The sequence below is a fragment of the Cydia amplana genome, chromosome 1 (genome assembly GCF_948474715.1).
Source record: "Cydia amplana chromosome 1, ilCydAmpl1.1, whole genome shotgun sequence".
NCBI lineage: Eukaryota > Metazoa > Arthropoda > Insecta > Lepidoptera > Tortricidae > Cydia > Cydia amplana.
The window spans coordinates 11517788-11806145 of NC_086069.1; the positions used below are offsets into that span (position 1 = coordinate 11517788).

The window sequence follows — 288358 nt, forward strand, 5'->3', positions numbered from 1 at the left end:
ATCGTTGCTGTAGCTGTTAGTGTTGTTTTTATGTTAGCTGCGAATATAATGCAAGTTTGTGCATACTTTCTTTGGGTGACATAGCGTATTGCTCAATTTATACGTTAGAATAGACAAGCATTCAGTCAAGTGATATTATGGTGTATGTTTTAGTGTAGAATTAAACATGTTTCCTGATTTACGTCTGTTCATTTATATTTTTTAACACTAGAGTTGAACCGAGCTAACTATGCATGGCATTTGCAATAAAAAAACCGGCCAAGTGCGAGTCGGACTCGCGCACGGAGGGTTCCGCACCATCAACAAAAAATAGAGCAAAACAAGTAAAAAAACGGTCACCCATCCAAGTACTGACCTCTCCCGACGTTGCTTAACTTCGGTCAAAAATCACGTTTGTTGTATGGGAGCCCCACTTAAATCTTTATTTTACTCTGTTTTTAGTATTTGTTGTTACAGCGGCAACAGAAATACATCATCTGTGAAAATTTCAACTGTCTAGCTATCACGGTTCGTGAGATACAGCCTGGTGACAGAAGGACGGACGGACGGACGGACCGACGGACGGACAGACTGACGGACGGACGGACGGACAGCGGAGTCTTAGTAATAGGGCCCCGTTTTTACCCTTTGGGTACGGAACCCTAAAAATGTGGCAATGTCATCATTCATGTCATTTTTTAATGAAAATATGACGTTTATAATGATAATGACACTCCCTCACTTTGTTCTGATCAATTCGGTAAAAAGGTAACTCGGGCACACTTGCACCATTCACTAACCCCGGGTTAACCGGTAAAACCTTGAGTTACCATGATTACTAGTATTATTTGACACTGGATTAATGGTTTAACCGGTTAACCCGGGTTAGTGGTATGGTGCAAGTGGCGCTTTTAATCAGGGGCCCGTTTCTTAAAAGCTTGTAACTTGTAATACAAGTGGAAGTCCCTTTCTAACAAAAGATGTCAAAAAGTGACATCCGCTTGAATTAAAAGTTAAAAGCCTTTGAGAAACGAGCCGCTGGTCTTACCACACATAATAAGCCTGTGTGACAAAATATTAAAATAAAACATATGGTTAGCCAAAGATGTCATTCGGTAAAGCAGAAGTAGGCAAAATCCAGTTTGTAATGACGACACAAATACATAGAAAATGACACACATCAAAGACAAATGTTGCACACCTCGATCTCTTTTACAACACGCACCGTGCTAGTTGTGTGCATGCCCAGTTGGGCATGTGCGAAACAGTGCGAATGTCGACTCCTTTCCAGGTGTTGCTCAAAGGTTTACTATAGCTCTATCTATTATAGCTCACCGAGCCATTACTAAAAGCAACTAATAAAACAATAGACCTTTTCCAAGTAAAGTGAGTAATAATGAAAGATAATTTTTATTTGTCTTATGACAAATTTAATTATTTTGCATGACAAGGCCTAAATAATTTAGTGAAATACAAAAAAATACTGATCATTTATAGAAAATATTATATCAAGGGGCATTTCATGTTTATGGTTCATGACATTATGGCATGGCATCTACATCAAAATGGAATATTCGTAATTAATTTTATACTTACTGACACATGATATAATCGAAAAAATGTATGGCGATGATTAATAAGGTAAACCACAGTCAGAACAGACCGGTAAAGGGGGGCAACCGCAACTCTTTTTGGCCAACGGAGAGCAGACAATACACAAGACTACTCCGATCGTGAACAGCGACCAACAAGCTGGAGAGGTTCGGAGGCGGCGGTCACACAGGATCTGCCTAATGCCGCCTGAAATCAAACAAGACGAAATAAGACACTGCTTAAAATAATTGGTTTCCCTTTACCAGGTCGACAGTTCAATAAGTTTTTGGCAAAAAAATCATTTTTGGTACAAGCTTTTATCGCTGACTGTACTTATACAAAACGTACCTACCTATACAAAACTTCAGCTTCACCGGAAACCGGAAGTGGGACAAATTTAACTTGCAAGATTTGACCCGTACAAACATACAATAGGTATAGATAAAGAGGTAGGTACATACAAGTAAAAGCTTGTAAACATGACAATCGAATGTCAGTCTTACTGATCGAAAATAGAACACATGTTTAAGTGCCGTATGTGGGAAATATTTATATCCCTTAGCCTGGTTAAGGGTTAATACTACCTACTTGCACAGTTCCACAATTAAGATTTCATAGCAATATTTCAAATAATTTACACAGTCAGCAATCAGCATCAATAGTTGCGTATGAAATAACGCGCCGAAAGTATCTGCTCCCTCGATTAAGGACTTGTCGAAATAAAGATGTATCTCGACAGTATTTCAGATATATCTGCAACAGTTTAATTGAGGAGTGTCTATTCAAAATGGCTTATTTAAGGTGTTCATGGAGAAACCCGCTATTTTGAAAAGGCACTCCTCAATTTCTTCTATATGTAGAAGAAATATCTCTTTTTGTTATGGTTATCAGATGTTATTTAGAGTTGATGGGGCTATTTGAAACAATGGTATCAAATATTCCAACTCAAAGCTTATCAATTTTTATCAAGCAGATATGTCTACGAGCAATACCACAATTTTTTTAGTTATTAAAGGAAACATTCATCGCTTCCAGCTAGACTCGAGCTTCCGAAAGGTTACAAGTTCTAGTCTTGCCGATAGCGGTGAATTATTCTATTTCTCCTTTAAGGTGCATTAGGGTCAGAGAACAGAGTTTTTGAAAAGTCGTAGCGCTTTTTTTATTAGATCATAAAACGGTTACCAAAAATTTAATTAGCAATGTTGAGGCCTTTTTCTAGGGATTTCAGGGATTCAAATACTAAGCTTTTGACTTTCGCTCGATATAAAAAAATCACGAACATGGGTATAAATGCACTTAAAAACATGATATACGCGGTCCCGAGCACGCACATCTATCTCGCTCACACTTACGCTCAGAGAGAGTGAGGGAAGAACACGAACTTACTGGGCCTTAATATAAAAAAATTCAAAGGTTACCAATTTCTAAATTCGAAATTATTCTAGCAGGGTAGAAATAGTTTGACGCACAGACAAGACATCCTCTAGACTGAGCATAGTAACGCTACCCCCTCTGCCACTTATACGGTAGTTTTACTCCATCTTCGAGTCAATCCCGTGCCGTGATTGGTCCGTGTCTTTGAACGGACCAATCACGGCACGGGATTCGCTCACCTCGTTCCCCCGCACCCCCGTATTTTTGACAGCATCGGTTTCATGAAATAATTGCAAAAACGGATGAGATAAATATTATGTATTATACTTAGGTATAGGTGAACCAGGATCTATTGAGGGTGCGCCATGTTGCGGTATTTCACTGGAACTAATTTTTTCATACTACACTGAATTGTCACCCTATACATGAGAATAACAGCGCCCTCTTGACAATTATCATATATTACTGGTCAGGCTATATAACCCAACAAACAATTAGGCGACACTTAGCACCTATTTTATAACCTTAAGACATAGAACGGCGGTACAATAGCTGCATAGTCTTAGCCTACAGGCTGAGGTGATATAAAAGTGTTTAAGAGGTTTAGCTATTTCTTTAAGAGCCACAATAACTATTTTAACCGCTATAATGCATGCTAAGTAGCTAGTGTTATAGCTCAAAGTGAATTTTATAACCTTAGAATCTATATGAGTTATAAGCAGCTGCAATTTGCACTTAAGGTTCTAAACAGGCGATAAAAAGTCTCTTATATCTCCTTGTATCGCTAACGTTACTTAACTCCCTTGTATCGCTTACAGTAGAATAGAGAAGTTATTAGTCGCTATTATAGATCATGTAGTCGCAGACGAGCGTTATCCAGTGCCATAATATATCTTATACTGTTATTAGAGACCAACTTACAAGCTAAGCCTATAGCGCCATGTTAAGATGGCAGATGAATCAATGAGCAAATCAAAAACTATAAATTAGAACGTAAATATTGAATAAAAATGCATAGGTTTACTCAATATTGACCTAATGTTAGTATTACTTTACTTAAAACCGGAGTTCACGGATAATGTAAATTTTTTCGAAAAGTAAATACGACGGACCACAATTAAAGAACTATTACATTTTGATAAATATGCCAAAGATCAGAGGCCCTTTAAAATTTTGTTAATAATACATATAGTAATTGACAGTGTAATTAATTTCGCCGTCATAAATCTGCAGATAGCGCTGGTACCATGCACTATAATAATATTAACTTTTATTTATCCGCCATTAGATTTCACTTCAAGCTGTCACAAGGTAAGCTTAAGAATAATAATACAAAAATGTAAACATCTACAACCAAGGAAGATAGTGACAAAGGAAAATAATGTGCATTACCTTCTTGAGTGTTACAAATGTTGACCATAAATGCCAATATACCATCTAAAGCTGAAAATATCATCTATATAGACCCATACTACTACTCAAATAGGTAATAGTCACTTATATGGCACCCCTTTAACTCCTAAGTACTTAAGCAATGCTATTATAGCACTACTATAGCGCTCTGCTACCTCTTATTTCAACCTGTAACCCCATTGTAGCGCCATTTTGCAACCTCAGGTGTTAAAATTTGTGCCCAATCCGGGGATATTACAGGGTTATAGCCGGCTATAACTCCTATTTTTAGAACATCAATAGAACCAAAGGAGCGATCGAACGATTATATAGATCTCTTTTACCTCTTATATTTAGCGCTTAATGTTAGTTGGGAAGTACCTACGTTATCATAATTTGTTATTACTGTTATTAGTGCTAATCACGGTGATTTAATTCACCATTTCTTAAGTGCAACGTATGATTTCGTAGATAAAAAGAACATTGAACGAGTGGCATACAACATAAAAACATTACAACAGTAGTCAGCAATGCCACCGTAACATAATCTGCAGCAGTCAGCATGGCTTTCAGGTTAATAATTCATGCCATTCTTCGCTCCAGCTGATCAGCGGATACAAATCTGCAACAAGAAACAATCAAGGTTATATGTGTTGGTAAATTATTTTTACACATATTAGAAATAGGTATAGTCAGTCGAGCTTTAAGTTAAGTCTGTGTCTACCGAATTGGTAGAGAAAAAGTGCGACAGCAACACCGAAAACATCATATATTAACCTACCTTTTTCCGAGGCTAGCTCTTAGAACAGTAAATTATATAGGTACAGTACTGGCCAATAACATAAATACCTTTGTGTTTTTTTGTATGAGCATGTATAGAGTAAACAATATAGGTTAGTTTGTAGATTCCATATTTTACTAGTTAGTTTACACAAATATACATAAGATGAATAGGTACTCAACTGCAATTCTATTCTAAACAAAAAACCTCCACGAAATAGTTATTTGTACAACAAGAAATCAAAGTTTGATATTTCTTCGAGTGCTTATTTTGAGTCCTGTGCAAGCGAAAGATTCTATAGTAGATTCACGAGCGTAGCGAGTGAATCTAATTTAGAATCTTGAGCGTAGTAAGGGACTCAAAAGCGCACGAGATGTAAATAACTTTGATCTCGTGTAGTTCACAAAACTTTTCACCTCAGCAGTGAGAACATATTAGACAACCTGAAAAATGTAATCCTCCTTCATCACTTACCTATTCACTCATGCTTTCTTAAGATATACTAACAATTAAGTTGAATTACCACAATCAAACACAAAAACAAAACGTAGTAAATTTCAGTTAAATAGGTAATATATGGAAACAACGACCATCTTTATTGATTGACACTTCAATCGACAACTTTTTTTTGTAAAAAAAAAAACATTGTAAGATACGGTCCGAATTGCGGATACTTACTATTTGTAAACTATAGTAGAGATTCTTAAAACTATAATTATTTATTTTACGTGATATTCTGTGTATTTTTTGAGTTCATTATTTTAATCGTACAATAAATAACGTAAAATATAGTGTTTTTATCAGTTTTTATGAAATCTTAAATTTTATTTTCATTAATTAATTATTAAGAATCCATACTCGTATGTATTTTGGAACGATGCGTTCTGACCTTGGAGGATACAACTATATATTGATTATATCCTACCAGGTCATCAGCGTAAAGAAGACATTTGACGGGACACTCATTTTCAGCCCACATTCATCATTTCTCAAATCCTGCAAACTACTGTCCATAAACAGATTAAACAGCCACGGTGACGCAAAAATCGGCAGACTGTTTTGTACAGAAACTTACAGACAAGGCGTCTCCGTTTGATTATATCCTACCAGGTCATCAGCGTAAAGAAGACATTTGACGGGACACTCATTTTCAGCCCACATTCATCATTTCTCAAATCCTGCAAACTACTGTCCATGAACAGATTAAACAGCCACGGTGACGCTACACATCCCTGCCTAACACCCTTTTCGATGCTAAACCATTCAGTGTACGATCCGTTTACTCTCACACAAGCACTGGAATCCTCATAGAGCGATTTCAGTGCCTGAATGAGACAGCCGCCCAATCCATACACAGACAGTACCGACCAAAGTTCATTCCTCACCACTTTGTCATAAGCCTTTTCCAAATCCACGAAAGCGCAATAGACCTTTTGACCTTTGGCCAAATACTTCTCGGCTATGCATCGCAAGGAAAAGACTTGATCCGTACATCCTATACCCTTTCGGAATCCCGCTTGTGCATCCCATACTTGCTCATCGGTTTCTTTCACTACTCTTTCAATCAATATCTTTGCATACAATTTGCCGACGACGCTGAGTAAGCTAATGCCTCTGTAGTTTTTGCAATCCAGTTGTGATCCCTTTCCTTTGTAAAGAGGTACAATGACAGCCTTGCACCAGTCCCTGGGCACTTGACCGGTTCTAAAGCACAAATTGAAAAGGCGATACAACTGACTTGCTACAATGCCTTGTTCAGCTTTCAGCATCTCGACAGAAACTTTATCATATCCTGCAGCCTTTCCTGATTTCATTCCTTTCAACGCTTTCACAATTTCATCCATGCTAATACTATCTTCATTCTCCGACACGTTTTCAATACTTTCATCCAACTCCAAACTTGGCGTGTTTGCCTCTTCTCTGTCAAACAAACTTTCAAAATACTCTTTCCATCTTTTTAAGATGCATTCTTCCCCATTCACTAATCTTCCATTCTTGTCTTTTATTGACTTTAGCTCAGAATTCTGGGTGTTACCCCTGGCCAAACGAACGGACTTCCAGAAAAACTTTATATTTGCCTGGAAATCTTGAGAGAGCCTTTCTTCCATTTTATCTTTCTGTTCGTTTTTCTTTCTGTCTACTATTTCCTTTACAAACACTTTCATTCTGCTATAACCCCTTTTCGCTTCACTGATTTCGTCAGATGAAGCTAAGTGATTTCTTTGGTTAGCTCTTGTGGCTAACCAATCCAACCACAACTTTTTAGGGTTCCGTACCCAAAGGGTAAAAACGGGACCCTATTACTAAGACTCCGCTGTCCGTCCGTCCGTCCGTCTGTCACCAGGCTGTATCTCACAAACTGTGATAGCTAGACAGTTGAAATTTTCACAGATGATGTATTTCTGTTGCCGCTATAACAACAAATACTAAAAACAGAATAAAATAAAGATTTAAGTGGGGCTCCCATACAACAAACGTGATTTTTGACCGAAGTTAAGCAACGTCGGGCGGGGTCAGTTCTTGGATGGGTGACCGTTTTTTTGCTTGTTTTGCTCTATTTTTTGTTGATGGTGAGGAACCCTCCGTGCGCGAGTCCAACTCGCACTTGGCCGGTTTTTCTTCTCACACACTGCTTCTTGCACTTCTGTATCCCACCACACATTCTTCTCCTTTTTTCCTTTGTGCCTCTTTCTTAGTCCACATACTTCACTTGCCACACTTACTACTTTATTTTTAAAACTATTCCACAATGGTTCAGTCTCACTAAACTCATCCATACCTTCGAATTCGGTTTTTAATCTACTCTTATACTCATCATTTACTCCTTCTTCTTGCAAATTCTCCACTTTTATTCTTTTTAAATCGGTAGTAATTGTATGGGGTCGTTGTCGCCATCCTTTAAACAAGCCACTTAATCGGCACATTACCAGGAAGTGGTCAGTGTATATACCCGACCCTCGATACACCCTGGAGTCGATAACATTCTTCCTAATTCTTTCATCCACTATCACAAAGTCAATCATACGAGGGGCGTTCAATAAAAAGTGAGAATGAGTATGTTATATACAACTTTTATTAAATGTTATTTTATTTTTCGACATAGTCACCTTTTAGCATAATACACTTAGTATATCTTTATTCTAAACTTAATATTCCATTTCTAAAAAAGGTTTTATCTTGAGTACTTAAAAAATCTTGTACTGCAGCGACTACCGCGTCGTCGTCTTCAAATTTCTTGCCTCTTAGGTATTTCTTCAATCTCGGAAATAGGTAGAAATCACTAGGGGCGAGGTCTGGTGAATACGGAGGATGCTTAAGGATATCGAACCCAGCATCACGTATTGCAGCCATTGCAACGGCGGACTTGTGTGCCGGTGCATTGTCCTGATGGAACAACACAATTTTCGAGAGTTTACCTCGCCGTTTTTCACGGATCTAATGAGATCCGCAATGGCGCAATGTTGCTATTTGTTTGGCATATAAAGAGCCCGTAATAGTGGCTCCATGCTCGAGATACTCAATCACTACGACCCCTTTACCATCCCAAAAAACAGAGCCCATGACCTTACCGGCAGATGGGCCCACCTTGAATTTCTTCGGAGTTGGAGATGATGGCCTTTTCCATGTCATAGACTGCAGTTTCGTTTCAGGGTCGTAATGATGGAGCCATGTTTCGTCCATTGTTATAAATCGCGCCAAAAAAAGTTCCCGGTCTTGCTGTATCAGGTCCAAAGCTTCTTGACAAATCTCGACTCTAGTTTGTTTTTGCGTGTCAGTAAGCATTCTGGGTACCCAACGCGCTGATACCTTTTTCATACCCAAGCGTTCATGTAAAATATTATGCACGCTCCCCGTTGAAATCTTTACATTTTCAGCAATAAAACGAACCGTGACACGACGATCCGCCAAAACTAAGTTTTCGACTTTTTTCACAATTTCTTCAGTTACTGCTGTAGTAGGGCGTCCGGAGCGGGGGTCATCCATGGTCGATGTTCTTCCACGTCTAAATTCGGCGCACCAACGTGTAACTGTCGAATACGGAGGAGCATTAGACCTTAAAGTGTCCCGTAAATCTAAATTGACTTGCTCCGTAGAAAAATTTTTCAAACACAAGTATTTAATAACGGCGCGCAGTTCAATTTTCTCCATTTTCGCTAACGTACTCAACAGCATCGCAAAGAAATCGCCGTATTTTTTTTTAAAACAAAAAACAGTTTTTTTTTTTCATGGCAATCAGCTAGGTAGATTAGCTTTACCGGCCAGTATTTACTTTCCTAATATTTAAAGAGTTTGCATCTCATTCTCATTATATATTGAACGCCCCTCGTACTTTTCCTTACATTCTCCGCCTCTCTAGTGTATAAATGTATCCGTTTGTGGTCAAACATCGTGTTTGTTACACAAAGGTTCCACTCTTGGCAAATTTCTAACAAGCTTCTCCCATTCTCATTTATTCTTTCGTCACCGTACATTCCAAGAACATTTTCAAATCCGACCCTTTTAACTCCTACCCAGCCATTGAAGTCACCTAACAAAATTAATCTTTCATTACCCTTACATACTTTCAAAACCTCTAGTTCATCCCAAAATATCTGCCTATCACACACTTGCGTCACACACTTACATATATACCAAATTTCAACTTGATTGGTCCAGTACTTTCGGAGAAAATAGGCTGTGACAGACGGACAGACAGACAGACGCACGAGTGATCATATAAGGGTTCCGTTTTTTTTCTTTTAAGGTTCGGAACCCTAACAACGTGAAGTATCATTTTGGCAAGGTTGCTACGATTGAAAATGCGTATATATTCACGATTTTTTAATTAAATTACTTGCACAAGCCTATTTATTCGATTTAGATGGGAAAAAACATTTCATAATTCTGTCACAAAAGACCGGACCACAAGCTACAATAACCGCGGCCGCGATAGCGGTCGCGTACGTAATACAGATCATTTGAACGTTTGTAGTAAGCGCGTCTGGGTTTCAGTAAGGCATGCCGCAGTCAGGGCAAATAGGGACGGCCGAGCACGAGCACTTGCGCTGAAGTAGACCTCTAGTGAAGAACGGCACGCACAGGATGAACGTAGTAGCTCCAATCACCGTAAGCAGTGAGAGGCAAATCATGCAGCTCCTGGGTAACAGTGTGTCACGACCAACTGCATCTGGAACAAAGCAAATTAACATAAGTAGGTATGCGCCAATGGTGTGCTAGTTCACTAGATTATTACCTACTATACATTTGATATAGCGTAAAAATGTACGTCCCATACAACAAAATATGCCTGAATATATGCTTAACATGGTTTATAACCGAAATGAATAAAGAAATGGAGCTTATCTTACAAATGTCCGGATTAACCGGAACAGTTCTTCAATCCCTCAGATATTATCACTGAACACCACGAACTCTAATAACCGGACCTTGCTGATGCACTTGTTTAGTGAATGTTTTTTCTAAATTTATGATATGTTTACATATGATAAGTTAACAAATTTTTTGAATGTGCTCTATAGGCCTACACCTCGGAGGAACAAAATGTAAACAAATAAGATATAACGAATAGAAAAATTCAGTGAGATTTTAACATTTTTACCACTTGTATCTTGACTAGAAAGACTGCATTCAGTTGTACCTTGACAGCTGTTTGGGTTCTTAAATTTTAATAGAAGTCTTGATAACTATCAACTTCAATTTAGAAGCATACACAGACATATTTCTTCTTAGGTAGGTATATGTTTCAGGGATAACTATTAGTAGATGGAGGCCTAGTTGATATAAGTCTGAGTACAAGTATGAACAAATTTATACTTACAAGGACACTTCCCAAAGATGCGCTCACTTAGTTTTGATCGCTTGTGGATAGTCTTGCGATCAAATCACATTTTACAGACATTATTATATTACACAACAAATTTTCAATACAAAAGCTGACAGGCCGTGAATAACATTGAAGTGATAGTTCTAATTTTGAATTTTTCTTTTTCTTTTTGTCACCAAGACATAACAGATAACGGAAGAGTTTTTTAGTCATGGTCATTATACCAAACATGGATACATATCAGAATACAGAAAACCGATTTACCTAAAGTTGAATCACCTATGCTTGATTCACCTATTTTTAATTTACCTAACGATCATTTAACCTAAACATTTATTGATCTAAGTTTATAATACCTAAGCTCAAATAACCTAATGGATGAAACACCTAATGAACGATATACCTAATGCCCGTTTTACCTAATGCACGTTTCCCCTAAAGCTGATATACCGAATGCACATTTCACCGAAAGCTATTATACCTAATGCACGAAGCACCTATAGCTGATATACCTAATGGACGATATACCTAAAGCTGATATACCTAATGAACGATGTATCTAAAGTTGATATACCTAATGGACGAAATACATGAAACTGTTAGACCTAACGAACGAAATACCTAAAGTTGATATACCTACTGAACGAATTACCTAAAGTCGATATACCTCATGTACGGAATACCTAAAGTCGATAGTAGTAGAAGTGGATATACCTAGCACATACTACCTATCATTTTGCCGAATGATCAAGTGGCAACTCAACCCAATAACACACACAGTCATTAACATTATGACGATGAAATTAAAGGTGGTTTTGGCACTTTTTGGTCACAGTTTACCTAACACGCTCCTCCTCGCTTTGCTCGTCGTCACACCTATCTCGACTCTGTATTATATTAAATTATTGTATTTAAAAAAATATGTAGCCAATTGAATTATTTGGTTTATGAAATGTAAGTTATTTCGTTCATTAGGTGCATCGACTTCAAGCATTCCGTTCATTAGGTGTATCGAATTTAGGTATTTCGTCCATTAGGTATGTTAACTTTAGGTAATTCGATCATTAGGTACACCGACTTTAGGTAATTCGTGCATTAGGTATATCAACCTTAGATGTTTCGAGCAATAGGTGTATCAGCTTTAGGTAATTCGTGCATTTAGGTATATCAACATTAGGTGTTTCGTGTATTAGGTATATTAGATTTAGGTATTTCGTATATTAGGTAAATCGGTTTTAGGTGATTCGAGCATTAGGTGTATCAACTTTAGGTAAATCGACCATAGGTGCTCTGAGCATAGGTAAAACGTGGTAGGTGAAACGTGCATTAGGTAATGCGTGCATTAGGTGTTATGAGCTTAGGTTAATTGATCATTAGGTATTAAAAAAAATAGGTGAAACGAGCATAGGTGATTCAACATTAGGTAAAACGATTTTCGGTATTCTGATATGTAACCCCAAACATTATACTCAGTATGAAAAAAACCGGACTCGCCCACAGAGGAACCCTCCATGTACTTTTTAGTATTTCTTGTTATAGCGGAAACAGAAATACATTATCTGTGAAAATTTCAACTGTCTAGCTATCACGGTTCATGAGATACAGCCTGGTAACAGAAGGACAGACGGACAGTGGAGTCTTTAATAGGGTCCCATTTTTACCCTTTGGATACGGAACCCTAAAAAGCCGCATTTATGTGATGGAAGCAAGTCCCTTTGCTTGTGGTGTTAACAGTGACCGAATATAAATTTTGATTCCCTTGAGAGTATAATATTGAAATATAAGTTTTTTGTGGCATAGATAGGCGGCCGTATTGATTTTGAGGAACTGTAGATCTGAGCATAGACTAGGAATCCTGTAGACGGAGTTTAGAGCAATTATTTCATGAAACCGATGCTGCCAAAAATACGGGGGTGCGGGGGGACGAGCTGAGCGAATCCCGTGCCGTGATTGGTCCGTTCAAAGACACGGACCAATCACGGCACGGGATTCTGACACTTTGACTCGAAGATGAAGTAAAACTACCGTATATAGTGGCAGAGGGGGTAGCGTTACTATAGAGGATGTCTTGTCTGTGGACCTGAGTGTTTAATTTTAATTTCAAGTGTTATTCTGTGTCAATAAATTCAGCCACGATAAATCTTACCTACTTAGGCCGACTTGCAACATTCCACTAACCCGGGGTTAACTGGTTAAATCTGGAGTTACCATGGTTACCAGTACAATTGACACTGGGTTGACCTCGGGTTAGTGGGAAGGTGCAAGTGGGCATCTAGATATCGTGTAAAAAAATACCCGTATGTAGTTTAACTTTAGAAAAAAACTATTATTTTATTATTTATTTTTATTTCATTTAAGGGAAGCCTATTTTTTGATAGGGCAGCTTGGTCTCTTCTTACATTTCGATAATTTTGGAGTTTGCTTCATAAAGCATTTGCGGTAACGGTAAACTATGGGGCCACAGGTGAGGCAACTGACGGTTAAAATGAATGTCAAAAATGAGATGCAGGACATTATCTCCTTGTCTTGCTCATACACTTGTGGAATTGTGGTGATCGTATAGTTCTGAACGCCTCACGGACATAAGGTAGGCAGCCCAAAAGCGTTGCAACTGCCAATACTGTCAATGAGACGGAGATACAGACCATCTTCCAAACCTGAAAGATAAAACAGATGGGGCTTAATCATGGAAGAATACAGGCTCGAGGTTTCTTTGAATTGGTGCGTTCGAATTTCGTAAATATTTCGATGCTGCTATGTTCAATTGATTATCCAGTGTGTAGGGTCACTTGTCGAACATTGAAACAATCGTACACAGTGAAACTTTGCGATATCTCGGAAACTAGGTGTTATCAGCTAGTGCCATCTATCAAGCAAGGGCAGGCTCAGGGACCCCTAGCACCTCCCCAATACGCGAGCGCGCCTCGGAGAAGGAGCACGTTGCTACGAGCGTTATTGTGAATTCGTGCGACAAAAGTAATATTTTTCATTTATGTTTCGCAATTTTTTACCAAGATATAGAATCTAGTTTGGTTTTGTTCTATGTGTATTAAAGTTACTTTGGAGCTAAATATTTTTAAATTTCGTTCACTCTTTGGTGCAGTTTTTTTTAATTGTTTCAAAAAACACCCCCTAGTCTCACAATGAAACATTTTTATGTAGTAAACAATGAAACATAATGTTCACTGAACACCAGTATCAGTACACAATGAAACAAACTCATTATTTTTTTAATTAATTAAAGACTATGTGCGAATTTTGTGAAACTAAAATACCATGAAAATTGATAATAATTTGTCTATCATATGACAAAATATACGATACTTAACTTTAGAAATGGCTGAGATAGGATAGTTTATATGTTGAATGTTTCATTGATGGCAAGGTTAAGGTCACATGTCTTACATTTAAACAGTCGTTTATTAACACTATGTTGCAAGAAAGTGTATAATATCAAGCATGGATATTCTTAAAACCCTCCCGCGTCCACCTAGTTGGCAATCATGCTCCGTGGACATAAAAGGCGCCTTTCTCGCAGCATGCCGTAAGTGCCGACCAGATTTTCGATTCACAATGAAACTTAGGTGCGCGTACAATGAAACAAGTCTTTCGTTTTTAGATATTTCAGCAATCTTATAACGATTCCATATTTCGGAAACCTTTTAAATAACAAATTTCAGCCTACCACTATTTTCTACGTTCCTTTCTCATTAATTGATTGAAAGGATCTATGTATTAATATAACTTATTTATTACAACGTTTCAATGTTTATTAAGGATGTTTCATGGTAGACTATATTACATCTGTTTCACTGTAAAAATTAGAGTGTTTCATTGAAAACATGCACAAGTACACAATGAAACAAAACTCATTTTTCAAAAAAAGCTTTATAATACAGAAACTGTTAAAAATAAGTAGAAACCAAGAACGCCATATGATAGCCAAATAAATTGTTTATCTTCGTACGAAATATCACACTCATAACTTTAAAAACACCAGAGATAGGAAGGCTTGAACTTTTAGTGTTTCACTGATCAACAACTAACCCTACCTACATGAAACAAGCTTATGTATACAAGGCTAGTTGTTAATTGTTAGGGTTCCGTACCCAAAGGGTAAAAAACGGGATCCTATTACTAAGACTTTAGGCCCGATTCGGATTTTGTAATAGATATCTATTAGACATCGCCAAGATACGCTAACGATATGTTTAAGATCTAACCTGTCAAATTTGACATTTCCGCGATTCTGGATATATAGGTGAACCAGGATCTATTGAGGGTGCGCCATGTTGCGGAATTTCACTGGAACTAATTTTTTCATACTACACTGAATTGTCACCCTATACATGAGAATAACAGCGCCCTCTTGACAATTATCATATATTACTGGTCAGGCTATACTTTTGAACGATTTCCACAAGATATTACTTAGAGATCTAATTCACATCTAATAGATATCTTACACGATCTATCGTAAAAGTGACATTGGTTGCCCGAATTGCGCTGCAAAAGAGAACTAGTTGAATTCTAAACTATAACGTATCTAGAATGGATCTAGTACGTGTCGTCTCTTGTGAATATCTTGTTCTTGAAGTTCGAATACGGCAGTTCGCTGTCCGTCCGTCCGTCTGTCACTAGGCTGTATCTCATGAACCGCGATAGCTAGATAGTTGAAATTTTCACAAATGATGTATCTCTGTTGCCGCTATAACAACAAATAGGTACTAAAAATAAAATGAATATTTAAGGGGGGCTCCCATACAACAAACACGATTTTTTTGCTCTATTTTTTGTTGATGGTGCGGAACCCTCCGTGCGCGAGTCCGACTCGCACTTGGCCGGTTTTTTATGAATGGCAGTCGATTAGGTTTGTATTGAGGATCAAATGTCTATATGAAGGATCAATTGCATAGATACAGAATTTTTAGGATATAGGATGCGGATTCGGAATTATTTTTTCAGTCTCGCCGGTTAAAGGGTTAAAATAATATAAAAGTCACACATGATAGAGTCTGACAATCGCTCTTTACTGACGAAACGCTCCTAACATTACCCTTAAAAAAAAACTACTTCAAAATAGATAAAATAAAGTACCTATTATCCCGTTTAATGAAGTCGGTGCCAAGCGAAATATGAAGTTACAATACCTAGTTATAATATAATTTTCTATCTATTTAACCAGCGGCGGTAGCGTGGTAGGATTTTTATCGCCTGTTACTATGCCTGTCACTTTCGCACTTACATACTTGTTTACTTGTTAGAACGTGACAGGCATGTTGACAGGTGATAAAAATGCGACCGTGCCTCAACCGCAGATATAAAACTCAACATGCGTCAACAACCCTATAGCGAGGTAGACTAGCAAGAACTTGCATGCAAGTTACGTTACATTGTCGACTACTCTATGAGGTGTACTAAAGTGTAAATCAATAGAACTTGCTAACTATGTAAACAAAAGTTACTAGTAAATTGACATTCAGTGTCAATTTTAGTATGGCGGTTTGTTTACATAGTTAGCAAGTTCTATTGAATGACACTTTAGTGTACTACACTCAGGGCCCGATTCGGATTTTGTAATAGAATTAGATATCTTTTAGACATCGCCAAGATATGATAACGATATGTTTAAAATCTAACCTGTCAAATTTGACATTTCCGCGATTCTGGAGATACTCTTGAACGATTTCCACAAGATATTACTTAGAGATCTAATTCACATTTAATAGATATCTAACACGATCTATCGTAAAAGTGACATTGGTTGCCAGAATTGCGCTGCAAAAGAGGACTAGTTGAAATTTGAAATCTAAACTATAACGTATCTAGAATGGATCTAGTACGTGTCGTCTCTTGTGAATATCTTGAAGTTCGAATACGGCAGTCAGTTTGATCAAAACGCGGTGTAATGAAAATTGCATGCAAGTTCTTGCTAGTCTAAACCTTGCCCCGCGGAACGCCCTACTATCACACGTGTGTTAGAGCCTGTGCGGAAAGAGAAGAGTCGTGGATTGTATGGGGCCCAATACATTTCACGACTCTTCTCATTCCGAACAGACTCTAGTAATTAGTATACGAGTTCCATACTACGGTAATACTGGGTCCAAGAGTTAAAATATACAAAAATATATTCGTACCGACAACTTCTGTGTTTCGCCGGCTTTCTCAAAGCAGCTTGCTGAATGTAACTTTTGCAAGCAATTTAACGTTTTATCAACTCTTCATTCATCATCAATGCATAATATTAAGCTTTTATATAAGCACAATAAATTTAATTTACAGAACATGTCCTCAGGGCAAATTACAGTTTTGACATAAGGTAACTGAAGTTCCTATACCATAGAAGCATAGAAGGTAGGATCCTATGGAAGTGGTATAAGTACGCGTGCCTCCGTGAGGGACAAAACATAGGCAATGCGACACTATGATTGGTCGAATTTATTTGTTGCCGACCATAATATAGTGTGTCAAACGACTGTCTTATTTCAAACATAGACAGAGTCATAATACCTACTATCTTTGTCTTACACTAGTACTAGCACCCAAAAGAAAAGGATGAGTATGGTTTTCCTGGTTCTTACTGACTGACAAATTAGTTTCTATCTACGGAATAGGAGCAGATTAGACTCTCGCGCGAGCCACGAGACGAGCCGCGAGCCGCGCCACGAGACGCGAGTCCACCGCTTACACTTGCGTTCGGCTTGTCATTCGGTTATAAACCTTATAGTTTAAATTATATTAGCTCGACGAGCTTGCGAGCCACGAGACGAGCCGCGAGACCACCGCTTACACTCGCGTCTCGTGGCGCGGCTCGCGGCTCGTCTCGTGGCTCGCGCGAGAGTCTAATTCGCCTAAAAGAAGAGTGGCTGATAGAGCCTAGTTCTCTTGCAGCTGCCATAAAGTTGACAAATATGTCAAATGACAGTAGATTGTGATTTGTTTCCGTCACTGAGGACAAAATATTTCTACAGAAAAATCTTTATTTTTTCGTTTAATTTGCATTTAGTGTCATTTAATTTATGTGCTTATAATGAGATTGTTTTTTATTGTACTTTTGGCGACTTCAGTATGGACATTGCCGCAAGATAAAGTACTACAACAGCGTCTACCGAGTCAGGTACTACTACGTTAGCTTAATACTCATTTTTAGGATCTAATTGCTGGATGAAGTTGTGACTCATTCACCTAGAGGTAGGGTTGCCATAATTAGTCGGAACTGATAAGGGACAGTGGTATTCTAGGGCCATATTGCGCCTCAGAAACTTTCGCGCGGGCCACCGAGGGGGGGGGGGGGTGCATCTGGTTTCTGCTGCGGTTTCATACTCTTCATAGGCAGGGTCACTACCCACTAGGCCATACTGGTCGACAAAATACGGACAAAAACGGGACCACTAAAAATACTTACGTGATACTTAAATACGGTGACAGTCCCGTATATACGGGACGTATGGCAACCCTACCTAGCGGTCATTAAGCAACGGTTTCGGAAAAATCATAAATTTTGTGTCAATTCTGAGCCGTGCTAACCTAACTTTTATAACTTGATTGTTTCAAAAAACATGAATGTCGATCTAGCTAGTACAGTCGCCATCAGTATCGGAGCTGTCGAGGTGCTCAAAAATATCTGAACACCCACTCTAACGCCTTGACAATAGAGGCGTGTTCAGATATTATATATCTGATGGCGACTGTACCAGAATCTAACCAAAGTTAACTACTGTTCTGATGGTTGTTATGCTATATATTGAGGGGAATTTCTATGATTTCTACGAAACTATTAATTTTCGCTTAACATACAATATATATGGGTCAAATCGGTACCTCTTAAATCCTCTATATTGTGGCATCATTTGATCCGTCCTGAACCTTGTATAGTGGACAGACATAAAAATAAGCACCAAAACAATACACAAGCGTACTATTCTTATTATAGAATAGAATAGAATAAAATGTATTCAGGACGCTTATACAACAATATTTTATAAAATCATGTCACAAAAACGGTTTAAAACGTCACTGAAAAGATTTCCACTCAGCTTGGTGTCAAGGTATCTTATGAGTACCTTGACGCTGGTCTTCCGTGGTATTAGCGGTCTACTTATTGTACAACATTTTATTCAGTTTCACCTTTCCCGTTGTCTGTATGTACCTAATCGATTTTTGCAAGCTAAGTGTAAATGCCATTATTTGATTAAACTGAAACTTCACATATTTATGTAAGTTTGATGACAATGCAATTTTGTGGTACCATCGAGCTGATCTTATGATCGAGACCTGATATGAACTGTGAGCATGACCTGCGATGTTTTATCATAGATACCATAGGAACTCTGTGATAAAACATCGCAGCTTCATTGTGTTTTAGTTGTTAGAATTGTCTCAATGAGTATTAATTGACTGTTGAAATAAAATAACGGTTAGGGATAAAAGCTTTATTTTAATTAAAAACCAAACCATCTTATATTTAAAACATCAGATCTTGTCAGTCGAGTAACTATAATTTTCTCTAAGGCCCGATCCATAAACGCATGTTCTTTATTTTTATTGTCTCTAGGTCCTAGAGTACCTAGATTAGAGAAAGATCACCTGGTGCAGCATTTATAGCACATTACTACTGTGCAGGATTGGGGCTGATGGCAGCAAACAAAACAACCCTGTACACAGTAAATGAAGTATATTAATAAAAAATGTAAAAATAGAGGCGCTTGATGCGCGGACGCGACATGGTGTCATGCCGGTCGTTCGTGGAGTGTGAGTGGGGAGACAGCGGCCGCGCCGCTCCGGCGCCGGTGCCCGCCGCCCGCGCCCCGCAGCCCGGAATCGTCCTCCGGTCTTGTCGTCACGCAGTGGTGGCGTGAACAGGGTCCCCGCCTTGGAAGCCCTGGCTTGCAAGAGAATCATCCATTTCGCTATCTCGGACTGGCAGGAGGCAGACTCGGTTTACTGCCCTCTTCACCATGCCTCTGGCAGTTTTAAACTCCGCCACTCTGGTGATGCCGTCCTGGCCTTTATACAGTTGGTGCACTCGTCCCAAGCGCCACCGCATCGGTGGGACGTTGTCATCTTTAATTACGACGAGATCACCCTCCTTCAGCTCGTTCTGCTTCTCCCTCCATTTGGTCCGCAGCTGTAGCTCGCTCAGATACTCATCGTGGAAGCGGGTCCAAAAGTGTTGTCTCATCTGTTCTATTCTTTGATATCTGTTCGGACAATTGGTAGTAACAGGTGTCTCTGGTAAGGCGGTGAGTGGACGCCCTATCAGGAAGTGCCCTGGAGTCAGAGGAGACAGATCAGAGGGATCTGACGTCAGAGGGGTCAACGGCCGAGAATTTAGGATACTTTCAATTTGAGTGAATAGTGTCGTTAACCCTTCGAACGTCAGACTAGAATTACCAATTACACGTTTTAATAGTGACTTTGCCGATTTTATCCCTGCTTCAAAGATACCTCCAAAGTGAGGTGAATACGCCGGACTGAAGTGAAATTTGATGCCCTTATCATGGGCGGCCTCAGTCATGGCCTTTTGGCTTGCTCGCAACATTTTACCCAACTCGTTACAGGCTCCCACGAAGTTGGTGCCATTATCACAATAAAGGTCATGAGGCCTGCCGCGGCGTGATATAAATCGACGGAAAGTCATGAGAAAGGCTTCAGTACTCAGACTGCTCACTACTTCCAAGTGAACAGCCTTGGTACTGAGACATACAAACAGACATAACCAACATTTGGATAACTTGCAGCCCCTGCCTTGACGATTTGCAATTAAGAAGGGACCTGCAAAATCCATACCCGTTACTGTAAACGCGTAAGTTAGTGTAACTCGAGGAGGAGGCAAGTTACCCATCATGGGCTGGATTGAGTTGCCTTGAATACGCACGCACACTATACATTTTCTAAAAGTGCTACGCGCAAGATTTCTTCCCCCTATAGGCCAATATTGGTCTCTGACAATATTTAATAACAATTGAGGACCACAGTGCATGTGGCTCTCATGCTCCTTTCTAAATAAAAGTTTAGTAAAAGGGTGTTTTGAACACAACAATATTGGGTGCTTTTTAGAATATTCACAAATCGATCCTTGTATACGTCCTCCAACTCTAATCAGGTCATGCTCATCCAAGAAGGGATTGAAGGCTAACATTTTGGACTTACGATGTACAGGCCGACCTTGCTTGAGGCACTGGAGGTCGTCTGCGAATGAATCCCTTTGGCTGACCTTGATGAGAGTTCGAGTAGACTTATTTAATTCGTCACTCGATAAAAAGCCGCTTTGACGTACATTTATTGCTTGTCTACAGTTAAAAATAAACCTTAAAATGTATCCTACCACGCGAATCATTCGGTGGAACTTGGAAAACCGATCAAAGTCGAATGACGGCTGCTTTGAGACTAAGCAAGTATAAACCTTTAATTCTGGCAGCTCGACGCTGCTTATTTTAGTGCTAGGCCACTCATTCTCGGGTTTCATCAAGAATGAAGGACCTTCGAACCACATATTAGCATTTTGCAACTGGCTCGGGCTGATGCCTCGCGAGGCAATATCTGCCGGATTCATATCCGTAGGTACATGATTCCACGAAGATTTGTCAGTCAGCTCGTGTATTTCATTCACTCTATTGTAAACGAACTGTTTTAGATTGCTTGGATTCACATTCTTGACCCAACCTAATACAATAGTACTATCACTCCAAAAGTATTTTTTGTGAAAACTGCATGTGAGTGACTGACATACCTTCGCGCTCAATTGAGCTCCAAGCAAAGCAGCAGCCAATTCGAGCCTCGGAATGGTCGATTTTTTTACTATCGGTGTGACCCGGGCTTTAGCACAGAGCAACTTTACTGAAACATTGCCCTTCGAGTCCACACAACGTATATAAATGCAAGTTGCGAATGCATTCTGGGATGCATCCGCAAAGCAATGAAGTTGTATCGATGCCGGTGAGTCTTGCATGACAAAGCGTGGAATCCTTATGTCTGCAATTTGATGTATATTGGATATGAAATTATTCCACTCTTTGTTCATATCGCAAGGCACCGGATCATCCCACCCGAGTCCAGAAAGCCAAAGTTTCTGCAGCAACATTTTAGGTACTATTGTGCAAGGGCTTAGCAAGCCAAGTGGATCAAATATCTTGCAAGTAGCTGACAGAATATTTCTCTTCGTGGACACGGGCTCATTATCGAAATCAACTAAAAACTTGAAATTATCTTGTGAAGGACACCAATTCAACCCAAGCACTGATGATTGGTTTTGTAAATTTGAATATTGGTCATTTGCTTGCGATAAATTCTTTTCATCACAAGTGGTTGAAGTGGGGTCGTTCGCAAATATACATGGTACATTTGTTCGAAATTTTCTCAGCGGGAGACAAGCTTCGGCTAACTTGTCAACCACTGAATCGCGTATGCGTTTTAATTCAGTCAAATCATCACTGCCAGTAATGAGGTCATCGCAATAAAAGTCATTTTTAATTACATTTGCAATTTTAGGATCTGTGCATTCCTTTGAAAGCTGAACTAAACATCTGAAGGCTAAAAAGGATGCTGATGCCGTGCCATACGTGACAGTGTTGAGTTGCAGTGTTCTCAATGGTTGAGATTCGTTATCTCTCCATAATATCAACTGTAAATGACGTTGAGATTCGTCCAATGAGATCTGACGATACATTTTGGCTATGTCGCCAGTAAGAGCAAACTTATGTTGACGAAATCTCAGCAAAATAGACAATAGGTCATTTTGCACCACTGGGCCCACGTACTGAATGTCATTCAATGATTTACCTGATGTGGTGCGAGCTGATCCATTGAAAACTGTACGTAATTTGGTAGTTTCGCTTTTTTCCCGTAACACAGGGTGGTGGGGGAGATAATTGCCATTTGGTGGCCTTTCTATTTCAGTCAAGTGGCCCAGTGTTGCATATTCTTGAATAAATTCAGTATACATTTGTTTTACAGTAGGCTGCTTTCGAAAGCGCCGTTCTAAATTGAAAAAACATCTTTTAGCTAAAGCAAATGAGCCTCCCAGGACCTCTGGGGACTCTTTCAATGGCATTGAAACTTGAAATCGACCGGAGTCTAACCGGATTGTGTTTTTTACAAACAATTCTTCACATATTTGATCATCAGTGGAACATAACTTAGTGGGTGTGGTAAATGTTTCCAACTCCCAGAACTTGGAAAGTGAATCCTTGATCTCTTGGCTAAAATTACACAATACTTTACCTTGCGGCAAAATAGGTGTGGCAGGGCACATGGGTCCCGCTACCAACCAACCTAACTTTGAGTAAACTAGCGTAGGTCCGTTTTCGCCTAATGTCTTTTGATACCCAGCCTTAACAATATTCCACATTATGTCGGCCCCGATTAAAATATCAACTTTGTCACTTTTATAGAACAGAGGATCCGCCAAGCGAATATTGTTAGGTAAGTTCAATTCTTCTAGATTCAGATCCACATTGGGTACATTGTCAGAGACCGCTTGAGTAATTAGACAAGTTACGTCAACAGTATATGAATTAAATCTAGATTTAATTGTAATTGTGCAGCAATCAGAGGCACTTGATGTTATATTATTGAGCATAGTTACTTGTCTTTTTGAATTGTTGCTTTTAATATTTAGTTTCCTTTTCAGGTCTTCAGTTATGAAACCTCTTTGGCTACCACAGTCAATCATAGCTCGTGCAAGGTGAGTATTACCATGATCATCAGTGACTTCAACGATCGCGGTGCCCAGAAGAACCTCGCTATCGTCAATGGATGTTGAAAGTGACGTTACCGAAGTGCCAGCAGTAGCTGAGTTATGATTATTTGGCCCTTCACTACTAGGACCAGGTTTGTCGCAGCTGATGTTCTTGTTTTCATGGTAAGACTCATTTTTATTATTTTGATTATTATTTTTTCTACATAATAAACTATTATGCTTCTGATTACAGGCCCTGCAGGAGCTAAGACGACAGGTCTGTGTTCGATGGCCGGGGCGAAGGCAGTTGAGGCATAACCTTCGCTTGGTGATCTCAACTTCCCTCACCTCAGGTGACATCTCTGCAAACATTTTACATTCAAACAATCTATGATTCTGATTACACATGACACATGATCTGTTGTTTGACGCTGATGAAAAGAAGGACTTAACCTGACTATGCTCTTTGTTGTAATTATTATACTTTCCATATCTTGTTTGATTAAATTTATCATTTTTATTTTGATTATTATTTGTCTGAGCGCTCTTGGCGCTGCCTCCTTGCACAGTCTCCAATACGTCGGCACGATTTCTTAGAAACTGATAAAAGTCTTCAAGACGTGGAGACTCCGCAAGGGTGGCTTTGTACTCTTCCCACTTAATGCTAGTCACGCTGTCTAATTTTTGAACAACTATGTATATTATAAGAGTATCCCACATCTCTGTGCGCTCCCCAAGCGTATTCAAGGCTCTCAAATTTTTTGAAACGTGGTCTACAATAAATCTTAGTGACTTATGAGATTCTTTGTTAAGAGAGTCAAGTGTGAAAAATGATTTGAGATGATTATTTATCAGCACGTTCTTGTTATTGTATCTATTACAAAGTAGGTCCCACGCTACTTGATAATTATCGGCCGTAAACTCAATCGATTTTATTGTGACTGCAGCACCGCCCTCTAGGGAGGATCTGAGATAATGAAACTTGCTAATATTGGGAATAGTCTCGTTTCCATTGATCAGCGAGTCGAACGTATCCCGAAATTCGAGCCATTTTGTATAATTCCCATCAAAAGTGGGCAATTTTATCGTCGGGAGACGTAGCTGGCCAGAGTGACCAGCGCAATGATGATTAGAACTACTTCCAGTTGAAAGCCTCCTGCTGGGGCTTTCGACTCGCTTCTCATGGCTGGAGACCATTTCCTCAGCGCTGGAAATGACCGAGTAAAACTGATTTTCTATTTCAAATCTTTCTTGCAAACGTTTATCTAAATTAGCTTCACTGTCTTTAGATTCTATCCTCGTCTGAACAGATTCAAATTCTTGAAAGAGTTCGTTGACCTTTGTTAGTCTTAAATTAATATCGCTTATATTCTTAGTGGTCAACTCTTCCTTACTAATTTGTTCATACGGAGTAAGAAATTCCTTAAATTTAGTAATCCGCGATTTAATAGTACCGCGTTTTCGAACTAACATTTTCAGTTTCACTTCGTCCATTTCCCCGCTATCCTTGCTATCAGTGTCCGACATTTTATTTATATTCACTGAATCAATGCACACCAATAAATAAATGAAGAGAAGGGTTAAAATGTGCAAGCAAACCAAATTCCAGCGAGGCGAAGCAAGTAGATAAGCGAGTGCGCTGTTGCGCGGACACGTGGCGCTGTAGCCGGCGCGCTGACCGCCGAGCGCTTAGCAACAAGCCCGCGGCAACGAAGTAGCTGAGCGCCGCTCCACAACCACCTGGAATGTTCGGTGCGTGGGCTAAAGCGATGTGCTATGATTGTTGCGGATGCAATAACAGGGAAAGCAAAATACGCAAATAAATTGTAAGTTTGGTGCAGAATGGGTTAATAAGAAAAAACAGAAATAGAAAATCAGTTTTACTCGGTCATTTCCAGCGCTGAGGAAATGGTCTCCAGCCATGAGAAGCGAGTCGAAAGCCCCAGCAGGAGGCTTTCAACTGGAAGTAGTTCTAATCATCATTGCGCTGGTCACTCTGGCCAGCTACGTCTCCCGACGATAAAATTGCCCACTTTTGATGGGAATTATACAAAATGGCTCGAATTTCGGGATACGTTCGACTCGCTGATCAATGGAAACGAGACTATTCCCAATATTAGCAAGTTTCATTATCATCATTGCCATCAGCCCCAATCCTGCACAAGTTGGCCTCGCCCGACGAGTGCGTGATAGTGCAGGCACTGGGATGGCTTCTTTATTCTTTCTTGTGGACTTCACTGGCCATTGCTTGCTGGCCGTGTCCTGTCACGGTCGCCAACTTGTGCAGGATTGGGGCTGATGGCAGCAAACAAAACAACCCTGTACACAGTAAATGAAGTATATTAATAAAAAATGTAAAAATAGAGGCGCTTGATGCGCGGACGCGACATGGTGTCATGCCGGTCGTTCGTGGAGTGTGAGTGGGGAGACAGCGGCCGCGCCGCTCCGGCGCCGGTGCCCGCCGCCCGCGCCCCGCAGCCCGGAATCGTCCTCCGGTCTTGTCGTCACGCAGTGGTGGCGTGAACAACTACAGAAGCCGCATAATAGGCAATATCTGCCAAGCGTGATATAAAGGGCCGAGCGACGCGAGGCCAGTTTATAATTATGTTACATGTAGTGCTTTTATTAAATGAAGTCGTGGAAACAGCCTAAAATCAACATTAGCGTAAAAGTTCGTAAATGTCGACGAATTATTTCCTCGTACGCTTAAGTCTTTTTTTCTTTTTGTTTTTGACAAAGGTATCCAGTCAAGAACGCCCGCATGAGAAGTCAGGACGTGACTGCGCCAAGTCCAAGTGCGCGTCCAGCATAGCACAGAAAGCGGCGGCCGAAGCGAAGGCTGCGCAAGCGGCTCAAAACGCTGCGGGCGCGCAGGCTGCGCACATGGTCAGTGAGACTTTTTTTTTATGTGATAGTCAGCAAACGAGCAGACGAGCCGCCTGATGGGAAGCGGTCATCGTCGCCCATGGACATAAGCAACATCACAGGAGACACTTTCCTAGAAATAATTAGTGTGAAAATTAAATCTTATTTTCTATCTTAAAATTAGTCAGCCAGGAACGTGGCACGCCTTACGACCACAAGGATGCTGTATGTAAATAGTTATAAACGCTAAGAAACTTCCATTATTCCAAGAACTATGACGCCGTTTGAGTTGTTCAAATTAAAAATATAAGTTTCATTCCAGGTGAAAACTCAACTGGCGGAAAAGGCTCTACAAGCGGCGAAAGCGGCGGAGGCCGCGCTCGCGGGCAAGCAGGCAGTTGTTGAGCAGTTGCAGCAGGAGGTGCGGGAGACGGAGGCCGTGGTGGCGCAGAACCTGCAGGCCGTGCACCAGCAACAGGGCACCGTGGCCGCCGCTTGCCAGCTCGCTCAGCAGGCTAATGCTCAGGTAACCTCGACTAAAAGGAGCCCACTGATTAACAGTCCGCCGGACGGAATCGGGTCAGTTGTTCGGAACTGTCAAAATTTTGTTCTAACTGACAGGTCGATACCGTCCGGCGGACTGTTAATCAGTGGGCCCCTTAAGAAAACCCCATTGGGGGCAATGTGGGAGCGCACACTCTAAAGTCTTGGCTCGTCTCAGTACATCTCTTTGGTCACAACTATAGTTACCGTGCTCTGGTCGGGTGCAGACAGCGAATTCGTAGAACTAGGTAGCTTCGAATTTCAAAATTATCTCTCTAGAGTCCAACTATTTCATTGAAATGATCACACCGTAGCACCGCCATCATTCAGGATATTCATAGATTTCAAACAAAATAGTTAAATAAGTCTTTAAGAATTCGTTTTACCACGAAAAATACATTTAGCCGAGTAACATTTATCTTTTAACGGACCTGATTTTAAGAAATGCACTCTATTACAGCTTTAAGTTTACTCCATAGTCCTAAAGATACTGCATCCCAAAATACAAGAAGATTATGTTATAGGGTGGTCATTTCCCCTTACAGTTTATATTGTGCTCTATAAAAGATAACAGAATATATCAAACCTAATCAAAAACTGTTGTAACTTTGCGCCTTTACTAATGTCCTGTGGTAATAAGTTTTTTAATAACAAAACTTCCGTGAGACACAGACATATTAAATATATTAAAAACGGGTCACTCACGTATTTTAAGTCGAAACGCTCGACATGTTTCACTACGCACCGAGGAGCATCATCAGGAGTTTGCGTTAACGGTGACGGACCGGCGCAGACCCAATAATAGGCAGCGGTGGTAATAAGTTAATTAACTCAATAAAATATATTATTGTTTAATAACAAATCAATCATAATTGAAATCAATAATAATCGTTTGTCTACAGCACAAATTAATGATACAAGCGGTCAATCTAGCAGCCCAAGTGGAAAAATCCGCTAACTGTGTACTAGAAAAGACAAAAATTGGTCTACAGGAGAAGTCTAGAAATCTTGCTGAAGCACGAGCGAGGTTATCTCACTTACAACACAAGCTGCAGTGCGCATGCGCGGACTGTGCCGCGACCAAACAGGCTGCGCACGCCGCCTGCGAGGCTGCGCGAGCTGCGTGCGGCAACGCCAGGAGGAAGCGACGTAGGAGTATTCAAAATGCACTAACTTTAAGAGTTCCTAAAAAAAGTAACTAGTGGTTAACAATCTGTCGACTTAATTCACAGACAAGACATCCTCTAGACTGAGCATAGTAACGCTACCCCCTCTGCCATTTATACGGTAGTTTTACTCCATCTTCGAGTCAATCCCGTGCCGTGATTGGTCCGTGTCTTTGAACGGACCAATCACGGCACGGGATTCGCTCACCTCGTCCCCCCGCACCCCCGTATTTTTGGCAGCATCGGTTTCATGAAATAATTGCTCTAAACTCAGTCTAAAGGATTCCTAGTCTATGACTTAATTATAAAAATAATACGCCAAAATAGCATGGAAAGATGGCCTGATAAACAATTTAACTTTAAAACCTAACTAATCTACTGTCCACTCAAAGTTGGCTGATATGTTTAATATTAGCATACATCGGGGTTTTCGGTGCGGGAATGATTTCGTGTATATATAACTTTGTTTATTGTAAAATAATTACCAAACTATGAATTAAACGTAGGTAGTAAGGTCCAAATGTGCTTAGAAATGTTGAATTAGTATCGTTTTTTACAGTTTTTACCTGTTATTTGGCTAGTGTAAAACATTCCCGCACCAAAAACCCCGATGTATGAATATTAGGTCCTACTGCATATTTGAGGAGTTACAATTATGCAATCTTGTTTTGATATTTTGTGAGTTTATAATAATACTTTTAGAACAATTAATTTACTATAATTTGGTTAGGTCCCAGGTCCAGTGTTAAGATTAATAAAATAAAACCATAAAACTGAACATAAAACTTTGTTTCAATTTCATAAAACTTTGTTTCAATTTCATAAAACTTTGTTTCAATTTTAAATTACTTCAGATTGAAGTACAATATAGATATTTGTATCAGCGTCGGCCACGTCTCATTGTTTAAATTTAGGTTCTAAGTTCGGTATCATTTTCAACTAAATCAAAGATGTAGGTAGACGTAGATTTCATCTAAATGAGAGTAGCGATTATTTCCCAAAAATCGAATTTTACTGGACGCAATATTTCCTTTCGCAAAATTTACCATTTTATTCTTTCTCAGTCAGGGCTCGGAAACTGTTTTATTTTTCAAACCGGTTTCGTTCATTCACCCGGGAATGAAAAGGATTTCGTTTCCGATTGCGGTTACCGGTAAAAGAAGGGTGAATTGCAGAAAATATGTAGGTACCTTTCGGATTTCGTAACTAAACTGAGAATAAACGAAACTGATAATTTTTGTAACAAAACTGATAACTTAAGGCGTACATTTTAAACCTATGCCCAGTTTCGTTACGTAACGAAAAGTAACGAAACTGAGAAGGATATATGAGAAATCATACCCTCAAAAAATATTTATCGTCAAACGTGTCATATATTGCTTTAAAACCTTGTAAATTTGTAGGAAGTAGAGTAGAAACAATCGTTTATGAATAAAGCTGTGTACGATAATGAAACTATTTACTGGGAAACTCGCCGTTAGTCACTCTGAGATTTTTAAACCACTAACACCACGCATCCATCCATGAGCCACTTCGTTGAAAAACAAAAGGGTTGTTGCTGTGTTCAACGACTCGCCAGTTGTGCCACCGTGTTGCAGAATAATGACAAGTAATTATACTAATATTTTAAACCATATTTGGGATTAATCCTCCGTAATTAACCCTGAGTAACGAAAGTTGTAAAAGTTGGGATAGTAGGTATGTATTAATACTAAAATGACATATTATTCCAAAACACGTCTCAATTACTTTTTTTGTAATCGGCTATTATGCCTTTCTAAGAAGTTTCAAAGCATTAATTTGTAATGGAATCAAACTTTCAACCCCTTTTTATCCCTTCTAGGTAATGAATTTTTGAAAACGCAGAAATTATAATACTTTTCTTGTAAGTCCCAAACTCAAAAAAATATTTGGTCTCTATACAAAATTTCAACTTTTTTTCACCACGTTGGGGGATGAATTTTAAAAACGCTGAAATTAGTTTTCTTGTTTTGTAATAATATACCTTTTCACGAAGTTTCAAATTCCTAGCTTAAAATAAAACTTGTACCCCATACAACCTTTCATCCCCGTTTTAACCCCCTTAGGGGTTGAATTTTTCGTCTTATCTCTAGTAAACTTTATAAATGCAACCTAGTGTGGAAATTTCAACTTTCTAGCTTTTGTAGTTTCGGCTCTGCGTTGATGAATCAGTCAGTCAGTCAGTCAGTCAGTCAGGACACGTGCATTTATGTACATGTATAACCTATAGATGAAATGAAAGAGCTCATTTTGAGAACTTCACTTTTTCAACACGTAGCTTTGAAGTTATTTAAGAAAATAGCCAAAAAATGACTACCGCCCCTCTTTATCTCCGAAACGACTGGGTCAAAATTTTTGAAAAATACACTTTACAATAGTTATTTACCTATAGATGACAGGAAACCCTATTAAAGCCTGACCAGGAATAAATTATCATTGTAAAGAGGGCGCTATTATTCTCTTTTATATCGCCGGGTGATAATACGTTTGTGCGATATCCATTTTGAGCGAAACCGTTATTTAATGATTTCTATAATAACAAAAAATATTCTATCATTGACACTAACCGGTTTAGAAAAATATCATTTTTCAAAAATGTTGTGCTATATCCGTATTTAACTATAGGATATTTATACACTCTGTTAACAGAAAATTATCACAAAAGTGAGACATATCCACAACTTTTGTGTCATATCATACATTGTACGTTTAACATTTACTCGTAAAAAACGAATATGGTAATAATAAAAATCCTTTTATTTTATGATTACCACTATAGTCTATTTTTTTTATTCGGTAGACTTAACTGACATTTCATAGTATGAAATGACATTTTATGTTCATACTATGAAATGTCATTTTAGTCTACCGAATAAAAAAATAGACTATATATTCACAATATTGGTATGGAACTATAAATAGAAAACATATGTGCCTAAATGATAAATAAGTTCAATATTTCTTAAATGTAAAACATTTCGAAACATATTTTTTTTGCTACTTTTCCCTCTCTTGCAAACCAATGTAAGTGGCGGCACAAACGTATTCTCATTCTCACCCGACGATATGGCAACCGTTCTGTATAGTCTGAACAATGTGGATTGGCAACTCGTTATTTTGACTTACATATAATATAAGTACTTTTATTCACCGTAATCATAATCAGAATCCAAATATTCGGTGATCCCATTTTTTGATTGTTGGTTTTACCGTATACAATTCATGTATTACACGTCACACATAGGTCAAATTTACCTTACATAAGGGTCTGCTACATTGTAAATTAACAAAATTGACCGTCTCCAAAGCACATAGCAAAGAGAACAGAGTGGTATAGAGAGTTATTGTCATTAACACAATCTCGAGTAACTATAATTTGATGTGTGGGGTGAGATAGGGTGGGCTAGTAGACAACTTTATTTTAGATACAAATGCAATGCTTACAGCTTTTGATATAGATGTCGGTTTCTTTTTAGAGCGATTGGGTTGGAAAGGCTCGCTCTTTAAATGTTGATAGTATTCATTTTAGTGCGGTTAAGGACAGTTTTATTTTAAAACAGAAAAGTAGTTTTGTTATGTTAAATTATTCAGTTAAAAAAAAGATAAAAAAAAGATAAAAGATAGTTTATTCAAGTAGGCATAATTACAATGCGCTTATGAACGTCAAATAAAGCTAGATATATATAACAATAAACAATACACTCTTTTTGTTTGGGCAGTCGTGTAAAAAATGAAGTTAATTGTTTTTATTTATTATAATGACTTTATGGTGAGAGTTTCTAGTCCGATTAATCGATCTAACAGGAAAAAAAGGCCAGGTAGACCGATCACTCGAACTAAGCGGAATTGCGAATCCATGCAGGCCGATTAGTCGATCTAACAGGAATTAAAAAGACCAGGTAGACCGATCACTTGGGCGACATGGAATTGCGATTCCATGCAGTCCGATAGACGAACCAACGGGAAAAATAAATCCACGTCGTCCGACTAGTAGGACAGAATAGTCGGACTACGTGGCCACAGGGGTAAAAAAGCGGCCAAGTGCGAGTCGGACTCGCCCATGAAGGGTTCCGTATTTAGGCGATTTAAGATGTATAAAAAAAAAACTACTCACTAGATCTCGTTCAAACCAATTTTCGGTGGAAGTTTACATGGTAATGTATAGGTGAACCAGGATCTATTGAGGGTGCGCCATGTTGCGGAATTTCACTGGAACTAATTTTTTCATACTACACTGAATTGTCACCCTATACATGAGAATAACAGCGCCCTCTTGACAATTATCATATATTACTGGTCAGGCTATACATCATATATTTTTTTTAGTTTTATCATTCTCTTATTTTAGAAGTTACAGGGGGGGGGACACACATTTTACCACTTTGGAAGTATCTCTCGCGCAAACTATTCAGTTTAGAAAAAAATGATATTAGAAACCTCAATATCATTTTTGAAGACCTATCCAAAGATACCCCACACGTATGGGTTTGATGAAAAAAAAAATTTTGAGTTTCAGTTCGAAGTATGGGGAACCCCAAAAATTTATTGTTTTTTATTTCTATTTATTCTATTTTTGTGTGAAAATCTTAATGCGGTTCACAGAATACATTTACTTACCAAGTTTCAACAGTATAGTTCTTATAGTTTCGGAGAAAAGTGGCTGTGACGGACGGACAGACAGACGGACAGACAGACAGACATGACGAATCTATAAGGGTTCCGTTTTTTGCCATTTGGCTACGGAACCCTAAAAAGGTGGGTCAAAGTCATATGGCGTTCTAAAAATAATTAAAAATATTAAAAGGAAAAATATACCTATCTATAACACCGTGTTTTTATTGAATTCCGTTAACTTCGGAGTATGGTTAAGTACGTTTATGAAAACTAAATGGCATAGTTAATTTAAAAAAAAAGTTGTAAAGTTACCTACATTTATCTCAACCAAACACCAAACAATTCTGTGACATATCAATGTCATTTCGAACATCGATCGTCCGAGATAGTACTTAAGTTTAGTAGCAAATGTATGAACTGATACTAAACACTAATCAAAATGTAAACAACAGGCCCTAAGCAAGTATATACACGCTCGTAGGGGCCTTATCAGAAAAAAATAAACTATTGATTATCTCCGAAATGGAGTTAATTAGAATATCGGTGCCTTTGATAGTTACTTGATATAAGCTTAGGATACACCCATGAAATTAACAAAAAAAATAACAAGGTGTAAGTATATCTTTTTTTTACATTTTTAACTTTTATCCTGTGTCGAAAGATGGCAATAAATTTACTGTGAGTAGTGTTTATTATCAGCAATTCCATATTTAGGAAATATATTTAGTAAATTGAATTTGGGGTGGATTTGCTGTTGATAATGCAACACTAACACGATTTTACATATTTCATTTTCTTCTCCCATTTATTCTAGCAATAATAACACTAATTCATTTATTATTCTTAGGTAAATCAAACATCAAACAGGTAATTTACCATGACAGTATACACTATACACTCTATTCTCTTTGGTATAAGCTAGACGTATGCAAAGTTTAATTACTTATTTCAAGTTATTTCTTCCAGTTGGAATTGTATTAACAGATTATTGTATTAACAGTGTAAATAACAGATCTAACGTGTTAATATAGGTATATAAATCTTATAATTTATTATAATTAATGTATTTATATTTATCGAGACCACCGAGACCCTCCAACAAAACAATAATACGAATATATTGCACGACAGTCTTAGATATAAACACAGACAGTATTATTTGTTTTTAAATAAACACTCACTTTGTTTCAGATAAATACTTACCATAAAGGTAATTTATGCATATTGACAGGGCTCGGAGAAAGATACACTTTTGTAACCCGTCTTCTAGCCTGAGGTTTTTAAAGAATCAGACAGTTTTTAAAGACACCTGTTTTTTGATGATCTTGAATATTTTAAGGCAATATCAAAACTACTGCATGGTACGCCTGTCAATTGATGAAAGGGCTGAAGGCGTCGTTCAAATTTTGCGGACTGAAGGCCATATTACTGTGTTTGTAGTTAATATATGGCGATATAGAGGTGGATGAAATAAGTGCCGGTTCAATGTAACTGTCTTGTACTCCTTCGTCCCCTTGGTAGTGCGGGGTCTCGTGGTGGTAATTTGGAACAAGACGGCCAGGCGGTTCTGCGTACTGACCTCCCACAATCACATGGTCACGGTTATCGTACTCGTTCGCTTTGGGCTTGCCTTTCAAAGGTCTATATTTGTGAATACTCTGTGAATCATGATGTTTGCTAATTTGTTTGGTAGGCTGATATTCCTTTATTGGGTGTTGTTTATATATATCTGCATAAGAATCGAATTTGAATTCTGTAAACTTTTGCGGTTCCACGTGCTCATATTCTTCTATTTCGGGCTTAGCATAAACTGGATGATGTTTGGAATAGGCATTGTAAGCATCTGTGTTGGCATCTTGGTTATAGCTGTTCAGTGATTGGAACTGCTGTTGGTCAAAGTCAGCGAAATTGTTGCTGGGGTTTTCGAAAGTTGATAATCCCGTCGGAAAATTGTTCGTTAAAGGATTTCCATAAGAATCTACAGGGGGTTCTCCATAGCTTTGTTTCGGTGGTTGCACGTATTCTTGTGCTAATTCTTTAGGAGGTTCACCAAAACCAACAGGTTCTTGTGGGTAGTATGACTGAGGCCGTGGTTTAGGCGGCCGCTGTGGCGGTCGACCGTAATAGGGTTTTGCCGATTGGTATCTTGGTTTTGCGTTTCGTTTATTATATTTGTTATACTTAGACCGTAATTGTTTCATCTTATATTTTTTAACAGTCAATCGGTTAGGGGGAGATGGCGGCGTCCCGTACATTGGTTTGAGCGAGCCACGTTTCGGTTTCTTATGCCAGTATCTTAGCTTACTTGCCCGTTGATTGGAATTACCCGTTTTGAAGGTATTTGGTGGATACCCAGTTATTAATATTGCTTCTCTTTTGGCCCGCCGACCGGTTCTTTTCTCAACTAGCTCTTGCTTTGTGCTCTCTGCTCCGATGCATGTTACTGCGACCGTTATCTGTAAAGGAGAAAAATGAGAATTAACTTGACAGTTCAAGAATTTATGCGTGTGTCTTAAAAATTCATGTGAAAGGTATTTGGGGATTAGGCGACTTTAATTTTTAATTTTTAACTCATGGGGCATATTGAGAGTTTGTGGAATATCATTAGTAAGACAAGTGTTTTGTTGAACATGAATATCAGGATGTTCCTAGAAACGCTAGCGTTGTCCCGACATTTTGTCACGACTCACTTAAGCCTGGAAGTTCGTTTGGCAACTCGGTTTAGGTAGGTATATATAACTATTTATTAGGAACATAATTAATCATTTTCGCACTGGTACGTTCCTTTTTTACGAGAAAATTGATAGATGCTAGGGACTATCTGTACCTATGCGGAAGATTTTATATTAAAGGCATTAGACTCAATCTTACCGAATCTTAGGGATTCAAGAGCGTGTTTTCGTGATGAGATGAAGTGAAGGATGATTTGGATCAGTGGATGATATTTTATTATCTTTTTAGAGTAAGTATTAGGTACTACTATATTTAGGGAGGTTATGTTTTTATTTTTATTTTGTTTTATTTTATTGTAGTTATTTCGTTTTATTTACCAACTTTTTTGCTACCAGGACAAATATTGAAAAGGAAAGACGTGTAAGCCTTTTTAGGGTTCCGTAGCCAAATGGCAAAAAACGGAACCCTTATAGATTCGTCATGTCTGTCTGTCTGTCTGTCTGTCCGTCTGTCCGTCTGTCCGTCTGTCCGTCTGTCTGTCCGTCCGTATGTCACAGCCACTTTTCTCCGAAACTATAAGAACTATACTGTTGAAACTTGGTAAGTAGATGTATTCTGTAAACCGCATTAAGATTTTCACACAAAAATAGAAAAAAAAACAATAAATTTTTGGGGTTCCCCATACTTCGAACTGAAACTCAAAAATGTTTTTTTCATCAAACCCATACGTGTGGGGTATCTATGGATAGGTCTTCAAAAATGATATTGAGGTTTCTAATATCATTTTTTTCTAAACTGAATAGTTTGCGCGAGAGACACTTCCAAAGTGGTAAAATGTGTGTCCCCCCCCCCTGTAACTTCTAAAATAAGAGAATGATAAAACTAAAAAAAATATATGATGTACATTACCATGTAAACTTCCACCGAAAATTGGTTTGAACGAGATCTAGTAAGTAGTTTTTTTTTATACGTCATAAATCGCCTAAATACGGAACCCTTCATGGGCGAGTCCGACTCGCACTTGGCCGCTTTTTCCTTTGTGCTTCAGTTCTGAATTAGTATCATATTTTGCCGTTTCTTATTTACAGTTAGGTGCAAAACTGTCCAGTGATAGGCATTTGTATCGAATTTCAAGGAGTACTATTATATATTAATCATATACGTATAGTTAAGGTAGGTATACCTTTGCTTGGTATCAATTTCTCCACATTCTACTAAGATTCTAAGTTGGGACAGTTTTGCACCTAACTGTAGCCTTTGGCTTGTTTGGTACATGGTGGTGGAAGAACTTTAACCTTTTCTTTAAATATGGATTTTTAAAGTTATTTAGCATTATTCATGTAGATAAATGTCAATTTTTTCTATGGATAACTTCGGAGATAAGGCGGGGGGAATGGTATTTCAAAAAAATAGTTTTGGAATTTAACGTAATTTGAGCTTTTTTTAACGATACCCCACTTGATCTAGTAACTAGACTTTGAAATTTCGCCCCCTTTCATATTGGGCATTTTCCATAGTTAATAAAAATGTAAAAAAATTAAACTTTTAATGCGTCTGGGTTAGCTTTATTCATGACTATTCCAAATCGATAGCTTAAGTAGTTCTAGAGATATTTAGCGATGTGACAGACGGACTGACAGACGGACAGAGTCGCACCATAAGGGTTCCTTTTGTACCTTTTTGGTACGGAACCCTAAAAAATCATGGCCATATATTTATAAATTTATTTCTTCTGTCATGTCTGCCGCATGCCGAATGATTTGTGGGCCAAGATAACCACGGAGTGGGTGCCCCACGAGTCAAACCGCGGATCCGGCAGACCTCGTCGGCGATGGCGGGATAACTTAGACTCCTTTTTGAGCGACTGGCCAGATATAGCTCAGAACCGGGATGAATAGAGGAAGAGGGGGGAGGCCTTTACCCAGCAGTGGGACACACTATTATGTCCCACTGCTGAGCAAACCACTGGTGAGCCTATGCTCACAATAAATAAATAAATAAATTTTAATAACTGATTATGCAAATTTGCTTTGTCTTTTTGGTTTCCTCGTATTTGATATGAAAAGTATTTTACAGTACATATGGGGCTACTTTTCCGCACTAGTGCGTAAAATAGCACTTTTCGTGCGTATGTCGAGACTTTAAAGTGCCATATGTACTGTAAAACGTTGTTCGATACACGTGCGAATAGGTAATTCGCGACTCGTGTCGATTTAAAACACTCCCTTCGGTCGTGTTTTAATTTATCGCCACTCGTTTCGAATTTCCTCTTTTTCGCACTTGTATCGAAAATAACTATTTTTAACTGGGTGATAGGCATCAAGCATAATTTCATCACTTTGTTAACAATCTTCTGTACTAAGTAATAGCTCCAGTTTAGCCTATTATGACGGAAGGGTAACTACGGAACCTTACACTGAGTATGGCCCGACATGATCTTGACCGGTTACAGATAAAGCTTGTCGGGTTATTCGGACCCGACCTGTATATGGAACTGTGCACATCTTCTATAAAAACGAAGCACACAGTTACGCACACTCAGACACCCGTGATTTACTTTTTTCGAGAACCTCGTCGGGAATGCGTCTTTGTCGTGTAATTAATTGAGATTTACAGAAAGTAACTGTAAATACGTGTCTGCAATATGTGGTTGTTATAACAATGTATGTTGTGGCAGACGTTTTAATTGTAGCAATTAGGATTTCCGAATCGGATGTATGCCATGATTTAAAAACTCTTGAAGTTGGGTGTCAGTATGGTTTTCACTACCTGTAATTTTTTTCCAAAAGCCCAATGTTTGGTAGTTTTTTTTTTTCTTCCTTGCAGTCAGTTAGAAAGTGAAAACTTGTGTGAAGATAACAGTTAACGAAGAAACAAATAAGCTAACAGATAGACATAACAAATCAACTACTTATAACGAATTTCCTCCTCTATTATAGTTAGTGATCTACACATTGTAGTAACCATAAGAGAGTAAAAGTTTGTGCAGTTGGTGACAAATAAAATTTTGACTACCAGTAGGTATGTTACCTACTAGTTACATAATTTCCATAATTATGTAACTTTTTGAGTCATGAAGTCATGAGGCACTGCATACAATATAACGTACATATATGTATTTCTTCAAATCTTTTAATGATTTGACAGCTCAATTCAAAATATAACTTTTGTCTCTGAATATCGATATTAACACAATTAAATAAATATTACTTTTATCAAAACAAACACCCAATATTTTAGCAAAAATCGTGACGAATACTCGTATATTTAAACATTTCAGGAATGTGTTACAATTAGCGCTTTGTTATTAAGACGAAACAGGAGCCGAGATTTAAATATTTTAGGTAAATATACCCGTCTCGCTAACGGAAGCGGCTCCTGAAACTAGTGCGATAAGGACAAGGCGAAAAATCCTGCGTAAAAATCTCAAAAATCGAGGTTTCGTACTCGACTGTTTCCTCCTCCAAAACTTAACCAATCGTAACCAAATTTGGAAATCTAATTGATTATGAAATTATCTGTGTCGGACCGTTTTGCTTTTTTGGCTACTAGCGCCTTAAAAAACAAAAGTTTCAAAAAAAGCAAAACGGTCCGACACAGATATTGACAATATTAATCTGTGAGTACGTTTGTATGGAGAAATGACCACTCCTGTTGCCTCTTAAACTTATGATGTTGATAAGTACAGCAGTAGCTGCGTGACAGCAACGGCCCAGTTTCACTTTTAGATGATTCGTCATTTTGCATTCTTTGCCATGTTTGTTTCAGTTTTTATATTTTTACGATTACGGAGATGGATCTCATGATGCATTTGGTTTTTATTCTGGCGCGAAATAACTGATCACCGATCAGCCATGAAGTGTTAATATCTTCGCAGCTCATTATTTAAGCAGATAAAATCATCATCTTTACATTTATAAAATAAAAGATTGTAGCTCAAGCCTTATTGAGGTTACTGTGGGTGGACTAGGTCGATATGTTTAAAATTGTCCTATAATATTTATTTATTAGTGTAGAAAAAAAAGACAATATTTTAAGTTAAGTCGATTTTAAATGAACATTAGGTATTTATTACGCATGAACAGAATTTTATCAATCTTAAAATACGACGGTACTTAACAATAAAACCTACCTGTTGGTAACTTAAAGTAAACATGGATACACAACGCCACACCTAATATTTATTTATTTTTTCATACAACATGACACTCCTTACATGTGCACGTAGTATTCAAGTCTCGGATGTGTATGTCTTTATCTGTATGATAATCGTGATCCCGGGGGTCACTATACAAACAGGAGAAATTCGCCATTGCGACAGCACCACACACGCCTCCGTGCGTAAAGATGGACGTAACTCGCATACCTCCGTATTTAAATTACGCCCTTTTCTGTAGCTGTTACGCGATAAAGTGAATACTGTTTAGAAGTTGATTAACTTTCTTAAACTCGTGTCTGTGTTGCTTATTAATGAAATTCCAAAAACACGGGTTTCTAGGATGTACACCGTGGGCTGGTAAAACCCAACAGATTTTAACCACGCATTCCTGAGGTCATAATGAGCAAAAATGTTACTTATAATTAGTTTTGGTAAAAAAAAATTACATTTTCTGCACACGACACGTTCTTTCTTAATAAAAAATAGTTTCTTTTTTATTAACAGAAAAAAAATGAGCGTTTCCTTTAAAACTTCAATGCATGTCACTTACGGTAGCCCGGTAGGTATGTCTAAGAGCCCGTACCATGAGTCACTGACAGTGTCAAAACTGACATATACGCTATCGAGAACGTAATTTACTTTCTATACATCTCGTTGGCACTAATATACGAGTACGAGCGAGATGTATAGAAAGTGAATTACGTTCTCGATGGCGTTTATGTCAATGCCAAACTGATGGTAGCCGTAAAGGTAAGTAAGTCACATAGTGGCAGCATCGCACCCAAAAAGGCGTTTTCACTAAGTTATTACAGACACGAATTGTCATCATCTCTAAAGCAAGACCGATTTCAGATAAATTTGTATGACATTTTAGTTACTAAAATTAAATGCGGTCAAGAATACACCCTTAATATCTGTCGGGTTTAACCAGCCCACGGTGTATAATTCCCTAATTAATAATTATAAATAATTACATTTTTAGTAATAATAGAGAAAATGAAATAATAAAGATATACTACACAATTCATAAGTTTTAAACGTCACGATATCACCTTTTTGATATAATAGGAAATGAATTGAATGCTTCCTCTCAAGGCAAAGGTAGGAAATGGGTTCGAGCACCCGCGACCGCAGCCACGACTGTTAATTATTAAACCGTTATTTGCATTTTACTGTAACTACTTGCTGCATGCCGCAGTGTCTAACTGCCGTATTCGAACTTCAAGATCCGACAAGGGACGACACGTACTAGATCCATTCTAGATACGTTATAGTTTAGATATCAGCTAGTTCTCTTTTGCAGCGCAATTCGGGCAACCAATGTCACTTTTACGTTCGATAGAGTTAGATATCTATTAGATGTGAATTGGATTTCTAATCTTGTGGAAACCTTTCAAGAGTATCTCCAGAATCGCGGAAATGTCAAATTTGACAGGTTAGATCTTAAACATATCGTTATCGTATCTTGGTGATGTCTAAAAGATATCTAATAGATGTCTATTTCAATATCCGAATCGGGTCCTAAGCATCTCTAGCTTTCAAGACACATTCTTTGACCGAGCGAAAGTGAAGGTCTCTATTTCAGCTAAAATCTTTCGTATGTCTTGATGTTCTCGACTACAGGTCGCATTTTTCAACGGATTCTCCTGAAATTTGGTGAGCAGGTTGGATAATTACTTACCTTATAGTTTTGTGTCGATTCCGTTTTTTGATTATTTTTAATAATATTAAATTTTTCAAATGCATTTGTAATTATAGTGAAACGGAAATAAACCTATGTATGTGTACCTATGTGGAAAAATGGACTAAGTTGACATGGTTGTTTTTAGCAGGGATCGGAACCGGTTTTTTGCAAAAATAGATATAACCATAAGTATTTTTCGACTTATTTTATTCTCTAAATGTAGCACTCAGTTGTGTTTTTAGGTTACGACTTCGTATTATTAGATTGCCCAATTAGAAATGAAGTAATTAGCAAAGAACGAAAAAATACCGTTTCCGTTCCCATACAAATAATACCGGTATCCGATCCCTGGTTTTTAGAGGCTAGCTAATACGTATAAACGAAAAAAAAAATACGGGGGACCACCTGTTCGGAAGTTAGTAGCTATGGCGAATAAAGTCAACCCAGGATTGTACGTCTATTCTGTGGACAACTTCTGGTGCTTTCTAAGGACCATCAGTTGTTCTTGGACGTAGGGTTAACAACCATGCACTGATCTAGTGTAATAAATTGCATACCAACACAAGTATTAAAAACGTTAGGAACAATCGTGCCAAGCGGCATCGCCTGAGACAAAAGTGCATACTCACAGCATTCACTTTTAGCCGACGAATTCAATTACAAAACATTAAAAAAATTTAAAGGCTTTATCTCGGAAACTATTCAATCTACAGAGATAATTCTAGTGTCGTATTGTAGAAAACTTAGTCTTCTTTAAAAACGCCCTAAAAAGGTACTATCAAAAACTAGTCTGATAGGGTTTCGGTTTTTTCGAAATTTGATTAAGTTGCTTTCGATGCTCGAGGTCACAAACCTGGATTATTAATTGGGTCAACATCATAAATAAGTCTGCAAAAAATCAGAACTACCGGATTTGACGCAAAAGAGCCACGTTACAAAATTCGACAAATTTACTGGACTATTAAGTATATTACATAATAATATTATGGTTACTTAATTGTGCAAGATTATGTAACAAAAAGAAGCATTATTTTTTAAAAAATACTTAATCCTCTTTCATTTTAAGGTATGTACCTACCAATTTATTTCATCCGACAGTCAAAATTGTCTTCATAGAATTGTCGTAATATAGTTGCCACTGACCCCTCTCTAAACCAGGTAAACCAGACATATTGAGGGTGAAGTGTTCGCTCTCTGAATATGCTAATAAAACTATTGGCATATAATCAAAAATGATTTATATGTATGTTACTTACTACTAGCGCCATCTATCCACAATGTGTGTGTAACCTATGAGTACCGTTACTTGTTGAATAAATGTCAGTATACTCAGTATGTTGTTAATAATCAAACATACGCTAATATTCTAAACATTTTCTCGAAAATCATTTGAACATCTCATAGTCATAGGTCATAGGTTAACCCTTTAGGTACCAGACTGTCATTTCAAAAATGACAATCGAATGTCAGTCTTATTCATCGAAAACAGAACACATGTTTGAAGTGCCGTAAGTGGGAAATATATATCCCTTAGCCTGGTAAAGGGTTAAAGTTAAATTGAATAGAAATTGAAATTGAAATTTTCTATTTCAGACATAATATCGTCCATATCATTGGTTAGTAACAAAAATCAAAACAAAACAAAGCAATTAAAAATAACGTTAGTATTACTTACGGCTAAAATACAAACTAATAACTAAACATACAACTACGCAGTCTAGATTGCCTGCTGTCACCGGGCAATCCAGCTTGCTGGCCACCACACGTAGACGTAAAATACTTAGCATGTTATTATACCTACTTAAGTAAATGTTAACTAAACTGTCTTGTCCAACTCCTACTTAATTTTTATTTTTAATTTATTTATTTTATTATTTTTAATCAATCTGCCCTGAATGGTATCCAAAGAAACTAACAGTTTTGTTTCCGAGTAAAAAAGTGTTCTTGGGATATTCCATGTTCGCGACAATGTCACAATGAATTTTCACATAATTATTAACTAGAGATTACCGATTCTTCCTCAGTCGCACACGAGTTGTAATTGCGTGGGAGATAGAAATCTCCAATGTAAATAGATTTTATTAGAATGAAATGGAGGGTCCTCATCCTCAAGCCATGAAGTGTAGCGAATTGATTTAGAACCGGTTATCGCCTTAGTTCTTGAGCCGCGCGTAGTTTGAATACGCAAATCCCTAAACTTGCGGCCTCCTAGCCTAGTCGGTAGTGACCCTGCCTATGAGGCAGTAGGTCCCGGGTTCGAATATGTATATTGTATATATCGAATATGGGTATGTATACAGTGTGGAAAGATAAGTCGGGCCCTGGAGGGAATCTAACTTAAATCCTTAAGCTGGCTCATTTTACTTAAAGGAGGCATTCCAGCATTTTCTAAAACTCGCTTGCCTCGCCCGGGACTCGAACGAACTAAAATTAAAAAAACAAAACAAACAAACAAACTCCCTATTTTATTATACTAATCGATAGTATTATTATTCAGGATAAAATTTCTCTAACAACGACACGACATGACAAAATAAGATCAGTTCACGACGGACAGCAAGACCCGACAGACTGTTCAAATTTATTATACTACATAAATTACCTCACACATGTAGGTATTTAGGTATGTCGTAACTTAACAAGTAATGAACGTTATAAAAGGTGTTACGCTGATGAAAGAGGATGGGAAGACGTATTCATCTAATTATGTGGTGAAAGTGCAAGGACAGTTATAGTGGTAGGCAAATAGAATGCCTACCGATACCACCTATTAAATTAATAAATGTTGCAGTTAATTAATAATACGTTTTAGCTATGAACGGGATAGCTTATGGTTGCTGGTGAACACACAAGGACGGACGATTCAAGAAAATATTTATTTTTCATTAATTACATTGTAATCACGCAATTTTCACTCCCCTCGTCACATCCGTCGATGGAGTCTTCGCTCCGCAAATGTCCACCTTCATCAAACATCTCGGTGCTTAAGAAGAAATAATTTCCGTTTTTCAAAGTCTAGAAGGTTACCGTCAAGAGTTAACCATCACAAGAAGGTGCTACATAGGTAGGTATAGGTACGTACTTAAACTACTAATATGAAAAGTTGAAAACGGTTAAGATGGTAACGTAGGACGTGTAGTCTACTTACTTAAATTTTTTAAATCTATTTTCAACCAAAAGTAGGGAAATTATATAATGTAATTTTTTAGATCAATTCCCAGGCGGGCAAAACCTTTTATAGCTTTTTTCTACTCCAGCACTTAAATGTGTCAATTAAATGACTGACAGTGATATCTACGAGGGGTATTCAAAATATTCTCGGTATGAGAATGAAAACAAACAAGTACGAAAAGTTTGATATTTTTATTTTTCAATATGGAGTATATTGAATATATATATGTTCATACACTTAAAAGATCGATCAATTATTTTTTTTAATCCCTCGTAAAAATATTTTTTATCTTTCGTGTAAAAATGCTCCTCCACTGCCGCCTTCAATGCTTCATCGGCAGAAAATTTATTTCCACGCAGATCCTTTTTAAGATTGGGGAGCAAAAAGAAGTCGCTGGGGGCTAAGTCCGGACTATACGGTGGGTGAGGAACAGTTTTAAACCCACGTTCAACAATAGCTGCCTTGGCAATATGAGCAGTATGGACGGGGGCGTTGTCATGCAGAAGCAGAATACCTTTGGTTAACTTTCCTCGCCTCTTTTCTTTAATTACATCCTTTAATTGACGTAGAATGTTAGCGTAGTACTGTCCTGTGATATTTACACCTTTTTCTTTATAATCGATTAGTAATACTCCTTCACAATCCCAAAATATCGTGGCCATGACCTTGCCAGCTGAAGGGATGACCTTCAACTTCTTGGGATGAGCTGAACCCTTAATGTGCCACTGCATGGACTCTTGTTTACTCTCTGGGTCATAATGATGAACCCAGGTTTCATCTCCAGTAACTATTCTTTGCAGCACCTCATCAGGATTTTCACCGCACAGGTCAATAAAATCGGAACAACAAGCTACACGCATGTCTTTTTGAAGCCGAGTCAGCATTCGCGGAACCCATCTTGCACTTACTTTTGACATATTAAGATGGTCATGTATAATATCATGTACGGTACCAATAGAGAGATTGGTTACTTGTGCTATAGATTTTACCTTCACTCGACCATCTTCCAATATAAGTTTTTCCACTTTATCAATATTTTCTTGTGAAGTAGCTACTACAGGCCGGCCAGGTCTAGGGTCATCTTCAATACTCTCCCTTCCGCGTTTAAACTAGCTTGACCACTTTTGAATGGTAGATAAAGAAGGAGCAGACTCACGGTAAACACAATCCATTTCCTCTTTTATGGTTTTTTGATTTTTACCCTGTTTTGTCAAGAATTTTATCACGCATCGATGTTCTAATTTAGTTAACATTGTCAATTCGCACAGGATGTTCATGTTTGTTCAGCAATTGCAGAAAAACAAAAGACTATCTCGGTTCGAATTATACTTTTTTTTAATGTCAATGAATAAACCTTAGCGGCCAGTAACGAAAGAAATTTTAGAAGAGGTCGTAAGATATCAATACCGAGAATATTTTGAACGCCCCTCGTAAAGCAATGTCATTTGAATGATTTGTCTATAGGCTCATAAGATGACTGCTAGCAGTCATCTTATGAGTATAATACAACTGCTTTTTTTTTTTAAAGATACAAGTTCCGATCATCTTGATTGAAAGAGGTATGTTTTTATTTACAATAATAACTCTTTTTTTTTTTAAATAATAACTCAATTTTTTTTAAATAATAACTCTTTTTTTTTAATAATAACTCTTTTTTTTTAATAATAACTTTTTTTTTAATAATCTCTTTTTTTTTTTTTTTTTTTTTTTTTTTTTTTTTTTTTTTTTTTTTTTTTGCTGCAGCTGTCATAGAAAAAGTAATGTATGCAACAGCTCATAATTGGTTCTTAAAATTCTCGGGTCTTTTTTTACAAAACTCGACTACGTCTCGTTTTGTAACTTCGACCCTTGAATTTTAAGAACCCTTATTATATCACTGTTGCATAAACTACTATTTAACCTATTTATTTATTTAATATGAGTATTTAATGGGAATACCCACTGTTGGTACAGAATCTTAACTGTCAAAGCAAACAAAGCTATGTGCACCGAGGCTAATTGCCATACAACATAATACCATACTCACGGTTGATCAAGGACTATTAACGCCAACGACCAACCAACTAGCTAACATATCGTTACGTTTTCGTTAAACGGCGCAGTTTTCTCGGCGAAAGTGAGAACGTTCTCGCCGGTTATGGAAAAGTGCAGCATAGGTTAGGGTTACGTGGTTACGACATGGTTGTTAGGTTAATTATAGACAGCTACTTGCTTATGTTTCAGAATGATTTGACATGTGAAGTGATAGTGACCAGTGTAACCAATAATTGTCTCATTCTCTTAGTACAAAATATCGCTGTGATTTATTTACTTACCAACATAGGTATGTATATAGGTACTATTAGGTACCAATAAGCCAAAAGGACACTAAAATTGTATTAATCTTCTGTAAAACTACAGTTGAGAACCAATAAAAAACTGCCACTTCACACTTGACTGTGACGATATCGCTGTAACAGTAACAGTTTAAAGTGGTGTCATTTCATACCATGCGTGTGCACTTTCGTTTTGTAGTGCTATGCGCAGATTGTTATAACTTATAACCTATGAGTGTCGCTAAGATTACGATGTAAGCATGCGTTAAATCCAATTTTAAGGAATACTTGCGAAGGTTTATTCAATAGAAATCCCACCAAAAACATTTCATTACGTAAAATGTTGCCAAGACGCGACCATGTAGCTCTAAAAAATACAATGTTTGTTTTAGTGAACAAGACGTTTTGAATTTAACCGCGTGCTTCTTGTAGTGACTGTATAGTGTATGTATACAAAAACTGTTTTTCATAGACGTTTAGTTCAGTTAATATTCTTGTAGAGTACGATTCTAGTCTTAAAGGTTCTATCCATAACCATTTACAACTGTGCCAGGAATTATAAAGTAGGTACCTCAACTTCTTTCTATTCAAGGTTAAAGACCTTTAACCTTGAATAGAAAGAAGTTGAACATCGCCCTTAGAATTATAGTAACTTAAAATATCAAAATGACGTTATAATTTACGAAAGCTGATTTGACCGCGCTTTCTTTCCATGGGTAGGTACGTATTACGAGCTAAAATTATGGGTCAAAACTAAAAAATGCCTTTCTCGCTTAGCAGAGTAGCATTAATATGCTCATAAACTTTAACTGACGTCAGTTAACTGTACCTACGCTAAAGGTCAACATATACTTATGCTACTAAAATATTGCACAAAATAAACTATGTCCTATACGTGTGATGTACATAAGTGAATAGGTATTTAAGTTGCATTGTTGAAAACTAACCAATAACATCAATTTGCTATGCTATATTGTTATATTTACACAAAATTTGATGGAATTTTATGGAAGAACATCTCTCTAGTTACTGCATGCGACAAGAATGCTTAAAGAACCTTAGTTTTGATGCACACCGACGTAAACAATAATTTTATTTCCACATGATTTAAAAACCATCTTAATGAATGCCTGTATTTAACGAATTGGATTTAAAAAACAGTGGCTTTAATATTTAAAATCTTACTTGTTAAAACGCTCTCTACCAACATGGACAGGGCGCTATGCCGGCTATTTAACTAGTTTTGGTATCATAACTCCTTTTCCAAGTGCAAAACATAAGATCTGTAACAACTTATCGGCAAGTGGTGCCTTTCCATGCGTATGTAATTTAATCCTTACACTGACCCAGCCACTGGACCGCACGAGACTGGCTTTCAATCAGCAATCCGACTTAATTACCCGTAAACAATCTGCTTTAATACCTACCAGTATCTATACTTTAGCCTTTAGTTAAAAAAACGTATTTGAAATCATATCTATAATGAAAAGAATAATAATTAATATATGTATAGGATAGTGCTATTATGTCATTAACCATGAGTGTCAGAGCCCAACATCACTGACTCGAGACTAGAGGGACTCTGACAAAAATTTTGAATTTTGACATGTCGGCTTGTATTCTGTCTTGACATCTACCACAAAAGTAACAATATGATCAGCCACGTTACTTTCTCGAGTCAAACTGTGCCTCAGATTATATGATAGATTATATGACGCGCTTATGATAGCATTTAAAAATAATTTGCTTGCGCTGGCTGTTGTGTTTTAGGCCGCGGACTGTTTTAGGCCACTCAAGGATGTTATACATTTGGTCGAGCTCAATTAGTGGGGAAGTATTTAACCTTTTCGACGCCGTGTCAAACACAAAAGCTGTTTCTCAGACGCCACGTCACCGAAGTGTCAAATCTGAAATTGAACTTTATGCATATGCACCTAGGTCTATGTTGCTCTGTGGTCTATGACCGATTAATACGTCTTTGGCGTTGGACCTGCGGTGCGTATATATCGGTCATTGGCGTCCAAAAGGTTAAGAGCTGAAATGTATGGAGCAGTATGCACTTATGTCTCGGGCGACGCCGCTAGGCATAATTGTTCCTTGGAACATACTTGTGGTAAGTTGCGCTCTATTTCCACCTACTTTTAACTGTTAGGTCGTTTGATAAAATTTTCATATAAATTAGGGGCGAGGAATTTATTTAATAATAATGGTTTTAGGAATAGATTTCTTCTTGTTTTAGGAATAGGTTTTAGGAATAGATTGCATTCGGTACACCTACTCATATGACAAATTTATTAAATTCCGGTACCTAAAGGCTGTCTGGAAGCTGGAAGAGATCGCTTTTTAGCGTTTCTTGCATCATATTGTTTTCAGTATTAAGATGTGCAATAAATAGTATTTGTATTATATTTAACGCATCTAAGAAAACAAAACTTTACGGTCCAAAATCGACTGTAGAGGTACTTAACCATCAATTGAGGTTTCGCTAAAACTGTATCGGCGATTATGTGACGATAATAATATTGTAGGTACGTACAATCCGAATGGATTCAAATTCAATTTTATTTCTTAAAACTGTAATTACTTTAGTATTTTTAGGGTTCCGTAGCCAAATGGCAAAAAACGGAACCCTTATAGATTCGTCATGTCTGTCTGTCTGTCCGTCTGTCTGTCCGTCCGTATGTCACAGCCACTTTTCTCCGAAACTATAAGAACTATACTGTTGAAACTTGGTAAGTAGATGTATTCTGTGAACCGCATTAAGATTTTCACACAAAAATAGAAAAGAAAGCAATAAATTTTTGGGGTTCCCCATACTTCGAACTGAAACCCAAAAAATTTTTTTTCATCAAACCCATACGTGTGGGGTATCTATGGATAGGTCTTCAAAAATGATATTGAGGTTTCTAATATCATTTTTTTCTAAACTGAATAGTTTGCGCGAGAGACACTTCCAAAATGGTAAAATGTGTCCCCCCCCCCTGTAACTTCTAAAATAAGAGAATGATAAAACTAAAAAAAATATATGATGTACATTACCATGTAAACTTCCACCGAAATATGGTTTGAACGAGATCTAGTAAGTAGTTTTTTTTTTATACGTCATAAATCGCCTAAATACGGAACCCTTCATGGGCGAGTCCGACTCGCACTTGGCCGCTTTTTTTTACTACATATACCGTAAAATGGGGTGAGTAGGGGCAAAACTGACATCCAAACCTCGATAACATTTTATTTTTACATATGCAAACTGAATGGTGTATATATATATAATAAGTGTTCCGGACGTTTGTATTTTAGTTTTTATTTTATTTTGGGTAGTTCCATTTCATAACTTTGAAGATAAACAGGAAATCCCCGTAGTCCCTCGTAATTGGGGTGAGATGGGATTTCATACAAAGGTGATTTTGGAAGATTGTTGGATAGATATTTTTATGATAGTATTACTATAGCTCCATTTTAAATTGGAATAAAATGTTTTTGTAGCAGTAGCCTTAAAATCCCATCTCACCCCCTTCATCCCTTCTCTCTCCATTCATAACCCAACTCTCCCCGCGAACCCTACTCACCCCATTTTACGGTAGTACATATTTAAAAAATACCGTAGATAATTGTATGGAACGGTAAAAGTGGTCCCAAACAAGTTTAGTCCGTGACGGAATTTGTTTGTCTTAAGCTGTTTGCTATGGCTCAGTGACAGTTAACTTGCTTGCTCTCCGAAACGTCCGAGGTTCCCGTTACAACGTCATATTTATACGACTTTTAATTTGGAACAAGGGCAAATACTATGCTATGCATATTTTACGTTAAATTTATATGTCGTGATCTTACAATTTATCATTTCAAAAAGTCAAACCAAACCTAACCATATCATGTAGGGATGAATTCTAAAATGGCATTTTATGAAATTACCAAATTCTATGATCTGGCCGCGACATAATATTATACTGCAACGATAATGTGGTCAAGAATTCAAGATGCCATGATGATTATTTTACCTGTGAAAACTTGTCAAAAAACTATTACTCTATCTCTATGGTTTAGGATGTAGGTATGTGCGCCAGAGCTGCACTCTGGTGGCAGAACATTGCAGTAAACTCCCTCCCTATTGTGTAGATACTTCCATGATACTTCATATAAACTTTTTTAAATATTATTTTAATGTTTTTTTTGTGCTTATTTTGAAATCCATCGTAATGGCTTAAAACATTTAAAGTCTGTGTAATTAAATCTATACCCATTTAAATAGATGTACAAAAATAGTACTTACCTAGTTTTCTTTTTATGGGTTAGTTTTGGCTTATTTTAAAGAATTTGCAAAATGTGTAAGCCACAGGTACAAATATGGTAGAACTAGAGCCGCTTCTTTTATAGATATTTTTTTCCGTTACATTTAGGGAATGCAAATCGATTATTTTAGGTTATTTTTTGTATGGAAATAATCGGTTATTAACCGAAACCGCGGTTATTTCCATACAAAAAATAACCGATTTGCATTCCCTAGTTACATTTGAATAAAATGTGGAACCTATGTAATTTTCCACATTCGTTCAAGATTACAAAAAAGCTATTTGATTTAAAAAAAAATAGGTTTTTTAGAGCAGCGCACAAAATACCTACACCTATTCTTGCAATAACATACTTAATACATAATTGAGAGGTAGGTACTATTTTGATATAATTAAATAATAAAAACTCACCGTTAAAAATATTAAACAGACGACGTCGGACAACTGCATCTTTCACGCACGTTAAACAAAACAACTGCTACTAAAACTTTTATTTATAAGTTAGACTATCATAATAAGATAGATATAAGTGAGTGGTGTGGCCCGATCGAAAGCCAGGTAGGTAATGCGAATCGCGAGAGATGACTGCGGGCCGGTGGGCTGTGACGGGACAGCTATAGAGTTGCTGACACCACTTGTTTACTAATAAACAAACCTGTAAACAACGGCGGAACAGGCTCACAGCCATATTCGAACTTTAAAATACGTCAAATATTAGATATCGAAATGATATGGATTGGATATGTCAGTGTCAAAAGTGACGTTGACACCCACCCGCTATCTTCAGTTACCCGTGAACAAGATGCATGTAACTGCGTCGAAATATCGGGAGCTCGAAAACAAAACGAAAGGTAATCACGGTTCATATCCCGGTCAATATAAGTCTAGTGACGTTTTTGTTTGAAGAACTGTCACTTTTGACACTTGTTTGACACTGACATATCCAATCCATATTGTTTCGATATCTAATATTTGACGTTTTTTAAAGTTCGAATATGGCTGTCAACCAAATGAATTTAACAATCGTTTGCCGGCAAGGTAAATCTCATTCCACGTTTGTTAGTCATTCGTAAACTAATTCTACCACTTCGTAGTCTTGAATGATTAATATTTGCTAGGCGCTGTATATTGTATCAGCTGGCGTTTGTTTTCATTTCAGATGATAGCAGCTACATTTTTGGAGTTAGGATACTTGATCAACGGGTCTGTAGGTTTTCAAACTTGCAAGCAGGAGGGGTCAGACGTTGCTGCACCAGAATGAACTACATATTGAAAGTTATGGAACAGAATAAATAATAGTACTAAGTACAGAAGACTCACTCTCTAACAAAACGCGTCTGTTACGATCAGCACAGATATGGCCGCTAGATGGCGACAGCGCCACGCGCGGCTTATGGCTTTCCCCAAAATTGGGGCCGAACGGATGTACTTTTAGCTACCTGTAGCAAAGCGACGAAATCGCAGAGTGAGACACGCCTGGTTATGGTCACTGACGCTGCATTTTGATGCAGCGACCGTCTGCTATTAGCATTGACTTATATCTCAGGACTGACCTTACTTGCACTAAAAATGGTACTAGTTTAGCGGTGTCACCCACGAATTCGAGCCAATCGTGCAGTCTGACGCAACTAGTTGCGACCAATCGCGCTGCCGCGCGCGCGTGATGCGAACTCATCAACCAATCGCGTTGTAGCGGTGTCACACCGCTGTACTGGCCCCATTCATGCCCCATTCTTATTGCCCGTAAGGCCAGTACTGAGATATTTATACGTCAATGGCTATTAGCAATATGTATTGTTGGTTTAATTGTTTCTTTGAATAGCATTTTCGAATCAATTACTTTAAACTTAGTAGGTACAAATTGTAAATAAGTATTTTATTAGAGTCTGTGCCGAAAGAAAAGTGTCGTGGAATGTATGGGGCCCAATACATTCCACAACTCTTCTCTTTCCGCATAGACTCTAATCGACATAACTATAGCCGAATGAAAGAAGGAATAAGTAAAGTTGCTTACTTATATATAAACAAGCACCTTCTGATAACAGTCTCTATGTTTGTTTTGACATTTTGTGAAAACAGAAGAGCCAAATTTTAACAAATTGACGACATAGTTTGCATTATTTAATAGGTACTTACATGTTTCTTTATTTTGAGTGTTTGCTCCGAATCACTTTTGTGGATACAGTTACATATGTCATAGAATAGCAGTACATTTTATGGCGTTTCCGGTCATATGATATGATATGATAGAGATACAAGGAGTCCACGAAATGATGAAAAAGTTATCAAAATCTACAATCAGTAGTAGATATTGGCTACAGCAAATTGTGATCCACGGAAGTATGGAGTCGCGGCTTCCTAAATGGCAAAAATGTCTACAACCGCCAGGTTGCGATCTCAGGAATTATTTCTCTATAATCTCTGGTCTCCATAATCTTGTTCTCCTATACGACTTTGTGGATCGTGAAATGCCACTTTACAAGAACTATTGGGTACGCTCTATTGGGGTAGATCTATCAGCACTGACAGGATTATTATAATTGTATAGAAACAGCTTACTACAGACAAGACATCCTCTAAACTGCGCATAGTAACGCTACCCCCTCCGCCACAAATATACGGTAGTTTTACTCCATCTTCGAGTCAAGTGTCAGAATCCCGTGCCGTGATTGGTCCGTGTCTTTGAACGGACCAATCACGGCACGGGATTCGCTCACCTCGTCCCCCGCACCCCAGTATTTTTGGCAGCATCGGTTTCATGAAATAATTGCTCTAAACTCTGTCTAGAGGATTCCTAGTCTATGCCTATACGACTTTGTGGATCGCGAAATGCCACTTTACAAGAACTATTGGGTTACGCTCTATTGGGATCGATCTATCAGCACTGATAGGATTATTATAATTGTATTCCGCGCGCCTACGGAAGGTCCAAGGCATGGCTCGCTCTTCAGCACCACGTTCCTAATTAAGGACCTCTGCTTTCTTATTTCAACTCCCAGATAGTACCCTACACTTTTGTAGCCAATAAGCCTGACACACTGATGATAGATCGATTGCAGCGCCGGGTCGTGCGTGATGAGAATCTCGCGAAAGCCGAAAAGGACAAGTTCAGTAAGAACCTAGACTTAGCTCACGATATAACCGCCATGTGGGATGTTGATTCGACGATCATTAAATTGTCTCGATAGTCGTGTTCGCGATTCATGGCGAAGAATCTCGACTAACACCTTGAGAGACTCGCTGGATGGCTAGATCAAGGGTCAGATACAGAAGGCTGTAGTATTGGACACGGCGCAGATAGTCTGGCGGTTCATCTCTCTGCAGCGTTCATCACCGGGAGCTTGGGCCCTGGGTCGCTGCTGGCGGTACCCTAGGTTACGTTTTAATATTATTATGTTTACATGTATTTTGTATTATATACTCATATTTTAAACTCCTAAACTAAGAAGAAAAATAAACAAAGATAATAATAATAAATAACAATAATGCGTTTGCTGTCTCTACGTGCGTCCCACGACACAGGCAAAGGCAACATCCGCTCGGTGTACCCCTTTCATTTCATTTAAGTATCAAAAAGACCTCTACGTCCTAGCTTCGGCTCCGCGCATGCCTCCCAAAGGTCCGGAACACCATTGTTTCGTGATGGGAAAGACATACAAGTAATAATAATAAATTATGATAGAAGTATCAAAAGAAATTCGCGTCTGATACTGATATTAAGATTGATTAATTTATAGAAAAACAAGACAAGAGAGGAGTGATTTACGATACGAAAGCAGCGTACTTATGCTCGATATAATAGTATAATTATTTCAATAGATTAGTACCTACGCCGCAGTAACTTGATATGCAATATATTGCATATTCAAACTAAAGTAACTATTTCCGAAAATATCATGATTTTGCTAGAGTACGTACGGTTATTTTACACGATATTATTCCTAAAGGGAGATCTTAATGCATATATTATCTCGCACTCGAGTCGCCTACAATTTTGTCCAGATATATTCTGTCATCAACTTTTTTTATCGGATTAGCCATGAAAACATTGCTGCAGACAAATAAGAGCCAAATTCGCATATTTAATATGTATTGAACTGTAAGAAAAAAAACCAAGTAAGTACCTATCATTATTGTTTTATCGCCTTATACACCATTTAATTTGCCTCCATTTTATAGTCCCTACTTTCATTAAACAGAGTCTATTATATTCAATTATTAATGGCACCTAAGTAGTCTTTTTATGATTACTTATCTCAATGGCTATGGGAAAAGCCATCAAATCCCTATGTGACGCTTTTAACCTTTTCCACGCCGTGTCAAACACAAAACCTGTCGCTCAGACGCCACATCATTGAAGTGTCAAAACTGAAGTTGAACTTTATGTGTATGCACGTAGGTCGATGTTGCGCTGTGGTCTGTGACCGATTAATCGGTCTTTGGCGTTGAACCTACGGTGCGGATATATCGGCCATTGGCGTCCAAAAGGAGCAATGCAGTCACATTTTACGGTAACATTTAAGGGGGTTTTATCACCCGGTTATATATGAGCAGACTTCGATCGCACCTACACGCTCTCTCATCGTCACTTGTTGTTAGTTTATATTTACTAACAACCCCTTGATGTCACAGTCATACAAATAACTGCGACTATAATGTTAAAACGAGTGTTCTGCCTTTTCGACAAATTTATTACCCGAATTTCACTTGCCAACGATTTTTACGCCGATAATTTATTTTGACAACGAACGTTTGGTAAATTAGATGACGATAACATTTTCAATACATTTCGTTAGACAATTAATTGTCTAATTGCGTAATACAATTTTTGCTGTCATTACGGTATTCGATAAAACCGAGTCTAAGGTATAGATGGTGTACTCGGGTATTTCCGAACGACGAATAGTGGCGGATAATTCCGAAAGCTGACTCTTACTACAACGGAATATGAGAGATTTTACAATGATTTTCGGGATTACCCGATTTCCGGAATTACCCGAATACACCGTACGGGACAAAATAAACGCCGTGTGAACCTAGCCTTATGGGGAGATAATACGAATATTTGTGTTGGGTTGACACGTGTTCATAGATTACGTGGTCATATTTTTAAGTAAATTTTATTTATGCGTTCGTTTTATTTTTAGTATTACCTAAGATTTAATTAATTTTTAATACCTTTAAGTATCTTTGACTGTTTATTTTTCCTACAATATTTAGTTTCTTGCCCCATAGTTCCTCTTATTACACCTAACCTTATATAATTTTGTCTGTTGTCTTTGTATTGTTGTTGTTATTCTTTTCTTTTATTTGTTGTTCATTCAACTGCAACACAACCGCTACCTTTCTTGAATGAGACGTACTATCGACGTGAACTGATGCAAAAACTCTACTGTAGTACCCGCTTACTTCTCTAGATGGCGTTGAGATCACTTTCACTGCTATATTTCTCCGTAATCGGATCGGGCTTACTCTGTTTGGCATTTGTAACGACAAAATGTGACCATCTCATCATTAATATCAAAATTCTATGAAGATATAACGTTTATAATGACACTCCCTCACTTTGTCATGTCCAAGTTCGTGCAAAGTTAGCTTAGATAAATTCTAATTTAGTGACAATAAATACTAATGACTAGGGTGATATTACTTATTTTATAAATGAACTGAAGCAGTTAAGAATGGGACTCAATCCGTGTTATTTAATTACAAACTGAGATGGGCCGATTATTCGATATTCAGCCATGTTTTCCAATGTTCGTATTCGGCTGAATTATCCAGTTTGGAAAATATTTTTTACTGTTTGTCTTGTAGCAACACTGTAATATTTAAACTCCTGCATAAAAAACAAGTACCTATACCTACTCACCTCCATCAGGTTCCTTTTTTCCATTGTCACTAAAACACATGATGAGATATGTTAAATAAAGTGGCCGATCGTTATCGTACCACGACACAGTGATCTCTTACCAGCATTGTTAGCATGATTGTTACTCGGTCTGCTCCCACCATCACCAGGGAGAAATCTGAAATTTTATTTTGTCCCTAAGAAAAAATACAAAACAAAGTCATGTGTGGCATGAAAAATTTATTTAATTTTCTTTTAATTACATTATAATGTAGGTATACTATGCTAAAATAAATACAGAAACTGTTTGGATATTTTCTTATTATGTTCATATAAATAATTATTAATAATTAATGTTACATAGATAGTTAAGCGTAGAACTAATTTTTTATTTACAATTTAATCAATAAATTAGAGCATATTTTATGTTATTATGATTTAAGGTGTTTTATGGTTACTCGTGTTTGAACACAATTACTCATATTGCTTGCTTACTTTCACGTTTACAAATTTAAAGTTTTGTTTCAGTTCAGGGCAACATGTTTCGGATAATACGTAGGTTGAAATTTAAAATGACGGTAACCTAACTGTAATGATATTTAAAATTAGTATTATCTGTAAAAAAAAAAACGTTTTTAACACGCATTTCCTAAAAATATGCAGCAGGAAAGTTTTTGGTTTGTGCATCCCGATACGTGAAATTAAGAGACATGACTGTGTTATTCCTGTTTTTCTAAATCCCAAATACTAAAATTAATTGATTGATTTATGTGATAAAAAATTGTATATACTTATAAGCGAATGTATTCATTACTGTAAACATTATTTGTTTTGAAAGCAACACTGAAATCGCAAAAAAATCTGGTGTTATGGAGCTAAAGTTCCATTTGACAATTGTACAGTCGCCTGCAATAATATGTTACACGATCTTATTTGTAAAGCCATAAGAGCGTGTCACATATTTTGCGACCTTCGAAGAGAAACATCACATTGCAGGTGACTGTATGCAGACCAGGTTATTTTTCATATTTTTAGAGTTGCTGTTAATGTAAAAGTTAATCATAAAAAAGAGTACATTCGCGTATAGGTACATACTCGTATATCTTGTATCACCTAAAAAGTGAGGTTGGTTACTCACCTATTATTTAAGGTGGCCTTTAATTCCAAACAACAATTGACAAATATTAATTTAAGCTTAGAATAAATTTAAAAGTGGAAAAATTACTGGCAAGATAATTAATTTGGTGGCGCTCTGCCACTAATTAATACTTAATTATTATTAATTAGTGGCAGAGCGCTGGAGTATCGATTACAGAGGCCGTGAGTTCAAGTCTCACCCAAGACAGTAATTTATCCACTTTTAAATTTATTCTAACAAGCTTAATAGCATCGGTCGCAGACGTTTCTGCTTGTTAAAAATTAAATAAATATACATTTTCAAATAAATCAGCCTAATATTTTAGTAGGTAAGTATTTGGGATACTTATATAACAAACAAGAATTTAACAATTAGAATTTCTGTAACCTAAGCCCGTACCATGAGTCACTGACAGTGTCAAAACTGACATTTGACATTTCGAGAACGTAATTTACTTTCTATACATCTCGTTTGCACTAATATGCGAGTACGAGCGAGATGTATAGAAAGTAAATTACGTTCTCGACGGTGTTTATGACAGTGCCAAACTGATGGCAGCCGTACTGTTCTATTTAAACATGAGGACTATTCAGATATCTTATCTATATCAAGTCAAAGCAACTTACATAAAGTTTGCATTTTAAAGTTAGTAATTATTTTCACATCTTTTTGGTTTCATGTTGCGCCACACTTTATGAGCTCACCTACCTACCTCTTCTATATACCCTCACGAATTAAATTAGACATTGGAATACTTGTTTGTTAATTCATTGACTCAAATAGTACAAAACGAATGAAACCCGATTTTATCAATATTACAATTTTCGAGGAATATCCTCGAATATTCTAATAGTACTCCTTAATCTTACTCCTACAATAAGTAAGACAAAGTTCTGTATACGTTACGAAATACACTGGTTAGGTCTAAAATGATTTCTGGAAAACGATAATTAAGTACTTATCAGATACAGATGTAGTGCATAATTTTATTGTTTTCCAACGTATATTCTCGGAAACATTCGTATTTGTCATGCTAGTTCGGTCAATGTCAGTGCTTTTTGTACCGAGACTGACTGAAATAGCAAGACACGTTCGTAAGTTTCCGTGAAAATACGATGGAAAATAATAATGCACTACATGTGTACAAAATACACGTTTAAATGAATTGGATTTAGATACAAGGAATGTTGTCAATATTATATTAAAATAAATATGTAGATAATCTAGCTAGGTATGCAGCTAAAGCTCCAAAATTCCAGAAATTCTGAATGTTTGCCTATCGTATGACTCATCAAATGTTTTTCGTAATATACCAGCTTTAAATAGACTATCTTATGCCTAGTCGTCGGTGAAGTCGCTGCCTTGCCAATCCGATCACTGTAGCACAATAAAAGTACGATTAATAAATGGAAGAGAAAAAGGCACGCAAAGTGTATGTACATAGGTGCTGATTTGAAATGACGTTGGCAAGGCAGTGCTGGGACAGCGACACTACGCGCGACACACGGCCCAACTCGAGTTTTAGTTGTGCAATCTGAATTCGATACGATAATGATTTGTCAGTGTCTAAAGTGACATTTCTTTAGCCAAAAATGTCACTTTTGACACTGACGGATCAGTATCGTATCTGAATCAAATCGCATAACTTAAACTTGAATTGGCCCGACACTCATTCCAACAGCAAACAAGCTCGTTTTTTGCTACATAGTCCAATTGTCCGTCCTAGGTTATAGCAAAATTTGTAACTGATTGTTAAAAAAAAACTGCCTTCGGTTACCAAGTAGTTGGCGCAATGAAAGAAATGACATTTCAGAATTATGAATTGACCCTTATATTTATGAAGCTAAGACCTACCGTTTAACTGATTGCCTTATGGTAATTTTTAATTTAAGTATTTTATTTATTTAGGTCTGCTATCAGTTATTATATCTAATACATTTACTTAATAACCATAAATTAATTCAAAAGAAAAACTTTAAACTTAAATTAAGAGTTCATGGCTAAATAACAAAACTAATCGAAGGATATACATATACTATAGGTTAATTTTTAATAATTTTCATATATCTATAAAGGGTCAATTTATAACTGTGAAATGGGAATTCTTAGGTTGTGCCGACTATAAGTATTCTAAATTGACATGGAAAAAGGTGGCGTCAATTCGAAATTTTAGTGTGGCGCAATAACATTTGAAAGATACGAAAATCTTCAAAACGTTTTTATCGGACTATTCATTATAATACAATGGTGCTTACCTTAAATTGATATGTATCGTTCTAGGTTTTTTTTCTTCAATTTTATAATACATAATTGTGGAGTAAAGCCCTTAACTTCTAATTTTGTATTTGACTATCCTGCCTCTAGCGTATGCCATGCCAAACATCGGCAGACATTTTGAAAGCAGCTAATCCTTTCAATTGTTTCCTACTTTACATTTTTAAAATGCTCAATTTTTATTTATCGCGAGCTAAGCTATATTTCAATACAAAGCCCAAGCATTTAATTACTATTTAAAATAAATATGTACAATTAATTACTAAAACTCTCATTGCATGATATAAAATTAAAACCTAACTACAGAATGGACTGAATTTCATAATTCTCGCATAGAAGAATATTTGAATTTTTACAAGAAATTTATCTACATTGAAGAAAATGGAAGGACCCTGTTGCTGACCTGGCCTATAATCAGTGTAAAGGTCATGTCTTTGGATACCTCTAGACAAATATAGACATTTAAAAATAATCTCCTTATATGTGTAGATTCTTCACTTGAATTGTTTTAAATCGAAGAGCCCAGGCGTCAAACTACAATTTAAAGAGAATAATTTTAGATTATTTTAGAATTATTTTAGAGAATTTTGACGACTGGTCTGGCCTAGTGGGTAGTGACCCTGCCTGTGAAGCCGCGGTCCTGGGTTCGAATCCCAGTAAGGGCATTTATTTGTGTGATGAGCACAGATATTTGTTCCTGAGTCTTGGTTGTTTTCTATGTATTTATGTATTTGTATATTATATATATCGTTGTCTGAGTACCCACAACACAAGCCTTCTTGAGCTTACTGTGGGACTTAGTCAATCTGTGTAAGAATGTCCTATAATATTTATTTATTTATTTATAATTCTGTAGAAACAGATATGCAAATGATTGTGATGTCAATCAAGGTAGGTGTCAAAGTAGTATATGGTTAAACATATGTAAAAGTAAATATTTTGTGACCGGATCTATACCATTATCTTTTACAAACCTGCACTAACTTCTGTTTATCAATAAGTTGATTAAGATAATATAATATGACATATTTATTATATCAAGGTCATATTTCGTACTATAAGTAATTGGTACTATTATAACTTTTAGTACTAAACGTATGTAACGTCCAGTAATGAACGGTCCATGGTTTAAATATTTAACTAGTTATAAGCTATAGGAAAATTGAAAAGGAACACACATGAGTAGGCAACTTTTGCTTGTTGTCGATGTCCAAATTTGTCTAGAATATCCATTACAAAACATACAGCAAGTCGAAAAAACGTAAGAAACTTGGTCTTACGATCTTTGGACTAAGCCTTAGTAAATAAACTAAGACTGGACTGAGCGAGGTATAAGATTTAAGGAAATAAACTCCTGGTAACAAGTTGTTTTGACGCGTGATAAGGAAGTTCCGTAATGATAGTAATATTATTAAAAGTATAATATCACTAAACAATCTAGTTAATCATTTCATTAACGAAGTCACGCGACAAAACTTTGAAGACACGAATTTGATGGAACTGTCGTCAAAATTACCTTTATCCTGAAGTAAATGTACTATAATGATTGCTAAACTTTGATGACGAGACAAACGATTACTGCTATTTTTTTTCAGTTTTAGTGAATTTCCAAATTGACCTTCATATTATATTTATAGAAAACGTTGTACCTATTTTATGATTTTATTATGCCAATTATCTTAATTTTATTAGTGAATTAAAATACTGTAGGTTATATGGTGTTAAATATAAGACTTATTTTCAAAATCGTAGATAGTTATATCCGACAGTCTCATCAAACCCCATAATCTACTTAAAACAAAACGATTGCACGTAAAAAAAGCCTACTAAAAATCATTGTGTCGCTTCAGCGGTGTGATAATGTGATGGGTGGTAGCGCCAAACCTGAGGAGGGGAGTACTCCACGGGTACTTCTTGAGCCGTTCCGCCAGCGCCCCACATGAGGACAGTCTGTCTGGGCACCTCCGCTGGTTGCGTTTGCTGCATTCGTTCATGTTCGGCAGACCCGCTGGAACCACCAGGACTAGGCCCGGGTACAATACTAGGTGATCTCCTTTCTTGCCCCGTTACAGGACTCATGTACCTTCCACTAGTATCCACGTATGTGTATTCTCTAGAAGGGGGCCTATGGTACGTCGGCGCCACGTCATATCCGGGTGGCGGCGCCGGTTCTAGGAAGCCATTGGGCGTGTAAGGAGTGTAATGGTACGATAGTGGTTTATATTGATGGAAGATATTGTCGGCCGTGAGGAACCTATCATCCAAAGGCGGCGGGGCATAATGTAAGGCGGGAGCTGGAGGGTATTCTCCGTATGGTGCGGTGTAGGCACCGTTTAGGTTAGTATACGCTGCTGCGACGGCATCAGCGGCTAGATAGTCTACAGCAGGCGGAGCAGGGGTGGAAGGCACCCGTCTTTTATTCCGACAGGTGGAAAGGAAGTCTCGGAGTTGTGTTTTGTAGCGTCGCGCGTTTCGGGGAGGGGTGGTCACGGTAGACTCGCAGCCTGAAAGCTGTTCCGTTTCCGAAAAGTACAGACTTGTAAGTCCCGTGTCCAAGTAGCTGACTTTGAAGTCCATGGTCCGCTTGCCGAGGAGGTCGCGGCCTTCTTCCTCCCTGTAAACAGACAAACATTTCCAGTGAGTAAAGTCTCAACTGTCAACCATTATTATTTATATTTACACATAATTGCTCAATCAATATTGACAAATATGCCAATTTGAAAACATACAACGGCAACGTCTTACTCACATCAAGGGCCTATGTGTGCTAATAACGAAGTCGGGCTTGGAGTTTTTATAAACCAGCCGCGATGAGGTCTGGAGCCACTGCCACTGCCCTTCTTTGGTCTGGAAGCGGTACGCGATCATGCCGGAAGCACCCGTTTTTAATACTGAAACAATGTTTTCCAGATTCATATGTGTAACTTAAAACATGTCAGCTGGAAAAATAATGATTTAATCTTATTTATTTATTTATTTAATCTTATTGCATAAATGAAAATACAAACGTACAAAAGGCGGACTTAATGCTACAATGCATTCTCTACCAGTCAACCTTCGGGCAAAGCAGATAACTTGTAGGCGGTGATAATTATAATTATGAATAGTAGCAAATATTTTTACTTCAAAATAAGTGTTTGTAACCATTTAAGAATTTCTTGATTCTTTCCAAAGACAGGTTATTTTTTATTATTAGTATTTGTTTAAATGAAAGCAAAGTTTGTTTTAAAACAAATTAATTAAAAATAAGACGATCGGAAAACTTTATAATAAATACTTACATTCTTGATGAGCGCTGGCCACATAGGCTAGATCATCGTAATGTACTAAGTCGTAACCCCCCATGTTTCCCAGCTCTGCGTCCGTGTACCCTAAAAGCATCTTACCCCTGGAAACATACAAAAATATGCATTCAAGGTTTTCTACATTTAAGGTATTTTTTTTATTATACCTCATTGTTCCAAACAAACGTGTCGTATTGAAACAAACGAGACCAATTAATTGTAATGCTGCGCAGTGCGCACTGGTTGAGTATTGCCTTGTATAAGTAGATGTTCTAATCTAAAACATATTATATGTAATACTTACCTTTGATCCATAGACACGAGCGAAAGATCTAGTTTGTGCTTGCTCTTGAACATGACCTCCTTCTGAGGAATTTCCAGTAAGCTTGGTGGTCCAAAGGGGGCACAAATTGCAAACAACGCTAGCGGTGGTTCTTCCGTCTTTTTATTCTGCCCGTGTAGGATCTTGACTCGGCCCCGGATGTCTAGCCTCTGCGGAAGGTAAAAAGATTATATTAATATTTTTACATACCCTCCATAACAAAGTAATCTAATGTGGAATTTGTCAAAATTCGAAAAGTCATCTTAATATTATATCTGTTAATAATAAATAGTATTAATGTTAATTGTAATTATTGTCTATCTAATAAGTACTTATAATTTCCAATATACTAGGAAATGTTCCCCTTATAGTAGCTCCATTATAATAATTCACATGTAGCAAAACTACTAAGATTAGATTAGATTTATTTATTTCACAATATATGATTACAGTACAAATTACATTAATGTCAATTTATAAGAATCTATATTGTGATCGTCAGAAATAGGTACATTTAAATAATAGAAAGATGCTTAATCCAAATAAATTCATAATATGAAAAATAAAAAATCACCTGAGAAGGATCGTCAAATAATAACAATAATTAAACGAAAACAATGTCAAAAATAGGAACGCGATTATAAATTATACAGTTATGTCAAAAAATTCACTTATTGAATATAATGGGTTGTCCAGTAAAAAGTTTCTCAATCGACGCTTGAATGTTGTATCGGATGTTTCCATCCTTATTTCTGCAGGTAATCGCTCATAATAAGTACGGGAAGTTCTTTGTTATGGTCAAACTCAAATTTCAAATCGAATTCATTATATGTAGTTACTACTGTTGTCATTTAAGCGACGAGAAATTTTAAGAAAATTCATTACATATAGTGAAATAGGATGATCAATGTATCTTTATTACAAGATCGTTGTGTATTAAATACTGCTTATTAATAAAATCAACACAAATAGGTACTACACATATTTTATATTTTTTAAGGATCTCAAAACATCATGCAAATATAGCTTTTTGTACGATTATCTTGAATAAGCATGGCAGTATGAATTGTTTTAAACTTAAAGGAAAAATTAATTTGACTTTTGATATGAAGGTTTTGATTCATATGTTGCTTGTTGCTTGTTGTACTTTATATCCTCACATGTTTGGAGATAAACACTATATGTATAAGCCTTGGCAAGAACAGCAATTCATGAATTCATCTTCTTTATCGGATAGAATAATGTACTATTTATAAATACTTACCAAGAACCCCGAAGTATTGTCTAGCAGGCACCTAAACCGTACAGTAAAGCTTCTCTCCAGAAGATGCGCTCTTTCAGGCCTCAAAACATCTTGGAGCGTCAGATTGCTGACTTCAGGAGGTAGGAAAGAGTTCCACAGCAGCTGCCGCTGCAGCTCTTCTCGGTCCTCAGAGTGGACTAGCTCGTAGACCGACTGGTGTACTATGTCTGACTGGAATAGAAAGAAGTGTTTGAGGGCTATGATTTATGCAACCGATGGATCACTAAAAACCCAAATATTACACAAAAACGATTACGATTATATTACTTTATCTAATAAAAAGCACACTAAAACAATAAATGAACAATAACTTGAGGTAGACTCCAAAAAAACTGAGTCATCATCCAACCATAAATCAATAAAATACGAAATAGCCCTAAATAATCGATTTAAACTCTATCATCAAATCATCTGTAACGAAGATGGACATATTAATTCCATACTCAATAATGCAAATGTCAATGTTAACAATAATGAATTAGGGTGTAATATTGATTGGGGTTGGACAGTTTATGTTAAAAAAACAGCGCTTTAACACATCATGTAACAAAGACCGTGTAAATATGGATAATGCAGCGTGCTGCAAGGAACTAATTGAAAATCAATGGGGTCGCTCAGGGCAGGGTACTAGGGCCCGGTGACATGTAAATGATTCATACACAAAACCCCAAAAGGTTAGTGAGAGTGGGGGAACATATTGCAGGCATAAAACGTCAGAGGATGATTTGTTGGGTAATTGCTTTTGGGGTAGCCGTTGCTATGGAGTAAAGCTGTGTTTTGTTGATATCCCTTTGTTTTTGCAACAAGGTTTGAAATATCGGTCGATGTGGTAATCTTGTACGATTTTATTATTATATGAGAACCGTATTTATGACTCGACATAAAATGTCCCATGCTTTGGAATACAGAATCTATTTTGACACTCATGTCGTGCCGAAGTTATAGGGATTGGACTGGGCTAGACAGTAAAGCCAGTCTAATAGCGAAAATACGGCAATCGCTGTTCTCTAATAATATGCATCCATGGACATCCATTTTTGCATGATTACAGTTTTATATTGTCATGGTGAACTTGAGAACACGTTTGGTCAAAGGGTCCCTTTGTTTCACATAAAGTTTTAAGTCATAATGTATTGTTTGTCATATTATCAGTAGTCCTAAAATTAAGACCGTTAATTTTTCAGGATTTTCGTAAGGTTATCCCATAGATAGGTTAGCTTACGTTAGGTTTGTTTTATGGCAATCTTGAAAAGTTACGCGTTTCTAAACCAAACCTATTATGTCTAACGAAAATGCGGACAAACAATACATTATGAGTTAAAACTTTCTGGGCAACAATAGACACCCACCAAACATTCGGCACTAATGCGCTGTAAGACAACATTATACATATAATATAACTCCATGCGCACATTTCCAACGAGAAAAAAACTAAAAAAAAAACAGAAAAGTAAAATGTGTTTGACATTGTATACCTAAATTATTTATTATTATTATGTTGCATTTATGAGAAAATCACCCAACTAACAAAGAAGCGTAAAAGGAGCCATCTGACCTCATTTATAATGGAGAGTGAAACATCAAGTTAGGAGGTGTAATGGCCGATCGATACGCCACCTGGTGCGCTCCTGACTCAGAAACGATATCGCACAGGAGTGCCACGAAAAGAAAACAATCGAGTCAAGGCAAAATAGACTACATAATGTATTTTTTCTCAAAAATGGACGGCAAAGTCAACGTTGCCGGTTAAAAAATTGGTCGCGAAGTTCGTAGTTTATGGTCAGTCAAAAAATTAAAAAGTTAAAAACATTGCAGTCTCGATTTCGGGACTGCAATGTTACATACAAATTCCATTATTTAACGAGTTCCAAACTTTTTAAAACTTTAAATGGCCATATCAAATAAAGGCATAGGTCCATTAAACAGACAAACAGATGATCAGCACTTATTATTATAATCTTGGTACCGCGACTACTTATTTAGGTGTCTCAAATAGGTTGGCGTATTTTCAGCAGAAAAATACACTTCTTTTTTTTTAAGGCGGCAAAGCATATATTTTCAATGGTTTTACTTTTTTCTGTGATAATTAGACCGTTGCTCTGGTAAATAATTTCTATTATTAAATTGTACAACGGGACTTAATCGCGTATCTAAGTTTTACGATTTACCTACGACGTTTCGAGGACGGCGTTGTCCCCGTGGTCTCGGAGAAGACTGGCTTAAGTTGACATCAGCATCTTCTAACCGCGCGAGTTTTTCGAACTACCCGCACTTGGTCTTGTTTATCCGCTTGAACGTTTTGCGCACTAGGTGAACAAGTCTGCCGTGGCTGAGCATTTACTGGAGTCAGGACCAAACCACTGGATTGAGCTGCATAACCCTAAAATCCTGTCCACGGATCGTCATTTCTACAGTAGGAAAGTACGGGAAGCCATTGAAATCAAAAAACATAGTAATTTCAATCGGGACGAGGGTTTCAAGATCTCATCCACATGGAATCCAGTCATTAGTAAATGTAAGCGTAAACGAATATCGACAGTTGATAAATCGAATATCGTTAATGTTGTGTTTCGACAGAGTGACATCCCTAGTGCGCAAAACGTTCAAGCGGATAAACAAGACCAAGTGCGGGTAGTTCGAAAAACTCGCGCGGTTAGATGATGCTGATGTCAACTTAAGCCAGTCTTTTCCGAGACCACGGGGACAACGCCGTCCTCGAAACGTCGGAGGTAAATCTTAAAACTTAGATACGCGATTAAGTCCCGTTGTACAATTTAATAATGTGTAAAAATCGTGAAAGTTTAAATCAGTGTTAATAATTTCTATTTCTTGCACCATTTTTGAGAAAAGCACTATATATGATTCGGCTGGAAGGCTACTTGCTGGCTTGAGATTCAATTAAACGGACTCCCAAGGTCGTCCGTTTAAAACTAATCCTCAGCCAGCAAGTAGCTACTTCCGAACTAATACATTATTGTCGAGACAATAATGTACTATTGTTGTTACATTTATAAGAAATATAAACCTTTAATAATGTTTTATTAAAGTTAAAGGGATGATAGACAAACGCAGATCGAGGGATTACCGGACCCCCTCTATTTAGCTCGACGTACCCCGGGCACGTGCACACACCAGGAAGTAGCAAGTACCGGCCGATTTAATGATTCCAAAATCGATTTGTTTAATCACCAGATAGGTCTACTGACAAAGAATATAGCGATAGAAGAGGCATTGTGTATAATAAACTTAAAACGAAGCGATGTCTAGCTGAACTAAACGCATAATTACACACATATTTTTTCTTAATATGAACATTGCTTTCAGCTGCTATTTCGCATGTAATAAGCTATTTATGAAAACGAGTAAAACTATGTCTAATAAGGCATGCGAATATTTAAGCAATGCACTAATAAGCAGAAGATTGTTAATATAATTTTATTACTGGCTTAGAAAAAGTGTTTACAAGTAAAACAAGACAAAAGATAGCCTTAAGCTGCTTACATATAACTTGCGCTAATTACAACAATTATAGCCTTTTTATAGTTCTGAGTTTTATGAGAGGCATTGACATTCTATAAACATTTAATCTATGCTAAATACTCAGCCAGGTAACGAAATAACTCGGTTGCCTCGAGCATAAACAAAAGCAAGCGGGGGAATAAAATTTATACCATGCTCCTTTAGTGAAAGTTTTATTATAAGGGGTCGGATTTGGAGCGAAATTGGGGTTTTTACTTCTGATAGCAATATTTCACCGCGGGCTTTATTAGCCGTAATGCGGAGGGCATTTATTAATGAGCAAGTTTTTAAAAAGCGGCCTTTTTGTCACGTTTTTTTTCGTGTTGTGTTTTAGGGTTCCTTTCGATACTTGAATATTAGGCATAATGGAACTTACGATATTTTACCATGAATTTTCAATCTGGTTTTCCACTATTAGATGTTACGGCAATTATGCACAGGAGGCAGAATAGTGGTACATTTTAGAACAACACACCTCAACTTGATGTCCCTCGGTATGTACTAATGGTCGTTGTTTAGTTTAGTTTTCTGCAATAATCATTTTACATGTATTTGCGGACGGATAACGCAAAAAGGATAAGAAATATGCAAATAAATAAAAACAGAATGCCGAAAATTAGATAATGCATATACCTAAACTATATTATTATTTTCATTCCCACAATAATGGTAACTATTTTATTCATATACATAATATACTTAGTTACTTATAATTCTATAAACAGCACAGTTCACAGTGATATGATTTAGTAAACTACCTATCGGAATAATACATCGCGCAACAAAAATAAGTAATGTCTACTGTGTACAATTGCTTTAAAGACATCAAAGGAAAAAAGGAATTTTAATGTTTTGTAAATCTAATAACGGTAGTAATTGCGTTAAATACAATTTATGTATATTATTATACGTTATACTATACGTTATATTATACGTCATAATTCAACGGAACCCTTGAAGCAATGATATTGTTTTCCTTTTTATTACTAGTCCGATAAAAAGCTTAACCGATAAAATGGGGTGGTTACTGCAAAGGTTTATCGTCGAATATAATATTTTTATTGCAAGAAAAAGTTTTGTGAATAAGAGATTAAAAATGTTACTTGTTTAAGTATTTGACATTTAGTGAAAATAATTTAGTTGGTTTCGTTTCTTTTATATTCTACATATTTCCTTATAACCAGGTATATACTGTTTAATAATGTCATGACACAGTTAATTAATAATTTTATTTTATTTTATACAACAAAAAAGTTAATACGCTGCATATTTTTACATTAAAAATGTAACTAAATTTTCAACTTAAATGTAACAAAGCCTAAAATTATATAAGTAACTCATAAAATTTAAAGCAAAATGTATTTACCTATACAAAAGTAGTTCCTTATTTAGAGATTAATCACCGCAAGTTTCGTGATTAGCAACAATTAGGGTTAATTACCACTAAATCAAATTAACCAGTGACAAATTAAACTAGCTATGAAGTGAAGGTTTTTTTCAGCCACCGACAGCAGAAAATAACTGAAACTTTTGTTAGTCGGCGGGGAACAAAGGTGTAACCATAAAGATTTAGACATACATTTTCGAAACAATTGGCACTATTTGGAACTAAAGAAATTATGAGCATATTCAATATATGTAGGTATATTTTGAAAAAGTCTCGCCATTTAGCGGCCAAGTTCTTCGTTTCGATACATTTATATACCTGGTCTTAAAAACCACATGCACGCGATGAAGAAAACTAAAGTCTATTTTTTTATTCGGTAGACTAAAATGACATTTCATAGTGTGAACATAAAATATCATTTCATACTATGAAATGTCATTTTAGTCTACCGATTAAAAAAATAGACTTTACGAAGACGTAAATAAAAAGTTATTTTTAGGGTTCCGTACCCAAAGGGTAAAAACGGGACCCTATTACTAAGACTCCGCTGTCCGACCGTCCGTCCGTCCGTCCGTCCGTCTGTCACCAGGCTGTATCTCACGAACCGTGATAGCTAGACAGTTGAAATTTTCACAGATGATGTATTTCTGTTGCCGCTATAACAACAAATACTAAAAACAGAATAAAATAAAGATTTAAGTGGGGCTCCCATATAACAAACGTGATTTTTGACCGAAGTTAAGCAACGTCGGGCGGGGTCAGTACTTGGATGGGTGACCGTTTTTTTGCTTGTTTTTTTTGCTTGTTTTGCTCTATTTTTGTTGATGGTGCGGAACCCTCCGTGCGCGAGTCCGACTCGCACTTGGCCGGTTTTTTTTAGAGTAGGTGCCTACATTAAGTATAGGTATAGTTATAAATAGACCGACACATTAATTTAAATGGATGATGGTAGGTACGTATCACGGGAGCGTGGGCGAAAGATTTTTAACGATCAGACAAGCTCGGCCTTTGGGATGATTAGAGCATCCCTTTAGATTTTATTATCTGTACCTATTTCTATACATCTCATGTCAATTGATGGTCCTTATGAGCTTATGATAGTTCCTTTAATTATCTCTTTGTTGGGCTTGATTTAAAATGAATTGAAGATATAGGTTTTCCTTTTTGTTTTTACTAGAACATTTCTAAATAAATTAAGCTACACTTTCGGAAAATTGCTACAAACATTTTACGTGACAGCTACTCCGTATGAAAATGAACTGTCATACGTCCTTTTCTCGCTCTGAATACTTTTCAGTTTCAAGTTTATGAAATGTATAGGTATGTATGTTAGTGTATAGTAAGGTATTTGTAATATAGCCCTTGTTGCATGATTTAAATTTTAAATAAATAAATAAATAGGGCCATTATTCGACGCGAGAGGTGCGAGTATAATATTCGCCAGAAGTGATACTGCACTAGTGCCGAGAATGACGCGAGCTCTTGAGAATGAGTAGTTGTGATGGGTAGTCGCCACCCACTAACCTGGTGGAAGCCGAGGTAGCTCTCTATGCTGTGGGTCGCGAAGAACACCTCGCCTTCGCATGTGAGGATCATCAGGAAACCGTTCAGCGCCTGAAAATTTATATTATACATTTGATAAAAATACATATTGCAGGTATGATAAAAAAATATTATGTTAGTAGGTGGCCCCTTACGGGCTGTTTCACAAATGAATTGAAAAATTTACAGTGATATCGTATAGGTACATATAGTGTCATGAAACTGAAATATTTTATATTTCTTTACGTGTTTGGATTAGTGGAAAATTATATCTTGTGCCTAGGTACAGTAGCCGCCAAATATATCATAGCGAATAATTTTGTTTTCTTATAAAAAGACGCATTAGGCTTTGCGTTCCTATTTGAAGTAGTCATACAGAAGTTAATTCAATTGAGACCTTCCGACGGTGGACGAGGGGCGACGAGTTTTTCCTAAAGGCACGAGTTGGCAATTTCCCGCTGACGCTTGAGTTATGAACGCTGCCGACTGAAATGCCGTGCGTCCACTGACTCACGTTAAACATATGGTTAACTTATTAAAGATAATCCATTTACGTTTGGCAGCCAGCTGACACCTAGCCTATGGCGACCGTGCTTAAAAACCACAATCGCCATCAATTTGGCCCCTTTCATCAAAATCGGCTTACTTAACACGCCATAGTTCAATACTTAAGTATAAAATCAATGAAAAATAAGGTTTTCATTATATTTTATGACAAAAATTACTTATGAAAATGAAAATTACATTTGTTCTTTTAGATTATAAAAGACTTCATATGAATGAAATTATAAAGTTACAAGAAAGATTATTTACAGGAAGCCTGTGGCGCCTGTGGAAACGCGTACTCGGCCAAAACCTAAAATATTCGCTCCCACAACTATTTATTGCCCCTTCGGCCGTGTACGTAACCGACCTTTCGTAACTGGTAACGAAGGAAGAAAAAATGATCTTTGTATGATACTGGTTTCGAATAAAGATCATTTTTTTCTCGTACGTAATCAGTCACCATCTTTCGAAGGTGGTTCGTAACCAGTTACATAGTAAGAATTAATTTTCTTAATACGATCCTTCGCCTAGACTAAGTAAGGACTAGATTACATAACGACTATGTGAGCAAAACCAACTTAATTTCATCAGGTCTTGGTTGTAAAATGTCTAATTTTGTAAACCGTCTTAATCGATACATTCCTGAGTTGAAGATTAGACTTAACTAGCTCTTTTGTATGTATAACATCATTTAATATGTCTGTGGGGCATTGCTTAGAAATTTTACGTTTTAATTAGGTACATATTATAGCACATGTAATTTTTTTCATTTCCTTACCTTTAGTTTAAAGTTATACTTGTAGACTACTATTTTGATGCTGATTGTTCCATTAATTATTCCATCGCCGATTTTCAATATAAATATGTCGCAGACCGTCTATTATGATTTATGACGGCTGCGTTTGATGGAATGTCAAGTATTGAAATAGTCTATGCTTGAGTGTGTTTGACTGCGATACAGTGACTTTTATTTGAATGACCTGAACAGCTTCTTTAATGGATTGGTTCCTGGCTGATTCTGCGGACAGCCCGAAATGAGATGGCATCCTGAGTGGAACCGTCAGTCAGATTTGAATTGGAAAAGTGTCGCAGTCAACCTCACTACATTCCTATAATTAATATTTTATGAAATCTATCGTTTTACCTATGCCGTACATTGAGCATCTCTAATTAACATGATCGTTTATCCCTCCTCGTCATCAGAAGTGGTCAGAAAAAGGTGGAGGTGTACTTCCTAAATGCTACGATTTTCCGACCTCTCCCTTTGCCCTATTCCCACAGAAGAAAATAAGCTGAAGCAAATAATTTCATGCACAAGCAATTTACATAGTGGTGGTAAGCCCACAAGTAAAGGTATTTTATGAAAAAACGTCTGGTGAGTTCAAACAGTTATGGATAAGTAAATTGAGTGTAGGTATTTATTCCCTTCCCATGGGTATTATTGCCTATGCCAATGTTTAACACAAAATAATTTTGATTCCCGTTACGTTTGCGAACTGTAGTTTATTATTAAACGATATGAAGCTTAAATTCATACTCTGCTGCTTATGTATCTCAGATTTACAACCGTGTTTATACGTCTTTAGAGCATAAGAACACATAACTTCAAAGGTTTATTATAATTCATAAATGTCGATAAAGTAATAGAAAGCAATGGGCAATTCTATTACTCAATTATAGTTTGTCAAAGGACTGTCTCATTTCAGGCATAGACAGAGAGAATCATGCTGTCTTTGTCTTACACTAGTACTAGCACCCAGAATTAAAGGATGAGTATAGTTTGTTTTGTTCTTATTTACTGACAATTTGGTTTGACCAACTATAGTACAGAATCGGGTCTATCACTATTAAAGAGGTTACCTATTTGCATACTTTCTCTACCTTTTCCTACAAATTACATAGTTGCCTAGCAACTGTTATTTACAATTTTTGTAAATATGTCAGATAAGCAGAGAAATTAGCTTTCGCTATTAATTTTAATGTTCAGGTATTTAACCCAATATACGTGCATGTGCTTACACTCTAAATGTATGCTACGCATATAAAATTTAAGTTACAGGTGTAAAGTGATCTATCTCTTAAAGTGATATTCGCCTGCTGCCCGTACTGGATCTACCTACCTTGTAACGGACGAACGCGACCCACGGACACCACAGCAACGTGTATACCTATGCTGCATACCTCCGTGCTCTGGCAGTGCAACCTATGCAACTAAAATACAAGGACAGGTTTCGTTCCAATTTCATAAATTTAGACCGATATTGACTGCTAAACTTAGCAAGGAATTGCGGCTACTATATTTGATACTCTTCCTATACATAAGGAATTGACGTAGCTATACCGATAGTGGTAGTAAACATAGCAAGAAACTACGGTCACAACACCCAACAATTTGCTACTACGGTACAATTTAGTTGTCATTCTACTTCTAATGACTTGATATAAGTTGGTAAAAAAAAAAAGATAATTACGTTCGTTTATCCACAACTAACGCACGCATTAATAGTGTTTATGTTAAATCTATTTATTGGAATCCATGCCATTTCGCTTGCTTTTGCTTGCTTACAATTCATGGCTTACAAATAACGATTCCAGGAAATCCTGCTTTACAAAACAGAAGCCTGTCTAGCCTGCTGCTGCTGCCTACTAATTTCGTGTCCGGCTGGTGTGGTGGAGCCGAGCAGAAGGATCGCTCCTGCTCTCGATATCGCAGTTGACATTGACAGACTTTGTTTATTTGGTGAGCAGTTCTCATTTTATTTTGATTAACAAGACATTTCTCCACAGTTAGAATGCTGCCAATGTGTGGCAAAAGTCTGTTTTGTGATGATCTTGTTATGTAAGCATCGAATGAAGTAAAACAAAAACGTTATTTAGAGTTTAGTCACAATTAATGACATCGATTTATATGTTGAGCAATGTACCAAAACTGCTTAATTTGTGTGGTTTCAAATGTATGGTATGGTTACGAAACTATAAACTGAAAAGGACTTAACATAAGTACGTAGGCATACGATTACCGAGGCCTCCGGTGCCCGGGGCTAGGAACGAATCTGCGTCTTCTACATTTGCGGCGGACGCCAAAGCCACTAGCCTTCCGGGTCACGGTGGTACCGGTCGAATTTCTTGAGACTTCATATTATGTTTTCCTTTATTTAGGGGCTCTTTGGCCCACATTTGATACAGCCAAAATGAACACACAACTACTCAAACCAATGTTTTAATTATGCAAATATGAGTCTCGCTTAAGGCTCGAAAGCATGAAGGTTCCTTCGACGGCGGGCGCAATGACACTTAATGAGCGTTCTTGGCGACATAGACACGACAACTTAAAACGTCATACACGGTTTGGAATACAATATGTACTATTTTTAGCATGAATACCCGATGGAGATAAACCAATTTTTAATTAGTAGCGCATAGCGAGATATAAGCTGTTCAAGCTTTGCAACGATTAAAAACAGTAAAAATCTGTAGTTTATTTACGTATATTGATGCACAAACGTTATCTGACAAATTCTAATACACCTACCTATTGTTCTCGTGACAAATTTTAATTGATCTTGCAATGTACGAGTCAAATAATGCAAATTCTATGTGACTTGCTTCCCGGTTTCCGATGGAACTGGAATGAGAATAAATTGGATGACAATTTAATGCCATATTCTTATGACGTAGAGCTGATTCAGATCAGCTCCACATCAGTGATGGAGTTGAATGGGACGACGTACCTAGCTTGGTTGTGTTTAGTATTGTTGGAATTGTCTCGATGAGTATTGGTTGCCTGTTGGAGGGCAGATACAGTCGGCGATAGAGGCTTTTGACGAAAATGAAATAAAATAAAAATAAAAACACTTCTTTTAATCGTTCAGTAATCAAGCACGCATTTTAAGATTGTGTTAATTAATTAAATTATTTATTTTGAAAGACAACGACCGCTAGAATACTTACAACAAACTGTCACTGTGGTCCCCTGAACAGCGGGATAGAGTGGCAACAAAATAACTTTGATCCACCCTTAAATTTAAAAACTATTATGTATGTAAAAACGATTAAATTGTTAACAATACGACAAGTCATGTTGGTAACATAATGGATAATGTAAATGTTACATACAGATTTGACATAATTATTTGAATGGTAATACAAATGGGCATTTTCATTTTAACATGTAGGTACTCCAGAAAGCGACTAAGTCGTGATTCAGTAACGTCAACTCGTCGTCGTCTGCCCAATGGACTAGGTACTGAAATTTGCTTTCAATTAACTTGAGGCGTACCTACCGACCGGGTCATTATTTTAATTTGATTTTAATTTTGATATGGAGACATTATGGACACATTGTGAGTGTAAGACTATACACATTCCCGAAGTTATATTGCTTTGAAGCAATTAGTTATACAAAGACTGCCTTTATTTGTTTTTTTTTTTTTTTCCCCAGGGGTAGGATGGATCAAGAAAGTAATACGTTTGTATAGAATAGAATAGAATAGAATAGAAAAATCTTTATTCAAAAACGCTTAATTTAAACTTAACTAATAAAAACACTGACATAGATTGGTTATAAAGCGTTCCTGAAATGGTCTCCACTCAGCTTCATGTCAAGGAACCTTTGAAGTCCCCGACGCTGGTCTTCCGTGGAAACCCTTTCGAGAGAGCGCAACTATAAGCTATACAATTTAAATTAAATATAATACTACAGTTATACAAATTAAATTAAATATAATTTAGTTAAATTATTAAGACTATTGATCCACAATAAAACTGTAAAAACTATTGACCCATACAGTAACAGTAAGTCATACTTGTGTTTGTGTTACTTGTAAAATTAGTTTCACAAAGAAGAAAGAAACACATAGGCACACAAAAAGAAGAATTAGCACAGACTTCTAACCACGGTTTTTCTGTACACTTAAAATGATTTTTTTGTAATTATTTTTAAACGAATTCACTGACAATGAGTTCCTAAGAGGAGGCGGTATATTGTTCCAGCATTTCGTGGCAGAGTATTTAAAGCTGCCACGAAATGCGGCGGTGCTGTGCCGTGGACAAAGCAAACGAGTAGCTCCCCTAATATGTTTGTCAAATTGTAATTAGTTTGATTTTATTAAAATTAGAAATTTAATGTCTATTGGTGTCCGGGTGAAACACGCTTCACGCTTTTCATTTTCATAAGACATTTAAGGCATACGTTGCATGTGGTATATAAGTGACATGAAACACCTATCTCCGTGCTTTGAAGTTGAAGTAGGTAGTGTTTCGATGATTTAGCATAACGATCTTGTTTTTAAAATCAAACAAAGCCCAAGTTTATTTATTTATGTTAGTTATTTATTTATGCATAATATTTTCATGACAGTAGGCCAACATAAGTTGTTTCGTATGGTTGTTTTCTTTTCGTTAATGGTTATAAAAATAAAGAACGGTGAATGGAATGGTGAGGTGAGGCGATTTACTAGTCGTCGCGAAACCGATTTTATTTCATGTATGATAAGGACCGAGGATGTAAGAAGATAAGGACCGACTGAGCAATTAAATTCCTTTTCGTGTGTCATGTTGCGCGTTACACCGTGTCTTCTGTAGGTCCTGGTCACCTGGAAGGTGGTGAAAGGAGATAGATACACATCGAAGCAATGCTCATACCTACAAGTATGCTCACGATTGGTTAGAGAAAATAGGTAAGTGCCAAAACCTTTACATCCAAGTAATCTAGACGATGATAATGCAGAGTCTGGAGCAAGTTCGCAATGATGACTTCTGATAATTAATAAATCATTCATTCATAACATCACTATGCTCTAAGTTGATGAAATGTTTAACATTCTCATGCGGATGATACTAGTAGTATACTGTGGTTTTTCATTGGTGGTTTAGCCAATGATGCAGATTGCGGGTTACGCAATGAGTTGTGGTTTTTCATTGGTGGTTTAGCCAATGATGCAGATTGCGGGTTACGCAATGAGTTGTGGTTTTTCATTGGTGGTTTAGCCAATGATGCAGATTGCGGGTTACGCAATGAGTTGTGGTTTTTCATTGGTGGTTTAGCCAATGATGCAGATTGCGGGTTACGCAATGAGTTGTGGTTTTTCATTGGTGGTTTAGCCAATGATGCAGATTGCGGGTTACGCAATGAGTTGTGGTTTTTCATTGGTGGTTTAGCCAATGATGCAGATTGCGGGTTACGCAATGAGTTGTGGTTTTTCATTGGTGGTTTAGCCAATGATGCAGATTGCGGGTTACGCAATGAGTACTGTGGTTTTTCATTGGTGGTTTAGCCAATGATGCAGATTGCGGGTTACGCAATGAGTTGTGGTTTTTCATTGGTGGTTTAGCCAATGATGCAGATTGCGGGTTACGCAATGAGTTGTGGTTTTTCATTGGTGGTTTAGCCAATGATGCAGATTGCGGGTTACGCAATGAGTACTGTGGTTTTTCATTGGTGGTTAGCCAATGATGCAGATTGCGGGTTACGCAATAAGGACAGAGCCAAAAAAAAAGATTATACCCTATAAATAAAAGGAGTTTGGCCAATGATGTGGATTGCGGGTTAAGCAATTATGGATGTACAGAATACTACTAGTCTAACAACCTGTTCCATTTTTGCTGATAATAAAGCTCTAAGCAAATAAGGTTATTGCGAACTTGCACTTGAACTTGCACTTGAACTTGCACTTGAACTTGGACTTGTACTTGCACTTGAACATTGCGGCTTTGAAATTCTTATATTCCTAAATAAAATTCGTTTGAACTTGATCGAGCGAACTTATGTAAAGTCTGTTTGCACTTATGATTGTGATCAGGATAGCCGAGTGGACTTGTTGTTCCTGTGGAGTTTTGACTTGCATAGTACTCTTCCCACGAGGACGTGTGAAAGGTCAGAATGGCCGTGTCGCAGACCGTCTATTATGATTTATGACGGCTGCGTTTGATGGAATGTCAAGTATTGAAATAGTCTATGCTTGAGTGTGTTTGACTGCGATACAGTGACTTTTATTTGAATGACCTGAACAGCTTCTTTAATGGATTGGTTCCTGGCTGATTCTGCGGACAGCCCGAAATGAGATGGCATCCTGAGTGGAACCGTCAGTCAGATTTGAATTGGAAAAGTGTCGCAGTCAACCTCACTACATTCCTATAATTAATATTTTATGAAATCTATCGTTTTACCTATGCCGTACATTGAGCATCTCTAATTAACATGATCGTTTATCCCTCCTCGTCAAATATATACCTAAAAGAAGAAACTGACTGACTGACTGACATATGAACGCACAGCCCAAACCGCTAGTTCTAGAGATTCCAAATTTGGCACGTAGGTTCCTTATAAGGTCTAGGGGTGCACTAAGAAAGGATGTTTCAAAATTCACCCCCTAAGGGGGTAAAATGGGGGTTGAAAGTTTGTTTGGGGAAAACCTCATTTTTTAGTAGTCTTAGTACGCCGGCGAAGCCGCGGGAAAAAGCTAGTTAATTACAAAGAAAGGCTTAATAGATCTATATTATCATTTAATTATAATTTGGTGCACCTAATACACTAGCAACTGTATAATGAATTAAAATAATTGCTTGGCGCATAATGTAATGATCCGTTTAAGGGCATAATTTAATATCGTATTCCCGATTTAGGATCAACTCGTCACACCAAAATTTTGTTCTAACCGGTCATACTGCCGAAAGCAATAATATTTGTTACAACCCGTCACAAGTAAATTTAGTTCTATTAAGTCACATAGTAATTTTGTAGCTATTGGTCACACTGAAAATCTGTTCCTATTCGTCATCCCGTCAATAAGTTCTAACTGGTCACAAGGAGGATACAGAATATAGTCTTCTTTTGAAACTCATTCATGGATATAACAGTTAGTCTAGTCTATAACAGTAAGGAGTTTGAAGAGGTTTCATATCAGTATGTTACCTACGCTCAATGATGATTAAAACATTTTGACTCAGTTACGTATGAGGAATAGATAGTCTTTTTTCGTAATTGAAAATAGAAAATTTCTTCTCTCGTAACTATGGTTACGTACGAAGAAAAAATAATCTTTATTCGAAACCAGTATCGTACAAAGATCATTTTTTCTTCCTTCGTTACCAGTTACGAAAGGTCGGTTACGTACACGGCCGAAGGGTTTATTGCTCGAGTTTGGATTGATTTATTAGCGAATAATTCATTATTTATTTATTCGCAAAGAATTCAGCCGTAAATTCTACATATCTATCATCATACTTAGTAATACTTTACCCATAACTTTTAAGTTGGTTAGAAGAATTTACGAGTAAAAAAGTAAATAGACATTAGTCGAAAAAAATGCCTGGAAATAAGTAGGCCGTACGCGACTTTTTTTGGTGATATGAATACTTTCTTATGGGTATATCAGCAACATTAAAAAATAACAACGGATAAAGGTGCTTAATCGAAGTATATTACCATTATTAAAATTTCTTTTATTTCATATTTTGAAATCGATTTCACAAAACAGTATGCCTACCATAATTATACTACTTAAGTCTTTCAGGTCAGTTAGTTACATAACACTGAATTGAATATATCTATTGAGAAATTAGACTTAAAGGACCTATGTGGCTATCACCAGTTTGGCACTGACATAAATGCCAGCGTGAACGTAACTTACTTTCTGTGCATCTCGCTCTTACAGTCATAAGTGTAGAAGAGTTCCCTATTAGGGAAAATTACGCGAAACTCTGCGTAGGTGGGCCACCAGTGGGGCCCACTCCCAGAATAAGTCACAATCTAAGGGTCTACCGCAAACGAGAGAGTCGAAATTTTGTTATCTAACCTCTCTATCACTCTTGCATATTCGAGCGATAAAGAGCCAGATAGCTGGATGTGCGCTAGTACTGCACTCTGGCGGCAAAACATTGCAGTAATATGTCAGTGTTGACACTGTCAATGAGTCATTTACAGTGACTCATGGGACGGGTAACTAATGATGGCGTAATAACATTGAAAATTTTATTTAATTTTTTTACTTATGTACGAAATATCATTTGATATTTTCTACTAGCTTTTCGGTGAAGGAAAACATCGTGAGGAAACCTGCATACATCTGCGAAGAAATTCAAAGGTGTATGTGAAGTCCCCAATCCGCATTGGGCTAGCGTGGGGACTATATGCCCAAGCCCTCTCGCGCATAAGAGGAGGCCTGTGCCCCTGGTAGTGGGACGTATATATCTAGGCTCAAATTATTATTATTATTTATGTTTTAAATTTGTATTATCTCTCCTTTTGGAGGTTGATTTACTTCTAAACTCGCGGGCTTTTCGCCAAACGAGCATATAAGGTACCTACTATAAGTATTACACCTATTGTTCTAGGTTAAGAAATTTACGCACTATGCGGCATGTATTCATAATGGCAGCTTTTTAAGTATGTATGTGAGAGGCTGAATGACTAATGTTTTGAGACTGGTGTGCAAAGTGCGGGGGATGACACCTGTGGATGAAATTATAATTGGTATGGTCCTCACGTTGCTCACACGCTATTGGTTTTTTATTTCAATAGACAGATCTGTGTACTTACTTAACTTTTCGGTGTGAGTTGATGCAAGATTATGAGTGTTAAATCCAATTCATCATTTATAAACGTTGTTGAATAAACATTTTATCGTTTTAAGGAGTACAATCTGTAAGTAGATATATTTGTGCACACACCTGCAGGAACATCTCTCCGTCGGGCATGACATGGTCGTAGGCGGAGTGCTCGCGCCGGTGCCCGTGCAGTTCCTCCTTGTCTTTGTGCATCACAACTGCAACAAAATAATTATGTAAGGAATAAACCAATAATAAAATATTATTACGTACACATACGTCAAGATAAAAACAAAATAAATGTGTTTTAAAATTTTATGTTCTACGTTCTACAGGACTACCTACGGCCAAAATATGTAAGTAAGTACGAGTAAGTACATAAAATAACAAGAAACGTTAATGCCTTTGAAAAACTTATATAACGATAACGATTATAGCGTAAATAATATTTTATAACGCCATTATTCCTTTGATATAGCCGCTCCTGTTTTAATTAGGAGTTACGGTCGCCCGCGCACTTTAGAACATACGTAAGTACCTAAACATACACACATGGCTAATAAATATGTACGAAAAGTACTAAGGTTCTAACACCTGTCCTTTTGCAATCCGCGATTATTATTCCAAGCTCGTATTTCTTAACCAGGTGTCACAATAATGTCAACTTTAATTCCTTCAAGTAAGGTTGAATTTTAATTATACGTGAGCAGGCGATAAACTCCTGTCTGGAGTGTTGTGTATTCAGTCGTGTTTTTAATTTGCGATTTTTAACGGTTTTCCTTTGATAAGTATCTGGTTCCGACTTTGATGGAATTTTAAACAGTTTAAACTGATATCAGTAATTACTTATAAACTTTCAACTATGCATATTTAAATTTATGCAAACTATTTAAAAAATATATTAGCGCGCATACAAAATTTGTTCAATATTTACATAGTAGGTATGTACTTAACGTAAATTAACTACTTATAATTCTTGAATATATAGTTATTGAGCCACATTTTCAGTAGAGTAATAGTATTTAATTTTTCCTGCTCTTAAGACCGATAATGTAATATAATATTATAAGTAACTAAAAGCAGAACCCTGCATTTGTACAATCACAAAAGTCTGTACTGTAAACTGTAATACCTTAAGATAAGATCTAATTTGTAACACAAGCGCACAGCATCCCGGCTAGAGATGCGATTTGTCGCGCCGAAGCCACGCCCCATCAAGTGCCTATAATAATAAACGTATACTGCTGGGGGACAGCGAAGGGATGGAATAGAAGGGTGGAATAATAAATATGACAAATCACGACTGTAAGTGGGATATGCTAAACATCCAATCTATACCTAACGTCCATATTATTATCTAAGAAGATATCAGTAATGGAACATGGTTGAAGTTGACTCAATATTTAAAACGAGATCGTATCTCATTAAACTCTGACAGGTTTCTACGATAGATCTGGTTTACAGTATTTATTTTCCTTTCTTATAAGCATTTCTTATAAGTTTTATACATACTATTAGGTACCTAAATTATATCAATTGGCACTTCAGAAAGTATGTGGAATTTATAAACACAAATTCGCTTTCGTGGGTGCTTACTGTAAAAAACAAACTAAAATATATATATGTTAATGTGCTACTAGTAAAAACGCAAATAATATGAAAAATCACAACAAAAATTCTTACTTGTTGACTGACGCCATTCAACACTAACCAGGGCCACAACTAATTTTAATTTTAACCGGTTCATTACGTATCGTTAAAACATCTCTGATTAACAGTAACTGATCTAGACAAGTCATACCTACTATTATAATGTAACCCCTTCTTAAGTGTGCCATAGTCAGGTAATAATTAACCGAACGAAATAACCACCTTCACCACTAACTGTGCTGTCAAACGTTGTGAATATAATTGTATGTATGAATGTAATGTATGATAAATTGAAATAGTTACACGTTTTGACCGGCCCTAATTAATGAACAAAGAAAGTGGCGCTTGTATAGTTCGTTTTTTTTAGCATTAGAAAGAAGGTAAGTGATCTTGACATGTCTTTTAATTGAAAAACGCTTTTTAAAAATCAGTAACTTATACTTATGAAAGCAGAAGAATATAAATGATCGTATTAGAATCATAATTGTTACATATTTGCCGTGACTTATTTTTAAAACATGTTTTTCAATTAAAAGACACATCAAGATTGTTTACCTTTTTTTAATGCTAAAAAAACGAACTATAGAGTAGATACGACTAGGTACAGCATTTGTAGGTACGTTGGTAATTTCGTTACCACCGCAATATTAAAGAGTAAGTACAATAATTTATTTCAAAACTATATTATTTGGATATGGTAATATAAAATGTACATAATACTAACTCCCTCCCAAAGATTATCATACTCAATTTGATCTCTCGCCCAATTTTGAAGCATATTATCATTGATTTTACTAACTTATTTAAATAATGTTACTAGTAGGTATGCTTTTGCTTAAGCAGGAATCACAACGGTACCCATACTAAGTAAACGGTAGATAAGTACCCAGATTCAGATCATATTAATCAGATCATAATTCATAATTCATAATATCTTTATTGCGTCCATGTTCATGTTTACATGGGATGGTATTAAAACAGTATAAAGTCGGTACATGGTACCCTGTTAGGGCATGTCAATAATCTTAATATCTTGTTGTAGACGGTTGTCGTAGACGGTACTTATTATTCGATATAGCTTGTGAACATAATTATTAAATCGCTACTAAAAATGTGTCGAAGAATTTTTTTATAATACAAAATATATCTCAATCGCTTCTATATTTTAAGAATAATAAAACAACGATGCGCATTAAGGGTGGCCTATCGAAGAACTATTTTCAACCTATTTCCAAGGTCTCATAATTCATATAAAGGCTTTGGCAACAAACAAACAGACAAACAGTTATTTATGTGCTGCCGGTCGTTATGGCCCGGGCAATTACCTCACGTGGGATACGCCATGTGGCCTCATTAGGGCTCGGAGAAGGTCGGCATTTCGCCTATCGATACAAACTATATTTTTATCGATAGGATTTCTGCGAGCTGTGTGCTCAACCAACGTGCCAATCGTTAACGCTCCGTAACGTAGCATAGTCATCTCTCTCTATCACTCTTCCATATTAGTGCGACAGAGACAGTTGCGTTTCTTTCGCCACGGAGCGTTAACGATTGGCACGTTGGCTACGCGCCCAAGTGTTGTAAGTTGGGTAAGTATTAATTTATTATATAAATAAACATTTAAATGCATTTAATTATAATTCTACCAACAATTGGTTGTATAATTGCACAAACTTTTTATAAATTAAAGAGCTAGGTTTTTGTCAGTTGAGCAGTTTCATAATGCATTACCATCTTTTCTCAATCTTTCTTATTATTATTGTTTGTACTCTTTTCCCTCCTGTTCTCAATCTTTCATTATTATTGTTTGTACCTACTTAAGAATAATAGTAAACAGAGGGAATCTTTATACCAACGTTAAAATAGGACCAAAGCGCTGAAATTGAATATGTATCTATTAGGTAACATAGGTTTTTTTTAAGAGGTTATTTCTATTTTTTATTATTTCATAGAGAGGAATGTTCTAAAATTGGCATAAAAACTACCTACAGGAAATATGATGATAAAAATAACTTAGGTTACTTTCGATAATAATAAGTAATCACGCGCTTGAACATATATGTAGTAAATATTTAATACTCCTTTTAACAATCCAAAGCAAAATCGTAAAATAATTCCCACTCTAAAAATCCGTGAGTTATTGTTTTCGCGCCATCTCGATAAGCCAATCGATCGTTGTATCGATAAGCAGCCATCGACAATCGATCGTATCGATAATGTCCAGAGATACGTCACTATTTGAACGCGCTGGTTTTATCACCCTTTATAATCGTCATTGCTCCCTTCCAGCATACATATACTTAATTTTGCAGTTAATTGAATATTGAAATATTCTTTTTCCAAGTTATAATCGTTTTGCAGCCAAAATTATAAATTACGTTTTAACTTACCATATTAGTTTCTTACATATGGCAAAGCTTATGGTCTACGTCATGACTAGGTCTACAAACAAAACTTAAATGTCATAAAATAAATACAAACAACCTAACATTGAAATAGCTACCTACCCTTAAATAGATAAAGGATTCTACACTATTTAAGATTGCAACATAATTTTATTTAGGTATTGCAAATCTTTTCTTTTATTAATTACTACGTAAGTTGGGGCTCTGGCCTATTCTCGTTTGTGATCGCCTAATTATAATTAATAGAATCATTTCAATGACAATTTGTACAATATTTCAATCGAAATCGGCACAATGGCTATCCATCAAGCATTTAGCCATGCATAGCATCACGGCATAAATAAAATTAGCAAATATTAATAATTAATAGGTAACAACGATTAATTACAGCGATTCTCGGAATCAGCTGTCGCATGACTAAGTACGGTTAGCAATTAAAATTCAAATGACAGTTTAGTGTCATGCGAAGTTTTTAGGGTCGATTTGGTGCGCAGCTTGCGGATGCTAAGGATGTTTTCCAATCCTACCAGTCAGCCTCTGAATGCAATGCAATGCAACGACATTTAAATTTACAAATTTTGTTCTCAATTTCACATCAAATGTAAATTTCGAATACCACTTCTGGTACTTTTATGTTTTTGTTCGTGCATCTTTCAAAATAAGATAGTGCAATCTATAACGTAAATATCATAATTGGCTATAGCATGCTTTCTCATTAAACACATAATGCATTATTCGTGACAAAGGTAAGGGGCGGCTACGCGCTGTCGCGCCAGGTTATGTCACTTGTCGTGTCTTGACGTGACAAAGGGTTGATTAGTGGCTTTACTTATTTTGAATGAATTATTTTTGTTTCAACGTGACAATAAGTCAATATAACGTGTTACTGAGGTTGTGTAGCGTTGGTTTAGGGTTCTAGGGTTTAAAATGCTCTCTCTACCCCTATGACAGCTCACTTTTATATAGCTAGTAGCTGTCACGTTAAATGTTTATAGACATTTTTGGAAGTTTAGCAAATTTATTTAGAAATGTAACATGGAAGTGAAAAACACGGTGGAAACCCGTTTCTTCTTATATTTTTAAATTAAACCCAACGAAACGTGACTTGAAGGAATTGTCATATGGGACCATCATTCGACGCGAGAGGTATAGCCGCGCATGGTCACCTTCCTCATCAGTGATATCGTTGTAGTTTCGCTTTAGGTGTACATTCGTGACCTACAGATACGTTACTTATATTATGTCTGATTCATGAGATTAATGGCATGTCTAAAGTTGTGTGCTACACGATGTAACTCTTAAACAGTCAACAAAGCCCTCCTAAAAATAACTAAACACCTAATAATTCGCTCTAGTTTGTATAATTAACCAACAACAGTATCTAAATCTGCCCCAACCCCCGTCACGGTGGCTGCCCGCGCGTGCCATATGCGGGACGGTTGCAACATCTGCGTACGCACCATATTCGTTTTTAATTGCGCTGACCGTGCGACCAGGGGCCATATTGTTTTAGATATGCAACTGTCATTAGGGCAATAGCTCCAGATCAAGAGAAGTTTGCCTCGGCGGTCTCTTAATAACATAACTATTTAAAACAATTACATATACGAGTATGTGAGATCTTATTTTTGTAATTAGAAGCTGCGAGAATATGTTTTTGGGGTATACCTATTATTAATCATTAGATATGTTATTGTAGTCAGCTGCAGACATATATTATGAGCACGATTTCATGCAACATGTACCTATTATCTCCGAAATGCGTAGGTATTCTATATGTCGGAGGCAGATCGTAAAATCGGCCATATCGAGATATTCCTAGGCATACCATGAAACGCCGCCATTTCATGATCTGACTAGCGACTACCAGCCATATCGTTCAAACATCAACGTTTGTCGATTTGCCTAGCGACGTTTAGGCATATCAAATAAGTAGGCTGTGATATTCCTAGGCATATCATGAACCGCCGGCATTTCATGATCTGCCTAGCGCGACCATCAGCCATATCGTGCAAACCTCAATGGGTGATATTCCTAGGCAGATCATGAAACGTCGGCATTTCATGATCTGCCTAGCGCGACCACCAGCCATATCGTGCAAACCTCAATGGGTGATATTCCTAGGCAGATCATGAAACGCCGGCATTTCATGATCTGTCTAGCGACGACCAGCCATATCGTGCAAACCTCAAGGAGTGATATTCCTAGGCAGATCATGAAACGCCGGAATTTCATGATCTGCCTAGCGACGACCAGCCATATCGTGCAAACCTCAAGGGGTGATATTCCTAGGCAGATCATGAAACGCCGGCATTTCATGATCTGCCTAGCGCGACCACCAGCCATATCGTGCAAACCTCAATGGGTGATATTCCTAGGCAGATCATGAAACGCCGGCATTTCATGATCTGCCTAGCGACCACCAGCCATATCGTGCAAACCTCAAGGGGTGATATTCCTAGGCAGATCATGAAACGCCGACATTTCATGATCTGCCTAGCGCGACCATCAGCCATATCGTGCAAACCTCAATGGGTGATATTCCTACGCAGATCATAAAACGCCGGCATTTCATGATCTGCCTAGCGACCACCAGCCATATCGAGCAAACCTCAAGGTTCAAAAGGAACGTAAACTTGTAACTTGTAAAGGTACGATCTGGCAACACTGGCTCGGACGCAGCGCCATATAGAATGCAGCGCCACCAGTGGCAAAAAATGCAATTATTTTACGATGCGATCGGTATGAATGAAGCCAGGAATTCGACGAATACGTTGCTCCCATCGATCTGCCGAATCTTTTATAAGACAGATCGTGATATGCCTGAGTTAATTTTAGTCAGATCATGAAATGGCGGCGTTTCATGATATGCCTAGGAATATCTCATCAATTATTTTACGATGCGCCCGGTATGAAGCTAGGAATATCAACGAATACATTGGTCTGACCGATCTTCCGCCTCTTTGATAAGGCAGATCGTGATACGCCTGGGTTAATCTTAGTCAGATCATGAAATGGCGGCGTTTCATGATATGCCTAGGAATATCTCGATATGCCCGATTTTACGATCTGCCGCCGACATATATACCAAAGCGATCGAACTTTCGTATTTAATTAAACTAAGTCTAACCTCCATGATGTAGGTACCTATGCAATCAGTCTATCTCCAGGCAATATCTAGAGATGATAAATAGCCCAGTTATAGAATAGTTATTTGTAGAGAGCCTTTGAGACGTAAAGTACCCTCAACACGTGGCTTAATTTCTCCTTCGTGACCAAACGCCTTTAGGATCAGGTTAAACTAAACTATAACACAATTATGACACGACGCGAGCACGACACTTTAAAATTAAAAACCGCCTGGCTTTGTTTAACACTTACCATGACTTATTATTCCTTAACACGGAGCTTAGAAATCAGGTCAGTTTATTGTTTTATGCGGGTGTATTGTATCTCTTATATCTAATGAGTCGACATAAGTATTGTGTGATGTATGTTCTTGATGTTAATGAATTTTTATTATATGATAAATATCTTCATGTTGGGAGCTTTATTAGTACCTAGTTAAAAAAATATCAACCAAAAATTATGAGATAAATATAATTATGAAGAGACGTCAGTAAATCAAATCAAATAAATCATTATCAGATCTTGAATAATGAAGTTAGTAGGTACATAATTTACATGGGATCACACACGGACAAAATACATTGTTCTTGCACGGCGCGCGCGGTAAAAGTTTTATTGTAGATAACATGACATACATAAATATAATAAACTGAAAACCCTTTCTTATAGTTCCTTAAGGACTTAAGGAGCCTTTAGCAACTAGAAGTAGTTAATTAAAACCTTTACGATCGCACATCACACGGTGGTCCTTCATTAAGTGAGCATTTCCATGCTAGTGGTAAAAATTTGCACAATTTTTAAAGTTGAACAAAAAACTTAATGAACTTAATGGTTTGGCGGCGGGCGCCTAGACTAGCTGCACCGAGCTGCACCTTTGTAATATTAATAGGATTATGAAAACGTTGACACAATACATGTATATGTATGTATTATTATTATTATTCAGAGCCCACTGTGTCCCACTGCTGGGCAAAGGCCTCCCCCCTCTTTCTCCACTCGTCTCTATTTAGTGCAATATCTGGCCAGCCTCTCAAGAAGGAGTCAAGGAGGAGGAAGGAGTATGTATGTATGTAGAACACAAATATATGGCACAGGATAGGCAGTACAAAGGCGAACTTATCCCTTTAAGGGATTTCTTCTAGTTAACCTTTGAGTAGGTAGGTGAGAATTGATGAAGAACATGTTCATTCGTTTTTCAATTTGTTGTAAAAACTCTCGAATAGCTGTCGCTGTCACTCATCAGAAAGTAAGAGCCGCAACAAAACAAAGGTATAACGTAATTAACGTAGACACGTGTACTTACCTACTTGCAAAAATATAGTTTTCAAAATTTCTGTTCATTTTTGAAATTCCTCTATACTCTGGAGACCGATCGGGCTCATTTGAATAATTCGAAACGTTTAAAAAATTGTAATTTTAAATTTAGAATAAAGGTTCCTATAACTCTTCGGGATTCCCACAGGGAGCGTTGACAGCCAATGATTTAAAACCTCTTTGCTCCTTAGATGTTAATACGGACTTTGGTTATATCGCCATCCTTTTCTGACCTATCTATTATTGTGAACTTGGAGTATATCTGTGCTTCTCGTATGAATCGTAAAATAACTTTGAATATTGAGACATCTTAGTTCACTCGTGATTTATTCAAGACTCCGAGAAATTTTATCGATTTGTTTACTTTAAAAATTAGTGGTAAGTATAGTCATCGAATCATGTCTACATACCGCGTGATATAATAATGTAACTTTGAACACGGTGTTCGATTTGATTGTCGGCGTCTCCGTTTGTATGACTTTGGCTCTTTATTATTTTATTATGGTAATATAATGGATGGAATAAAATGGATAAAGTAGTAACATGTACCTATAATGAAGTTCTTTTATTGTTATGTACAATAAGTACCGCCGAGTGGCGTTATTCGGAATTAAATAAGGTAACCTTATAAGGTCAATGTGACTATTCAGTCATAGGGCCCATTCCGTCCACGAGCGTATATTTCTTTGATTTTCAATCGTAGGAAAAAAAACGATCGACTTTGATTGCTGAAACTAGGTATGCAATCGCTGATTGGCGATGAAATTATCAATTTTGTTCGTTGTTCTAGAAAAAAGCTAGTAGCCGGAATAGTCCCTATGATGGAATTAGCCTCATTGACTTTACTTGGAATAAAAATAATTGTAACCGCCGTAAATAACGTTCCAGGTCCGTAACATGTTCTAACTTCATGTGAAGAATTGGCAAGTTGAAAGATTGATATCAAGTAAATAGTATGAACCCAATTAAATTAGTTTTTTTTTTCAATAAATAATTCCCAGCAAGCTGGAAATCGTTTTAATGCCTACCTTAATTTGTTCCCAAATGCGTGTAAAGAGGTGTGCATAAAGTTTTGCTCTTTTTCAGTTTCTTTACTTGTAGATCGACAACTGTACGTCCGACGGAAAATTTGTTTTAATCATAACGAAAATTAATAGGTATCGGAATCGTCACCGTAACGTGTCTAATCGGCGGATAGCCAAGGAACACGCAAGTACCTAAAAACTAAAAACGTAATAGATCCTACGCTCCAAAAACAAATAAAATAATAATATGGACCAGTGGCTCCCAAAGTTGACTGACTTTACTAACCCTATACCATGGTTTAAAAACAATTGCTTGCCCGTTTGGTGGGCATGGCATGTTTCAGAGCCTCACCCGAATTTCGTTCGGGACCCATCAATGGGTCTCGACCCATAGTTTGGGAAATGCTGATATGGACATGTTTAAACTATCAGCAATACCTAATAAGTATGTAGCCGATTCATGGCAATGACGGTTAAATATTTTTTTTAGTTCTATCTTATCAATAGTTCCTGTTTATAGTTAAATATAAACTTACACGCATTAAGGATGACTCACGTTAGACCGGGCGGACCAGGCCGTGTCCGGGCCGGAGCTTCCGGCGCTTACTTTCCTATGACAGATGACAGGTGATCACGTGGTGCTTTCGATATAAAACTAAGCTCCGGTGCTCCGGTGCGGCCACGGCCCGGTCTAACGTGAGTCATCCTTTATGCTAAAAATAAGAAAATGAATACTACAAATTACTGCAAATTTCTGTATGTATTTCTTGTTTTTCGTTTTCCCATGCGTTTTCCATGTACCTATTCAGATTCCGTAAATCCGATAATTTCCAGAAATGTGTACCAATTTGGTTTCGTTTCGACCTGAGTGCGTTTCTTTCGCACTAAAATTGCGAAATTGTTGGTTGTGCGACAAGGACGCGCTTTGTCTGGTATTTCAAAAGTAACGTCACAGTAGTAACGCTGTTGCAGTCTTCATCTAAAAATAACCTACACAATCATCAACTGATCTTCAGTGCGGTAATCACTAAAGTGAAGTTTTCATAGCATATTAAACACTGTATTTAAACCTGAATGAACCAAAGATGACTGTCATACTCGAGCCATAAAGCCTTATATTTAACATAAAACTCATCGTTACAGCATTTAAACTCGATTAAAAATAAATACATTAAGTTAAACAATACGATAAACATTTCGAGCGGCCATTAAAAAGTTACTCGTGGTAAAATCAAACATTTCGACCAGGTTTCAATTTAAAACTCAAATACTGGTCCAAGTCATGTACTGGATAGGTACAGAGGAGTACAGTATGTATATACAAGTATATATGAAGCTTTGAGAACATGATCGAAACAATTATATTATTTCATTTTAAGCTCTATAAATGTTTACATTAAATAATTAATTACTATTGCAAATATGCAATAAAAGACAGATAACATTTTAAACTACTTACATATCAAAATGGATATTGAGATTATTGAGACTAAGATTCACTGATGATTTATTTAAGACACTGAGTAATTTTATCGATTTTTTTACTGTATAAATTAGTGGTAAAAGTATAGTCATTGAATCATGTCTTTGTCTAGGTGCAAACCGCGTACCTTTTTATGATAAATAAGTTTTTGGAAAAAAAATCATTTTTGGTACAAGCTTTTATCGCTGACTGTACTTTTATTACGACAGACAACTAATACTCATCGAGACAATTCTAAAAACCCCTAACACAATTAGGTTGCGTTGTTTCATAACAGAGTTCCTATGGCCACCTCCTGTCTCCATCATCAGATCAGCTCGATGGTACCATAATATTGCATTGTCACCCGACTTACATGTGTATGAAAAATTTCAGCTCAATCGGAAACCGGGAAGTGGAGCAAATTTAACTTGCAAGATTCCATTACATAGTTACATACAGGTCGACCTAATAAAAGCGTGTTAATAAAAATGGCATCGCAGTAGTAAATAAGCTAATTATCAAAACATGTGTTTATTGATTGCTATATGCTCTTTGAACAGTCAAGTAATAGTCATCGAGACACTTCTAACAAACCCAAACACAATGAGGTTGAAGCGTTATTTTATCACAGAGTTCCATCCATCCATCTCCGGTCTCGGGACAAGTGAAACTAAATTAAAGCTTGTCAAAAATTAATTTGAGACTTATTTATTTTTCTATGCACATCATAATATGGTTGCCTTTAATTTTTTTTAAGTTAGCAAATATTGGTTTTTATCCTCATCTACACATGATAAGTCAAATAGACCTCACATGTTACAAATTTAATAATATTTTTTTTTCTACTTAACCCAATTCGTGGCCATCAGTCCCTTCTCTTATCCAATCTCTATGGCAAAGATCCCAAAGAATGATAATGATAAAGAATGTTAATGTCAGTATCTACATATAGTACTGTTTATTATACTTTATTTATAGACTATAGGTAAGTTTTAGCAGCATATGTTTCAGGTTGTCTAAATTTCCTTCTTACTACAGCTAAATGTCTACTAACTCGCTGTCGCCTTTCCCTTCGGCCATCTGCCCAGAGATTGCGTCGGCCATTTAATTGATACCCGCTGCGCCGGAGTGGGCAAAGAGACGGTCGTTAGCTTATCATCGCGCTGATTTCACACCCGGAGCAGGCGGCTTATATGACCTTGGGTTGCTTCGGGGTAGTATGGCCAAGTGGTGCCCTATGGTAGAAATACTTTGGCTAAATGCTTGTATGCTATGTACATAGTCAATTTATGTATAAGCTCCTTAGTTCTAGAAAAAAGTAAGATGTCGCTAGTGACGTTGTCACAGTAGCAATGATTAAATTCGGATTGAATGACGGATGGTCAGCAAGCGGAATAGGTATCGCATTGGACCGACAATCCAGAGATGTGGGTTCGAATCCCACGTTGACCAGAGTTTGATCATCGTTGATTTTTTCATTGTGATTGACATTTGTATACAATTTATAAAAAAAAAGTACTTAAATTTTCCATCGGCTTTAATGCCTGTCTTCTGAGGAGCATTTTTTCTTTTAAGATTTACTTATTTATTAAAATTTAAATATTATAACATAACGCGCCGAATTTTTAACAAGGGTACTTCAAAGACGGAATTATATGTTACAAATAAGAATTGGTACCTATGTAAACGATTATGAGGTTAAAGGCTAATGCCAATTCACATACATATTATTTAATTTCACTGTATGAGTAAAATGGTTCGGTACGCATGCTTTTAAATATTTTAAAGTTATTTATTTTCCTTTGTTGCATTAAACGGCATGTGAACCAACACTACCGCGGAGAGTACATTGGGTCACAACTCACGAAGAAAAAGGAACATCGCAACCTTTGGCTTGAACTCAAAAACATGAGTTACCCGCCCGCCCAGATTTCTTGGAATTCGGCTACTGTTGAAGAATGTTCCTACTGTACTGTGATCGTTGTATGTTGTTGTTGTTGTTGTTGTTGTATGTTATCGTGTGAAGGGATCATAACTAAATAATATTTATATAGGTACTTGAAAGAAATTAATAAAATTAGATCCTTAGGTAACTTAAGTACCCATATCACGAAATTGTTGCTTTTATAATGAAATAAGTATTAGAAAGGACATCGACAGCAAAAACAACTTTTGCAATGTTGCTATAAATCTCTTATAACTTATTGTCCGCAGAATAACAATAAATAATGTAATTTACCCTACAATGAAGCTATTTTTAACAGCAGATGCAATTTTACGTCTTGGTCATATGCGTATGATGAGACATTATGCATTTTATTGTCTTAGTGGAGCGCTTACCAACACCTTGGTGACATCAAAATTTCCTTGTTTGTCTCGACTTATTCAACCAATTTATCATGGTAGTAAATAAAGTTGTCGTACCGTCGTCATAGCAAACTAGGTACCTATAAACAACATAACTACACAAGTACACATTCAAGGAACCTACTTATACATGTTTTATTCATGTAGTTTTAAGAAATGAGCAATAGCTATATTTTTACATGCAATTAATTTCATGCAGTTATCTCTTATTTAATCAAACAATCCAAAAGTCGATTAATACGAGTCGCTGATGAATAACTATCACGCCTAAGCCTTAGGTGATGGAACTGATGAAATTCAATCGCGACGGCCATATTTTAACCACGCATTCAAATGGAACGTAAAACAAACTGTAAGAGGCTGGGGAGGTTGTATCAATTGCAGGGATCTTTGGCAGGGACACACGGGTATGGTGGTTGCTAAGCTAGGAAAAAGTAGCTGGTGAATATAAATTACACTATGCTACACTTAGACTAACCCCCCGAGTGCTGCCTTCATTTTCACAATAATGAATACAGCTATGAATAATCATACTCTAATTTTCAATAAATACGTTATTCAGTAAATACGACTTTAGCAACAGACGTAAATTTGGTGAACAATATTTTGGTCGGATATAATTTCCGAAATGGTGTTCAATATGTTTTAGCCATGTCCCAAAAAGGTCAGTGGCACAGGACATTGTTGTTAGATAACCGTTCAAACTCTGAATCCCAACCGTCAGGCGCGAAATGAGAATAAGTTTTGGCGGGGCCATCACATAAATCAGAACACTGGTTCCACACTGCTGTAGCTCAATTAAAATACACCTATCAGATGTACACCTTACGGTAGGCGTTGCTTTTTTACTTTTAAGAGATAAACCGACCTTTTTAAATGCCTTTGTCAACTTACTTTTATTTTTAGACTATCTCATTACGGCTTCGATTCTATTGAAGTTGTTTATAGGGAGGGGCATGTGTTTCCAATATTAGTTGGGAGATCGATGAGTATTGGTATTCCTGTTGCCCTAAAGCCTAAGTAAGGTGGAAACACATCTGATCCTGATTGAGGAAACCATGTAAAGATCGTGGCTTTAACAAATATTGAAATTGAGGGTTATAATGACGTTTACCTTGATGAAGAAACCGGTGATATATATCGTACGTATATTCTTTAGATATCTGGGGACCTAGCCAAGATGACAATCGTTGACAGAAAACGCAAACAGAAACTTAAATAATGTTTGTAAATAGTCATTTTCTCTTTTCCTTTGGCGTTTGTCGCTGTACGCTAGTCGTCTTGGCTAGACCTCCTGGTTTGATCAACTTCTAAGACTGGTTCTCTTGGTCGTTCATAATTTAAAGGGCAAATTTATTATTAAATTTAAGAGGGCACTTATTTTACCGAATGTACAAATATCGATACAATTTTTTCTAACAAAACGGTAAAGGCCCAATTCGAAATTCACAGCTATATAATAACAGCAATTAAATCTCGATTCGGTTTCGGTAATCATCAGCAATTAACCGATTCGTTTATCGATTCATGGCGATACAGTTACGGACGCTCGTGCGCCCAATCGATTACAATCGGAACTGAACCGATTTAACGATTCGTAATCGGTAATGATGTGAGACCGATGGTCTTTTACGAGTTTTGGGGTTAACTTCTCGTATAAAATAAGCGAGAGATGTTAATAAAGATGAGATAATTCATTGAAAAACAGCAGGTGTATGAAAGAGGTCGTTATCCACTCCACGTGATAAAATAGCCGGCACTTTTTACACCGTGCGATTGAAAGAGACAGATATTCTCATAGTCATATCCGTACTGAATTTTTAAATATTGTGTATGTATTATAACATACAATACATGAGAAATAAATCTGTTATAATATAATATGCCTAACGTATCAATTGTGTGTAAACAAAAATTAACGAACATATATAATAATTTGTAACTAAATCTACATCAAAGCTTATGTATTTATGATAATAGAGCAATAGAGTATTTAAGACCAAGTTCGGCCTGGCCAGCCACATAAGGGCTCACGCTAGACAACGTCCATGATGTTTATTTGGGGTCGCCGTCATCGAAAACGATGAGGAGGACTATATATATATATATTTATGATTTATAGGTGGAACGATATTTCACTAAGATTATAGATAATTTAATACCAAAGTCATTCAGTTCAAAGATAAACTTATGATTGTAGATCTCATCAAGCATAAAGCGTACATAAATACTCGTAAATAATGTACAGTCCAGTGCAAGATTTAAACACGGGCGCGGAGGCGATTTACGATTTGCTCGCAAGCAATCAATGAGCGTGATATTTTGACGTTTCATTAAACGGCCGACATCTTCATATCTCGCCGGAGGTTATTTATGTAGTCGACTGTACCCTCGGGCAGGCTTCGTACTGGGCTCGGTATGTCTTTATTGTTTATTCTTGTGGGCTACTTATAGGGATAGTGTCGCCGTCTTGTGTAATTGTAAGCACCTACATAGAGTATTGACGAGTTAATACATAGTATTAATTATATGGTTCAATTGTGAGTAGATGTTACTCGTAGAAATGCAAAAAAAATCATAACGGGCTATGTGAAATTTAGGTACCTTCCTATACTTACAGAAATATAAACTTAATTATAATATGTACTCAACTGCTAAACTTGAAATAGGTATTAATGGTATTAGTTATAAAGGATATTAAATGTATGTACTAGCTTTTGATGAGTATTAGTACCTATATTTGACATTTAGATGCTGGCCAAGCAGTGGCGTCAAAGTTAAAGAAGTATTATCTTTAATAGTTTCCTTCACTTATAAGGTAACAATAAAGTTATATGTAACCCTAATCCACCTACGATGGTATATAAGGGAATAAATGATGTTTCTAACCCTACGTCAACTCATCAAAGTCTTATAAGTAAAGAAAGCTATAAATACAACTCGTTCAAAAAACTAGAATAGCTTGGTAAGTAAATCCAATCAATCTTGCAAACATGGCCACAAATCAAACCGCGAACTATATCTAGGGGCGAAATGCAAATACGGCTAACGATGAAATAGCGATTACGGGCTTTTTCCTTCGATGTTGACTTATAATCGAGGTATTTATGATACGCAATCATTTTGTTTTTAAATTACTGCCGTTTGGTGGACGAAATATTGTGTCATTTTAATTTTGGTTTGGGTGCAGTTTAAAAAATAAAAACAAATAATTTCGTCTCAAATTAGTTACGTTGTGCCATGGTCGCCGCCAACACTTATTGGCAAGGTAAAAGTACTTTACCGATAAAACACGTGTAACATTATAAGTCAATTCTAATTAAATCTTCTTCCTAAAAAAAAAGAGTTTAAAATTAACTACAGATAATCCTTAAGTTATAGGAGAATAATTTCAGTTAGTTGCCTGCCACAATCCAAAGTTGACAGCGTACTGCCATTAGCATAAGTGTAGATGTGTACCGTGTAGATGCGCACTTCGACTCGCTGAGGTAAATCTAATGCCGGCTGTACACAATCGTCGAAAAACCCCGAGACAGGCCGAAAACAAGACATACTGTTTCTTTCTCGTCTCGCTCTTACTCGTCTTGCCTTGTCCTTCTCCGATTGGGTTGGTCAAAATACAAGTCTATTTTTAAGTTTTTACAGTCCATAAACACCTATTTCTGCCATTTAAAGTAGAGCAGAACAAACAGAATGGCACATAATGATGGTTTACACGTGCAATTATCACGTCCGTGCATCGCGCTGACAATTATATGAAATAATCGTAATCGGCCGCCCTTCCGGTTTTGACCCGTTGCCTGTGTATCGATGTCACGAGGGATTCAAACATAAATATGTAGTTAGGGGTTCAGTACACAAGTGCGCTGTTTTATTTCTTTGTAAGGCCTAGCGCTAAATTTTTGGGACAAATCGTAACATAAAAATATTCCAAGCGGTTAATTTGTTAATAATTTAAGTATACTGAGTGCTGATCTTCCTGCCGCTTCGGTAAGCTAACTGCTTCTAAGTACCTAAAAAAGCCTGAATATAATAATCCAGCATTTATTTTAAATTTAAATCAAACAGGTTGTACTTACCTATAGTTAAATCCTAACAACATTGTAAAACGTGTATTATTTCGAAGGTTTTATTTCCTTATTTTTAATAATACATCTTTGCACCTGTTCCATATCTATAAGTCATATTTGCACGAGCATCGAATTATTAATCGTATTTCGACTACATGTCTGCAAAGCCTTGCTTCTCGTTTCATCTTGTCATTTAAAAAACAACCTTATTCCGACTAATATAGCGTTCCTAATTAAAGCTAGCGCAAGTACAATATATGAGTTTTACAAAGTAAGCCGATTTACAGATAATACGACTTACTTGTAATTAAAATAACGGACTGTTGAAATTGGAAAAAGGTGTATGTATGTTATCGTCATTTGATACGTGCTCAAAGGGCAAAAGTAAGATGCATTAATTAGTTATTATGCCCATGTTCCCTTTGAGTGGTATAGATTAGTAAGCCGATTTTTTATGCAAACATTGAATATTTATGGTCTGCACAAAGCGAATGATTGTGATAAATAAACTGATAGAGTATATGTACCTATCACATAGTACGAGTATAATAAAATTATTTAATAAAACAAAAACGTATTATAGATACGATAAGTGTCGTTCAATTGACGTTTATACCAAGAAAATTACGTGTTTAAAATTAAGATTGTATTTATTCCTGTACATAAACTAAATAGAACGACTAAATATAGGTGGGTATGTAAAATTATAAAAGAAGTTTAAAAGGTAAGGGTGAACAACCATACACCATGAAAAACTAAAACTTAGTCAAGTTAAAAAAATATACCTCCAGCTAAGTTATTAAAATCAGTGCATGGGTTGCTGATGTGATTACTATGACACAATCATACTAATTAATAATGGTAGTAGGTACCTGGTACATCTTGGTCATAAGTATTACTACACAACACATATTTACCAAAATACATTGAGAATTGAAGGTAATACTAAGTTCAAAATTAAAACAATATACTTATAATTATGTTCATGTGAACATTATAATTTCTTCATCAGACGTTAAGGAAAATGCATCTGTTAAATCGATATCAACTAATATCAACTGTGATCGGTTAAGATAAAGTTCATTTTTGTGTTTTCCTTCCTCCATGTCATGATGCTAAAAAAGCTAGGGACATAGGTACAATTATGATTATGAAAGTGATAATTAATGAGTAATTGTGTAGGTACTTTTTCTTATTTCTCAAGTGTCCGTTGACGGAGGCGTTGTAAATATGTATAATTGGCAAGTCTTAAGGGTAAAGCTTTTGTTCCGTAAAAAGATAAACCTATTTTATTCCGTAGCTGTACGTTATTTAAATCCAGATTGTAATAGATTTAGGATTTAAAAAAAGGAATTGTTGACTGTTTACCATAGCTTTGTTAACTATTCTGCCTGCCTCAGAATGAATAGTTTTATCCTTTTAATTGAGAATTTTGCCCTTAACTATATATGTGTAAACAGAATAACAAGATTACATGCGTATTTTTTTAGAGTATAAAAAATATATTTAGAAAGAGATACTATAGCCTTAAGTCACTGCGAAAATATGACGTAACTAGTTATAAAATCATGATAGCAATGTCCTCCGTTACATTAGAATGGAATGTCGATTACAGTCAACATTGTCTGAAAACACGTCGTTAGTATGAAACGAATGCGTCGAGAGATCCTTTTTGTCACCCCCTTTACTGTATATTTATTAACGCTGTATAAGGTGCAACGAGAATTAATAATTATGTCTTCATAAAATATGACGGCTGCAACCGGTAATCCGATTTCAATAGTTAGTCGATGGATGCATGTTCTGCATATTCACCGAAACTTTATTGTCCGAATTTCACTTGATAACCATTTTTCGCCAATGATTTACTTGGACAACCAACCTTCGGCAAATTTTCATAATTTCAACGTTTTATTTGGTTGTATTATTGTTTAGAAAATTATTGTTAATTTCATTTGGCAAGTCATACCATTAGTCAAGTCGAACCTATCTTAACTTTGTCTCTTTCTTTAATGTCCACTCATTTGTCAGAGTTAAGTTAGGTGCGACAACGAGCGAAGCGAGCGTGGTAGCTGCTGCCAGATCAGACTATTTTAAGGGTACTAATTTCTCTAAATAGTTGTTTTTGTCGTAAATATACCTAAGTAGATTTGTTATAAATATACATAATTATTATGTTACAAGCACAGACTTATGTGGTTGCAAGTTTATCAAACCTATCAAGACTTAGGTACAGCATTTCCTGAAATACCAAGTCCCCAATACCTGATTGTTATATAGTAATACATATAAATCAGGTACATAATTACAGTAATTATACAATCATAGAATCACGTATGCATTTCCAGTACTATAGTATACATGTAAGCAGTTGACACATACGTTTGCTACATATACTTAAAGAAAGCTGATCCGTAAAAAAATGTTCACCTACGCGATTGAGAATTATATATTAATGCTATGAACAAATTGATTTATTTTCTCACTCAACGCCTAGTTTTAATCCCAATTATAGGTATGCATCCATCCAACCAGCACTTAAACATTTTTTATCAAGTAAGTAAATAAACATAATTTTGATTTATTATAAGAACAATTATCTTTTTTACTTCAGATTTATGAGCAATTTAATTAATAAGTGAAATTGCCTCAATATTTAATAAATGTTTGCTTCGCGATGTTTTTTTCACGCGACACTCTACGTCGGCATTCCACCTAATCAATAACCCACAAACTCAAAAAACACACTTAAAATAATTAACCACACAATCTCTCATCGGCCCGCGTTAAAACACCGGGCAATCTGAATAAATCTCCGCTTCCACATTTCTCTCGCATTATTAAACGAGAAAACGAGCAAAAAGGAACACAAGAACAAAAAGGAACACGACGAGAACTCACGAACTCGACCGATATTGGTGACAAAATGTTTTTACGCCTCAACCGCGACATTGTTCTTTTGCTCCTCGTTGTTTTGTATTCGTTTCGTTTTAGGGTTTTTTAATTAAGTTTTAATTTTTATCTCGGAGCTCCCGTTTGATCATGTAGGTTTTAAGAAGGACGGGAAGCTCTCAGTTTTAATTGTAACAATGTGATTTATTTGTGTAAGACTGTCGTGTCTGGTTTTGTTAAAGTGTACCAAATCTTTCGGGCTTATCTTGTGACGACTTAAACAGATTGATCAAAATAAACTGCGTTTCTTTTAGGCATTAAAGATAAAGATAAAGATAAAGATAAAAGATAGTTTATTCATGTAGGCATAATTACAATGCGCATAAGAACGTCAAATAAAGCTAGGTAGACCGGCTCCAACCCTACACCTCTGCCCCGAGAAGATTTAAGTCCCCCCTCAATTGGAGGAGGGTATCCCAATATGGGACCGGCAACAAACTCGGCGGACACATCTTTTCAAAAAAAAAATTACATCTTATAATTAACATGCATTACGAGAAAATAAGTAAAAAAAATACAATTTAAATTATAATAGAATTCATTAACAAGACTACGTTACCTAATACGTTCTATATTTTGACCATTAACTTTAGCTTTTTCGGATGTCTTTTAATAAAACCATAATGATTTGTACCGCAACTAACGCAAGTATTCCTACGTATGGCACTTAAGCTTGTAGTCGTCAACATATCCATAAAGGCGTGTCCGTGCAACGCCGGGGTCGTTTCACCGGCTATCGGTGACAATGTCCAGGCTACCTGTTAAATATGGACTCTTAAGCGATAGAGTACACGAACTTTTAGAACTGACGACAGGTGTATAAATACAAATGAATTACATAACCTCTTGGTGTTGAAGAAAAATTGAAAATATGTACTTATGTATATTTTTGTGTACTGAACATACTGGACAAAAATGAAACTTAAATATGTCTACATCTTTCTCTTCTCCTTCATCATCTTTTGATGCGGATTTATTTAGTGCTGTATACAAGTTTTGTATGTTTTAAGTATAGGTAAGTTAAGTTAGTGAAAACTGCAACTCGATTGCTTTATCAGAATAAAACAGATAAAATTAAATTTTATATAATTCTCTGCTCAACTAGCAACATTCAAAATATTCAAATGCTTATAATTTCGATTAATTTTATTTCGCTTTCATTCTCAATTGAAACCCTTCTAAGCTTTCGCTGTTTGTCTGTTAGCGTGGTATCTTAAAAACGGTAAAGGTCACATGTTTTTAATCTCGGTTTTCCGATGTAACATTAAAAATAAAATAAAGTTAATATTTAAAGAGACTACAATGCATGACATGAGTCGTTATAGTTAGACAATTTTTAAACAAAGTATTATGGATTTATCTATTGCAACAATTACTTAACCCAAAAATAAAACAACTCTGAAATTCCGTACTGTGTCGTATCGTGGCATCCCTAAGTCTTCAGCAGAATGTCTCACTCATCCCGGCGGGTCATAAATCGGGGCTCATTTGAATGTCGATTGTGATCGACGACGCGCGCGCCGCTTTATAACTCACGGGCAGAACGAGCCGGTATGTATGCTGCATTTTGTATGTGTTACAATAATTTTGTTTATTTAGTAGGTTTAGTAGGTATGCATTAAATTCCAAAAAAAACCGGCCAAGTGCGAGTCGGACTCGCGCACGGAGGGTTCCGCACCATCAACAAAAAATAGAGCAAAACAAGCAAAAAAACGGTCACCCATCCAAGTACTGACCCCGCCCGACGTTGCTTAACTTCGGCCAAAAATCACGTTTGTTGTATGGGAGCCCCACTTAAATCTTTATTTTATTCTGTTTTTAGTATTTGTTGTTATAGCGGCAACAGAAATACATCATCTGTGAAAATTTCAACTGTCTAGCTATCACGGTTCGTGAGATACAGCCTGGTGACGGACGGACGGACGGACGGACGGACGGACGGACGGACGGACGGACGGACGGACGGACTGACGGACTGACGGACTGACGGACTGACGGACGGACTGACGGACTGACGGACGGACGGACGGACGGACGGACAGCGGAGTCTTAGTAATAGGGTCCCTTTTTTACCCTTTGGGTACGGAACCCTAAAAAAAACTGATTTAAAGTTAGCAGATATGAACAATTTTGTGTCTGAGTCTGTTTACTCTCAAATACAATTTGTATGAAAGTGCCAAATTTGACGCTGAAGGATTTGGCCATACTTATGTCCGCAGAGATGCGAAAAATACTTTATAAAAAGTATTTAAATACAAAATACAAATACTTCCTTGATAATACTATTTCAAATGCAAAATACAAAATAGTTTTTGAATTTGTATTTAAATACAAAATACGAAATAGGTATTTTCAAAATACTTTTCAATAAAAGGTATTCTGAGTAGTGAATACCTAGTCTGAATTAAGAAGTATTACTCGGAATTTCCGAGTTGAAAAGACTCTCTTTATTCTTTGAAGTCAATCCCATATCTAAAGTGCAAATTTCTAGTTGCTCATATTAACCGGTAGGATGTAGGTATGAATGATGTTTTATATCGGCCAACTTTTAAAAGCATTACTTTGTAATGTTTCACAGCTAGTATAATGCCTCTCGTTAGTGTGATGAAAACGTCTCGATTGTGTTTCACCAGGGCAGAAAAGTTTGTTCTCCTCTCGTGCCTTGAAACCCTCCCAACACTCAAGATTACACTTTATGTGCGACGTTACTAAACAGATTCAACAGTTCCATGTTAAAAGAATGAGAGAGTTGCCAGGATTGTAACATCAGAAGAGATTGTAACTCCTACCTACATTACCTACCTACTATAAAGTATTTTGTATTTTGAAAATAGAAAATAGGTCCCAAAACTATTTCAAATAAAATACAAAATAGTTTTCTTCAAAAGGTATTTAAATACAAAATACAAAATAGGTATTTTGCATTTTGTATTTGCATTTTAAATACAAGTATTTCAAATAAATCACATCTCTGTATGTCCGACATTGGCTGAATTTAGGGGTGCGCCCAAATGTATTTGCAAAATGGAGTAATCAAGGAGATATGAAATATTTTTTATTATTTTTCACATACACCTAGTTAGGTACTCTAATAACATATCTGGAGTAGCGTAAAATTAGTCTTTGTTCAGGAATTTAAACGTTCAAAATACAATTGTACCATAACAGTTTTGAATGATTCGTGGTTAGTTTCATTAGACTTATATCGACCCCCCCGATGTAAGTCTAGTGACAATTGTACCATGACTAAGTATACCTAGTCATTTCCTTTTTATGCAAGCGATTCGATTCTGACCTCCCACGTCAAAGGGCACTTCCTCATTTTTCCCTGTCATACTTCAATTTGGTATATTTATAAAAGAAATTTAATGTTGCGGCGCAAACCCACTGCGGCGTACGTAACAGAAATATGGAGCTGTGCTTCTGGAACGCTTGAAGGTTCAAAGTCTGGATCTGCATCCATGACGATTTCAGGAGTTCCCTCAGTTCATGAAATCAATCATCTTGCCTTTAAGCAAGTCAGGTTTTTAAACCATTACCGCATACAATGCCATATATATGGCAGATATGATATTCAACTCTATTGAAAGCTATTAAAATTCAAATTTAAACAAATATTTTTATTACATGAAGTAAGGGGTTAAGGAATATTTTAAAGGTGTTTAATCTGTCAGCTCCCACGGCTCATATATGAGCCAGAACGCTTATGGTGACGTCATATCGTGGGATTCGACAGGTTTAAACGAAGAATACAAATCGCCAGACGTGAAATACACGTCGTTAAAGAGTTCCGTTGTTATGGTCTTCACCAGCAGTTCCATTTCATCAGATGGCACTTTTTGTATGCCAATGCTTAGTTTGTATATAAAAATACAAAAATTATGACTATACTTCTCAACCAACTTTAAGTTAATCGCATAGAAAACCAAACAATGAATGACAAAATGAAGTTGGATATAAACCAATATATGATTCTTTTGAAGTAGTGCTGAGACTGCTGAGAGCGGGTCCATGTAGGTACTTACTCTTTAGAAAATAGAGATAATATAAGTGAATCGTCTTACTAGAACCTGTTCCGATGTCACCGTAAGGTATCGAATACGGAATTAAATTGAATCCTAAATAAAACATGTCAGCGATAAGCGGGTGAGAACCGAGTGTCCCAATTAAAGCGGTTTTTAATGTGTTCCCAATCATTTAAATGTGTTTTAAATAATTTAAATTTGTAATCGCACGGGAGCAGGAACGATAAACATGTATGTCGCTTTATACGTCGGGGTTGGAATGTGAACGTCGGCTTGTCAAAATATTATGCGACTGATAAAATTTGCCGTCGTTAACTGTGTTTCCAATGTGTTTTGGGGTTTCTATATTGTACTACAGCCTAGTATCTGTAGCGTAGTAGTAGTAAAGCGTATCCATTAGAGCAGCCTCAGGCCGAGCAGCCTCGACTCAAAGTAAACAGCCTCAGTTTGAGGCTGCTCGCTCTGAGGCATAGGCTCGAGGCACGTTACACATCCGCAATTTCGCAGAGTGCGAGTCCGTCTCCATCAAATGCATGGCGCGGAATGAGGCTCCTTTGAGCACGGCAAAACCGACAAAATATGGCTCGTCTCGCGACGACGAATTTGCCTCATGTCTATATAATATTATAGGCGTATCCCAGGTCTCCCTCCACTTCAGGCAGCGTCTCCACTTGCACGGCCTCGGAGCGAGGCAGCCGCTCGATCCGAGGCTGCCTCTAGTGGATACGTGGAATAAAAGTTGAAAAATACTCGTAGTTAATCATTAACTACGAGTATCCTGTAAAAAAAATATCATAGGTAATTTTATCGAATAGATAGAGTAAAAAAAAGAGTTCTATAGCCTAGAAGTAAAAATTATAAAAAGCTGCAATTGAAATGTTGAATATAGGCCCCGAAAGTGAGTTCATATATTAACAGCTAATATAAACATCCCTCGGACTCAAGAAACAAAAGAAATCGTAGAAATTTGTCTACGTTACAGATACTTTAATAAAAGGTCAATGGTTTAAGATTTTGATAGCCAAGCGAGGAATCAGTTAGTCACTCAGGTCAAACTATTGCCGCTTTAAATTATTTTTATTATTATTATTATTATTAAATCTGTTTATTTCAAATAATAATAGAATTACAATTTCTAAAACCTAGTTACAATCTTTAATATTTAAGATTTTATTAACTAGGTAGAGCGGGGACTTATTCCCTAGTCTTAAGTTCCCTATGCTTCTGTGCATAATATTGCAAAAACACTGCAATGAACAATCACTGCACAAGTATATATGATAGTATCGTATCGATCATAAACCTCTCGTCCACACGTGTGTGCGCCTGCGACTAATTACCGTCGATCCCAGCGCCACAACCGTATCATTCGCTTTAAAAATAATACTGATTTCTCTACGGCCGCGCACTTTCCAGTATAATTACGCGTAGATATGGCTCAGTGCGGAAAAAATATGAAAGTCGTATAAAAAACAATTTCACGGTTGATTTACATAGGTGTATGTATGGTGTCGACGAGTCCATCTGGAGTTGGTCTGAAATTGATACGATTACGTAGATTGATATGCTTGATTATGGCGAGTGAGTTTGGTGATGTAATAAGAGCACACTAGTTTGTTCCTGCCTGCGCGCTGCAGGATTTAAATCATCCAAAGGAAATAGTTATTTGTTTTACAAGGGAGCAAAGTTGTTGTTTAAACCTCTCATGCAAATATTGATAACCTAGCAAGCGAAAGATTCCAAAATTGGAAAATGATCGAAAAATGGAATCTTGTGCTTTGCGAGGGTTTCAAGGCACGAGGGTTTAACAAATTTTGCCACCGAGTGAAACACAAAAATTTTCACCACACCAATACAAGGAAAATGCTAACTGTAAAATATCAAACTAAATCGAATCAAATCGATTCACAATTAATGTTATTAAATATTTATCATTCAACATCAACCAGCAAACACAAGAAAACAACTCAAAATTTGCATTTGATTACTTTGCCTCACATGTGGATAAAATTCCACTTTCTTATCAGTTTTTGAGCAATCAAAAGAGAGCCTTTACCAGCTGGTGTGGTGAAAATACTTTTGTGGTGAGTACAAATTACAAACATTTGATTTCCTTGAGATTTCGGAGTAGAAATACTTCCTTCTACCTTCAATGCGATCAGGGGCCGATTGCATAACAAACTACAACTAATATTACAAGCGGAACTCCTTTTCTAATTTCACTTATTAAATAAGGAGTTCCGCTTGTAATATTAGTTGTAGTTTGTTATGCAATCGGCCCCAGGGTTTTTTTTTTAATAAAAATCTTTACTTAGGTTAGGTACTTTACTTGCCAACCATCGATTCTTGCACGTGCAAGAAATGAAATGAAATGAAATGAAATATTTTTCTTATTTGTCAGTAAAAATAAGTGGTTAGTTAGTATGAAGTATAATGAATAATATCTAGGCTGAGTGTTTATAAGTGAAAACTAAGTTATGACCGATAGGATCATAAAATCTAAGCTAGTAGGGCAGTCACGCTAGGTATGGTTAGCAAAACGCATTTTTGTTTTTTCGTAGATTTTCCAGCACTAAAGAAAAAAAATCCTCACAATACAGTTAGCGGGTTGGAAACAATCGTGCTGTCTCTGTTGGTAACTGGATACTTACCATTACTGAGCACTAAAATAGCAAAATACACATTTCGAATTTGCCGTTTCTCGTTAAAATACCCAAACTAGATTGTCTCAAATACTTATGCTTTACTTCATATTGTAGTTTTAAACGTTTATTTTTTTATAGGGCTTGTTTTTGCACACAAGATTATCTTTGCAAGAATTTTTTTCATTACGTCGTCCGAAGTGTTATCGTGCTGGTGCAATTTTTAGGGTTCCGTACCCAAAGGGTAAAAACGGGACCCTATTACTAAGACTCCGCTGTCCGTCCGTCCGTCCGTCCGTCCGTCTGTCACCAGCTGTACCTCACGAACCGTGATAGCTAGACAGTTGTCACCGATGATGTATTTCTGTTGCCGCTATAACAACAAATACTAAAACAGAATAAAATAAAGATTTAAGTGGGGCTCCCATACAACAAACGTGATTTTTGACCGAAGTTAAGCAACGTCGGGCGGGGTTAGTACTTGGATGGGTGGCCGTTTTTTTGCTTGTTTTGCTCTATTTTTTTTGATGGTGCGGAACCCTCCGTGCGCGAGTCCGACTCGCACTTGGCCGGTTTTTTAAATTCTTTATTCACCTTTTCGCGACTAGTCTATTTTGTTAACCCTACGCTCTGACGTATCTAATAACTGTCAAAGATGGCGTGTAAGTACGGTAATTGCAAAGATTTAGCCGCAATTATGCTAGGTACCTTATGGCAAAAGTAAAACTGATAGAGTGAAGGTCGTCCTTGCTGATTTATGGTTTGTGACTTTAGAGAGACAATGTCTTTAATCTAAATCTTTCAAATATTCAACTTTGAGACAATACTGTTGATTCTACTGTACCACGCCAAGTAAACAATGTATTAAGTATGAATATTATGAAAGTCAAGATAAAAGTGGAAAATATAGTTATGTAAGACATTATCTTATTTAAACTGTTAAACATACTTCTCTTTCAGTGCAGCACTGAGAATGCAATCGTGATAGTTAAGCAGCTTAACAATCACGATTGCATTAACTACTACTTTATTGGAGCCCAGGATGAAAAAAAAAAACACTAAAATAAGTTAAAAAAATGATAAACTAAAATAATCGGTGCCAAACCAAATGATTACAATACCCCAAACAACTAATGGACAGCTTTCTTTCTTTCTTATCGGACCTCACCAGAGAGTCTCCATTCGATTCGAAATCTAGAGGCTTGGCACTGACATTAAACATATCAATTACTAGCATATAATACATATTTTATTTTATCCTTTTTGAAGTCGGTTTTCCTTGTTATGTTTATTTTTATGAAAATTATGTAGAATGTCACCATTATAGGTAATAGGTACCTACTATTTGCCCTTTATTTCAGTTTAAGGGTAGCCCGCCACAAAGAAATTTATATCTCTGCATACTTATATTAAATTAAATAACAAGTGAGTTATATTCATAATGATTAGCATAAACTCATTACGTTACTTGGTCGGGCGTAAATTACTGAAATATGTCATAATAAAAAGTTTATCTATGGCGCTCCCTCCAGGGTGCGTTGTTACGTTTATCTATAAAAATAACTTTTACGCTAACTGTACTTTAACATGGAAATGCGCTGAGTTCAAAGAGGTGTTTTAGTAATATTTGGAAAATTTTCTTTTCAAGTATGAAGGAGAATACGAGTAATGAGCTATGAGTTCTATTGCTATGAGCGAAAAACATGGTGCGCGACATATAGGCCGTCGACTTAGGCAGAAGGGGGAGGACCCCCGCTCCGAGTCGTTTCTGGCGCAAAGGTTATCCATAGCCATCCAGCGCGGCAATGCCGCGAGTATTATGGGCACCTTTGCACCGGAAGCGTCTAGGAGCGGGAGCAATGTTTAGTTAGTAGTTGGTTTGTAAGTATGACTGACTGTATGTATGTCTTTTTAATTGTATTTTAACCTGTCTTTTCTGTCTATTAATTTATTTGTTAGGTGCAATTAATATAAGCTGTATAAACTTCTTTTCGGTATTTTCGATAATTTTATTGATTTTACCTTGTTGGACACCATAGGGGAGCCCGTAGTGGTGGAAGCCAAGCATCGGATTGTGGGGGTTCTGTTCGCTAGGCACATGTAGCGTGTCAGATTCGGCAACAATTACTCTTATGTAAAAAAGGTTTGGCTGTCGTGGCTTTAAGATTTTGTGTTAAGATCTCTTAATGAAATTCTGTTTAACATTGTTTAAGATACAAATGCAATTTTTTTTTTAAGATTGTGTGCATGATGAATCATTATTGTAAAAAAATGTGTGTGCAAAGTTGTATTTTTACTGCAAAAATTGGTCTGATTCGCCTCGGTGTAGGGAAGACCGAGGCGAATCAGGTTCAGTAAACACTTACTAAAAATAATCAAAATTAGATAGGTACATTTTCGCTGTACCATTTGAAGTAGTAGAAACATTACGGGGAATGTTTTAATTTAGTATGTGTAAATAGTAAAAACACTTGAATGCAATAATGCTTGTGCACAATCCACAAAATGTGTCTAAAACCTAATACTGTCACTTATTTATACATAATTTCAATTATTTTTCCGCATAACTACTATAAAGAACCAATGAAGCTTTTTTAATTAATTCTAGTTTATCGCTTTAATATATCTATAAGTTAATATGCTTAACTAGTTAAATTGAGATTAATACTTAGACGAAGCAATAAAATAACTTACAGGATTTTAACTTGTATACTGGATTTACAGCCATATTCGAACTTTAAGATACGTCAAATATTAGATATATGGAAACGATATGGATCGGATATGTCAGTGTCAAACAAGTGTCAAAAGTGACGTTTCTTCAAACAATAACGTTATATCCATATCGTTTCCATATTTAATATTTGACGTATCTTAAAGTTCGAATATGGCTGTTAGATACGTGAACGCGCCGTGAGCTAAAAGATGAAGTACTTACTTAAGTATAACAAGTTGTAGTTAGTGTCCGACCGAAGGTTCGGTTTCGGTTTCGGTTTCGGCCAGTTTCGGCCAAAAAATCATGTTTCGGCTGTAGTTTCGGTTTCGGCCAAAAAACGGCCGAACCTTTCGGCCGGGCCGAAACTTACGAAATGGTACTTCGGACAAAGACCAAAAGTTGGGGAATAAGTAGGACAACAATATTAATACCTACATATACTGATTCATGTATATTAGGTACAGACATTAATTGTTTTATTATAAAACACAATTCCACTAATGAGGGCGCCACTGGACGGTTGACGCAGTCTTAAGAGGCTGTCAATACATAAGTGAATGAGATAGCACTGTCGCATGTTACTGGGCCCTGGGCAAGATAATAATAAGAAAACTAGTCTCACTTTTTACCTCAATTTACCATTGGTTTGTGTTCCACATGTCCTCTACTTCAGCTTAGCCTTTGGCCTCGCTGCGCCATGCTCGGCCTGCGGTCTCGCTTTTGAATCCAATGGACATTGGTTGGAGTCTGTGCTCAACTACTTATCCTGAAGCCTTAAGCACGGCTAGGGCTTTGACTTCGCATGAAAGTTCGCCTCAATGGGGCACTTCGGACTTTTCGGCCCAGGTGAAGATCAGTACCCGGCCTTGCGATATTGTTAACAAAAAATTTCGCGCTCGCTGCGCTCGCGTTTTTGGTTGACCCTGTATCTACATGTTAGCTTGACTGGTGAATGAATAGAGTTAGCCCAAGAAAATTCTGCAATGATTTTGATAGCATACGCAGTGCAACTAGTGCAAATGTTATTTATACGTCATAATTTCATAGAAGTTTTGACGTTTAAAATAACACTTGCACTGCGTGTGTTATCAACTTATCAAAATCGTTGCAGAATTATCTTGGTCTAACTCTAGTAATTTTCATAAAAAACTGCTTAAGTAATAAGTAACATCAATTTCAAGGACATTGGGTGTTGACGGCCCCATAATATGTGTGTAAAAGTGGTTTTATTACATTTTATCAACGATTTTAACAAGTCTACAAAAGTTTCGGTTTCGGTTTCGGTTTCGGCCGAAACTAGAGCCAAAGCCGAACATTCGGTTTCGGTTTCGGTTTCGGCAAAAAAACATGTTTCGGTCGGACACTAGTTGTAGTATAAACGCCGTTGATATTTGTGAGCGACGCTCAAACAAGCAAGTACGTACCAAAATATTTACCAAAATACTGCTCACAATTTGGTTAAAATATAATTTTACGTAGCGCGTTCGAAGACCTAGGGATGAATACTGAGTAGATATCACCACCTACATAGACACTAAAAGTGTCCTTAGATATCATCATACTCGTACCTACCCACGTGTTCAAAAGTAAGTAGCTTCTTAACTACATTTGATATACAATACTACACAGACTCTAAATAGTGACTCTTAGAAAATTAAAAACAATTTGGAATACATAACTTCAGAGCCAGTCAAGTCTCTATTAAGCAACCTATTCAAAAACATATCGAGCAAGCGTTCTACGACCATAAAGAGTTCTTGAAAATTGAGGAACTTATCTAAGTTTGTATTTAATATAGTACATCTACCTAGATGTACTATATTATATACAACCTACATTATGTAGTGAAAATTCATACTTAAATATAATCTTTATACACTGTATAAAATGTGACATGTAATTTATATTATCAATAAATATTATGATTATGATTATAGCAAAAAAAATGTGTTTAGAACATTCATTAAGTCTTATCAATTCAAAAAGATTGCGTCAAGTATAGTGAACCATTTGCAAACACGGGCACAGTGAATTTCATGGTGGCAAGAACAACTTAATATTATTTTTCTAGTCAAAGCCAGATAAGGTTTATGTCTAGAACTTTATTTTTATAAAAGTATAAAACTTAAGTTTAATCGTAAATAATTTTCGTTTTAACAGCTCTGTGTAAATATTTTCACTTTCACAGGCTACCCCGGGTCACTGCCGAAATTCTGTCACGCAATGTAGCCATTAAGGGTTGTTTCCCCCCACCCCCCTTCCGCCCCCTAGCCGGCGAATTTTACAAACTACCCTGCGTAATTTTGTGGCCCCCTATACCCCTAGCTTTTTATGCGAACCCAATTGGTTGGTTTGTCGAGGGTTTTTAGGGGTAAGTAATGCAGTTTTTGGGGTCGTGATTTTTGGGGTGGCTTGCTTATGGATTACAGGACTAGTCTTGAGACAGTGAGTACCTTATGTAGATTTGTTAAGCATTTATTTACATAATGAGTTCGTTCCGCGTGAAGTGTTTTTTTTTTATAACTAAAATACTTTTACCAAATTCCTTTATTCAAACAATAATTTTGTATTATATAACTCATATAAGCTTACAGAAGAATAATCATTGATTTACAAACAAGATATATACAGTGTATTACTAAAAGAAATTAAAAACTAGCTTAAATCTAAAATAGGCCCTTGAGGCATTGTACCAAGGATGCTGGCGACATTTCCTCGCTGTATCGCAATGCTGATACGTATATTTTGTATTTAATTTTAATGGCAATATGATGACTTTTTACTATTAAAAGTGTTCTTAATTACAAGTCTGGTATATATTTTCTAACGTAGCCGGCTATAAATAAGCTCAATGTGCTTACAAAGTCCCGGCCGAGCTTTGTTTATACTCGCGTAGAGCCCGCCCCCATACAGGGTGTTATTAAAGCTTTAACCGGATTACACGCATTACAGACACGTTTAATGTAAAGTGACGTTTTAGCTTTTACATTTTGGTGTGGCCAGAGGAATAAAATAGATTATTAAAAGAAGCCATTTATGAAAATTTGTTTTACGGTTTTTACTTATACTTACTGGCCCTTCTAATTCTAAATGTAGGTATGTACCTAAGTATATGCTCGAAGTAAAAATCAAGAAGTATACTTATTAATATGGTCTTTATGTAAAAAAAAAAAGGAATATTAAATCGACTTTTTATAAACTTGCAAATGTATCACATTTTACACCATCAGCATCGATCTCTGTAAGTCATAATATGTCAAACTGAAATAGTCAACAACTATATACAAACATTACAAACCATAGCCCATGCCTATGGTCCAATGACTTTTAAAGTGCGATCTGTAACATTGCCTCAATCTGCCATCATGTAAACGCAGTGGTCTGCGTATTAAATATTTAATACCTGTATATACAAAGAAACTCTATGATGTAAATTTCAAACAACCTGTGCTCCCCGCCCTTTTACATAAAAACAAATACGTACAAAGAACACATACCTACAGCGTTCGTGCGTTAACGTTATCGTCAAGTTAACTGGTTCCTACGCAGTTCAGTTAAACGTTAAGCACCGTTTAATTTCTGTTTTATGAATGTGTTATAAAAATTGCTGATTTAAGATTTCTTTAACACGCTAACTTTAAGGTTGCTTTGACTACAAAGTTGCGTCTCAATTTCAAACTTACTCATTTGTAGTACACAGCCTGCAGAGAAAAGGTCCCGCCGCCTCCCTGCATAGAAGTTTGTATGAAGGTATGCAAAGGACTAAGCGAATAGTATTCAATTAATTTCAATACGTTTATTTCAGACACAACTGTTCATATACGAGTACCTACACAAAAAATATAAGTAAAATTTAAAAAATATATTTTATTATAATTATTTAGTATTGCTAACTGTATTTTACATAAATGATTCACATCGACCGGGCCTAGTGAAAGTAGCTTATTTTCATATTTATGCGACTGCAAATTAAAAGTTTTCAGTTACTTCTATGCGAACGAATTCGCGGAATCTACATATTCTTACGATGTATACGATGACTTTGCTAGCTAGTCAGGTCAAGTTAAAAATTCATCAGCTGGGCATCGGGCACTTAAGTTGCATCCATCGGCATCGAAGAGTCGCTTGTGTTACGTTTTGTCAACTTTACCGTAATAAACAGTATCTTCTATATATATAAACGTGAAAGACCTGACTGACTGACTTAAATCAACGCACAGCCCAAACCGCTGGGACTAGAAAGTCCAAATTTGGCAAGTAGATTCCTTATAAAATCTAGAGGTCCACTAAGAAAGGATTTTTCAAAATTCATCCCATGGGGTGAAATGGGGGTCCAAAGTTTGTATGGGGAAACAAACTCTCCTGTGCATGCGAAGCCGCGGGCAAAAGCTAGTCACCTATATATATGTATTAATAAGTAGATGTAGATGTGTAAAATATTGCTGTTATATTACACGTCGTTCCTAGTTCGTTAGTGGAGCTTATCAGATGCTAGCTAACCTTTTTCAGATTTTCAAAAACAATTACCCTTCAACCGATAAGCTTCACCTGTGACAAATTAGTCATTTTCCCAACTCTAGCCAAGCAACAATAAGCTTTATGTGTGTGCTCTGAAAGTACATTGTAATTATGGTAGCTATTGGTGAGTGTTTCAGAAAACAATCGAGTGCGATAAGGGCAATCCATCATAGTGACCACAAATGGATTTTTTTTACACCGAAGGTTGAGTAAAAATTTAGCTACGCGCAGGACAAAGTCCTGTGCCTTACCTACAGGTAAAAAGAGACGTACCTAAATTGAACAGTAGAAGTACAGGTTCCTCGGTTTATATATTTTTTTATCTTATATTATAAATTAATAAAATACAGTTTTTATTAATTTATAAGTACGATCAAAGCAGCTACAGAGAGAGGTGACCCATGCATTGAAATTTGTTTGCAGGGGGGGGTCACCTCTCTCCGCAGCTGACTATACATAATTATCATCTATTCTAACTTTATATAAATCGGACCAATGAACTAAGTCGCACAGTAAGTATACTTATAATGTTATTAGTTAAGTGCAGTGTTAAGTCTAATGATAAGTATTAAATACGCTCATTGCTATATATTTGCGCGTATGTAGGCATCTTACTGTCATTATTCTCCACATTAAAAACAATCCGTTATTGTCTGTGTCTATTCAGCAGTTTTCCTATTGTTCTGCGTAGCCAGATATAATAAAATTGAGGTATCGCAGTTCGTAAACAAACTCCGCCCCTCGGCAGTGCCTAGCACGGGCGACTCCATATCGATCCAATGCTAATACCGCTATTGACGGTATTGGCTACAGCTATTTGTGAAGTTCCGGATCTTTTCAGGAAGCTCTATACCAGGGGTCACCAATTAGTTTCTTCAGGGGTCCGGTTCTTAAAATAAATTGACCATAGCGGTCCGTTTCTCCTTGAGTTTATTAAATAAGCAAAACAATAAAATAGGTCGGCGCTCCGGATGCGGACCGCGGTCCGCCATTTGGTGACCCCTGCTCTATACTTTCCTATAGCCCCTATAAACCCTTTGGACTAGTTTCTACTAGAAATACCTATGTGAGTAACATGTGTGATATAAATTGTTGGTGAGTTTACTGAGTTTATTGCCAATTGTTACTGAATTTAATTGTTTTATTGAACATAAACACGCAAAAGGCACAATATTTGATGTCAGCAGGTTACAAGACAAAATAATGTTAGCTTACGGGGAAAACACTATTAATTAAGTGTCGTATACTTACATTTTGCCATGTATAATTTTTTCAAGGGTTGGTATTTTTGGTATTTTATTTTAAAAGCAAGAAGGGAAGACCAAGGGCAGCGTACATGAATCAAATAAAGGAAAAACTTAATGTCGTGTCGTATCAGGCTGTCAAAGAGAAGGCAGACCGACCGCCAAACATGGAAATTGCTCCACCGACAAGAGTCTTACTCTTAAATATATGATGATGATGATTTTAAAAGCAAATTGAAAAGCAAGGTATTTAATTCAGAAATAAATTATGTACCTACATAATCATCACTCTCAAGACTCTCAGGGCTCGATTCGGATTTTGAAATAGACATCTGTTAGATATCTTTTAGACATCGCCAAGATACGATAACGATATGTTTACGATCTAACCTGTCAAATTTGACATTTGCGCGATTCTGGAGATACTCGTGAACGATTTTCACAAGATATGGCTTAGAGATCCAATTCACATCTAATAGATATCTAAACTCTATCTAACGTAAAAGTGACATTTGTTGCCCGAATTGCGCTGCAAAAGAGAACTAGTTGAAATCTAAACTATGTATAACGTATCTAGAATGGATCTAGTACGTTTAGTCTCTTGTGAATATCTTGAAGTTCGAATACGGCAGTCACACTCACACCTCTCGCTCAGTTCTATTTTTACATAAGTACTTAATCACACATTCCTTTTCTACCAAGTTTTCTACAGACCCTAAAATCATTATTACAGTTATGAAGTTTCGAGAAGGTACAAATTTACAAGCTACCGGTATTGGCGTTCGGCGAACTAGTGGCGCCCCGTGGCGCGCCTCGCCGCCGCCGTCAATGCTTCAACAGCCGCTTTCGTTAGAATTACAAGCTGTTTTCGGTACTGAGGTTGTCAAAAGTCTTAGTAATTTAAGTACCTACCAATACATGTGTGTTGACTATATGTAAAGTCGTAATGCAAATGCTTAAATAACTGTCTGTTGATGGGATTGTATATTTTCCATATTTTACGCTAAAAACTGATAACTTCAGTTCATAGCCAGGTCAGTTTTTTATATTAAATAAACACATTTATTATTTAGTCCCAATTAAAAAAAACAAGTATCTCTCTACTTACTCAAGACAACTTTAAAAAACGGGGTACAAGAGACTGGTTTGCAGGGCCCCCCAAATTAGCAAACATATATAGATTTAGTTGCAACAACCACTGCAAAGTTTTCATAGTTGCAGAAATCAAGAAAATAGGTATGTTTAGCGTTTTAAAAAAAACTGAAATAACATCGTCTTTAGGTAATATCTCTTTCTTCATTATTCCATGCAATACAAATAGACCTAATACTACCTATTATTTGATCATAGATATTGAAGCAATCATATTTAATATATATTATTTTCCAAAAAAATTCATTATTAGGTACCTACTTACATGAAAATCATTTTGCTGCCAACAGTACAGAAAAACTGAAATAACCAGTCAACATTTCACGTCATCGGTTCCTTAAACCCCCGCTTACCCCATAAAGCATGCTGCGCCCCCTACTGATTTTTATATTCGATTCTTGTACGGTATAAAATTATAAGGCGCATCAATAACTCACAGCTGATATATAGGTTGGTAGCGGACGTATGCAAATGTAGTTTTTTTGTACTGACGATTTACGCGACCAATTACTGATGTCGGCCGTATTTATTTGTATTATTTTATTAAGTAGATTTTGATGTAGCTCAGTTCTGTGATTTCTAGTGCCAAAGTTGACATTACGTATTGAATAATTTGGCATAGTCGGGTAAGAAACGGTCATTATCAAACAACAAACCTACCAAACGTCGAAATAAAGGATATCAGTGTATTCTAATTTCAATGGCCCGGTACTAATATTTTATGCTACTACCGATACACAGTAGCCGCTGAATACTTAAGCATTAAGAATATCAAATAACCGGGTAACTTGTAACATCACGACTTCTACGATTAAATCAAAATCGACTGTGATATCGGTTACTTTTACACAGAATCGAGAACGTACATTTATTAATACGTGTTGTAGTAATAAAATCGGCTGACAGCATTAAATACGTGTAGGGCATCGCATTTATTAGTAATCGATACATCGGTCGGTATGCATATCGATTATCGATTCTAAGCCAGATTACGCGCTGCATGTTAATACGTGTCTGATATTGTATTGTTAAATTAAGAGCAGTGTCTTGGAGAAATGCGAGCGTATGCTTTGCACTAGTTAGTTAACTAGATACAAATTATCCACTTTATGACTCTAATAAGCCATATAGAAAAGTGATATCATACGGTGATAGGTTTTTAAGTAACTTCTGAGGGCATTGAACAATTTAACATGGTCCAGTGTATTTCTTTAATATTAGGTATCACCTGAAAATTAGACATCGCATGACAATGTCTAACATTTCGCAGAGGATTTCCTTAAAGAAATATGTCTACGTCGAAAGAAAAACTCTTGACGTTACGTTTTTGATGGTCAAAAGAAAAAAACCTGTCCAGTTGGCTGCAATACTTGCTTTCCGATGTGATGTGTCATCAAGTCATTTTCTAAAGGATGTTCGTTTAAAAACGCTAGCAAAATAGTTACTAGCACTAACCTTGAAAATAACTTTTAGTCCTTAGGTAGCTGACAGACAGCTGCAGATGGAGAGGCGATCCAGTAAATTACTTACTGGCACTAACCTTGAAAATAACTTTTAGTCCTTAGGTAGCTGACAGACAGCCGCAGGATGGAGAGGCGATCCAGCTTGCTGAGGATGTTCTGCTCGAAGGGCAGCAGCGAGGCCAGAGTGTCCAGCTCCGCGTTCAGCCGCTCGCGGTGCCGCTTCGACGGGTTACTCTTCGTCACGCCGTCTTTTGAAGGGGGCTTGATGCTGGAAAATAATTCGCAAGTTAGTCTTCTGAATTACTGCCACTTTAAATTAATTATATTTAATATAAAAGTACGCATTGTGAAAATAAAACTATTAAGTATTAATCGTTCGCAGACGTTTCTGCTTGATGCAAAATTAATTAATTGCTTTTGTTTTCAAACATTTTTTTCTATAAAGTAGGTATAATATTGAATAAGACGTAGTAATCTAAAAAAGTTAAAATTAGAATTAAATACCTCAAAACTATCAGAAACTTTTTAAATTATATAAAATGAGACAGCTCATACATATGAGTCATATATCATCGGATTAGTGCACGATCTGACTTTAGTGCACCCTCTAAGAATCATCGCTATAAAAGTATGTACTACAATTTTATTCATGGCAATCAATGGCATTGAATAGACTGTATTTTGGTTCGAATAAGGGACAGTCAGCAAAATTATTAGCTAGACTGTACCTAATACGTTGAAACTACTGAGGTTTTAAATACACCACTAATTGTGCCTGCAGAGGGTTCTGTTTAACCCCATTATTTGAATAATCAATAGTCTGGCGAATCAAAGTGTAACAGTTGGGTTCGAGAAAAAATCATTTACTATTTTTTTTCATTAGATGCATTTGTAAACCTTTTGAAATATATATGGATATCTACGTTTTATAACGTTTATTATTTTTAGTATAAGAAAACGTTTAAAACAAGTTATATAGGTAAATAATAAATATTGATATCAGATTATATAAAAAATACTTTGATGCTTATAAATTAATCATAAATTATATACATACATTACACAATTATGTACTCGTATATTGTGCCTTAAGTATGGACTTATTTTTTATCTCACACCTCGAGTGTAAGCTTGCTAACAAAGGTAATTAATACGAATTCCATATTCGTCATATTTCGAAAAGGCTATTTAAAATGACACATCGCTTTGTGGTCAAGGAACAGTAGCATGGGGTCGCACTTCAAAATAACCATGTTAACGTTGCCGTTGGGTAGAACCTGAACCGTCTGGATTTGATTCTTATTTTGTAGGTACTACGGTGGGCGGGTTGTTTAGTGTTCTGTAAATTAAGTTGGTGGCACTTAGCTAAGCTAACTAGAGCTTGGTCACGCGAGGCTACTTGTTAGCATAAGTTATACTTGGATAAGGAGCAAGCTTGCTTATTGTGCTAAGCTTTTGGGTAAAAATTGTGCTATAGGAAGTGAATAAAGTAACGCGACAATGTTTTCTTTCAGGCTGCCCTTTTTACAATATTTATGCCCCGTTCTCAAGGATAGGTACTTAAGTACTCAAACCGCAGTAAATATACATCCGATAGTGTCTACCTCATCCCTCTTTCCCAAAACTTTGTATCGGTAGGTATACCTATATTAGATTATTGAACCATATTTGATTGTGTTGATGACAGTTTTCATTGTTATTTATTTATATTAATTGTATGACACACAATACGAGTAAGTAGTTATATAATAGGGAAGTAGACAAATGGTGGAGCAGTGGCCTATCCCACAAAACTTACAATTACAATTTTACAAGTGTCAAGTTACAAGTTTGTAATAATACAAATGTGCGTACCACAAAATATACAAGTAACAAATTTGTAGTGGAAAATTCTTACAAATATGTAAATTGTATCGACAAGTCTACAATTTATTGAATCACAAAACTTTACATACGCTACATATATTTTCCGGAAAACGTACAAATTTGTAGCTGATAATTGTTTTGTGCTACGTTATATTGCAGTAATAATTATACATATATGTAGAATTGTACCTACAAGTTAACAATTCCCCAAACGCGTGTCGCACCCTCTTGCTACAGTTGCTACTATACTAATACTAGTAATTTCAGTATATTTTTTTATCATATTTAGCGATTCCAACCCTTTGTACCTACCACGAAATGTTTAGTTCAAGTAGCTAAAAAGCGTTAAAAATTGGAGATCCTAGGTGTCATGAATTTCATATATATAACCCCAAGTTTACTTAGCTTTAATTTAATTTACGAAATACTCATAGGTACTGCCGGTGGACCTTGCAATATGACATTCCCTGTTAGTCAACGATATTGTCAAACAGAGATAATTTTCGAACTTTCCACTGATATCAATGATGATGATGATGTTCACATATTAAAAAAAGTTAAAAATATTAAATTCATCATACTTGAATCTTTTGGATCGGATCGATCATTGTACACAAATTTCCCCTATAAATTATGATGAACCGACCAAGGCAAAAACTCAAAACAACTCGTAATATTTAAATTTATAATGAAAATTACCTGTGAATAGTATTAGCAAGAAATAGATTTTTCACTGAAACACGCAATAAAATAAAATACATAAATTGAAAATGTCTCTCGAAGTTTCAATTAGGAAGTGCAATGTTTCATTTGTATTTAATAATAAATAAATCTTAACAAATCAATTGACCCTTTTAATGCGGGCTAAGTTAGTCGGTAATCTATTCTAATTACGGTTTTTATGTTAAATTATTTTGTGTGTAGACAAAGCGTATTTGCTTTTGTTAATTTGTTTTGAGGCTCGCATTAGTTTCGTTTAAATTAGTTATACGAATAGGGAAATGTTAAGAGAGGCACCACAAAAATATCTTAATGCCTAATATTATGCAGGTATACTCTTTTTTGATACCATAATTCATTAAAAGTTGAAATGTGAACGAAATGCGGTTTAACATGATTTAAAAAAAAAACTAAAATTTTGTTACTGTTATCCTCAAAATCAAAGTTACTTCAGATTACATGACAGAATTTAAATTATGTAATCTACAATTACACGCATATACATATATTTTAAATTAATCTAACAACTTTGGTGGGACCAATACCAACGATTACATATGGACTCTAAACTATAAGGCTAATAGTCGAGTCAATGTTTAATCAGATCAGATCGGTATCAATGAAGAGCAAACAAATGAAAATAAATACTGTTGGATAATAAGTGCAGTTTTTATTTTCTTTTAAGTTCAAATATCGTCTCACGATTTGCTTTTGCAACTATGTCACTACTACTATCTATCTGATAAATTGCCCAGGCAACAACTCTGCAGATATTAACCTAGTACAGTATTTAAAGTTATGAAAAAATATACATTCGTGGAACTAAAATTGATAAAACAGCAATCCATTTGCAGGCAGATGTACTCGTATCCTTAATTGAACCGATAAGTAACTTTGTGACTTCTCCACACATTTCCTTGTTAAAAATAACTCCGTACATCGGGCATTACTCATCGCTCCCCGCCGTTTTTGTTGATTTATTCAAAGGTGGGTATCAAACGGCGCAAGAGTCGCCCTTTGATAAACTTCGGTACAATTTGTATCGATGTACCTACCCTGTTACATTAGTACAGAAAATACACCTTACAGCATTCTCATTACGGTTGGTTTTAAGGTTTGAATAAATGTCAAGTGCGAGTATCGAATAAATCAATGACCGATTATTTCTATAAATCGTAACTCGATTAAGTTATAATCGATGGTCGATTGTGATAGGTTGTTATATCGTAGGCCGCGTTGTAAGTAAATGTAAGTAGGAACGTTGGTAAGTTTAATTATAATGTAAGTTATTCGATTTATTCAAATAAGTTTTGAAGTATTCCATAGCTTTTCGGGTGGCGGAGTTTGTGATGGTATTAAGGGATAATATGTCTTTAGAAAGGTAGCAAAGTAACAATAAATTACATTATTCAACAGTTAATTACCTAATGCATATGTTTTCGTCTAGGCAGATCATTTTCTATATAGGTTTCTCCGTTTATTGAAAAACAATGTTTTAGATAGATATAGATTTTGATTCAAGCCCATGCATGCAGAAGTGTAGTTGAAGAGGACCAAAAGATTTGGAAAACGTTTAGTAAAACTCCGTTTTTTTCAACTAATCTCATGAAATTTTATTGTACTACCATAATAAATAAGATTGAAAATTATTATTATGTGTCAAATTCGTTTTATCTACATACATGTGTAAACTTCAATATTGTATCATTTCATATAAAAAATCATATATTTTCATCTTACTACGTGAACTTCTGCGGAAACGTAGATTTAATAAAAAAATAAGTTCTACACATTATTAGATGAGGATTAACTATTATAGCTCCTTTCATTTATTTTACCTATGCCTATTACTAAAATTAAACTAATTACAAAATAATATTTAAATCATTTGGTTTTTGATATTTAAGATTTCTCTAGATACAGACCCTAAAATTACCAGCCATTGGATCAAAGACCTTTATAAACGGTTTAAACATTTTAAAACTCAAAATGGTTCCGAAATGATCGAAACAAAGTGTTGTAAGTTGCTCTTTCTCATATTTAAGTGTAATTTCGAGTCTAACGAACATTTAATCGAGCGGCTTAATAGTACCATTTCGACTTAGGATAATAGGTAGGAGCAGCAAAAAAGTGAATTTATCGAGAACGTCATAATTAAAGTATGGTTTAATTAAATTATGCTTAATGATTTTGCTTACAATTATAAAATAGAATATTAAAGTTATTATTTTCATTATCTAGCTGAAATCTGAACAAATTCCTTTTTAAACCGAAATATATATATATTTTTTTTGTGTTTATAACACACAGATGTTTAAGTATTTACAAAGTGCAATGGTCAAGTCTAAGAAATTAATACTTATTGTTAATTAGATGATCAACTTTGCTTATTAATTGGTTCGAACTACTTAAAGTAAAGGAGTACTTTGTGAAATATTTCTCCCATTTAATGACCAGTTTGAATTTAAACGAAATTTCATTCGCTAGTAGAAAAATCACCACTAATGAACAGTGATCGGAATTGGTAGTGCCATTTCACGGGACTTCGGTGCGTAAGTTTAGTATGGATATACCTTTTCACCCCGGGATTTCATATTACCTACTTCAATTAGCTTCATGCATGTTTTTTTTTATAATTATTTAAATCGTTTTAACACCGGAAAAAATTAAAATACTTTTATAAACCTTCCCATTATTTTATTAAACAATATTTAAAATGTTGAACATTTTTGAGCGGTTGAAATGCTCATAATTTTTGGCGTGAATTCGACGCGCGTGATGACGTCACGCGGCTCTTTTGCATGCAACTGACGTATGCCGTTTGCTACTCAGATAATACTGCCATCCCTTTCACTCTTGGTTGGTCTTAACAATTTGTTGAAACGAGTGACGTCACGTGACGTTTCGACCAATGGCGTTGCGTTTCGATCACTAGCTTCACGCGGGCAAAGTTTTGTACTTTTTATTTATTATTTTAGGCAATTAAATGATAATTTAATAACGTAAATGCATTTGTAACATGATATAACGGTAACAAACATCGTAATAAAAAATATTTCGTTTAAATATAAACTTCATGCATGAGGCCTATTAAAGACATGCCAAGAAATATTTTTGGAATCCCGAGTCTTATCCACGTTAAGTACAATGTTTGAGGTCATTCACCCCAAATGGCACTACCTATTCCGATCATTGCTAATGAATGGTTTAAAAATCGTCATCTGAAAGCATACGCTTGGCAAAGCTGAAAAACTCGCTGGTCGGCAGGATCGTAACTCCAAAAAGGGTCGTAGGATGAGTTGGCATGTACTGCACGACATGCCAACTCATCCTACGACCCTTTTTGGACAATAGCGATCACCTATCGACCTCGACGTTTGCAGATGACGTTAGTGTTAGTAGGCTTCTACACGATGTTATATTTCTGAAGAACATTCTATCAGGAATGCAGGCTTAATCTGATGCTTTAAAATCTTTAAATTATCTTTGTCACAGGTCATTTTTTAGTACATCCCGTCAGTCCTGGGTCAACGCAAAAGCCAATGTCAGCTATACATCGATACACTGAGTGTCGTCCGGCCTGACGTCACGCCACGCATCGTCTCGTGCGGCATGCGCGGCTCGGCTCACGCGGCCTTTCGTGTCATAGGGCCACGCGATCCGGACTATTCAGATCCGACTCTGAGACGAACCGACTGATGCTCATACAGAACTAAGACCTAATAAAATTGATGGTTCCAGCGAATCTACAAAAATGTTAACAATTTTAATTTTATGTGTACCTTGGAGAGTAGGCATGCCGAACATATTTTTTTGCAATAGGTATAAACGAATGTTCTGTTAGCCGAGTTATTTCGTTATAAATATAAATATTAATAATAAATAAATAATAAATAAATATTATAGGACATTCTTACACAGATTGACTAAGTCCCACAGTAAGCTCAAGAAGGCTTGTGTTGTGGGTACTCAGACAACGATATATATAATATACAAATACATAAATACATAGAAAACAACCAAGACTCAGGAACAAATATCTGTGCTCATCCTACAAATAAATGCCCTTACTGGGATTCGAACCCAGGACCGCGGCTTCACAGGCAGGGTCACTACCCACTAGGCCAGACCAGTCGTCAAATATATATGTATGTATAATATACAAGCTGCAGAACGTACTTATACTGAATTATGATACTAACAAATGCAGTAAGTAAGATCCAACTACCTTGTAATTGTTTGAATTTCGAACTCTTTCGACTTTGTTATAGTTACGCAATATTGCACTATCCCCGACGATCTTAAATATGAACTAATTCTAAATATTCTGGCGACATGGCTCCATTGAGTCATCTGATCTGAATAGGAAAAGGACCATACACTGCTAAAATAACACGAGCTTTCTCTTTTTTGGGCCAAAAGTCTGCGCTCGCGGTTAACGACAATAACCGGCGGTTAATAATATGCGCTCGTAGTAATTGGAATATCATTCTTAGACAGTTACATGGCACGTGTGATGACAAAATAGTCAAATTTAACTGAAGCCTTTCAAATGGATATTAAAATAGTATTAACACCTCGAAATCATTTCAATGTCAGGAATGAACCTGCGAGCATCGCGTGGCCAGGCATATCCGCCCTTCCTATTCGTGACGCGCGCCGTTTACCCACTATAGTAAGTTAACGGTAGTAAGATTTCATTTCACACGCATTGCTTGGACACGTCATCGTCATTGCGAGTACCTATGTAAATAGTAGCATGATGTTCTTCAATCATAGAACATTCAATTATCCCTTTATTCAAAAATGTAGAATCTCAATAACAAAACACACTTTTCTTAGTTAAAACTAAATGTCGAAGGTTGTATTTGAAACATATTTAATGTTGATCAGAATAACTGTTATTATTTTATCTTTTTCAGCGAAAAAGCATCCTCGCATTCAAATAGGATCCTAAAGACAAGGTACACTGAAAAAAATGGTTTGTTGGATTTACCAAATTAGCAAAGGTTGGCTGAATTACATGGAAACCACGATAAATTTGACAAAACCTCGCTATTGAACTTACAAAACTAAAAAGGTTGAAGTTGGTACCAGAGTTCTGATGTAAATCAACAAAGAGTATTGTACATTTTACCAAACAAATCTCAACAATTTAGTTTGGTTAATTTTATCATAAAAATATGATAAATATAACAAGACCTCGCGGTTGAACTTATAAAACTACAAAGGTTGAGGTCAAATTATAGTCCCTATCAGAGTTCATGGTGTAAAATAACAAAGAATATGGTACATTTTACCAAAGAAATTTCTACAATTGAGTCTGGTTGGTTTTATCATAAAAATATGATAAATATAACAAGACCTCGCGGTTGAACTTACAAAACTACAAAGGTTGAGGTCAAAATATAGTCGCTATCAGAGTTCATGGTGTAAATTAACAAAGAATATGGTACATTTTACCAAACAAATCTCAACAATTTAGTTTGGTTGATTTGATCATAAAAATATGATAAATATAACAAGACCTCGCGGTTGAACTTACAAAACTACAAAGGTTGAGGTCAAAATATAGTCGCTATCAGAGTTCATGGTGTAAATTAACAAAGAATATGGTACATTTTACCAAACAAATCTCAACAATTTAGTTTGGTTGATTTGATCATAAAAATATGATAAATATAACAAGACCTCGCGGTTGAACTTACAAAACTACAAAGGTTGAGGTCAAAATATAGTCGCTATCAGAGTTCATGGTGTAAATTAACAAAGAATATGGTACATTTTACCAAACAAATCTCAACAATTTAGTTTGGTTGATTTGATCATAAAAATATGATAAATATAACAAGACCTCGCGGTTGAACTTACAAAACTACAAAGGTTGAGGTCAAAATATAGTCGCTATCAGAGTTCATGGTGTAAATTAACAAAGAATATGGTACATTTTACGAAACAAATTTCTACAATTTAGTCTGGTTGGTTTTATCATAAAACTATTATAAATAGTATAACAAGACCTCGCGGTTGAACTTACAAAACTACAAAGGTTGAGGTCAAAATATAGTCCCTATCAGAGTTCATGGTGTAAATTAACAAAGAATATGGTACATTTTACCAAACAAATCTCAACAATTTAGTTTGGTTGATTTTATCATAAAAATATGATAAATATAACAAGACCTCGCGGTTGAACTTACAAAACTACAAAGGTTGAGGTCAAAATATAGTCCCTATCAGAGTTCATGGTGTAAATTAACAAAGAATATGGTACATTTTACCAAACAAATCTCAACAATTTAGTTTGGTTGCTTTATCATAAAAATATGATAAATATAACAAGACCTCGCGGTTGAACTTACAAAACTATAAAGGTTGAGGTCAAAATATAGTCCCTATCAGAGTTCATGGTGTAAATTAACAAAGAATATGGTACATTTTACCTAACAAATTTCTACAATTTAGTCTGGTTGGTTTTATCATAAAACTATTATAAATAGTATAACAAGACCTCGCGGTTGAACTTACAAAAATACAAAGGTTGCGATCAAAATATAGTCCCTACCAGAGTTCATGGCGTAAATTAACAAAGAATATGGTACATTTTACCAAACAAATTTATACAATTTATTCTGGTTGGTTTAACCATAAAAATATGATAAATATAACAAGGTTGAGCTTACAAAACTACAAAGGTTGAGGTCAGAATATAGTCCCTACCAGAGTTTATGGTGTAAATTAATGGATGGTGTAAAATAATTGGAGTACCACATCATCTCATCGCCCTCCTTCGCACCCTATATGGCTCAAGCCAAGGAGTCGTAAGAGTCGATAGAACAACCACAGAGCCCTTTAAATTTCACCAAGGAGTACGCCAGGGATGCATTTTATCGCCCATTCTGTTCAACGCCTATGGAGAGCACATTATGAGACGGACCAGCGAGAACTGGGAGGGAGGCATCTACTTTTCTAGCAGCAAATGAGTCGGAAATGCAGGCATGTCGGCAGGAAATGACTGCACTCTCAACCGAATGGAGCGGATTAGCGAGGAGATGGGATTTCGCCACTTTGGCTACGGAACCCTAAAAATGAGTCTCAAAGTACAGCATACTTAACTGCCCTGAAAACATCCCAAATCGTCTCATACTAATTGACAGTGTTATGTGGCTTCATTATGACCCCGTACTACCTTGTATGAAAAAAACCGGCCAAGCGCGATTCGGACTCACGCACGAAACTGTTTCCGTGCCAAAAACGGCAAAAAATTACGTTTGTTGTATGGGAGCCCCTCTTAAATATTTATTTTATTCTGTTTTTAGTATTTGTTGTTATAGCGGCAACAGAAATACATCATCTGGGAAAATTTCAACTGTCTAGCTATCACGGTTCATGAGATACAGCCTGGTGACAGACGGACGGACAGACGGACAGCGAAGTCTTATTAAGAGCCAACAGTATTTTGAACTTTTTGATTCTAATATTTCAAATTAGAAACCAAAATCAAAAAAAAAATATTGCATGGTTATGGGTATATACAAAATTTTTAGGTACAGTCACGCTATCGGTGATAAGTATTTAGACTTTAGGTATTCCGTGCATTAGGGATATCGACATTAAGTAATTCGTTCAGGAGGTATATCAACTTTATATTTCGGTATTTCGTTCGATAGGTTTAACAGTTTTAGGTATTTCGTCCATTAGGTAAATCAAGTTTAGGTACATCGTTCATTAGGTACATCAGCTTTAGGTGATTCGTGCATTAGGTATAAAAGCTTTAGGTATATCGTGCATTAGGTGTTTCGTCCATTAGGTTATTTGAGCTTAGGTATTATAAACTTAGGTCAGTCAATGTTTAGGTAAAATTATCGATAGGTAATTTAAAAATAGGTGAATCAAGCATAGGTGATTCAACATTAGGTAAATCAGTTTTCGGTATTCTGATATGTAACCTATAACATTCTATCTTGCTTTGGTTATTGCAACCTTTCACGCCGTACCAAGTCATATTATTTTCTCCAACAATAATAATAAAAGTACCTACTTGTCCCTGTGGTTAAAAATGTTAAAATCACTAAACTAAACTAAAAAGTATTGTAGAATTTGTAGATTTTACAGAACGAAAACGAAGACCGAACATAGTTCCATCCTACTCAAGTTATAAATATAAGAGTGAGATGCGACTACTCCCCCCTCCCGCACTGCCCCGTGGAGCCGACGCCATTGCCGGCCATCGCCGCGCGGCTCGCGTCATTTCATTTCTATCGGCTCCGTTGCTTCGCCGACCTGCCTTAATTTGCGCTTGCGCCATTTTGTTTGTTTCTTATTTTATTTACTTATAGTGTGTGAAACCAATACATCATTATTATCATCATTATCATGGACAGTGATCTCGAAGATGAGTTAAGTGTGGGGGTCGCCGAATATTTGAAGGATTGGGGATTGTCTCAATCTACCATAACAAATTTTGAAGGTAAGTATTTTGATCGATATTATATACCTATATTGTCATTAATTTAGTTATTACCTATAGGATAATAATTATGAATAGGATCCTATCTCATGCCTAGATATTGACCTAGAAATAGCGGTTAGGTACCTACCTAGAAAAAATTAACTATTTTACTTTGATCAATTTACAAAACGAACTTCAGTAAAATTTACCAGGTTGGTTTGGTTTGGTTGGACTTTTCAATATAAAAACGCAACAAGTGAGAGTCATTTATTTCAAACATTATAGGTACCTACACGTAAATTACATACAACCCGACCGAGCAAAGTTGGCACTTCACGGCGATAAATTAAAACATGTAAATATGTAAGTACTGTAAAAGTAGTTTGGCGTCTTTCCCGCGACCTTATTCAATATTCTCAAGAACATTAAGCCGAATATTTGCCGGTGTGTAACTAAACCTTAAATTATGAGCTAAAAGACTAATGTAATGTTTATCTCTTGTTTTTTAGTAAATCAGATTTCGTTAAAATTGCTTGAACACATACAAGAAACAGAACTGAAGGAGCTTATCCCGAGTTTAAAAGAAAGGATATTATTCAAGCGGGGATTGAACAAACTCCAAATACAGATACTGGCCAAGAGCAAACCCATTCGCAATTAAAAAAAAAAAAATAAACAAAAAAAAAAAAATATATATATATATATTTTTTTTTATATATATATACTTATAATCGTGTTTTTTTTTTTTCAGATTGAACTGGATTTCGAATCCAAGTTTAAAGGATCAGAGCTCCGACTGTTCAAAAAATGGCCCATATTTTTAGAGAAAGCGCTTAATCCTTTGAAAGCAATTAAAGCTGCTTCTGTCTACATTAAATTGATTGAAGAAAATCCAAGTGAAGGTTGGTTATCATTATACTCGTATCGATCAAAACTTTCAAGAATTTCACACAAAAACCGAAACCGATATCGACGTTTCGGTATTTGTGTGAAATTCGTGAAAACTTTGATAATAAAACCATTTTCATCACACCAGCTCGGAAAGGCTTACTTTGCACTTCAAAACCGGATAGCAAAGTTGCACTTTGCTATCAGTAATTCACATGTAATCAAATGCAAATTTTGAGTGGTTTTCTTATGTTTGCTGGTAGAATTGATTTTTAAATGATGATTTGGGTTGGTGTGGTGAAAATATTTGTGTTTCACTCGGGGGCAAATTTTGTTTAACCCTTGTGCTTTGAAACCCTCGCAACGCTCAAGATTCCAATTTTCGAAGCACTCGCTACGCTCGTGGTTCAATTTTGGAATCTTTCGCTTGCTCGGGTATCAATATTAGCACGAGCGGTTAAACAACAACTTTGCCCCCTTGTAAAAGAAATAACTATTATATTTTTTCAGTATATTTAAAGGGTATGAAACGGTTGTTTTGCGTGTTTTTATAATTACCAAAAGAGTTTCGGAGGTTTAGCAAAAAAAATCTCTGATAGAGTTAGACCAAGATCATTCTGCAGAGATTTTGACAGCACACGCAGTGCCAGTGTTATTCATACGTCATAATTATATAGAAATTAGACGTTTAAAATAACACCTGCACTGCGTGTGCTATCAAAATCTCTGCAGACTTTTCTTGGTTTGACACTAACCAGTTATCTGGCTTAACTTCTTTAGTTTTTGCTGTTGTAAAAACACACATGGAGAGGGCTATGCTGGGAGTTTTTCTGCGTGATCGCATCAGAAATGAGGCCATCCGCAGTAGAACCAAAGTAACCAATATAGCCCTCCGAATCGCTAAACTTATATGGCAGTGGACGGGGCACATTGCACGTAGAACCGAAAGGGCTTATCTAGAAAAAAAAATATTTTCGGCCATATGTAAATCCGGGCAAAGTGTTGTCATTTTTAAAGTATTGTATATTTATAGTGTTTGAACTAATTAAGTTAACGAATATGCATCATAACTTATTCCATTTTTATTTTTCAGATGTTAGAGACTTTTGTTATTGCGCGGCAATTGGATATAAAATAGTTCCAACTGTGAGAATACAGTACCAAGATACAGCTGGCAAAAAAAAAACATAAAGCCAAGCATACAAGAAGCTATGAACAGCTTCATTCTTCATGCAAAGGTAGGTGTAATTTCACTTTTAACACTGAGATGACGACTTTCCATACTAACGGCATAGAGAAATATAGTAAGACAAGAGTGCTCACTCCATACATCAGTTTTTCTATTAATTTCAGTGACTACATCTAGCATCGAGTAGCGGAACTATCAGTTCTGCTACTTGACAATAGATGTAGCAGTACTCATAGTTCCGCATCTCGATGCTAGATGCCAATAGTCTTTTTGCTACTAAAACCGATGTATGGAGTGAGCAATCTATGTATTTTTTTCTCTATGCTAACGGCGTTAACGATTTCCACCCCCTAAGCGTTAATCGATTTTTGATATACCGTCAGTCCGACCAAAATCTAAGTTTGTACGTTATCTAGTTTATTAAATATTTATTAATTATCAATAAACAGATAAGGCCGAAATAGATACATATAGCTGGTCAACCAAATCTTGTCAGTAAAAAAAGGCGCGAAATTCAAATTTTCTATGGGACGATATCCCTTCGCGCCTACATTTTTCAAATTTGCCGCCTTTTTCTACTGTCAAGATCTGGTTGACCAAGTATAGGTAATATTTTTTCATGGGATAAGAGAAACGGTGCATGGCCAAACTTCAAGTTCCATCCACGTAAGAGACATCTCTATCGCGCAATTAAATCAAATGCATATGTCTACAGCATCGCGATTGAACACGAAAATCGGCCTCATATGTCAAAGTTACTTTCTTTCCAGTTGTGTTCCTCTTACCCTACCTGACCCCTGACCTTACACTTCTTGCTTGAGAGCTTAGCACAGACTGATCATAAGGGTGAATTACGATCCAAACCCCTTTAAATAAATATAATTGCAATACCAAAGCAATAACAAATGCTCAGTGTCAACACTGACTAGGAATTATAAAAAAATACGGTTAAAAGTAAACAATTCATTCTAATTTCCAGAACCAGAGCGAAGTCCTCACCCAGCTAGACTATCGGCGAAAAGCTCAAAGTGCTAAGGGTCTACGGTGCCAACCCATCATTATTGCTGTCGGACCAACCATCGATGCCCTAAAGGACTTTTATGTTGCGTATGATGACATCCTTTATAAAATAGACTCGTTCTTGAAAGTTTTATGATTGGTAAAATAAATTATATAAATCAGTTTATTTTTCTTTAAACCACCGTTTTTATTAAGCCCTTATATTAAATAAGGTTACTGGTAATTCGACGTATTCTAGAAACTGCTGATTTTCGGATAGCTTACATGACCTTTTTAACTGCAAATTATGAGCTTTTACTATCTAAAAAGGAATATGTTGAGTTACCAATAAGCCATATTTTCTATTCTACACTATATATTTTTGAAGTGTTTGTCAAACGGTCTTAAAACCTTTTTTTTTCAGATCCTGTATTTCCTGTAAGGTATTTTCTTCTACTATATTTTTAGGGTGTGGCCACGAAAGTAGTACGTAGTTGAAAATCTAAACTGCAATATGATTTTACTCTCATACCTACCATGTCAGCAATATTGCAGATTAGTGAGGTACTAAGTTTCTAATTTTCAATGATATCACACCCTATTAATATTCTGGAAATCAGTGTTTAGTAATATATACCTACAAAGTCGTGTACATTTTACTAGTGCTAGTTTGATAAATTTATCAAACTAACACCAGTCAAATTTACACTATTCATTTGGTATGTTTTACTAGACTAAGACCGGTACAATCAGCAAAACAAGCACTGATAAAATATTGGTAGATAATACCAGTTAAAGTTTGGTAATAACTACAGCACAAATATTGGTAGATATTACCAGTTAAAGTTTGGTAATAACTACAGCACAAATCTGTTAGATATTACCAAACATTTTATTAGGAAAAAATACGAAACACATGATAGATAATACTTAATTATATTTGATAAAATCTACGATACACTTCTGGTAGACAATACAATATTATCTCTGATAAAAAGCACGATACACATCTGATAGATTATACTAAGCTAACCTTGATGAGAACTGCATTACACATCTGGTAGATATATCAAACAACCTTTGGTAGTAACTAAAATTAAATCTGGTAATTATTACCAAACTAACGCTGATAAAATACACCTAACGTGATTAGTAAATACTGCAAAATTTTGTTTGTTAGAGTTTACTAAATAAAATAGATTATACTTACGAGTGAAATTTAGTTTTCTCTATCAAACTGATTTAATACATTCTACCATTTAATAAGTGCTATCTACCAAATTTTTGTTGTAGATTTTACCAAATACCTTTGCATTTTCTTTTAAACTACCTTCGGTAATTTGTACCTAAAAAGGTAACAGTAGAATATGCAAAATGTATTTGGTAAAAAAAGACAAGTTTGTTGTGTAAAATATACAATATCTGTTTGGTAGATTGCAGCAAACTACATTGTACTTTTTTAATAAAGTACTTTGATAAAAAGGTTACTAAAGTACTTTGGTTGAAAATCTACTAAAGTTCTTTAGTGAGAAACGTTACTAAAGTACTTTGGTAAAAAATATTACTAAAGTACTTTGGTGAGAAATGTTACTAAATTACTTTGGTAAAACATGTTACTAAAGTACTTTGGTGAGAAATGTTACTAAATTACTTTGGTAAAAAAATGTACAAAATATATGTGTAATCTACCAAATAAATTTGGTACAACACCAACTTAATGTGTTTGGTAAAATCAACAAAAATTTGTGATAGGACCGAAATCAACCGCAAACTTTGGTAACATTTACGCAGAATCTGTTAAATTCAACCTAACATTTTTTTCAGTGTATTATAAATCTCATACTGATAACTGAATATCTCCATTTCTAATCCTTATAATTATAATCAATAAATCATCTTAAACCTTTTTAATTCATGTTTATGGCTATTTGGAAATTAAATATATTGTAAGATTATTTTTCGTGTTTTGACAAATATCGTGTTTATAAGAAATACATGTTCCTTTCCGACGCCATTGCTAAGTATATTTGCTATAAATTCAATAGTTGTTGCCGTCGGCAAATGATCCGGGCTCTTTGATCGTTTCGGAACACGTCGGACTTTTTGTTATTAAGTATATTATTATTATATTCTGTAGGGGCCGTAGCCAACATGACAATAGTTTATCAACAAATGCCAAACTAAAAGTAATAATGAATTCAATCACTTAGATAAGCCCCTAAGTCATTTTCCTTTAGCCTTTCAAAACTTTGATTATAATTCTTCCTCCATAAAGTATTTTTCTAACGATATCCATTCCCCGCGAGTGTATTAGCTTAAGGGGACGGTATATGACGTTTTCGATTTAGAGCTCACTTTGTGCAATCAATTTGTTCAAGAAATGTTTAATAACTGCATTAAATTATACGTAAATTTGTTCACGAAGAAGCCGTGTACCGGCTCTTCACGGCATAATATTTTTTATTTGCTGTAATTCTCTACAAATCGACACTAAAAGTATCCAAAAATCAAAATATGGAGTTCCGTTTGAGCAACACGCATTACAGTTTTGCCTTTAACAGTAATTGAGTTGTTGTGTGATTTTGAAAGCTAGATAACTAAACTAGCAAATTATTATCTACTTATATTTTTACTCACAAATACAACACAGAAATTCAATCCCAAATGTAAACTTTCGTACAATTTCCATACATTGACGACATCACTCAAAATTCTTCTTCGAGTCAGATGGCCGCTGGCCTTGGATCGAAGCAGACGTGTACTTCGTCGTAGCTCGTTTTTGACATTATTTAGACATTTCATCATATACGCATACGAAAATGTATACCAGTAGATAAATTGTATTTCAAAAAACAGGGTAAATAAATTTATTTAAAATTTGATTTGTTGTTATTTACAGGTCGTAACGATCGAAAACAGCAGTAAACTATCCTAAAACAATACGATTACAATTGAATTTAAGTAACTTGTTCCTTCAAAACCCGCTTAAAATGAAAAAAGTTTAAAGACTCTTTTTACTGATTGGGATTGATTTTCATTATGCTGGTATCAATTTTGCGTCATTAAAAAAAAGTATATGACTTCTGTACGTCAATGACATTTGATGTCAATTGTAATCTTGTATTTACGTTAGAGAATATTATATATTCATTTAAATATTACTTACCTATTAATACGAAGCGTAATTCGTTTAATACCTGAAAGTCTTAGTGTCTACACCTACTTTGTTGCCGTTCGTTCCGTCTATATGTGTGCGATTACGTGCTGTTCTCAATAATCAAGAAACAAGCCATAATCTTCAAGAATAAAATAACAGCAAGACCAGCATTTAGTACTAACTAGTTTTTGCGGATTTGGAGACAAGAGATGAAGCTTACAGGCTAATACCGCTGCGGTCTGGTTATTGTTATGTGTATATATCGAGTATTATATAAATTTACTATAAAATAACAATGTTTTATTTCAATGACATTATGTGCGTAGGTATGTATGTTTCGGTGATTATAAGAATTTTGTCCACACAATCATTGTGCAAAGCAGAGACTGCATCATGCTTTCTTTACGGTATAAGCGGTATGGTACCGTTATTATTTATCAATACCGGTTCGTTTTGAAGGTAAAACTATACCGGTTGAAATACAAAGTACGGTACCGGTATAAAATTACAGCAGGGACAACCATTTTTATAGGTGTACAGTCAGCTGCAGAGAAAAGGTACGACCAGATAGATAATTGTATGCAGGGGTGGTACCTTTTCTCTGCAGCTAGCTGTACCTAAACCATCATTGACCGAGCGTTGGCGAAGGTCTCCGTTTCAAATTGGGCAAAAATGCTTTCGTATGTCCGAATTCTTCTCCTTTGCATATCACATTTCTCAACTGATTCTCGTGAAAATTCGGTAGTCCGATATAATTATTCGGTTTCTTTTTTTTTTGAACAATTTTAAATAGGCAGAAATTGTCATAAAGGACTTAAGCGCCAGTAGGGTCTGTGACACTTAAGACCACTGCGATTATTAGGTACTTACTGGCCCCTATTTCACTACGACCACGGTGACAGGTGCGACAGTTGTCGACATCACTGTTGCTGACGTCACAGGCCTCCATAGGCTACGGTAACCGCTTACCATCGGACGGGCGATGTGCTTGTTTGCCACCAACATTTTAATAAATAAATAAACTCCATTATATTGCCACTAAAAAATTCTTATTTTGCGAAGCTAATGACAATTGTCACAAGAAACACGGCAACTGTATCGAAATTGCGACACAGAACTCATTTCCTGTCAAGACTTACCGAAAATTCTTTGAAAAATCTTGTGACAATTGTCACAAGATTTTTTCGCGAGAGAAATGTCTGTTTTATCCGATATAATAAAGTTTTTTTTTAATAATAGGTACAATGACGGTGGCAAACACGAATACGGCCCGCCCGATGGTAAGCGGTAACTGTATTATTAAATTGTACAACGGGACTTAATCGCGTATCTAAGTTTTAAGATTTACCTCCGACGTTTCGAGGACGGCGTTGTCCCCGTGGTCTCGGAGAAGACTGGCTTAAGTTGATATCAGCATCTTCTAACCGCGCGAGTTTTTCGAACTACCCGCACTTGGTCTTGTTTATCCGCTTGAACGTTTTGCGGTTCCGTTGTACAATTTAATAATGTGTAAAAATCGTGAAAGTTTAAATCAGTGTTAGCGGTAACTGTAGTCCATGGATGCCTATGGCGTCAATAACAGTGATGTTTTTGTCGTACCTGTCACCGTGGTGAAATAGGGGCCAGATTACGCCGCGCCGCGTGGAACGTGAGGTGCATTGGGGTAAATGCATACCATTCACTCAAGGAAAATAATCTCCCTTATAAGATCACTCGTGTGTCTGCCATTTTGTTAAAGCCAATTTTCACCGTAACTACTGGACTAGTTCATTTGAAATTTAGTACACATATGTCAAGTAAGGAAGTAGTAAGTCGGTGATCCGAAGATGAGTAACGTAAATAAATGAACTTTTAACTTTGCGGCGATTTTTGGTATCAGGTTTGGTATCTCACATATCAGATATAATACATAACTATAAGTAGGTGAGCAAAAATGTACCATAACCTAACTCAGAATTGTATTACATAAATACATATACAAAAAATAGTTCAACGCCAAAAGATTAATGGAAGACCTATGTCCTATAATAGGTGAGTTGGTCTTAAACAAAAAATATGCAATAAAAATGTGTAACTGTGGAACCCATGGTGAATCCTACTCGTACATGATCGGTTTTTATATTATGTACCTATAAGATATTTTCTACTTTATACTTTATAAGTGTACCTACATAATATTTACTTATAAGCAAGCGCAGTTGTCACGTAAAATATTTGTAGATTTTTTTGGAAGTATGTGTCACATCATCATCATCTTCCTCGCGTTGTCCCGGCATTTTGACACGGCTCATGGGAGCCTGGGGTCCGCTTGGCAATTAATCCCATAAATTGGCGTGGGCACTAATTTTTATGAAAGCGACTGCCATCTGACCTTCCAACCCATAGGGGGTAAACTAGGCTCTTATTGGGTTTAGTCCGGTTTTCTCACGATGTTTTCCTTCACCGAAAAGCAACTGGTAAATATCAAATGATATTTCGTACATAAGTTCCGAAAAACTCATTGGTACGAGCCGGAATTGCAATTCGCACGCTCTTACCGCTAGGGGAGGCCTAGCGGTAAGAGCGTGCGAATTGCAATTCCGGCTCGTACCAACTAGTTTTTGCGGATTTGGAGACAAGAGATGAAGCTTACAGGCTAATACCGCTGCGGTCTGGTTATTGTTATGTGTATATATCGAGTATTATATAAATTTACTATAAAATAACAATGTTTTATTTCAATGACATTATGTGCGTAGGTATGTATGTTTCGGTGATTATAAGAATTTTGTCCACACAATCATTGTGCAAAGCAGAGACTGCATCATGCTTTCTTTACGGTATAAGCGGTATGGTACCGTTATTATTTATCAATACCGGTTCGTTTTGAAGGTAAAACTATACCGGTTGAAATACAAAGTACGGTACCGGTATAAAATTACAGCAGGGACAACCATTTTTATAGGTGTACAGTCAGCTGCAGAGAAAAGGTACGACCAGATAGATAATTGTATGCAGGGGTGGTACCTTTTCTCTGCAGCTAGCTGTACCTAAACCATCATTGACCGAGCGTTGGCGAAGGTCTCCGTTTCAAATTGGGCAAAAATGCTTTCGTATGTCCGAATTCTTCTCCTTTGCATATCACATTTCTCAACTGATTCTCGTGAAAATTCGGTAGTCCGATATAATTATTCGGTTTCTTTTTTTTTTGAACAATTTTAAATAGGCAGAAATTGTCATAAAGGACTTAAGCGCCAGTAGGGTCTGTGACACTTAAGACCACTGCGATTATTAGGTACTTACTGGCCCCTATTTCACTACGACCACGGTGACAGGTGCGACAGTTGTCGACATCACTGTTGCTGACGTCACAGGCCTCCATAGGCTACGGTAACCGCTTACCATCGGACGGGCGATGTGCTTGTTTGCCACCAACATTTTAATAAATAAATAAACTCCATTATATTGCCACTAAAAAATTCTTATTTTGCGAAGCTAATGACAATTGTCACAAGAAACACGGCAACTGTATCGAAATTGCGACACAGAACTCATTTCCTGTCAAGACTTACCGAAAATTCTTTGAAAAATCTTGTGACAATTGTCACAAGATTTTTTCGCGAGAGAAATGTCTGTTTTATCCGATATAATAAAGTTTTTTTTTAATAATAGGTACAATGACGGTGGCAAACACGAATACGGCCCGCCCGATGGTAAGCGGTAACTGTATTATTAAATTGTACAACGGGACTTAATCGCGTATCTAAGTTTTAAGATTTACCTCCGACGTTTCGAGGACGGCGTTGTCCCCGTGGTCTCGGAGAAGACTGGCTTAAGTTGATATCAGCATCTTCTAACCGCGCGAGTTTTTCGAACTACCCGCACTTGGTCTTGTTTATCCGCTTGAACGTTTTGCGGTTCCGTTGTACAATTTAATAATGTGTAAAAATCGTGAAAGTTTAAATCAGTGTTAGCGGTAACTGTAGTCCATGGATGCCTATGGCGTCAATAACAGTGATGTTTTTGTCGTACCTGTCACCGTGGTGAAATAGGGGCCAGATTACGCCGCGCCGCGTGGAACGTGAGGTGCATTGGGGTAAATGCATACCATTCACTCAAGGAAAATAATCTCCCTTATAAGATCACTCGTGTGTCTGCCATTTTGTTAAAGCCAATTTTCACCGTAACTACTGGACTAGTTCATTTGAAATTTAGTACACATATGTCAAGTAAGGAAGTAGTAAGTCGGTGATCCGAAGATGAGTAACGTAAATAAATGAACTTTTAACTTTGCGGCGATTTTTGGTATCAGGTTTGGTATCTCACATATCAGATATAATACATAACTATAAGTAGGTGAGCAAAAATGTACCATAACCTAACTCAGAATTGTATTACATAAATACATATACAAAAAATAGTTCAACGCCAAAAGATTAATGGAAGACCTAGATAGAGATCCTATAATAGGTGAGTTGGTCTTAAACAAAAAATATGCAATAAAAATGTGTAACTGTGGAACCCATGGTGAATCCTACTCGTACATGATCGGTTTTTATATTATGTACCTATAAGATATTTTCTACTTTATACTTTATAAGTGTACCTACATAATATTTACTTATAAGCAAGCGCAGTTGTCACGTAAAATATTTGTAGATTTTTTTGGAAGTATGTGTCACATCATCATCATCTTCCTCGCGTTGTCCCGGCATTTTGACACGGCTCATGGGAGCCTGGGGTCCGCTTGGCAATTAATCCCATAAATTGGCGTGGGCACTAATTTTTATGAAAGCGACTGCCATCTGACCTTCCAACCCATAGGGGGTAAACTAGGCTCTTATTGGGTTTAGTCCGGTTTTCTCACGATGTTTTCCTTCACCGAAAAGCAACTGGTAAATATCAAATGATATTTCGTACATAAGTTCCGAAAAACTCATTGGTACGAGCCGGAATTGCAATTCGCACGCTCTTACCGCTAGGCCTCCAGCGATTTTTTTGAAGTATGTATAGCACAAAAAAAATATTTAGAAATGTAACATTTAAGGTAGGTAATTAAAATACGGTATAAACATTATTGGAGAAGACTTGGAGGAAGTGTCATAGGGATCTACATTCGATGCGTGGAAAACAAGTTCTTTTGTCTAATTATAATCCATCGGCAATCACGCGAGCGCATAAAACGAAAATCATTTTTTTTTCACTCCCTAAAACTCCCTTAACCTAATAACAGTAAAACAAAAAATAAAATATAGAGGGTTACCAACCAGCCAAAGAATTATAAGTAGATATATGCACTTATCCCAACGCACCTCACGTTCTACTCTGCACGGGGTTCATTGCCGCTCCTACCGCCGTAAGTAACTATCAACACCTACATTATCAAGGCTACGATCGAAGATAATCGCTTCAGCACTGAAATAATACCGGTGGAATACCGGTATAATATTTTTTATTTTAATTGTATTAATTTAATAGTAAGTAGTGTAAGATATTAGGGGTACATTAGCCAACACTGTTTCCATATATTTTCAAATTTTATTTTGTCCGCCTTAATTAAATTTTGCACCCTGCCGGAACTTTATTTATTTAAATTCTCATTTAATTGATTTTGAGCCTTATGAAAAGTCGTATAGAGTAGTAAATAAAATTTTACATCTGACTTAATGACATCTGGTTTTATTCGGTTTAACTTTAGAAAACGCGTATCTCGACAAAGCCATAATGTAGAAAATTGTCAACAACCAAATGAATTATTAGAATTTAAATACGTCACGTGTGACATGAACAGACAAGGAAAGCAAGATTAAATGTATTGTTTCTCTTTCTTCTTTCAATGGAACGCTTTTCCTAAAAGGAGGCCACTAAACTCAAAACGCTATCTTAAAAAAAAACTTGATGGGTCAGTGACCTGTCCCAGTAAAGTGAGGTAGTGTGCGTGAAGTGCGCTTGTGTGTGAAATGGGGTAAATTGACAGAATCTGAAAATTTACCCACCTCTACCGTCACCTTAAGGAAGCCTCACTTTTGAAAATGCTAGGCAATGCAATTTTGGGCTAAGTACTTATGTTGGTTAGGATTACAATTTTAACAGTGTTTAATCAAAACTTGGCTTCATAACATTTTCGGAATCAAAAGAGTATCTTTCGTAAGTGACATAATCTGGTGGAATACACCATAAGGTTTATAAATTGGTGGATTTGATTTCAGCATCTATTTGCAGAAAATCAGGATAAGGTTTCTAGAGCGAAAATAACTTTAAATAAATGTATGTGTTAATTCAATTGAACCACCACTCAAGTGCAGCTAAACCAAGGTCACTAGGCGCCATCGTAAAAAGAAATTAATAAAAAAAATGTTACGTCACAGACCCTATGTTAACAAATGTGCCGGTGCCAGTGTTATAATTATAATCGTATTAGGGGGTCGATGGCCGGCCGGGTTAAGGCCGCTTTGTTTTGAAACTGTCCCGTTGTATTAAGATTAAGGGACCATCTTCAATCTTATTCAATATTTTTTCTGGGAATTTAGTTCTGAGACAAGTGAGCGAATTGAATGTTAAAATGCTAGTTCAATATGTCAAAGAGACAACCTAATCCTTGTACTCAGGTGGACACAGAATAATGTACAAATCATAATATAATTATGACTTCTGCAAATTATTCTAAGGAAATTTATAAGGCGTTTATTTTAAGTTTATTTATAGATAGTTTATATTATTATTTTATTTAATGTTACATGTGTATTTGTGTGTCCTAAGGAAATTACCCAGCTACAAGAAGATTCTTTATCATTTTATCTTTAATATATTTATATTTGAAATGTGAGTTTTCTGAGACAGATTAGGATATCTTATAGATTATCGCACAAAACAGTGCACAAAACTTTTTAAGAATCTGTCGAAAAAATTGTGAAAAGAATAGATCATAAGTTTATGCATTGACACACTATTTTACGATCATCATCATCATCATACTATTCGTAGGACAATAAAACGGTGTAAATTATTAGCTTCCAGGAATAAGACGCAATAAAAAAAATGTCTTATCAGAAAACCATAATTAACCCGACCGCATATATTCTGCTCTGCGTAGATAAACAGTTTTAACAATACTAAGTTTTAAGGTTAATACGTCTTTCTTGTTATCACGCATTATTCTTAACAATCGGCTATCGAATAAAAAATCTGCAAACAATGGAGTAGGAATCAACCTTCAGAACAGTAATTGAATAATCATACCAACATTTAGGACAAGGGAACTGTAAAGAACTCATCTGCTTTAAAGCGCAATTAGAAACCAACCTTAACTACCTATTAATGCAATTTAGATTCATTTGAACACATAAACATTATACGACATCGTGAACCTGAAACGTCTTAACGCCAGAAATAATTATCTGAATGTTCCATTTTAACCTTAATTCGCTGTACGTTAAGGGTTATTTTATCTTGTTTAATGTGATCTATGATTATGAATTTTAACGTTGGATGCGAGTTCATAGTCGGATGGGCATATATGCCACGCAAAATTAAGTATGCCAATATGTACGGTTGATCGCACTCAGCCTTCATTGGAATGACCATTTTCCGTCGATTTTTCTTACGCCTTATACTTTTCTACACGCGTCAAGGTCTTTTAGATGGCAAGTTATGTTTGTTATGTCAGTACTATTTATAGTGTTTATTCGATTTTGATGTTTTCATTTTAATAAACATTTTGTGTCTTGGTAAATAGGTAACTGACTGAACTTCAGCTCTACTGTACGGCTACCATCAGTTTGGCACTGACATAAACGCCATCGAGAACGTAATTTACTTTCCATACATCTCGCTCGTACTCGCATATTAGTGCGAACGAGATGTCTAGAAAGTAAATTACGTTCTCGATAGCGTATATGTCAGTTTTGACACTGTCAGTGAGTCATGGTACGGGCTCTGGTTACTTTAACTAAATGTACACGAATGTAAATGTATACGAGAATGTATACATTTACATTCGTGTATGTGACCGAATTTTAAAGATTAGTATAGAACATAGGTTCTCAAAGTGGTCAATAGCGCCCCCCAGTGGGCGCTGAAGAGTTTCAGGGGGGCGGTAGAGGCCGCGGAAGCAATTGGGGGGCGTTCATGCTGCCCAGGGGGGCGCTCCCACATGTGAGAAAAAAAACCTAAAATATTTAGTTAGAGTACGAATAAATTGATATTCTCGTATCACAATTTACCTATTCTAGTTTATTCGGTAAAGATCAGTCCTAATTTGCAAAATATATTAGATCTATACACCTGGTCTATTCGTTATAAGTCTTTGACTGTTTACTCAAAACAAGCACCGACAGGATCGCGGTGCCGAGGTAAGTAGGAATTGTTTTAAAAAATTGTCATTGCGTGTACAATATTCCTGCCGATACGTGCTGACCTCTCGCATTTTTAGAAGCAGTGATTCAAGTTAAATGAAGTTTTGTTTTTATTTTTATGTTTTGTAACCGAAAGTCGAAAGTAAGTGGATTCGTTAGGATTTTTGTAGCTGTGAATAAGGTAATGTGACCTGAGTAGCTGTTACAATGTCCGAGTCTAAGAAGAAATGCCGCCAATATAGTGTTGAATATTTGAAATATGGCTTTATTCCATGTGCCACCAACCAATCTTTACCTATGTGCTTGATCTGCCAGAAGGTATTCACAAATGAAGCAATGAAGCCTTCTCGGTTACATGAGCATTTGACTAAAGTGCATTCTGACAAAAAAGACAAAGATTTGTCGTATTTTCAAGCGCTAGAAAGAAAATTTCTTAAGCAGGCAACTGTTTCGAACATTTTTGCATCGTCCTTAAAACAAGATGATGACGGGCTGAAAGCTTCTTATAACATTTCGCTGTTGATTGCAAAAACAGGTAAACCATATACAATCGGCGAAGAATTGATTTTACCAGCGGTGAAAGAAGTTATAAACACTGTGATGCATAAACCAGGTGCAGATATTCTCCGGAAAATACCTTTAAGTAATAGTTCAGTGCAAAGGAGAATAGACGAAATGGCCGAAAACGTTGAAAATACATTGTGCGATCATTTGAGGATATGCAAATTTTCGATTCAACTCGATGAATCTACACTTCCAGATAATGAAGCTTTGCTCTTATCATTTGTACGATTTATAAAAGACGAAACACTTTGTGAAGAACTATTATTTGCCAGAACATTAAAAACAGACACTAAGGGCGAATCCATATTTGAGACCACGAATATTTTTTTTAAAGAGAATGATATTCCATTTGATAACGTTTTGTCAGCAGCTACCGACGGTGCTCCAGCAATGACAGGACGGTACAAAGGTTTCATTGCATTTCTAAAACGAGCCGTACCAAATGTACTGGCCGTTCATTGCGTCATACATCGCCAACATTTGGTTGCAAAAAATCTTAGCGAACCCCTGCATACTTCGCTCCGATATGTTATCAAAGCTGTTAATAAAATAAGAAGTAATTCCTTGAATGATAGATTATTCAGCCAATTGTGTGATGAGAACGATGAAGATTTTAATCGTTTGCTGCTTCATACCGAAGTTCGCTGGCTATCAAAAGGCACATGTTTAACACGATTTTATAATCTGTTTGACTCGGTACTAGAGTTCTTAAAAAACAAAGATGACGAATTGCGAGAAAATCTGATTAAATTTAAAAATGACATTGCTTATTTGACAGATATGTTCAAACTGTTCAACGATGTTAATCTCCAATTACAAGGTGATCATTTGAATTTAATTAAAACCAAAAACATTATTGCTGCTTTTATGGGAAAAATACTTCTTTTCAAGCGAAATTTAGGCAGAGGCGAATATAATCACTTTCCGAACTTAGCAGCAGTGGCCGCCACAAAGGAAGAATTACTGACATATTGTCAACACTTACAAAGTGTTCATGCTGATTTTAATGAGCGATTCCAGGATATTCTTGAGATGAACATACCAGATTGGCTTCTGGATCCCTTCTCGCAGTTTAATACAACAACGTCACCTAATTTAGAAGAGGAACTCATTGAACTCACAACAAATGAAGAATTGAAAGCAAAGTTTAAAATCGGATACCAGGAGTTCTGGCTTCAGAAGTCAATACCTCAACTGTACCCTGGATTATGGGAAATAGTACAGAAATTTCTAATCGCATTTCCATCTTCGTATTTGGCGGAGCGTGGTTTCAGTGCCGTCGTCACATTGCTCACAAAGAAAAGAAATAGACTGCAGATTACTGAGCGTGGCGACCTCAGGCTATTCTTAACTAAAATTGAGCCAGATATTAACAAACTGACGAAATCCCATCAGGCTCATCCATCACACTGAAATTTAGACTTTTTAATAAAACTAAGTTCATTGTAATATTTCTAGTAAAGGCAATAACCAATACCTATCTATTGTAATAATAAAACGTATTTAAAAATGTATACTTAGTTTTTTTTAAGCGATTATAAAAACATCCTCAATATTTTGAATAGAGATACATAGGTATTTCATTCTACTTTAGGTGTATGTATAGGTTTAAGACTTTTTTTATGTGACGAATATATGAATTTTTAAAGGTAGTGACGAAATACGTACCTACTTTATTTCAAATTATTTCGTCATGGTGGGCGCTGAAATTTTTTTTGATACCTAAGTGGGCGGTGGCCCAAAAAAGTTTGGGAACCTATGGACTATAGAATATAATGTACAATGTTATCGATCGTTTCACGTTCATACTACTAATAAGCATGAGATATAGGTAGTTGGAATCTCAACCTACTGCTGAAGCTGGTGATAGGTTTCTATACAGTAGCAGTACCAAGATTGGTTTCTATTATTTGTTATCTAGGGTTTATATAGATATATGTACTTATCTTTTTGAGCGTACAATTATTATATTGGCTTATAAAAAGAGTATCAATTGTCCTTACATTATTCGCTATGTGAAGTTTACTTTATATATTGCTTAAAGTAAAAATATTTTTTTTATAAATAATGAAGTTTAAAGAATGATTTATAGTTTAAAGCATACCTTGACGGTACACACTTACCCAGATACAGATGCAACTTGGCATATGGAACAGCCTCGTTTGAACCGTTTAAAAGCCGTTCCAATCGTAATAGCACGTAATAGCAAAAATCTATGCAGTTGCCGGACTAATCGGGCAATTTGCGGACAAGTGCCGCGATTTGTCGCAATCACTGTTGTTGCTTCACTGTTATGTCAACCATCATGACCTGTAGGGTTCACGATATGTAGTGACTCTGTTAAGTGTGACAATGAGCTGAGTTATATACGTTTTCCCCGTATCCAGTATCATAATCTCTAAAACAATACAACATCAAAAAGAAAATACGTATATTACTAATACGTATTAACATACCCATGCTACCTACTTATTTGGGTGGTCCAACCGATGTGGTAACTATGTATCTAATGGATATATGTCACCGATTTATGCTATCACCACCGTTTGTTCCATACGGAACAAACGGTGGTGATAGCATAAATCGTAACAGTCTCTAAGGGCCGGCACAGACGGATTGCAACCCGACTGCAACTTGTATGGGAACTGCACGCCGACGTTGCAGTTGGCGTGCAGTTCCCATACAAATTACAGTCGGGTTGCAGTCCGTCTGTATCGGCCCTAAGGGTCTAGTTCCTTTCTTTATTTCTCGCGTCTAATATTACTTCGTAGTTGCGCTATTTGCATCTCTTTTCTAGATATGCAAACGAAAATAACGCAGATACTCAACGCAATGTGAACCCACGAAGTCAATTACGGCATAATACACTGTTTTGACTTTGTTTGATTGAAAATTTGCTTATTATCAATGGTTAAATATACACAACAAGCTCAACGAATTTGTTTGCCGGCACTCATTGACCCCATAACCGCTAAAGTGCCTTAAACACCATGTATAATCGCCTTAGCCCGCGGATCGGGTTCCATTTGCACTACTGTATTGCCCCGGCCCTCTTCGATACCGGTCCGAGAGTTAGAGATCCGTAATATAATAGTCTGAAGGTTCATCAGAATATTTTGGAATAAGTATCAAAATTGGAACTGCTGCCCCACTGCTGGCGGCACCCTCGGTTAGATTTTTAATAAAGTGTTTAATACCTATGTATTTTGTATTGATTTGTTCGTCTTTTTTTATTCTACTTTAATATCCATAATATAAACTGAAAGTTTTAAAATGAATAAAGGAAATAATAAATAGGTGATTTATAGCATCGGTGAAACAAATACCCAAAATCTTTTCCCGATAGTTAAAATCAAAATAAAAACTAGATATATGATTATTCAAACGTTACTTACAATCATAGTTAAATCTGTGTGAAGTTAGTAATTTGTAATAAATAAAAATCTTATCAATTTGGACATACCTACTTAATTTACCTAATGTGTGACGACAAGCGATGAGCAACAACAGAACCCATAAAAAATGAATGTAATACTTTTTATTGGTTCGTATAGCAAATCGAGCGTTACAGTCCGTTCTCGTTTTGCCGGCCATCTTTTTTCTTTTTTCGGTCCGTGCGAAATTGAGAGGAATTAATTAACAAAGAATTTCTCGTGGATTAAAAGATAAATTGTTTGTTGGTGTCTTAAGTCAACTATTTTTCTTCTTAGGCGATCTTTGGTAGACAATAAACCATTTAAGACGGATGTTAAGGGAGGTCATGTCGGTTTTCTCAATAAATTAATAAAGTACTTATCTACTCATCTCATTCTACTTTTATAATAACCCACCTCAACTGAAATTTGAAATGGTGGGCAAAGCTATATTGAAAAGGCAAAGTTGGTAGGTTTGTTGGTGACTATTCAAAATGGTCTGATGAGCTCGGTAATCAAAGTAGCCTGTATTTAAAAATTTGAGAATACCTACAAGAGTAATCGATCGATCAAGTAATTAAAAACATAAATCTATCACTGTCAATTAGAATAAACCGAAGTTTTCCCACACAATGATTAGGTTAAGTTTAGCATAAAAATAACGTGACAAGTCTTTAATGCGTTTTTGCTGCCGATCGTTAATGTGATGTTTGATTGTTTTGTAATGAGAATGTATTCTTTAACAGCGTTGTGGTTGAACAGTTAATTACACTGACGGTGACGATGGCGAATAGTCAGTAACACAAAATTGACCGTTTTAACACACCCTGGTATATTTTTAAAATAATCTTATAGTCTAACTCGTTTCTAAAATGCTAACCCGCAAAAAATATTTAATGGGCCAGAGCCATTAATTGTTAATGATCTTGCTTTCCTATTAAATAGGAATTTGTGTTACTTACTAAGCCACTTATTTTTAGGAAGCAATTTAGACTATTTTTTCCCTGTAAAATCTCCTTTAAAACTCATTCCCAAGTACCTATAATTTTATTGAACCTAACCTAACAAAGACCTAACTGGCGGTCAAGTGGCGGTCACACACATAGATCACTTGCAAACTTCCTGACATACGCGAGGTTCACTGCCAATTACGATATATCCTGTCGAGTGCGTTCGTTTTGAAGGACATCCTTAACATTGGCTATTATTTGTTATGGCATTCGTACGGAATAACCGGACAGTAATAAAACAGTAGTTTTATGGTTGAAATGATACTTAATGTGATTATGTAATAAACCTTTCGTACATAATGAGTCGTTTGGCTTACAAAAAAATATAAATATATATCATTTGCCTGTCATGCTTTGAACTGTCATATTACAGACAAATCGAAAAAAAAAAGGTATATAAACAGATATACACATATAAAGGTGACATTTGGATTACGACTACAGCAGTGTTATAGTTGCAGCGTTACCTACTGCTGCGGCGTTGATACGGGTGATGTCATTGTCAATTTCCTTGAAGAAATGAGAGTAATATTGAACGTTCTAATCGCGACAGCAATGCAGTAACAGATTGACAGTGACACTGTCTGTGTCTACGCTGTAGCAGTAACGTCATAACAGTAAAGGCTGATTTAGACGGTGCGGGAACTCGCATGCGAGTTTCAATACATTGCGTTATTTGATCGGCGGGTTGAATTGTTGTAACCTCAATGGTCGGCAATGTAACTAAAATCGCATGCGAGTTCGCGCGCCGTCTAAATGAGCCCTAACACGCAGCACAAGCAGTCGCAGCAAATAGTAAACAGAATCACATTTTTTGCATAATTATTTAAGATAAGATAAAAACAGTTTATGATAGATTATGTTATTCTGTCAAAAGAATCGTCGTTGCAACTATGTACTCTCAATTTTAGATATCTCCCAGAAAACAGTCCGGCTAAGGGATGTTAATACCAAATCCATTAACAAGAGAATCGCTTCGATTACCGTTAACCCCCCAATGCCCACGGTACTTAGACGGCATTAGTTCCGCGCGTGTGGCCCTCGCCGAGCTGGCCCATTGTGCACGACCGCAGGGTTACCTGTAACCGATACTGGGGGGTTGGACTCCACTGAAAGTTATTGAGTTCCAAATAATATGTAATGTTATGTTAAATAAGTACTCAAACTTTTCTGGGAGATGAGTATGAGTAATAGGCTAAAACTTTAATTATGTGCATGTGGTATAGTGCAGTGCAGTGTACCTGCAGCGGTACACTGTAAATTCAAATGTAGGTAACAAGTATAAAATAAGGAGGGCCTTCAAATGGCTATTCGATTACAAAACTTAAAAAAGGTGTCAATTTCCATACCATCGTTACATTAATTACTCAGTCCAAGTCCAAGAGCAAGCCTGGTGGTGGTTATTGCGTAGGACATGAAATGATAGATCGCACAACTTTTACTAACGCGCGGGATGAGGATCATATCATATCATATCATATAGTACGATCATAATGCACCTGTTAGAAACAATTTCTTTATAGACTACCCTATGTTTACCTAAAAATTTATAGAATTGAGCGTCATACCTATAAGTTACGTGACTGAAACAAGAAATAATACCTTGAAGGAATAACATATACCTACATAAAAATATTGACTGACAAATTTAGAATCCATTTGCAAACTATATTACTGAAGTTTAAATTAAGTTATTTAGTTGTTTTTTAGTACCCAACACAATTAAAACAAGTCGATATAACCACACAATTCCTTCCCAATTAAAAATTAATCAACCACGGAGCTTAAGGCAATAATACTACAATACCATGAAAAGAGAATTTCGCGGCACCCCCAACTATAGACACCCTATCAGACAACAATGTGGCCATTCACTGTTTTGACAGGAGTTAAGGGGTCTCCGGGGTTGGACGTCTTTACCTGAGGGACACAAAAGACCCCCACCGTGCAGCGTGTGCCCATTGTCGGGTTAGATTGATATTGCACTTGTTGTAAGTGATGCTGGGATCATAGTGGGCTATAATCGCATTTGGGGCCGTATGAAAGGCGCCGTTAGCATAAGTATCCTCGTATATACGCTGCAGATGTTTACTAATAGACGCAGGACATTTTTACTTTAAATAAAAGCGGCCAAGTGCGAGTCGGACTCGCCCATGAAGGGTTCCGTATTTAGGCGATTTATGACGTATAAAAAAAAACTTTAAATAAAAAATAAAAAAGTTTAAATGGTAATGTACATCATATATTTTTTTTAGTTTTATCATTCTCTTATTTTAGAAGTTACAGGGGGGGGGACACACATTTTACCACTTTGGAAGTGTCTCTCGCGCAAACTATTCAGTTTAGAAAAAAATGATATTAGAAACCTCAATATCATTTTTGAAGACCTATCCATAGATACCCCACACGTATGGGTTTGATGAAAAAAATTTTTTTGAGTTTCAGTTCGAAGTATGGGGAACCCCAAAAATTTATTGTTTTTTTTCTATTTTTGTGTGAAAATCTTAATGCGGTTCACAGAATACATCTACTTATCAAGTTTCAACAGTATAGTTCTTATAGTTTCGGAGAAAAGTGGCTGTGACATACGGACGGACAGACAGACGGACAGACGGACAGACAGACAGACAGACATGACGAATCTATAAGGGTTCCGTTTTTTGCCATTTGGCTACGGAACCCTAAAAATGAAGCGATATTACCTGGAAATATGTTTAGTTTAGTTTAGTTTATTTATTTCATAATGATAAATTACAGTATAAATTATTCTTATGCTAATCTATATGAGTTTACATTATGGTCGTCAATATGTGTCATATATGTGAGCAATAGTTTATCAAAGAGTTACTAATTATTGAACAGCTTACAGAGATATTTTAGGCAGTGATTAGGGTTATTCTAGTTCGTTGTTTTAAACGACCAGAAGTTATTGAGTACCTACTCGTCTTAGTAGCCTACCTAGTTACGAAAATTTGTGTAATACATCTCAGGATTACATACACAGGATATACGTATTTCAGAACTTTCATTTTGCCTATACAACTGACCGTACTACTAGCATGAGTAGGTACTATGCATAGTATCTAGCACGCTGACTTGTACTAATACTAAATGAGGGTTAGCCGCGTTCATTTAGGGTTGCCGGCATCTCATCTATTCTATTAAATAATAAAACTATATAAATCTTATGCTTATTTTAATATAGTTTGAAGCATATTATTTTCATTGACCTATTAAGGCCACGGCGTCGTCGCCTTGACGACGAACATAAATAAAGACATTTTCCCCTGATAGGAAATCCGCTTGTATTTCAGCGGAGGTGTGGCCCTTAATAAGATTTGCAAGTAATCTCATTTGTCAATGTGTAATTTATTTGGTCGAGGCGTGACTTTACACGATTACCTTAGAAATATATTGTTCTGTCATAGGGCTGTCAAGTGGCCTATGAGAATTAACCACGCCTATAAAAACATGGCAGTTCAACAAGGCTTTTGATAGGTTTAAATAAATTGCATATTCAACGTTGAAGTGCGCGGAATTTCGGCAGATTTTCAGCAAAAATAATTTTCACCGACCTCGCAGAGATGTATACTTTTATTTAGATTTATTGCATTTCATATTCTGTAGGTAATATCTAGTTAAAAGCCATAGATATCAAGGTGCCGTGCCGGTGCAGTGGCATGATTCTAGGTATTTTATTTAGCAGTCTAGATTAGGTATGAAACGTTAATTAAACTTGAAACTAATAAGATAACTTGATTCAGTTCATTGTTCATCAGGAAAAAGTTTGATACATCGTTTTTTACATCTGAAATGAATAAAAAGTTGGAAATCCAAAGCTATTTTGATTTTTTCTATTGAAACATAATTGTTAAGAAAACAAAGAGAATACGTGCGATGTTATAAAGCTAAATAAATCCGAGTTAAACCAATAAAGGGGTTTTATTAAATGAAAACCTATTGGATTTGCCGACGCCGGCGGTGCATTTTGTGATTAAGGTCAGCGGATACTGGCAGGCTGGAGCGCTACTGGATACGCACGTAATGGTTTTTAAATATATTCGTGATTTATAAGCAAATATAATAATTTTCCAAGATATTGTTATACTTTCCAAATTTAATTTCGTTTTCTTAAAATCTGACAAACTTTAAGTATTTAATTATTTTTTATTTGATTATTTAAATTAAATATTTAATAAACATTTTAAATTTAATTTTTTTTAATTCTTAATTTATAATGTATTTAAATGTAAATTTAATTTATTTGACTTCGCGTGTTTTAATTTTGAAATTAATGATAAGTTCATTATTTTTATTTTTAAATTTACATAATTTGTAATATTTAGTGTATATGGGCTGTATGTCCGAAATAAACGTATTGAATTGAAAATACCTAAACCGGAAAGTAAAGCTACAAGAGAAATATGGCCCCTTTCTTTAGGATTTTTTAAAAATTGTGATAGGTAGAATTATTTTTTGCGAGTAATTTTGTGTCCGCCTTTTGCGCAGTGTTATATTGAACTTCGTATAAAACGAGAACAGTAGTACCTACCATAGATAACTCGGTATGAAAGTGACCGTTTGAACCGTCCAGTGTGCGCTGATCCAACCCTTTCCCCACAGAGTTAAATGCGGCTCATTCGATTAGCCGCTGATTGAATTAAGGTGAACGCACCTTGTCTGTAATGGTTTCAGTTTGCATAGGGTTTGATTTCATTACTTTTATGTCAGAGGTATTCGTTATAATTGGGATTTATTACAATTGCCATCCCTGCACTCCCTAAACATGAATAAATATTAGTGTGACTTAAAGTATTTATACAATTACTTATAGGTAGTAATTAAAGGACTGATCAGAATTAAATATGACATAGTGTACCTATACGCAGCATCTTATGCATTTTTTGCATTGCATTTTTGCTATACAGCTGTCTCTGTTAATCATCATTTAAGCCTCGAATCAGTCAAGAGTAGTGATTGTATTCCATCACGTATTTCTTTCCAAGTGTCCTGTTTCTACCTCAACAGGGTGACCCGTTTGACTCGTTTGCCAATATTCGGAAAGTTGTACGGCGTTTCCTGTCAGTGTTTGGGTGCGAGATGACATACCGATATCCTTAATTATAGTAATGTAACTTGAAAAAGTAAGTTCTCCTAAAAATTGGTTTGACTGAAGTCTTACTAAGTAATAAATAAGTAGGTACCTATGTATATTTTAATAATCTAATGCATTTCTATTTTAAACTCCCTTGTGTAATGCCTAATATAACCTTCAATAACCTCATACTTGTATGAAATAAAATAGTTACGAACCATGTAGTATTTTATTTTTTAAGTAAACTTCACATGTCAAACCTTTATTTCAACCTTGGACTTAATACCTAGAGGTATTAAACTAATTATTTTAATGAAGCTACTTAAATACCTCAATACTTAGTAACGGTAACCTTAAAGCCAAGTACTAAGGGTTGAATTAGGGTGGCTCATTGCTCGAATAAAATTGCAGGAGGGTGGTTTTTCAAGCATTCGGCGCAGGCGGCGGATTATTCAAAGTTTGTAATCTACATAATTCATAATCTTCAAATGTAATGGGGTCTGACTTTCAGCGGACGACAGGCGAACAGTATTAAAATATAGCATATAAGTTAAGTTAAATTTCTCTTATTCGTGGTCTGTAGGTTGTATTTCTCTTGTAGGTTGCAAGTTACGTGAATTACGGAAAGTGAATGAGAGTTTTTTTTTAAATATTAGTTCAATCCATGTTAAACCACTATGCGCATAATTATGAAGAAAACTATATACGAAACACTTAATGGATCGTTGATTCAAAACTTTTATTAAATTTTTTTATTATTTAATACACTTACTTTCTTACATGGAATGGCCCGAGTTTACCGTTTCTTCATTTTAAGCAAAAATGCGTTCGTTTAATCTGTCAGCTCCGACGGCTCATATATGAGCCAGAACGCTTATGGTGACGTCATATCGTGGGATTCGACAGGTTAACGCACAATATTTGAGCGTTTTACATTTCATTCATGTCTTCAAAATATTGACTTCTTGGGCTCATTTTACTCAGAATCATTTGTACATTCACGCCTCATACATAAAAAAATGTGTCCAAAGATTTCCTTTCCAGATCATCACATTCTTGTATGAATTTTTTTTTTGTATGAACGTGACGCACTGGAAAAATAATTTTTCATACAAAATTTTGGGACACATTTTTTCATGTATGAGGCGTGAATGTACAAATGATTCAGAATAAAATGAGCCCAAAAAGTCAATATTTTGAAGACATGAATGAAATGTACACTTTTTTTGGAAAACGCTCATTTCTCTATGCATAGGTTCTCAAAGTGGTCAATAGCGCCCCCCAGTGGGCGCTGAAGAGTTTCAGGGGGGCGGTAGAGGCCGCGGAAGCAATTGGGGGGCGTTCATGCTGCCCAGGGGGGCGCTCCCACATGTGAGAAAAAAAACCTAAAATATTTAGTTAGAGTACGAATAAATTGATATTCTCGTATCACAATTTACCTATTCTAGTTTATTCGGTAAAGATCAGTCCTAATTTGCAAAATATATTAGATCTATACACCTGGTCTATTCGTTATAAGTCTTTGACTGTTTACTCAAAACAAGCACCGACAGGATCGCGGTGCCGAGGTAAGTAGGAATTGTTTTAAAAAATTGTCATTGCGTGTACAATATTCCTGCCGATACGTGCTGACCTCTCGCATTTTTAGAAGCAGTGATTCAAGTTAAATGAAGTTTTGTTTTTATTTTTATGTTTTGTAACCGAAAGTCGAAAGTAAGTGGATTCGTTAGGATTTTTGTAGCTGTGAATAAGGTAATGTGACCTGAGTAGCTGTTACAATGTCCGAGTCTAAGAAGAAATGCCGCCAATATAGTGTTGAATATTTGAAATATGGCTTTATTCCATGTGCCACCAACCAATCTTTACCTATGTGCTTGATCTGCCAGAAGGTATTCACAAATGAAGCAATGAAGCCTTCTCGGTTACATGAGCATTTGACTAAAGTGCATTCTGACAAAAAAGACAAAGATTTGTCGTATTTTCAAGCGCTAGAAAGAAAATTTCTTAAGCAGGCAACTGTTTCGAACATTTTTGCATCGTCCTTAAAACAAGATGATGACGGGCTGAAAGCTTCTTATAACATTTCGCTGTTGATTGCAAAAACAGGTAAACCATATACAATCGGCAAAGAATTGATTTTACCAGCGGTGAAAGAAGTTATAAACACTGTGATGCATAAACCAGGTGCAGATATTCTCCGGAAAATACCTTTAAGTAATAGTTCAGTGCAAAGTAGAATAGACGAAATGGCCGAAAACGTTGAAAATACATTGTGCGATCATTTGAGGATATGCAAATTTTCGATTCAACTCGATGAATCTACACTTCCAGATAATGAAGCTTTGCTCTTATCATTTGTACGATTTATAAAAGACGAAACACTTTGTGAAGAACTATTATTTGCCAGAACATTAAAAACAGACACTAAGGGCGAATCCATATTTGAGACCACGAATATTTTTTTTAAAGAGAATGATATTCCATTTGATAACGTTTTGTCAGCAGCTACCGACGGTGCTCCAGCAATGACAGGACGGTACAAAGGTTTCATTGCATTTCTAAAACGAGCCGTACCAAATGTACTGGCCGTTCATTGCGTCATACATCGCCAACATTTGGTTGCAAAAAATCTTAGCGAACCCCTGCATACTTCGCTCCGATATGTTATCAAAGCTGTTAATAAAATAAGAAGTAATTCCTTGAATGATAGATTATTCAGCCAATTGTGTGATGAGAACGATGAAGATTTTAATCGTTTGCTGCTTCATACCGAAGTTCGCTGGCTATCAAAAGGCACATGTTTAACACGATTTTATAATCTGTTTGACTCGGTACTAGAGTTCTTAAAAAACAAAGATGACGAATTGCGAGAAAATCTGATTAAATTTAAAAATGACATTGCTTATTTGACAGATATGTTCAAACTGTTCAACGATGTTAATCTCCAATTACAAGGTGATCATTTGAATTTAATTAAAACCAAAAACATTATTGCTGCTTTTATGGGAAAAATACTTCTTTTCAAGCGAAATTTAGGCAGAGGCGAATATAATCACTTTCCGAACTTAGCAGCAGTGGCCGCCACAAAGGAAGAATTACTGACATATTGTCAACACTTACAAAGTGTTCATGCTGATTTTAATGAGCGATTCCAGGATATTCTTGAGATGAACATACCAGATTGGCTTCTGGATCCCTTCTCGCAGTTTAATACAACAACGTCACCTAATTTAGAAGAGGAACTCATTGAACTCACAACAAATGAAGAATTGAAAGCAAAGTTTAAAATCGGATACCAGGAGTTCTGGCTTCAGAAGTCAATACCTCAACTGTACCCTGGATTATGGGAAATAGTACAGAAATTTCTAATCGCATTTCCATCTTCGTATTTGGCGGAGCGTGGTTTCAGTGCCGTCGTCACATTGCTCACAAAGAAAAGAAATAGACTGCAGATTACTGAGCGTGGCGACCTCAGGCTATTCTTAACTAAAATTGAGCCAGATATTAACAAACTGACGAAATCCCATCAGGCTCATCCATCACACTGAAATTTAGACTTTTTAATAAAACTAAGTTCATTGTAATATTTCTAGTAAAGGCAATAACCAATACCTATCTATTGTAATAATAAAACGTATTTAAAAATGTATACTTAGTTTTTTTTAAGCGATTATAAAAACATCCTCAATATTTTGAATAGAGATACATAGGTATTTCATTCTACTTTAGGTGTATGTATAGGTTTAAGACTTTTTTTATGTGACGAATATATGAATTTTTAAAGGTAGTGACGAAATACGTACCTACTTTATTTCAAATTATTTCGTCATGGTGGGCGCTGAAATTTTTTTTGATACCTAAGTGGGCGGTGGCCCAAAAAAGTTTGGGAACCTATGCTCTATAGTAAGCTCACCGCTTGCACGCGGCCGCGCCTCGTCCCATCATCTTTAATTGCCGGCACAGTTGCTCAGCTATGCCATAAGATAATACCTTTGTTTGCAGCCCGGTAAAAAGCTAACCTAGAAACATTGTGCCATGATGAGGAATCAATGAGTTTTCCAAGAAGGTGATTGAATCATGATTGAATTTTATTATAGCCATTGATTGGTAACTTAGTAAAGTGGATGCTTCGTTTCAGGGTTCCGTTTAGTAACCAAAAATGCAGTTATCGGTAAGAGAGTTTCTTAATAAAAAAATAGGTAGGTGCTGGTAAAGGAGTAGCTTCGAAGGTACAGACTACAGTTTCAAGTAAATACAAGGATAATAATTCATTCATTTTTAAGAATCGCGGCGTGGATAGCAAAGCCTTTAAGTTAACTGATACTACATGATTTTTTACTGATTATAATATATTGACTTGCATTCATATTCTTAATATCAAACCTTATACCGAGTAATCAGTAATAATGTAAATCATTCTTATACAACCTCAATATTAGGTATCTTAATATTAAGCTAGGTAAATATTATGTTGACGACGTTCCTGCACGTTAGTTAACAGTAGTAGATGCAGTAAAAAAAACTTCTCATACCTTTATTTCTTAAATTAATGTTATTTTGCTTAAAACTCGAATATAATGTAACTAGCGACCCGCCCCGGCTTCGCACGGGTTAACAAATTATACGTAAACCTTCCTCTTGAATTACTCTATCTATTAAAATCCGATCAAAATCCGTTGCGTAGTTTTAAAGATCTAAGCATACAGACAGACAGACAGACAGACAGACAGACAGATAGCGGGAAGCGACTTTGTTTTATACTATGTAGTGATAAGTAAAAGGGAATGAATATAAACATATGATCAAATAGTTTTCAATTTAAACGAGATTCTCACATTTTGTATACACGCGCTATAAATAAATTACTTATATCAACTATTAAATTAAATAAGGTTTAACCATGAATTTCCTTTCTCCTGGAAACATAATTCATAGAACGTAATAATATAAGTCAATTACTGTGGTCTCTTGGCGTGAAAATTGCTTTCTACTAGGCATCAAGTGCTTCTAAATAACTGAGGGCCCGATTCGGATTTTGAACTAGACATCTATTAGATGTCTATTAGACATCACCAAGATACGACAACGATATTTTTAAGATCTAGCCTGTCAAATTTGACATTTGCGCGATTCTGGAGATACTCTTGAACGATTTCCACAAGATATTATTACGATATTTTAGCGTAAAAGTGACATTTGTTGCCCGAATTGACCTGCAAAAGAGAACTAGTTGAAATCTAAACTACAACGTATCTAGTACGTATCGTCTTCTCTAGTCTAGAACGGATCTTGTTTTCCGAATACCGCGGTAACCTTTGGTTCGACCTGATATACCTAGCATGAGGCAATAACTGAACCGACAAACGTGACAACCTCTACGACGCTTGTCAGTGTTGTCACTATCAAGGATGACTGTGCCTGGATGACTGGGCCTGCCCGGTCTAGCGTGAGTCATCCTTCACATCTGATAGTTGTGGTTTTATGTAGACGCAATTTGTGCAAATACCTACTTATTCATTAGGTACTTTCCAATCGTTGCCTTCGTATAAGAAAATATTCGCAGTATTTTTTTGTCATCTACCTAAATTAAGGTCCTAATCTGTAAATAAGCCCGTCTGTATTTTATGATACATTAATAAAGTCGTCGATGTAACTCAGTCACTCAGTAATAATATTTTAACAATCTAAGTGTACCCTAACAATTAATGGCAGTAGGCGAGTTCCGTAAGGCCAAGCTAAAAAAGCATACACAATTTATATCAAGTTTCCTTTGCCTTGACGTGGTACGAGTTATGGCTTCAAAGCTGTAATGTGAGATGTGATGTAATAATTAACTCTATGTTTGGTGGGAACTATCCATTGTTAACAATAAATATAAAAAAAAATTGCCATTATGGGATAAGATACTATCCATTTTATGCTCATTAAACTTATACTTATTAATAGATTGATTTCTCAAACCCAGCTACTAAATTAACTAAATACAAATGGTAAAACAGTGATTTCGACATTCAGGACATAACTAAAGTAATTTATTCAAACCCATACGATGAAAGACCTAATTTAAATTTTAATCGACCCCTACTTAGTAAGTTAGCAAAGTAGTGGGGGACGTAAAGCTCAAACATTGTGCCTACAAAATACACCCTGACTATAAAGTAATAACCAGCCTTCGTCCGCAAACACCAATTTGGGGGGTGGTGGAAGGCGTAAGCGGAAGCGGGAAACCTATATAGGTCATTTGCAATTTTTTTGTACCTTTCTCTAATTTTTTCTTAACATTCTGCGTTTCGTAACGAAAATTAACCATACAAAAATGCAAATTTGTATAGCTAACATTCGTAACGAAACTGAGAAAATTAAGAAAACTTAATCTCATCTTCCGGTTCCGGCCTTTGAAACGTAAACGTCACTGTATTGTCGCTCCGTAAAGAAATCATCGAAATAAATAGTTAAACTCTAAAGTTCTCGCAAAAACACTATCCCAATTGTTAATCCAAGTGCAATAAAGTGGTGAAAGTAATAGTTGGTGTGAAACATTGAAATTTACAAAGTTATAAGAAGAAGAAAACTGGTGCAATTTAGAGGTTAAGAGTTAACATAGACAAACGGAAGATCGTACTGTCAGTGTCAGTGCCAAATAACCTTCAACTGTCATTGCGAGTGTTGCCAGTGATAAAAGTTAAAATACCCGATTATTACTACCATTACGTTCCGTTTTACATAAGAAACATGGAGGCACAATTCGAAAAGTACTTCGCAAAAATGCAAAAAGAGATGCAGATTCAAACCGATTTAATAACTGCTAGGATAACGGATAAAATAGATGAAAAACTGAAACCTATAATAGAACAAAATGAAACATTAAAAAAGAAGGTGGAACAATTGGAGAAGAAAATAGAATTTATGGAGAATGAGAAAAGAAGCAACAATTTAATATTACACGGGCTACAAGAAGGGGAAAAGACCACAACAGAATTAATAAAAAATGTCCAAGAAAAGTTTCTGACAGAATTAAATATATCGATAGAAGCTGTAGACATAAACAAAATTTATCGTATCGGAAAAAACAAAAAAGGAGAGAAGCCTAGACCAACGCTCCTATCCTTTGTGAGTGGATGGAAGAAGATGGAAATACTAAAAAACAAGAGCAAGTCGAAGGAACTACAGCTCACGGAGGACTACTCTAAAGAAATTTTAGAAAAGAGGAAGGCATTAATACCACAACTTATTGAAGAAAGGAAAAAAGGAAATGTCGCCTACATTAGATACGATAAATTGATAATCCAAGACAACGCAAACACAAAAGACAGTAGAAAAAGAGAACTGTCCATTTCCCCATCAACTAACACGCAAGCAAAAAAACAACAAACCTCTACCTCATCAATGAATAACAAAACAAATGCATTTGATCTGATGAGAGCTAGATCTAGCTCAAACTCTTCTGATTATGTGAGGCAGCGGTCATCAAACGGACCGGAAGAATCAGCATAGCAACTAAAACAAACAACTAAAACATTAGGTCCCAACCCGGCTGGTCCCCGTGGGACGTCAGACCAACACCCTCCATCAAAGAAAAACAACTCCCGAATCAATAGAGAATCCAAACTCAACTGCCACAAACTGAACAAAACTATAAATATATGCACTTATAATGTAAGATCCCTGGCAACAACTACAAGGTTGCTAGAGCTAAACAATGCCATTAAAAAACTAAACTGGGATATCATAGGCCTAGCAGAAGTGAGAAAAATGGGAAGTGCCATAGAAGAACATAGCGACTACATCCTTTACTACATTGGAGAAACCAAAGGACATCACGGTGTCGGTTTTCTCGTGAAGAAAGTATATAAGACCCAAATAACAAGCTTCATAGGTATATCTGAAAGAGTTGCCTTACTGAAAATGAACTTAAATCATGGGCCGCTGTCATTGATTCAAGTATATGCTCCTACCGAAAGTGCGGAGGAAGAAAAAATTGAGAGATTTTATCAAGACCTGAAAAAAGCACTAGATATGGCAGACAAGACCTTCCTAATCATGGGCGACTTCAACGCGAAAATTGGCCAACCAGGACCTCACGAGAACCCAATATTGGGCAACTATGGATATGGACAACGAAACACAAGGGGTGAACGCTTGATAACATTTGCTCATGAGAATAAACTCTCGATACTGAATACATTCTTCAAGAAGAAAGAATCTAGAAAATGGACCTGGAGATCTCCAAATAATAAAATAACGAATGAAATTGATTTCATACTTAGCCCAAACCCCAAAGTAGTGACAAATATAGAGGTCCTCAACAAAATAAATTTCCCGTCAGACCATAGGATGCTGCGATGCTCTCTGAAAACAGAGCAATCCAAAATCAGTAGACGAAAATTTACATCTCTAACAAATAAACTGCAGACTGCTCAAGACAAAAAAATATATATACAAAATTTAAAAAGAAACATAGAAACTCTGAATGAAACCACTAAAAACAGGGAAAATGTACAAACCATTAGCAACACATTAGAAGAAATAATAATAAAAAGCATGAACGCAGCCAACATGACTGATAAAAATAGTAATAATAACAAAATTATCAGCGAACAAACGTTGAAGTTAATTGAGCGCCGGACAGAGCTGCTAGCTACAAAAAATAGGACAAGAGAAATTAAGAATGAACTCGGGGAACTATTCAAAAAAACAAGTAAAGCACTCAGAGAGGACTATGAGGTCTACCGAAAATCAGTAGTCGAGAGAAATATGTCAAAATTCCGTAGCACCAAGAGAGCATATAAAGACCTCTCATCTCATAAAAATTGGATACAGGGATTAAATGTTAATGGTGAATCAAGTGACAGAAATTGCATAATAAAACATGCAACAGCTTTCTACTCCCAACTATATAAACAGCCTATAGTTACAATACAGTATGAACAAAATAACCCTGCCCTACAAGTAATGGCACGAACATCAACAGTAAACCCAATAGACGCCAAGGAAGTATTGGAACATATCAAAAAATTAAAACCTGACAAGAGCCCAGGCCCGGACCAACTTACAAATGATGCCTTAAAATATGGAGCGCCAATATTAACTGAGCACCTTGTCAACATTTTCAACAGAGTATTGGAAGAGGAAAAAGTCCCTACACAATGGTGCCAATCCAACATCATATTGCTTTACAAGAAAGGAGACCCACTTGACATCAGCAATTACAGGCCAATCAGCCTACTTTCCTCAGTCTACAAGCTCTTCTCATCAATATTACTAAGCAGAATAGCACCAGATATTGACAAAAACCAGCCCATCGAACAAGCTGGCTTCCGGCCACAATACTCAACAATCGACCACATACATGCCATCGAACAAGTTGTAGAAAAATTCAAAGAATTCCGAAGACCACTGTATGTGGCGTTTGTGGACTACTCAAAAGCATTTGACAGCTTAATACACATATCTATATGGAACACGTTAAATAGCAACAAAATTAATGAAAAATACATCAACATCATAAAGAACATCTACTCCAACAGTGTCAGCAGGGTAAGACTAGAAAGGCTAGGAGAAGAATTCAAAATCGAAAAAGGTGTGAGGCAAGGAGACCCCCTCTCTCCAAAACTTTTTATAGCGGTGATGGAAGAAATATTTCAAAAACTTCAATGGGAAAAGGAAGGCATATGGATATCAAACAAAAAACTAACACATTTGAGGTTTGCGGACGATATAGTTCTATTCGGTGATACTGCTAAAGGTATAGAAACAATGTTAAACAGTCTAAATTCAGAGAGCCAAAAAGTGGGCCTCCATATGAACGCGTCTAAAACCAAAGTTATGACGAACAGCCACAAAAAAAACATAACTGTAGAAGGAAAACCAATAGAATACGTGGACAACTATGTATACTTAGGAAAAATGATTTCGTTTGACCCCAATAGCAACGTAAACGAGGTGGACAGGAGGATAAACATAGCCTGGAGAAAATACTGGTCACATAAAGAAATCCTAAAAGGAAATTATAGTCTAAAAATAAAGAAAATAGTTATGGATTCCTGCATCCTCCCCAGTTTAACCTACGGATGCCAGACATGGGTCTTCACCGAGAAAGTTAAAGAAAAAATCTTAGCATGCCAACATGCAATGGAAAGAAGCCTATTGAAACTAAGAAGAATAGACAAAGTAAGAAACACAGATATCCGGATGAAAACAAAACTGACAGATGCACTACAGTTTAGTTTAAGACAAAAATGGAGGTGGGCTGGACATTTGGCTAGATACAAAGACAAAAGGTGGACTATTCAAACAACCAAATGGAAAGGCCCACTGGGCAAACGAAACTCAGGAAAACAAAGAAAACGATGGGTTGACGACATCATAGCAATTGCAGGAAAGACTTGGGAGAATAATGCTACCGACAAAGAGAAATGGAAAAAGATGGAGGAGGCTTTTACCCTTAAGGGATCACACATCGTGTAAACATAACAAAAGAACAGTCAATTTTTAAAACAGATGTGCGAGAAATGAAGCTATAATAATAATAATAAAAATCTCATCTTTTTGCATTTTTGTATGGATAATTTTCGTTACGAAACTGAGAATGTTAAGAAAAAATTAGACAAAGGTACAAAAAAATTGCAAATGACCCCTATACGTATACATTTAAATTGTAGCTGTACCTATGACCTTTTTTAAGAAGGACGGATGTAAAGCACGGTTATTGGTTTTGCACACAAAGAAAACAGAACAAATGGTTATAGGATGTCCAGGTGGTGAAGGATGACTCAAAAATAAAGCAAATATTCTATTAGAAATACAACACAATCAACAAACACAACACAAGCAACAGAAGTACATAACGGGTGGGTACTTAAGTACCTACTGGTTACCTTTACCGTGAACCATGTTATAGGTACGCAGATTATATGTACAGTCAGTAGCAATAGTTTCTAAGCGAGCGAGGTGTGCAGAATTACCTTGACGCGCTCTTATTCTCTTCACAGTTGCCTCAAGATCATTTTGAACACCTCGCCCGCTTAGTAACTATTGCTGCTGACTGTAGCATTTTTCAAACAGATTGGGTATGGTGACATATTAGTATGTCATCTCCATACAATTCATAACCTTAAAATGCAAAATGTCGAAAAATTGTATTCAAATGAGATGGCATCTGACACCGTATTGAACCTGTTTGAAAAATATATACCATATGTGATGTTAATTACGAAATTCGTCAAGACAATCAAGTTCATCTACAATCGAGCAATTACCTAAGAACCACCAACGTAATTCATACCTAATACGCAACATCGCCACTGAAATTTATGTTTTTATAATTTTATGATTCGCATTAGTATTCAGACCTGTCGCAGTAAACCATCAAAGCTGAATTCGAAAGTACAATAAAATTGTTCAAAACTAGTTGTTTCGCAAAGTTACGGATGATTGAGGCTGATTCGTTTATCAGTTAATCGTATCACCACCAGTCATGCAAATAACCTATTTGAATTTATAATTGCATGAATACTTTTATATTTGCATACCATCGACGTTTGTGTTTGACTTTATTTGTGTCGGAAGCTTAGATAATTTGTTTTATCCGAAATATATGAACATGAAACTTATATTGTAGTTAATTATAAAATTAGAGTGATAGTTTTCACATCAAAAACCAGTGTAAAAAAGTGGTTAGCTGAGCGTAGTGATACGTATCCCAGTGATACGTATCGTATGGAAATTTCCCTTTATGAAAAATTCGCATTCCCCACAAGGAATTAATTTTCCGGGAAAAATAACAATAATCCCTGTAATGTTTCCCAACGGAACATTGAATTTTTACTTACACCTGCAATTCACTGAGCGGTAGTAAGTAGAGTCCGTCTAAGATAACTTTTTGCTCCGCATTGAACAGAACAAAGTTAAGAGTCTCTATAAACGTCACATTTATATAGAAATTTGACATTAATGATAACATTTCTCCACTTTGTTATTGCAAATACTATGCAGAGTTAGCTTAGTCCGTCTCTAATCTAGTGTTGAGTCGCTCACTCGTGAGGCACCTCATTTGTACCACTCATTTTGTTAATTTGTCGCAGTACTTCGTACCGCAGAAATGTCTTACTTCATTCCTCTATTCATTTTACTCATTTACTCGCGCGCATCACAAACACCTCTTGCCACACAAATCATTCACACACTTCAAATTTCAAAAAAAAAACTCTTATACGTTCAAATTCATTCGCGAGTCTCGCGACCGTCAAAACTCACACACTCCTCACAACTCGCAACAGAGTCCCTGGATCGCGCGAAGCGCTAGGTGCTCGCCTGCTCGCCGACACTCAAAACTCAAATGTCTCAAATGAAGAAATGAGTAATGATCCACACTGTCAACTGCCGAACTACAAACCTTATTGCAACGACAAAAGGTCCACCGAGAAATGCGTTGAGTTTGTACCACTCACCGCCTCTCTGTGACATGAACCCCTCAAAAATCCTTTCAAAATGAAACAATGAATTAGAAATACCCAAAAAGGGAGTGAGACCGACACGCGACGTACTTCAATATCGCTTCGCGTCACCACCGAAAATACGTTAACAATTAAACACGAAAGACTACAAGCGTAAGCGCAGCAAGCTTTCATACATCTTAAAAAAAATGTCGCTGTTGGAATTAATGGAATAGTTGACGCTGAAAATATGCTAGTACCTCACCTCATTTGAAGTAAGACATTGTAACACCTAATTTTAGAAAATGAGGTACTCATAAAAACTCATTTTAAATTGATGTCCTACCCATCACTACTCTAATCGATACCATGAAATAGCTGGCGCTTACGATTTTACAACAATTTACTAGGTATTGCACATGATAACAATATAGCTACATTTTCCAATATGATGGTCCGAATTGTCTAGATAAAACTAGACAATGTTTTAAGTAACATTCCTGGCAGCATTTGGTAATGTGTCAAACATATAGGGAAATCCTAGTAACTTTTCATTAAATATTTTCATCATAAGCAGTGATCGGAATAGGCAGAGTATATTTACCTACACTTGGTAGAACAAAGTCATGAAGTGGAGACTTCCTTGCGCTATTATTTTTTTCCGGGACTTCCCGGATTTAAAATTCGGTAAAATAAATAAAATCTCATAATGTATCCCCAATGTACGTAAAATTAAATAGTAACCACAACACTACAAGTTTGTACTAGTTTACGATAATATAACATTATTGTATTTATATTATTTCAAACTTGTCCGTCTCTTTTACGCCAATACCAGCTGTGTTTAAGTGAAAGAGATAGAAATAACAGTATTACTATCTACTATGTTAATTGTAAGTACTTTCCATTGTTATCGTCTAGAAGACAAAGCAGATGTCGTTATCACTTATCGCTGTTACCTGCAACCCTTTTTATGCATTAAATAGAAAGTTGACATCAGTTTCTTACTATCCCTTGTCGAGTACGTACGGAAGTGTAGATACTGTGTTTTTTGGATATTTGACATTTGCTTGTTTACTGGAATTTCGCCTGCTATACTTGATTACACACGGCCTGAACTCGGACACCGATTTTGCTTTGATTGGATTTGGCGATTACTGGATACTGAAAACACCACGGATACTGCAAAACTACCAAGTTTCAAGGTAAGATAATGTATTTATTATTTAACATTTTTATCCTTTTCATTGTATAATCGAAAGTAAGAAAATAAAGGCTGAAATATAATTATGGTCACGAACTATGACTATTGACTTGGGTCACTTGCCTATGTTCATAATTTGGCCGTGTAATGTATTAAACCTACATACATACATTATTACAAGTGCGGGTAGTTCTAAAAACTCGTATAGCTAGAAAATGTTGACACAACTCCCTACCCGTATGCCTCTGACCACGGACGTAATGTGACATCCGAAACCTTGGGCCAAATATTAAATATAAGTGTTACGCGATTAAGTCCCGTTTTCATTTAATAATAGGTATGTGTGAAAATGGTGTTAGTTTAAATCAATATAATAATTTTGTATTTGTAGATTGAGTTGCAATGTTATTTATATTTAGACTTAATAAAATAATAATAACTTTGTACATAAAGAGAGTTTATTAAAAATAAATATAGAAGAATCCGTTTATTTATTTTATGCCTATTTATTGTATTGAAGCAGTTTGCATTGTTTTTTGTATTATTCAGAACAATATTAATTATTCGGTAAGTTCCCGGGACTTTAGTCCCGCAAAAAATTTTTGTCGTAAGGAAGTCTCCACTTTTTATCTATGTTCTACCAAGTGTAGGTAAATATACTCTGCCTATTCCGATCACTGATCATAAGATATGCGGAAGTTTCGGGTTATAAGCGTATCTTTCGAGTTTAAATTGATTAATATACGGACAATATTATATATAACTAGGAAACAAATTTATTTATTTTTATTAAATATTTTGAATTGCGGTATTTTAATAAATTACCTACATACTTACAAAGGTTACTGTGTTTTTAAAGTGAAAACTTCTTTAGCGGCGCTGGACACTTTTTGAGGTGGGGAAAAAATGATAAACTCGAGACAGCGTAAGGCGATCACGTGACCGTAAGGGGCGTAAGGCGATCACGTGACCGTAAGCCCCGTAAGGTGGCCACTTATAATTTAAATGTCATTTAAATCAATAAAGAAAATCTGACATTTATGTTGCGGACTCCTTTTCAAGAATCTTTACCTATGTTCAAATAATTTGACGTTGGCATGGCAGTATGTAAATAAACATGTCAATGAAAAAGTGTGATCTTATTTGAGAATAATAATAATATATAATAATAAATAGAATACCTCCGCTAAACGTATGTATCGTGTTACCGAGCGTCGGTAACATAGTGAGGTGAGTTTTCACTTCTATCGGCACTCCTGGAGTGCAACCGTTGTTGCTTGTTTTTTTCTATCCGCTTACATTATCAAATTTTATGTAAACACTAATTTTTTTATCTTTGTTTACATGCATATAAGTTCATAATTCCTTCGTAAAACATGCCTATAATTATCTGTTTTAATATAATGTATAATACAGAAAAATCGCTGTCGCTTGTAGCAAACCCACTATACGTTATCCTCCATACCATCTCTATCCGATTAATCGTAATAAACCATCGTGGATTCGCATATAAATTTGCATAATTAATATAACTAATTAATGCTGAAAAACATTGCACTCGGTAATAATAGTGTGGGACTTGGTTTTCAAACGATTACAGCTTTTTTTAACCGAGAAAGTGGATTCCTTAGAGAGTTGCATTTGTAATTATTGGGGTCCGTCTAACGGTTTGTTGGCATGAAAGTATCGGAATGAGACGTTCAGTTTATTGATCAGGCATTTCGTTAATTCGTATCACTACGAGTTAATAATATGCGTAATTGTAACATTTCATTTTACGATAACATAGAAGAGAGGGAGGTAGGTTCATACTGTGTAGATTAAATACCCAACTAACATTAGGCGCTAAATATAAGAGGTAAAAGAGATCTATATAACCGTTCGATCGCTCCTTTAGTTCTATTGATGTTCTAAAAATAGGAGTTATAGCCGGCTATAACCCCGTAATATCCCCGGATTGGGCACAAATTTTAACACCTGAGGTTGCAAAACGACGCTACAATAGAGAAATAAGAGGTAGAAGAGCGCTAAAGTAGTGCTGTAATAGCGTTGATTAAGTACTTAGGGTTTGAAAGGGTGCCAAATAAGCGACTACTAACTATTTGAGTACTAGTGTAGGGCCATATAGATGATATTTTCAGCTTTAGATGGTATATTAGCATTCAAAGTCAATATTTGTAACACCCAAGAAGGTAATTGCGCATTTTTTCCTTAGCCCATATCTGCTTTGGTTGCAATGTTTCCATTTTGTATTATTATTCGTAAGCTTGCACTGTGACAGCTTGAAGTGAAACGTAATGGCGGATAAATAAAAACAAATAATTATTTTCGTTCACTGATTCGATAGCCGGCTTTATCTGCGGATTTATGATAGCGAATTTAATTACACTGTCAATAACTATATGTATTGCTAACAAAATTTTAAAGGGCCTCTGATCCTTTGCATATTTATCATAATATAATATTGTTTTATTGGTGGTCCACCGTATTTAATTTTCGAAAAATTACACAATATACGTGAAGTCCGGTTTTAAATATAACAATACTAACGTTAGGTCAATATTGAGTAAAAGTATCGATTTTTAGGGTTCCGTAGCCAAATGGCAAAAAACGGAACCCTTATAGATTCGTCATGTCTGTCTGTCTGTCTGTCCGTCTGTCCGTCCGTATGTCACAGCCACTTTTTTGCGAAACTATAAGAACTATACTGTTGAAACTTGGTAAGAAGATGTATTCTGTGAACCGCATAAAGATTTTCACACATAAATAGAAAAAAAAAATTGTGGGGTTCCCCATACTTAGAACTGATACTCAAAAAAATTTTTTTCATCAAACCCATACGTGTGGGGTATCTATGGATAGTTCTTCAAAAATTATATTGAGGTTTCTAATATCATTTTTTTCTAAACTGAATAGTTTGCGCGAGACACACTTCCAAAGTGGTAAAATGTGTGTGTCCCCCCCCTGTAACTTCTAAAATAAGAGAATGATAAAACTAAAAAAAATATATGATATACATTACCATACAAATTTCCACCGAAAATTGGTTTGAACAAGATCTAGTAAGTAGTTTTTTTTTAATACGTCATAAATCCCCTAAATACGGAACCCTTCATGGGCGAGTCCGACTCGCACTTGGCCGCTTTTATTAGGTATTTACGTTCTAATTAATAGTTTTTGTTTTGCTTATTGATTCATCGGTCATCTTAACATGGCGCTATAGCCTTAGGTTGTAAGTAAGACTCTAATAACAGTATAAGATGTACTAAGGTATTGAATAACGCTCGTCTGCGACTACATGACAAGATAAGATAAGATAAAAGATAGTTTATTCAAGTAGGCATAATTACAATGCGCTTATGAACGTCAAATAAAGCTAGGTAGACCGGCTCCAACCCTACACCTCTGCCCCGAGAAGATTTAAATCCCCCCTCAATTGGAGGAGGGTATCCCAATATGGGACCGGCAACAAACTCGGCGGGACACATCTTTTCAAAAATAATTACATCTTATAATTAACATGCATTACGAGAAAATAAGGGAAAAAATACAATTTAAATTACTATAGAATTCATGCAATTATACACATAAGGTGTAATAGAAATTTGATTTAGAAAATATACATATGTACATGGAATCATACAAAATCGTAGCTCTTTCAGAAAACATATCAAATTCTTACAAAAGGAAAAGAAAATAAAGTTATTAAAAGAAATGGGAAAACATATTATATAAATCTGATTGATTATTATTAATTACCAACATATAATATTTGATGTGCTTTCCTGCTTACCTGAGCTGTGTCACCTATAACTCTATACATAATACAATGTTTTTAATTGCTACTACTTTTTATTAGTTAGTTTCTGGTTTGGACCATGCATGTTTGTCTGTCAAGTAGTCCTCGACTCTGTAATAAGCTTTTAACATCAATGACTTTTTTAAGTAATTCTTAAGAGCTGGAAAGGGTAATCTTAAAGCATCCTCAGGTAACTTGTTATAAAAATGAATGCATTGCCCAACGAATGACTTTTGTACTTTACGGACACGAAACTTTCTGATAGCAAGCTTATTTCTATTTCTAGTGTTAAAGTTATGGACATCAGAATTCTTAGTGAAGGAGTCTAGATTCTTAATAACATAAATAATACTATCATATATGTATTGGGAAGCTACAGTTAAAATATTAATTTCTTTGAAAAGTTCTCTTAATGATTGACCTATAATAGTGACTCATAACTTCTCTTTTCGACTGTAAGTGATACAAGAGTTAAGTAGCGATTGCGATACACGGAGCTATAAAAGACTTTTTATCGCCTGTTTAGAACCTTAAGTGAAATTTGCAGCTGCTTATTACTAATATAGATGTTAAGATGGTAGAAGTCACTTTGAGCTATAACACTAGCTGCTTAAGATGCATTATAGCGGCCAAAACGGCTACTGTGGATCTTAAAGCTATAAATGGACCTCTTAAAGACCTTAATGTCACCAGAGCCTGTAAGCTTAGGATATGTAGCTATTCTACAGCCGTTTTATGTCTTTTGGTGATATGTCGATGGTGAAGTGTCGCCTAATTGTTTGTTGGGTAACTAAATAGGTACCTATGTTTTAGAAGTTTTGTTATACATTTATTATGCCATCAGAGAAATCGATAAAACAACTATTTTCAACCCTAAAGAATAAAATTGTAAAATGTTGAGAATTATTGTAAAACTAGCAAAAAGCAGAGCTTTGTAAGGGCTCGCGGAGTTACCTAAACGTACCGGACCGCGAATTTGATCCAATCCAAGGCTTGTTTCATGTTCGATCGAGTGGGTACCTACGTAATAAGTCCGTTAAGGACGCAGCTATAAGTGAGAACAAGAAAGAAATATACTAACCGGGCCCCGGTTGCTGTCCGGTACGCCTGTCTGTTACAGCTTTTACTTTGTCCATTAAAAATGTGTCCAGACGACAAAATCATCATCACGTAATTATACAATTTCATAAGCGCTTATTACATCCTACACGGTCGCCCAGTACTTACTTTTTGTAAAGAAGCCAACTGGCTTTCCTACATAATGTTGGGTCAGCCAGCCAATGTCCTTGAATTTATTTTTGCGTCCACACCACAAAATTGACCGAAAAACTATCCCGTCTGGACACCTACTGGCGGTAATCACGCTGCTCCGCACATAAACACAGTTCCACTAGGTACAGCCAGGGTTCAGCATCAGCTCTATCTTGGGTACTGCTCTTCTATTAAGTGTTCATTAAGACGTGTCAGATGACCAAAACAGCGTGTGCCTATGTTGCACCAAACCTGAATTCCACTAGGTACAGCCAGGGTTCAGCATCAGCTCTATCTTGGGTACTGCTATCCCAAGTACTCATCATGACGCGTCGGATGTCCAAAACAGCGTGTGTCTATGTTGCATCAAACCTGAGTTCCACTAGGTGTACCTAGTGGCTGTAGCCAAGGTTCAGCATTAGCTCTATCTTCTGTACTACTTTCTTAAGAGTACTCATCAACAAGTTGCATGACCAAAACAGCGTGTGCCTATGTTGTATAAAACCCGAGCTCCACTAGGTACTGTCAGGATTCAGCATCAGCTATCTTGGGTACTGGTATACCCAGTGATCACATGACGAGTCGGATATCCAAAACAGCGTGTGTCTATATATGTTGCACCAAACCCGAGCTCCACTAGGTACTGTCAGGTTTCAGCATCAGCTCTATCTTGGGTACTACTCTCCTAAGTGCTCATCAAGATGAGTCGGATGACTAAAATATAATGTGCCTTTGTTGCACCAAACCTGAGTTCCATTAGGAACTGCCAGGGTTCTGGGTCATTTTGTTGAACTGCACGCCGATGTTGCAATTGGCGTGCAGTCGGCGTGCAGTTTCCATACAAGTTGCAGTCGTGTATCGGCCCTAAGTCACTGAACTATAACTATGTTCAGTGACTTAGGGCCGATACGATACACGACTTAACTAACGACTTAACGACTAACTTTGTATTAATATGCTTATCTTTATTTATAATTTTAGCAGTTCCAAGCAATAGTAACACTAAAGGGTCATTCTCTCATTTCGTGCAAATCGGTGAGATTCTCTCGATTTGTAATTTTTCTTTTAAATGGTAAACTTTTGGGTTTCGTCAATTTGTGGATTCATTTATTAACATTTTTCTGCTAAAGGCACCTTTGTAACCTTATTACTTTTCATTTAATAAGGCTACTGGTAATGAACTACGCGCTGGTAATGAAATCGGCCGAGATGGTAATTTTATCTGTGGACGGTAATGAAACAAACTTATGAAATCGAACATAAAAAAACTGTATTTCAAGAAAATTAACACCAATTAAAATCGACAATATTAAAAACATGTGTCTTAAGCACTGTGGAGATGATCAAACCGACTTAACATACACTTGGGGTTGACAATCTCAACTTATAATGTTCAAGCTAGATGGTACATTTACCATTTACTTATCATCATTATAAGTCGAGATTGTCAACCCCAAGTGTTTGTTAAGTCGGTTTGAACATCTGCGCACCATATCACATAAAACGTAGTTTTCAAATTTTCAAAAATTAGCATAGACAAAATATATTTAAATCATTCGCGTTTTGTACCTATGTAATTTATTTTTATCGTTTTAACCCTATAGTGTGGGGTGTCGTTGGATAGGTCTTTAAAAATAAATAGGAGTTTGCAAACAACATTTTTTGTTAAAGTGAATCATTTCGGAAATAATAATTTAGAAAGAACAAAAAACGGTTATTCCTTCTAACTTTTAAAAAATCGATCCAAAAATATGAAAAAAAAAAATCATAAAAATAGTGCTTAATAAACTCATTCAAACAAAATTAAAGCAAACTTGATAAGTTAAGCCGTTTATGAGTTATCGCTAAAAGTCTTCCCTTCTTATTTTATTTAAAAGCCTGGCAACCCTTATTTGTGATCGGATTTTCGCAAGCAACCCTATAACCACATAATAGTGACCGGGAAAAGATAGGCAACCTAGTTGATTTATATTGTACAAGTTGTATACTTTCCATTGGAACTTATTTTGTTTGTCAGACAGATCGGTAAAATTTGAAAAAAAAAATTTTTTTTTCAAAAAATAATTAAAAATAGTCATATTTCTTTAAGCAACCCTATTTATTTATGTTCAGGAACATATTTTCTTTCATAATATGTAAGTTTCATCCGTCAGACATATCGGTGAAGGTCGACCATCTTAGACTACAAAGGCTCCCCTATTATCATATACAGTTTTAAATGTTTATAACAGCGTAGTATTTATAATTACTAAGCCTCTTTTCATTAAATGCACTGCCTCGAATATATTATCATTACCTTCTTAAGTCATTCATTACCTTCCCCAGTAAAATTGGAAGGAAAAGAAGTGAATGAAACCGATATGAATGAAGTTTTGGAAGTTTTTGTCGCCTACATCAGTTGGCATCAGACCTTAATTTTGCAGAATAAACCATCTGAAAGGCGACACTAAAACACTTCATTACGTATAATTATAATAATGTACACTTGCTACTTACTGTATAAATCACGCGATGGCGATGAAGACTATCGAGAACCACACTCCTTCCCGACCCGAGAGATCGTATATATTTTCGCTAACAGTGGCACACGGGCATCCGCTACGAGATCATGCGGCCAACTGACTGACGAACAATGTGTTGCATCGGCGGTAGGCGCTATATACCCTCGCTATGTAGCAAAATATAGCTAATCTATTTCTCGCGTCGGTAATGAAGAAATTACTTGAACCATACACTTATAAGGCTGTATAGTTTTTATTATTTATTTCTAGCTTCTAATATTATACGATTTAAAACATAACTAAATAAGTCATTTATTGCACAAACAACGAATTTTCTATTTGTAGTATCTTAAGGTTAAAATGTAGGTCAAAGTTATATCTTCACGCGTTACATATAGAGATGAATGAAAAAATTGGGTGTTAATTGTACATATAAAGAAAATACTAACTTTTTTAGAATTGTTCATTGGAGATACATATACTTTAGGCCCTATGTTACAACCTTGCATTAACAGATATTCGAAAACGCCACCACATTTTTGGTAAATTTCCGAAAACACCGATTTGCACGAAATGCGAGAACGACCCTAAAGGCGCCATTCATTAATTACGTAAGACAATTTTTGCCAGTTTTTACCCCCTCCCTCCCCTATGTAAGAAATAATAAGAATAGGATGACCATCTCCCCCTCTCACCCCTGACCAAAAAATGAGTAGGTACACGTTTGGTTTGATTTAGTGTTTATTTTACAAAAATATATTTTTATGAATGTTTATTTGTACCTGTACAAAGGTACTTGAGCTCATTTACGCTAACTCTGCACCGTGTTTGATAGCATAGTGTGGAAGTATTATTATTATTTGAAAACGTTATAACTTCATAGAAATTAAAAAAAATCGCATCTTTGTGATCTTACGTAAGAACTATAAAAACCCCCTCCCACCCCCTTATAAGAAAAAATAAGATATTGTTCGATCCCCCTCCACCCCAAAATCGTCTTACGTAATAAATGAATGGCGCCAAAACTGTTTCTCGAACTGAAAATACCCGATTTAAGTTTGCTAATACAACATGACTGATCAGTTCATCAGTGTCACAAAACATACGAGTAAATTGACCTCTGCAGTGAATATACAGCAAGATTGATTGTTCTAGTAGGTATTCACAGAAACTTAATTTCTAAATTGGGAATCAAACCAAGCGAAGCGATTTTAACCCACTTTTGTATTTCATCGATGTTAATGGCGTAAGCGCCATCGACATTATTGAAATTGAAAACATCACATAGGTATCGTTGTCTGAGTACCCACAACACAAGCCTTCTTGAGCTTACTGTGGGGCTTAGTCAATTTGTATGAGAATGTTTAATATTTATTTATTTACTACTAACGCCATCTGTTAGAGAAATAAATAATTAACATTAGCACCAATGTTAATTCATTATTTTGCCAACAGATGGCGCTAGTTGTAATACAAAGTGTTATTACTTTATTTTATTTTTTTAGGCTTATTAAATGATATTTTTATATTTGATAACACATCTAGACATGAATTTAAATTACTATGTTAAATCTCAAACCTAACAGTGCAGTAGTTTTTCCGTAAAGTGTACCACAAGAATGCATAGTTTGTCGAATAGTGATAGGGCTCGCTTCGCTCGCCCTAATGACTTGGCGCTTGAAGATACGTATATTGAGATAGAGTCTGGCTAGCCAAAAATTGTTGACAGATATTTCGTTGTTGTATCACCAAGTGTCTATGATTTAAAAAAAAGCTAAACGACAGTTGTCAATTTACGTCATTCATTCAAATTGTTTGCGGTTTATAAGGGGTTTATTTTAAATAATATTAATAATGTCTTTACTGAATGAGGTTCGTTTACTTAAGCTCGTAAATAATTACGACAGTGTGCGAAGTCGACGTGTAGCATTGTATAACGAAAAACTGCAATGTTTACAGGTCCTAAACAAATGTAAACAAATTAGGAGGTTGGTGCTCTATAAATATTTAGATACTTAGCATTTAGCATATTTGGCATAGTACTTATGTAATTTTTTTGGTGATGGATTAAAATATTACGGTATTATCGAGCTAGGTCTTATTTACACTACATTTCATTTTTCGCCTTGTTACAATGGTATATGATGAGAAAGTGTTAACATATGTGTTTATCGTTGACTGTGCTTTACATAGTGGTAGTAATTATGTGAGCTGACTTTGAGTGCACGTCAACGTATATTTAACTTATATCCTTAGGTAGGTACCTTACGTTACGTGTGCACAGAAAATCAAAAATATTTTCTAGTATCAAAACTATAACTCCTACTTCACAAAGTGTGACCAACCCAAGACTTTTTGAATTTTCCGCCAACCATTTGTGTAATATTTCATTAGCCAGACTCTATCCTCATTATTCTATAGTAAAGGAGCTGAAAGTTTTACCATATTAATTTCGTTCATACCCATATCACTGTTTCGTTCGCAAATGTGATTTGTAATCCTAATTCACTGTGCAGCTCTTACCTGAAAAAAAAAACATAGTAAGTTAATTAAGGTGCCGTAGGTTCAGAGAGCGGAATTTTTGATAAAAGAAATTTATTTAGCAATTTTGAGGACATTTTCAAGTGACTTTTTTGACTTTTGTTCAATAAAAAATAATCACGAATTAGATCTAAAACGTAGGTACTATAAAAATGTGTAACAATTTATGCACAAAAGCTAAAAATATGTAAATTTCTTCTAGAAATACGAAATTTTATTTTTGACGGAACTCATTGATTCCTTTTTTTGTTAAAACTTACAACATACCTATTAAAATTCAAGAATATGATAGAACGCACATCGATCTCACTCACGCTTACGTTAAGTGAACACGAACCTACGGGGCCTTAATTTAATCATTACCAATGTAAAATTTGTCACCAAAGTTATAACATAAATGCAACTTTGTGGAAAACAATTGAATTATTGATAGAAGAAGAGATGTACCTTCAAAGAAAATATCGTGCCTCACAGTTACACACGTGAAATTGTAAAAAAAGTGGCTTGCTTTTCCAGATGCTGCTTTTAATTTTACGATATCATAAAAGTTCTTATCAGAAGATGTCCTATTCAAATGACAATAAAAGCGTAAGAGTAAGCAACACTATTAAGTGATCGTAAAAGTCATCAGAGTAATAAATAAAACCATATCTTAAGTCGTATTTACCTTGCGAGGTTTAATTGTCAATAATTTCCCATGATTGACACGCTGTTTTTGTTTCATACTCATCCAACCATTGTTTGAACAGAACCATCTTACTTTGTTCCGATGACTTTTGTGAGAACTAATGATTTTTCATACATTTTTACGAATAGCAGATAGTAGGCAGCGCCACTGTCAGTTGTAGAGTTAACGTGGTAGTCTTAAACATGTCACTTACTGCAGGTATAGCCTTGATAGTATTGAATGAAAGATTGGTGAGAATAAGCAAATATAATGATCGTCGTTGTTCGTTCATTCTATTGAACGACTTAGCGGTGAATGCCTATTAACTTTTTACATGAATTTTTGATCACACCACACGATATTATTCGTCATAAAGGCACATAGAGTCAATATTAAAATAAATCACAGTTAATTATCTACATTTCCACATTCCTTACTTCTTAGAACTTATTCTGCGTGTATAAGTTAGAATTAGAAGGTTTATAAAACAATCTAAGAAGCATATATTTTTATTCAACGGCCTCCGTAGCCTAGTCGGTAGTGACCCTGCCTACGAAGCTGGAGGTCCCGGGTTCGAATCCCGGTAAGGGTATTTATTTGTGTGTTCATCACAAATATTTGTTCCTTAGTTATGGATGTTTTCTATGTATTTAAGTACTTATATGTATCTATATATTATATATATCGTCGTCTAGTACCCACAACACAAGCCTTATGAGCTTACCGTGGGGCTAGGTCGATTTGTGTAAGATTGTCCCATAATATTTATTATTATTTATTTATTATTATTCAAATAATTTCAGTGCCTACCTTAACCACTATAAATATCAATTCAATCCGTATCCATCTCTATAACTATATTGTATTAGAATCGACCCCTATATAGCCATTCGAAAAAGGAAAGAAAAATCGGGATATGCGCAAGTTCGAGCGAGATGCAGCACGCACTAAGAACACGCCACGCCCCCTTTCTTGCTTCTTAGGGTGATTCTCCTAGGGGATAGTGGTAGTTGCGCTATAGTTGTAGCTATGTTATAAAAGTTAGTGTATTAAAGGCAGGGTGAACGTACCTGCATTAGGGACCGTAATTGGCTCGCACGTGTCTAAAAGAATTGTATTTTGGTGGAATTGGATATCATGCGAGCATTTGGAAATTTGGTCTTCTATTAAAACTCTTCATTTTACACAATATAGGTATGACGTATCAAAGAAGTTCCAAGTGATTGGAATACCTTATTTCTTCTAAGGTTTCTGTTTTTAATAACTAACGATATATTGAGAAAATTAAATAAACTGAGATAGTGTAAAATTGAAGTAATTTTATTAGAACCGTTAAATAGTATTTGATCCTGAAAAATTACATTTATATATGAACTAATGTATGTTATGAGAATTGAGAATTTGCACTGCATTCAAGACATGACATGAGATAAATAATTTCCTAGTAAGTATGTTTTTCCCCTAAGGCCAAAAATTCAATATACGGACATGGATTCCTATTTTTAAATGCTTTTAAAGGACAAGTACCCCTAAACGCCTCTTAAGCCGGCTTTTACTTTACCTGTCATTTTATTATCTCCGTTTTACAATTCTCACAAGTTTTTGCACCATTATTTTGCCCTTATACCTAATACTGTATGCTCGAAAGAAACGTGGCAAGTACCATGAGTCACGATGGCCGATACGCCGTTTTTACATCGTTAGCCGTATTATTCCTATACCCTTGCCCTTTCAGACCCTAAGTTTCACATGTGACAGATAATTAGTCGTCACGCGATCCTGTGGCACTTTGAAAAGTGGGTATAAAAAAATGTATAATGTGCTTTACTAGCGGAACTGCTCAGTATATTATAAACAGTGAGTGAGATTAAGTAAGCGTGTCATAATAAGGAAATATAAGGAGTCGTTAGCCCTATATTATTCCTATTTAGAAATGAATTTCCACTAAAAAGAAACAACTTATAATGCTGTTTTTGTGATCTTCATGAGCAGTTGCACTTTACAAAATCATGCGTTCCGAGAGCAAATGCACGAGTTACCGTAATATTTGAAGAGTTCTCTCAACTTCTCCTTTCACTAGTAGATCAGTCAAATCTTACAAAAAAATCTCCTAAAAAAACATTGCGTGATGTAGAATATTTTTGTGTATGTTGTTTGGGGTCCTTGGAGGACTGTGACACTATATTTTTCAAGCAAAAGAAAGTTGTGCTCCCTTCGTAATTTGCAAAAAACTGCAAAAATTTCGGATATTTTTCAGTTTTTGCACTTTTATTATAAAACTATGGGTTTTTGGTCAAGCTTGCTATGTAATGTTGAAAGAACATTAAATTTGGAACAATTTAAGATAATTTACAGCGCCGTATGTCAAATAGTTCATGAGATATGGAACTTAAAAAAAAAGGATTTTTTTTTTTAATGAAATTTTTAGTTTTTCCTATATTTCAGGACAAATATAGGCACAATCGCTCATGCTATGAGATATATTGCGTAAATGAAGTTGTAGAAAATTTAATTACCTTTCATTTAAGTGCAAGAAAGGGTCAGTAAGTTCTACAGTTCTCTAGTTATCGTAAAAAAATGAAATTGCTATAATAAGGAAGGCAACTAATGTATTGTTTAAGGCATTGTCAAAATCCCTACAAAAGGCAGTACCATCGACGAGAGTGCCATCTACGCTTATACCGGCCTTCTCCGATAGCAGCAGAGCGATGTTAGAGATCAACCATTTTTAAAATGCACTCCCCTCTTACGAGTAAGCACTTCATTCATTCAGTAATGAAATCAAGATACAAACTGTAGTTTGGCTTGTTTTTCGGCTCCACTTTTTGGTCATTATTGTAGCCATTGATTGTAGTCCACGAAACCGATTCTTATTTAAGAATTAGTTTTGGTTTTGATCTTGTTTTAATACGACCTTGACGATAGTTCACAGTGATTGGCGTGGTGTTGGCGAAACGCACTGGGATCACTGAAAGTCGTATCATTAGATGTCTAGCTGTCGCTTCTTGGTGCTCTTGAGTGTACTGTGAGTCGTGTTAATACAAGATCACGATAATATCGTAACCACAACAAATTGATACATCATTTATAATTTTTGAAATAAATGGCTATGATGACATACGAATATTACGAATAGACAGACGGAAGGACGGACATGAAGGAACTATCAGGGTTACATTTTTGCGAATTTGAGTACGGAACTCTAAATGCGATACCTATATAAACTATTTTTTGGCCCGGAACTCAGCAGCTACCTTCTATAAGTATTCGATAAGAGTTAGGTTATACTGTTTTTTTATTATTTTTTCCATTTTTAATTAGGTATGTGAATGAAAGAGAAGTTGCCAATTAAGATTTTACTATTGGCTAGTTTCTCTCAAACTGGTAATTAGAACTATCGTTAACTAGGGGAATGGAAACGGAAGATACCATTTATGGTCCAACAGTACCATTATTGCTATATTTATTATGCCGTTATGGTACTTAATGTTTGCTTTAAAATCGTTTGATGCAGAATTAAGTTATTTCTCGTTATAACGGTGACATGAAATGAGCCTTAAAAACATTAAAAAATGTGTATTTTTGGATGTCCCCACGATATCTAATATTTACGCAGATCGTGTGACTTAACAATTCTATTCAATTCAACTATGAAAGTTATACAAAATACTTATAAGTATAAGTATTACAACGGATCACTCGCCCGTGTACGCTATGCGCAGGCGGTTACACTAGTTACTAGGTGACAATCGAAACATGTCGACCGAAATACGACCAAAATTTTATAAGTGACTTTTTTAATAACTTGAAATCTTGTTTTCAATGCAATGGATCAGTGGTATAGATAGACATATATGTACTCAGTGGTACTATCAACAACTGTACAAAGTCTTTAGAATACAATAACTGATATGTAGGTACTCTGCCATTATTATAAATGTACTAGTATAAATGTAAAGCATCCGTTCAAGGGTCATGAAGTTTAACGTTCATGCTCGCACGAACACAGACGTAATGTGGCGCGGTCACGAACGCTCAGGTGACGGTCCGGGTTCGGATCCCGGGACGAGTCAGTTTCTTTTTTGTATCTTCTGTATAAACATATACACGACAGATACTATGCACGTCAGATACTAGGACCTATAAAGTTACAATGACATTGATAATATTTTTATTTTAATCTTGGGTAGGTACTTTTTTCACAACTTTTAATACATATGTATATGAAACTAGTAACGTTATAAAAAAATAATTTCTATTGTTTTTTTCTTATGAGATGTATTTTATTATCAAGCTATTTAAAACCGTGAAGTAGGTAATCCTTCTTATAGTATTTTTTTATGCAACCGTTGTTTAAGAGAGGTCAAAAAAGACGAGTGGCGTGAGTAACAATTTGAGGCGAAGCCGAAAATTGTTAATAAAGACGCCACGAGTATTTTTTGATTCAGTTAAACAACGTTGCATACAATACTTTTTCTACGACCAAGCACTTACTTTGAAATAAAATTGTAAATTTAACAAATATTTTTCATTCAAGAAGTAGCAAAGAATGGAGGGTACGCGCGGGAAAAGAATGAATTAATTTTAAAAAACATGTCTATGGTTCACTCATCTGTCAGATATGACAATTAAAATTAGGTTGGCAACAATGTATTTCAAACAATATTTTTTAAATGGTGATTACACGAAGTATCGTAAAAGTGTCAAAAAGATACTGCGTGTAGGTATGCACAAATACTTTTTTCGGGGAATAGACTAAAGACTTGTCTTGACAAGTATAAGATAGGGGTTTAAAGGTGTGTGCACGACCCTTTAAATGACAAATAAAAGTAGGGTCAGTTGTCGAACATTGAAACAATCGTACACAGTCAAACTTTGCGATATCTCGGAAACTAGGAGTTATCAGCTAGTGCCGTCTGTCAAGCAAGGGCAGGCTCAAGGACCCCCAGCACCTCCCCAATACGCGAGCGCGTCTCGGAGAAGGAGCACGTTGCTACGAGCGTTATTGTGAATTCGTGTGACAAAAGTAATATTTTTCATTTATGTTTCGCAATTTTTTACCAAGATATAGAGTCTAGTTTGGCGTTATTTAATTTTTTGTTGTGTTCTATGTGTATTAAAGTTACTTTGGAGCTAAATATTTTTAAATTTCTTTCACTCTTTGGTGCAGTTTTTTTTTAATTGTTTCAAAAAACACTCCCTAGTCTCACAATGAAACATATTTATGTAGTAAACAATGAAACATGATGTTCACTGAACACCAGTATTAGTACACAATGAAACAAACTCATTATTTTTTTAATTAATTAAAGACTATGTGCGAAATTTGTGAAACTAAAATACCATGAAAATTGATAATAATTTGTCTATCATATGACAAAATATAAGATACTTAACTTTAGAAATGGCTGAGATAGGATAGTTTATATGTTGAATGTTTCATTGATGGCAAGGTTAAGGTCACATGTCTAACATTGAAACAGTCGTTTATAATCACTATGTTGCAAGAAAGTGTATGATATCAAGCATGGAGATGCTTAAACCCCTCCCGCGTCCACCTAGTTGGCAATTATGCTCCGTGGACATAAAAGGCGCCTTTCTCGCAGCATGCCGTAAGTGCCGACCAGATTTTCGATTCACAATGAAACTTAGGAGTGCGTAAAACTTAGGAGTGAAACAAGTCTTTCGCTTTTAGATATTTCAGCAATCTTATAACGATTCCATATTTTGGAAACCTTTTAAATAACAAATTTCAGCCTACCACTATTTTCTCCTTTCCTTTCTCATTAATTGATTGAAAGGATGTATGTATTAATGTAACTTATTTATTACAACGTTTCAATGTTTATTAAGGATGTTTCATGGTAGAATATATATATTACATCTGTTTCACTGTAAAAATTAGAGTGTTTCATTGAAAACATGCACAAGTATACAATGAAACAAAACTCATTTTTCAAAAAAAGCTTTATAATACAGAAACTGTTAAAAATAAGTAGAAACCAAGAACGCCATATGATAGCCAAATAAATTGTTTATCTTCATACGAAATATCACACTCATAACTTTAAAAACACCAGAGATAGGAAGGCTTAAACTTTTAGTGTTTCGTTGATCAACAACTAACCCTACTGGAGTAGAAAAAAATTGTTAACGTTTTATCATCTAACAAAAGTAAGAAAGCATAAGGTATTGTTAATTTCTCCATCATAACCTTTTATTAGGTGGATCATACGAAGTTTGGGCTTTAACTTCAAATTGCCATGTTGAACCGGCAATGAGGTATGCAAATTTCGCCGGCGATCGAACCGACGTACAATTAGAAGCTATCTGCGTTAGACTTGGATTATTATAGACTTTAAATTTTTTGAAGGTCAGCACTTCATTGGTTTGGTCCTGTTTCAAGTGTAATTTTTTTACACCATAAGAAATTAAAATAATATCACAATATACAAGATAAGATAAGCGACAACGGCGCTCGCGGCCACAGCGAGTCCGCAGTTCCGCACGAGCTATCCATGCATTCAAGAATCTCAACAAAACTGGAACGGCATGCAGATGCCTCAAACACGCACCGATAACGGGCAACGACAAGCGACATGTCGCATAACTGACCCCGTCTCCTGCGTCATACCAAACCCAAACAAGCTATCGTGCATTCAAGAAGCTCGAGCACAGAAGCTTCAGGCATGCGTGTTTCGCTTGCGTGCTTTGCGTGTGTTACCTAACTAGACACCACCACGTGGTCGGCACACGCGAGCTGATAACGCCGTGTCAATGAATGGCGTGATGTTGGCTGATTTTTAATCATGGAGCGATGGGATGTTTGCGTGACGAGTGAAAGGTTTCGAGTGACCTGGTGACGATTTTGTTTGTCTAACGGACAGCGGAACATCTCATTACAGGGTTCGTTCCGGTGTCTGGTTGGTGTACGGTTATGTTTAGTACTACAAGGGTCAAGAGGTTTACTGAAAAGGGGTTTTTAAGGACATTTTAATTTAAAGACAAATTTTAAAACTAGTTGATGAAGTCCAATTCTGTGAATAACAGTTTCGCGAAAAAATGCGAAAACCGAATTAAGTTATGTATATTAAACAAATTGAGGTTCATAAATATACTTATCTCAAAAAATCACCTGTGGAATTCGAGCTTCTAAATTTATTTCCTATGAATCCTAATCCTCACAGTTTATTTAATTAGAATCCTAGAACCTTCCTAAGTTACTATAAGAAGTGCAGCTGCTGATGGTCCTCTTGTGTTTCGACGGTAAATCTCAGGCTCGTTAAAACAAAACAGTATGAATGAGAGTGAAAGGACTGCATTCTGGTTGCTGTCACGCAATTGGGAAGCTGTGTACCTAATTCAGCATGAGCGAAGTCATGTTGCAATTTTGTGTGTTCTTAAACGTGAGATTCGGATGTCGACTGCAGCAGCAATATATTTTATTAATATAAATTACTAAAAGACATAGAATATAAAACTAAAACTAACTACAATTAAAATAACTAAATCTAAAAATTAAAAATACCTATCCAAATTTGGTGCAGCAGCAATATTCTTGCAGTGTTATTTTTGCAACGTTGACGCGACTGTTGACACTGTCCGCTGCTGCAGTCATGATCTAAATGTCACCATAAAGACCAGAATAGGTCACTTGTAACAGCAACTCAACACATGAAATTCACTTGAACTAGATCGATGGTATTAATTATCATTAACATTTTCATAAAATTTATAAACTTAAATAACGCGGCGAAAAATTAAAACGTAGATTCTACTCCTCAAACAATAAAACTTTTGTTCAACAACTTTTTGAAATTATGTAGTCTTAAAATTGTCCCTTTTTCAAACAAACTAAATAATATTTTTAAATTCCGTCTAATTGACATTGCCCGTCAGTCTTGTCATCTGCCTTATGCCTGTACGCATAATCAATTTCGTAATACATTGCGTGTTCGATTAAATTTTAAAGTGTTTTAAAATACAAACCACAAGTTATTTTTAAAAGTAGCTGAACAAACATTGTCTAGTTTGAAGAGTAGAATCTACGTTTTAATTTTTCGCCCGCGTTATAGGCCACACACTATATACAATATAGATACATAATAATGTGTGTATAATTGTATATGGTAGGACTGAAGATACTCTTTGATTGCAGTACAATTCATGTTATCCTATTGAATAACCTCCCACTGAGACAGCGCTGTATTCAACCATACCAGTAATTAAGTCATAAATTATACTACTTGGTATCTACCTACGAAATGTAAATAATATTATGAACGATAAAAGTATTGAAATATATGAATTAGACAATAAATACTTATAATTTTAGGTGTTTGCTGCTGTCTTAGAAAAAATATTACGAGTATGTGCAACGGTACATAATTAATTAATTAGATCTTAACCTGTCTTTACAAAACTCAACTTCGTTTCGTTTTTTAACTTCCGCCCTTGAATTTTAAGAAGCCTTATTATATTATGTACCTGTTGCACAAAATACTAATATGAGTCCTAAAGTCATATAATGACGTCACTCTTTAATTAATGCAAAAAAAATAGCATGTGTGTACCTTCACATAATAAGTTGCCATAAGGAAAAGCAAAATACAAGTCATAATACACATATTTTTATACGCGGTTTTATACTGTGTGATTAATTATAAAAAAAAACTAGGTACTATTCATGATATTTTTAATGGGACCGACGTTACCATAATAAACGTCTAGGTACGCGCTTCGTTTAATTTTTTATTTCTTAGTCACAATATTATTAACTTATGCAAAAATAATTAATTCGAGAAGCGCGTAGTGCGAGAAAATACCACATCAACATCATATACCCATAAAATTCTCGCTTACGATATTCTTCCATTCCGGGACACCAATAAATATATCTGGGTTACATTAAAGCCAGCAAACCTAAGCAAACGAAATAAACAATAATATAAATTATGTATCCCTAATTATTTATCCAGTTGTATTTTGCGAACTGACAGTAGATTAAGGCAAAAATTGACTCATAACATTATGATTTAAAGTTGCTTCTTGATTAGAGTAAGGAATGGTTATTGCCGTTTTATGATTCAAGGTGTCTAGTAAGCGCTGATATCGTTTTAATAGATTTCTGTATGGACGCTGTATTATGATCATAAACCTGAATAATACAATTTCGTTCATGCATAATCGTCTTTTAAACCTTTTCCCATAGATGTCGCGTTGAAGTTTCGTCTAAACGTCAGTTGGGTATTAAAAAACGCTAAGAAAATATGTTTAACATATTTGTTCACAATGTCGGTGATTAATTTTAAAATTCTTAGTGATGTTACCTAAGTAGGTACACATAAATTAATTCTGTTTTAAATAACAACCTTTTATAGTATATATACCTATACCTACTTACCTATAACGTAACATTTATAAAAGGATTCAAAAGACTGGCAAACATTTTGCGACATCGCATACATCTTTCGTCTTTTAAAAAGGGTTAACTCGATTTGACGTTCGTACAGATGTTAAGCGTTTAATGGAATGGAAAACACTTCGGTTTTGTAACTTTATACCCTTAACACCTTAACTCTTAACATGCAACCCAAAATGTACCTTATGCCTTGAACTAAGAGAATAAGTCGCTTTAAACCGCCAATTCCATGAAATAAAAAATATTTTGAACCTAATATATGTGAAATTACGGTCGGTTTCAGATTTAACTAGGCGTTAAGTGTAAATAAGCTACTGTTTAGTATCAATTTACGTGTACTTTTAAGTTTCGATGTCCAAAATCAGATTTTTGTTGCAATAAATCAACATCTGACTTATTGCAGCAGCCTTTTTAACGTGCAAATGGGACATTTAATAATGTGATTAGTTATTGGGCGTTGTAGCTATAGATTTTATGGTTGATTAGATATAATTTGGAGTAATTTTACTACACGTATCAAACCTTACTAAGATCTAAAGGTACACATCGATTCTACAACACAACAGCAACTTGGTGTTATGCGTCAAAACAATCTAACCAGCTGAGTGCAAGACGTGTAGTTTCATTTGTTGCGCGAGCACGGGCGAGTTGCGTCTCCAGCGAACCAGTGTAACATGACCCGTAATAATTCTACGCGTTCCGGAAGTAACCCTACACAAGTTTGAATAAGAGATCGACTTGCTTTAGCGAATGGAATAAAACCATAGTAGCTCGCCACTCGCCAGCTACCGGGTGCCGCGAAACAGAACAATAAAGCACGCGGTATCGCGCGCGGCCTCATCGTACGTCACAGCGCCTCGGGCGCACGCGCAGCGCCCTCAAGGGACCCGCTTCGTTTGCAAAACTACAGTACCGGCAATACTACGTATATTATTATCACTGTTATGACTGTATACTTAACTGAAAAATAGCAATAGTAAATCTAATATTAATCTACTCGTCGCTCTAACAAGACAAGTCTTCTAGGTCCATCGCAAATTGCATTATAGTTCTCGAAGCTTAAGAAAAAAGTTATTTAAAAGCAATCGCTAAAGTTGAAGTTAAAGTACATTTAGTATCAAATAGATAGTAACGGTTATTGTGAACATATATATCGGAACACATCCTTATTTATATGGTAACAAAGGTGTGTTACGATATATTTGGCCACTCTGGTTGCCAGTATTTGATGCTGACTGTACCTCTTCTACCCGAGTTTGAGCTACAGACATTAACATTAAGGTCTACAAATTAATGGTAGGTAATTAAATGTGTTCATTGTCCTTTCTTTTTAATATTGTTTATTGTTTGAAATAACTGACTATTATTATAGATAATTATAACCCTAAAAAGTAAAATATAAGAGCAAAAAGATAGTTCAGTACAGCATGTATAAAATAATCCTAGCTTAAAGTTAAATTGACAAAATAAAATAAAAAATAGCCACCTCCTCTCCATTCACTGTTCCATAAAACCGAGATAAGAAAGCCTCGGTCTATACGAAGTACAATATTTATCCAATTAAATTAACCAAGTGTGCCATTATAGCCGGTAATAGGTTTCTTTCCTCCACAAAGGAGCCTTTGATTAAATGTTACTCACGTGAAATATTTTTACTTCAAATTGTTGCTTGCTTAGGTGAAGACCAAAAAAATTAAACGTGCATTTTTTTGTCAAAAGTATTGAATCACTAGGTAAATGATAATACACTATTAAGACAATTAAAGAAACATTAAAAACCCCAAAAGAAGACAAAATCTAACCTAGACTGTATTTTGAGTGACACATCACGAAATAGCGACAAGATAACCTCAAAGAAAATGTCACTGTCACCTTTTACCGTAAATTATAATATAAAAACCATTATCTTTGGACAAATAATTCCAGTAAAACCTATAAAATTATAAGCGAAAGCACACAACGATCTAGATAAAACTCCAGTTTAATTGCACAAAAGCTCCGCGAACTTCCCCGAAGCCGTGATTCAGTTAATCAAACGTATTTTAGTTTTTAAACAGCTTTTTATGGCGTAAGTTGAGTGACCTGTATGCCATGTGATTTTAACCTCTGCATTTATTCTAATAATGTAATATGTAATTACAGTAGTACCAATATTCACTGTAAAGTTATAATGATTTTATTCTAGTTGTTTTTTCAGGGATTTTTATTAATATGCCTCAAATAAGTTAATTCTGTGATGCTTATCTGATATTTTGATAAGTAGATGGTACTGAAAAATATATAATTTACGTAGGTAATTAGTATTTTTCCTACGTAATCAAATGCCTTTTGACAACTCAGTAATTTTCTCTCAACCTCATTCACCATTTTTACTCTAATTTTAAAACCTACTGTTCAATCCTTCGACAACAATATTTATTGTACAAAGTAACTTTTTCATAATTTGGTCTTATTATACGGCATCAAACGAATGTTTCGGAATTCGTTCCTCGAAAACGTACGGTCAGCAAGAAAATTATACAACGGTGTTACCGTAATTGTGCAATTATATTCAATTATATAGTCAAAATGTTTTGGAAAACATCGCCATTATGTTATTTGAAGCGCTAGTGAGTTTAAAATTGAATAAAAATAGTTAAGTTCACTAAATTACCTGAAATGATTTAAAATACGGTATCTTAAACAGTTGATGCTGTAAAATATTACTAATATAATAACTTGATGTAATGTATTTTCTTACACATGATTACTTGAGCCGATATTGCTTGGCAACTGCATATTTCGCAACAATTAGTTGTTTATTCCCATTAGTTTTTTTCTTTGGTTTATTATTCTCCGAAGGTCACATACTGTATCTTCACATACTATTTTAAAATGTATACAGGTACAAATTAATATGTTTTTTTTTAACGCAACGTAAAATTTATGAGACCGAGTTAATTAGTTTCCCAGTTACCTTCACATATCTGAATCAGTGACGATACGGTCGATACGCAATAGAAGAAATTATGAACATAGAATAATTTGCTTTTTCTGCAGACTTTACAACAATATTAAGTCCACTACAACCGGACCGCGGGCGGCGTTTAAATGGCTTATCATTAGGTAATTACTATCATTGCGGCACACATAGACCCGTCAGTCATCATCGTACCAGCGTCATTCCCTTTGCTTTAATCTCCCGACTACTAGGGCAGTGATATTTGGCAATTGTTTGACTAAGTCAGAAAAATGTATATGGGACCAATAAGCTTTCAGATTGACTATTGTGTTTTCCTAAATATTTGTTACATTTAAGAAAAAAAAACCACAAACGATATTTATAAATATTATAAGTAGTCTTTGAAACATCAATGATAACAGTAAACAGTACATTACATATAATTAGAGAATTGTGAGCACATACAATCAATTTGTGCTATTTCGTATTACTTCCTAGTTAATCTAGTTATAATTCAATGTGTGAATGGTTTCAGGTCATAAACTTTATGCGTACCTACGTGCTTTATCAAAATATAAGTAGGTGATGCCACCCTATCTGACTTTTGAATCTTTACAAGGTACATGTTTGTTTTAAAATTGGTGATTCCTACAGAACAAAATTACTAGGTAGTATGTAGTTACTAGGTCCTGCATGCGTTGTCCGGTTTATAGTGACACATAAACAAAGGTTAAACTCTCATAAACTTCAGTAACATGTATAAATAACATTTTGTCTGAAGGTCCATTTGTTGAACCTTCATAGAACTCTTGTAACTGTGACCGTATATTTGTAGTTTTTTCATTGACTTGCATAATTTCTCGCATTTAGAACATAGTGAATGACCCACTGAGGATAATATTTTTACAAGCTATTTGAATAATAATGAAATAAATTAAGCGAATCAAATGATAATAGTAAACATTATACATGACACGTAACAAATGGTGGTGCGCGTCAAAATGACGTGAACGCGCGTTTTCCGATTAATGCGTGCGCGCTGTCAGTGTAATTGGACGGATCGATGTCATACCGCCTCGGGGGATTTGCAAATTGGAATAATTTGTAATTTACGATCTATTCGATTCAATAAGTATCCTTTGTAGCCAATGTGAACTATTTGATAAACTACTACAGATAAACGTAAAACTTTAGTTACCTTTCAATGTGGACCGGGATGCAGTCCAGTTATTTGTCTCATTTGACTCCAGATTATGCGCTGAAATTATTTTTTTAACAAGCAACTATTTTTGATATTCTATTAGTATTTTAAACGCAGCTTAAATTGATAAACACAAACATTTTAGACACTATAAACTAGTTTTTTGGCTTGCGCCTTGTAAATTGTTAATTATGTCAACGTCAAGAACTAAAGAGAAACAAAAACCAAAAAGGTTTGCAATAAGTACGACTCTACAACTCTACTCAGTTACAAGTTAGTGAAGTAAGTATACCATGACAAAATTTTATTTGCGGTTTTTCAGTGGTACTAATTTATTCTAGGTACTGGATAAAGAGTCGAGACTCTTTGACAACCTTGAAAGTCGTCGAATATCACAGATGTAAAATCAAATCAAGTACATATCATTTATTCAGGCAACTAAGGTCCACACATACATACCTTACAGACTAACATAAGTAGAATAATAATAATCTTGTAACTAAACATCAATTCATTTTTAAAATTTATCATAATAACAGTAGGAACCAAGTAGGAACGCAATTAAATCGCCCTCTGTATTGAGCAATCTATTTTTTAACCCTATCGCAACAAACCGTAAATACAAATCAATACAGACTATGCTCATAAAGAAAAAACATTGAAACAAACATAACCTCAAACAGCGAAATATCAGAAACTGCAATGCAGCCATGCTAACTCAGCCGCAGAATACGAGTAAAAAGAAACGGATAAAAATTGGCCAAGCACGACGGTCTTGATGTGTTCATAATTATGCTGGCTGGCGGTGAGATAATTAAAATAAACGGTAAGAAGGTGTTCTAGGGCGTTATCAGGAAGTAAACAACTTCTTGTTATAGGCTGACTGCTGCATATGCAAGGTGGTATCATGCTTAACCTTCTGCGAGATAGAGTTTGACCTCCCTAGTGTTAAATAGCTTGTCAACAATACTTAATACCTACTTAAATTGGAAGCGTACAGTAAAAAACGTGGCGAAAAAGTACAAACGTCACAAATTGTACACTTTTTATCTAAAATTAGAAAGAGCAAACTGCCGGCTCGTGCCAATGAGTTTTTCGGAACTTATGTACGAAATACCTATCATTTGATATTTACCAGTCGCTTTTCGGTAAATAAAAACATCGCAAGGAAACTGGACTAATCCTAATAAGGCCTAGTTTCCCCTCTGGGTTGGAAGGTCGGATGGCAGTCGCTGTCGTAAAAACTAGTGCCTACGTCATATCTGGGGATTAGTTGTCATGTGGATCCCAGGCTCCCATGAGCGCGATAACGCAAGGAAGACGAAGATAAAAGATAAGTTGCATTTAAAAAAGTTCCCGTGTAGTTTATTACTGGCAGTAAAACATTATATGTAGTTTATAAAAACAGGAGTAAGGTGTATTCGGGTAATTTAAGAAATGGGGTAATCCCAAAAACTATTTAAAGTCACTCATAATACGTTGTAATAAGAATCCCATTTCGATATTATAGGTAGGTACTCCACTTTTTAAATGTTTGTTCCTTTCAGAATTACCCAAATACACCTTATGTACATTGTAGACGATCGTAAACTAGATTAAATACGATAGTCGACTCGTTACTCTGTATCTAATATGAACGATTATACATAGACCACACACGGCAAAATTAAACACTAAAAATGCAAAATGTATCCTCTGATTACAAGCAGATGTTCACTTAAATGTCAAACGCCGGGTTTAAAATGCTTGGATAATTTTTGTAATGTATCCAGAGCAGGTTTTTTGTTATGTTTCAATTTAAGTATCAAGTTACAGTTTTAATTTCTCATTATTACGACTAGGTACCTACCTACTAAAATTATTATAATAATTATTGATGTTCCTAAATATCAAACACCAAATTAATATTTCTAACGAAAGTAGGTAATAAAAAAAACTTGTTGATAAGTTTACCTAATTTCCACGTAGGTCAAAAATATTCGGGAAAACCGGCGTATTTTTCTAGTCTTTGGATACATTTACTATCTAAAACTCATATAACAATTAAGAATTAATTAGTAAGTAAAAGGTTTTAACATATAGTCCGTCAACCAAATCTTGTCAGTAGCAATGTAAAGCAAACTAAAGTAGGGCAACACTCAAAGAGCAGTATTGCGCTAAGAAAAGCAGCAATGTACATCGAACCAACAGATTTTTTTTTCCGCTGAGTGCCCCCTGCGTACGTCAATTCAAATTGTCACTCGCGGTTTATTGAAAAAAATTGAAACATGGACGGACAATTTAAAAGCGACGTTAAAACAATGTTAATCAAAATGATGAACAAATTTGAAGATATCAAAAACAACTGCTTATATTCTTTTTGTTCCCTATCTATGTCTTCTAAGTTTACTAAAATAAAATCATATCAAAATGCAGATAATTAGATAGTGCATATATTTGTTATTTACAATATAATATGCCACTTGTTAATGTAAATTAGTGTACTGTTCTGGATGAATATGACATACCTGTGTAATTTTTTTGATTGGTATATATTGTACAATATACATATTAAAAATAAAACAACTGATATTTGGGTGTTTATTTAATTTAAAGGTAAATAAGATAAGGGTCACTTTTCGACTTGGTTGCGTTGTACACGTACATAAACCGCCATAGGTAAGTATTGTCTGAAAAGATACTACCTACTACGAACGCCTTATATTGGGCAAGATTTAATCCTGCAACAAACATGTATGGATTAGGTAGATATTGCGAAAGAACGGCGATATAATCAAGTTTACCTTTGTAAATAGTCACAACTGATTGCTGAAAATATTAGACATGTGGGCCTATGGACGGTTTCCAGGACACAATTTATGGTCTTGTTGGATAGATTTAGGCATACGTTTTAATTTTATTTATGCCTTTTAACCCTAAAACAAAAAACTGAACATAATCGTAAAAGTTCGAAAGAGTTCTTCCAATACTTGTCATAACCTCAATTTTTAGTAATGTTTACCATCAACGCCAACGAGCATGATTGTACATTGTAGGCCCCTTAGCTTTGCTTATTCTTATTTAATGTATTGGTATTTAATGGTGACAGCAGAAATATCTCTTGAAACAGAAACGATTCAGAATGAAAACCAAATGAAAACAAATAAGATGACGGCTGTCGTTCACGATCCACATTCCACAGATAAAACACAGATGACACGCGTTTTGGAATTATTTGAACACAGTGTTGCTAACCCGCGATTTTTCAAATTTGCCGTCTTTTACTACTGACAAGATTTGGTTGACGGACTTTATATGCCTATTATGATGAAGTAAGAAAATTAGGCGTTAATGTCTATTTATTTTATGATGTCCCCAGTGAAGACGCATTAACTTAACTCGTACTTATAGACAGTTTTTGCGTCACTTGCCTATTCTTTTTATTGATAAATTAAAAGAAAACGCCACCTTTCAATATTGTTTTCATTTAAACTTATTACTTTTGAGTGATGTGTTATTATCTTGTTCCATAAAACAAATTAGATGTTATATTAAAACGTAACAAATGAACAATTATCTAGAACTCGCCAACTCGTAATGTATAATTATAATACACTTACTTATAACTTTTCAAGCCAACGTATCTCGACATACCGTCATTTTCTTAGAAGCCAAAGAAGTTAAATGAAGCAATAATAATTATAGTAAACAACAGACTTATTAGCTATTGAAATTTCACGTTTTTTTATGTATTTACGGTATCTTCAGTCAAGCATCATTTAGCGCAAGAGCGGTACAGTACGTAACCAGTTATGAATGACCCCTCCTTTTACCGTATCATACCGCTTTCGTTTGTCACTGACGTCCGCCATCTGTCTGAGACGGGTCAACGTGCGATGGACGAAGGACTTGGCTATTTTTAAACTTAATGCTTTTGTAATTAGTTCACAGAGCTAATTGGGTTTAAAATATTGATAGTTATCCTTAAAATTTTCATCAATATGAAGGGAAAAAAAGGGAAGGCAAAATGAAAATTTGTACTGGGTACAATTTTTTTTACATTCAAAATCCAGATCAATGTCGTCATAACTACTATCTGTGCCTACGTTGACACATATAGGTACCTACGCAGGAACTACCTACCACACCACTATACGATTTATTATATAAAATACATTTTCTGCTCCTACAAAACTTTAAAGTAACCACTCAAATTACCGGAAATAGTCGGTTTATCGTAACTATGCGAGTAAAAACTAAGAAAAAACTAAACCATTACGTGAACGGTCGCAACCTCGTGGGAGACGCAATTATTTTCCAATTTTAATCAAAAATATCGCCTTCTCAGCCTTTCACTTCCACTTAAGCATTTAAATGTCAATCTCTCGCTCGTCGTGTGCACTCCAACTTAAGTTTTTGAACACGAACGATGAAAATTAAACCTTATTCTCTTACAACTAGTTCTTAAACTACAAGCGAGCTTCCATTTGATCTAAACAATTTGACTTTGTATGATTAATGCGTGTTAGTATATTCTAACCTTCAATTGTTTTAACTCAATCTGAAATCACTACAGCAATGCAAGCCTTAAAGAAATGCCTTTAAAGTCCATTTTATTTAAACAAATAAAAATCCCTAAAGATATTCATTAGAAAGTACATATAAGAAATTGATAAAAATGCCATTAGATTGCAATAAACATACTCAAATCAAACAGCGTATGAACTAAAGACATCATGTGTATAACTTGAATCAAAGCTTTTTGTACTTCAATGTAATAGTCTTTAGATTTAAAATTGTTATAAGTAGTATGTATACTTTTCTTCAAACAACGTGGTCGTTGAGGACTAATATTGATAAAGAATCGTGTGAATGAATAGATATAATCAGTCAATGTCATGAAACAATGGTTGAAAAAGTTCATTATTTTAAAGCCAAATCATTACTTCGCGGATTGAAAGCTAGGGATCATTACAGAAGTCAAAAAAATATTAGACATAGATAATGATAACGTGAAAACTAATCAAGTGGTTTTATTTCTTGTACCAGTTACTAGGTAAGCATTTTAAAATCATACCCATTGCGTTATGTTAATATTGTTATTCAAAAATGCTTGTCAGGTCTAACAAGCCCTTGATAATATTTTGTCCTTACCTTATTCGTAATTTTGACATTTATGTTTGCTAGAATGGGATACAATTTAACAAAGGTTTGCTAAGTTTTATGAATACATAAGGGGATAAAACTGTTTGACATTTGCATTGAATGTGTTGTCAATGTTGTCATGTAGGTAGATTACTTTTATTGGCCATATGTTATTTTGTTGCTGTCAACACTTATATCCAATACAATATGTATATGATGAATACATATACGGTTACCTAACTGAAACATCTCCACCAGACCGAACCAAATGCCGGATCTGTGATCTACCAGCAAGTTTTTAATAGTAAATTGCCTTTTTAATTTATTTAAACACAACATGTACATAGCTAAGTATATTCCATTTAAAAACGACAGATTGTAACTTATTAAATTGAGGTATCTGGTGAATGAATTGCGATATGCTGTTTATGAGTAACGGTACGACTGCAATCACAAATAAAAACATGGTGCATCTCCGCACCGTCTGACGGTTAGGCGCGGCGGACACTGGATAATAAGGATTTTTGTTTTCAACCCTTAGCCATGTTTTGTGAGCTGAATGTGAATATATAGGTGTTACTTAACTTTTATTATGGGACCAACCCCGAAAAAACGCAAAAATATTGTCAGATTCATACATTTTTACTGATCAGATATAGATGTTATCCATGGAAGAGCGAAAGTTTTGTTCGCAAGCTTTAACCCTTTACCTACGGGCCCTTGAATCACTCCGTCACCGCCCAATACGGGCATGTTTTGGCGAGTGTCAGCGATTAGGCATAATTTCACTTACTTGTAACTTTTGAAGTATTACAGCTACACACTTGAAACTTCACACACAATAAGTGTAATGTGTTTAATCAATAAATAATCACTTGGAGTAATAATGTGCACTATTTTTTCTGCTATTAAGCAATATATCAGTCACTAAGAAATTGAAGATTTTTATGTTACTACTCGCGGATTTCACAAGTTTAAGTTTAAGAACATTAGTTTATAGTATACTTAACACAAATAAACAGTTAAATAACGATAATTATGAAAATAATGCATAAATATCAATCACTTAAAACGTTGCATAAAAACAATTTGCCACTTATGGAAAATAAAATAGTGATGTGTGTCTATCGACACATTTGTCGATATATCGATAACCTAGTAATTGTAAAACTTATGAATTTAGTGAAATTATTATTAGGTAGTTACAATAGTACCTAATAATGATTTCATGACATGTTAAATTCTAATATTTGAACCAAAAACGGTAAAAAAAACAATAAAAATAACACTCCAAACACTGCCACGCCGTACTCTCATATCGACAACAAGTCGATGAAATTTAAAACAACACTATTGTCCGCCATATTGAGTTCAATTTCTATCACCTCTGCAGTATGGGTGTCAACCCCAGTTGCCAGCAAAAAAACGGTAATTTTAAAATTATGTTTTATGTCAGAGCCATCTACCGAAATATTATGTTTTTTTTTGTATCTATACTAATCCCAGTGCATAATGTGACCGCTATTACCAAGCCACAAGGTCTCGTTTTGATTAAAAAAAAATGTTTAACACGACTATTACTTCGATCAACTATAGTTGACACCCGTACTGCAGCGATGTTGCCTTACTGGCAACTCTGGTTGACACCCGTAGGTAAAGGGTTAAGTAATTTTAGAGAATCCAATAAAAAAATCGCTCTGTAAAGTATTTCGTTGAAAAATATCGTAGTATAAGCTTTAATAATTTAATACTGTACGTAAACAATAAACATACCTACTCGGTTTCAAAGAATGCTAATTAACTTCTAACATTCAGCATTCAATCATAACTTGTGAAAAGCTTGCCTCATTAAACAGAAGTGCTATCAATTGAAGAAAACAAATCACAATGCACGGCGTACTGGTTTCCATACTTGGCTATAGAGATGTACATTAATTTACATATTACAATGCTTTATAGAGGATGTCGACTGGCATATATTAACTTCGAAATTGTTACTTTAATTCCAAAATATTTTAAAGTATCTACAGTAATCGATCATAATTATGCTTGGTTACCTATCAACTTTTTGCTTATTTCTACTCAAAATCACGAGGACACATCATCATCTTCCTAGCATTGTCCCGGGTTTTTTTTGCGATGGCTCATGGGAGCCTAGGGTCCGCTTTCACCTTGGCTAGGCCGGCAGACTCCCGCGGCGGGCAGCGGGTCAGTCGCCTGTCGTGACGGTACGCTGTCCATCACGAGTGGTGTTTAAAGCAAACCGCATCCTAAACATCGATTTTTTAGTACCGTCTAGATTGTAACGATAGACACACATAGGTAACATAATTCTTGGAGCTACTGTTTTTCCATTTTTAAGTGAAATACATATACATACACAACGTTGTACCGACCTATAATTACTAACTTATGAATTTTAATGAAAGCGTCCCAAACTTTAATTGTTAAGTAGTAATGCGTCTTTCATTAATTCAAAAAACTTCACAGATAACAGAATAAACTGCATTCATATCACGGTGTGGTCTGGAAAACCCATAGCCAGTGCACGGTGAACCTAATGCAGCAACGGAAGCATGACGCGGCCCATACCGGCGGTGAAAATTGCAGAAAATTAATTCATTTATACGTCTGCTGGATACGCAGCGGTGCGCTGTGCGCCGGCCTTTACGTTTCCAATGACATCGTAACGTGATTTTAGATCATTGTAATCACTTGATCACATGGACACTTGACCACGCTAACTTTGTACAAACTTGGCAGTAATATGACAGTATAGTGATTAGAAATAAAAACCGGCCAAGTGCGAGTCGGACTCGCGCACGGAGGGTTCCGCACCATCAACAAAAAATAGAGCAAAACAAGCAAAAAAACGGTCTTAACTTCGGTCAAAAATCACATTTGTTGTATGGGAGCCCCACTTAAATCTTTATTTTATTTTGTTTTTAGTATTTGTTGTTATAGCGGCAACAGAAATACATCATCTGTGAAAATTACGGACGGACGGACGGACAGCGGAGTCTTAGTAATAGGGTCCCGTTTTTAGGGTTCCGTACCCAAAGTGTAAAAACGGGACCCTATTACTAAGACTCCGCTGTCCGTCCGTCCGTCCGTCCGTCCGTCTGTCACCAGGCTGTATCTCACGAACCGTGATAGCTAGACAGTTGAAATTTCCACAAATGATGTATTTCTGTTGCCGCTATAACAACAAATACTAAAAACAGAATAAAATAAAGATTTAAGTGGGGCTCCCATACAACAAACGTGATTTTTGACCGAAGTTAAGCAACGTCGGGCGGGGTCAGTACTTGGATGGGTGACCGTTTTTTTGCTTGTTTTGCTCTATTTTTAGTTGATGGTGCGGAACCCTCCGTGCGCGAGTCCGACTCGCACTTGGCCGGTTTTTACCCTTTGGGTACGGAACCCTAAAAACAATAGCTGTTAATATAACTTATCAGGTACTTTTTAATTGCTAAATAATTGTCAATAGCGATAACAAAATAGATAAAATAGCTAATGTTAACTGTCGTATAATGTAAGCACACAAAGAAATGACTACTAATTTTCTTTTAGAAAAACTGACAACACAATTAAACAACCACGATTATATCAAGGAAACTTCTAGCAAATGGTTTTATAAAGTAAACAGACACCGTGTGATCCAAATACAATACTATATCAATAATTGGAGATGTACTATAATGACGCCATTTTGTGATGGTTTGTTCCGCTTAGCCACTTTCCACTAAAATAATAATGAGTTTTTTTTTGTGTAGTGCTTACGATGGCCACGACGCAATCAAAGTCAAAAGAGAAACAAATACACACTTAAGAAACAGTCTAGGAGTATAAGATACCACAATATAAGACAAATTTCTACAAAGTATGACTTATAGTAGCACACCACACGTTATCACTGGAAGAAAGCACAAAGTTAGTTTCAGTTCAAAAATATATTTATTTCTCTAAGATTATAAATCACTTATACGAGAAACAAACAAAGTTTTAGTAATATTAACATAAATTACAGGCAATCCATAAACGTTTAGATAGATTCAGTCGTTTTTAGTAAGTAAATCGTGATGTGTATAAAGACGATAACCAGTACGGCTAAGGGTACTCAACTGTCCGGCTGCAATTTAATTCATTTTTATATAATGTTATTGAGAAGTCTAAAATAACAGACACGTATTTTATTAGCTGCCTAAACCAAACTCAACCTACTGGGAGAAATTGGTCTCCAAAGTACTGAAAAGTGTCAAAACCCTCTAACTTCTGCAGAGAGTTTTGTTCAAGCAAATTGCTAGTTAATTACTGGTTTGATTATATGTTGGAGAACATGAAAAAATATTGGACACGTGTTTTGTTATATTGGCTCCTTATTTTGTTATTTTCACCTTTTAATTATCTGTCACCATGCCTGTCACGTTCTAACACAGACTTGTCATTCTCGCGCTCGCGCTTGACAGACAGCTGAAGTGTGCGAAAGGGAAGCCATCACGTATATGAATATCGCATTAGTGCGAAAGAGTCAGACTACAAATGAGAAAACGTGACCATTTTTGAGTTTGACGACGGCCGCGGACGGCCAAGAGCGTATCACCGTAATTTTCAATTTGAAAAATATACACAAATTCGGAAGAAAACTATTTGATAAAGTCATACAATGAAGATAGTGTCTTGTAGTGTACCGGATTTCAGTGTCACGGGGCCAAATAAACCTAGCAAATACTCATTTCAGAGGAATAATGATATTCCGAGCGAAATTTTCTTAACGATATTTTGTCAAATTAACAGCATAAAAAGTGTAAGAAGCCGGTTTATACAGTTTATTATAAGTTTTTCTTCCTTTGTGTGCTAATATTTTATCATATTACTCAATAACTTAAAATATTTTGTGTAAAAACATAAACTGTTACTTTACGCTAGGGCTTGACAAAATGTTCAGATGACAGTATCGATAACTTGTCGGTATATTAATAGCTATGTAATCATTTCTTCACAAGACATAATTAAGATATTAACCTTTATAACCAACTTCAAATAATAACGATTGTTATACCCTTTTTGAAGGTGCAGATGTTTAGCAGTAAATTTAAACTTCACTTTCCAACACAGTAAGAGTTAGACTAAGATAAGGCTGTAACGATTTTGATAGCACACGCAGTGCAGGGGGCCGATTTTTGAAATTTGACCGCTGGATTTCGTGTATTTCGTTCAGTAATATCTCCACTACTAGGCATGTAAATTCTACTAATAGAATTGAAAACGAGTGGTCAATACCATTAGGTTCCCAATTTCTATCGCTCGTATTTCAAAAATCAGCATTTCGCTGTTTTCCACCGATTTTCGAGTGACGAAATCGAGCGATCGAAGTTCAAAAATCGGTCCCCAGGTGTTATTTTATACATCATAATGTCGTAGAATTTTAACGTTTAAAATAACACATTTGAAAAAGTAGTCGATAAAGCAATCAAACACCGACAGATTATTAATATGTTGTAACATGACATCACTATTTTTGATCTCACATAGACAATTTACGCACACACTTGTTTTCCATTTTTGGTCGCACTTTTGAAGATTGACAGTTGTTCTTGTCTATTATAATTCTATGCGTTCTAACAAGTGCGAAAGTGACGTATGATATGACAGGTGATAAAAATGCGACCATGATATCCGTGAAGGTTTATACAAACTCTTAAAAAGCAAACGCGTAAAGTGGAATAAACCTCTCGATAGTCGATCGAGGTGTAACCATATTTTCTATTGTCTTTGGTAATAAAAGTCAGGTGGAAATTGCACGAAACTTAAGAGTTTATGTTAGAAGCTGTTTCACACGTTAATATTTTACTATCAATTTACTCCACTAATTGTTTTGTAATATTATCCAGAATGTAATTTTTATTTGAAGACTAAATTTTTGGGGATATTTTTTTCTTTTTGAGTTTTGTCAGTTAGAGGAGCCCACCTCGGCTTACCGGTTTTGACGATCATTTTGATGAACACTTTATATAATTGATATAGTAGGTACTTTAGTGTAACTTAGTTGTATAAATGGACCATCTCTCTCGCTGTACAAATCAATTCGAGTTTTGAACTCTTATAAAAATAAAAATAAATCAAATACTGCAAAAATTGGCTTGGGGCTTACGAAGATACCGTTATCCCGTAAGGAAATCGTATAGGAGGTGCAATAATTACTGCTTGCGTGCTTGCCCATGGAAGTTTAGCCACCCGCGCCTAGCCGCCCGGCACGATCCAGCTGGCTCAGGTGTTATGGCGTCTGCCGCGGATTCAGAAGACGCTGGTATTATTCCAGCAATGGAGGCCTTAATCACCATCTTAGCATACATTTATGTCACCTTTTTCGGTTAAGTTATTCAAAAATGTGTAATTAATAAATATTTCACAGCCTCGTAACTAGGTAAGTACCGCCGTTAGGCCGTGATTTAGAGAACGAATTCAATTTTAATCACAGGTAAAGAGCACCTAATTACTGTAATAAACGAATAATAATGGACGCGGTCATTGGAGCTAAGAAATTTAATAATTAAAGTTCAATTGCACTTGTAAAAAGGGATGCCAATGCCGAGCTGTCATTCCGTCACCTCGTGTCGATTGTTACTAATCGTGTGGGAATCCCTTTTAGTTTTTACTTCAATTCTGCACATTCCTATAGATATTCCATTATCAACTTTGAATACAGTCAAACAAGGTGTGTTTTTGAGCAGAAAAATATTTAAAACTCTATAATTTAAATGACATATTTTATAAGTATTGCAACGCTAATCAGGTTGATGTAAATTGGTTACATATCAGAATACCGAAAATCGATTTACCTAATGTTGAATCACCTATGCTCGTTTCACCTATTTTTTTAAATACCTAATGATCAATGAACCTAAGCTCATAACACCTAATGAACGAATTACCTATTGCACGTTTCACCTACAATTGGTTTGCCTAAGCTCAGAATACCTATGGTCGATTTATCTAAAGTTGAAACACCTAATGCTCGAAATACCTAAAACCGATTTACCTATTACACGAAATACCTAAAGCTAATATACCTAATACACGAAACACCTAATATTGATATACCTAATGCACGAAATACTTAAAATCGGTATACCTAATGATCGAATTATCTAAAATTAACATACCTACTGCACGAATTACCTAAAGTCGGTATACCTAATGCACGAAATATCTGAAGTCGATGCAGTTAATGAACGAAATACCTAAAAGCAAAATCAAAAATATAATTATTGTTTAGTAGAATATTATTAGGACATAGAACATTTGGTATATTTTTTTTTTAGCCAAATCATTCAATTGGGTTACTATTTTTTATTATAATATAAGGTCTAGTCATTTGACAGAGTCGAGATAGGTGCGACGACGAGCAAAGCGAGGAGGAGCGTGTTAGGTTAACTGCGACCAAACAGTGCCAAAACTGACTTTAGTTTCATCGTCATGATGTTAACTTACAAAAATAAAGTTTTTGTGTTTTGTATTAGTCTTACGAAATCATTATACTACCTAAAACGTAGCGTTTCGAAAAGTGTATTATTAATTTGTTATCGAAATAAACAGTTTCTACTGTAAGGTTGGGAAATCATACGACTTATTGGGTGGAGTTGCCACTTGATCATTCGGCAAAATAATATGAATTTTGTGCTAGGTATTTAGTCTTTAGGTATTCCGTGCATTAGGGATATCGACATTAAGTAATTCGTTCAGGAGGTATATTAACTTTAGGTATTTCGTTCGATAGGTTTAACAGTTTTAGGTATTTCGCCCATTAGGTAAATCAAGTTTAGGTACATCGTTCATTAGATATACCAGCTTTAGGTGATTCGTGCATTAGGTATAATAGCTTTAGGTGAAACGTGCAGTAGGTAAAACGTGCATTAGGTATATCGTGCATTAGGTGTTTCGTCCATTAGGTTATTTGAGCTTAGGTATTATAATCTTAGGTCAGTCAATGTTTAGGTAAAATTATCGATAGGTAATTTAAAAATAGGTGAATCAAGCATAGGTGATTCAACATTAGGTAAATCAGTTTTCGGTATTCTGATATGTAACCTGTAAATTTTAATCTCATTATTAGTTACCGTTACCAGTTGACACTAAGCACATTAGTTCCTTAAGGATGACTCACGTTAGACCGGGCCGTGTCCGGGCCGGAGCTTCCGGCGCTTACTTTTCTATGACAGATGACAGGTGATCACGTGATGCTTTCCATAGAAAACGAAGCTCCGGAAGCTCCGGCCCGGACACGGCCCGGTCTAACGTGAGTCATCCTTTACTCGTGATCTATTTACCTATTACGGTTTAAAATATTAGCTAAAAAATTGTTGGACGATTTAATGAGTTGTAAAATAAATAAGTAAAGTAACTATAAATATGTGACGGTAGGTACAATATACATGTTATATTTTAGCGACAATCGTACATTTCTCTTACAGACTTATAGCACAAATAAAAGTGGACAAGTGAATGCAAACCTGCCAGTAATTATTTAACTTCCTTTAACTTTTTAAAGACCATATCGAATTCCGGGCAAAAACATCCCGTTCATAACACCCCTGCCTCAATAAATGCGAAATTGCACTAATAATCACAACCGGTTTGGTGTACAGTCAGCTTCAATAGAAAAAAAAGCAATAAATAGACTGACAACTTTATAAAAGGAAAGTGTTTTTTCATCGAAATGCTCTGTTTCAACCACATATTTCTATTTAATTATGTTCGATTATTATTGGAACCGCGATGCGTAAGAAATACCACATATCAATCCATTATTTACTGGTTAAATTTAGATTATCTGTAGAACTTTTCTTGAGCCCTCTTTGTCACGGTATCCCTACTAATCTTATATGCAAAGGTAATCTGTCTTTCTGTTTGTTACCACTTTACTCTTCAGGCTTAAGCCGCTGAACCTTTAGATGACATTTGGTATATGGATTTAGTTTGACGTCAGGGGAATGATGTAGGGTAGTTTTTATTAATCATCATCCTCGCAGTCGCAGACAGAAGCTAGTATAGTAGGTAATATGCCTCTGCGTACAACACATATTAATTTTATGGAATAAAGTAATGTACCTAAGTTACGAATTTCGATACGTAAAACAGGTTATATTTTCAAATAATATGTATACACATATTATTTGAAAATATTATATATATATACATTATTATATATACATTTAAACTTTATAACACAATGAAAACAATCATATGACAATGATGGAATTAATCACAAGGATGTTAAAGATCTAATGTAATTACATATAACCTATAGCAAAATTATAATTACGTCAACTGAGAAAGTTCTAAACTGCCTACTTGCCTAGTTTCTCTACAGGTACAGCAAGCTGTATTTAAAATTGCATGAACACATTATAAATGTAATATATTTATAAATATATAAGTGACCATGTACTTTCGCAGCAGGTTGCACAAAAATAAAAGAACGTAGTGAAGTGTACATAAAAGTTCATTGTCGGCTCACCTTTGATCTAATTAGGACAATCAACATGGCGGTCACGTCCCGGTCGCGCAAAAACATGCGCGATGCAACCGCCGTGCGTCTGCGCAAGTTATAAAGCCTATTTTAAATTTACTGTGCAAAATTGAAAAAGTTAATTTTAATATCGCAACTAGTAGCATGACAGAGTTAAAAAGAAACCCAAGACTATAGTTATTATAATCCGACAAACAAAATCGTTTTGTAATATAAATAATAGCTGTACTACCCATTATACTAAGGTTTTAAAGAGACATAAATTATTATCTACCGTTAAAAGTGTCTACAGATATTTGCATGTTATCTCTACTAAATCTAGCTTAACATTTCAGACGTTTACCTATTTGATTAAAACTTCTTAAAAATGGAATCAAAGAGTTGCAATGTTTCATATTATGAGGTTCCCCTGCGGGTCGGTTATGAAAACGATAACTGTTGATAAACATAGTTAACAAGACTATTCCATCAGGGAAGAGGGTAGTGTAATTGCGCTTCATAATAGCACTACCCGGTTATAAAAGGTAATCATAATGCTAGCCGCTATGCGGCGCTTTAGCAAGGATAATTGTTTTGGCTTCATTACGGATCAAAAATTAGAAGACAGGAACTCTACGCTACAAGGTCAGAAGGGTCTCTATATCAGTTAAGCATTTAATTTTTAAACTCGGTTAAAAAAATCGCATTTACATAATAAGCGTGTTTTTTTCTAATATTATCCGTAGCTGTAGCAGAAGATAGACGGATATTGCCGACACACGTAACTTTAAACTTAGTATTGTAAAGGCACGTGACATTAGCACAAAAACGCGCGTGTAAATTACCGCTCCCTGCGGCAGCGTATCGACTCGTAATCAGACGGTGCAGCTCATTTATAATCGATATATCATCGAGCTGTCTGTCTGGGTATATGATTTGTACCATTTACTAGAGCTTATCATATGAGCGTACTTAGTTGTCAACATCTAACACATATAGGAGATTATAAGCTAAATAACAATAAAAAATAGTTACCGGACTTGCACAGATTGCACCACCTCAAATGACCTAGTACTTGTAGAAGTAGAGGTCATGCTTGGAGCATAAAGTGCGGTTCTTATGGGCGATGGAATAAATATCAATGGATAGGACTGCCATTGCTCCGCCTGTATGTTTTATAGCCATTATGAGTTATTTAAAAGCAAATCCCTGTTTTTTTTTAAAAAATTGAAACAACACAGTAAATAAATTATAAGTACTTTTTCTTGCAAATATGTACCTATTAGGTACTTAGAAAAGATGTAAATAAACTAAATTTTTGTACCTTTTTTACATTTAATAAGTATTAAAATGCGGGGTTTAGAATTAAAAAAAAAACATTGCAACTTTGTAATGTACTCAATAATAATTATGCTTAAATTAAATTACCAAGAAATCAATTACAACTACCATACTAATTAAACATGTCAAATTAACCTTTTAGTAAATTGATGTCCGGTATATTTCACAGTATTCTAAATATCCAATAAACAATTATCTATACCTAGTTATCAATTATCGTTCACTTCAAAGGCATATTTACAGGTGTTTTTACAACTCCCGTTTCAAACAAATACGGCTTTTATTCGAAAGTAGACTTTAATTTTTAGCTAATAAAAGCGTTAACGAGTGCACTCTGAAAGTGCAATAACGCCAATGACCTTGACTATTCCAAAATTAGTATTCAGAGCAGGTAATGTTGAGGCGTCGTTAGCGTTGAAAAAAGCGGCGTTTTCTTAAGACGTGTGAAAGGCCGTAATGAGCAACACGTACTTATAACGTGACGTACAATATAATTGATATTATTCCTTTAAATGGAAATTTTAATAAGAAGAATTCTGAAATTCCAGTATTGACAAAAAATAAAAAATAAATGTAATATTGCTTCGACGGTATTGTGCACTTTTAAACTACATTTCTGAATTTAAGCCGATTAAGAACAGATTTCCGCTACCGCTGCTGCAACGCTGCTGCAGTCAGAATACGAATGAGACCTTGATGATCACATCTTGGACAGATGGCGGATCAGCCACAGCAACTTGTACGGGCCAGCAATTCCTTGTTGACCAGGAAAGCGTACTTAAACCCACGACCTATCATCATAATTCACAGTTTGCCTCTGTTACACATATTTTTTTTGTAGAATGGACAGTCGTTCAAGTGCCAAAGGAAATGTATAAATATATTTAATGACATTTTAAACTGTTATTTATTTATTTGCCACTTTATTATTTGATTTATTTACCGCTTGACTAAGATGCCCGGCAAATGGAAACACAGTCCCTAAATCTATATACTTGGCGCCGTTCTGTGGAGACAGAGCTGGGTGTATTGAAGATGGGATGGGAGGTGGCTACCCAAGCTGCCCAGGTCCGGAGTAAGTGGCAGAAAAAGATTCGAGCCCTACACCCCAGCAAGGGGTAACAGGTTGGAAAGAAGAAGAAGTATGTTTATATGAGACCATCGTATCAAGAATCAACACGATGTCAGAGTGATGTCAGACACGACTTAATGATATTTTGAACTGATCACACATTTTTTTCTGCAATACATTTATTTATTTATCGTATGGCATATGTACATGTCACTGGATTACATATAAAAAGAAAACTTATTGCTTTGCAATATATTAAAAGCAATGTTTATAAAAAACAAGCAACAACGGTTGCACTCCAGGAGTGCCGATAGATGTGAAAACTCACCTCACTATGTTACCGACGCCCGGTAACACGATACATACGTTTAGCGGAGGTATTCTATTTATTTATTATAAACTAGCTGTTGCCCGCGACTTCGTACGCGTGGATTTGAATATTGGTGGTTACATATTCTACATTAGCTTAGAACATTATGCAGCAAAGGCAGTGCCGGCGCGAGCTCTTGATCAGGGTAGAGCGAAATCGGGTTTTGGCGCCCTTCGTTGAAGTTTTCAAGCGTATTTTACACCCCCCCCCCCCTCGCCACACTCGCGTCTTTTAAAACTTTTTTTCCTCATTTGCCATTTTGGCGCCCCCCTTGCCATCCGGCGCCTAGAGCGCCCGCTCCACTCGCTCTACCCTAGATCCGGCGCTGCAACCTGGCTATGAAGTTTCAAGCCCCTAACTGAATAAAATTCTCGATATAATCCCTCTCAACCTCCACCATATTTTCAAGTCTACTATTTAGTAAAACCTACTACCTAACTACCTATTTACGAAGTTTGAAGTTCCTAGCTTTGAATAAAATTTGATCTCTCTACCAACTTTCAACCCCTTCTTAAACCTTTTAGGGGATGAATTTTTAAAAAAGCTGAAATTACTTTTCATGTATTCTAATAATATGCCTTTATACAACGATTTGAATCGTGCCGCACTCAAATAAATGTTTGACCTCCATACAAATTTTCAACCCCTTTTTTACCAGCTTGAGGGATGAATTTTCAAAAATGCCGAAATTACTTTTCTTGTATTCTAATAATATGCCTTTATACAAAGTTTCAAGTCCCGCACACAAATAAATGTTTGATCTCCATATAAACTTTCAACCCCTATTTAACCCTTTTAAGGGATGAATTTTTAAAAACGCTGAAATCACTTTTCTTGTATTCTTATAATAATTATAGTAAATAAGTCCTCTGAAAATGCAAATTAGGTACCTACCTATAGGTACGTTAAATGTTCAACGTTTGTATCCCTGTATTTGTCTGTATGTTTGTTTGTTTTGGCATATTAGCATGACATGTGATTTCAAATTTTTAGGCGTGATTCGTGTAAATTAGTACAATAATGTGGATTATCATAATCTCTTAATATTATAAAGTATTGGGTTTTTCTTCGAGTGTCATCACGTCGTTGTGCCGCTGAAGATTACTGAATTGGAAATCTTTTCCATTTTAATTTATTTTACTGCAGATACCTAATTAAGATCTTAGTTAGGTATTTTAATTATACTTAGTCTGTATCTTAATTGATAAAAATCAGTATTAAATGTTTGAATAGAATGTAATAATATAAGTGTTTTACAACTTAATTGCCCGTGACTGCTGAAGACTATAAAATATTGAAGGTCATAAATATAACTTTAAGTTCCAGCTACTTAATATTTTTTTTTAATGCAGATCTCGTATAATATTTGATTTTCCTTTGCCTCTAAGGATATCGGTATACATATAAGCTATCACGACTGACAATACCTACATCCAAGCAGGCGACATTGTAGCTTAAACGAGCAACCAGACAATTATCTTGACAAAAAATCCACTATTCCTTATAAAAATTCCACGCAAATCATGAATTCAAATGTAAGTACTTAAAAAATGAAATTGTACAAAATTGCGCGCATACGCCGGTATGTGCGGAACCACCTGCCGGCGCGCGCAGATGGCGCGCTTTAAATAATAAGTTTGCCATTTGAACCCTAAACGTTGCAAAAATTATGCATAAAAATATATATATTGCAGATATTCAAAGGAAGATTTGAAATAAATAAACGTATTCAACATTTAATTTGACAAATAATACCTGAAATGGTGAATTACTACATGATTACATGACTATTGAAAACAACATTATTTTTATTGAATTACAAGTTACCTACTTATATTGAAGCTTAATATTATTTAATTTTCAAATAATTAGGTGTTTTAATTGGGTACATCATCACCTATCTACAAACGTATCGTTTGATCGTTAATTTACAAAAAAATACCTGCCATTCAATCTATATACAGACAGACAGACAAATACATAAAACATAAGGATTTCTAAGCTGTCTACTTGAAATAAATTGCTGGAAAATGGATGTATGGGAACAAAAACTGTACCTATCAGGTTTTTTTTGCGATTATGATACTATTATTAGACAATATAACTATTAATAGTTGACAACTGATCTGGCCTAGTGGGTTGGTGACCCTGGCTGTGAAGCCGATGGTCCTGGGTTCCAATCTCGGTAAGGGCATTTATTTGTGTGATAAGCACAGATATTTGTTCCTGAGTCTTAGGTGTTTTCTGTGTAGGTATTTATGCGTTTGCATTTATTATTATATTATGTATATCGTTGTCTGAGTACCCACAACAAGAACACTACAATAATATGTCAATGTCTTATACTACAGATATATTAAAAATCTGCTACGAAGGTAATATGACAGAATGGGTATGCATTAATTGAAAAATACATAACCCGGACTGTTATATTTGAAATAATATAGACACCAGCTTTTATCAATTGGGGCGTCTACGAATTCTACGATTGTGACCAAATAAAAACTTTCAACATGTACATCAAGTCTGCAACTATTTTTATAAGTCTTTCCGTTTATTGCGAATCGGCTATATTGGTCGTAGACCTGCGGGTCAATGTGGCAAAAATATCTTTGTGGGGGCGTGGGAAGGCTTTTTGCAAGGTGAAAATCCAGGCCGATAAGGTGATTAATAAGTTTCCTGTAAGCAAGTACTTATTCTTGCAATTCATGTCATATTGCCGATAATCTTCCAAACATGCCCTTGAGCAAAAAATATATCTACCTAGGAATTGATTAGGTACATTTCAGACGCACAATTGAATCGTTTAACCGTTATTTTACGTTACTAGTCAATTATACATATCAAAAGGGTTTCACGCTTATAATATGAAAATGTGACTATTTCTAAACTATTAATGACTGCTAACCATCGTAGCTATTACAATGACACTCTTAACTTTGGAATCGTTTATAAGACTAGACACCAAATTACGGTGTCGTATGGTCGTTGCTCGGGCAAATTACATAGTTTTCATGGTCTTTACACACCGATGGTTGCATGGCTGTTAACGCGTTGAATTTTACAGTGATAAATTTATAAGTCATTGTAAATGAAACATCTTTCCTTATTGTTTACATTTTTACATTCAATTGATACCTACAAACTTCACCTGTTCTTTTAGAAACAGCTCATCGTAGAGGGCTAAATCACGGTATATTTTTCTTTACAGCTTTTATGTAAACAATACCAACCTACAAATGACAATCAAAATGGTTTTCTTTAACTGGAATGGATAAATTTCTAAAAAATAACTAACGTGCCAGTCACAAAGACACTGTAAAAGTTCGAAACTTTTACCGTAGAGTCTGAGCGCCTACCGCGAACCACGTTCGACGTGTTGCCTCTCTGTCGCACTTGTAAATTCGTACGTAAGTGTGACAGGGAGGTAACACGTCGAACGTGGTTCGCGGTAGGCCCTCTGTTCGGAAAGAGAAGAGTCGTGATACATTCCACGGCTCTTTTCTTTCCGCACAGACTCTTCCTTACTAAATGGTTGAGCATTAACTAAAATTATTCGCTAGGTGGTTGATTACATATTAGTTATTAATTATATACTTGACATGACATTTACAATCAGCAATACTATTAGCTTAACACCTTTGCATTATAATTTCTACCTTTCCTATATCTACCTTTTCTCTGCAGCTGACTGTACCAAACAGGCCAATATTCGGGCGAAATATATTTTACGAGCGAGTCCATTTTTGTCCAAAACTGTAATCTTAGCTCTGCTATTATGTCCATGGTATGCGCGATTGTAAAACTTATTCAATCTTGTAGGTTGTGCAAAAAACAGCTGTGTTTTCGAACGCATTTACACACATATACGTACGGGATAATTACTGAGCTCTACAGTATATATATTAGGTAGTTAGGTACCAATCTCATTATTTTATCTCTGTTCATTATGTTTTATTGAGCTGGTTAGCGTTACATTTACATAAAAGCTTCTCTTCCTTACTCGTTTTTATGCGTAAACACCTTACAGATAGACAGACATACATAACCAAATCACTCGTTCATCCGCGTAAACCGTTCACATTGCTGATTCAAAATTAGAAAACGAGAAAGGCGATTATGGATACGGTCACAAATTCACGGCAACAATCGATTCGAATGTATCGATACGAGCTATTATTCACCCCATAAATTTGTAATCGAATCAATGTAATAGGCCGCGACTGATTTTTGAAGGCGTCATTCGATACGCTGGTATAAATGCGGATATAGAGTTACTGGAGGTGTTAAATAGTTTCTGGAGGTGTTAAATATTAGTAGATTTGACAACAGTGAGATTTACGACACAAATCTATGGCTTATTTAGTTTATTTAGTATTTAGCCAAAAGATTAAGCTTTCATTAAAATGTATTCCGAAATGCTGTAGTGCTACATAAAATTAAATGGAAATAAGGACAAAACATAGTGGCAACACCAGTTAAGTTGTCACAAACACGTCACAAGAATCACATTTATATGTATAATAATATGTTAAGTCGCTAGGGACTTCATACTATTGTCACTGTGACAAGGTACGAAATGGTACTGAAATTAAATTCCTTGGCCGTATACTTAGTGCGAAATAAAATAGTAGAGATTAAATAAACTGGAACTAAAAAAACCATACTAAATTGTTGCCTTGTTTAAGTAGGTATGTTAAGTATTTTACGTCAAAATGTCACATTGTTTACACATGAATCGCCTTCAATAATTTTCTACAATTTCTTAAAATAAATAAAACACAGCGTAGTTAAACTCGGAAGATAAAAAAAAAGTGTTTTGAAGGCGGTTGGTCAAAATGTAAGGTTAACGGATCGCGGTCTGATTTAAAAAAAACCGGCCAAGTGCGAGTCGGACTCGCGCACGGAGGGTTCCGCACCATCAACAAAAAATAGAGCAAAACAAGCAAAAAAACGGTCACCCATCCAAGTACTGACGTTGCTTAACTTCGGTCAAAAATCACGTTTGTTGTATGGGAGCCCCACTTAAATCTTTATTTTATTCTGTTTTTAGGGTTCCGTACCCAAAGGGTAAAAACGGGACCCTATTACTAAGACTCCGCTGTCCGTCCGTCCGTCCGTCCGTCCGTCCGTCCGTCCGTCCGTCCGTCCGTCCGTCCGTCTGTCACCAGGCTGTATCTCACGAACCGTGATAGCTAGACAGTTGAAATTTTCACAGATGATGTATTTCTGTTGCCGCTATAACAACAAATACTAAAAACAGAATAAAATAAAGATTTAAGTGGGGCTCCCATACAACAAACGTGATTTTTGACCGAAGTTAAGCAACGTCGGGCGGGGTCAGTACTTGGATGGGTGACCGTTTTTTGCTTGTTTTGCTCTATTTTTTGTTGATGGTGCGGAACCCTCCGTGCGCGAGTCTGACTCGCACTTGGCCGGTTTTTTTAGTATTTGTTGTTATAGCGGCAACAGAAATACATCATCTGTGAAAATTTCAACTGTCTAGCTATCACGGTTCGTGAGATACAGCCTGGTGACAGATGGACGGACGGACGGACGGACGGACGGATGGACGGACGGATGGACGGATGGACGGACGGACGGACGGACGGACGGACGGACGGACAGCGGAGTCTTAGTAATAGGGTCCCGTTTTTACCCTTTGGGTACGGAACCCTAAAAAGATGTTTTCGAATGATCTGCTTGCTACAATGACGAGTAAGTAGGTATCTCTTAATAGATAACTTTGTATAAGTTTTAAGTTTTAGTTTTTAATTTTGGGTGCCCGATAACCAGCGCATTGTCTTAGAGACACTGCTTATGCTGAGCGGCATCCTATTTGGTGTACATTTCTTTATTTGATTTTCTGTTGTATTGACCTAATCTATGTTTTTTACGCCAAATAAATATTTTCTATTTCTACATCAAGGTTAAACATAGATGTACAATACATGAAATACGTAGTAGGTCTAATACATTCAACATCAAAAGTCAACCAACAAACGTAAGGGCCGCACTGATGCGAGAAACGGAGCTGGATGTATGGATGTTTGCGTCATACTGCATGTTGAAGCTTAGTGGCACCCTCAATAAATTTGAAAATTTCTGGTTGGTCTGTACCTATAGTTCGTTTTTTTAGCATTAGAAAGAAGGTAAGCGATCTTGACATGTCTTTTAATTGAAAAACGCTTTTTAAAAATCAGTAACTTATACTTATGAAAGCAGAAGAACATAAAAATTATTTTGAAACAGGTCACTCACGTATTATTAAGTCGAATAGCTCGAATACGTGAGTGACCCATTTCAAAATAATTTTAATATGTTTGAGTCTCACGGGAGTTTTATAATTAGATGCAAGACATTTAGTCGACGTACTTATTTAGTCATATTTTTGGGCTTAATTTTTAAACGGTTTGCTCTAAAAACATGTATATGTTTTTAAGGTTACAACATCACGATTCAAGATCGATGAAGGCCATTAAATTGGTATTGTTTTGGCATTATTAAAGGCAAGCGATGCAAGGATTTTATTCAAGTTAGTTTCACTTTTCATTTCAAAATGGAGAAATACAGTTATAACTCATACATATAAGTATGTGACGTTTTGACATCTACTCCACTCTCAGTTAACTTACTGCCGTATTCGAACTTCAAGATATTCACAAGAGACGACACGTACTAGATCCATTCTAGATACGTTATAGTTTAGATTTCAACTACTTCTCTTTGGCAGCGCAATTCGGGCAACAAATGTCACTTTTACGTTAGATACAGTTAGATATCTATTAGATGTGAATTGGATCTCTAAGTCATATCCTATGGAAATCGTTCAAGAGTATCTCCAGAATCGCGCAAATGTCAAATTTGACAGGTTAGATCTTAAACTTATCGTTGTCGTATCTTTGGTGATGTCTAAAAGATATCTAATAGATGTCTATTTCAAAATCCGAATCGGGCCCCCACTCTCAGTTAACTTAGTGTCTTGCACATTTATAACCCCATTTTAAATCAGATATAGTGATTTACATACGTACCTACCTATGAAGTAATTCATGAACAATTGGAATAAAGTGCAAATGTATGTTAAGTATAACTATTATATAAATTTATGTACATAGTCTGCATATAATTAATGTTTTTACTTCTAAATACAAGAATTGAGTTTCCGTTATTCATTTTGTTCGCATGATATTAAAGTATAAATAACAAAATATCCAATTGGGACCAGAGTTTAGTGTAATTTAGTGTAATTTTTGTAATCTATGTACCTACATACACGAGTCTAAAAATAGCACTTCCAGTCACCCTATACGCTTCCATTTATCCTATTATGTTGTGTAATATAATGACTTAATTTAAACCATAGTGATATCTATGGTAGTGTTGAAATTCCCGTAACACTTAGAATATAAATTTAGTTCTAGTAATTTATGTGAGTGGTAATGCAAGTACTTGTCGGAATTGATTTGTTCCAAATCTCAAGTTTTAGGCATTTTTTATAAAAAAAAATCTTATTCCTATTTTTGAACATAATAAAACGTACTTTATTGGAACTGGTTAGTAATATTTGTCGAGGAAGTTTAAGGAATATTAAGGAAGGGAAGGGACAAAGGTCTCCCTCGAGCTATTTTGCTCAGCACGTGTTTTGGAGGCGAGAGTGCAGTCTACTTATCTGTCTCTGGCATCGGCAAGTCTAGTTTACACAAAATACAATGGCGTACCTTCCCTACGTACAATCATATACCTACATATAGTGCATAATCTACCTACCTGGACAACGTTTTTTGAACTTGAAATAACTATTATCGAAGCATTTACTAAATAGGTGTATCACTATACAATTGAATTTGCCAAATGCCTTCACATCGCAATGTGCATTTAATGCCAGAACTCACATGAATTTTAACAATTTAATTATAAGGTCCAATTTACAATGACGTTAGTGAGAAGAAAACGATATCAATTAGTGAGAGTACCACAAATTGCTGGATTCTTACTCTAATTGACTTTGGAATATGTCCTAGAAAACAAGCGAAAAATGCACGCTTTTTCGTTAATTACATCTTAAAATGACACATGAGGAGCGATTCAGTTTATTTCTAATGTTGAATGTTGATAATCAGATAATGAAAAATATTGAGTGACTCGGTATTAAAAATTACTTAAATATTTGTTAAAATAGATAACGGGGGCAGTATTGTAACAAATATGAGCATAAGAGAGAAAATTATACTTATATTACTTATTAGGTATGTATATACTACCAGAGATAGGAAATATTATGAATCATAAACCGTAATGATATTGCATTTCAAACTGCCTCGGAAAAAATATTACCTATAAGTAATCCGGAACCAAGTAATTTTTCACTATCAAAATAGCATTTTACCTAATTTAAGTCACTGTCCTCGTAAAACTATTTGGAGTCGGGCTGCTACTCAGAAGCTGAAAGTTCTGAGTTTCACCCGAGGCGGTGTTTTATGTACATTTATTAGCTTCATTCTGTGTATAAGTAATTGTATTTTTGTCAACATTCCCTTGCCCTCATCCTACATTCACTTGGGGTCGGCGCAGCATGTCTTTTTCATCCATACTTCTCTGTCGCCCGTCATCAGAATCAGAATCAAAATCAGAATTTTATGAAAAGTAACAGAATTTTACATGTCAGGCATAAAAATATATTATAACTATATATGTCACATTTTTAATTCATGTATCTTTTTTAACACACAGTTAGTTATTAGTTTAAGTTTAATTTTAAGATATTTGCAAAGTGATTGCCAGTTTAACATTGACTAAGTATTATGACTAAGTAAGTATGACATCTCATCATTTACTTGCGTTTGTTTCATATCATCCCTCACACAGTCTATCCACCTTTTCCATTTTTTCTATTGTATTTTTGTATTATAATTAATTTATTATGTAAATTAAATGTGGGGTTCTATTTTAATTGATTCAAACTTAATTTGAACATCCCGGTGTCTCATGAGAAAACATTTTGTTTGATTCCCCAGTCTTAATGAACATGTAAGCATCCAAATTAAAAGGCTAAGAAAGATCCCGAGTAAAATTGGTAGAAGTGCAAAAATATGAGATACCGTTAGTAAAATATATATATATTTTATTTTACCGTTATGAGTCAGCAATAAACATAATAATTCCTTCTTAATTTATAAAGACAGTCAATTCTAACAAAAAAATATGAGATACCTATCTATAATTATTATCCTAACGTAATATACCTACATATAGTTACTTTGAAAATCTAAATGAAGGTGATAACTGCTGATAAGGCAAGGCGGAAGGTATTTTTCGTCAGTTAAATATTTATATAAAAACAAGATACCTAACACATCTCCTACTTGATTATATTGTTTTTCTTTTCATTTTTAAACATAACTTCACCCATGATTTTCAAGTATGATCAAATTACAACTTACTAAAGTTATTCTTAACTTTATTTAATTTAAAACCTATATAGGTATACCTAACAAATCTTTGAAATTATTAAAGGCTTAATTTAAATGTCAAATCACAGTGCAGATTAAAATTACGCGCTCACGGCGAAGCATGCATGCATAGCTTCACCGCATCAGGTGTTAGTTGTTTAACGAACTTGGCTTACCTCTTCCCGTTCCGCCGCCTCCTCTTCGTCGCATACACCGTCCCCAGCTGGCTGGCCTGCGGCTGCGGCGGCCGGAGCAGCGTGTCCACGCATCCCTCCAACGCGTAGCCGCCCCAGCCGCACAACACCTTAGAGTCCGAGGCTATCTTGACGGCTGGGCACAGTTTGCCAGGTTCACAACGGCTTGTTCAAGGCCAAGATGCGTTCAAGGTTGCGTAGCCGCCCCAGCCGCACAACAGCTTAGAGTCCGCGGCTATCTTGACGGCTGAGCACAGTTTGCCAGGTTCACAACGGCTTGTTCAAGGCCAAGATGCGTTCAAGGTTGCGTAGCCGCCCCAGCCGCACAACAGCTTAGAGTCCGCGGCTATCTTGACGGCTGGGCACAGTGTGCCAGGTCACAACGGCTTGTTCAAGGTCAAGATGCGTTCCAGGTTGCTTTGAAAATTTGCTTTCTGCAGCTATCTCGACGGCTAGGCCTGTTCAAGGTTAGGAAGAGTTCGAGGAAGTGTTCCAAGTTGTTTATGATCTGTTGTGCGTGTTGTGCGGCCGCTATTCTGACAGTTGAATACAGTTCACTGTTTACTGTTGGATGGCCTCAAGATTTTTTCAGAATACGGTCAAATGTTTCACTTGCTAAAAAAACCTTAACTGCTTTAGTCTTTTCGGCTGAAGAGTAACACTGTTGCAGGCCGCTTTGTTTGTGTTGTATTATATTAAGTAACGTTTTCTAATACCGTCATTTTTGTGTTCTAATTGTAAAAAAGTCAATAATAGCTTATCTGTTGATTGCCAAATAATATTTGAAATTTTATATTCAAATATGTTTGTTCAACATAGAAGACACTGTGATTTGGTGAAGTGCATATTACATCAAGTTAAGGTTTATTTTTCTTCGTATCTCTATATTTTACGTTTTAATTGTTGATTATAGTGATTATCGCTATTGATGCTTTGGAAACTTAACTACAAGACAATGGCCTCGCGATATAAATTATCGGAGAACAATTATCTTCTTCCGTTCTCGAAGGCCACTTAGCTTAGTAAAACCTTTGTTTCTTTTGCTTTATGTACTTGAGTTCACCTATAAACTAATTATTAATTGATAAGACGATACGGCCCAGCGCTAAATTCAATCAAATTTAAATTTTGTTTGCAATTCAGCTAGATATTTCAATTCAATGAGTATTTTCTTTATTCTAATTATTTTCTTTGGAAGATTAATTGAGCCACTATTAATACACGGAATCCTTACTGGAAGAATTTGGGCGAATTATAATTTAACTAAGCATGTTTCCACTGAAAGTTTTTATATAACACTTGCGCCGTTTGTTCACCACCAGAGGTCACTGTTTACGATCGATCCGTAACAAACACTAAGTTTCAGTCACTATTTCAAAAATCCAATTTGAATCTTCATCTTTTCAATCGACACTTAAGATAGCACTTTGGGAAGTTTGAGTCATTTTAAATAACACTGTTGTTCTGTCAAATTGATTAGTTCACGTGTTTTTCTTTTGAGGTTATAATAATCGTATGGGGTAACGCGTGGCGCCGTCGGCGAGCGCCCGATGTCGTTTGGCGCCTCGGTTCCACGGACCCCTGGCCGAGGGAGGAGTGGCCTACAACCAACACGCCCACTGCTTCCAGCCAGCCAATCCACGCGCCACGGTCCCATCAAAGCGTACACTGGGACGTATTGAGTGACGTGTATTTTTATTTTTACAAACAATTGCACTGCACTTTTTGCATCGAGTTTAGTTTTGTTAAATTGTATCGCTTTTATTTACCGACCGCTACTGCAATGCAATGTGAAAAAATAAGCTTTTTAAAGTTCAGTTGAATTCTTACGTCGGATCGGAACAGGTTTTTAGTGATAACTCATAGATGTATTCTTAAATTATTGAGATAATAGGTCATTTAAGATTGGTATCGATATATTTCTTGTAATTCCATGTCTATAATACTCCGTATCTAAGATCTCAGCCTGGAGTTATTTTTGTTTCATTTTTTCTGCTACTATAAATTTTACTTTGACATCTTGCAAGTCGGTTGACAATAAAAAATATCACACCTTACGTTATCACACCTTTATCACGTGAATTTGAAACTGTCAACATAGCCTTAAAATGTTTAAACGATTCACCTTTTGAAAAGCCATCGCCCTTTAAAAACACACAAATAAACCAAATTACTGAAATGTTTTTATATAAAAAAAACATTAACGACAGCTCATTCTTTTGTATGTATACAGTAAATTATAACTTGTCGAGTCCGTCCCCAGACGCGCGGTGTGACGTCACAAGATGGCCGCCGCAGGGCGAGTTTTCGCATTTTCCCTTTGACCGTCCACCCAGACGGACAACCCTCTAAGGCTTTTACACCGCAACTAAATTTATAAAATAAACTTTCAGCAATAATGCTCTAAGTAATTTGATGAAAAACAAATGCATAAAGGGTGGATGGAAATTACGTAGGTAGGTAAAATGGTAGTTGCACTATAATGTTAGTTTAGAACGGTTCTTGTCAACCCGCTGAGGTGTTGTGAATTCCATTAATCCTAACCTATCCTATCTAAGTACCTACATAATACCTATCAATTTTACAGTTTGGTCACTTCGGATGGGCACTGATCTAATATACCTAATACAACAGTAAAATAACATAGTGGTGGCTTGAATGTCAGTGCAAGTATAGGTATCCTCTATTTTTATAAGTAGTTAAGTGAAATATAAAATCATGGACCCCACCTTATTACACGACTTCCCAAAAAGCGGCCAAGTGCGATTCGGACTCGCCCATGAAGGGTTCCGTATTTAGGCAATTTATGACGTACCGTAAAACGAGGTGACTTTAGGAAATTTTGGGGATACTTTGATAGTTTTAAAACTGCCACTAAATTATCATTATTCATTATTTTCTCGAACTGTTCGTGTAACAAGTTAGATTGTTATACATACTTGTTTACCTACTACTAAAAAATCCGAATAAAAATATGTAACGGCTGAAAAACTGAAATATCGAAGTCGCCCCTGCATTTGAAAGTCACCCCGGTTTACTTAAAAAAAACTACTTACTAGATCTCGTTCAAACCAATTTTCGGTGGAAGTTTACATGGTAATGTACATCATATATTTTTTTTAGTTTTATCATTCTCTTATTTTAGAAGTTACAGGGGGGGGGGGACACACATTTTACCACTTTGGAAGTGTCTCTCACGCAAACTATTCAGTTTAGAAAAAAATGATATTAGAAACCTCAATATCATTTTTGAAGACCTATCCATAGATACCCCACACGTATGGGTTTGATGAAAAAAAAATTTTTGAGTTTCAGTTCGAAGTATGGGGAACCCCAAAAATTTATGGTTTTTTTTATATTTTTGTGTGAAAATCTTAATGCGGTTCACAGAATACATCTACTTACCAAGTTTCAACAGTATATTTCGTATAGTTTCGGAGAAAAGTGGCTGTGACATATACGGACGGACAGACAGACGGACAGACGGACAGACGGACAGACAGACAGACAGACAGACAGACATGACGAATCTATAAGGGTTCCGTTTTTTGCCATTTGGCTACGGAACCCTAAAAAGAACCTATTTTCTTTTTGGTAATATGCCTTGGGATTAAATATCTATTAATTAAGTTATAGACAACAAAGGATTGGTAATACGTTTACTTATAATAATTCGATTAGAACAAATCAAAGATATTTTTTAAATATTTTTATGTGTTAGTTCAAGTTGAAACTACTACCTATATTACATATTTATTTCGGTTTGTATAATGATTATCTGGTATTATCATAAATTAAAAACATTAACACACAACTTTTTACTAAATCTGTTTAGACATCTTATGCATTAGATTACCTACCTAAACATCCATCTTTACATACATTTTGTAAAAATTTTGCATATTTTCTCAAATATAGAAAAGTCTTTAAATATTCCTACATTATAAAATACTTTCGAGTTAGGTAAGCGTATACATCTGCATAAAATAAGGGGAAGGCCGCATTTAATAATCAGGCGACGGGGTGCGTTCATCCACCTTCTGCTGCCCTTACAATAAAGGCTTCGTCACACAGGCGCGTTTTCCGGGCGGCGCGTGAGCGTTTTATATGTAAAAGCGGCGCGCCCCGCTCATTGCACTCGCCGCCCGGAAAACGCGCCTGTGTGGCGAAGCCTTAAATGTAGGAGTCCAGCCAAATACACGTCACTGTCCCCGAAGTCCCAGTATAATATGTCATGTTCAAACTTAAGTCATTGTCGATAGAGGTAACAGCTGGGTGTCATCTATTGGGCATTAGCATGTCGAACACTAGGACGTTTCCTTTAATCTATTTTCTCATTAAGTCCCGTCCCGTACGGAACTAAAACATACCTACACGTAACGACTCGTCATTTAAACATTAGACCTAGGTATGCGTTATTTATAATAACTTGTAATTTATGTTTTTGGCAAAAATTACATTTCTGGTACAAGCTTTATTGCTGACTATATACTTTTCTTTCCGCAGACAGCTAATACTCATCAAGACAATTCTAACAACACCAAATACAATTACGAGTAGGTTGCGTTGTTTTATTAAAGAGTTCCTATGGTCGCCTCCTGTCTCCATCATCAGATCAGCTCGATGGTACCATAACATTTTTCTGTGTTTTTTTATATTTAATTTAATTTATATTGAAATTGTAAGTACTATAAAATGTCTAACATTGTAACCTTATGCTTGTAATTGGGAAGGAACTGGCTCCTGAGACACAGGGAAACCTACTTTGAGGGCCAGGTCCCAATATTATGTAATAACTCAAAGTGCAATTTATAAAGATTTTTTTTATATTATTGCAATGTCATCTGACTTACATACACATATACATATAATAATATGTTGTATGATTACAGACAACGGGACAGGTGAAACTAAATAAAAGCTTGTAAAAAGAGTAACTCACTGGTGTACCACATTTATACAGGTTTATTGTCACAATGATTGCTCCATATAGCGCTGTTGGTGTCATACACTTTAATACGGTGATTGTATCGCCTCCCAGGGCGATGGTAAATCAAAGCGAATGGCTCAAATACACGCACTGATATTGTAAAAAAATATGTGGGTAGTGTGTTATTGTTCTAAACACAGAGACACTTTTCTAGGAACAAGGTAATCATTTATAGTTTTTGTGATCAAATCAGTTTTTGTTTTATTCTATTTCTTAATCTTTTATACATAGGTACCTATGTGCGGTAATCAAAAATCGGTTGAGTTAATTGTATACAGTAGATAAAATCGTTTTGGTGGTGAAAAAGGTGACTGAAAATTATTATACACAGAGAATAGGTTAATCTACTACTAGTGGTACATAGTGATAATTTCTATACCTATCTATTAAACAAAGACTTCGATCTTGCTAAACAAAGAGAAAATGTGAATATTTTTATTAGCATGACAAATGGTACTTACAGTCAGCTGCAGAAATAGTTGAACCCCGCTGCATAGGTACAAATTTGTATGCACGGGGCTCAGTTAGTCAGTCATTAAAAACATATCCTCTTAGATAAATATAAAATATACACCTCAAAAGTGTGCACTTCTATTGAATTAATTATTTAGGACTAATATGACTAAAATACATAAAGTATACCTACCTGCAAAAGGCGAACTTGCCTTCTGCCAGTCAACCTCCAGAAGTCTAGATGAAAAAGAAGTCACAAATCAACTTTAACAAGTGTATTACGTGTATAGTTCGTTTTTTTTTTGCATTAGAAAGAACTTGAAAGAAGATAAGCGACTTTGACATGTCTTTTAATTGAAAAACACTTTTTTAAAATCAATAACTGTTCTATTACTTATGAAAGCAGAAGACTATAAAAGATCGTATTAGATTCATAATTGTTACATATTTACCGTAACTTATTTTTAAAATGTGTTTTTCACTTAAAAGACACATCAAGATTGTTTACCAAATTTCTAATGCTAAAAAAAACGAAGTATAGGTACAATAGATAAAAAAGCTAAGGTAAGATTAATACCTTACAGTTGGACAAACATAAATAATTGTTAATAAATACAAAGTTATAAGCATCATAGTACGATTAGTAGGTACCTTGTATCAAATAAAGCGACATTACTGTGGCAGCGTTAGGTACTGCTGCGGCGGGAACGCGGCCGCTATAAACATATTCTAAAACATTGCACTGTTGATTTTCTTTATTAAAATGAGTGACGTTCGCCGCCGCATTGCTGTCACAACTTAAACGGAACAGCAGGGGCAAAGGCCGCAACAGCAATATCGCTACAGCAATGCAGCTGCTGAAGTAGTACCAGCAGATTTGTTAGATGTATTTTCCGATATTTATTTTTTCTTGTATAATAAATTCCGATCGTCTTTTTTCCCTGTATAAAAATTTCCGTACGCCTTTTTTCCCTATAGATATATTTCCTGGTATATTTTTTTTCTTGTATATATAAATCTGAACGCCTTCTTTCCGTATAGACATATTTTCCGATAGATTTATTTTCTTATACACAAATATCTGAACGCCTTCTTTCCCTGTATTTTTGTTGTTTAACGAAAAATTTCATGGTCATTCATTTTACTAGGGGCAAAACTTCTTATTTGCTTGGACCCTGTTTGCAATCTTGTCACAACATCGGTAAAACTCTGATTTGATTTCAATCGGAATACGACGGCACCCGAAGTGTCAATCAATTATTGTTTTAAATGAGTGACATTTTCATATCCATTAATATGGAATTTTATTATTCAGTGTCAAATGTCAAACCGTTTCGTTTCGTTCGTTTGTCGGGTACTAGGGCCGTTTCTCGAAAAGTTGTAACTAGTACCTTGTGAAAGTCCCTTTCAAACAATATGAATAGAATAGAGACTACCGCAAGTAATATTAGGTACCTACTTACTAACAAGCTTTCTAGAAACAGGGCCTTTGGACGCTGACTGAAACAGCACGCTAAATACGAACTTTTTCGATAAAACACGATGGAAAGTAATTATGCACTACATCTGTATCAACTTTTATGTTGTAGTGTAAGTAGGTAGTAACGTAAACGGGCAAAATTGCGAACATGCGAATACATATTATATAATTTTCTATCAAGAATCATATCTATTTTAAAATTTCTGATCAGGAAAAAAGACAGCCGGGAATTTGTCCCCTAGTAAAATTAAGGACTATAAAATATTGCATTATGTTAAAAAAATACAGGGAAAGAAGGCGTTCAGATATTTGTGTATAAGAAAATAAATCTATCGGAAAATATGTCTATACGGAAAGAAGGCGTTCAGATTTATATATACAAGAAAAAAAATATACCAGGAAATATATCTATAGGGAAAAAAGGCGTGCGGAAATTTTTATACAGGGAAAAAAGACGATCGGAATTTATTATACAAGAAAAAAAAAATATCGGAAAATACATCTAACAAATCTACCAGCAGCTATCCGTACGTAACCTTAACGTCACATGTAAATTTCCTTAATAAAATGATTAACGGAATAAACTATTTTTTCTAAATAAATCATTTTGACATTCAATTTGCCAAAGAAGTCTGCTTGCGACAGTTGTCGCAGTTGCATTGTGGCTCAGGTTGTCAGCTGGGAAAAAGTCTTACGTTCCGGGTAGGTAATGCCATCTATTGTTTACAACCGGTACCATTACACTTTTATGCCAGCCAGCCAGGCATTAGGGGTTGGCTACTGCTACGGCCAGCAAGCGAGTTGTAAAATCAATACTTGCCTATAACAAATGTAGCACCTAGACTACGGTTTTGCTGTATTATTTTATACCTTTAATATGTAACTTTATAATAATATATAAATCAGTGTACCTATTCTCCAAAATCTACGTCCACTGATAAAAAAACATATATAACGTATGTTGAAAACCTTTCATAAGAATTTGTCAGAGCCGAATGTATATAAGCATAGGTCAACTACTGACAAAATGTTTTTCGTGATGTAGTCGTCCATATTGTTCCTGTATAGGTATCAACAAGTAAGGCACAAAACATACAGAAACATATTGTCCAAAAATATGTGTTGACCAAAAATCGTCAGAGCTCGCGCAAACGCAAATTTATTTTATTAGATTTAGCAATAAATAGCTTCGCCGTTATTTTGTATTTATGTTATTTAATATAACAGGCATTCGGCAATCTCTCAAGCAGCTTGTGATTGCGCAGGTGTGCAAATCAGGTAAGTATACTTATTTAGTCAGTAAAGTTAGGTTTGTCCCCGTGCCATCCAATATATCTTTATATTGGATGGCCCTAAATGACAATGGAAAATCGGTTATAATAAAATCGATCGATCGTTACCTACCAAAATGTTGATAATAACCCTTGCGTTTTATTCCATCTACTATACCTGCTTACGCATGTAAAACTGTTTAAATTAGATAACATTATTTTTACGAAATTCAGCCCCACGGTCAATTGGTCCAATTTGGAATACATAATATTAATTTAAAATCATTCAAATTTGATTTCGACCCGACATTTAAAGGAATTCCGAACCGCAGTTCAATTTAAAATTCGAACATATGCCACATGAAATTTCACCGATAATCATCCACTAATTCGATACGTTCCATTTTCGATTTTGGATCGTCCGATTTTTTTTTCTACAAGCCGAACCGGCGCCTCAAACGTTTGCCAGCCAGTATCAACTGTCAATCAAACTTGCCTGCATATTATTATTTAAGGTATCGCAATCAGAAGAGCCTTCGAAAAGGTTTTTTTTACAATAATTTGGTTTTGTCTTGCGGCGGTAATTGTGTCCCGGGCTAGGATAAAAAACTCACTTATTCGGCGTTCTTTTTAAAAAATTCGACTTATCCCTAATCTTCTATTGACACGGTAATGAGAGCCGAAAATATTGTACGGTTGGGATTGTTCGAAAGAAACGTGGAGTAGTCACTTATTTGTATTATTTTGTTACATTTTATTTAGCAACGGAATGGTGACTGTACTTTTATTTGTAACCAAATACCTAAATATTTACAGAATGTGAAAAAAACCCTCTAAAGTAAACATGAGAAGAAGTGCCCTTAGTTATATAATACTTACAGAACTGACATAGACATTAATAGTTATTGATATCCGATATGGTATGCTTTAGGTAATATATTAAGTGTAGAATTTAGATTCAGTAAATATAAAGGCTAACTTAAGTTTTAAACAAATTGTTTCTATAGTTTGGCAAATAAATATGCCAGTAGAAAAAATCGGCTAAGAGCATGTCGGTCCGTGCTCAGGGTAGGGTTCCGTAGTTGCTCGTCCCTCTCAATATATAAAAAATAATCGCGGCACATGAAATATTAAAAGGGTTTTTTGTAGAGACTATAAATATCATAAGCAAAAGGGAGAGTATATTTATGAACTAATTTGTTTTGAACTTAGCTAAGAAGAGATGATTTTTGCGACTATTTAACTTTACTTATCACACATACAAATTCCTGCTCTCCATAGCACCGTCAACATCCATATTATAAACATGGGACCATAATTTTTTGCACATGTACACGCTTTTCGTACAACATTTTTAAATATTATATTCGTATTGTATTATTAGGGAGGTTAAGCATAAATAGTCGGCTACCTTCTCCACAGACCTCTGTTCCCTGCATCCAGCCACCGGACGGATTTGGTTCCGTGAAACTAATCAGGCTAAATAAGTAAATTGGGGTCCACACGCGATCTACGCGGATGCTTTCGGACGGAGGCCCCATTGAGACCGTTTCCTAGATGGGAGTCTTACCCGACCGAGGGTAAAACGAATAAAAACCAGCCAAGTAGCTAAATGATAAGAGGCTTTGTTAGGTTTGGTTTTATGACTTTGTGATTGGCTATTGATAGATTGAAATGAAATATATTAGGTATGTCCTACAAAGTTTTTTTTTTCTACAGCGTATATTGTTTCAAACATTAATCTAGTACAAGTTGTATTTTAACTGGATCGGGCATGAGGGGTGGGGGAAAAGACCGAACGGGATAGTCTTATGTTATCTTTCAGTAGGAGTAGCAGGGAAAACGCTATTATTGTTTGTCCTTATCACAGTCTCACATTTTTTTTATTCCCCGCCATACATTAGTATGGATTATGGTGGGCAACAAATGAATTCGACCAATCATAGTGTCGTATTGCCTATGTTTTGTCCCTCACGGACGCACGCATATACTACATCTATTAAAATCCTACCATCCATGGTTTCAAAGTATGATTGAGGAGAGTACTTTCATCATAATGTGCATTTCCACCCTAACACAAAGAAATATTAATACAAATTAATCTAAAACATTAACGATTCTCGCGGCGTTATATGACATATGTTGTATAATGACTGTAATGGGGGTTAATTGTCGGTCTTTTTTATTTACCAGACTCTGGTAATTATGGAATACTTAATTTAAAAAAAAACAGAAGTGTTGCCAAAACTTCTTTACGAGTACGGCTACCATCAGTTTGGCACTGACATAAACGCTATCGAGAACGAAATTTATTTTCTATACATCTCGTTTGCACTAATATGCGAGTACGAGCGAGATGTATAGAAAGTAAATTACGTTCACGACGGCGTTTATGTCAGTGCCAAACTGATGGTAGCCGTACTGGTGAATAAGCATGTTAAGCCAGAGAAATGCCAGACGAGGACATAAAACAGCTGCGTCTGCGTTGATAAATACCCTGGCGCCTCAAGATAAATTTAACTTCAATATCGCGTCAAACGTATGACAAATAGCGACATAAAGAACCTATAAAACTGTATTCATTTATTAATTATTATCGTAGTGAATAAATACACCATAAAACAAAAAAGCGGCCAAGTGCGAGTCGGACTCGCCCATGAAGGGTTCCGTATTTAGGCGATTTAAGACGTATAAAAAAAAACTACTTACTAGATCTCGTTCAAACCAATTTTCGGTGGAAGTTTACATGGTAATGTACATCATATATTTTTTTTAGTTTTATCATTCTCTTATTTTAGAAGTTACAGGGGGGGGGACACATTTTACCACTTTGGAAGTGTCTCTCGCACAAACTATTCAGTTTAGAAAAAATTGATATTAGAAACCTCAATATCATTTTTGAAGACCTATACATAGATACTCCACACGTATGGGTTTGATGAAAAAAAAAATTTTGAGTTTCAGTTCGAAGTATGGGGAACCCCAAAAATTTATTGTTTTTTTTTTCTATTTTTGTGTGAAAATCTTAATGCGGTTCACAGAATACATCTACTTACCAACTTTCAACAGTATAGTTCTTATAGTTTCGGACAAAAGTGGCTGTGACATACGGACGGACAGACAGACGGACAGACAGACAGACAGACAGACATGACGAATCTATAAGGGTTCCGTTTTTTGCCATTTGGCTACGTAACCCTAAAAATACGTGTTTAAAGAAAGGGCCAAGTTATTTTTTTACTTTACGAGTATACACTCACTTACACATACTGACGCTTTAAATGTATTTTTCTGACTAAAATGTATTATGTAATACCTATTATAAGATAATAATTTTAGTCTTTTGTAAGAATTTGTAAATCATAATTTATTTTTAAATTATGTACTTATTTAAGTTTCTTTACGGTTTTGTTTATTTCCAAATAATACCTACGTATTATAAGATAACGATGAATATTCCAGTATTTAACTGTACTGAGACATTACAGCGAACTCATTCTGACACTGAGAATAGTGTTTACATGAGCAATATGAGCATAGACGCAGACACACTATGCAACCGTGCGATCCATACAAACTTGGCCGACATTAATTACGCTCTCAACTTACACCAATAATATTACCAAGTAATAAACGTTAATAAACATATAACAAGCAAATAGTGAATTCACTTGTGTTTTGTATGTATATATCGTAAATGTAGTTAATCATGTATGCATGAAAGGTTACGCGTGTGTGCGTGATGGCAAATTGGTAGCATTTTCTTTATAACTCGCAAATAATTGTTCCTACCTAATTAATTCAAGACAATGTTTACGAGGAAAGTATATTATGTATATTCGTGGAAGAGCCATAATATTTTATGGCTCTAAGAAGTAATATGAATATGGGCATGAACAGGCCGTAAGTAATAATCTAGAGTAATACAATGATATCTTGGATAAGCTCACTACTGGTGCCTGTCCATTTTATCGTTTCATCTTCAAAAGAATTCATTTTACAGTACATATGGGGCTACTTTTCCGCACTAGTGCGTAAAATTGCACTTTTCGTGCGATGTCGAAACTTTAAAGTGCCATATGTACTGTAAAACGTTGTTCGATACACGTGCGAATAGGTAATTCGCAACTCGTGTCGATTTAAAACACTCCCTTCGGTCGTGTTTTAATTTATCGCCACTCGTTTCGAATTTCCTCTTTTTCGCACTTGTATCGAAAATAACTATTGTAGGCGCGAAATTAGGGCAAAATATCTTAAGGAAACGTACATAAGTATAGATTCTATTCTGATCAAAGAGAGGGCGAAAAGCCAAGAAAATAGATGGGACTAAAGATATATTATGATGCTCCTCGCGACGCTTACGACGAAAGAATAGTTATTTTCGATACAAGTGCGAAAAAGAGGAAATTCGAAACTAGTGGCGATATAAAACACGACCGAAGGGAGTGTTTTAAATCGACACGAGTTGCGAATTACCTATTCGCACGTGTATCGACAAACGTTTTACAGTACATATGGCACTTTAAAGTTTCGACATACGCACGAAAAGTGCTATTTTACGCACTAGTGCGGAAAAGTATCCCCATATGTATTGTAAATGGCTTTTTATATTTTATTTAAATGGCCTACTTACCTACTTATTGTTATTTGATCTTATACGTCATTTGAGAAAAGGGATATTTTTGCTAAGAGCCCATTAACGCGCACACTAGCGCCACTGCTCTTAAACTCCTCCGTGTTGGTTTTTCTACTCAGTGATTCTACTCCTATGCTACGTAAATCAGCATTACTCATGTAAATGTGTCGTTCTTGGCAGGAGCATGAAATTATTAATTACTCGTTTCTCCAGGCATGCTACGGTTAAATTTCGAATTAAGTATGAATTGTAAAGGGATGAGTTTGAATTTGTTTTGCTTATACATGCTTATACTGAATTATTTTCGTAATATCGATTGGTCCACGATATTGACGGATTAATTAGTCGTCAAACCATAATTGTAGTAGTAAGTAGTATTTTTTTGTGCAAATATCTATTGCCGCAAAGTAATAAATTGTGATATAGTATTTTTTTATTCGTTTTAAACCACAGTTACCGCAATAAATTATATTCAAACACAAACAAATAAACCTATATTTATTTTTTTGAAGTTATACAGCTACATCGAATAATAAACCTTGAGCGAAATAAACTTTGCCTTGTGTAAATCAAAAATCGATTATGTCCGTAATCACTATTAAATTTTTCTTAAGTTTTTGTAGAGTTAGACCAAGAAAAGTCTGCAGCGATTTTGATATTTATACGTCATAATTTCATAGACAATGGACGTTTAAAATAACACTTGCACTGCGTGGGCTATCAAAATCGCTGCAGACTTTTCTTGGTCTAACTCTAGCCCTTTACACTATCTTGTTACTAGTTTGATCTACATTACATTATCGATTAATTTAGACACTTTGCAAAACAGCAATTTTCCCATTTCAGCTACAACCGAAACTCATCCTGGTTGAGCAAACTTATAGGTATGGAAGCAAACATTGATTTTAATTAAACGCATTATTGCACTTCAGCGTCGGCTGGCGGGTGAGTTATTTCCTTAGATCAGTGGTTCCTAACCTGGGGGTAATTACCCCCGTGGGGGTAAAACTGGTATTTTACGGGGGTAATAAGCTAACCTAATATAACAATACAACAAACGTACACGTTTTATTTTTTATTACCATTGGGAGGAGGGGTAAAATCAGGTTCCCTAGTTAGTCATAGGGGTGACCGGACTGAAAAGGTTAGGAACCACTGCCTTAGATTGTCCATGTCGGGAGACGACGTAGGTACGGAAAAAGTGCGTCGATTTACTACTTTTCTTATCGTAGCTGATAAAATACAATAGTCGATTTACATAGAACAATTGTGGAAAGAAAGAAAAAAGATAATTGATAATTAGGAATTGCAAATGTCAAGTGAAAAAGAAAGCTATACGTACTCTTTTCTGCATAAACCTATCATAATATAATCTAACTAAAAAACTATATGCCTCGGTCATTCTGCCAATGAAATACCTACAGCATTTTGTATCTGCATCCGCCTCAGTTGAACTGTAGACCTCTATAAAGAGTATTCACAGGCTACTCGATATTCTTAAAAAAGCGGCCAAGTGCGAGTCGGACTCGCCCATGAAGGGTTCCGTATTTAGGCGATTTATGACGTATAAAAAAAAACTACTTACTAGATCTCGTTCACTTTGGAAGTGTCTCTCGCGCAAACTATTCAGTTTAGAAAAAAAATATATTAGAAACCTCAATATCATTTTTGAAGACCTATCCATAGATACCCCACACGTATGGGTTTAATGAAAAAAAATTTTTTGAGTTTCAGTTCGAAGTATGGGGAACCCCAAAAATTTATTGTTTTTTTTTCTATTTTTGTGTGAAAATCTTAATGCGGTTCACAGAATACATCTACTTACCAAGTTTCAACAGTATAGTTCTTATAGTTTCGGAGAAAAGTGGCTGTGACATACGGACGGACAGACCGACGGACAGACAGACAGACATGACGAATCTATAAGGGTTCCGTTTTTTGCCATTTGGCTACGGAACCCTAAAAACCATAACGTTGATTTAAGATAGTTTAAAAAAAACCCTCTCCCTGGCGGTCACCGAAACCTTCTGTAAAAGACCCGTAGATGCTGGTTAAGTAGTATTCTCTACAATACATAATAGTATTCTTGAAATAACAATAAAAAGAAAAGTTGCCTTAGTTTCTCGGATGTTCGAAATGAAACTGACATATCATAGTTTTCAATTGTTTGGTTGAGTTATTTATAATGCCTATTAATAGACGGAGCATTTAATAATATTTTATAAGAAATAAAAATTAGAAATATACAAATTTGCGAAAATTAACTGTGCTAGTTATTTTTTTTAAATTTATAGTAAGCTGCAGAGAGAGCTAGAGGTGACCCCCCTGCAAACAAATTTATATGCGGGGGGGTCACCTCTCTCTGCAGCTGACTGTACTTAGCCATACACCGAAAAAAAAAAACGGATTAAATAAGTATTTAAACTGCCAGCATATATTATATGTAATGTGTTATAGCAAGCCACTAAAAGATTGTCAACGCTGATAAATAAACATTTACAATTTAATTCAATTGATTTTTTTTCTTGTCCTTAGGTACCTAATGGAAAATAAATATTTGTAATACCATCATTTTTATGATTTACAACATTTTTCGACTCATATCTTCACAGTTTATGTAAAAACAGGCTATTACTCGATAGAGCATTGAGTTTTAAGCGTATATATTTTACATTTACATACATTAATGTCGTTTAAGCACACTATATATCTTTTGTCAGGGCTTCACATTAGTTTGTGTGATACATCGATGCGTTCGACAGAAGTGTGGTCCAGCTAAAAAGATAAAGCGAAAAAAAGCTCATACCGCTGTTTCGAACTGTCAAAATGAAAAATAAGAAATCATTGACACAAATCTCTGCTGACCATCCGAAAATATGATGACTACTTTGATATTGAACTTTACTGAAACCAAACATTGTCATTGTAAAATAATCACATCTGCTTGAGTACCAAGTCACTTTCCTCACTTCTATCAAAATAACTATTTTGCCGGGAATCTTTTCATCTATTTCTCTAATCTAGTCTGTTCTATTATACACACCCAGTTGTAAAACTAAACAACTCCATAACTTGTCCAAGCAATTTTGCAGCTCGCTGTATGTAGTGTAAACACTCCGCTCCGCTCGGCGACTCGCGCCACTGCCGCGCATGCGCGTCGCGTCCACTCCACCTGCCAACGCACGCGCAATTATGCGCAATCAATATCTTCATTACATCCATTTTTATTTACCAACACGACCTTACTCACCCTTGATCGATTAGTCCGTTAGAAGTTCCTGTATGAGTAATAATCTCCTTATCCTGTACTTTTCGAACAGGGTTAGCTCTGCTGAGTCGTTAATTAGCTGTAATAAACTTATTAGATACAGTAATCAATATAACATGGTCATTAAAATAACCACTTACTAACCACTATACAAATGTGTTAAGAAGTCGAAGAAGTAACTTTAATCCAATTTTCCTCTAGGTAGAATTTTAAAAGGATGTCTACAATATGCTATTGCTAGTACATATTATGTACAATACAAGTATAACAAATGTTTGCTAACTTTTACAGTTTCTCATTTTCCTCTATTTGAAATTCATCCTATATGTTACTTAAGTAGTATGATAATTTATAATATTTATTTGACTAAATTGTATTACTGTATTTTAATTATATTAATCTGCAAGTATGTTTTAATTTCAAATAATAGCCAGATGCCATATATTTTGGTTTAGGTATGTATTTTTACTTCTTAAACTAGTACCGGTCATCTGGGGCAAAGGAAACAGTGTGAGGATTCCCTACAATTTACAGTTGTTTCTCTTTTCTACCTAACTTTATCAAACTTAATTTTCTGCTTTCAATATTACTTCGTAAGAATAATTAAGATTCGATATTACGAAAATAATTAGATTTCATTCCTATTCTAAAGATTCAACGTTTTTATTACAAAAGAAGATTTTTTAATCTAAATCATTCTCTATTATACGCTATTATAATATACTTAACCATTTGTAGCTAAGTAAATGACAATATGCTGAGATTGGTATGAGCCACAACCACAACTAAGTATTCCACACTTTCCACAGGGGCCATTTTTACGTTTTTAAATATTAATGGGTTATATTTTGGTTTTAGTTTAGTTTTATTTCAGATTTAATTATCATATATTTTTTTGGAAATAAATTTAGAAATAAAATGAGTCTCGCGCATTGAAATCTTTTTTATGCAATAAATTTTAGAATATTCAGACCTACGTTACGTACTTACTATCGTTAAACATTACCAACTTCTCTTTCTTTCTCATTCGGAGGACACATTTTATCAAGCTACATTTCCTTAACCTGAATTTGTTTCATAAGCTTTAATTGCATACATTTTGTCGGCATATTTTTACAAGTAGCAATTTCTAGTTGACGTGCTATTAGCATAATTATCGCGGGCATGTACAGTCGACTGCCATTATTTATTTGATTATTTCGTGAAATAATTATGCGGTAAGGTTCTAGCTTTTACATGACACGCGGACTAATGTGTTCTTCTGTATATGCGATGATATCTCTATTGCGATTGATGTTATAACGATGTGTTTACAGGTAATTTAAATTGTTCATATAGGTAGAACTAATATACCATGAGTAGTATGAAAGTATATATTATATTACATATGTATTACCTATCATCTACTATTAGGAAATACAAGTAGCTACAAGAGCTTATTTTTCCGACCATTATTTACTTATTTTACAAACTACTATCCGAAACGAAGGACATTTGTTTATTTCTCTAAAAAGATTTTGATTTCTTTCTAAGTTTTTTAGCTTATCAAATATCTTTGTTTATTTGTAATTTTAATTACCTACAATAAAACGCCTAATAATAATTGTTATTTTTATTTAATGTTAATAATGATTGTACTTTTGCTATATAATTGTAATTTGTGATATTGTTATATACTTATCTTCAGTATTTATTTTAATTTTTAATAACAAATGTACATAATTTTAATAATTAAGCAATTCAATGTTCGACACAATAATTATTGTTCAGAATAAAGAATAAAGAAATAAACAGGCGTCTAATATTCAATGGTAACAAAGGCGTGCTACGAATGTTACGTTACGATGTATTTTTGTCTTGATGATTGTTGCATATTAGATGCTGACTGTACTGTACCCACCTTTAATACATATTATTAATGTAGCCGCTTGTACCTTCAGCGCAGTGTAGGTACAATTAAACCACGACCGCATTTTGCATCTTTTTTGTAAGAAAACTATGGTAAAGTTCATAACTGATATTACTATAAGTATTTCCTTTTGTGGGAGGCCATGTTTAACCTACTTAGGGCCACTTGCACCATTCACTAACCCGGGGTTAACCGGTTAAACTGGAGTTACCATGGTTACCAGTACAATATGACACTGGGTTAAAGGTTCATCCGGTTAACCCTGGGTTAGTGGAATGGTGCAAGTGGCGCTTAGAAAAATAAATACGCTCATACCTCTAAAAACTAAAAAGTGCACCTACGGGGCCCGTTTCTCAAAAGCTTATAACTTGTAATACAAGTGGAAGTCACTTTCTAACAAAAGCTGTCAAAAGGTGACATCCGCTTGTATTACAAGTTATAAGCTTTTGAGAAACGGGCCCCTGATCTAAATAGGTATTAAAAATACACACAAGCCTCGTATTTAAGCATTTATCAGCTACGTATACCACATACAACTATATACATAGAAAAGGGACACTTCTTAAGTTTACAATAATTATAATACATAGACATACATAATAACACCACTGATCAATGTGAAATACGGCGGTGGTTAATGTAATTTTTTCTTTATTTAAACTTTTTAGGGAGTTTTGGCTTTTATTTTCACAATACATACCTACCTAATTCCCGCGGGAATTATCGCACTAGTGCGGTAAAATAGCACCAAATGATGTACCTACTGTAAATTTTGTTTCAAAATCCAGCCCGCTCATATTGCTGCGCCCGAAACGGGATACTTCGAAACCATAAGAAACGACGACACTATTTTATTGCATGTTTGAGAAAATTCAATTACTTAGGTACGAGTAATTGACATTGTGATAAAACCTAAGATCTGCGACAATGTAGCGAAGCTGTCTATTCTGAGTTGAATGATTAAATAGTGTTATAACGACTCCATCTGCTTCGGATATAAGCGATTAATATAATTACGTTGGCAGGCCGGCTTATAATATTGTTTATAATATTTTAAGATAATTATACTTCAATAATGATTAACGCAGGACAGTTTTATTTATTTAACGGACGATCTGGAGTAGCATGGCGTCAATAGGAGTTTATTCCCACCAGCTTGCTCTTTTAACATAAGTACCTAACTACCTACCTGTTATTATTTTTTCGGAAGCCCGTATGGTATGTGGTTGCTGTAGCCCATGGACGTTGCTGGCCCTGAAAAACGTACCTACGAGTATACACTGAACACTCTTTTTTATCCTACAGCTCTTGATTTTCAGCATTTTTTCATAAGAAACTAGACAGCAATTTACTATTACAATCTAGTCCCAAAATAACTTATATTACCTACTTGTAGAGAAATACTCTTAACTTTTAATGTAGGTATTGCGCAATTCTGTTCAATACTGGCAAAATAGTCATTTATCTATATAAATTACCGTTTAGTATTACTACCGGGCGGATTCGGTACATTGACCTTAAGGGGTAGTCGATTGAGAAAATCAAATTCTTAGTCACATTATTATTTATATGGAAAGGGTTAATTTCTTATGCCTGGCATTACTTATTCTGTAAATATTGGCACAATAAAATATCGTTTTCTTGGAGTGATCAGATCTTCCAAAATACAATTCTAAACTAAAATAACTCTAGTTCCTAATTTTCCAAAAAACGAACTAGGATATTACAAGATGATTTCATTACAGAGGATTTTTATTGTATTTTTTTGTCAGAAACTTATTATCAAACAAATCGAAAATGCTCTGGATTTATTTGTACAACTTTTAAGTAATGAGATATTTTCAAAGAGCATCTTTCATTTAAAAGAACGTTAAGAATTTTACATTCCGAACGCGATGCGCAGATGCGCCCGCGCCAGCGTCGCTGTCAATTTGACACTTCAATACTAACTGCTCGCGCGCATATTCCTTCTTTCCTTCCTTCCTTTAGCCGACATTGCGGTATTGGTATGTCCTACGACATCTGTTTTTATCCGTTTTTGATACCATTACATCGCATAGTTAAATGTGGGTAATAATATAAAACTCTTTGGATGGGATATATGTACATAACCTGTTATACTTCGATAAGCTACATGCATGCCAAATGCTAAGACCTTCGATGTGTTTTTAAAACAATTGGCGGGATATTTTGCCAAAATATTTAAAGTTGCTGAACAAATGTTGGTCAGTTTGAGACCCATAGTTAAATTTGGCCTACAGTTAAATTCTTGGCTTGTATCAAGTACAGGACACACCCGGTATAATTTCAATGGATCATGCATATTAGGTAGGGTCCTGTTATGTGTCAGATATGTGATCTTAGGATAATACTACCGTAAAACGGGGTCAGTAGGTTTCGCGGGGAGAGGTTTGAGAGGGGGGTGAGAAGGGATTTTAAGGCTACTATTTTAATTACTATTGGGTATTCCAATTTAAAATGGAGCTATAGTAATACGCATAATAAAAAAAAATCGATCCAACAATCTTCCAAAATCACCCTTGTATGAAAACCCCTCTCACCCCAAATACGAGGCACTACGGGCCCCTAGTACGGGGTGAGGTGGGTTTTCCTCTTTATCATCAAAGTTATGAAATGGAATTACCCAAAATAAAATAAAAACTAAAATATAAACGTCCGGAACACTTATTATATACACCATTCAGTTTTCATATGTAAAAATAAAATGTTATCGAGGTTTGAATTTCAGATTTGACCCTACTCACCCCATTTTACGGTACTAAAGGCTACCAACGCTTTTTTATACACTCAATAATATAGTGTTATCCAGTTAAAACTGTCATCATTAATCCTTTATTACCTATTTTAACCACACCGCTGGCTTGCGACAAAACCTTTAAGTACTTCATTGTAGGTACATTATTTATTGGCTTGCGGTTTCCTATTGATGCGGCCGATAACTTAACCTCACCTACTGATGTCAGTCGAGTGAGGCGAGGGCAAGTCCATCTTCTGTTTTGAGGCTATGGGTTCCATCACTACTAAAAGTGATATGGGATTCTTCAGTATTATTGTTTTTTTTTTGCGGAAAGAATGCATATTTCCGTTTACTATATTTAAAGCCTTTTTTTGTTGATGGCAAACAGGATCACGACCCGCTTAATAGTTTATTGACCGAGCGAGAGCGAAACGCAATCGAAGCGTTTCCGTTTCAGCTTTATACCTGTCCGGCTGCTCTCCTCTCCAGGTTGCTTTCCTCAACATTTGATGTGTTCAATGACGATAATTGTGTATTATATATTTTGAAAATGTTTCACAATGACAGAGCCATAGGTACATTTATTTAGTTTTAGGCTATGTAAAGATACACTCTTGAGGTTTACAGTTCACAGAGTCATCTTTAATTTCACTGTGGAACCCTAAGTAGTCCTGCAGATCGTTTATCTTGCGGACGTGCTTCTCATACACGCGTATTAAGTGTGATAAAATAAAACAAAAGCTTTTTGCCGCACAAATGATACTTTAAAAACGTATTTAAACTGATCATAAGATAACTCATCAATTAACTTAATGTGAATTAAGTAAAACGTATGCAGCATATTATGCTTCACAAAAATGTCATCAGAAATGAAATTAACACCTACTATAAATAAGTTATTTCATGCATTGAATATATTTGGTCTTGGAAGACAACCAGGTTGTGTAAGACTGTATAGGGTAGGGCAGTACTAATACCTATACCTATAGGGTAAATTCATTTTTCGTTTGCCGCACTTCATGAGGCCACGCGCATTGAACATTAGCGGTCGATAAATTAAAGGGTAAATTGGCTATAATAATAGAGACTCAGAACAACTGTTAACTACAGGAGTATTTAAATAAATAAAATATTTATTTCGATTCTCATATCTCTTTTCTAAAATTCCAGGGTATTCTAGGCTAGTTTTGCTCTTGTTGTAGCTATATCATAACTTGGCTTTGGCGCATGGCCAACATATGTACACCTACCCCAGCTGCAAAAGTGTATGCAATCCATTCATACCTATTATAGCCAGGCAATTTCGTTAGGGTTAATTTATTTTCAATGTTAAATAAGTTATACTGCGAGTTAAATAAGATCAAGATAAGATTTGTTGTCAAAAATTACCTATATGATGTTCGTTTCTATATCAGAGCTTCATCATCGGATTAACTTGATGTCACCGTCATATCTCATGGTCACCGGTTGGTCTGTAACACAAAATTTCAGCTCAGTCGGATACAATAAGTGGTAGAAAAATGGTTTGCATATTTTGACAGACAACTTACATACCTAGTTACATACGAATATTGCAAGTAAAAACACCATTTCCTACATTTCATATTAGTTCAATCAATTTGTTTTCCGTTTTACATCATTGCGCTTCAATCATAAGCATCGCTTCAACTCTCTGAATAATCAGCAAACAGTTAAAACTGCCATAAAACCATATTACCATGCTAATTAGTTACGTATGCGTATAACAATAACGCTACTTATGGTAACTGAACGCTGCGTGAACTTTTATGTAAAAAAAAAAACATACACCTTCGGATCAAAAACAACAAGGAAATTCATTTACTATGCCTGTCAACGGTGAAACGAATCATGCTTTACAGAACACATTTAATTTTTACACATTGGGGATCTAACCGAAATTAAAATTTATAACAGGTATCGACCTGTATCGAGCGAAAATAGAAATACCTAAACACTCTACATTTTTACATTCCTGTAACAATTTTTAAGGTACCTCACCGCTACTCCATCGATTGCCCGTTCACATTCGGATATATGACAAGATGGACAGCGGAGGCTTACTGCCGCATTCGAACTTCAAGAGACGACACGTACTAGATCCATTCTAGATACGTTATAGTTTAGATTTCAACTAGTTCTCTTTTGCAGCTCAATTCGGGCAACCAATGTCACTTTTACGTTAGATAGAGTTAGATATCTATTAGATGTGAATTGAATCTCTAAGTCATATCTTGTGGAAATCGTTCAAGAGTATCTCCAGAATCGCGAAATTGTCAAATTTGACAGGTTAGATCCTAAAAATATCATTATCGTATCTTGGTGATGTCTAAAAGATACCTTATAGATCTTCGGGTAGAGAACCCTTAAAACACCCTTCAACTTCATATGTCTTTTAGGTTTGAGACTATAATTCCCTATGAAATAGGTACTTGAACTGTGTTTAGGGATTTACAAATTTATTTAGAACGCATTAGCTTCATTTACATGTATCAACCTTCGACTGCCTCCAGGCACATTTTACGCATTCCAATTTCGTTTCGACTGACACGATAATGCAGATGGTAGAATCTTTAAACACTGTATGGTTCACGTCAATATGTCGTATAAATTATACTTACACCTTATTATTATGGAATAAAGGGCAAAAGTCTAAGATATATTTTCGATTGAAATTATAGTAGGTAAGGCCAGATATCAAGCCATACAAGTCAAGAATACAGTAGCCAATATCTACTTATAGCTTTCTTAGTGAGATAAGAATGGATAAGACTATAGTCACAATTTGAACTCACGACATCCAGTTTCAAAACCAAACCTTTAACCTCTGCTAACTGCTACAGCAATCCAAAAATTCCTTAGGACAAGTAAATGTTTCTACATGAAAGGAAAATATAGCTTACCTTAATTCCTTTTACGTATCAGTTTACGAGCCACCGAAACTCTAAATATAATACACCTGCTTGTCACTTTTGTAATGGACACGACGGGGAACCAAGAATATATGTAACCTGGGCACGTGTTCTGGAATTAATACGTTAAGAATACCTAATTCTCATGGAATCCGTTTTTGAGTCCTAATTTAACGTATTATTTAGTCTACTTTTAACATAGATTACCTGTTCGCTTGTACTGGGAAGCAATTTAGTCATAATAAGGGTCATTTAGAGATGAAGACTGTCTGCAGCCTTAAACTTTAAACAGTTTATGTTTAAAATAGTTTAAATATAAAATAAATTCTAAGTATTCAACTTCATTCAAAATAGCTTTATATAACCTGGACGAAAACATTGGTAAGGTATTTTGTAAATCTACATACATTTCGTTTTGATTTTTATTCTTGTAGACAGTTGTTTTTTTTTAGTTTTGTGTGTTGTATTATAATTTCATTATTATTTGTAACATAACCCATAATTAATTACCGCAAATACTTTATTTCTTTAGTTTCTTATTATTTTTTTTGTAATTTGTTTAAATTTCTTGTGTCTTTTTTCTTAAATGCATGAATTTGAAATAGTTGCTTAATGCTTTGCTGCGTGCTTTTGATGCGTGAAAAACAGACAGATAGACTGACGGTTACTTTCGTTATAGGTTACATAATCTTAATATATATGATCAACTCTGTTCATTAAAAATTCATAGTCGATTTTCAATCAACTAGAAGGAGTATTCAGAATTGTAAAATTAAGTTAGTCTCAACATAAATGCGTTGCTCGAGTTGTGGAATGTATGGGGCCCAATACATACATTCCACGACTCTTCTCTGCCCGCTCAGACTCTATATCATCACTGCAAGTGCGAGCAGGAAGATATTGGTATCATCATAATATTGATATCATACCTTATGTTGCTGAATATCCTTTTTAATAGTGCGTATTCAAGTTTATTTACTTCGTAAAGGCTTACAGAATGGCCGTTACGATTTGATGTAAGTGTTAAAGTGTCATAAACAGGTGAACTGCCTGTTAACCGACATCGTAATTAAGTCGGCACACGGCGGATTAGGGCTCTGCGAAATGATACGTCTTGAACATGAGATGTAAGGTCTGCACAAAAGCGTTTACCTACAAGGAAATCTATGAGATTTTTTTTGGGACTAATTGGTGAAGATATGCAAGTTATACATACCAATAATATTATAAATGCGAAAGTAACTGTCTTTCTGTAACGCTTTAATCGCTGAAGTATTTGTATAGCTACATATTTACGTAGGAAGTTAGGATCCTAAGGAAGGATTTTATTATGGAAGTTAAATATAGAACGCAGACAAAGTCGTGGGCTGAAGCTAACATAAAATATTAACACATTTTTTTTAAATTATATCTAAAGTCTATTTTTTTATTCGATAGACTGAAATGACATTTCATAGTATGAACATCATCTGTCATTTCATACTATGAAATGTCATTTTAGTCTACCGAATAAAAAAATAAAAAACCGAAATAAAAAAATAGTTTAGTTAATGTCAATTTCTGTGCCTAGGAGGCCTATTCAAATTTGCGTTTTGACATCAAAATGATATCTAAATGATGTAATTTGAGTGAGTCTCGTGAGTCTCGTTCGTGCCAATACATATACCTATGTAAGATACGGTAAATAGGTACGGATAACTAAATGACATCACTTAGATATCATTAAGATATCGAAGTGTATATTCGAATTGACAAAGACAGGGCAAAGACATAGGTATTTTAAAGCGCGTTTACCTAAAATATTGCTAATTAAGGCCTGTAGGTACTCACTACATAATTCGCATTTACACTTACGTCTTGTTTTCCTGACATTACAATGAAAATAAGAGTTCAAAACCGGACTGATTTCCGGTGCGCACGCGCTGATGGACGGTTTATGCTATAAGGCCTATCTATAAAAGTATTAAACATATAAAATAAATTATTAACATAAGAGAATAAAGGAATATTGTCAAACAGAAGACGAGACTGGTACCTATTCATTTTTTTTTACTTCAACCTTAGTGTGTGGTGTTGTTATATTAGGCCTCTTAAAACGAATATCTGGTTTGTAATAGGTACCAATTTTGCATTGAGGGAATATTTTTAGAAATAATTATTCCAAAAATCCATAAAAATGAGTTATGCTACATATATAAAATAAAAAGTATACCCATTTTATGTCCGCTTATATTTTTATTTTATTAACTTATCTTCTTCTTCTTCCTCGCGTTATCCCGACATTTTGCCACGGCTCATGGGAGCCTGGGGTCCGCTTGACAACTAATCCCAAGAACTGACGTAGGCTCTAGTTTTTACGAAAGCGACTGCCATCTGACCTTCGAACCCAGAGGGGAAACTAGGCCTTATTGAGATTAATCCGGTTTCCTCACGATGTTTTCCTTTACCGAAAAGCAACTGGTAAATATCAAATGATATTTCGTACATAAGTTCCGAAAAACTCATTGGTACGAGCCGGGGTTTGAACCCATGACCTCCGGATTGAAAGTCGCATGCTCTTACCGCTAGGCCACCAGTGCTTTGCATTTGATTAACTTATCTATGGGTAAAAAAATAATATTACAACTTCACATAAAAAATTTAGAATCCTTGACAAGATTGTCATCTTCTAGAGTGAAATGTTATCTGAGGTGGAGTTTATACGGGAGATGACCTCAGTAATATTAGCACAATCTAGCACGTGTTAATGTACTTACACATTTGGCATAAACCGGCCAAAAACGTAGGTACATTTTATAACCGCGGTCGATATCATCTCCGCGCTCATAAGACGGCGCAAGACCACGCGAGTTTACTTGCACCTTTGCTTTAATACTAAAGTAAGGGACACACTATGAACGCATGCGTACACTAAACAGAATATATCCTTACAAAGTAGAGCATACATATATTATAATAATTATTATAAAATAAACAGCGTCGCTAGGATCTGGACAAACTAACTATATGTTGACTAGGAATCGTCTCGACTGATATTGAAAGTACCATCTCCCTATATATATAACAGTCTGAACAGAATTTGCGGAAAAAGTTTTATGATATAAGTAGGCGTATTCTGATTTTTAGAATAGGAATGCCTCATGATTATCTTCCTACTTCATGAGAAAAATAATTGAAGTCTTTGTATCTGCGTATAAAATATTGAATTTGATATAGGATAGGGTACTTAATATTTTTCCCTGAGAGCCTAACTGACAGAAACTGCATAGTCGGTGCAGAATGAGCTTAAGATGGTCAGAGACTATTGGAAAATAAGTGCACTGAAGAATTAGGCTCTAATTAGGCTTAATAATATCCAAGTGCATCGCAATCCTTACAGTATTTTAAGATAAATTACTCTTCGTCGTCACCTTTAATTAAATTATTGCACCTACGATACATTCAAAGCATCACCCGTCACCAATATGGGTCATTATCTATGAAAAGGGACCTTATTGTCGATGGCGCTTACGCCGCACAGCGTCGCGTGGCATTTTATTTACATCGGAGCATCGTTAATAATGGCGTAACCGCCATCGACAATAAGGTCCCTTTTCATAGATAACGTCACATATAGCTAGTTGAAAAAGATGTTTATCTGTTTTGTTTAGATTAAGCTTTCCTTATGTAGAACGTCGGTAATAATGCAGGTAAGTGTTTAATTTATTATAATAAGCTGTAATGTGACGTAAATATGACGAGTTGCCTTCAATTTTGCTTAAGGTTGGAATGAAAACATATTTTGCAACATTGCTGCTGCTATGCCAGTTTCCTTTAACCTTTTAACCGCCAGCAATTTTTGATCGAGCGTGCTCGTGTCGCCATCAACGACTGTAGGTAATTGTACCACGCAGAGTAAGGTTGGTATAGTTACGGGAGTTATAAATGTGCTGTAAAAACCAAATCAGATCTTTGTCTTATTTATCAGACTGTGGCAAAATGAGCTACTCTGACGATAAAGAGGAAAACCCACCCCACCGTAGTGCCTCGTATTTGGGGTGAGAGGGGTTTTCATATAAAGGTGATTTTGGAAGATTGTTGGATCGATTTTTTTTTATTATGCGTATTAGGGTGCCGTTCAATTTTAATACAAACATTTTGCATAATTACATTTAACTACTTTTAAAACTCATAATAAACATAATGTATAGAAACAAAATCCATAATATTATTCGTTATAATAATTAAATTACAGAATGTTCTATAATCATAAAAACGCTGTGTATAACGATCATTAGGAATAATTTTACGTGTTATAAGATACAGTTAGTATTATGATTAAAATGCAGAATTATATTTTAACGAATGATCGGGTAACATAATATAATATGACATAAATTATAAAAGAACTTACATATTCTACCTTAAGGCAGGTCGCCGTTAGGTACGACGTAGATATGAGCGCCGATAGGCATTTAGCCGGCGGCGGCGCGCCGGTCAAAATTGGTCGGCGGCGGCGGCGAATCGGCGGCGTGGCCTTGAAACACCTTCGATTCATGAAAAAAGAATTCAAACCAAAATTTTACCAAAAAGCCATGTTTTTGCTGTAAGAAAGTTATGAAACAAATGCATTTTTTATTCTCAAGAAAAATTTATTGAATAATGGTACGAAAAAAAAAATTATATCGTATAAACTATGGACAAGCGGTATCGCGCGGCATCAGAGGCGGTCTTAATCTTGGCGAGGCTCTGGCCGGAAGATCTTAGCGAGGCCCTTATCTTTTGTGCTAAGTTAAAAATTGCGGATTGACTGTATCAGGGAAACGTCTTGTCAACAGTCCAAAGAAAATTGAGCTCCATCATTAACCAATATCGACCCAACAAAACCGATTTATGTCAAAAAGTGAGGCCCAAGGCCGAGCTCCATGTAACACCGAAGACATGATTTCGACGCCACCCAATGCGGGGCCAGAGGATGAGCTGCAGGTAAGCATACGGCTAAGAATCGAACGCCAAGTGTAAGCTTGGCTGACGGCCGAACGCCTGGAGCGCCGATTGCGGCGCGCTTCTGTGCGAGGCCGAGCTGCAAGAGAGCAGAGCGAGGGCGCAGGCCGATAAAGACTGAAGCCATAGTGTTAAAGATCTGGAGCTTTCCTGCGGGCGCATTCGTGCGACATCAAAGGCCGAGCTGCAATGGAGCTAAGATCGGATAAGGACCAATACTCAAGCGTTTTAAAACAGGCCGAAAGTTGAGCTCCAAACAGGGCCAAAAAACTTGCAGGTTCAGATAGCGGTATAATTCCATGCGAGCGATGCAAGGCCAAAGATTGAGCTGCGAGAGAGCAAAGCTTGAAATTTGAACAGTGGCCAAGTTTAAACGAGACCTGATTCCGACGCCCTTCCGTGCGAAGCCAACAACGGCCGGACATTTAGACGTGGAAACGCTTAATATCTCAAAATTAACCCCATTTTATACCTTTTAAAGACGTTTAACCGTGCTTGCAATGGTTAACTTCGCGGTAAATGACGGATGGTTAGCTGGCAAAATTAGTTATGCATTGGATCGGTAATCCAAAGATGTGGGTTAGAGTCTCACGTTAGCCAGAGTTGACACAGTTAATTTTTTCATTGTGATTGACATATGTCTAGTGTATATACAATATATAAATTGTAATGTGGAACGTTCCACAATAAAAATGGAAGGAAATCACAATCAGTATGTTTATTACAAGCGTATTGATGTTAAAATTGATATTAATAATTTCGTTTCCCCAAGACTAGTAGCGCGGTTACTAAACACTCTCTAAACAGATAAGTTTGCATTTGCTTTCGATATTTTTGAATAGTTTATTAATGCATTTATTGCAGTAAAAGACAGGTTAAAATACAATTAAAAAGACATACATACGGTCATACTTACAAACTAACTACTAACTAAACATTGCTGCCGCTCCTAGATGCTTCCGGTGCAAAAGTGCCCATAACACTCGCGGCATTTTTGAATTATATGGGCCTAAAATACCTTCCGAATACCTATAAACTATTCGAAGTGGCGCCGTTAATGATCTAAACTCGATTGAAAATATATTATCTGATTCTGAAAGTAGTAGTAACTACCAAGGTCACGCCGATGCCACGCCGGTAGAGCAGCGTCGGCGGCGGCGGCGCGAAAATTTTGTCGGCGGCGGCGGCGCGCCGGCGCGGCGCTCATATCTAGTACGACGACGAGCGAAGCGAGGAGGAGTGTTAGGTAGAACTGCGACCCTACAGCGCGCGAGCCGAGCGAGCGAAGCGAGCGTGCGGCGGCAGCGGCCGGCGAAGCGCCAGAACCGACTTATTTTATAATAATACACATTTTATTACCCTCTGGATCATGAGAGATGGTAATAAAATGGAGGCTGATGATACTTTTTTAAGAATAAATAAAGAGTAACCTTAAATTTCCTATAATAAAATAAATCCTAAAATGGAACGAGAACGTTATGAGCATTAAATAGTATGCAAAGTGATCATTATACTGATTGCCTGTTATGCAAATACATTACTATGCAACGGAATTATTATTATTACTGATATTATGCAATTTGTTCGTATTCATTTTGTCCCTTCTCACTCCACTCTCAAACCTTCTCTCCCCATTCATAACCCACCTCTCCCCGCGAAACCTACTCACCCCGTTTTACGGTAATGTGTTATATATCAGACTCCGGCGGTTTAGGGGTTAAGCAAAACCGGATTACTTCCTTTTTCATAATTTGGAAAACTCCATAGGGACGAACAATTATCGAAGCCATTTTAGATTTGACAGGCCTGTATGTGAACCTCCATAAAACGTTAGAAGAGAACGCTTACAGAAATAGTGGGATTTCATTTTTCATGCTCTAAAAGTGGCTCATTGCTTATCTATGAAACGGGCTCAACGTCACTTTCAACGTAAGATAGTAAAGATACATTTCGTCGGGAGTTTAACTTTCCAAGGTTTTTTGCAAGCAATCAAAATAGATATAGCTGGTCAAGCAAATCTTGTCAGTAAAAAAAGGCGCTAAATTCAAATTTTCTATGGGACAATATCCCTTCGCGCCTACATTTTTGAAATTTGCCGCCTTTTTCTACTGACAAGATCTGCTTGACCAAGTAGGTATATGTCGTATAATTTCCATTTTGATATTGAATTCACACTGCACTTCAAAATGCTTAGTTATATACCTTCAATTCCTCATTATCTTGCAGTAGCTGCAAATAAACTCATAAGCTCACTTCGTTTCTTTTTTTACTTTTTCAGGCGATTATTTTTGAGAAGAGGACAGATATATTATAAGTAGCCAGGCCAGCGTTGCTTTGCCAACGACAACGGCCGAATTATGACACGACTTTAATCTTAAATAGCTTACTTGATAACCCCACTTGATACCTTTAGCAGCTGTACTAAACCACTTAACCATAATTATTGGCCACAATACCGCTAATATGAAACAATTTATCATCGCAAACGCAAAAATTACCGATCATTTTCGTTTCCGATAAATGATAAATGATAACGGTTAATTTCATAATCATTTCAAAATCACACTGGCTAAATACCGCCTCTTCCATGTAAAAAATAGCTGAGGGAAAAGAGCAAGTACGACTTGTGTTATATGGGTAGTGTTCTTTAGGTTATTTAGGTAAGTACACATACTTATATACATACTAGCGACCCGCCCCGACTTTGCATGGGTTAACAAATTATATATAAACCTTCCTCTTGAATCACTATCTATTAAAAAAACCGCATCAAAATCCGTTGCGTAATTTTAAAGATCTAAACATACATACAGACAGACAGTCTGACAGCGGGAAGCGACTTTGTTTTATACTATGTAGTGATAGTGATAACCATACTAGCTTCTGCCCGCAACTTCATCTGCGTGGAGTTATGCTGATTGATTGATAAAAACTGCAATCTGTCCTTTTATGGGCCTCAAACTAACTCCATACCAAATTTCACCGATTGAATGGTTTAAGCGTGAAGAGGTAACAGACAGACGGATACAGTTACTTTCGGATTTAAATATTGGTAGGGATTAATTTACTTTTTAATTTCACAAATTAACCAATTCTCTGTCGTGCACGGGCTTTTAAGGAAATATTCATAAAATAAATACACTTCATAATGTGAAATAGGGTTTTTTTCTGAGATAACAAAGCCCGACTTTTAGTAAGCAGACATTCTAGCATATGACCGCTTGCAAGGTGCTAAGGGATAAAGGATAAAATAAAAGATTTTTCCACGGCACATGATACCCCACGTGAATATATGGACTGTTCAAAATGTGCGCCGATCAAAGGTTTATTCCGTTCACGGAACCCTGTTTCAAATTATACTGTAATTTGGGCACATTGTCAGCTTGCGCCGAATGTTTGATTTTCGAGATATGGCGACGGTTCTTTTTTACAGAATTCTTCTTTATGTGTCTTTTGCACGCGTGCCTCGCCTGCTCGCTAAATGATATTCAGTATTAAATAATAATTGTCTTCGAAAGGTGTACATAAGTATTCGTTAACTCATGTTGTATTATCGAAAATTTTACACAATACCTAATAAAAATTAATTTTTAAAATTTGATACACGTAGTTATTATATATGCACATTGAACACTGGATATTAAAGTGTTAAATGTGCATATATTATAACTACGTGTATCAAATTTTAAAAATTATTTTTTATTGTTGTGTAAAATTTTCGAGCAATCGAACATGCTCCAAAACACATAACCGATGTGATAAGTATTAGGTTTACTCGAACTTACTACTAAAATAACTGTATAAAAAACTGTAGCCATTGCTAGAACTGCTGCCTTCTATGTAGACCCGAAACAAACAAAAAAATCCCCAATTAAAAGTCATAATTAAAAATATAATTATGTTTGGCACTTATCGGACAGCAGTTTTTATTTTTTATTATTTTTTTTTAATCGTATTTTTTCATTTAAAAAGGTAATACTAAATTAGTAGCAGGTAGGTACTTTAGATTAAAATGTATTACATATTAAGATAGATCTTTCATACTATTTTATTATAAATACATATTAAGTACCTATGATTACATCGTTTTAATTTATTTATTTATTTAAACTTAATTGCACAAAACACAAAAATAATGTACAAATGGCGGACTTATTGCCTAATGGCATTCTCTACCAGTCAACCATCGGGCCAAACAGAGACATATAAAAATGGTGCAAGGAGAAAAAAGGAATTTACTTATTAGGTCGTTTTTGTATATTTATAACTGTTTATGTCTAAATAAATAAAATGATAACAATATAAACCACTTCAGTCTGCAGTCATATATGCAAATGCCTTTATTTTTAATGATACTGTTAATATTTTAAATTAAAAATTTAATTAGTCTATAAAATAACCAATAATAGATCCACGTGCATACTACATACTTTTTCTATAAATAACATTTATGAAGGCCATTAACCTTTTCATTTAAACAACTGAGTCTGAATCTAATGTTAATAATACAGTTAATATAGCACCTTTCATTAATTGAACATTGTACACAGACGCTCTTTTGATCCGTAAAACTGAATGACTTTTATAATAGTAACCATAATCAACCTTTTATAAATTTGTAATAATAAAATAATATGAACTCATTTAATTTACTACTTTTGTTTATTGTGCTAGTAAAAATAAATTTACTTTATTATAGATACAATAATTGACCCAACTTAGTAGGTAACTCACATCGCGATACTAAAGCGGTATAGAAAAGTGGATAATTATGATACAGCACCGACTGTACATAGTAGTAATGACGAGAATACGAGAATGTTGAAGTTACAATAAAATCTGCTCGTACCGTAAAATGGGGTGAGTAGGGTCAAAACTGAAATTCAAACCTCGATAACATTTTATTTTTACATATGAAAACTGAATGGTGTATATAATAAGTGTTCCGGACGTTTGTATTTTAGTTTTTATTTTATTTCGGGTAGTTCCATTTCATAACTTTGACGATAAAGAGGAAAACCCACCTCACCCCGTAGTGCCTCGTATTTGGGGTGAGAGGGGTTTTCATACAAAGGTGATTTTAGAAGATTGTTGGATAGATTTTTTTTATTACCTATTTGTATTACTATAGCTCCATTTTAAATTGGAATACATTATTTTTGTAGCAGTAGCCTTAAAATCCCTTCTCACCCCCCTCTCAAACCTTCTCTCCCCATTCATAACCCACCTCTCCTAGCGAAACCTACTCACCCCGTTTTACGGTATCATTATGATGATTAGTTCATTGTTTTAAACGATCTTTCATGCATTAATATGCTCATAAAACAGATGCACGTAAACAGTTATTTCAGCTAGTTAAAAATATATTTTCAGCCGTGTTATTTTCCCGAGTAAATAGCGGCAATAGAATATACGCGAGGTGTCAATAAATCTACTTTTATATGTTGGGTGTAAACTTACAATTTTATTGTATTCTCATAAATCTCATTAGTCACATTTAAACATTAGAATAACAACTGAATACAGCGTAGAGTTTACCCCGATATTACGATAGTAGTTAACTAATAAAAAAATCAGTTGTATTCTTTAACTTAACAGAATAGATAAATGATAAAGTTGTATTTATATTGTTCTCGGTATGTTGATTATTATAGTAAAGGCTATATTGCGTTAAATTTTACGTAATGTATTTGCTTATCAATACAAAGAAATGTATAGGGATCTTAGTAGGTACCTAATTACAAATAAAATTGAGATTGTGTTAACTACTTACAAACTATTTAATATCTATTCTAGCTAAGATTCTGAAAGTCAGGTTATAATTATTTGCACACGAGAATTATTTCAACGCGTTTCGTTAAACTTCATTACGTACTAATATTTCATAAAATATTTACTCCAATATATGTAAGGAACCAAAAAAAAAATACCGATTGGTCCCCAAACCCATCACTAATTACAAAAGTCCTTTATAATAGCCGCTTCACGCATCAAAGCTGCCGCTCTGAACGATTCGTCTTGCTCATTCAAACCCACCAGCCAGAACTGACCTCCTATACAGTATCCCACGTACAAAACTAAATTTAACCAAATAATTTACATTCTCATTCAAGTTTAAGCCCTATTCAGTGAATATACAGTCGATAATGAAAGTAATCAATTTTTCCGCTTAATGCATTTCTGGTTATTTCAATCGTCATAATAATCCGACAGTTTAGGGATTTATGGGCAGAGGCGAAAACGTTAGAGCTCTCGATAGATTGGTAGGGCAGCAGTACATTGTATATGTCAAATAGACAAAGATATACCGACATATTATCTTATTAATGGCAGTAAGTACGGTGTGGGATGTAAGAAGATGTAGGTAATTATGGAGGTGACGAAAACCGACATTTAGATCTAAATATCTATACTATATGACTCAGTGTTGGGCATTCAAGAATAAAATCATTATTTGAATAAGAAATCGTAGGAATAAAATCATCTCGATTTTATTCCCGTCAAAAATATTCAAATAATTTTGATCGGGAATAATTCGTATGAGAAAAAATTGAATGAGAATAACTTATTCTTAATCAAATAAATATAATCATGATTTTTTTTCGAAATAATATTCCACGAATAAAAATGAAGTCTGGGTACCGTATAGGTACTAATTACGTATAGTTAGGTAGATGTCTATAGTACTTAGTCTCTTGTCTAATTTATACCTATTTTATGGAATAAAATCTTACAAATTGACTGTCGCATAGTTTCAGTAACCGTATTATTTCTAATTTAATAACCAAATCATTAGGTTCAATTTAGCTGGTCTAGGGGCCTAGCCAAGATGCCAATCGCTTGCGCTCCGACAACTAAGCGGTTTCTGTGTCTATCACTCTTACATATTAGTGCGATAGAGAGACAGAGATAGCGTTTCGTTGTCATAGCGCAGACCACGACGCACGACGCACTCAAGGTGCCTAGCCAATATGCCAATTTTTGTTTTTAATTTAATAACCAAATTATTAGGTAAATTTAACTGTTCTGGGGGCCTAGCCAACATGCCAATCACTTGCGCTCCAGCAACGAAGCGCTTTCTGTCTCTATCACTCTTACATATTAGTGCGATAGAGTGACAGAGATAGCGTTTCGTTTCGTAGCGCAAACGATTGGCATATTGGTTACGCACCCAAGATGCCTAGCCAAGATGCCAATTTTTGTTTTTAATTTAATAACCAAATCTTTGGCTACAATTTAGCTGTTCAGGGGCTTAGCCAATATGCCAATCGTTTGCGCTCCGACGACGAAGCGCTTTCTGTCTCTATAACTCTTACATATTAGTACGATAGAGAGACAGATACCGTTTCAATGTAGTAGCGTAAACGATTGGCATTTTGGCTAGGCTCCCAGAACAGCTACATTGTACCTAATGATTTGGTTATTAAATTATAAACAAAAATTGTCATCTTGGCTAGGCACCTTGGGTGCGTAGCCAACATGCCAATCGTTTGCGCTACGACAACGCTACCTCCGTCTCTCTATCGCACTAATATGTAAGAGTGATAGAGAGAGACTATACGCAACTCTACGGAGCGTTAACGTTTGGCATGTTGGCTAAGCACCCTGATCGGATGATAGAACTAGATAGACAGTGTATAGCGGAATTCTTTAATGGGTACTGTACCTAAACTTAAGTAACAAATATCAAATCAATCCGACTTTTAAATAGAAGGGTGAAAATCAACTTACAAAGTATAACCGACTGACCTACAGAAATTAACTTAATTTTAAATAACATTTTAATTGAATAAAACCTTATTTAGATTAGTCCCACTTCTAGAATAATTATTCCGTTTTTTTATTCCGCATTTAAAATAAAAGTCACATGATTTATTCACCTTAATTTTATTTTAAAATAACTAGTGCAAGAATTATTTTAATTCAAATCGATTTGAATAAGAATAAAATTTCTGTTTTTATTCTTATTCTTATTCATGTTAATTTTTGCCCAACTCTGCTATATGTGTATATTTTTTTTATTTAAAAATGTTTAGCTATTAATTATGAATTAAATAGTAGTGGCATGATTCAATTAGCGCGAGGTGGTACAAATTAAGTACATATGTATCTAGTATAAAATGTCGTCATTATCGTCGTATTGGAGAAGAAATGGTATATTCACACTAACAAGCTCAGTATTACAATTATGACAAAAACTGTTAAATTTACAGGCCGTCATAAATTTATAACTGTTATATGCAGGGGTCGGACAAAAAGTGCGGATGACGTCAAACCACTTATAGGATGATTTCAAATAGTATTTTTGATTTTCATAAACAATTATCACTTATTATTTATCAACCTCTTTATTAAACGATATCGCCACTTGAAATGAGTAAGTACGTTTTTGACTGACACATTGTCAATCAGATGAACAATAAATTGACTTCGTTATTGTTTGGCTATTGTATCTTCACGATTATATTTAGCTAAAATGTATATTTACTAATGTATAAGAAAACGCTCTAAAATGTCATCTGTACTCGAATATTGTGGCAATTTTCCGTTTTTGGAGGTACGTGACAAACACGTATACTGCTCTTGCTGTAATCAAGATATACCAACGAAGAAATTTATTTTATTCACTACATCACCCTACCACCTGTATTATTAATTCCATGGATTTATTTACGATTATTTTATATTATATATACTTCATTAATACTACTTTGTTACTACATGTCACACGGAAGTTTAAATACAAACTCAAACATCATCCTGTGTGCAAGATTACGTCATTTTTACGTCATCGGCACTTTTTGTCCGACCCCTGGTTATATGTATATTTTGGTAATTAATAGTTACATTACCTAAATTTAATCTATTAACGAAAAAGGTAGAGCTGTAAAAGTTCAAGTAGGTAATTAACAGAAATTCTATAAACATTTTTAAGGCTGATTTTTAGGGTTCCGTACCCAAAGGGTAAAAACGGGACCCTATTACTAAGACTCCGCTCTCCGTCCGTCCGTCCGTCTGTCACCAGGCTGTATCTCACGAACCGTGATAGCTAGACAGTTGAAATTTTCACAGATGATGTATTTCTGTTGCCGCTATAACAACAAATACTAAAAATAGAATAAAATAAAGATTGAAGTGGGGCTCCCATACAAGATACGTGATTTTTGACCGAAGTTTAGCAACGTCGGGCGGGGTCAGTACTTGGATGGGTGACCGTTTTTTTGCTTGTTTTGCTCTATTTTTTGTTGATGGTGCGGAACCCTCCGTACGCGAGCCCGACTCGCACTTGGCCGGTTTTTCTATAATAATTGCAGTTTATATTAACAATATTAAATAATACTGATGTTGTAAAATCGATGCGACTGGTAAAAATGCCCTCTCCAATTCGTTACATTGGTTCTCCACTTCACGTGCCGCCAAGTGCTTCTGTATTGTTTAATTATAAATTTAGATGTAATTAAGCGATGTATGAAATCATTAAGATCATTTCAATGAATAATTATTTTTATGTTTCATTACATGAGTTTCTTTTAACTAGCTTCCTTTTAAATTGCACGTTATATGGTAATATGGTAAAAAGTTTAGTAAGAAGTTCTTACTATAAGAACATAAGAAATAATTTTTTGGGGGTTTTTTTACTGGAGCTTTATCCATACTGAGCTTACATGTTTTTAGGGTTCCGTACCCAAAGGGTAAAAACGGGACCCTATTACTAAGACTCCGCTGTCCGTCCGTCCGTCCGTCTGTCACCAGGCTGTATCTCACGAACCGTGATAGCTAGACAGTTGAAATTTTCACAGATGATGTATTTCTGTTGCTGCTATAACAACAAATACTAAAAACAGAATAAAATAAAGATTTATGTGGGGCTCCCATACAACACACGTGATTTTTGACCGAAATTAAGCAACGTCGGGCGGGGTCAGTACTTGGATGGGTGACCGTTTTTTTTGCTTGTTTTGCTCTATTTTTTGTTGATGGTGCGGAACTCTCCGTGCGCGAGTCCGACTCGCACTTGGCCGTTTTTTTTTTTAATTCAGCGATGGATAACGATAGCATGAATTTGTAGAAATTGAATTACTTTATATAATAATATTCAATATGGCTTGAATGTTTAGCCTACACAGTTTACGCGTAGTTAGGTTTTTTTTTATTAAGAAGCAAATTCTTTGAGGTTTTATTTACTTCTAAAATCTTTTATGTCTTATCATTAAAGTACTCGTATCTATCTAGGTAGGTACTCGCTTTTGGTTTCATTTATCATTTTATGTGACGTACCCGTACGTAAAATGATGTTGAATTTTACATGACGAATGTAACAGTGCAAGACCAGATTACAAATATAAGTCACAAGTAAGATCAATATAGTGAATAGGCTACATGACTAATTTTCATTTATGGTATCAATCGATTGGGTTTGTTTTTAGGATCAAATGTCTATATGGGACCCATTGCATTAAAGTAACACAAAAGTCAGAAATTGTAGTCAAAGGCCGACAGTCGCACTTCACTCGCGAAACGCCCTGTACAAAACGGCAAGGGAACGTGACGTCAAGGTCTCTGGGAGCCCATCTTGTAGTATGGACAAAACAAGAAAATTGCGTTTTCGTCGGTGAAATATTGCGTTTATGTACCTATATAGTTGCTATACAATATTTTTTTGGATGAAATGTAAGGAATCGAATGGTACCCTTACTTTTATCGTTTTTGGAAGTTAAAAAAAACTTAAATTTTGAAACTTTTAGGTCCTGTATTTTTGTAATTTTTCAATATTTTATTTGAATATCCACATTATTGTGATAAATTTCTCGTTTGCTATCTATTTTAATCTAGATTTTGTTATAAAATTCAACATGTGTCATCATTCCTATTGACATAATTTAAAATAACAGTAAGTAACGCAATTATTTATTGAGTGTGTTTTTGTAAATAAATAGTTGAGTACTTAACTACCAAATGAGCCAGTACTACCCGTAATGAGGAGTATTGTAGACCCGTCATTTTTTTAGGTTTAAATTAAATGTGTTCATGTGTTGACTATTTCTCCAGGAACAATAAGTTTGCTAAAAACAGGTAAATAGGTATTAAAGAAATACATAACAACGATTTTGCGTCTATAGGTAGGTACCTAATAGAAAATGTGTAGGTATCTTTGTAGATTCTGTATCAAGACAAAATACTCGTATACTTATTTATTTTATACTTGTAGAGTAGGTACCTAATATAGTTGATTAAGTCTAGGTAATTTATTATTTTTATGGTCATGAAATTGTATAGGTAATTAGTTAGGTACTGTTAATTTTTATTCTTCTATCTACGTACGTAAGCATTTACGGTCGTAACTTCGTCGTTTTTACTCCTTTTTTACAATGGGTAAATCTATACCACGACATTTAAAATAACGACTATTTTTATCATTAATTTTATGGTATGTGAAGGCTATAAAAACGGAATCGACTATTCCAAAAACATCCGTAAAAGAGTTTATTCGGTATAAATTGGCCTACAAAAAACTTTCTGATACGAGGTTCAGCCTCACGAACATTGCAATTTCACAGGGCCCCTATTCTACCACACTGACAATTGTCACCTGATAATGTGTGACAATTTACCAAACGTCACTATTCCGACAAGTAAACATTGACTATCGCCCATTGTCGTTATTTACCGACTCAGTGATGTAGGTACAGAAAATTGTCACTGTCAGGTGACAATTGTCAAGTTGGTGAAATAGGCACCAGCACATTCTTAAAATTTCGATCATATGAAGGAACTTAGACTTAGAACAGCCAGGTGCTCCGAGCTACGATAAAACTATGTATGGCACGTGCATATTTACATATACCTGTAGATATTACTTGACCATTCACCGAAGCATCTCAGCCGATCGTTAGTGTAACAATTGCAGTAAAAAAACTAATTACCCAGCAATGCAGTGATACGGTTTCTAAACAAATAAAAACGGTAATCTGTCGGTATTGGACGTGTACGCGTTGGTGATCGAGAATGTGATAAATAGAAAAAGGTATAGATTTATTTTCCATGCAAAACAATGTATCATAACATACGGCCATATTCGAACTTTAAGATACGTCAAATACTAGAGATTGAAAGGATATAGAATGGATATGTCAGTGTCAAACAAGTGTCAAAAGTGACGTTTCTTCAAACAAACGCGTCACTTTTGACACTTGTTTGACACTGACATATCCAATCCATATCGTTTCAATCTCTAGTATTCGGCGTATCTTAAAGTTCGGATATGGCTGTAAGACACCTACTTAAAGTAATTACTGTACCTATGTATTATCAAACCGCGATTATAGTTTGTTTTTTTTCTTTAACTATATAGTAAGTACCTACACCATAATTTTCTATGCAAGAAACACTTCATATGGACAGTATTTAAAAAAAAACAGTATACTATTAGGGATCGGATTTTTTTGGCTTTTGGCTTAGTTAGTTAGTTAGTAGTATTAAATACATTTTAATATACTCGTTTTCTTAATCCACGGTGAAAAAATTTAAAAACTAAATCAATTTTGCTTAACTGTTGATTGTGTTTATGGAATAGCAACTTATTACGATTTTTATCTTCTTTATAGATTTTTTTAAAATAGGTAGCGCAAAACTTACATTTTGGCTATTCCTATCAAACATCTTTTTAAAATTATAATTATCATAGGTAGGTAAGTTTATGTGTTTAATTTTTTTTATATAAGTTCCTGCATTGGCAAATTTGGCGGTAAGTACGACTAGTACGAGTAGGTAACTATAATCCACCTTTATACAAACAATATCAAATAAATGTCCGTTAGATAAGACGTAAATATCAGTCATATAGAATTATGCAGAAATTAAGAATAAATTGACCCTTATCGATGTAAATAGGTACTAAATAAAACGGACTAGACATTCTATCTATTTAATCGAAGAACTAATTAACTTTGCAATTAAACAAATAACTAAATTACTTTGTGAGCAAATGTCTTCCTTGACAGCTAGTAACTTGATAGTACAGGGTCCGTTTTAACATTTAAAACATCATATGTTTTCTTGTTACATACAATACGTTACGTCCATGCGATTCAATGCTAAATAAAATAATGGAAGTAAATTAATAATTTATTAACAGTATTCTGAATGATGTATTATGTTTACATGTATACAAAAAAAATGTAGGTACTTACCTATATTTGAGCATTTCGGTTGACTTATATCATATATGTGTACACTACTATACACACAAACTGTTCTGCAGTTTGGCAGAAGAAAAAATATGTATATTAGGGTTTATTTCATCTGAATAAATGTTTTTTTTTTACTAAATAAATATTGTGAATGCAGCTCGCCATAGTTATAAAATGTGACATTTATGATATCCTATTATTACGATTTGTCTATTGAGGACTTCTAGAAAAAAAAACTATAATGTAGGTATCGAAAAGCGCGGTATGCATTCGATAGTAGATACTTGACGCCATTTTGTTTCAAAGATATTTTATGACATGAACATAATGCCTTTCTCTAGGCCAGTTCTTAGACCACACACCAATCTGGGGGCACGGCAGTGCCCCCGCCAAGTCGAGTGCGAAGCAAACACTGCCGTACCATCCTTTACTGGAACCATTTCGCCGCATTTTCAGGCCCCTATTTGAGAACCTCTGGATAAGACCAAACGCAGAAATTTTCGTCATCCAGTAAGCTATAATCACATACTTAAAATCCAAAATTTCAAGTCTGTAGGTCATTTAGTTCCGAAGTTAAGCGAAAGCAAAGTTTCGCATTTATGACACTCATTCATTCACTCATGATCATCAGAATAGAATTAGTACTTCCCATCAACTCAGAGAGCTGAAATTTGGTACAGAGTTAGGGTTTAATGGCCACATAAAGGGTAAACCTAAAAATATTGCAATATCAGTCACGTTTTAAAGATCTAAGAACAGCATAAGTAAGTTTGTAATCCCATATAAATATATGATATTACAAAGTTACTGTTGCAGTTCCTACAAATAGTAGGTAAAGGTGCACTACGATGCACGATGTGAGTATGAATGAAGATATGTTTAGTTATGATATGTGTATACATAGTATGGGTATGAGTACCCTAAAAGAAGGACTGCCTACAAAAAGAGATGAGATCCCATCAAAAACATTACATGTAAAAAGGTGCAAGTCTCGCAACGCTTTTACTACAAAAAAGTTTTGAGATGTAATGTGAAACCAAGTCGGTTATTTTAATCAGTGCCAGGGGGTGTTATTGTCATTTACATCAAAGACCATCTATTCTCTGACAGGCACAGGCTTTGGCTAATTACTATCACTATGAACTAACAAAGAAACATAATTACGTGGTTACCGAACAGAATGTGCGAAATGTAATAATCACCTGTTGATAATTTATCAATATCAAATCGATTTCCATGCCGATAAGTCGATACGCGTGGAATAAGTAATTTCCCCTTTATTTCAAATAAAACATCTTTAGTTGCAAAGTAAGCTCATGCTAATATCAACCATGAGAACACTATACATAAAATTCAAAATTAATCTTATTTTTTAAGTAACCGTCATTTGTTGGAAGGCGTATGAGTTTCTGCGTTAAGACAACATAGTTTAATTCAGTTTTATTGGATTATGACATGAAATTATAACGCCTTTTTACCGCCAAGAGTAAATAGATTAAATATTATTGGACTTACATTTATGCGATTCGCTAGAGGTAGGTAATACCTAATACAACGTTTGTTATGTAAAGTTAAGTAGGTGCTAAGAATCTTTTCACACTAAAGTATATTTTTTTAGACTAAAATGACAGTTCATAGTATGAACATAAAACGTCATTTCATACTATGAAATGTCATTTTAGTCTACCGAATAAAAAAATAGACTTTAATTCACTAATATTTTTGGCAATACTTCTTTATGGGAATCTTCTATTTCTGAAATTGCTAAGACCACTAAAACATTTTTTTCTAATTTATTACTTTTAACTGCTAACTTAACTAGTTAGGTACTGTCTTCCTTTATCACTGAATTGTAACTGTTAACTATTAATCACAGTAGCAACATATCTATAGGTAAGTAAGGTAAACGTACTGGTGCTCGACGTGGTCCCAATACATATCATCTTGAATGCCATCTTGGGTGCCATCATTGGGCATTAGCATGTCGAGCACTAGTACGTTTACCTTACCTATATTATTTATGTTTTATATGTAGATGGAAAAAATAAAATTAATGAAATTAACATGTCAAGTAGTTTTTTAGGTATTTAATTAAAAAACCTAACCAATCCAGTAGCTCCGCTAATTAGCAATTGTGTATGCTCAAGTTTTAACCCTTTGCAAATGACATAAACTTCAGTATAAACTCGTTAAATTGAATTGATAGTTACAGAATAAATAACACCCCATCCAATTAGTTTGACTTTAATCGACCCAACTTTCCTCTAGATAATTGTCAGTAATTACTTACCCATTAGTTATTTGCATACATTCCGAGTTGACTTGTAGCAGAATTACAAAGTTATATATACCAGTGGGTGACTGTGTACGATCACATCTAAATGGGACTCTTCCATGACAGAAGCGCGGCGTCTAACTGTAAATATAAGTTTGTTTTTCTGTTAAGAGGAATGCTGTAGTATACGTGTGGATGGTCATTATTCCGATTCGTTGGTGATTTTAATGTTACGAGTTTTTAATTGGTCGATTGGAGAATATAAAGACACATTGTAAAGAATGTTACAATAATTCCGTGTTAATCATTTAGGTAGGTACTTACACACTGTAATAATATTTTGTGCCTAATTAAAATTTAGACAAATAATTACAGTAATACGTGTGTGTATGGTTGTGCTACGGAGCACGATCGGCACCATAACGGGTTCCTGAATTATAAACCCTAGGGGCCTAACCAAGATGTCAATAGTGGGTACATCGACAAATTCCAAACGACAAGAAAAAACGTATCGGGATGATAGATACTAACTAAAAGTCACGTGACTATTTCCATACATTATTTAAGTTTTGATTGGCGTTTTCTATCAACGATTGTCATCTTGGCTAGGCCTCCTGAAAATTTGTTGTCAAAATTGAAATCTACCTACTATTGTCCTATAGGTACTTCGTTTTTTTAGCATTAGAAATACCAAATCTTGATGTGTCTTTTATTTGAAAAACACATTTTAAAAATAAGTTACGGCAAATATGTAACAATTATGAATCTAATACGATCTTTTATATATTCTTCTGCTTTCATAAGTAATAGTTACTGATTTTTAAAAAGCGTTTTTCAATTAAAAGACATGTCAAGATCGCTTACATTCTTTCAAGTTCTAAACGAACTATACAAACGGTTGAATGTTTTCTTTTACGTAATGACTACACGAAAGTATGAATATTATAAGTTACTATTTCATATAGTATTTCTTTTAAACTTAGGTACCTACTTGATTTTATGGTTAAGAGAATATAAGTGTGTCAAGGTAATTTTGAACACCTCGCCCGCTTAGCAGCTTCTGATACTGACTGTACAGTAAATACCTACTTGGCAGTGGCACTAATTCGCAATTAAATACAAGCGGTCAACTAGTTAGGTATCTACCTAAGGGTGCATAACACATTAAAAGTATGTAAATTATATATATTTTAAAGAGATTAGGATTTCTTATAGAATAGGTAACTTATCTAATACCTTTAAACGAGCAATTCTTGTTTATTTATATATTTATTTATTTATTTATATATATATTTCGGGGATCTCGGAAACGGCTCTAACGATTTCGATTAAATTTGCTATATGGGGGTTTTCGGGGGCGAAAAATCGATCTAGCTAGGTCTTATCTCTGGGAAAACGCGCATTTTCGAGTTTTTATATGTTTTCCGAGCGAAGCTCGGTCACCCAGATATTGTTATGTTAATTCAGTAATTACAAAAATGCCGACGTGTCTAGAATGGGTAATTCTTACGCAAATTACGCAATATCTTATTAATAATATATAATCACTCATTAATAATAATAAATTATTCGTTATTTGTTATGTTTAGGCGAAACCTGTATGTAATTACCGGCATTATCTTTAATATTAGACACGTAGGATAATTTTGCACGTGTGACATAAATTTTTACTGCTTAATGCTATAGCTATCTATATTCATGCAACTCCATGCAGTCTTTAATTAAAGTCGTTTACTTTTATTACCCATTAGTAGGTACCTATACGTGTTAAAAGTATCTATAAAATATACATTGACTTTAACATCTAGGTAGGTACACAAATAATCGTAAATAGGTCCTAGATATCAAGTTATCTAGTCAATAGCTAAATTTTTTTCAATCGAGCTATGTGTGGTCCCACGGGCTGCCATATATGTCATCAATAAACGGTACGAGTTCATGCAATTTTAATTTCCACGGAAGGACACTATCCTAATAAAGTATGTTTAAGCCTTTATCTAAAATCTTGATAAGCCAATAATTATAGAAACAACGAGCGGCGGCGATGTTTTCAAAATATAAAAAAGTATAGACGCCATTAAAAATACTATAGCCATTATATGGCAAAAAACTGTTTTAAAAATTATACCTTCTTCATTCAATACCAAAAGGACGTAACGGATTATTAATTTCGCATTAAAATCAACTGTGTTGCTATGTATCCAGGTTTCCAATTAGAATAACGGTAGTTTCGATACAATGTCCTTCGAATACTTTCAAACGTAGAAAAAACCGCATTAACTGTAAACTCTCCGTAATCTCTTCTATCATAATCTTTAAGTGCGAGTGAAACAACGAGTCAGTTATATCCGATATATCGCGCGATAGAACGAGATCGACATTGTTTCGTTAGTAATATTCTAACAACGAAACCGGTAGCCAATCCGGGGGCAGAAATGGGCGTAACGGGCGAGGCTTCTAAATTCAAATTGGTTCGAAGTTTGAAATTGTTTCGTTATTATAATGCATTGTACAATGTACGATGCATATCCCTGTTTTTGTTTTACTCATTTTTCAACAAGCGATTTTGTTTAACTTCAAGATGAATGTTGGTTATTAAAATTTTACCTATAATCTTAATCAAATCTTTTCACGGTCGGTGAAGAAATTCTACCTACATCTGTTTTTATTATTGCAGTGGCAAAATAGTAGTTTATGCAACAGTGATATAATAAGGGTTCTTAAAATTCAAGGGTCGAAGTTACAAAACGAGACGTAGTCGAGTTTTGTAAAAAAAGACCCGAGAATTTTAAGAACCAATTATGAGCTGTTGCATACATTACTTTTTCTATGACAGCTGCAGCAAAAAAAAAAAAAAAAATAAAAAAAAATAAAAAAATAAAAATAAAAAAAAATAAAAAAAAAAAAAGTTATTATTAAAAAAAAGTTATTATTAAAAAAAAGAGTTATTATTTAAAAAAAATTGAGTTATTATTTAAAAAAAAAAATTATTATTAAAAAAAAAAAGAGTTATTATTGTAAATGAAAACATACCTCTTTCAATCAAGATGATCGGAACTTGTATCTTTAAAAAAAATAAAGCAGTTGTATTATACTCATAAGATGACTGCTAGCAGTCATCTTATGAGCCTATAGACAAAGCATTCAAATGACATTGCTTTAGATATCACTGTCAGTCATTTAATTGACACATTTAAGTGCTGGAGTAGAAAAAAGGATAACTGAACCTCGTTCAGCTTACTTATAAGTTAGGTATACATTCATTCATTAAAACTGGTTCAGACGGTGTTCGCCGCCATATAAGTATTTTGTTTGATTGCATTTTTAAATAAAAGAGAAAAGAAAGAGGTATACGTATACCTTACGTACCTAAAGTATTCATATTATCTTATATGGATTGATATTAACTAAGTACCTAAGTAGAAGTAGGTACCTAGTCCTGTGAGCTGTAGACCTCGCACCATTAAAAAAAAACCGGCCAAGTGCGAGTCGGACTCGCGCACGGAGAGTTCCGCACCATCAACAAAAAATAGAGCAATAAAATTGTGTTTGTTGTATGGGAGCCCCCCTTAAATATTTATTTTATTTTATTTTTAGTATTTGTTGTTATAGCGGCAACAGAGATACATCATTTGTGAAAATTTCAACTGTCTAGCTATCGCGGTTCATGAGATACAGCCTGGTGACAGACGGACGGACGGGCGGACGGACGGACAGCGAAGTCTTAGTAATAGGGTCCCGTTTTTTACCCTTTGGGTACGGAACCCTAAAAAGGAATTGACAAAAATATCCATATAATTATCGAAGCTGAGAAGCTACCGCGAAAACCGAAATTCGCAAATTGCGGGGATCTTTCTCTTTTACTCCAATGAAGGCATAATTAGAGTGACAGAGGAAAATGCCCGCAATTTGCAAACTTCAATTTCCGCGATAGGCCCCCAGCTCACAAAATTTCACAAGAATCGGTTGAAAAATGCGATCTCTAACCTAGAGGGGAACTGCCGAATGTAAGTACAAAGTCTTTTAGCCTAAGCTACGGAGACCCTTCAATTTCCGCCCGGAAAAAACATAGTAAAGAAAATGTTATGGCATTTCGGGATTTCAGAGCGATTTGTTAGAATTGTTAGATAATGCTATTCGCATTCGCGGAGTGTCCGCAAATGCTATTCGCAAACGCGGAGTGTCGCAAAAGTTGACACGCGTAAACAAATACCCAGTAAGCGAAACATTCCAAAATTGAACCACGAGCACAGCACAGCAATTGGTTCGAAAAGTGGACTCTTGACCGTTGTGAGGGTTTCAAGGCGCGAGGGTTACTTAAACAAACTTTCCTACCGGGTGAAACTCAAAATTAATCACCACACTACCTAACTCGAGGAATATACTAATTGTAATATGATACAAATCAAATCTACATGAACCATATTTAATATTGATCATTCAAAATCATCACTTTAGCTGACTGTTAACTAATTCCAGTCAAAATGAGGAAATAAAACAAAATTTGCATCAAACCACTTTTCCACTCTTGAGGATAAAACGCCACTTACTTATAAGTTTTTGAAGAATAAAAAGAGCCTTTACGAGCTGGTGGGGGTGAAAAAGATTTTACGCAAATAAATTACTTACCTAATTAAATTAGTGCTCTTAAAAAAGGGTCTCCTTGATTTTTTACTTAAATAAGTATACCTACTTACGTAAAGTGTTAAAAGCTGACTTTTCTTTCCTATGTAGAAACTGGGGAGGGACAGAGATTCAGTTTCCCAGTTCGGTAGTCTGATTGTGTATTGATATTAATGTTGCCATAATAAGCTCCTTCAATTTCTTCTCAGTGTTGGTCCTTCTACAATTCTACAAAACCTAGGTACTTATCAAAAGACTATTCATAGACGAAGAACTGACGATTAAAATATCCTTTAACTAATTACAACGCTAACCTTTAAATACTAGTATTAATCCTGCAACTATCATCATTGACATTTCACGAATTTCGCTTGTTTGTTATCGAATTAAGAAAGGAGATGGAAGATGACATATAATTTATTAAATTGGTTCATTAAAGACATCAAATATCTACCGTAAGTATGGCTGTACGGTCCGATCGTTAATCAAGTCCTTAATTGTATAGGTATGTAATATGTAATTATTTTTACAGACCTTCATTGTGCGGCGAATTGAAATAATTATCCTTTAATTCGATTTAAGAGCGCGAGAATATGTACCTAGGGCACTTGTGCGTCCATTTGTGACCATAACCAAATTCATTGAAGTAATACGTTCGAATACCTACGAAAATAAAATATACAACGATTTGAAGGTACTGTCGTACCTATACTTATTATCATTTATTTTATGAGAGTAAGTATATGAGAACATAGGTAAAACCCTGGAAATTCCAGGGTTAGCCAACTAACTCAGAGTTAACCGTTTAAACAAACTGTATATGTAGTTCGTTCCAACGCGCAAGTGGCCACTGTTGTTATGCGTGGTGAGGCAAAAATAGTAGTTTTAACTGTTATAAGTTACTATTTAAAACACGTCATCCATGACAACTGGGATATAACTCAAAATGTTATACAATAAAAATAATAACTAAATGTTCCATTAAATACCATAGAACTAGGACATTTTATACCGATGAACACATAGTTGTACACGTCATAAAGCTGATGGTTGTTCAGATTGTACTAATTGCGACCTAGTTACCAACTATGTGGTATTTTCCATAATATTAAATCTCGTTGTTAGCCTATGCTTATTTGCTTGATTGAAAATATATATTATCAGTTATTTTATTTAAATGGCCGACTTTGCATTTTTGCTTAGTCCAAACCAGTTGCTTTATCACAGAGTTCCTTAATTCCATTGTACCTATAACATACATACATGTTATAATGTCGCCTATTTCCCGGAAGGTACCTGTATTAACTTACAGTACCTACTTATACTCACAGTCAGAGCATTCCCATCCACCTCATACATCAAGACAAGAGACGGGACCAACCAGGTTTTTCCCTTTTCTAACAAACTATTTTTAAGTACCTAGGTACAGTCACCATCAAAAGTAGGAGATCAAATAACGCGTCAAAAGTGGATAGGTAATTACTTTACATTCTGTAACAGCTTAAGAAAAAAATTTTTGAGTTTCAGTTCGAAGTGTGGGGAACCCCAAAAATTTATTGTTTTTTTCTATTTTTGTGTGAAAATCTTAATGCGGTTCACAGAATACATCTTCTTACCAAGTTTCATGAGTATAGTTCTTATAGTTTCGGAGAAAAGTGGCTGTGACATACGGACGGACAGACAGACGGACAGACGGACAGACGGACAGACAGACAGACAGACATGACGAATCTATAAGGGTTCCGTTTTTTGCCATTTGGCTACGGAACCCTAAAAAGTGATGTCTTTGTTTGTAAAACAATTAAAACTGTAAAAAATCCCATGATATACGTTTAAAAGTATATAATTATCACTTTTTGAACGTACATTTTAGAGATTTATCTTACATTATGCATATTTAGAAAAATTATTCGGGATGTCAGATACATTTGGCGCGTTGTTTCATTCGCTACTATCGATGCTGACTGTACCTGACCTACTAATATTAGAAGTTAGAACCCTGTACTGTATCTAACATACAGGCTGGCCTAAAAATACGTTGACTAGGTACGTTTTTTCTAATTATTTTATTAAGTAGGTACAGTGGGCCAAGAAAGTGGTCTACCAGTTTTGACAAAAGTTTCTGCGAGATCTAACGATCCTTAAGGTTGACAATGACGTACAGTTGACGTATGTGTCGACCTTGTTGTCTCATGACGTTCAAACGAACCTCAACCGTAGAGTGGTAGACCACTTTCTTGACCCACTGTAGGTACTTACGAAACTTGTACAAAATATGTTAAAAATTAAAACTACACTCTTTTTAAAATGCAATAAAAATCAATCGTCTTTAAAATACCTAACACCTATTATACACAAACGCAAACGTTTGTTAAAATTTTCAACGAAATGCCGCAGCTCCTCCAAGGCTCCAAGGATATTTTTTTTTTCCCGTTCTTTGGTACCTACCTAAGTGTTGCTTTAGAGCGTTTACACTTTTGTGTTTAGTAGGTAGCACAGGCGGCACAGGCCCTTGTCTCAGGATTGGATTTAGATCAGGCGAGTACCTAACTGGCCACTCTTTTGAACATATGAATCCGGTAAAATTACCAGTGGTGCAAAGATATTTTAGTGGCAAAAGAGATTTTTTTGCCTTTGCAAAAAACAAGGTAACAAGGTAAGTAGACAAATTACGTATCATACTATAAAACAAAGTCGCTTCCCGCTTACTGTTTGTCCCTAATTATGTATGATTAGATCTGTAAAACTACGCAACGGATTTTGAAGCGGTTTTTTTAATAGATAGAGTGATTTAAGAGGAAGTTTCATGTACCTATAATTGATTAACCCGTTCGAAGCCGGGGCGGGTCGCCAGTGAAGAATAAACACCGGCCAGGCTTAAACTCCGACGTCGATACGGCTTTTAGTTTTTTATCAAAGTTTACTTATTTGCCCGGGCCTTAATTTCACAAATTCAAGATTTTGACACAAATTATTTATTTAAAATTTATATTACACCGATTGAAAACCCAAAAAAAAAGCGGCCAAGTGCGAGTCGGACTCGCCCATGAAGGGTTCCGTATTTAGGCGATTTATGGCGTATAAAAAAAAACTACTTACTAGATCTCGTTCAAACCAATTTTCGGTGGAATTTTACATGGTAATGTACATCATATATTTTTTTTAGTTTTATCATTCTCTTATTTTAGAAGTTACAGGGGGGGGGGGGGACACACATTTTACCACCTTGGAAGTGTCTCTCGCGCAAACTATTCAGTTTAGAAAAAAATGATATTAGAAACCTCAACATCATTTTTGAAGACCTATCCATAGATACCCCACACGTATAGGTTTGATGAAAAAAAAATTTTTGAGTTTCAGTTCGAAGTATGGGGAACCCCAAAAAATTATTGTTTTTTTTTCTATTTTTGTATGAAAATCTTAATGCGGTTCACAGAATACATCTACTTACCAAGTTTCAACAGTATAGTTCTTATAGTTTCGGAGAAAAGTGGCTGTGACATACGGACGGACAGACAGACGGACAGACAGACAGACAGACAGACATGACGAATCTATAAGGGTTCCGTTTTTTGCCATTTGGCTACGGAGCCCTAAAAACCCCTTTTGAACAATAATATCTACAAATACGATTTTGTGATAAACGCTATCTAGTGGATTTTATGAGAACTACCACTATATGAGCATGACTTGGTGTGATGCGAACCTTCAGCGTGCATGTTGCATGCAATCTGCACTCAGTAGATGGCGCTGTTATAAGAATTTTTTAGCGCCCTCTAACATATTTAACTGAAACTATTTCGTATAACTAGCGTGCTAGTTGACAACTTGTGTGAAATGCGAACTATAATAGCAAAAGCTGCGCTGTGTGATGAATAGATGGCGCTTAAAACAAATGTGTGAAAGTAGCTTTTCGTATTGTATATTCATGGACCTAGAATATTACGGACGGACTGTCACCTAAGACAAACTGTGACACTGCAATGGCGGACGGTTTGAATGTGTGCGTGTAGACGAGTGTTACCATGTAACACAAATTCTCCCCTAATGGTGAAACAATTATTTTTAATATCGTTCTTGCTTTCAAATAAAAAAATTGGGACAGTTTTACGTTAGACAATAAAAAAGGTGTGTACGTATCTGATTTTATAGGTCTTGTTTTCGCAATATTGCACAATTACTTTGTGCAAACATTATTTTCAATACCTAATGATACTTAGCATCGTAATGAAATCAGTTCGTCATGTTTTTTTAATTTATACATTTAACTTGAAACATATCTGGTTTTCAACAAAAAAATTATAATACATAACAAACAAACGTTAACTATCAAACATGCATGTAAGCGTCTAATCTCCTTAGTATCGGGAAATTACCATACCGACCTAGTTTGAAATGCACAATCAATAATTTAACCATTTACCTAAATGATCTCTTAATACATAATGATTTAATAAGAAGGGTATCAATTACCCTACTTTCGGGAAATTACCCTATTCATGTTACTGGTCACACTCCTGTTTTGCAGTTTGATAATTTATAAACAACAAATTATCGTGATTTTACGTACTAATTGATAAACTTAAGTATGAAAAGTTATTCCGTGACTTTTTTTCTTTCGATCGGTACAATTCTAGCAGGATTTAACTACGCATGCCGGCATATTTTATATTTTTCTTCGACATGTTTACTTCAATGACGTTTCGATTCGTCTGACGGCAAACTGGTGGATGTGGGCTGTCAATGTGTGTGTGTCACGCGTAAATACTATGAAACTGGTGGATGTTGGAATCACAGTTGTGTTGTAAGCGAAATTCTGTCCGTAATATTATAGGTCCATGTGTATATTATGAATTTTGCATTAGCAAATATTAGTAACAGGGTAGTCATCTTCCTCGCGTTGTCCCGGCATTTTGCCACGGCTCATGGGAGCCTGGGGTCTGCTGGGCAACTAATCCCAAGAATTGGCGTAGGCACTAGATTTTATGAAAGCGACTGCCATGTGACCTTCCAACCCAGAGGGTAGACAAGATGTTATTGGGATTAGTCCGGTTTCCTCACGATGTTTTCCAACACCGAAATGCGAATGATACATAAGTTTCGAAAAAGTCACTGGTACTAGGCGGGGTTTGAACCCACGACCTCCGGATTGCAAGTCGCACGCTCTTACCGCTAGGCCACCAACATCTACTTACAGGTTGGATTTTCTTTTTGGGTCAATGAGGGCAGCTTATTTCAAATTAATAATTTTAATAAGAGGATGTGAATTAGATTTGGATTAGATATGGATGGTTAAAAATGTAATTTCTTCAACCAAAAACGTCGCTTTTGACACTGACAAATCGGATCCATATCTAATCCAGATCTAAATTAAAATACTCTTAGGTATAAAACTTACGTATAGAATAGGTAGGTACGCTTCTGGAAATCAAAATCTTTTTTCAGCTGCCTATTGGGCCTACGATTGGGCGGATTTTAATGATAACTATTAAATTTAAAAATAAAAAACCCCTATGCCAACAAAATCACCATTCACCTGACCACAGCTGGTGCAACTCAGCTGAAACGTCGGATTTTAAGGTAAAAACAATGAAAATATATCGCGTTAGACCCGTTTGTGAAATTAAATATGTGTACAAAACGCGTTATTTGATAACCGCACGAGACAATTTTGTAGGTACACCCATGGACCTATAATATTACGGACAGAATTTCGCTTACAACACAACTGTGATTCCAACATCCACCAGTTTCATAGTATTTACGCGTGACACACACACATTGACAGCCCACATCCACCAGTTTGCCGTCAGACGAATCGAAACGTCATTGAAGTAAACATGTCGAAGAAAAATATAAAATATGCCGGCATGCGTAGTTAAATCCTGCTAGAATTGTACCGATCGAAAGAAAAAAAGTCACGGAATAACTTTTCATACTTAAGTTTATCAATTAGTACGTAAAATCACGATAATTTGTTGTTTATAAATTATCAAACTGCAAAACAGGAGTGTGACCAGTAACATGAATAGGGTAATTTCCCGAAAGTAGGGTAATTGATACCCTTCTTATTAAATCATTATGTATTAAGAGATCATTTAGGTAAATGGTTAAATTATTGATTGTGCATTTCAAACTAGGTCGGTATGGTAATTTCCCGATACTAAGGAGATTAGACGCTTACATGCATGTTTGATATTTAACGTTTGTTTGTTATGTATTATAATTTTTTTGTTGAAAACCAGATATGTTTCAAGTTAAATGTATAAATTAAAAAAACATGACGAACTGATTTCATTACGATGCTAAGTATCATTAGGTATTGAAAATAATGTTTGCACAAAGTAATTGTGCAATATTGCGAAAACAAGACCTATAAAATCAGATACGTACACACCTTTTTTATTGTCTAACGTAAAACTGTCCCAATTTTTTTATTTGAAAGCAAGAACGATATTAAAAATAATTGTTTCACCATTAGGGGAGAATTTGTGTTACATGGTAACACTCGTCTACACGCACACATTCAAACCGTCCGCCATTGCAGTGTCACAGTTTGTCTTAGGTGACAGTCCGTCCGTAATATTCTAGGTCCATGGGTACACCTGCATAGTGGGTAAAATATAGAGATCAAATGTATATTTATGTATCTCTATCTACTATCTCTCATGTAACCTAAGTTTAACAAAATAAATGAACTGAACTGAAAAATAAGAGCTGATAGTCTTCAAACTCCTGGATCGATTTGTATTCTTAAAAAAACGCATCCTAATCGGCCAATCCGTTGGAGAGCTTTGATGCCACAGGTGTGCCACAGACAGACAGACAAACATACATTGGCGTCAAACATATTTTAGCCCCTCTTTTTGCGTCGGGGCTTAAAAAAACATCGGTAGGTTGGTAATTAATACTAATTGGTACTTACTAACATCAATTATCAGTTGCTAGCTTGAATAAAATATATACAGTGGAACCTTGATCACTAATCTCAGCTTGTCTCTGTCTCAAGGGAATTGAACTACACGAAACGAAACCAAAAAGTTCGTGATAAAGAGGTTTCGTCGTAAAATGGGCATAGACTTAGGGAGGTTCGTACCTATAGGTTTTAGGCTTCGAGTTACAAAAGGTAAAATGCATGAAAAATACGAATTAGTGAGGTAAATTCCTATTAAAAAGTACAAACATGTGAACTGCAGTCTTATTGCTTTTTTCTTGTTACAGAGGTTTTTTTAGTAAATAACTTCGAGATATTAGAGGTGATAAAACAATTCGTCTATTGTTTCGAGTTATTGAGGTCAAATACCATTTCTCGACTTATGGATGTACAAATTGTACTGGATAACCGTGAATCGTCGATTACTTCGTGTTACTGCATTGTTACTGAGGTTAAACATTTCGAGTAATGGAGGTTTTGGGCTTTGAAGGGAAGGGAATGGCATTTTATTTCGCGTTAACGAGGACTTCGCCTTAACGAGATTCCACTGTAATATGTACATTATTTCATGCTGTGAGTCGATTTTTCTTTATTTTTTTTAAAGGTTATTTTTTGCTATTGTTCTCTAAGCAGAGCTCAGAGCTTAAGTTGATAGCCTAGGTAGTTCTTATGTTAACGATAAATAAATTGTAAGAAAAAATAAATAAAACTCAATCATACGGAGTCCCATTTTATTTTGCAAACTAAAAAGTAAATTCGTAAGGCAGTATGTTCAGTTTTCTTAACGTACTTATAATACTTTATCGGTTCTCACAACCATTTCCATTCCAACCTACAAAATGCAATTTGGTACAGTACCCGCACAACTCAAAGGTCCATTTGAGCCAAACAAACACCCGTAAAAGTGACTTCATGTATACAAAACATTTAATTTTAAATTGCATAAGCCATGATTGTAGGGTATTGGCTGCCAAACTGTATTAAAACTTAAATTATTTTTGAAAACGAGTTGTTGGATTTGGAACCGATGCCTCTCGGATTCCGATGGGTGGATGTTGGGTCGTTAGACGATGATGGAGTGCTTGGGGTCCTTTTCGTGGTAGCACTTGACGTAGTTCCACGCCGTCTGCTGCGGGGTGTTGCCCTTGTTGGCCAAGCAGGTGTCGATCAGCTTCTCAACGGCGGGTTTGTCAGCTTAAAAAAGAATAGAAAGCTCTAAAACATTCTGTTTAGAATATTATAGCTATAGCTTACACAGCCAGGCCACAGACATCAGAACATTAAAGAAGCCAGAATAGAACGGTGGTGTGAGATCAAAATGAACGAAAGTATGTAGGTACATATATTGATATTTATTTGGCAACATTTGACTGGCACTGGCACATAAGTTGTGTAGCTATATTATGTTAAGAATTTTTTATCATTGGAACTACACAATTTTATTTTATAAATTATATTATACACAACCTATGGAAGGTAAATAATTTAATTTTCTTTACCTGCGTTAGGAACTTTGGCGAGCGCGACATCCTTCTTGAACTTGCCGTCCTTGGTCATCAGCTCTGATTTGATCATCATGCAGAGGACGTACTTCTTCAGGGGCTCATTTTCCGTCTGAAACAAGTCATCAGATCAATGAAATTTACATTGTTAATTGTGTCGTCCCACGGGTAAAGGTACCTTATGCCGGTTGGCGCTTACACTATTATTAACGCCGCTCCAATATTATTGCGGCGCTATGCGACGTATTAAGCGCCAGCAGCCATAAGGTACCTTTTATCGTGGAACGTCACAATTTAATCAACAACGGCTTCGCGCTTAGCTTCATCGATGAGGCCCTGCCTTCGAAGCTTATGGTTTTGAATTCGAATCGGACTAGCAGCTGGCGGAAGCGGAAAGTATCCTGCTCAGTAGGGCGATGTCTTACCTTGAAGTCTCCAGTCGTGAGCTTGTCGACTAGCTGCTGGTCGGGCTTGGCCTCAGTGAGGCACTCCACGGTGTTTGTGAGGTGGACCAGCAGCTGGCCGAAGAGGAAGTGTCCTGGCCAGTAGAGCGACGTCTTACCTTGAAGTCTCCAGTCTTGAGCTTGTCGACGAGCTGCTGGTCGGGCTTGGTCTCTGTGAGGCACTCCGCGCGGTGCTTCTTAAGCTTCTCCTTCTGTTCGTCGGTCAGGGCCTGCCAACATAAATAAAGTCTTCATTTTCTCTCTGCCAAATAGACAAAAGTCCAATTTTAATCGGGGCCTTTGCTCTCTCAGACGTTTAGGGCTGGGCCACTATTACTTATACTATTAAATTTTAAGCTACTGAGATACAAACAAGTCAACCGATCGATCAGATGCCGCATTGTAACAAAACTCGTTGTGCGAGATCTCGTACCGTTATAATGTGCCTTTAGAGCACAGTGGTTTTAAAAAATGACCATGTAGAAATGCATAATTTTAAAACAGGCTAAGTAGATAAAGCGCTAAGTATATTAAGAACCTATTCGTTGATACCGCACATAATAGTGTGAGGTAGAAGGAAAATATTGTCTTGGAACATTATTTCTGTATTTTGTATTAGCAAACATTGTTGTTCCTATGAGTTGACAAGAATGCCGATAGAACAAGACATAACAGTTATAATTTATTCCTCTCAAACCGTTAATGTAGGTACCTACTTGATTCTGCAAAAGATTAGTAGGTAGTACATTAAACTACTAGTCGGGTTAACTTATAATAGTTATAATTATAACCGCTCTTTTCTAAATCGACTCATTCGGCACGTATGGGTTTGACGAGGCAATTGATTTTAAATGCAATTTTTGGACTATAAATTGTTTTAATTTTTTTCCCCATCGTTTAGGTAATGAAATCAAATCAAAAATTCTTTATTATCAGGCAACAAAAGCCCTTAAAAACATACCTTACAGACTAATAACATATTAACTACATACGACAATTACAATCTTAGAAACTAAAAATCTTTAAGTTGCTTGGTACTGCTTCACCTGTTCTGGTGTAAGATTCGACAGATTCTCACGGAACCGCCGAAATACCTCACCTGAACCTTTGGCAAGCACCGACAAGTCAAACAGTGAATAGAGTGAAACATTTGAATGGAGAATTACCTAGTGTTAACTAATGTAGAAGTAAAGATGCCAAAAACAACTGAAATCTCACCTGAGCCGCGACTAGGCAGACAGCGAATACTAGGAAGGTCTTCATGTTGCTCCCGAATGAACAGTGGTGCGTCCTACAGGAGGCGCGCGCTTTATACCCGCGGCCGGCGCGAGATTCGCCGCGATCACGCTAATCTGCGGGATACCAGGGATGCGGCACACTTGGTATGTGTTTATCTGGTAATTTTCCACTATTTTTTGCGTACAAAATCTGAATCATGAATCTGAAGCTGAAAGCAATTCTGAGCATTGTTGTGTTTAGTTTTCTCAATTTTATTCTATATTTCTGAATTATGATGATTTTAAATCCACAACGATTTACTTAACATTAGTGTATTTAGTGTAGGACTCGGCGATTTTTTTCATTTTTAATGTTTGTAATTTTATCTTTTATAACATACTTACAACAATTATTTGATTCGTGCCACAACGCAGGCAAATAACCGTATGGCCCGCGGGCCCACCTAACTATAGTTAGACTAGGATTCTTTGTGTTTATAGGTTAAAAAACGAATACAGGTTCCTTGCTGCTACCACTCTAACAATCTTAGTTTTTTACTTCCAGAAACACAGTACTTTATGCCTAGAATAAATAGTAGTGACATCATGGCTATCATGCATTTATTTTGATAAATTATAATAATTGTAGTGCTCTCTCACACACTCTCTTGTAATTCCTAGGAAACATTTATCTTTAGATAATAATGATTTTATTAAAATCTGGTTGGGTACCCCTGCATTGGTAAGTGCGGTCTGGAAAGATCCGGGCACAGCTTGCGAGCCATCGCACCTACAAGTCTCTGTGCACACGAGGCGGAAAATTACAATGGACACTTTATCAGTTATTCACTATTTTGTAAATATAACGAAGAACAGAATATCTGTTTAATAACAGTTAAATCGAAAGAAAAAGTAGTTTACGATTTACTCTGACTGACCATGACGACCCTGACTCAAAGCCGGCTCAAATGCAATACAATATCGTCAGTGTCCGACAGCCTTCCACCGAAAAAAAGTTGCCACAAAGAGTACCTATTTAGCTCTACCTAAAATACCTAGGTCCTTAGATTAACAACTTGGTATTTTCAACATCGCCTAGATACCAAAATAAAAAAAATCGGTCGAATTGATAACCTCCTTTTTTTAAAGTCGGTTAAAAATATGTAAAATAGGTATATGTTACTCACGTCGCCTAGATACCAAAACACCTAGTGTGGGAGCAGCACGGGCTAACTGATAAATTGCGATTCGACAATCAGAATAACAGCTTAATGCAATAACTCGATTGATATATTGTTGTCCGTTGACCCTTCGGCCTCTAGCCATCTAGCAGTACAGTTGGCCGCAGGTCCTTACTCGTAAAAATCATATTTTTTACGCGACTGTATATTATTTTAGCACGTGTAGACACGATTGCCTGTCAAATATCAAAAGTAAAATCGGAATGATGTCAAGTGTCATTGGAAGTATTTTTAATTCAGAAATAATCACGTGATTGCGTAAATTATTTGGGTTTTTTTAAACAGAATATGTATTCCAAGATATATTTACCGCTGTATACAGCTTTTCGTATTTTCCAATCCGGTAACGTTAATTTTTGGTACATTTAAGCGGCTGCTAGCGGCCGCTATGAAGCTACAAATTGGTCACATTTGATTTAGTCTGACTCTATCGCACTCATAAAATGTTAATGATACACTTAATGGCATCCCTTATGCACAATTAAATAACATATTTTTAAACGTAAGCGCTTTTGTATTTTAGCGACCAAAAGAGTGGCGTACTTTCTCTTTGGTTCCGCATCCTATAAAAATGGTACTTCAATTTCAATTAAACATTCAATATTAAAATGTCCGAATTTAAACTGTTGTGAGACATAAAAGAGTAGTATAATGAGACATATTACTAATATTGAATATACACCGTAAAATTATTCAATATTAATGTCATTTCTGAAAGGTCATGTCATTATTACTGATAGTCTCTGGACAAACAAAAGTCTCGGAATTTCAGGATTGACAGCAAAAAATTAATCATGACAAAACAAATTCGCAATAACCATGCAACGATGCGTTAGCTGTTTGATTCGATTATCGGCGACGGCGGATGACAAGGGTCAAATTAACTGTCATTTCATTAAATACCGACCAAGTATACGTTCCATGGAAAACGAATGGTTCCGTACCTCCAGTAGATTAGGTAATAAGCAGAGCACACATAAAATATGCCAGCAAAAAACCACCTTTACGACACTTACGTCCTTTTATTATTTAAGAAGGGAATTGTTAGGAGAAAATTCAAAAATCAAACATTTCATCCAATTCTAATTAATTTTCATTGAAAATATTTACTTTGGTTTATTTAATTATTTTTTTACGCATAGCTCAAGAATTAGAAATGTTAGAAGTGATTACCTACATTATTTTGGAATGTTGGAGTGATTATTTCCAAATATATAAACTTAAACACTTTTTTAAACATTAACTTATTTTTATTTTTAAAGTTCAGTTGAGCTGAGCACTGAGCGGACGGCCGTGCGTGCCCGGGATCGGATTATTGAATTGTTACACTATTTTTTAGTTTGATCAAAATAAGAAATCGATGAGTTTGATCAAAAATAAAATTACTAATTCTAAACTGTATTACTAAAAAACTGAATTAGCAGTGGAATTAGCGATCCCAGAGCGTTACTACCAACATAAACAAATAAATAGGACATCCTATGTTACACAAATTGACTAAGCCCCACAGTATGCTCAAAGAAGGCTATTGTGTTGTGGGTGCTCAAACAACGACATAATATAATTATATGCAAAATCCTATAGGTACCCATACTAAAACAGTCATGACTCAGAAATCAGAGAATTGACTTTGATTTTGTGCGTCCCTGTCACACGCATATGGCAAGAACGATAGAGATGCACATCTTCGACTTTCGATTTTTTCATTAGGTAGTGTAACTGACTGTACCTACAGTTTAGTCGAGTGGATTTGCAGATTTTATTTTAATATAAAATGAATACAGAACTAGTTTTTGAGTATATTTTTCTATCTACGTGTATTGAATGAAATGCATTTAGTTTGACATTTATGACTAAACTTGTTTTTGCAGACAACACTTTTATTGGTTATTTTATTAAGATTCAAGTTTAAATATGAATCGTCGAAGACAAAATACATAAAACATGAACATGTGCACCGCGTGCGTGAGCTTTATATAAAAACAATTAATAATCGTACCTACCGTAAAATAGTCCTACTTTGCTCCCCTGTGGGCTGTGGGTAATTATGCTTCAATTAGTAAAATGTTTAGCGCCTAATATTCAAATATCATATAGGTATCTATATAGTCTATGTTATAGGTATACACTGGGATTGAACAACTATAGTGGAACCCTAATTACGTACAGTACCTACGATAAAAATCGACAAATCATCCCTAATACCTACCTATTATTTTCTTTACCATTTTTAATTTTCAGGTGTTTAAAGTTTTATGGCAAACACGGGCGCTCTTGCCAGACGAACCATAAGTGCCCAATATTTCTGTATTAAAAAAAAAGATGTTTTAAAAAATATATATATTTTATTGCTAGTCAGGTACTTATTTCAAAAATTGTAATAAATAATAAATAAATAAATTCATTTATTTCTGGACCATCATGGATCATTTTTGTTAGTACTTACGACTATGCCTTATAAAATATTGCTAGTACATATTATGCTCTATAAACTATACAATGTCATTTTGTTATAAATAAATTAATTATGTCAATAACCTGCATATCTTTGAAGTGAAAACTTCTTTAGCGGCGCTGGGCACTTTTTAAGGTGGGGAAAAAATGATAAACTCGAGACAGCGTAAGGCGATCACGTGACCGTAAGGTTTAGATGGCCACTCAAATGAAACTCATCTAAATAGATGGCATTTAAATCAATAAAGAAAAACTCAATGACATTACATGAAAAAGGTTCTAATATTGTACGGGCTGAAATACGAGGATCTCACAGTTACATTATAACTTTATATCACTCGAATATACTTAATTCAATAAAGCTACATCTTGATAATATCGCTAATAAAAGTGAACTCTAGTAATGGTGAATAAAACTCAAAATATCATGACCAAATATATTTAGATGCGAGGTCTGCAAGGTAACTTTACAATTTCTATTCGAATTTTAAACAATTAACGCTACAAATTTGAATTTCGAATTTTAAACAAACTCACTGACCAGCAATTTCGGAACTAAAGTTTTTCAATAGAAAGGAGGATGGGTCAATTATACATAGTGCTGCAGACATTTTGGACTAGTCATTGAGTTATCACTTCTGTCGGCACTCCCGGAGTGCAACCCGTTTTTTTTTCATATCATTCCTACACACAGTTCTACTTTTCGAGTTATTTCGGCATTAACCTCGTGGTAACACATGATGATAAACCCTAGAGGAGACATTATATATTAGACACGTTAGGTATCTTTAACCATGTGTACTTGTACTTGTGTACACCCTGGTCCTATGCGGGAAGTAGGTACCTACTCAAGTAACTCTTATAGATAGGTAATAGAATAATTTGAAACATGACATCATTCGGTATCGGGTAGCGCTATTAGGACTCATTCTCTTTATTGGGCCTCATTTTCTCATTTCTACCTGTTTATTCATATGGCATATGTCATATGTCAGTATGCAATGAACACAAGTTAAGGCATTTTTGGTCAACTGTCTTGTGGAGGTCGGTCAGTAGTTTGAACTCTGTTTATCCAATCTTCTAAAGCCGTTGTAATGATACTAATGATCAATATTGTTCATGTACCTACTTACTTTTTAAGCGTACTTAAATGTTAAAATAAAAATAAGTGGGGACAGGGTTTGCATCGACAGATTCAATATTTTCCATAAACATAAAATATAGGTAGATGTCTGGTGAATTAGGTACGAATCATCTTTATGAAAGCAAGAAAAATAAAAAAAAAAGGTTAATAGTTCTCCTAAGTAGAATATCACCTATTTTACTACGTAATTTAGTTAATCCTTGTTCATCATAGAAAGTAGGGTATTTAATTATGTTGATAATGATACATATGAACAAATCATCTACACACACTTTTTCTGGGTAAATTAGAGGCTCATTGTAGTGATTGTCCATTGAATTCAAGGTCTGCGATGTATAAAGGGATACTGGTTCTCTGGGCCTCGCACTAGTGACAACTAGGATAACAATAAAAGCATACAAATCCAGTGCGATCCGAGTCTGGCCTCAGATTTAGTGTAAGGCCTGAGTGGACGCTCGAGTTGGGCGTGCAGCGGGGCGGAGCGTGCGGCGTGCATGTTAAACAAATGCAAGCGTATAGGAGCGGTCTTAGTACACGCTGCTAAAATTACTTGTGAGCCCGACGCCACGCTGCACGCCCCGCCGAACGCTCCGCTTCGAGCGTCCACTCAGGCCTTACACTTACTGCCGAAGTAACAGGTAAGATTGCTCTCAATTGACAATGAAGATTAGATCAAGATAGCGTCATGTTGTGGCTGTGAATGCTATGATTGGTTAGCGCATCATTCGAGTATTTTAACATGGTGAATGGTTGCGAAGTATTTTCGAACGAAAATAAAATTGATCTTTAGTAGAATTAATAATTTTCATTAAAATTTATAGGTAGTTGCATGAGGTGGATCAGTAAAAGAAATAATTTTAACAAGGTTAAAACATTTCTAAAGTTATGATATACGTTTGGAATCAGTAATAAGAACAATAGAAATACAAATTCATTGTTGCATTTGGATGCATAGAATATGTTATTTTTGGAAATAACATATTCTAAGTACGTCAAATCTAAGATCGCCTTTACTGAAGAAATAACATTAAAAATAAATTCTACATTTGATGGATGTAAGTAATAATAAAAATAACTTAGTGTCGATAAAATTAAATATTAATAGGTAATCATTACGAACCCTAAATGATTAAATTTAAATTTATTTAGATGTGAGTAGGTATAAATATAGGTACCTACCTATTAGAGAAGGTTTCATTTTAAGATTACGCTTGACCTAAAGTTCAATATCAATCGCACAATGTAGAGTAGGTAAAGTTTACTTACCCACACAAGTTAGTGTGTTAAGTTTAACTTTTCCTAAAACGGTAGGTACCTGCCACTTCTTACGCGAAATAAAATAAGGACTCGGGTAATGTACCTACAGACCTACACCTACCTTTGGTAACTAACAATATACATATATTAACTGGAACGATTGCATTATTAGCAAACGTTTTTCCCCCGAAGGGATAAAAACGATATATTTCATGTCTTGCCTAGGCTTGACCTGTGAGATTACGCTATTCAAACAACTATCGAGAACACGGAAATCTTATGTCCCCGCGCCGTCCAGCCGCGCGCGCGCTCCTCCCCGCCGCCCTCGCCCCGCGGGGGCGGCCGAGCGAAGGCGCGCGGGCGCGGTTCCTCAGTACCTTGAGATTGTAAAGTCGTCAAGGCATTACTTGGGTCAAGCCTAGGCAAGACATGAAATATATCGTTTTTATCCCTTCGGGGGAAAAACGTTTGCTATTTCATGGTCTGTGCCGTCGGCTTGACCTGTGAGATATGTTTAGGTTCTGACGACGCGGGGAAGCGTACTGTGAATGTGTTATATTATGCCTACATGTATTACATAAAGTAGGAAAATATGGATTGAAAGGTAGGTAAGTTAAGTAAGTGCTTGTAATTAAACGAAAATGAGTAATCAACATGTTTGTAATCAACAGCCATTTCAATTAATAGCTAGCGCGTTTCATACATTAATAGTTATTATAGAAATAATCATTTAACACAAGTTTAAAACAATAGACGGGTATGCCGTACTGATGACTTAATGTAATGCACATTAAGAACTATAACAAAAATAATCAACAGAAACTTACATTTTTGTTAACAGAAAACAAAACAAACTTAATGCATCCAACTCGGATGAAAAGAAACTCCTGTATTAGCTATGACATACGAGGAATTGTAAGAATAATTCAAAACAGTATATAACTGACAATGAGATCTGGGGTTAACAACGCGATAACTGGTTGTTTATCTTATACTTAACTAAAATAATGAATTTCAGTCTAAACATTTTTGATTGAGATCAATAGAAAATAGGCAATCTAATCAATCTGTTAGTTATTACATTAACAGAACTGGACTTTAGAAGTCGATCACAACGTATTAAAACTAGAATCAATTAAATTGACATTAACATTACGTACTAAGTCAGGGGCTCTTATTACTTCCTTAAAGTAATGCTTGAGCACATTGCGTTCGCTTCGCCAATTCCCATTTCTAAGGATGTTATATATAGGCATGTTGTTGTCCCTCCTGGAAGAGGCGACTGCCGAACGAATACTTCCAGGGGGGAAAGGAAGACTTAGCTCCACAAAGGCTGTCTTGATCCAGCCTGCAATAATTGCTCTTGAAGCTGCCTTAACTGGCCCCCGTGAGGTGATGAAAAGAGAATCAATCTGAGTATTTCCTGTTGATCTTCTGGTCTCTGAGAGCGACAGGTGTAGTTTTGTCCAACGAACTGGATCCAATTTCTCATTAGGTATCATAGAAAGCTGCCAGGCAGACTGTCTATGGGTTGTACTGTCAGTTTTGGAACCAAAATCAGGCCAGAATGTAACAGCTGTATCAGTAAGTAGCATGCTTGTCTCGTTTATGTTTAGTAGGGTAAGATCATGAACTCGCCTACCAGATGCCACTAACAGTAATAGTGCAAGATGACGGGAGACCTGAAAGATGCTGTCTTCTTGTACGGGCGTTCTCTCCATCCAATCAATTAGTTCTTTTATATCCCAAATACGTTTTTTAACCGAAGTTGGTTCTGCTAAGTCGATAGCTTTAACCATCTGTTTTACTAAAATATTGTTAGAGATGGATTCTCTCTTTGTTGGGTTAGCGAAATTTGCGATTACTGACTTATGTAATTTTACCGTATTGGCAGACAGTTTCTTTATCCTAAATAAGTAGCTTAGATGTTGAGCTACAGAATTGCCATCAGGGTTGTATGGGTCAAGTCCCAGAGCTTTGCACCGGTCTAACCACGTTTTCCAAGGAGCTGAGTAAGTTTTTAGCGTAGACGCTCTCCAAGATTTTTCTAGCAGTTCTAAATCTTCACCATGCCAGTCTGCAGTTATGGTCGACCATCCCGTATCCTCCAGGCCTCCAAGCGTAAGTTTTGGGCGTTCGGGAGACCCGCTTGGGTTGTCATGTCTAACAAGTGATGATTGAGGTTGCGAATCTGGAACGGGGGATCCACTGCTCTCATCTTCAGATCCGACCTCCAAAATACTTTCTCCCACCGTGGCACAATTATGACGTACGTTCCTTTCGCATGGTTTAGGTGAGCTAATACTCGAGGAATTATTGACGAAGGTGGGAAAATCCAGGCCAGATTGAACTGCCATACCCTGCTGAAGGCATCGACGAACTGGGCTTCTTTGTCTTTTGCGTCTCGAGAGACATAGGCTGGAACCACCCTGGATTCTTTCGTTGCGGATAAATCTATTTCGGGTGTTCCCCATTTGCAAAATATCAGGTTCGTCACCTGCTGGGAAAGATGCCAGTCCGCCAGGGGTTTCTGACGAGATAGACTGTCTGCTATGTCGTTGTAGATGCCCGGGATATATTGAGGGCATAGATCGGTCCGCAGGGTATTTGCCGTGTGGAGTAGTTGTGAAACGAGCATTGTCAGATGACGAGAACGAGTTCCTCCTTGCTTCTTGATGTACGCCACCACCGTCCGATTGTCCGACTGAACTATGACCCTTT

At 35.7% G+C, this 288358-nt stretch overlaps 5 protein-coding genes and 1 non-coding gene across 7 annotated transcripts; 3 read left to right on the forward strand and 3 right to left on the reverse strand.

Moving 5' to 3' along the window:
• Nucleotides 1-17882: 17882 nt before the first annotated feature.
• On the forward strand, nucleotides 17883-28239 carry LOC134653147 (uncharacterized). Its single transcript, XM_063508480.1, has 4 exons — nucleotides 17883-18060; nucleotides 26362-26508; nucleotides 26810-27013; nucleotides 27933-28239. The coding sequence occupies exons 1-4, from the start codon at nucleotides 17974-17976 to the stop codon at nucleotides 28230-28232; spliced, it is 738 nt and encodes a 245-aa protein (XP_063364550.1). The 5' UTR covers nucleotides 17883-17973; the 3' UTR covers nucleotides 28233-28239.
• Nucleotides 28240-34185: 5946 nt separating this feature from the next.
• On the reverse strand, nucleotides 34186-51698 carry LOC134648440 (uncharacterized). Its single transcript, XM_063502964.1, has 2 exons — nucleotides 51535-51698; nucleotides 34186-35287 (listed from the first exon to the last, which is right to left on the reverse strand). Exons 1-2 carry the CDS (start codon nucleotides 51571-51573, stop codon nucleotides 34202-34204), a joined length of 1125 nt encoding a protein of 374 aa, XP_063359034.1. The 5' UTR covers nucleotides 51574-51698; the 3' UTR covers nucleotides 34186-34201.
• A 10450-nt stretch (nucleotides 51699-62148) lies between these two features.
• Nucleotides 62149-220832, reverse strand: LOC134648317 (aryl hydrocarbon receptor). 2 transcript variants are annotated; one of them, XM_063502828.1, is made up of 9 exons: nucleotides 220662-220832; nucleotides 120047-120237; nucleotides 81956-82050; nucleotides 71723-71812; nucleotides 65254-65463; nucleotides 63972-64159; nucleotides 63665-63771; nucleotides 63133-63274; nucleotides 62149-62997 (listed from the first exon to the last, which is right to left on the reverse strand). In XM_063502828.1, exons 3-9 carry the CDS (start codon nucleotides 82043-82045, stop codon nucleotides 62217-62219), a joined length of 1608 nt encoding a protein of 535 aa, XP_063358898.1. In that variant the 5' UTR covers nucleotides 82046-82050; nucleotides 120047-120237; nucleotides 220662-220832; the 3' UTR covers nucleotides 62149-62216. The 2 variants fall into 2 exon arrangements, with proteins under 2 accessions (XP_063358898.1, XP_063358889.1); XM_063502819.1 differs by lacking the exons at nucleotides 120047-120237; nucleotides 220662-220832 and adding an exon at nucleotides 119962-119992.
• Trnav-gac (transfer RNA valine (anticodon GAC)) lies at nucleotides 94201-94272 on the forward strand. Its single transcript has one exon. It is a non-coding gene; the product is annotated as a tRNA-Val (tRNA).
• LOC134653153 (uncharacterized) lies at nucleotides 162231-163222 on the forward strand. The gene has a single exon (XM_063508493.1). It carries the CDS (start codon nucleotides 162388-162390, stop codon nucleotides 163147-163149), a length of 762 nt encoding a protein of 253 aa, XP_063364563.1. The 5' UTR covers nucleotides 162231-162387; the 3' UTR covers nucleotides 163150-163222.
• Nucleotides 220833-277437: 56605 nt separating the features above from the next.
• LOC134647796 (B2 protein-like) lies at nucleotides 277438-279680 on the reverse strand. Its single transcript, XM_063502124.1, has 4 exons — nucleotides 279543-279680; nucleotides 278444-278554; nucleotides 277879-277993; nucleotides 277438-277573 (listed from the first exon to the last, which is right to left on the reverse strand). The coding sequence occupies exons 1-4, from the start codon at nucleotides 279585-279587 to the stop codon at nucleotides 277443-277445; spliced, it is 402 nt and encodes a 133-aa protein (XP_063358194.1). The 5' UTR covers nucleotides 279588-279680; the 3' UTR covers nucleotides 277438-277442.
• Between the last annotated feature and the right edge of the window lie 8678 nt (nucleotides 279681-288358).

What these genes read in the sequence shown, in the direction of transcription:
- LOC134653147 (XM_063508480.1), top strand. Translation starts at nt 17,974, where the DNA reads ATGAGATTGTTTTTTATTGTACTTTTGGCGACTTCAGTATGGACATTG. An exon ending in AACAGCGTCTACCGAGTCAG is followed by an intron (nt 18,061 to 26,361) that starts GTACTACTACGT and finishes TTTTTGACAAAG; the next exon opens with GTATCCAGTCAAGAACGCCC. An exon ending in CTCAGCAGGCTAATGCTCAG is followed by an intron (nt 27,014 to 27,932) that starts GTAACCTCGACT and finishes GTTTGTCTACAG; the next exon opens with CACAAATTAATGATACAAGC.
- LOC134648440 (XM_063502964.1), bottom strand. Translation starts at nt 51,573, where the DNA reads ATGCAGTTGTCCGACGTCGTCTGTTTAATATTTTTAACG. An exon ending in TCTGTTTAATATTTTTAACG is followed by an intron (nt 35,288 to 51,534) that starts GTGAGTTTTTAT and finishes TCTCCTTTACAG; the next exon opens with ATAACGGTCGCAGTAACATG.
- LOC134648317 (XM_063502828.1), bottom strand. Translation starts at nt 82,045, where the DNA reads ATGCACAAAGACAAGGAGGAACTGCACGGGCACCGGCGCGAGCACTCC. An exon ending in GCTACCTCGGCTTCCACCAG is followed by an intron (nt 65,464 to 71,722) that starts GTTAGTGGGTGG and finishes TTTCTATTCCAG; the next exon opens with TCAGACATAGTACACCAGTC. An exon ending in GGCCAGCGCTCATCAAGAAT is followed by an intron (nt 63,275 to 63,664) that starts GTAAGTATTTAT and finishes ACATTGTTTCAG; the next exon opens with TATTAAAAACGGGTGCTTCC.
- LOC134653153 (XM_063508493.1), top strand. Translation starts at nt 162,388, where the DNA reads ATGGAGGCACAATTCGAAAAGTACTTCGCAAAAATGCAAAAAGAGATG.
- LOC134647796 (XM_063502124.1), bottom strand. Translation starts at nt 279,587, where the DNA reads ATGAAGACCTTCCTAGTATTCGCTGTCTGCCTAGTCGCGGCTCAG. An exon ending in TCTGCCTAGTCGCGGCTCAG is followed by an intron (nt 278,555 to 279,542) that starts GTGAGATTTCAG and finishes TTATGTTGGCAG; the next exon opens with GCCCTGACCGACGAACAGAA. An exon ending in CGCCAAAGTTCCTAACGCAG is followed by an intron (nt 277,574 to 277,878) that starts GTAAAGAAAATT and finishes TTCTTTTTTAAG; the next exon opens with CTGACAAACCCGCCGTTGAG.